Source organism: Pan paniscus, chromosome 17 (assembly GCF_029289425.2).
Source record: "Pan paniscus chromosome 17, NHGRI_mPanPan1-v2.0_pri, whole genome shotgun sequence".
Taxonomy (NCBI): Eukaryota; Metazoa; Chordata; class Mammalia; order Primates; family Hominidae; genus Pan; species Pan paniscus.
The window spans coordinates 29,539,000-29,809,844 of record NC_073266.2 but is presented as its reverse complement, the minus strand read 5'-3'; the positions used below and the strand labels follow the sequence as shown (position 1 = coordinate 29,809,844).

The 270,845-nt window shown below is 44.1% G+C and overlaps 1 protein-coding gene and 2 long non-coding RNA genes across 13 annotated transcripts; 2 read left to right on the top strand and 1 right to left on the bottom strand.

Annotated features, from left to right (window-relative positions):
* Positions 1–53,290: 53,290 nt before the first annotated feature.
* LOC130540993 (uncharacterized) lies at positions 53,291–69,154 on the bottom strand. Its single transcript, XR_008955029.2, has 2 exons — positions 64,404–69,154; positions 53,291–53,556 (listed from the first exon to the last, which is right to left on the bottom strand). It is a non-coding gene; the product is annotated as an uncharacterized LOC130540993 (long non-coding RNA).
* MTCL1 (microtubule crosslinking factor 1) lies at positions 62,667–188,554 on the top strand. 11 transcript variants are annotated; one of them, XM_063597200.1, is made up of 17 exons: positions 62,667–64,047; positions 74,355–74,579; positions 76,268–76,426; positions 133,648–133,707; positions 134,848–134,925; positions 139,333–140,646; positions 141,742–141,897; positions 148,800–148,922; positions 152,034–152,264; positions 153,899–154,093; positions 162,671–162,838; positions 168,772–169,026; positions 174,761–175,057; positions 177,264–177,295; positions 180,480–182,013; positions 184,688–184,744; positions 187,386–187,477. In XM_063597200.1, the coding sequence occupies exons 1-16, from the start codon at positions 62,995–62,997 to the stop codon at positions 184,724–184,726; spliced, it is 5,919 nt and encodes a 1,972-aa protein (XP_063453270.1). In that variant the 5' UTR covers positions 62,667–62,994; the 3' UTR covers positions 184,727–184,744; positions 187,386–187,477. The 11 variants fall into 11 exon arrangements, with proteins under 11 accessions (XP_063453270.1, XP_024782084.2, XP_024782085.2 ...); XM_024926316.4 differs by lacking the exon at positions 134,848–134,925; XM_063597198.1 differs by lacking the exon at positions 184,688–184,744 and having other exon boundaries at positions 62,668–64,047; positions 174,845–175,057; positions 187,386–188,554.
* A 75,751-nt stretch (positions 188,555–264,305) lies between these two features.
* Positions 264,306–266,356, top strand: LOC134729243 (uncharacterized). Its single transcript, XR_010110136.1, has 2 exons — positions 264,306–264,479; positions 265,141–266,356. It is a non-coding gene; the product is annotated as an uncharacterized LOC134729243 (long non-coding RNA).
* Positions 266,357–270,845: the final 4,489 nt, after the last annotated feature.

Here is a 270,845-nt window from a genome sequence, read left to right as displayed (position 1 = left end):
GATTTCTTGTAAAGCAGTGGGGAAACAACAGGTTCATTCTCTGTACACTCATCTCCAGCTGGTTCTCTTTCTATCTCCTGGGGCTTCAAAATGGAGTCACTAGTGGGCAGCTGGCTTAATTTAACTAATTGCTTAAAGTCTTTAAAATGAAATGTGAGGGGTGAATATTAGTTGATGACAACAGAACAGGAGATTTGCCTCGCATGTCTCCAGCTCTCAAACAAGCTTCCTCAAATTAGGTCTTTTTCCATGAGTGACTTACATTACCAGGGAGAGGGAAAGTCCTTGTGTATAGATTACGCGTTGCCTAGAATTTGTAACTTGGCTTACAAGCTGCATAAGAGTGATGAGTGGGTCAGGACGTGATAGAAGGAACCCATTATTTCTGTTGTGACACTGTAGTAACAGTTGAAATTTGCTGTGTGGTTGCTTTGTGCAAGGCCTAGATCAATACAACGACCCTCGAGTTTCAGGTGCAAGGGATGGCGGATCCATAACTAGAACACGCAGCAGAGCAGCCTCTGTGAATCCACGGAAGACGCACCAAGTCCTGGGGAAGCTCAGAGTAGAGAGAGGTCAGGGCCCAACTGTCAGTGTACAGTGGCCCAGCCTCTACCTGTACACCGATGACTTCCAAGACTAGTGAAGACTACTCCTGAACTCCAAATACACCCATCAAACTACCTACTGGCATCTCCACCTTGGTTTTATGGACACCTCTAAATCAACTGACATTAAAACTGATATTACCTTCTATTTATAAACCAGCCCCCTCCAACTTGTCCTCTTATATTTCATACCTCAGTGAAAGTAACCACTATTTACCTAGCTTCCCAAATCTGAAACTTGGGAGTGGTCCTTGACTTCTTTTCTATTCCCTACATCCGATTGGTCTTCAAGCCCCATTGAATTAAATCCTCTTCTCCAACCTTCTGCATTAGTTGAAGTCCCTAGTTTCTCATTTGCATCCTTGCAGCAGTCACTGGTCTATACATATATTCTAATTATTCTCCCTGTACACAAAAATACTCGCAAGCTTACTGTGACAAGTCATCAAACAGATTCAGAAATTCCATTTGTCATCCAGATTCAGAAATTCCATTTTCTCTGGACTTTCCCCAAATGAAGAGATTTTTTTTCCTCAACTGTACCCAAGATTTAGAGATAGTTCCTCTAATTGCTTGTAGACGGTATTGTTTTGTCTATTTAACTGAGTCTCAGGAAGATTAGGCAACTTGCCCAGATCTCCATAGCTAGCAAGGGGTAGAGCTGGGTCAGAGCCCCAGGTCTTTAGACTCTTTGCTGTCTTCTCACAGTCTGAACAGATTTACTAACGTTTTGGCTTAAGTATATAGTAGCATGTTCCTTATTTATTTGTAATAACCATCCAAGCAGGATTTTGACTTCCCACCAACTAGAAGATGGCCCAAATGGCTTATGTTCTTAGTGTCATTTAAATTTGCTAGCAATCACTATATGCACAAATCATTATAAGATGAGCACTGACTTTAAATGTCTATAGAAAACAACTAGCAAGATGCTGGGTTTTTTTTTCCTTTTTTAAGACAGGGTCTCGCTCTGTTGCTGAGGCTGGAGTGCAGTGGCATGATCACAGCTCACTGCAACCTTGACCTCCCTGGTCTCTGGTGATTCTCCCACCTCAGCCTCTCGAGTAGCTAGTACTACAAGCATGTGCCACCATGCCCAGCTTTTTTTTTTTTTTTTTTTTTTCCTGTAGAAATGGGGTTTCACCATGTTGCCTAGGCTGGTCTTGAACTGGGCTCAAGTGATCTGCCCACCTCAGCCTCCCAAGTGCTGGGATTATAGGCGTGAGCTGCCACACCCGGCCAAGATGGTGAATTTAATCCAACTATATTAGCAATTACATGAACTATAAACCGTTTAAACTTACAAATTGAAAGAAGAAATTTGTCATACTGTTTTGTTGGTTTTGTTTTGTTTTGTTTTTTTTTGAGACAGAGTCTTGCTCTGTCACCCAGGCTGGAGTGCAGTGGCATGATCTCAGCTCACTGCAACCTCCGCCTCCTGGGTTCAAGCCATTCTGCTGGCTCAGCTGCCCCAGTAGCTGGGATTACAGGCACACACCACCATGCCCAGCTAATTTTTGTACTTTTAGTAGAGACGGGGTTTACCATATTGGCCAGGCTGGTCTCGAACTCCTGACCTCGTGATCCACCCACCTCAGCCTCCCAAAGTGCTGGGATTACAGATGTGAGCCACTGCACCTGGCTGTATTTTTTTTTTTTAAAGACCTAATTATTTGCTGTCTACAATAAACCCACTTTAAGGATGAGTTAAAAGGATGAAAAAAGAGGTATCATGAAAACACGAATCAAAAGAAAGCTGAAGTGGTTCTATTGCTATCAGACAAAGCAGACTTTAGAACAAGAAATATTTCCAGGAAAAAGTGGAGCATTATATAATAATAAAGGAGTCAATTCACTGACATGACAGTAATCTTAAATGTGTATGCACCTAACAACAGAGCTTCGAAAGACATGAAACAAAAATTGATAAAACTACAAGTAATTGACAGATTCAGAATTACAGTTGGAGATTTCAATGCTCCTTTCTCAGTCAACAGAACAAGTCAATAGAAAATCAGTGAGGCTACAGAAGACCTATTTGACTTATGTGGCCTAATTAAACTCAACCTAATTGAACACTATCAAAAGAAAAATTTGTATTTTCAAATATACATGAAACATTCACCAAGACAGATTACATTCTGTGCCATAAATTTTTAAAAAAATAATATAAAGTATGTATTATGCCACAGCTGAATTAAACTGGAATAATAATAGAAAATATTTGGAAAATCTCCAAATATGTGGAAGATAAACAATACACTTTCAAATAATCCATATGTAAAAAAGAAGTCAAAAGGGAAATTTTAAAGTACTTCTAATGGAACAAAAACCCAAATTCAATATATCAAAATTTGTATGATGACCAGCCTGGCCAACAAGGTGAAACCTAGTCTCTACTAAAAATACAAAAATTAGCTGGGCATGGTGGCAGGCACCTGTAATTCCAGCTACTCGGGAGGCTAAGGCAAGAGAATCGCTTGAACCCAGGAGGCAGAAGTTTCAGTGAGCCGAGACTGTGCTACTGCACTCCAGCTGGGTGACATGAGTGAAACTCTGTCTCAAAAAAAAAAAAAAAAAAATTTGTATGATGTAGCTGAAGTGCACAGAGGAAATTTATAACATTAAGTGCTTATATTAGAAAAGAAAAAGTCTTGGATAACTTATCTAAATTTTCACTTTAAGAAACTAGGAAAAGAAGTGGTAATTAAACCCAATGCAAGCAGAAGAAAAGAAATAATAAAGATGAAGCATAACTCAATGAAATTAAGAACATAATAATAGAGAAAAACCAAAACTATCCAAAGAACTCAGCAGCAACAAAAACCCCAATTAACAAATGTGCAAGGACTTGATAGACATTTCTCCGAAGAAAATATGCAAATAGCCAACAGCACATGGAAAGATGCTCAATGTCACTCATCATTAGGAAAATGCAGATTGAAACCACAAGATTCCACTTCACACCCATTAGGATGGCAATTATATGTGAAAAAATAACAAGTGTTGGTGAAGATGTAGAGAATTTGGAACTCTTATGTATTGCTAAGTGGGATATAAAATAGTGTAGCCACTGTGGAAATTGTATGGTGATTCCTCAAAAAATCAGGTATAGAATTACCATATGACCCAGCAATGTCACTTCTGGGTATATACCCAAAAGAACCGAAAACAGGTACTCAAACAGATATTTATACATTCATGTTCATAGCAGCATTGTTCAAAATAGCCAAAAGGTGGAAACAAAGAAAGTGTCGATTGGTGGATGAATGGGTAAACAAAATCTGGCATGTACATACATGTACGATAATTAATGGAATATTAATTATTCAGCCTTAAAAAGAAGCAACTTTTCTTTCTTTTTTTTTTTTAAATTTTATTTATTGGGTGGCTCACGAGATGGCTGAATAGAAACAGCTCCAGTCTGCAGCTATGAACGAGATCAATGCAGGAGGCAGGTGATATCTGCATTTCCATCTGAGGAACCCAGCTCATCTCACTGGGACTGGTTAGATAGTGGGTGCAGCCCCTGGAGGGCAAGCAGAAGCAGGGTGGGGTGTCACCTCACTCGGGAAGCACAAGGGGTCAGGGAACTCCCTCCCCTAGCCAAGGGAAGCCATGAGGGACTCTGCCATGAGGGACTCTGCCATGAGGGACTCTGCCGTGAGGAACAGTGCATTCCGGCCCAGATACTATGCTTTTCCCATGGTCTTTGCAACCTGCAGACCAGGAGATTCCCTTGGGTGCCTACACCACCAGGGCCCTGGGTTTCAAGCACAAAATTGAGTGGCTGTTTGGGCAGACACCGAGCTAGCTGCAGCTTTTTTCATACTCCAGTGGAGCCTGGAATGCCGGTGAGACACAACCATTCACTCCTGTGGAAAGGGGGCTGAAGCCAGGGAGCCAAGTGGTCTAGCTCAGCAGATCCCACCCCCACGGAGCCCAGCAAGCTAAGATCCACTGGCTTGAAATTCTTGCTGCCAGCACAGCAGTCTGAAGTCGACCTGGGGCATTAGAGCTTGGTGGGGGGAGGGGTGTTCACCATTACTGAGGCTTGAGTAGGCAGTATTCCCTTCACAGTGTAAACAAAGCCGCTGAGAAGTTTGGACTGGGCGGAGCCCACCGCAGCACCGCAAAGCCACTGTAGCCAGACTGCCTTTCTAGATTCCTCCTCAATGGGCAGGGCATCTCTGAAAGAAAGGCAGCAGCCCCAGTCAGGGGCTTATAGATAAAACTCTCATCTCCCTGGGACAGAGCACCTGGGGGAAGGGGCGGCTGTGGGCGCAGCTTCAGCAGACTTAAACGTTCCTGCCTGCTGGCTCTGAAGAGAGCAGCAGATCTCCCAGCACAGTGCTCAAGATTTGCTAAGGGACAGACTACCTCCTCAAGTGAGTCCCTGACCCCCATGACTCCTGACTGGGAGACACCTCCCAGCAGGAGTCGACAGACACCTTATACAAGAGAGCTCCAGCTAGCATCTGGCAGGTGCCCCTCTGGGAGGAAGCTTCCAGAAGAAGGAACGTGCAGCAATCTTTGCTGTTCTGCGGCCTCTGCTGGTGATACTCAGGCAAACAGGGTCTGGAGTTGACCTCTAGCAAACTCCAGCAGACCTGTAGCAGAGGGGCCTGACTGTTAGAAGGAAAACCAACAAACAGAAAGGAATAGATAGCATCAACAGCAACAAAAAGGACATCCACAAAAAAAAACCCATCCAAAGGTCACCAGCATCAAAGACCAAAGGTAGATAAATCCACGAAGATGAGGAAAAACCAGTGCAAAAAGGCCGAAAACTCCAAACACAAGAACACCTCTTCTCCTCCAAAGGATCACAACTCCTCACCAGCAAGGGAACAAAACTGGATGGAGAATGAGTTTGATGAATTGACAGAAGTAGACTTCAGAAGGTGGGTAATAACAAAATCCTCTGAGCTAAAGGAGCATGTTCTAACCCAATGCAAGGAAGTTAAGAACCTTGAAAAAAGGTTAGAAGAATTGCTAACTACAATAACCAATTTAGAGAAGAACGTAAATGACCTGATGGAGCTGAAAAACACAGCACGAGAACTTTGTGAAGCATACATAAGTATCAATAGCCGAATCAATCAAGCAGAAGAAAGGATATCAGAGATTGAAGATCAACTTAATGATATTAAGCATGAAGACAAGATTAGAGAAAAGAGAATGAAAAGGAACAAAGCCTCCAAGAAATATGGGACTATGTGAAAAGACCAAACCTGCATTTGATTGGTGTAGCTGAAAGTGACAGGGAGAATGGAACCAAGTTACAAAACACTCTTCAGGATATCTAGGAGAACTTCCGCAACCTAGCAAGAGAGGCCAACATTCAAATTCAGGAAATACAGAGAACGCCACAAAGATACTCCTCAAGAAGAGCAACCCCAAGGCACATAATCATCAGATTCAGCAAGGTTGAAATGAAGGAAAAAATGTTAGGGGCAGCCAGAGAGAAAGGTTGGGTTACCCACAAAGGGAAGCCCATCAGACTAACAGCAGATCTCTCTGCAGAAACCATACAAGCCAGAAGAAAGTGGGGCCCAATATTCAACATTCTTAAAGAATTTTCAACCCAGAATTTCATATCCAGCCAAACTAAGCTTCATAAGCGAAGGAGAAATAAAATCCTTTACAGACAAGGAAATGCTAAGAGATTTTGTCACCACCAGGCCTGCCTTACAAGAGTTCCTGAAGGAAGCACTAAAGATGGAAAGGAAAAACCAGTACCAGCCACTGCAGAAACATTCCAAATTGTAAAGACCATCAACACTATGAAGAAACTGCATCAATTAATAGGCTAAATAACCAGCTAGCATCATAATGATAGGATCAAATTCACACATAACAATATTAACATAAATGTAAATGGGCTAAATACCCCAATTAAAAGACACAGAGTGGGCCAGGCACAGTGGCTCATGCCTGTAATTCCAGCACTTTGGGAGGCTGAGGTGGGTGAATCACCTGAGGTCAGGAGTTCGAGACCACCCTGGGCAATATGGCAAAACCCTGTCTCTACTAAAAATACAAAAAATTAGCTGGACATGGTGGCATGCACCTGTAATCCCAGCTACTCAGGAGGCTGAAGCAGGAGAATCACTTGAACTGGGGAGGCAGAGGTTGCAGTGAGCCAAGATCACACCACTGTACTCCAGCCTGGTGACGGAGCAAGACTCCATCTCAAAAAGAAAAAAAAGCAAACAAGCAAGCAAGCAGTGGGAAAGCGAGGAAGCAGTGGTCTCTGCCCATAGGCAGAGACCGCAACAATAGGTGAGAGGAAGTGAGGGCTATGGGCTGGGAGACAAGAGTGAAACTCCGTCTCAAAAAAAAAAGACACACACTGGCAAATTGGATAAAGAGTCAAGACCCATCAGTGTGCTGTATTCAGGAGACCCATCTCATGTGCAAAGACACACATAGGCTCAAAATAAAGGGATGGAGGAATATTTACTAAGCAAATGGAAAGCAAAAAAAAAGCAGGGGTTGCAATCCTACTCTGATAAAACAGACTTTAAACCAACAAAGATCAAAAAGATAAAGAAGGACATTACATAATGGTAAAGGGATCAATGCAGCAAGAAAAGCTACCTATCCTAAATATATATGCACCCAATACAGGATTACCTAGATTCATAAAGCAAGTTCTCAGAGACCTACAAAGAGACTTAGACTCCCACACAATAAAATGGGAGACTTTAACACCCCACTGTCAATATTAGACAGATCAACAAGGCAGAAAATTAACAAGAACCAATGACAAAAACCACACGATTATCTCAATAGATGCAGAAAAGGCCTTTGATAAAATTCAACACCACTTCATGCTAAAAACTCTCAATAAACTAGGTATTGATGGAACATATCTCAAAATAATAAGAGCTATTTATGACACACCCACAGCCAATATCATACTGAATGGGCAAAAGCTGGAAGCATTCCCTTTGAAAACCGGCACAAGACAAGGATGCCCTCTCTCACCACTCCTATTCAACATAGCATTGGAAGTTCTGGCCAGGGCAATCAGGCAAGATAAATAAATAAAGGGTATTCAATTAAGAAAAGAGGAAGTCAAATGGTCTCTGTTGTATATTTAGAAAACCCCATCACCTCAGCCCAAAATCTCCTTAAGCTGATAAGCAACTTCAGCAAAGTCTCAGGAAACAAAATCAATGTGCAAAAACCACAAGCATTCCTATATACCAATAATAGACAAACAGAGCCAAATCGTGAGTGAACTCCCATTCACAATTGCTACAAAGAGAATAAAATACCTAGGAATCCAACTTACAATGGATGTGAAGGACCTCTTCAAGGAGAACTACAAACCACTGCTCAAGGAAATAAAAGAGGACACAAACAAATGGAAAAACATTCCATGCTCATGGATTGGAAGAATCAATATCATGAAAATGACCATACTGCCCAAAGTAATTTATAGATTCAATGCTATCCCCATCAAGCTACCATTGACTTTCTTCACAGAATTAGAAAAAACTACTTTAAATTTCATATGAACCAAAAAAGAGCCCGTATGGGCAAGACAATCCTAAGCAAAAAGAACAAATCTGGAGGCATCACATTACCTGAATTCAAACTATACTACAAGGCTACAGTAACCAAAACAGCATGGTACTGGTACCAAAACAGATATATAGATTGATGGAACAGAACAGAGGTCTCAGAAATAACACCACACATCTACAACCATCTGATCTTTGACAAACTTGATGAAAACAAGCAATGGGGAAAGGATTCCCTATTTAATAAATGGTGTTGGGAAAACTGGCTAGCCAAATGCAGAAAACTGAAACTGGACCCCTTCCTTGCACCTTATACAAAAATTGGATGGATTAAAGACTTAAACATAAGACCTAAAGCCATAAAAACCCTAGAAGAAAACCTAGGCAATACCATTCAGGACATAGGCATGGGCAAAGGCTTCATGACTAAACCACCAAAATTGATGTGGTGGTTTAGCAATGTCAACAAGAACCAAAATTGACAAATGAGATCTAATTAAATTAAAGAGCTTCTGCACAGCAAAAGAAACTATCATCAGAGTGAACAGGCAACCTACAGGATGGAATAAAATTTTTGCAATCTACCCATCTGACAACGGGCTATTATCCAGAATCTATAAGGAACTTAAACAAATTTACAAGAAAAAAACAACCCCATCAAAAAGTAGGTGAAGGATATGAACAGACACTTCTCAAAAGAAGACAATTTATGTGGTCAACAAACACATGAAAAAAAAGCTCATCATCACTGGTCATTAGAGAAATGCAAATCAAAACCACAGTGAAATATCATCTCATGCCAGTTAGAATGGTGATCGTTAAAAAGTCAGGAAACAACAGATGCTGGAGAGGATGTGAAGGAATAGAAATGCTTTTACACTGTTTGTAGGAGTGTAAATTAGTTCAACCATTGTGGAAGACAGTGTGGTGATTCCTCAAGGATCTAAAACAAGAAATACCGTTTTACCCAGCAATCCCATTATTGGGTATATACCCAAAGGATAATAAATCATTCTACTATAAAGACACATGCACATATATGTTTATTGCAGCACTATTCACAATAGCAAAGACTTGGAACCCACCCAAATGCCTATCCATGATGGACTGGCTAAAGAAAATGTGGCACATATACACCATGGAATACTATGCAGCCATAAAGAAGGATGAGTTCATGTCCTTTGCAGGGACATGGATGAAGCTGGAAACCATTATTCTCAGCAAACTAACACAGGAACAGAAAACCAAACACCACATGTTCTCACTCATAAGTGGGAGTTGAACAATGAGAACACATAAACACAGGGGTGGGAACATCAAACACCAGGGCCTGCCACAGGGTGGTGAGCTAGGGGAGGGGTAGCATTAGGAGACATACCTAATGTAGATGAGGGGTTGATGGGTGCAGCAAACCGCCATGGCATGTGTATACCTGTGTAACAAATCTGCACGTTCTACACATGTACCCCAGAACTTAAAGTATAATAAAAAAATTTTAAATTAATTAAAATTGAATAATGTATTTTAATTTATTAAATAAAACTTGAACTTCAAAAAAAATTATTTTTATTTATTTATTTATTTATTGAGAAGGAGTCTCAGTGAGTTGCCCAGGCTGGTCTTGAACTCCTGGCCTCAAGTGATCCTCCCACCTCGGCCTCCCAAAATGCTTGTTACAGGTGTGAACCATCATGCCCAACGAAATTAACACAACCGATAAGCCTCTAGCCACACTCACCAAGAAATACAGAGAGAGGACGATTATCCATAACTGAAATGGAAGAGGAGAAATCATTACAGGCACTGAAGAATAATAAGGAGGCCAGTTGCAGTGGCTCATGCCTGTAATCCCAGCACTTTGGGAGGCTGAGGCAGGCAGATCACGAGGTCAGGAGATCCAGACCATCCTGACCAACATGGTGAAACCCCATCTCTCAAAAATTAGCTGGGCGTGGTGCCACATGCCTGTAATCCCAGCTACTCGGGAGGCTGAGACAGGAGAATAGCTTGAACCAGGGAGTCAGAGGTTGCAGTGAGCTGAGATTGCACCACTGCACCCCAGCCTGGCAACAGAGTAAGACTCTGTCTCAAAAAATAATAATAATAAATAATAATAAGGAAACAGCACAAACTATCCTAAGCCTATAAATTTAACAACTTAGATTAAATGGACAAATTTCCTAAAGAACACAAACTGCCAAAGCTATTTAAAAAGAAAAAACATAGGGAACTTTCTCAACCTGGTAAATATTACCTACAAAACAACAGCTAGCCTCATCCTTGATGGTGGAAGACTTGTCTTAACTCTAAGAATAGGAACAATACAAGGATTTTTTTAAAAAGTTAAACATCATACTAAAGTTTATAGCCTGCAATAAGGCAAGAAGAAGAAATTAATGGAAACAAATAAATAAAACAAATAAAACTATTCGCATGATTGTCTGCATAGAAATTCACAAAGAATTTACAGCAAAGCTGTTAGAACTAATAAGTGCGTTTAGCTAGGTCACAGGATACAAGGTCAATATACAAAAATTAATTGTATTTTTATTTACGATCAATAAACACTTGAAGGTTGGATTTTTTCAAAGTACTATTTAAACAGCACGCACACGCCTACACACACAACAAATTATATATGTAAGATCTACACGCTGAAGACTACAAAATTCTGATTAAAAAAATCAAAGACCTAAACAAGTGGAGAAAGATACACCAATCCAATCAAAATCCCTACAGGATTTTTTGTAGAAATCAACAAGCTAATTCTAAACTTTATATATAAAAACAAATAAACTAGAAAGGCTAAAGCAATTCTGAAGAGCAACAAAGTTGGAAGATCCACACTATCTAATTTCAAGACTTAACTATAAATCGACAGTAATCAAGGCATAAGGGATAAGCCAGGGATGGTGGTGCGTGCATGTAGTCCCAGCTACTCAGGAGGTTGAGGCAGAAGGATGGCCTGGAGTTCAAGACCAGTCTGAGCAACACAGTGAGACCCTGTCTCAAAAAAAAAAAAAGAAAGAAAAGAAAGAAAGAAAGAAAGAAAGAAAGAAAAGAAAAAAAGAAAAAAAGTAGTGGAGAAGAAAGGATAGACATACAGATGACTGGAACAGAATAGAGTCATACATATATGGTGAATTGACTTTCAACAAGTTTGGAAAGAGGCAATTCAATGGAGAAAGGATAGATTTTTCAGTGAATAGTGCTGGAACAATTAGCTATTCATATGTAAAAAAAATGTACCTCAATCTACGCCTTGCACTCTCTACAAAAAAGATCATAGACCTAAGCATGACACCTAAAGCTAAAAATCCTCTAGAAGAAAACAGGGAGAAATCTTTCTTTCAGCAAAGTCCTAACCCCACTTGGCTTTGTGAGGTAGGTTGATAGAATCGTTGTGACAATAAGTGAGATAGCAAAATGAAGGTTACTAACATAGTCCCTGCTCTTTTAAATATCTGTTGCTTTGTCAGTTTCCTTCTCTTTCCCCCCATGACTGATCCCGAAATAACTTACCACAGCCTATTTGACAAAAGCCAATGGAAGTATCAAGTGATTGTGAATAAATTGAATACTAAGACCCGGCTGGTCATCTCGTGAATCTAGCATTTTCATTAGGTTCTTAATTTTCCACCAGAAATGACAGCAGTCCTACCATCTGTTTGGTGCTTTTAAAACATACGGATTGCTCTTAATCAGCTACACAAATTGCCCACACTCCAAGCTGTTGAAATTGAATACCAGCTTCAAATACCTGTTGCTCAACGTTATCGAAAATCCCGTGGAGCATAGTTTGAAAGTCATACTCTCTGTTCTTTTCTTTAGCATTATTTCCCAGGTCAAGACAGCTCAGACACAGCTGCATGAGGAAACCCATGGTCTTGACTCCAGGAATTGTCTTCTGACTTGGTGTCATGCCTTCATCTAAAATGAAACAACTTTAGGAAACCTCTCATGGAATCCATTATTACCTTTAGTGAATACACTGTAAACCTGCATTTCAACTTATTTAGTTTACTTTTTTATAGTGTGTATGTTCATTAAGCCACCTCAAATCTCTTGGGAAACTATATGGACTCTAAATAATCCTGGTGTTATAATAATCGCTGAGGAGTTGGTGCAATTATACAAAATTTCCACTAGGAGGAGGCAGAGCACGAATGATAAAAATTCAGGTTAGACTATCATTTATATGTTGTACAATTATTTCTAAATTAGAATCTTTATTATTTTAAAAAACATACATAATTAAAATAGATCATTTGAATATGTGGATGTGGTATAATTTAGAAGAGGAATGTAAATTTTAAAAATTATGCCCTACATTTTAGCTGCAATTTGAACAGACATAATGAATTCAATTGGAACTCAGGGGAATTTCCCTAATTAGAAGGCTGAAAAATTTTAAGCACAAAGAAATGTTAAATGTAGACAGTGTACAATAATTTTTAAAGGTAACTCTTTTGATAACATTTATTGTTTGCTTTTTTTTTCTAGGTGCCATTTAAGGAAGACAAAACTGTATTTTATTCACTAAATCTACTTGGCATTTGCTTTTTAAACTTTAGTCATGGACTACACTCAAAGATTGTGACTCATGACCTTGGCATATATCACAGGACCTGCTGAGGACAGGAGTGGGGGGGTCTGTCAGTGACACAGCAGGGAGGGTCGTAAATAAGGAATCCACAAAAGACAGGGGTAGCCAAGGGCCACTTTCCACAAAGTGGCACTGTCCTCACAACATTGGGAAAGTGTTTAAAGAAGACTCAGCCAGGCATGGTGGCTCATGCCTGTAATCCCAGCTCTTTGGGAAGCCAAGGAGAGCGGATCACCTGAGGTCAGGGGTTCGAGACCAGCTTGGCCAACACAGTGAAACCGTGTCTCTACAAAAAATACAAAAATTAGCTGGTGGGGTGGCGGCCACCTGTAGTCCCAGCTACTTGGGAGGCTGAGGCAGGAGAATCACTTGAACCCGCGGAGGTGGAGTTGCAGTGAGCCAAGATCGCACCACTGCACTCCAACCTGGGCAACAGAGCGAGACTCCGTCTCAAAAAAAAAAAAAAAAAAAAAAAAGAAGAAGAAGAAGAAGAAGATTCAGCACTCTCAAGTGCAGTGTCAGCAGCAAAGAAGCAGGGAGTATCAAAAAGTCTCTGCAAAGGAAAAAGAGGGAGAATCGAGTAGATGCTCTAATGAATTCTGTACGTAGGTAGCCTGGGCAAGGACACCATAGAGTTGGGATCTAACTAACACCAGCTAGAAGAGAGCATGATTTCTCTTGCTATCTGATGATAGGCAAGTAATGATTAGGTTTAGGGAGTCAGGAAAGGATACTAACTTTGCTCCAGTTCTCTCCTGGGCAATGGAGATTAGGCAGAGGGTATGCTTGGAGAGGCCTTTGTGGGGTGAGCAGGGGCAGGTGGTAAGAAATAAGAGTTGAGAAAAAGACAGTTCTCTCCTGGCCTCTTAGTGGGGGAACAATCAGGGAAGCCAGCTGTGGCTCCCAGGGACCCAGGGTCCTCTGGGCTGGGGGAACCAGGGCTTCTCAAGGGCGAGTTCCTTTGGGGGGTTTTGGTTTGGTTCTGTTTTGTATTGGTAAGCTGTCGTTGCAGTATAACATACATAAAGAAAAGAACACAAATCATGAGTTGTTCAACTGATAAATTTTCCTCACCATGACTGTATTCACGCCCGGGACAAGAAAAGGATCAGAACCTCAAGAGTGCCCTTGCACGCCCTTCTAATCCCCTGGATTAGGTTGCTGGGTTGTGAACTTGACAGAAATGAACCATACATGGGGCGCTCTTTCAGGCCGGCTTCTTTTGCTCAGCACGATGTTTGTGGGAGTCACCCGTGTTGTTGCAGGAAGCTGTAGTATGCTCAGCCTCCTTCCTTGGCAGCTGGGCTTCCCTAGACAGTCATTGGAAGAGAGTAGCAGATGCCAACACCATTGCTAGGAGGCATTCCAAGAATCAAAGGCTCAAGTTAAACTCAATCCAATGAATACGTGACTTTGTGTTTTACCGGACAACTGTTTGCAGCATCTTCCAATACAGTGTTCCTTCAGATTGTGGTCTAAATGATTGATTGGCATAATAAGAATGATTCCTTTGGGAGGCCAATGTGGGCAGATCACTTGGATCAGAAACTAGCTTGGCCAACATGGTGAAACCCCGTCTTTACTAAAAATACAAAAAAATTAACTAGACATGGTGTCATGTGCCTGTAATCCCAGCTACTCTGGAGGCTGAGGCAGAAGGATCACTTGGACCCGGGTGGCAGAGGTTGCAGTGAGCTGAGATCGTGCCACTGCACTCCAGCCTGGGTGACAGAGAGTCTCTCTCAAAAGAAAAAAAAAAAAAAAGAACGATTCATATATAGCTAATGATTTGATACCAAATGAGCCCAGACAGGCACTACACAGAACCTCGGCCTTGTTTTCACTGTTTTGGAAATAATAACATTGGTTCTGCTCACTTTCTGCTCGGATGAATTCACAGAGAAAGTTAACACTGGCCGTGGTCACTCAGAAGTTAGGGCTTTTCAGTTAGCCCCTGTGAGATCGTCAGGAAGGCTAGAGACTGTCTTGGTCGTGGCCCCTCTGACTCAAGTTATAATGTGTGTTCACACTCCTGGCAGGCTGTCCACACATCCTCCTAATCACTTCACAGTGAGGGCCCAGGGCAAGGTGATGACTCACCCCCACTGGCCCTCTGAAGGTCTCATCTCTGACGAGGTGGGCTACAGCAGGCACTTAGGAGCAGATTTCCTGAGAGCCAGGAGCACCTGCCGACTGGCCTAATCTACCAGTAAACTCTGCCTGCTCAGAACCGGCCTGACGCTTTTTTGCATTTTGTGCCTGGCATCACTTGTGACTACTACTTGAAACTGACACTTAAATCCATTTTCCCATTACAGGAAAGGTCTGATTTCATAGGAAGAAACGCTTTAAATTCAAGGCAGAGCAAAATCTCTAGCCACCATCAGCACTGAATATAAAACTGTTGGTGTGCTCCTGGCTGCGGAGGGCAGCTGCTGCTATTCCATTTCTGACACAAGTCTGGTTTTGTCATCGCCAAGGTCACTCCCTGGCCCTCCCTGGTCACGCACTGCCCCAGGCCGCAGGCACAGGGGGCCTTTGTAGATGCTTTCATTTCTTTTCTCTCTCGGCTCCAAAGATCAGGTTGCTGCTTGCTTTCTTCCTTTACCTTTCCTCCTTGGCAAGATTTTAAATTCCACCAAGATATTGTTTTCTCACTGTCCCTTGCCTTCATCTGGTTGTTTTCTAGCATTTATGGTGACCTTTTCCTTTCTCCATTGTCATACAACTCTTCATCATCACCATTTATGGTTTTTTCCTTCACTAGAAAAAAAAATGCTGTAAGGTCCTACATACACTTGAAGCTCCTTCCGGAACCCCCGAGCCCACCACACCCCCATGCAATAGCTTAGCTGCCTGCCAGGCCTTCCTGCTTTCTGGCCCAATCCTGCCCATCTCTGGAGATTGCTGTGTTGCCATGGCAACTAGCAACCTGCCAAGTCAGCAAGCTCAGGGTGTGCTTGTCTGGCCTTGGGCATTGGTCCAGCAGCCGACCTCCCTTAGCACTGTATGAAACGACCCCCTTCAGTAGCGCCTTCATCGTCCTAGAAGGATCCTGCCAGCTCTCAGTTCTCACCCATCCTGACTCAGTTACACGTGGGGGTGAAGATCACCCCAGGTGAAGAGCAGCAGAAAGTTTTCTGTATTTTCTCTGCAGAGAAATCTGTCATCACTCTGTCCTCAGAGTAGGTTTATTGGAATGTCAAGAATGAGATTGGGTGTGGTGGCTTATGCCTATAATCCCAGTAATTTGAGAGGCTGAGGTGGGAGGATCACTTGAGCCCAGGAATCTGAAACCAGCCTGGGCAACATAGTGAGACCCCGTCTCTACAAAAAAAAAATGTTTTAATTAGCCAGGCATGGAGATGCACGCCTGTCATCCCAGCTGCTTGGGAGGCTAAGGCAGGAGGATCACTTGAGCCCAAAAGGTTGAGGCTACAGTGAGCCATGATTGTGCCATTGCTCTCTGGCCTGGGTGACAGAAGTGAGACCCTGTCTTTAAAAAAAAAAAAAAAAAGAATGAATGTCTTTTGAGCTGAAATGATGGTCTTCGCGTCTTCATGAGGAATCTAGTTGGGGACAGGGACGAGAAAAGCTCTAAGAAATTTGGGGCAGGGAGGACCCACACAGATTTTATGACATTTGCAAGGGTAGTTTTTATTATGTTTTCAATATCTTGCCGTTCTTAAACTATAGGAGCAGCTGGTTGTCCTAGGGAAGGGTTTCTATGGCGCCACTGTGGAATTTCTCTCTCGAAAGCTTCTCCGTAAAGTAGCTTGAACACATCATGCACAGGCTCAATCATGTATAAACCACTTTGTAACAAAGGGTCTCGGGCAGAGTGGCCAGGAGAGAAGCACCACAGAGAGGGGGCAGAGGGAGCGGTAGGAAGAGAAGTGCCGTCACAGCAGCACGTGGGTCCTGGATGACTCAGCCAGGGGTGGCCACCAGCCTGACCTCCCCAGAAAACCCCCCCACCCGATGAGACAGTCGTCTGGGGACCTGCAGATGATGAAGTTAAAAGGACTTATTCTTTGCCTCACGTATCTTCACGACTCGTGGTGCTGATATCAATAACCACGCTCAGATGGAAACTCGGCTTCCTCCCAGGCCATCCACGACAGAAGTGGCAGCTGAAGACGGGCTGGCCTGAGAGGCAGCGCCCCGCGCAGAACGCCCGTGCCTGGGAAGAGGCCTGCACTCCAGCAGACTTCCATGTTCGTTGGAAGCCTCCCTTCCTGACTGTGAATTGGGACAATGCGCTGGATTTTCTGAAACCTCAGTTCCTCCGTCTGTAAGATGAGATTGTGGGGAGGAGGGCGGACCTGTAAGTGCCCAGCCACGAGGGCTGAGAGATTCTAACTCCTTTGCTGCCGCGAAGAAGGGCCTGTTGCCCGGAGGCCAGGTGGGCTCCAGGCCAAGCTCGCAGAGGGGCCAGGTGTGCTCTGGCTGTGAGAGGGCCGCACGTCCTCCCCCTGCACAGACCCCGCCCATTTCAGCACCCTCTCCACCCTCCTCAGATGACCAGAGAAATCCAAGCAGGCCCTTGGCTTTCAAGATTTAGCTTTAGCCATGCCTAAGTCCTTCACTGAAGTGTCAGAGGAAGGACAAGCGGCTTTGTTGGATTGGGGCTGGAGCCCCGTGCCCGGCTGTGGGTGCTCCTGGGAGAGCCTCGCCCGGCCCTGCGCTTCCCGAGAGTTCGCCGGGAGCACAAGCACTGGAGAGCCCATGGGTAGAGCTCACCAGCCCCACCTCACAGAGAGGGAAACTCCGAAGTGGCCGTGGATTTGCCCAGGGTCACCCAGTGACAAGACAGCTCAGACTCCTTTCCCAGCTCCAGCCACCGAAGCTTGCAGGCGCTTCCGTTCCAGCTCAGATAAGCACCTCCGCCACGCTTTCCTCACGCCTTCATCCGATCTGGTGTTTCCCAGCCTGAGGTTTGGTTTTAGCACGCAGCAAGCACTTCTGTTGAAGCGTTAATCGTGTTTTATTTTGACTAGCTCTTCCCTCTCTTCCAAAGATACCTCCTGATTTCTACCACCACACGCCAGTTTTGCAGTTGTTGAATATTATACAGGTGGACTCACAAGGTATCCCATTGCTGGGCTTTTACAAAACACTCACTGGCTATGTTCCTATCGGCTCTGGTATCGGTGGCCTGTGAGCTACTCACTCACAGAGCTTAACCTTCCTGCAGGTACCAGTCAGGACTAACTTCTGGAAAGAGAAGCCTTAATTTAAAAACATAAAAAATAAATTTGAAAAAAAGCTTTCCTACCAAATTCCTGATTGGTAACTGTAGTAGCAAATTCAGGTCAGCTTCCCTGACCTTGGCTTCTGACAGTCTGGGATTCGTCACAGCTTCCTGGATGAGTCTCTAGAATGTTTTAAAATATTTTTAATTTTCATGGGTACATAGAGTCTCTAGAATATTATGAGACGTGTATACAAAAATTCCAAGTCTGAGCAAAATAGTGAGACCCTGTCTCTACAAAAAATAAAACAATTTAGTCAGGCTTGGTGACACAGGCCTATAGTCCCCGCTACTCAGGAGGCTGAGGCAGGAGGATCGCTTGAGCCCAGGAGTTCAAGGCTACAGTGAGCTGTGATCACACTATTGCACTCAGTCTGGGTTGACACAGTAAGACCCTGTCTCTAACAAAAAGAAAACGAAAAATCCATATGTGATAATCCATGCCAAATAAAGTTAATCATGATCATTACAAAATGAAAGTAATTTCTGTGCTTTACAAAATGATTCACTATTAAGTTACTTTAAATAGTAAGCTCTCTTCCTGTGTTTTAAAACAGATGATCTAAATGAATTGAACCAATTTTCAGGAATATATTCATACCTATATCAAGGCATACCTGATTGGATCCTATATAATTTTTGTTCATTTCTTTATTTGTCCCTCGATTTGTCCAGCCTGCCTTATTGATCAGCCGCCCCGGAGGGGAGGGGACTTGGGAGTGAGGTCCTGTGGAGGAGGAGGGGGTGAGAATGGAAACTGTGGGTTGTCTATGTTAATGTGATTTTCCTGACTCAGTGGGCTGGCGAAGACTGCTTGGCATTTGAGACATAGCTACTTCTTGGTCTGTCTCCCAACTAGATTGTGAAGTGCTTGAGGACAGGGGACATTTCAGTCTGAATGTGTCTGCCAAGAAAAAGAGCAGGAGAGAGGAAGGAAGGAAGAGAAAAAGGGAGGGAGGGAGGGAAGAAGGAAGGGAAGGAAGGAAGAAAATTGTATATAATAGCCGTAATGTCTGTGTAGGTACATAAATGGATACATAGATACATTTAAACCACAACCTTACAGTTATTCAAGTATTGCTACTTCTTTATAATCTGAGACAGAGAAAGAGCAGTCATTACTCTCTCATACAAGCTTCTTTTTCATATTGTAACCTGAGAATTTAGCATTAATTGCTACATAGGAAGCAAATAAAACTCACTTGTGAAAACACAAATTGCCCTGCTGCCTTTTGCTTTTTTTGCCTGTTGATATAAATTGAAAAATACACCAGGAACAATCAAACTTGCAGTCGATGGCATTGACTGGAAGAAGGATTAGGAAGTGAGAGAACAGGTTAAAATGTGGTCCACAATTCTCAGCGATGGCTGGAGATCAGGCTTCACCAGGGAGGAGGGTTAGCTCAAGGCTCAGGCTCGTTTAAATATTTTCCCCTTCCTCTCCTTCCTGTGAATTTAACCAGGAAAACAGCACAGTCTGTCACCTAGGTAACTGGCTCTCCTGCTGACTGGTGGAGATTGGAAACCGCACCCTTTCTCACTGCAAATTTGCATTCGCAGCTGGGCTTCGGGTGACCTCGCAAGAGGACAGAAAGCTAATCCAATCCTGCTGCTGAATGAGGGTGCCCGGTCCTACTCGGTCCACCTGACAGGCATCTGCCTCTGTAAGGAGCCTGTTTAAGGGTCCCGCGTGCCCATTGCTTTCCTTCGGAAGGAGGCTGGAAAATGCTTTTGATTTGAAAATGATGAAAATGAAAATGGTCCTTGGATTGTCACTTTGTGCAAAACCCTGTATTTCTAACTGGGAGAACATCGCTTCTCACAACCATGTTCCTGAAGAGCCTGCAGGTTAGGCTGGCTGAGATGAGGACAAAGACCTTGGGTGCCCAGTTTAGTCATGTTAATTAAAATAAAAAATTGAAGTGGGGAGGCGTGAGGAGAATGTGCCTGGACAATAGGAACCCCAGGCCGTGGTCTCCAGCTCAGTCTTTGTTCACAGCCGCTCCTTTCTTTGCCCCATTGTGCTGTCAGCTCGGTGACTTCTGAGAGGGGCTGGGCGCCAGCTGTATGCAAAGTGCAGAGGCCCTGGGGCGGGTGCCTGGGGAGAGGGGCTGCCTGCATCACTTCTGTATTACTCGTTTTCTCTTCTCTTCATGGAATAACAGCTAATTCACACCTTTATGTAATATCGGCGAACTCACACCTTCATGTGATAACGGCTAACTCACACCTTCATGTGATAATAACAGCTAACTCACGCCTTTAGTTGTAGGTGTTATTCTCAGGACTTCCGTGTCTAAAATGACTTCACCCTGACCATAATAACCTAGGAGATGGGCACTGTTCATGCTGATTTGAGATATGGGCAATCCCAGATGCAGGCAGCGGAAGTGATTTGTGCAGGCCTCATGGCCAGTAACTGACTCCTGACACCTTTGGCACCGGCCGCCCCTCAACTCGCCCCTACATGCAGGTGGGTTCAGCTCAGCGGGAGAGGGCACTCAACGCCCTTGAGAGCAGGTGCGGGACCCAGGCTGCAACTGGCCGTGCTAACTTGTCCCTGGCGTCCTCACTCGCTGTCTGGCCTGGCAAGCCCGCGGTGAGCTCCCATCTGTCCCCTGTCATCTGCGGGCTGCGCTATGGAACTGATCTGAAGGGCCATCCGCCTCCCCCTCCACCCATGCTCCCCGACCTTGACTGCTCCCTTAGTGATCCCTGTAGGACAGGCGGAAGCCAAAGAAAAGGAAAAGAGAGGCTGCATGGGTACCTAGGAAAATGCCTAGTTAATGATTGTTAAGAGGCATTATCTGAGCTCCTTCCGAGTGCCAGTCCCAGCTTGGAATGGGGAGATGCACTGCCAGTGAGGTAGGCAGGGTCCCGGTCCTCCAGGCTGACCTGCTGACCCGCAGGGGACACAGACAGGAGGTGCAAGGGAGCAGCAGGGCCTGAGGGGATGCACATGTTGCTACAGGATCGAGAGTGAAGAAGCTGAGGTGAGGGCTGTGACTTCCCTAGGTGCTCAGAGGACGCTCCCGAGGCTGAGGCCTGCCCACCAAGACATTAGGGGAAGGACAGCCTCAAGGAGACCTGGGGACAGGCCCCCAGCAGGGCTCAGGAGCAGAAACTGGCCAGATGCACCCAGCAAGCAGAGGATAGCGGCCAAGGGAGGTGAGTGGCTCACATGACTCGCAGGCCTTGGAGAGGGATCTGCACTTCATTCTAACTGCAAATTTCACCCAAGAGAAAGGAAGGTAGCCTCGGGTTGGGAGGGATCCATTGTGCAGTTTGTTGTAAGGTCAATACACACCTGAGGTGGGCAAAGACCCACTGTGAGTGATCGGAAGAGGGATCATATCCTTCCAATATCTGTGATTGATCCCATCCAACCCTCCCTTTTATGGGGCCTGACGTGGATGCTGCTTCCTCAGATCTACATGTTCAGTACACAGCAGAGCCTAAACCAGAGGTCAGTCTGGTGGGGGCTCTGGTTTGCCCCAAAGAGATGTGGGGTGAATGAGAGAGTGATGGCATCAGGCTCATTTGCTGACCAGAACCCTGGGCTGACCTAGAGAACGGTAACGAAAGCACAGGATAGACGAAGAAGTGGGAGAAATGGGGCCGTGTGTGTGTGTGTGTGTGTATGTGTGTGTGTGTATGTGTGTGTGTGTTCTAATATAGGAATGTGCTTGCAATATTACAATATAATGACAAGTGAAAAAGAAAGGAGACTAAAGAAAAGATAAGGATTTGGAAAGTTCAGTATTTTGACAAAGAGAGAGAACTAAAGACAGAAAAGAAGAAACTGTTCAACAAATAAAGAGATCAGGGTTTTATTTGTTTTTACTGTGAAAAGGAATCATTTGCTACCTGCCTCAAAGATAATGAGCCCAAGTCCCTGCTCTGAAATTCAAGCACAGTTGTCAAAAATCTAAAACAATATTCATTCAGTAATAGACACTCAAGTCTTTGGTAAAGATAGGATGTATGGAATAAAGTCAGTTCCCCAACCTCACATAATACACATAAATTAGGTCAAAATAGGTCCAAATCAAACTCTTAGAATAAAACTCAGGAATAAATCTTCATGACTTTGGGTAATGTCTTCTTAAATATGGCACCAATTGCACAAAACAACAAAAGGAAAAAACAGATATAGTAGACTTCATCAAAATGATAAACTTTCGTCAGGAGTTCGAAACCAGCCTGGGCAACATAGCAAGACACTGTCTCTATAAAAAATTAAAAATTAAAAACTTTTGTGCTACAAACTATCATCAAGAAAGTGGAAAAACAATGCACAAAAAATGTTGTCTATATCAAAATCTTTGTAAATCATGTCTCTGACAAAGGACTTATATCCAGAATATGTAAAGAATTCTTACAATTCAATAATGAAAACACAACCTAATTTTTAAAATGGGCAAATAATTTGAATAGACATTTATCCAAAACAGGTATACCAATGGCCAAAGCACATGGAAAGATGCTCAACATCACTAGTCATTAGGGAAATGCAAACCAGAACCAGAATGAAAGCCTTCTTAATACCCACAAGGATGGCTATTATCAGAAACATACACACTACCAAGTGTTGGTGAGGGTGTGGTGAAATTGGAACTCTCTTACATTGATGGTGGGAATATTGAAGGGTGCAGCCACTTTGGGAAAAAAATTGGTAGTTCTTCTGTTACTGGTGGAGGGTCTTGAATGCAAGTTGTCCAGTTTCTAGGCATTTTGAACACAGAATTGGACAAAATGCACAGCAAAGCAAGGAAAGAATGAAGCAACGAAAGCAGAGATTTATTGAAAATGAAAGTATACTCCATAGTGTGGGAGCGGCCCAAGCAGCAGCTCAAGGGCCCTGGATACAGAATCTTCTTGGGTCCAAATGCCCTCTAGAGGTTTCCCATTGGCCACTTGGTGTTCACCCCATGTAAATGAAGTGGTGGCCCGCAATCAGTCTGAGTAGTTGCGGAAAGCAACCAATCGGAAGCTAAAGTGAAGTTACAAAGATGCACTCCTATGCAAATGAAGACTTGGCCCACAATCAGAGGCTGAAGTTACAAAGTTACCTTCCTATGCAAATGTCTGGTTGCAGAAAGCAACCAATTAGAGGTACTTTCAATTTTCCATCTGCCTTGCAGAAAAGGTGGGGGTTTGCAAAAGGAGTAGCCTCTGGTCCTTTTGGTACTTAGGTGTGGAAAGTTGGGATTTTTCTTCTGATTTAGTTCTAGGAAGTCAGGGTGAATCAGCCTTAGGTTTCCTGCCTCCAGATCCTATTCTCCCTCACTTCAAAAAGTTAAACATATTACCATAAGACCCAGCATATGACTCACCACATGACTCAGCCACTTCTACTCTCTTGGACATATATTCGATAGAAACAAAGACATATATCACATACACACTTGTACTTGGATGTTCACAGCAGTATTATTCATAAAAGCCAAAACCCAGAAACAATGCAAATGTCCATCAACAGATAAACGGAGAAGCAAAATGTGGTCTATACATACAATGAAATATTACTTGACTGGGTGCCATGGCTCACGCCTGTAATCCCAGCACTTTGGGAGGCTGAGGCAAGTGGATCACCTGAGGTCAGAAGTTTGAGACCAGCCTGGCCAACATGGTGAAACCCCGTCTCTACTAAAAATACAAAAATCAGCTGGGCATGGTGGTGCACGCCTGTAATCCCAGCTACTCGGGAGGCTGAGGCAGAAGAATCACTTGAACTTGGGAGGCGGAGTTTGCAGTGAGCCGAGATCGCACCACTGCACTCCAGCCTGGGTGACAGAGTGAGACTCTGTCTCAAAAAAAAAAAAGAAAAAAAAAGCAATATTACTTTACACAGCTATAACACTACATCATGGATGAACCTTGAAGTGGTTCCAGTGGTTTCACTTATGCCAAGTGAAAGAAGCCATTGAAAAAATACCATACACTGTGAGATTCCATTTATGTGGCGGGTCAGAAACTCCCCCATCTCTGCAAGTCCCCCGACCATCTCTGAAAGTGTGTTCATCTCAAACTTCATGCCCTGCACTCTAGGCTCTGGTCACACTGGGGTCCTCACTACTCCTCAAATATGTTACCATCCCATCTCCTATGTCCACACCTTTATTTCCCATGTTCCCTTGAGTGGCAGATTCCCACACATCCTTCAAAGGTCCTGGTCAGCCAGGAAGTCTACTGGTCTCACTCTATTCCCTGAGCACTTCTGCTTCTAAAATAACACACAAGCAGATGGAGAGAACGATCTACGTCACATTCAAGCAAAAGTCATCAGAAGAGTGTTTAGTCCTTTGCAGACATGCGTGCACACCGTGGGCAAAAAGGAGGGTCTCACAGGTGTGAGTGGACTTCACAGAGGTGGGGATGAAAGAGGTGGATGAGCAGATGGGGAATAGTAATGCTAGCTGATACTGTTTGCACACTCACTCTGCCTTACGCACTGTGTGTAAACTGTATTCGTTTAGTCTTGTCAACCTAAATAACAGACAGGGAGATGCTCTAAAAGAAAATGATGAATTGGGAATAGGCACTGTAATGGTAGTATGTGTGTCATAGTAAACTATGTGTGTATTCAGGGAGGTAAAGGAAGACTAAGATTTTTAAAGGGAAAATTAGGAGGATCATATCATTGTTGAGTCAGATAATTATCTGACTTATAAGGATCAATTAACAAGGGTGGTGCTAATCCAAGGTTGAACAGGCAGTGGCTGGGCAGATGTCTTTGAAGAGATAGTTTTTGTTTTTTGGGTGCAATAGTTTTGGGGTAAGACGTCGGGTGTTGTAGAACCTCTTGTGATAGTTCCTGTTATCAGACATTTATGCCTGAGAACCTTCCTTTCATGGCCTTCCCCAGATCTGTTTGTCAAGGTTTCCAACACAAGCGACTCCTCTTTGAGTCTGACAACTTTCACACTTTCCCCTGTTGATCAAAATCTTTCTCCAAAAGCACTGCTGATCAATCCTCATGTAGTTAGGTTGTTGTTTGGAGATGAGGGTCTCGCTATGTTACTAAGGATGGCCTTAAACTCCTGGGCTCAAGTGATTCTCCTGTCTCAGCCTCCTGAGGAGCTGAGACTACAGGCACATGCCACTGTGTCTGGATTGTGGTTAGATTTCGATTGTCCTTTGGTGCTGGGACAGACCTGTCCCAGTTCGGTCTGGTCTGGTCCCCGCTGGAAGGAAGTGTTTAGTAACCAGGAGTCAGCATCAAAACCCTTCTAGCCACATTTGAGCAACAAAAGAGGTTGGAGGGAGTGGATCTTATGCTAGGCCCACAGTGGACCCGGAGTCCACTGTGAAGCTCAATTTTGTCTGTTCTGTAGGTGTTAGCTTCATCTCAAAGTGTTGGGCCAGCATTACTCTGTTGTACTTATGCAGGAATTTAACAAGTAACAAGTACAAAGCTTAAAAAAGAAAATATGAAGTAAAATGATAATCTCAATTTGTATAATAGTTTTGAGCCATAAACCTAGGCTTAAAGACAACCAAATTGAATAAGTCAAATGACCACAGGAAATTAAGTGAGCTTTGTAGTAAACACGTAGTGCATTTTCTTATTTTGTGTATGTGGGTCTCAACTTTCCCAGAGGAATTTATCCTGGTACAGCATGTAGCATTAGCAATAGTGCAGGCATTTCCTTACTTAACCAACACATACTGTAGAGCAATTTTATTTATTTAATTAATTAATTTATTTTTTAGACAGTTTCGCTCTTGGTGCCCAGGTCAGAGTGCAGTGGTGTGATATTGGCTCACTGCAACCTCAGCCTCCCGGGTTCAAGTGATTCTCCTGCCTCAGCCTCCCGAGTAGCTGGGATTACAGGCACGTACCCCCACGCCTGACTAATTTTTGTATTTTCAGTAAAGACAGGGTTTCACCATGTTGGCTAGGTTGGTCTCAAACTCCTGACCTCAGGTGATCCTCCCCGCTTGGCCTCCCAAAGTTCTGGGATTACAGGTATGAGCCACCGCACCTGGCCTATAGAGTAATTTTAGCATCTAGTATCCTATGGCTGGATTGAATTAAAGCAGAGTAAGCCAGTTGTATTAGGAATGTTGCCAAGTCACCCACTAGGCTGACTAAAGGATCTCTTAGGCCAGGTTCTGTCAAGTTACCAGCAGAAGATACCATTACCCTGCCAAGTGAGCAAGGTAGGCATTAAGAGTGGTAACAGTCTCATTATAATATGGAGTCATTAAGTTCAGGCATCCTGAGAAAAGCTGTTTACAGTGTGAAGCTATCAACTTCTTGCCCTGGCTTGCAGTTTGAATATTTCTGGTTATGGCATCAGGCAGTTTGGTGAACTTTCTGTGTGATCCATACATCAGGCCCTAGACTTATTCATTAAAATTCATCTAATTTCAGTTTATAATGCTCCAGGAACAGAACAGTTCCTGTTTTTAGTAATTCCATGGGAAAAAGTTGGATTGGAGGACTCTAGAAGAATTCAGGATTTAGTTTAGTCTATAGGTAAATAATGAGAACTCAGAAACAGTGTTCAGGGCTACAATCTAATTACAGGTGTACCATAGCTTTTATTTAGAAACATAATTTTTTCTTTCTACGTTGAACACAAAAGAATCTCAGACTTCAAATTCTAAAGGCTCTTGAGGCTAGAAAGCCGAACCAAGGTAGATTTCAGATTTTACATAGTCTTAAGATTCCTGGGCCTGCAAGGAAGTGACAATTTTTACTCACTTGCTGCAATGCTGGGAACCCTTGAAGCCAGGTATGTATGCTACATACATTCTTGAATATAACATTCCAGTCAAAGCCTTGGTACTACAACCAATATTTCCAACTGTATCCTATTATAAAAAGAGAGCAAATTCTTACTGAATGTATGCAAATAACCATATTGCCATAAGAATACTCATAAATAGTTTCCAAATTCTGGTGAGATCAAGTAGGAAAAAAAAGTAAATGCTTCTGTCTGTGTTCACAAAAGTATATTTTACCAGTTACTATAAATTATGGATAGCTTAAGAGAAAAAAATTATTAAATCTGGAAAACAAAACATTTAAGTAACAAGCCAACGTGTTAAACAGAGTCATAAAAACATTTTCTTCATCAGTTGTTTAATCTTATGTAATTATTTCAGTTCTGCTTGATTTCCTGAATGATCAAAAAATTTGATACAGGCCACACAGGAAATCATCTTAATAAGTCAGAAAATATTTTTTTCTTCGGAAATTTACCAAGTAGGTAAAGAAAAACCTCCTGCAGTGTGATTGCTTCTTCTTATGGGGCACCTGTTTGGATAACCTAGAAGTCAAACCTGATTACAAAGATATGTGAATTTAGTCAGACACAGGAAGAATATATGTCCACAGGTTATGAGTGTATGCCACATTATAGACAAATGTAAACAAGAAAGCTAGCAGCTTGAGCAGGGGAATACAGGGCTCTTAATAAAAGCATGGGAAATTTTCTGGTTATATGGAACAATTCTGACACATCAAGAAAAGCCAAGAGTAAGACTCAGCCGGGCATTGTGGCTCATGCCTGTAACTTTGGGAGGATGAGGTGGGTGGATGATTTGAGGTCAGGAGTTCGAGACCAGCTTGGCCAACATGGTGAAACTCGTCTCTACTGAAAACACAAAAATTAGCCGGGCGTGGTGGCGGGTGCCTGTAGTCTCAGCTACTCAGGAGGCTGAGGCAGGAGAATTGCTTGAACCCAGGAGGTGGAGGTTGCAGTGAGCCAAGATCATGCCACTGCACTCCAGCATGAGCGACAGAGCGAGACTCTGTCTCAAGAAAAAAAAAAAAAAAAAAAGCCTAGAGAAAGACAGTGCTCCAAACTGTAAAGCTACAGTTTGGAAGGTGGTTGAAAATTTATTTTAAAAAACAGATTTCAGAATTAAATCAAAATCTTTTGCAAATTTTACTAAGAGCATCTCAATAGTTCAAGAAAGCCTTATTGTTCTAGTATATGGAACCAAATTTTTATGTTTGTGTTAGCGTATTCTTAATATCAAAGCCAATATTTAGAAAGGCTTATAAATGGCCAAGCACGGTGGCTCATGCCTGTTATCCTAGAACTTTGGGAGGCCGAGGCAGGCAGATCACTTGAGGTCACGAGTTCAAGACCAGCCTGGCCAACATGGCTAAGCCCCTTCTCTACTAAAAATACAACAATTAGCTAGTCATGGTGGCACATGCCTGTAGTCCCAGCTATTCGGGAGGCTGAAGTGGGAGAATCACTTGAGCCCGGGAGGTGGGGGTTGCAGTGAGCTGAGATTGTGCCACTATACTCCAGCCTAGGTGACAGAGTGAGAGCCTGTCTCAAAAAAAAAAAAAAAAAAAAAAAGAAAAGAAAAAAGAAAGGCTTATAAGCAATTTCCTTCTAACTGTAGCCAACTTGATCACATGCAAAAATTTCTCTCATAAATTCATCCTACACAGACCTTTTATAAACAGGTCTTCTTCTTTTATTTAACAGAACTTCCACAACATGCTTAGAATTTTAGTTTTGTCCTATCCTTCCTCCTTCTTAAATAACTAACCATTTTACTTCAGGACAAAAATTTACCATATAATATTCTTTATCATACACAGTTATTCTCTGTCTAATATTCTTTACCAATAATATATCTTTATACCTATAACTTTCTTCACATCCCTCTCCTACTTTCTATCTTGTTTCTATTGTATTTTCTTCCTAAGTGCATATTTTGAAACAACCTTTAATAACTTCTTAATTTAGACAAAATTATTCCTTTTTCTCAATAAAGAACATATATTATGCTTTCCTTATCATTTTTATCATCAAAAACATTTTCGTACACTTTGTATACAGAATCATGTATATTAATTAGAATTTTTAACTGGTAGTAACACTAATTTCCAGTGAAAACCAAGGAAGCAAGAAATGTTAGACTGTCACGTATTTTATAGATATGAACCATTTTGTAATTTTAGAAACATGTTTCCCCAAAATATAGTTGTTATGTATATTAATAGAACGAAATATATTTAGTCTTTTTTATGAAATTCTAAAAGTCAAGAAGAAACATTTATGGGCAGCAACTTATGCTTCTGTGTTTTATCTTGTTTGGAAATGACTCAGATATCTAATGAGTATCATTTAATTTAATATAACATAAGTTTTAAGGTTTTAAGTGACATGAAAAGTCCATTTATAAATGTTTATCCCATTTACATTTACCTAAGTTATTTGTTTTTAACAATTCTACCTAGATTACTTATGAAAACGGAGATATTAGACAAAGCTAATCATCATTTCGAGCTATTTCTCTGTTAACCATCTTTATAGCCTGTGAATACCAGGTGTTCACCTAAGAAAAAACTGGAAGTGAAATATATGGATATTTTTTCAAAAACTCAGGAGATACAGCTGTTTTTATGAAATGAGTAATATTTAATTGGTCTTATTTATCAAAGAATTACACAAAAATCGTCCTGTTTTTAGGCTGGGTTTATAGTTTTGTGACCTTTAAACATGTAGCAGAGACAAATATAGTCCTGCCTGACCAGTAAAATCAGGCAAAAACGTATGCTGACAATTCTGAAAACATTCTATTTTCGTCTTATCAACAAATTTATAACTAGCTCAAAGATTTGCCTAAGTCAAGTGAACTAAAAGTCATTTCGGTTAATTACTATATATTGTATATGAGTGTTCATTTAAGCTAATCAGAGTAGAATTCCTTAAGGGATTTCTGGCTGACTATGCCAGATTTTGCCAAGTAAACACATGTGTAAACACACTCACACACACACATAAGTAAAGATCTTTTAGCTTTAATTTTAGAATTTTTGTCATGAGACAGTAAAACTTAATCATACAAATACATCAGTTTATAAAAGACAGATCTAAATAATATTTCTGACAAAGTGGGACCGTCCACATGGCTAAATTTTATTTTTCCTGATAAGTAGTCTAACAAAGGCTGTGGACCAAAATTTTGGATTTTTTATTAAAAAATACCTCTTTTATCCTTTTTTTCCAGTTCCAAGTGAGTTTAGGGTTAAATATTTAAATGTTTATATTTCAGCTACGACTAGCTGAATTATATACAAAAAACAAAATCTCCAACTGGCCTTGAATTAAGCTGTCTTTTGTTTCTAGTCTGGTTTGCTTAACTAGTCAATGTAGGTGGAGAAACAGTCACCATGTAGTCCCTATATGGCAGACAAAGCAATTTGTATGCCGGACAAAGATAGCTTATGTGATTGCTCTGAACTCAAGATTTTGACCCATTTGATCTAAGACAGCCCAACTTTTATAAACATGTATCTAGTTATTTTATTTTAGAGTATCAATCCTTCAATTAACTATTCACTCTAAGCAATTGTGAGTCAGGCAAACCTAAATTAACATTTCCAAAAGGTGTCTAGTTTGTTGGTTACCATACAGCTGTTGTAACTTGTAAAGCCGTTAATTTGAAAGCCCTTTAAGACACTAAAAAATAATTTTGGCTGGAATGCCATAAGCAGTGAAATTATCTCAACACCAGCAAAAAAGTCAGCAGATTCAAAGTAGGCAGAAAAAAATAAAGAGAGATAGAGAACTTAGAAGCTCTACATGTTGACTCTATAGTTGGTTGTAGTTTTAAAATTCAGTTCTAAGGGAAAAACAAGCTTGGGGAACTTGAATGAGCCCCACGATGGCCACTGACTTAAAAACATGCACAAGGGAAGCCTTGTAGCCAGCTGGAGTCCTAGAAAGTTGGCATTCCTTAATGTTCGAGGAACCCATTTCATTTATTATTAATCTCCTGAGAGAAAAGAAAATCCTATCAAGGAGTTTGAATCAGTATCTTAGATGGCAGCAACCACCCTAGTGGCTTTTAATTAACCATCTCATGCCCACCATTTAAAATGTTTATTTTTGAGCCAAGCATGGTAGGCCACAACTATAGCCCCAGCAACTGGAAAGGCTGAGGCAGGAAGATCACTTGAGCCCAGGAGTTCAAGTCCAGCCCGGGTGACATAGCAAGACCATGTCTCAAAAATAAATAAATAAATACATAAGAAAGAATGTTTATTTTTGTTCTCAGAAGATGTTCAGAAACAAGCAAGGGAAAAAAAGAGTCAATTCGTTTCTGGGCATGTGTAACCCAAACCAACAAAACCAAAATGAAACCAAAATCAGAGTGCTCACACAAATTTTAGCCCAGCTGTGCAGATGAAACCAAGTATTAAACTAGGTACACAGAACCAGAAGTGAAGTCACCCCGAAAGACACGCCTCACAGACAGAATGTAAATTCTGTAGAAAGCAGAGTACTTAAACCAGACAGACGTTGCCCTTATACCAGAAAGGACTCGCCAACGAACAAACAAAAACAAAAACAACCTTTTATAGTCCCAAGACGGACCCAAGGTTCTTTATGAAAGGAGGCCTTATAATAAAATCGGATCCTGAATGAGGTCAAAAGGAACCCATCAAACAGAAGTAGTCCAAGAATCCAAGAGGAGATTCACCAGGACAGAAAGAGCAACTCACGAAAGTGGAGAGCACAAAGGGCTCAGCTGGTACCACATTCAATTCCAGGGCTGCTGACTCACCCCAGGTGAGCTCACTTCTGTCCTACTTCTGACACCATTATGTCAACATAAATAACAAACAGAGAGAGAAGCTGTCTAAAAGAAAATGGTGTTTATTTGGGAATAGGCATTGTGATGAGAATATGCATGTCTTGGGTAAACTATGTGTGGATTCAGGGAGGTGAAGAAAGACAAATGTTTTTAAAGGGAAAATGAGGATTACATAATTGTTTTGAGATGATTTTCCTTGGCTATAAGGACCAATAACCAGGGTAGTGCCAGTCCAAGTTTGAACAGGCAGTTCCTGGGCAGATGTCCTCACAGAATAATTTTTTTGGGGTAAGATTGCGATGACCTTTGTGCAAGGTTGTGGGTTTTGCAGAGTCTTTTGTGATAGTTTTTGTTATCAGGACTTTAGGCATGAAAATCCTTCCTCCGTGGCCTTCCCTGACTCTATTTGCCAGGATTTTTAATACAAGTGACTCCATATTGATTCTGACAATTTTCACAGTTTTCACAGCCCTTTTGGGATTAAATGCACTGATATTCATTGTGTCTACCTCTTGTCCTGATCCTGAATGCTATATAATTGTTTGTCAAATCACATACACACATAAAATGGAAACAGATAGATACCATTATTATCCTCATTTTACAATGGAAGAACTCAGGCACTGAGGCACAGAGAGGGTTAATAAGTTGCCCAAAAGTTCACACTAGTAAGAGACAGAAGCAAGTAGCGTAGTGCAATCTTATGCTAAGAAAATGGAAGAAAAGAAAGAAAATAAGAAAGAACCTAGTTATTATAGTTACCAATATGGTGTTGTGCACTCAAAAACTTCTTGAGAGAGGTAGATCTCATGCTAAGTATTCTCACCAAAAGAAATAGGAAGGAAGAAAGAAGAAAAGAATAAAGGAGAATAGAAAGAAAAGCAAGAAGACACAAGAAATTTTGGAGGGGATGGATATATCTATTACCTTATTTGTGGTGATGGTATCATGGGCATATGTATTTAAAATTTAAGCACAATTTAAAACAATATTTTCAAGCTATATAGTAGCCAGTCAAATCACTTATGTTAGAATTTAAGGGGAAAAGCAGAAAGCTTAATTAACATAATGTGATAATTACAAATTTGGGGAAAAAGCGAGTCAAATGAATAGAGAAATATTGAAGGTGACTGTGGTTAACAATCATGTTTCTTTTGGCAAATTTTTAGTTTCTTTAGTTATTTAAAATTATATGGAGTAATGTATATTCTAAAAGTTGCTTTTTGTTGAGTATGCATTATTTTAATGACAAAGAAAACAAACACTAAGGTTTTTTTGTTTTTGTTTTGTTTTGTTTTGTTTTGAGAAGAAGTCTTGCTCTGTTACCCAGGCTGGAGTGCAGCAGCATAATTTCGGCTCACTGCAACCTCTGCCTCCAGGTTCAAGTGATTCTCCTGATTCAGCCTCCGAGTAGCTGGGATTACAGACACCTGCCACCATGCCTGGCTAATTTTTGTATTTTTAGTAGAGACAGGGTTTTGCGATATTGGCCAGGCTGGTCTTGAACTCCTGACCTCAAGTGATCCACCACCTCAGGCTCCCAAAGTGCTGGGATTACAGGCATGAGCCACCGCGCCTGGGGCAACACTAAGGATTTAATGTTTTAAAGGGAATAAATTAAATCAGCCAGTGCGAGAGTGAGGACCTCATTTTTGTCTCTCGCTGCTGGCTAGCGGGGAGTATAGATGGAATGTGGAGAGGGCCTACTTGATCCAAGTACTCTGAACTTAACAGGGCACTGCAGAGCAATCTTTTCTAAGTTTTGCAGAAATGTCTTCCATCTCCTTATACTTTTTCACATAAAGATGGCACTCCTATACATTTGGAGAAAACATTTTTTACATTGTTTGCCTGTCTGTAGCTCTTGGCCTATACAACATTCCCTGAGCATCAGAAGAGTTACCAGAGAAAACTTAAAATACGCCAACATTTGGCCCCTGTCCCAAGACACTGATTTAATCTGATGGAGTGGGGGCCAGGCATCTGTATTCTGGGTGATTCTAACGGGCAGCCAGGGCGCGGGACCCATGGGACTCTGCACCACCTGACCTTCCCGCTGGCTCAGGAGTTCCAGCCAATTCTATTTTTCCCCTGGAAATGTGGAAATTGGGGGATGATAGTTCCTTCTTGGAAACGTGGAGATGGGAGAGACTGAGCCAGTGGCTGGAGGGTGGGTAGCCACGACTGATTTGTATGAGTTGGCATCATAGGCAATAGCAGCTATGCGAGCAGAGCAGAGGCTCCTGGGCAAAGGCGGAGGGGCAGTGAGATGCTGCCAGGGAGTGAGCTCAGCACAGACACCCTCCAACCCCTTGGAACAACAGCATGCAGGAGCTGACCCTCCGCTCCTTGAAATGAGGCTAACTCTTTCAAATTCAGAAGTTGGGGCTTTCCTCCATTGAAAATAAGGGGGAGATTAAAAAGCAGGAAACAGCCCTGGAAGACCCCTCGAGAGGAATCTGCTCAGGTCTGTGCCTCATGACAGAGTCCTTAATCTGGGGTCTGAGCTTCTGAGTCTCTATGGTTGCTCGGGTAGAGTTCTATGGGCATTTGTGCATACGTGCATTTTATAGAGGAGAAAGTCTATATGTTTTATTCTGAAAAGGGCCCATGAACCTTATAATTAAAAACAACTGCTCTATGAGAACAGAAAATTTTAAGAACATCTCTCCTTCTAAACCTATGTAGGAATTTAAATGTTTTAGAAAACAAATACTGCGTTAATATTACAGAGAAAGGCAGAGAGAGAGATCATCAGTATGTTCAGTGCAAATTCTAAACGTATGTATATTTTGTGGGTATGTGTGTATTTATTGGAACTGAGGCTGGTTGTACAATATATCTAGGAGAATAATTCCATATGTTGGAGGATAGTAACTCTCATATAATTTGATGGGAGTAGATTGTGGTACAGCCATCATTTTGGGAAACTTCTTTTGTATTATCTACTAAAATTATAGCCAATAGAACTGCATGCACACATGAATCAGCATTTTTTTTTTTTTTTTTTTGAGATGGAGTCTCATTCTGTCACCCAGGCTAGAGTACAATGGCGTGATCTTGGCTCACTGCAAACTCTGCCTCCTGGATTCAAGTGATTCTCCTGTCTCAGCCTCCTAAGTTGCTGGGACTACAGGCGTGCACCACAGTGCCCAGCTAATTTTTGTATTTTTAGTAGAGACAGGGTTTCGCCATGTTGGTCAGTCTGGTCTCGAACTCCGGACTTCAGGTGATCCAACCGCCTTGGCATCCCAAAGTGCTGGGATTAGAGGCGTGAGCCACCATGCCCAGCCCCACAGTAGCATTTTTAAATTGACAAGTAATAGTTGTCTATATTTATTGGGGCAGCATTATTAATAGCCCCCAAATGCAAGCAATTGAACAGTGGAATGGATAAATTGTGGCAGTTGCAATGGAACTCTATACAGCAATGAAAAAGAATGAAACAGAGCTATATAAAACTATGTGTGTATGAAACTCGTAATACTGAGCAAAAGAAACAAGACACAAAAGAAAAAAACTCTAAACTATTTTATTTCTGTAACACTCAAGACAGGCAAACCTAACCTATAGCGCTGGAGGTCAGGAGAGTGGCCACTCTAGTAGAGGCACAAGGAGGCTTCTGGGGTGCTAGTGATGTTCTATTGCTTGGTGATACTTGGGTGTGTGCCCTTTGTGGTAATTCATCAAGTTGTACACTTACAGCTTATATACTTTTAGTTCTCAATATTATGCACTTTAAAAATGTTATGCTTATTATCTGCAAACACATGCATACTGCATTACATTTAAATAATGAAGGACTTATATGCACAATATATAAGGAATTGCCACAGATATAAAATGTAGAAAACTGGTAAAATAAGCGAAAAGGGGTTTCACAAAAGAGTGATGAGCAGTCAAGCGGGTCCCAAACCGCAGCAGTGGGAGCTGCCAGGCTGACTTGCTACCTTTCCATAGATTTGGCCTGTAAGACAACCATGATCTGTATGGATGCAGACAACTTATTTCAAATTAGTTCCTTTTGCTCCCAATCCCACGGGGGCTCTGTGGAGGCAGGCGTCGGGGAGGCTGCACAGACAGGGGATCAGTGCACAGCTGAGGACCCCTGAGCCTAGGAGACCACCAGTCTCAGAAGGGGCTGCTGGCGGCCTAGTGACTCTCCTCTCCAGAGACATTGTCATTGTCACCCTGGAGTGCAAGCAAGTCTCTAGGGATAATTTTTGCTGTCTCTTTTTAATTTAAAAATAAATTATGAGCTGGGTATGGTGGCTCACGCCTGTAATCCCAGGACTTTGAGAGGCCGAGGCTGGCGGATCACTTGAGGTCAGGAGTTTGAGACCAGCCTGGCCAACATGGCGAAACCCCGTCTCTACTAAAAATACAAAAAATTAGCTGGGCGTGGAGGTGGGCACCTGCAGTCCCAGCTAGGCAGAAGACTGAGGCAGGAGAATCGCTTGAACCTGGGAGGCAGAAGTTGCAGTGAGCTGAGATTGCACTACTGTACTCTAGCCTGGGCAACAGAGCAAGACTCCGTCTCTAAATAAATATAAAATAAAATAAATTATGAATTTTTGTCTTTTTTTCATATACTCAGACTAAATAAAGGCATTTTTACTGGTGCATTCCTCAACTGACTTTTCTTCTATGTGTTTGTAATCTGTAGTAGAAAAGATAACCCTGCTCACACTGTTCTTTCATTTCTGAGCTAAGGAAATTTGTAATGCTGCACATTTTCACTTTTTAATTAACTGTCTCATCTTTGGGTAGTTACATTTTCATCCAGGTGTTAGTGATAAAGTTCTCAACTTTAATAAGGTTGAGAGTACACTTTCCCCCTTATAAATGATAAATGTCTTACCAGGTCCTCCAGCTAATATAAGAGTGTGAAATGTTTCCTTAAATTGATGGTTGACCAAACTTCATTTAGTTAGGAAAAGAATTGGCTTATGAAATTTTTTAGTCCTTCATTTGCACAACTGCCATTTTCTTTTTATAAAATTTAAGCAGAAATTTACAAAAAGTATCTCAATTCTGGAGGCCACACCTCTAGTTTTCATCCCTCCTTGAAATTTTCACCTGGAGTTACATGCCCTTAAGTGGCACAGTCCGTGGGGCTTGACAGTGAATGCTTTACTTCTTCTTTAGGAATTTCCCAATGCTTAGAAGAGAGAACTCCTTAAAGTAAGACTTAACTTGTTTTTGTAAATAAATGAGAGATAGCAAGGTGCAGTGACAAGAAAATTGCACAGAGGCCAGGCAACTTGCAGTGAGGATTTTGAAATATTAAACCTATCGAAGGGGCACTTAATGATGAACAAAATCTTTTTATATTTTTTTCTATAATTGAATGAGAGTGTTTGTAAATCATTGAAAGGTGAGTTTACCTATGAGATTTGTTTCTCTCTCTCTCTCTTTTTTCCCTAGAGACAGGGTCTCACTCTATTACCCAGGCTGGAGTGCAGTGGCACAATTAGGGCTCACTGCAGCTTCCAACCCCTGGTCTCAAGCAATCCTCCTGCCTCAGCCTCCTGAGTAGCTGGGACCATATGCATGCCACCATGCCTGGCTAATTTTTTTATTTTTTGTAATGATGAGGTCTTGCTATGTCTTTGCCCAGGCTGGTCTTGAACTCCTGAGCTCACGTGATCCTCCCACCCTGACTTCCCAAAGCGCTGTGATTACAGGTGAGAACCGTCACATCCCGCCATGTTCTGTATTAAGATATCTGACTTGAGACTTCTGCTCACCCTCTCCAGAGACTCACAGAGCCAAATCTTAGAAGGGTGTAAGGGACTCAGGAAGGGGGCAGGGAGTGAAGTAGGAGCTGGGGAGCGAAGGCCAATTTAGCTGCTACCTTCTCTCTATCTAAACCAGTGGTTCTCAAGGACAGTTCCTGGACCAGCATCTGAGATCTTGTTAGAAATGCGAGTTCTTCCTGGACCTGCTAAAGCAGAAACTCCGGCAATGGCCTCCTGCAATCTGGGTTTAGACAAACCCTCGGGGTGATTCTGATGCATATGAAAGTCTGAGAACCATTGCCCCATATTTCCAACATCAAAATTATTTTTAAGTTCAGAAGACTCTATGAATAGCTTCAGATGACAATTCAGAGCAGAAAGACAAAATATAATAGAGAATAATGCTGGATAAAGTATTTTCTTCCCAAAATACAAGAGAATTGATAAATAAGGAGAGGAGGTTACAGGAAGTGCACACATGTTTAACTCTAACTAGTGGTAAAATATTCTTTTCCATAATATGGTCAAACAATTTGAAAAACTATAGTTAATCTGAAAGAGAAAGCACAACTTTTTAGTTAGAACTTTTCTCTTTGAAGTTTCCTTGTCTAAATTCTTTTGGGAATCACTGGTGAAAATGTAGGAAACTACCAAAGAAGTATAAACACAGTGAAATTTATCTTCAGGATTTTCTTTCTTCCTGACATGAACATGATTAAAAACAGTAGTCAGAATTCCCAAAGGAGATGTTTCAATATGTTCCTTCTTACAGCACCTAATTAATCAATGGCTGACCTGATATATAGCAAATAATAGTAGTGTACTCATAGCTAAAAAAAACTGAGGAAGGGCTGGGGCAGTAGCTCACACCTGTAATCCCAGCACTTTGGGAGGCTGAGGCAGGTGGATCACCTGAGGTCGGGAGATAGAGACCAGCCTGGCCAACATGGTGAAACCTTGTTTCTACAAAAAATACAAAAATTAGCTGGGTGTGGTGGTGGGTGCCTTTAATCCCAGCTACTTGGGAGGCAGAGGCAGGCGAATCGTTTCAGCTTGGGAGGCGGAGGTAGCTGTGAGCCGAGATCACGCCACTGCACTCCCGCCTGGGCAACAGAGCAAGACTCCAACTCAACAAAAACCCCAAAAAACGAAAAAACAAAAAACTGAGGAAGAAGCTTTTTGTTTGTTTGTTTGTTTGTTTGTTTGTTTGCTTTTGAGATGGGGTCTCACTCTGTTACCCAGACTAGAGTGCAGTGGCATGATCATAGCTCACTGCAGGCTCAACCTCCAGGGCTCAAGTGATCTTCCCACCTCAGTCCCCCACATAGCTGAGACTACAAGCATGTGCTTCCACACTCAGCTAATTTTTAATTTTTTTGTAAAGACAGGGATCTCTCTATGATACCCAGGCTGGTCTCCAACTCCTGGGTTCAAACAATCCTCCTGCCTCAGCCTCCCAAAGTGCTGGGATTAGAGATGTGAACCACTGTGCCTGTATTTTCTTTTGTTAACTTTGGGAAATAACAAATGCTAAACCAATGTATGGCTTAGTGTACTCTAGGTAGAAATGTAAGTACTTTGAAATGAAAGTAAAACCGGTAGTTTCTCCCCATAGAGACTGGCCCCTGCCACAGTGAAGTCAAGGGTGTTCGTGAACTTTGCAGGTGCTCTGAAACCCTGGTTGACACTGTCTTATTGCAGACTCAAAGTGAGGGGCCACAAGTCCATGCAGAAGGTGACCTTTGATTGTGGCACCCAGTTCCTATCTTGTCTTTCAGCATAACTTTGTGTTGAGTCAAAAATGCAGCCAACAAAAATGCAAATTCTATTGACAGAAAGTCCTAGAAATGTTGATAAAATTAAAATTTAAAAACAAATAGGCCAGGCACAGTGGCCTGTAAACCCAGCACTTTGGGAGGCCGAAGTGGGAGGATTGCTTAAGGCCAGGAGTTTGAGACCAGCCTAGGCCACATAGAAAGATTGCATCTCTACAAAAAATATAAAATTTAGCTGGGTGTGGTGGTGTGCGCCTGTAGTCCCAGCTACTAAGGCGACTGAGGCAAGAGGATTGCCTGAATTCAGGAGTCTGAAGTTACAGGGAGCTGTGATCTGCACTCCAGCCTGGACTACAGAGTAAGCCCCAGTCTCTTAAAAAAAAAAAAAAAAATCGGGGCGCAGTGGCTCATGCCTGTAATCCCAGCATTTTGGGAGGCTGAGGCGGGGTGGATCACCTAAGGTTAGGAGTTCGAGACAAGCCTGATCAACATGGGGAAACCCTCTCTACTAAAAATACAAAAATTAGTTGGGCGTGGTGGCGGGGGCCTGTAATCCTAGCTATTCAAGAGGCTGAGGCAGGAGAATCGCTTGAACCCGGGAGGCAGAGGTTACAGTGAGCCAAGATTGTGCCTCTGCACTCCAGCCTGGGCAACAAGAGTGAAACTCCGTCTCAAAAAAAAAAAGCGTGGGGGGCAGCGCAGTGGCCCACTTATGTAATCCCAGCACTTTGGGAGGCCAAGGCAGGCAGATCACTTGAGGTCAGGAGTTCGAGACAGCCTGGCCAACAATGGCGAAACCCCATCTGTACTAAAAATACAAAAACTCGCTGGGCATGGTGGGGGGCACCTGTAATTCTAGGGAGGCTGAGGCATGATAATCACTTGAACTTGGGAGGCGGAGGTTGCAGTGAGCCGAGATTGTGCCACTGCACTCCCGTCTGGGTGATAAAGTGAGGCTGTGTCTCAACAAAACAAAACAAAACCAGAAGTAAAGAGGGGAAGAAAGTAGAGGGGACAGGAGGAAAGGAAAGAAATCTCCCTAAAGTGAATAAATCCACATATTCAAGCATTTGGATTACAGTTAATGGGGTGGTTTAGACCCTTGAGATCAAGGTGCAATTTTACGCATCTGTAATTTTTCTGCCACTTTTTCTGTAAGAAAGAAAATCTTTGACCAAATGGTTACACTTCTGAGGAGTGTGAAGAAGGAGAAGTGTGTCACTACTCCCTGGTGTCCTGGGCTCGCAGCCCTGAAGTCCCACCTGCTCTGTGGGGCAGAGACTGTGCTGGCTGTGCAGCCTCTCCGTTCAGAAGAGCATCCTTGGCAGACTGTGCTATCCCACTAGACACGGTGGACCAGAACCCGCGACTTGATTTCCTAAACTCCTGATGGGAGAAGAAAGAGGTGAAGAAGAAACTAATTTTTTTTTTTTTTTTTGAGACAGAGTCTCGCTCTGTCGCCCACGTTGGAGTGCAGTGGTGTGATCTCGGCTCACTGCAACCTCCGCCTGGTGTCCACTGTCTGTCTTACAATGTGTCTGGTGTCTTACACATGGTCCTACATAAGACAGTAAGACAAAGGCCGACGGGCACACAGCTGTCATTGCTTCCCATCCACTCCCACCCTCTCCTCCACCAGTTGGGCTGGGGGCAGACACCTGGCCCAGGCTGGGTCAGTTGGATTTTCTCTCTCAGGAGCTTTGGAACACAGGCCCTGAGAAAAGGAGCTGATGTGCTACAGGCAACAGAGCTGCAGTGTCATATGTGGTCATAGCTTGAGCTATTATTGCAGTAGACCAAAGCCATGTGCAGAGAAATTACAGAAGGCGAGACAAGCCACAAGTGGGCCAGGCTACATCGCTTGGGGAGACAAGCAGACACAAGGAACTCCACAGTGCAGAGAAGACAGAGGTCTCTGATTTTCCAGCATGATGTGGCTGCACGCTGTTTCATTTCTCAGAGGCCTGAGGGAGTAACTGTTATATCCTTAGTAAAACCATCTTTTACTTAATGTTGACTCAAGTGGGCTTGTGTTCTAGGTGTAAAAAAGTGAAAAGTGTATGTCCCAAATCTAATCTAGGGACAGAACCTAATTTTATGTGATGTAATCCCCAAACTTCTGGGAAGAAACTGACTTTTTTTTATTTAAATTTTTTTTTTCATTTTTCTTTTACCATGTAAGACTTCATCACAAGAAATCAACATTTTTGATTTTGAAAAATTAAGGCAATTTAATATTAAACTTTAATGGGGTTAAGACTTGTTCTGGGAAACCTGTTTCTCACTCACCCAGTCAAGCAAGACAAAGGTGACCTTTAATCAAACATCCTTTTCAGGTTGTATCTGGCCCCTTGATGACCATCTGATAACCACCTTTTTTTTTCCCTGTAAAATGTACCTGCCAAGAGGAAACTGTATTATTCTTTTTTTTTTTTCTTTTTCTTTGAGATGGAGTCTTGCTCTGTCACCCAGGCTGGAGTGCAATGTCGTGATCTCGCCTCACTGCAACCTCTGCCTCCCAGGTTCAAGTGATTCTCCTGCCTCAGCCTCCCAAGTAGCTGGGATTACAGGTACCCACCACCACTCCCGGCTAATTTTTGTATTTTCAGTAGAGATGGGGTTTCACCATGTTGCCCAGGCTGGTCTTGAACTCCTGACCTCAGGTGATCCACCTGTCTCAGCCTCCCAAAGTGCCGAGATTACAGGCATGAGCCACCACGCCCAGCCACAAATTTTATTATTCTAACAGGGGCCTTTTCCTTTGAATATAAGATTGTACTAATCTCATACACAAATTGTCTGAAAGTTTGCTCAGGCAAGGACAATGAGGCAAGCTCTGAGGCAGCAGATGTCTCAATGTTCTCCTCAGCAGTGGTCTTACCTGGGAACTTGCTAGAAACGCAAATTCTCTGGTCACGATCGAACTACTGAATAGGAAACTCTGTAGGTGGGACCCCACAGTGTGAGATTCAGGTGATGCTGACATGCATGACATTTAAGAACCTCTGTACTCGGGACACTGAAGCTCATATAGTGCTTGTTGGATTCCTCTAAAGACTGAGCTTGGGTTGGGTGGTACAGGAGTGAAGGGTGGAACCAGAACAGGCTCCTTGCGCGATGCACACGCACGTCAATCCGCTAAGACCACCAGGTTGCAGCAGAGAAAGAGGTTGAATCATAGGGTCACTGAACAAGGAGATGGGAGGGAACCTCAAATCCACCTCCCCAGGGAGTTTGGGGCCAGGGTTTTTAAGGGTTTGGAGTGGGCCAAGACATGGAGCTCGTTGGTGGGATAGTGCAGGGTGAAGTCGTCGGACAGGGAGAGGAAGAAGCTGTGTTTTCAGGCTGATCCCTTCCTCTGTGGGGTCTTCAAACTGGGTGCTGGAATTCAGGGTCTGAAAAACATCTTAAGTGATCGTTAAACAAAGTCCTCATGCTTCTAATGTCAGCGATCATGTCTATAAGAACAATGGGGAGGCAAATTAATTCTCACACAGTCTTCTGACCCTATGTCAGAAATCTCAGAAACAACAGGGAGACCTATTGTCAGGGTCTCGGGCTTCATGACTTTCAGCAATAAGGCAGTGGGCCAGAGTGCAGCCTGCCTGATGCTGATTATAAGTATATTTCTGTCCAGAACCCAGCACGCAATTTTTGTTAATCCTGTGGGGACATATCCACATGCCAGTTTTCCATATTCTTCTTGGCTCAGAGTGGCCTCTCTTCAATAAATAAATGATCCCCTTGAGAGGGGCTTAGACAGTGACCCGGTGAAAAGCCTCCCACTGTTTCCACTGTGGACTGTGGAGCTTTGTTCAGACAATAGGCCCAACTGTGGCTCCACTGGCCCTGTGAAAACCCTACACTGTTGGCTGGCCTGGTTCCCCGTCCAGAAGGAGTTTAATGAGGAGGTGAACATGAGCACTCCTCACAGGGAACGTGCCCGAGCAAGTCAGCAGGACTCAGATTTGCTTGCAGTTGTTAGCCAAGCTGATCTCCTGCTGACACGTTTAGCTCGGGGACAATGTCCTGTCCCCAGACAGGAGGCCTGAAAACTTGACAGATGGCAAGAGCTAGCATCTTTCTTTAGGATGAGAAGCAGGGAAGAAGCCCTCATAATTGGAGGAACACACATTTTGAGAAGGAAAAAAATGGCCACTCCTTACTAGATCATTCCTCACCAGCCCCTCCCGTCTTCCTCAGGGGAAAACTGCTTTCTCTTTCCTCTGTGCCCCAGGGCAGCTCCAACTCCCCCGAGGCAGCACGATACTGTTATCCTTGCTTCTAGACTGGCTCCTTAATGAGACTCTTTGAGGGCCAAAGCAATGATTAGTCATCTTTGTGTTCTCTGTGTTTGGCAAAATGTATTTGCTGGATGAATGAGCTTTAACTAGGGCTGGTGCAGATGTTAGGGTGGCAAGGGGAGTTGGCTAGCAGATCCTAAAACCCAGGCAATCAGCCCTTCCTGACTGTAGATTCCCGTTGGCCTCGCACGCACACACACATACACACATCTTAATGGTGATTTCAGGACACTTAAAATTCCCTTTCAGTTTAAAAAACCTTTAAATGGGCCGGGCGTGGTGGCTCACTCCTATAATCCCAGCACTTTGAGAGGCCAAGGTGGGTGGCTCACCTGGGGTCAGGAGTTCGAGACCAGCCTGACCAACATGATGAAACCCTGTCTCTACTAAAAATTCAAAATTAGCTGGGTGTGGTGGCACTTGCCTGTAATCCCAGCTACTCGGGAGGCTGAGGCAGGAGAATCACTTGAACCTGGGAGGTGGAGGTTGGAGGCTGCAGTGAGCTGAGATCACGCCATTGCACTCCAGCCTGGGTAAAAGAGCAAAATTCCATCTCAAAAAAAAAGCTTTAAATGTCTATGGTGGCTAGTTACAATGGTCCATTCAAATAGAAGAATTAGTTTCCACTGCCTTACTCCCAAAGAACACACACATCTTACAGAAAGGTGAGATACTACTCATGTGTAGGGTCATTTTGGTTCCCATCACAGAATGCAAAGAAAAGCACTGGAAATTCAAACTGCATTGTGTCAACCTTATTGGTTCCTTCGCGGCTGCTGAGAAGTGTACTTTTGTGTTCTCAGTGCACAGGGGTTTGCTAAGGAAATGTAGAGTGTCAACAAGACCAGAGACACTGTTTTCTTAGTTGAGCGAGGTGGCTTCATTCAGGGACTTGGACATTTGCATATCAACCTCATGATTGCAGGGACAGCAGGAGCTGGCATGAATTAGGCTGGTACTTGACATGCTAATTACAATTCTCTATAATCTTTGAAGGCTGTTTGGAAAGAGAATTTAGAATTGGAGAGAATGGAAACGCAGTTAGGTTAAATGACATGCCCAAAGGTCTCAGAGCTAATCAATGGGAAATTTGCTATGTGTTTCCAATGTGCAAAGAATACTACATGCAATACCTCCTTTAATCCTCTCAGCAATTCTCTGGTGAGTATTTTATTACTATTATTGCCATGCTGTAAGGGAAGCCACACAGAGCTGCCACTTGCCCAGACTTACTCTGCTAATGAGTGGAGGAGTCAAATGAAGTTTGTTGAGATTTCGGCTGAGGTCAATCTGGTCCCAGAAAAGAACATTCGAAGGTCATTCTTGGCTTACCGGGAACAGAACTAAGATTGTCTCAATTTTTTTTTATCACTCAAAGATTTTAATGCTCAGTTTTTACAAACACATTCAAGTTTCCATCCAATTTTCTGATTCATAGCAAAATGTACTAGCTTTAAAAATGTGCATTCTTCAGCTTTCTCCTACACTTTTTTGCCTATTTTTCAAAACTGAGCACTGGGTATTTTTAACATAAGTGATATTATGTTATATGTGCATTTTAATTGCATGTTTTTCGGAAGAAATGAAATCCATGATATTTTGGGTAACTCATAGTGTACTTATAAAATGAAAAGCTTGCTATCAAAATATACTTTTCACTGGGAAAAAGAAATAAAACAAACAAATGGATCTACATGAATTAAACATTGCCTTTGATAGATTTCAGTGCAGGACAGTCCAGAACAAACATATTTGCTCTTATTTCCCCAGAGCTGCTCAACTTCTTAGCTGAGTATTTCAATAATTTTTTTTTTTTTTTTTTGAGACAGTCTTGCTCTGTCGCCCAGGCTAAAGTGCAGTGACGTTATTTCGGCTCACTGCAATCTCCACCTCCCGGATTCAAGTGATTCTCCTGCCTCAGCCTCCCGAGTAGCTGGGATTACAGGCATTGGTCACCACACCCGGCTAATTTTTGTATTTTTAGTAGAGACAGGGTTTCACCATGTTGGCCAGGCTGGTCTCAAACTCCTGACCTCAGGTGATCCGCCCACCTTGGCCTCCCAAAATGCTGGGATTACAGGTGTGAGCCACCGTGCCTGGCCTATTTCACTAATATTTTTAACTTTTTAACTGAGATTTTATTGTGTTGTCATTTGTTTATCATTCCACATCTTTAGCCAAGCTCTGAGTGCTTACAATTTTCTGATAATTGTTGGGAGTTTACTCAGGAGCATTGGACCACTGGACACTTGCAGTAACTGTCCACACCCAGCACTCCCTGTCATCAGATGCTGCATGTCCTTCTCACACTCACCTTGAGCTAGTAACTCTTCTCTGAGCTGTATTTCTTCAAAGAAGATTTCTGAACAGCTTCAGCAACTTTAAGGTCAGGTCACTTGCAAAGCTCAGCTCTCTCCTTGGCAAGCTTCTGTTTCTTTCTTTGTTCTCACAGCCTGTTCTTGAAGTTTGGGTCACTCCGTCTCCTGTGGCCTAAGTAAATGCAGTACCCAATGAAAAGGGCCCTGCGTACCCTGGCTATGACGGCACTGTTCTGGCCCAGCGTCTTTTGTAGACTGTGGCGTCAGGGTCTCAATTTCTAAATCGGCAATGAACATCTGCTGCTTAGTTCCTATTATTACTGTACATAAAAGGCTGCATTTCTTAAATTGGAAAAAAAAAATGGGCATTTTGTACATTCAAGTTAGCCTTCTAGTTAGTTCCCGACCAAATTAACTATTATCAAGATGTTTATATTTCACTGAATTCACGAGCTGTCTGACAGCAACAAAGGTCATATGAACATTGTGAAATCAGGAGCGAAAACATGCATGTGTCTTTTTTCTATTTCCCCCCTCATTTGAGATTTGCAGCGTACCTAACAGCAACTGATGCGGTATATTCTGTCCTTAAATTTAAAAATTAAAAAAGTAAACACTCAGGTTGAATATTTGGAGGGAAACATTGATACTTTTGCACAGCAAAAATAAATACATATATTTCTCCTTTATTCAAGAAATTTCTCAGCAACTGGAAGTGCTGCTGTGAGACTTATCCTGAAATCTGCACACGCTGTGGTGGTTCGTGCAGGATAAACATGGGAATGTGCTGGTTCCTACGGCAAAGGCCCCGGTTGGGGCTTCTCCCTCCCAAGCTGTGCGGTGACGCCAGCCACACATGCAAAGACAGCAAATTGGAAGTTGGTCATCACTGAGGACTTAGGAGAGCTTGGGTGGGTGTGCGGGGTAGATCTGAGGGGCTAAGGAAGGGGCACAATGACAGGGATGGGTGCTGGCTGTACCCAGCATGCAGTAGATGCTTAACAAATGTGGAGTCTCTAGACAGATGGCTCAGAAGTCTTTGGGGAAGGGGAAGGAGAGGGAGTTCAAAGATGAACCTTTGGAGCCCAATATCAATTTAAAGGAGCAGAAAAGCAGTGCAGACAAGGAGGCTTCTCATCTCTAAGCATCTGCCTGTTCCTCTGCCTTCTAGAAGACACTTCCTGTTAGAATTTCAGGCTCATGCTCCTGGCCTTCCCTCTTCTCCCTGCTTGGATCAGAGTCTCGATCAGAACATCGCTCCTGGGAGACCCCACTGGCCTTCAAGACAGACAAACAGGAATAGGGGGATTGTGGCAAGTCTTTCCCCACTCAGTAATGTGGAGAAACTGCCACGGGAGATAAGCAGCTGAAAATGTTTCCATCTATGACCTAATAAGCCAAGTCAATTTCACACACACACACACACACACACACACACACACACTTACCCCATCAAAAACATCATGAATCCCGATGACATCACTTTTGCATCTGCAATGCTATTACTATTGTTAAGGGCCTTCTAAAGCACCTTGTTAAATCAGCATTTGATCCGATCACACTGCCTGCACTCAAATCAGCATCTGAGACAGCCACAGGCCGTGCTGCTTCTTCACCGCACCGCACATAAGCACAACCCAAGCACGTACTTGGGCTGCTGACGCTTGGCCACTGCGTGTTTCCTCACGTAGCACAAAGGGACGCTGGGCCACGCACGGTCGTGTTGTTGAATGGCAGCTGAAATGTCACAAGCAGATTTCCTTGAGCCTTAATGGGTTTTGTTTTCCCAAAGTCTCAAAGAATCGAACCGCTTGCCCCTTTTCCTCAGTCTTCTCAGAACACTCCCCCAGGACCGAATTTAAACTTCTGGAGGGATCAAAAATCAACTAGTTAATCAGGAGCTCAAAGCCAGCCTCTTCCTGGATCAGCGTATGGGGGTTGTGCTCCTCCACACTCACGGCCCTATTTAATGTTTTAATTAAAAAATTTCTTCCTCATCTTTTCCATTTTTAACTTGTATAGAACTCGTTTGAGTGGAACTCATTCTTCCTATGGGCTCCATGCACTCCCAAAGGCCTCCGATTCCTAATGAGCATAAAACCTTCTTTCCACCATCATCTCATTTGCAAATGGAAATTCCAGAGCTGCTCCTGGCTCTGAGAACCCCAGGGCAGACATCTAGTGGGAACTTTCCATGAGGAAGCAAGACATCTCGGCATGTCTGACTGTTGTCTGAGGACCTTTAGCTCTTTCCTTCCAGCCACTTCTCTGGCATCTCTTTCCTCTGTGCATCCTGCAAAGTCGGCCCGTCTCACTCTTGGGAAAGACCCCAGCTCTGATGGTGGCCTGGTCCCCGCAGGGAGTAGAGAATGTATGAGAGGAGGCAGCACCCAATGGGGCAGGAGTGTGTGCACCGCCAGGCACTTCGGAGTTCAAAGCCCGGCCCTGCCACTTAACAGTGTTATGGTGTGGGGTGGGTGGCTTATTTGCCTTGTGTCTTGGTTTCTTCATCTGCAGCACTGAGAGAAAAATAATATCTGCCTTCCCCACCTTAGGACCCATTACCGCATTGACAAGGCTCATTTGCTACCTTCACCATAAAGCCTTGCCAAACCTAATTACTTCCCTTGTAGGTTTTTGTTCTTGTCTTTGAAATTTGCAAAACAGAAAACCTATTTATTTTCCGATGAGAAATGGAACTATCAAGCACATTGTTTGCCTGTAAGCAGATTTATACAGGAAGCTAAATTATTGTCAGGATGTTGGCTGCGCACGGCTCAGAGGCGCTGGTGTTGTGAAGCAATGATGGCCTCACACATTCATCTCCACTAATAATAGCTCATCCTTATTCAGGTGGTGCTAGATGCCAGGTGACGGGACTCTAAATGTTTATTTATTAAATTTTAATCCTCACTGTAACGTATGAGTTAAGAACTGTTATAAGCTCCCTTTCACAAACAAGAAAACTGAGGCACGGAGAGAGTAAGTCACTTATCCAAGGACACACAGCCGGCGATGCTGGGGTCTGCCCCAGAGCCCAAGCTCTTGGCACTGTGCTGTCTCTCCAGGGAGAAGACTGCAGCGCAGACTCCACACTGCTTTCCTCTGCGCCTCTTACCACGCACATCTGTACTGCTGGGCTAACTTCCCGGGGAATATGACCTGCATGATCTCACGGGATCTGTGCTTAGAAGAGTTTCATCCTGGGGCAGGTGCCGTGGCTCATGCCTGTAATCCCAGCACTTTGGGAGGCTGAGGCAGGAGAATCCACTTGAAACTGGAAGGCGGAGATTGCAGTGAGCCAAGATCGTGCCACTGCACTCCAGCCTGGGTGAAAGAGCAAAACTCTGTCTTGAAGAAAAAAAAAAGGAAGAGTTTCATCCTTAGTTTAATACTCTGCTGTTGCACTAAACTTGAAATTCTTAGCCCATTGTTCTCTGAACCTGTGTTTCTTAAAAGAAATCCAGTGGGACAATGAAGTGTATGGATGAACAGAGCAGACACATGCAAGATACATGTCTGCTGTTCCTTGCCATCTGATTTGCACACTGCATTCATGTGGCCCCTGAGCACAGCGTTCCAGTGGGCCACGACATACAGAATTCGGCAAGGCTCAATGCAAATACAAGGTAAGGTAAGGGTGTGGTGTCCATGACCAAGTAGGCAGAGGCACTGGAGCTCTGAGAGGCTATGCTTTCCTTTGGACCAGGAACTGACCAGAACAGGCTTTTGAATGCAGAAAGGAGACAGACAGTAGTGTTCAAAGATGCATAGATGGCCAAGAAACCCTATCACATCCTTTCCTACTCATGCAATTTCCCTCTACTAGCCAACCCACCGTTCCTTTTTCTTCTAATTCTTCCTTACTCTTTAGTAAGCTGAAGGAAGAGTGTTTGTAAAATACATGAATATCAAGAAGCAAAACAAAAATAGTTGAGTTAGTTTGGGACAGTGTTTCTACTGTTCTAGTAAGAATAAAACATATAAGTATATGAGATTCAAAATATAATTTGTATAATATCTGTGATCCAACGTGAGCTAAAAGCTCATGTTTTTTGCATTTAAAAGTGGCTTTGCACAACAGAAAGATTTATGGTCTTGTTTTTGTCTTGATCCATCACGATCTTGGAGTGCCCTTGTGCGATGCTAAGGTTCTGTGAAATGGTTTATACTGAGCAGGAGAACACAGGGCCTCGCTCAGAGGGCCAGGTGAGTTCCTAGGAACACAAACGCCTGGGTGACCATGGGGGCCAGCTCCAGATGTCAGCCACAGCTTTTCTCTTTCTTGTGACATTTCCTGTATGAGATTATGTGCCCCATCAAGGCAGGTACCATTTTTTTTTTCATCCCTGCTGTTCCCAATATCTATACGTGGCCTAGCATTTTTGAAGGTGTTCAATAAAGAATCTTCAAATGAATGAGTGTATACACGAGTGAGCAGATGAACAGGATTCTTCATTTTCTATCCCAGTTGGATTCAATTTGGAGATGTTCTTACCTGTGGGAATGTGCGTTAGTCATGGCTGACCATGCAGGCTGAGCTGCCCGGCCTGGGCCAGTTCACACCTGTTGTCCCCTGTAATTACTGACTATCTCCTTTCACTCTCAAATGTTCTGTGATCTCTATGATAAACTATATGACCACCCTAATTACAGAAGGTAGGAAGCCTTCAGAACAAGAATAATAAGAAGAAGATACCAGTCAGGGGACTTCCTAAAGATAGGTGTTGATGAAGGAGGGGACAGCAAATGCTTTCTAAGCCCTCTTTCTTTTTCTTTAGATGGGATCTTGCTCTATTATCCAGGCTGGAATGCAGTGGTGCAATCATGGCTCACTGCAGACTCAAACTCCCAGGCTCAAGCAATCCTCCCACCTCAGCCTCCTTAGTAGCTGGAACTACTGGCACATGCCACCATGACCTGCTAATTTTTTTTTTTTTTGGTTGGTGGGGGAAAGACGGGGTCTTGCCATGTTGCCCAGGGTGGTCTTGAACTCCTGGGCTCAAGCAATTCTCCTGCCTCAGCCTCCCAAAGCGCTGGGATTACAGGCATGGGCCACCACACCCAGGATCTAAGGGCTCTTTCTGCTCTCAGATTCTTAGATCCTGTGAGATATATTATATATACACATATGTATTATATCATATATATTATATTTTATATGTTATTATATATAATTTTTTCTTTATTTACAGGCATACCTCATTTTATTGTGCTTTGTTTTATCGCACTTTGTAGATATTGTGTTTTTTACAAATTGAGGCTTTGTGGCAACCCAGCATCGAGTGTGTCTACTGGCACTACTTTTCCAACAGCATGTGTCACTGTGTCCCACTGTGGTCATTCTCACAATACTTCACAATTTATCCTGACTATTATGACCATTATCTGTCCTGGTGATCTTTGATCAGTGATCTTTGATATTACTATTGTCATTGTTTTGGGGTGCACTCATATGAGATGACAGACTTAATTGATCAATGTTGTGTGTGTTCTGACTGCTCTGTGGGCAATATTTAAAGGAGGAAATACAAAATTTACTTATTCCAAATCCACAGTATTGAAAAACACAAAACCATGGCTAACACTCAACATTCTACCCCAATAAGGTCATCAGGAATATGTAGAACTAACTGGGATATTGTGAAACATGTATTTGGTTTTCCTCCCCCTCTCCTGGTATATAGCTCCTAAAATCCTTGGACTCTTCAAAGTGATAAATGCCTTTCTGTAGCTTCAGGATGGGGGCTGTCACTGGAAAAACCAAGACAGGGTTATAGAGTTGGGACTTTCAACCCCACCTCCCAATCTCCGGGGAGCGGGGAAGGGCTGAAGGTTAAGTTGATCAGCAATGGCCAATGGTTTAATCACTCATGCCTACTTAATGAAGCCTCCATAAAAACCCAAAAGGACTGGGTTCAGGGAGCTTCTGGATCACTGAACTCGTGGAGGTTCCTGGAGGCTGGTATGCCCATGGAAGCTCCATGTCGCTTTCCCCATACTTCACCCTATGCATCTTTTCTTCTGTGTCCTTTATAATATCCTTTATAACAGTAAACATGTTTCCCTGGGTTCTGTGAGCTGCTCCAGCAAATCAATCAAAGCCAAGAACAGGGTCATGGGAATTCTGATTTATAGCCAGATTGGAAGCACAGGTCACAGCCTGGGGCTTTTGATGAGCATCAGAAGTATGGTGGGTGGCCTTATGGGGCTGGGGCCTCAACCTGTGTAATCTGAGGCCATCTCTAGGTAGACAGTGTCATAATTGAATTGAACTAGAGGACACCCAGCTGATGTCCACTGCAGAATTAATTGCTTGTTTGCTGGGGAAAAATCCCTGCACATTTGGCATCAGAATTGTGTTGTGAGGGTAGAGTGGGAGGCAACTGAGTTTGCTTTTTTGACTCACCAACATTTGTTATATTAATTCCATCATATTAACCTTCCTAATTATGCTATTCTATTAAAATTAGTTAACATCCTTTGAGTATATTTTGTCTGAGAATGAACAGAGGTGATGATACGGTTTAGATGTTTCATCCCCTCCGAATGTCACATTAAATGGTGACCTCCAGTGTTGGAAGTGGGCCTGGGGGGAGGTGTTTGGATCATGGGGGTGGATTCTTCGTGAGTGGCTTAGCACCATCCCCTTGGTGATGAGTGAGTTCTCGCTCGGAGTTCACACGAGATCTGGTTATTTAGAAGTGTGTGGCACCTCCCCCAACTCTTGTTCCCACGCTCACCACGTGGCGCCTGCTCCCTGTCACCTTAAAGCATTATTGGAAGCTCCCTGAGGCCCTCACCAGAAGCAGATGCTGGAGCCAGGCTGGCGTAGCCTGCAGAACCATAAGCCAATTAAACCTCTTATCTTTATAAATTACCCAGCCTCAGGTTATTTCTTTATGGTGACACAAAAATGGCTGAACACAGGCGACCTAAAGTTTATTGTGAATAATCCCATACTGATAATTATTAGGTTGGTGCAAAAGCAATTGTGGTTTTTGCCATTAAAAGTAATGTAAAAAGGGTGGGGCACGGTGGCTCACGCCTGTAATCCCAGCACTTTGGGAGGCTGAGGGGGGTGGATCACCTGAGGTCAGGAGTTTGAGACCAGCCTGGCCAACATGGAGAAACCCTGTCTCTACTAAAAACACAAAAAATTAGCCAGGCATGGTGGCGCGCGCCTGTAATCCCAGCTACTCAGGAGGCTGAGGCAGGAGAATCACTTGAACCTAGGGGGCGGAGGATGCAGTGAGCCAATATCATGACACTGCACTCCAGCCTGGGTGACAAGAGCGAAACTCCATTTCAAAAAAAAAGTAATGTAAAAAGTAATAAAAATAACACTTTTAAGTCAACCTTAACTCTCAGATTCATAAAGCTGGGAATAATATTAAAGCTTATTTAAATTCAACTCCTTAATTTTATAGACAAGGCCTCTAAGGCCCAGGAAGACTGAGCCTATTTTGTGCAAGGTCACTAAACAAATCGTTGTGTCCAGGCATAGAACCCACATTGTTCTATCTCTTCATTGGTAAAGTATGCCTGACAATAATTTTACACAGGAATAATATTTAAAATGTTTATTTCATAAGCACTGTTATTTGCTGCTATGGAACCTTCTGTAAATCCATGGTTCTATTTTTGCTTTCCATGTAAACATACCCTTATTTTGTATGTAAAGATGAGCTTAGAGTTGGGCTGGAGAGCCAGACTTCCTTCCAGACAGCAGGAGGAAATGGGAACTGGCATCCTCTATTTCAAATCTCTACTTCTGTTTCGACAGGTAATAATGTTGCCAGATGCCAGGGGTTCGGGCCAGGTCCAGTTGTCACTGTAGAGAAAGCCAATCACTGAGATGATGAGTATTGCTGGGGAAGAAAGGCTTTAATGCAGGTGACGTCAGCTGGGACATGGGAGACCAGTCTCAAATCTATCTCCCTAACTAACTAAAGTTAGGGGTTTATATAGCAGGGGGTTAGGGAGAGGTAAAGAAGAGGAATTGGTCAACAGGCAGCAGGTGCATCTCATGACTGGATGCCATCATCTGAAAAGTTTCAGTTCCCTGATACTATCTGGGAGCCCTGATGGTTGGTTTCCCGAGAAAGAAACTCAGACAAAACAAATATAAGTTCCTCAGGCTTCAGTTCTATGGGAAAATCAAGCCAGGTTCAGCAACTCTGTAGGTAGAGAAATCAGCAATGGTGAATTATGATAAGAGCAAACATGGTGAGATGTAGAATGTTCTCAATTAACCCATTAATTTCTCTTAAATTTTTTGGAAACACATGCTGCTGACCAGGAAAGGTAGAGAACTTTGATTAGTTTTCCTTACATAACAACGTATTTTCCCTGTGCAACAAGCTTAGAATCCCAGGATAATTTTTGAAAGTTTAGCAGTTACGTTTTAAGAGAAAAAGAGTTCAAATGTTCAATTTCAAGGCAATATGCCAAAAGGTTGCAAACACGTAGCAAACATGCCAAAAGGTTGTATAAGGGAATTCTGCCTCCTCTGATGAAAGAAGATTCTTAGAACCACCTGGAGGCTGTTTTAAATTATACACACACCCATCACCGTGGGGCTGACCATTCCATAATAGATTCTATTTTATCCCAGTGGGGAAGGGTGCCATCCCAAAAGCCACCACAAGGGGGCACCCTCCAGGACATCGCGGCTCTCTCTGGGCAGGAGCTCTCTTTCTCAACCCTGCCAGCCCCAGAGCCCCACCTGCTTTTTTTTTTTTTTTTTACAAATGCCATTTAATTTCTTTTTTTTTTTTTTTTTGCTAGAACAGTTTTGCTTTTATTAAACTATTTAATAAGACATATTTTAAAAGTAAATCAAATTTGGCTATAAATACTTCATATTTAAAAATTAAAATTCTTGAATTATACCCTGTATTTTGCCTTTTTTTCTCATGTAACTATTTTAATGAGGTATCACTCACGTACCATAAAATTTAACTTTTTAAAAGATACAATTCAGTGTGTCTTAGTATATTCACAAAGTTATACAACTATCATCATTATGTAATTCCAGAACACTTTTCTCACCCTGTACCCATTAGCAGTCACTCCCATTCCTCCTTCCCTCAGCCCTTGGCAACTACTAATCTACTTTCTGTCTTTATGGAATTGCTAATTCTGGACATTTTATACAAATGTGATCATGTACTATGTGGCCTTTTGTGGCTGGTTTCTTTCATTTAGTATAGTTTTCAAGGTCCATTCATATTGGATCATGTATCAGTACTTCATTGCTTTTTGTGGCTGGATAATATTTCATTTATTAATATACCACGTTTTGCTTATCCATTCATCTACTGATGGACATGTGTATTGGAATACTACTATGAACATCTATGTACAAGTTTTTCTGTGTATATATCTTTTTTTTTTTTTAAGACGGAGTCTCGCTCCGTCGCCCAGGCTGGAGTGCAGTGGCGCAATCCCGGCTCACTGCAAGCTCCGCCCGTCAGGTTCACGCCATTCTCCTGCCTCAGCCACCCAAGTAGCTGGGACCACAGGCGCCCCCCACCACGCCCGGCTAATTTTTCGTACTCTTAGTAGAGACGGGGTTCCACCGTATCAGCCAGGACGGCCTCGATCTCCTGACCCCGCGATCCACCCGCCTCGGCCTCCCAAAGTGCTGGGACCACAGGCCTGAGCCACCGCGCCCGGCCTGTATATATCTTTTTAATTGTCGTGGGTATACACCTAAGAGTAGAATTGCTGTGTCATATGGTAAATCTCTGAGGAATAGCCAACTTTCCAAAGTGTCTGCACCATTTTACATTCCCATCCACAGTGTATGAGGGTTCTAATTTTTCCACATACTTGCCAACATTTGTTATTGTTCATCTTTTTTTATTTTAGCCATCCTAATGGGTGTGACTTCTCTTTGCATTTCTCTAATGACCAATGAAGTTGAGTACATTTTCATATGCTCATTGGTGATTTATATATCTTCTTTGAAGAAATGTCTATTCAAATCCTTTGAACATTTTAAAATTGTGTTACTTGTCTTTTTATTGCTGAGTTGCAAGGGTTCTTTATATATTCTGGACACCAGTTTTGTAGCCATTTAATTTCTTGAAATGAGAATCACTACTTGTGGTTGTCACTCCCCTAACCATATATTTTTAAAAACTGATATACTTCTCTAATGGTAATACAAAAAAGAAATAATAAGAAACCAACTTATAACAAAATAATATCTATTTCAATATATAAAGCTTAGGTACATATATACTACAAAATATATAATAAAGTAGTCAGATGCTCTACATAGAAGCAACTGCTAAAACACGGACAAATACAGGTGGGTTCTATTCATGACTCCAATCCCTTGAGTGGCACTCCCTCAATGCAATGATCAAAGATAAAAAATGCATTGAAAATCTCCAAATAAAATGCAGTCTTTATTTTATTTTTATTTTCTTTGTTTTGTTTTGAGACAGACTCTCCCTTTCTCACCCAGTGCAGTGGTGCGATCTCGGCTCACTGCAACCTCCACCTCCTGGGTTCAAGTGATTCTCCTGCCTCACCCTCCCGAGTAGCTGGAATTACAGGCATGTGCCACCACATCCGGCTAATTTGTTGTATTTTCAGTAGAGATGGGGTTTCGCTATGTTAGGCAGGCTGGTCTCAAACTCCTGACCTCAAATGATCCACTGCCCTCGGCCTCCCAAAGTGCTGGGATTATAGGCGTGAGCCACTGTGCCCAGCCCAGTCTTGATTTCTATTGTGGTTTCATTCCTAAAAAAAAATTCAGTTGATAGTAAAACAACCCTAAAAACATACTGCTTTAGTATACATATATCAAAACAACACGGTGTACTCTGTCAATGTAATTATGATAATTATGATTTGTCAATTAATAGTTATATTAACTTTTAAAAAATATTTTAAAAACTTAAAAAATACTGCTTTATATGTAAAAGTATTGTGTTTATGTGTAAAACATGTACTTCTAGCCTTAGATAATGATAAACAGATTTTTTTACCCACGTGAATGTTTCAGAGGACACTTACTTGGAAGTCCTGTAGCAGGAGAGATGACTCTTTTTTTTTTTCTTTTTCTGAGATGGAGTCTCACTCCATCACCCAGGCTGGAGTACAGTGGCGAGATCTCAGCTCACTGCAACCTCTGCCTCCTCGGTTCAAGCGATTCTCCCACCTCAGCCTCCCGAGTAGCTGGAATTACGGGCACATGCCACCATGACAGGCTAATTTTTGTATTTTTAGTAGAGACAGGGTTTCATCATGTTGGCCAGGCTGGTCTCAAACTCCTGGACTCAAGTGATCCACCACCTCAGCCACGCAAAGTGCTAGGATTACAAGTGTGAGTCACCTCATCCCGCCTAGGACGACCCTTCTCTGGGCACACTGCAAGATATCTAGCCCCCCTGACTATTCCCCTTCCCTCACTTAAATGCCAGTAGTGCCCTCCAATCCAGTTGTTGTGACAACAGAAAACACCCCAATATACGTCTAGAATGCTCCCTGTGGGTGCTTCCACCCCCACGAAGAACCACTGGTCAGGAGGGAAAGGGCCTCCTTACACCTTCACCTCTCTACTTCCTCTGGTTCTCATGTCACAGGGAGACTCCCCTGTTCTCCCAGCAGACTCTAGAGCACGCCTTAGGTTGGGACTCTCTAGTTCAGGTTTAAGTGAGCAAATATCCATCACCCAGCATCTCACATGCATAGAGGTGGGTCATCCCGCACAGTATTGGAAGGAGTTTTGAACACAAATAGGAAGAACGCACATGACAAGCCATGTGACACTTGGACCTGTGTAGAAACACTAACACATGTGTCTGTAGTCTCAGCTACTTGGCAAGCTGAGGTGGGAGGATCACTGGAGCCCAGGATTTGGAGTCTGCAGTGAGCTATGATTGCACACTCTGCTCCAGCCTGGGTGACCAAGCAAAACCTTGTCTTTTTTAAAAAAAAAAAAAAAAAAAAAAAAAAGAAGGAAGAGAGAAAAAAGAAACACTAACACAGTGTTTTTCAATGGGAAGTAAGATAATTACTTGCATCAAAAGTATTTGTTAAAAATACAGCCTTCCAGCCGGGCGTAGTGGCTCACACCTGTAATCCCAGCACTTTGGGACTCTGAGGCGTGCGGATCATTTGAGGTCAGGAGTTTGAGACCAGCCTGGCCAACATCGCGAAACCCTGTCTCTACTGAAAATACAAAAAATTAGCTGGGCGTGGTGGCGGATACCTGTAATCTCAGCTACTCAGGAGGCTGAGGCAGAAGAGTCGCTTGAGTCTAGGAGGCGGAGGTTGCAGTGAGCCAAGATCATTCCACTGCACTTTAGCCTGGGCAACAGAACAAGATTCCACCTCAAAATAATAATAATAATAATAATAATAATACAGCTTTCTGGGCTCATATCTCTTAAATCAGATCCCTGGGGATGTGGCCAGATAATTTGCATTTTTAACAGTCTCACCAGGAGATTTTAATGTCCTCAAGGTTTAAGAGCCTCTTAAGTTATTGTCATTGTCACCACCAATGCCATGCACAGCTGCCAATCTGGACATGAAGGCTTTTTCAGGTCCCATGTGGCATTTTGGCAATCACCCTTGCAAAGAGAGCTGGAAGGTCCCCACAGACCCCAGTGTTGGATGCAGACTCCAGCTTCAACCTTGGCGGGTGGTGGGGAGGCGGGGGGATCAGGCATTATTAGGTTGTCTCTTTTTAAGGTTAACTTTCTTGCAGTGCCCAAAAAGCCACTCACTCTGAAAAATTCCTCTTCTTTCCATTCTTTTCAAAGAGGATGATTTCATGATTTCTCATGACTTCAACCAGGAATGCCTTCATATTTTAAATGTGCCTTTCTGTTAAAATAAGGGGAAAAACTGGAAGATACACATATGCCTGGGTTTGGACAATGTATTAAAGGTATAGAAATTCTGCATATAATTCTGCCTGGGAGTATAGAGTGAAGTATAGTCCTGAGTAAGTCACATTTTTTTTTTGTCTATGAGTCAAACCAAGTAAAAAAAGAATTCATTTCTCTTTATATAACTGTATAGACACAGAATAGATTTCTAACTCTCTGAGTGAGAGTTTGGAATCTGAGTGAAAAATCTGGTTTGCTCATATTTTAAGAGTTTTGAAGATTATTTCACTGGTGTTAAATAATGATGATGATTCTGAAGATTATTTCACTGGTGTTAAATGATGATGATGACATTGATAATAATACCTTACCCAAGGCCACACAGACAGCAAATGACTTGGGCAGGATTTGAACCCAGATTTACCTGGTGTCAAAGCCTCAGGTCTTGTCACCATACCACACCGTTCTTGGACAAAGAGGTTGTGAACACAGCCACACAAACAGTACTCATCACACCACTGCTGCACGCAGCTCCCTAGGACGGTACTTGGGCCTCTGCAGAGGAATGAGACGATGGGGCCCTGGGCCTTGTGCCAGCATTTACAATCCAGGGTTGCAATGCAGGGAATCAGCCACAGTGAAGCAACCCGGAGATCTGCAAGCACAGGAAGGCACCACCACCCTTGATATGAGGCAGTGGAGGACGAAAAGCTACCAGGAGGAGTAGTCCATCCAGTGATGGCTGGAACCTCAGAAATCCACTCCTCACAGAGACCCAGCCACTGCCAGAGAAGCCGCCTGCAGCAGAGAGAGTAAGAAATAACCTGGTTTCTTCCTTCTGGGTCCACTCCCATCTCCTGACGGCACCTCCACTGGCCAAACCCAATCAGCAAACCCAGCGGCCTGGAAACCCACACTTCCACTCACATCAGAGTAGCAGAAGGGCAAGACTGGATCTGAGGGCACACAGATGAAAACAGGCACGCCCATGCTGGGTTTTGTTATTTCACAGAATAAGCACTCTATGGTTCCCTTAAATAGTAAATCCTCTATTACCTTTAGATTAATTTGATTTAACAGAAAAAGAATTTAAAATCAAGTATTTCCTTTCTTTGCTCCCTCCTTCCCTTCCTTCCTTCCCTTCCCTTCTTTCCCTCCCTCCCTCCCTCCCTCCCTCCTTCCCTCCCTTCCTTCCTTCCCATTTTTTTGAGACAGGGTTTCACTCCCATCACCCAGGCTGGAGTGCAGTGGCATGATCATGGCTCACTGCAACCTCCCCTCCTGGGCTTGAGGGAGCCTCCTGCCTCAGCCTCTCAAGTAGCTGGAACTACAGGTGTATGCCACCATGCCCAGCTTATTTTTGTATTTTTGTGTTTTTTTGGTAGAGACAGGATTTTGCCATGTTGCCCAGGCTGATCTCCAACTCCTGAGCTCAAGCTATCTGCCCACCTTGGCCTCCCAAAATGCTGGGATTACAGGTGTAAGCCACCACGCCTGGGCCACTTTTTCTTTTTCTTTTCTTTTCTTTTTTTTTTTTTTGAGTGACTTTAAAAAACATCTATTATGCAATCAGATATCTCTTTATACCTGTAACTCACTGAATACTGGAAAACAAAGAATGCATTATTGGCTGGGCTGGGTGGTGCATGCCTGTAGTCCCAGCTACTTGGGAGGCTGAGGTGGGAAGATGGCTTAAGCCCAGGAAGTTTGACTTCAGTCTGGGCAACATAGCAAGACCCCATCTCTTAAAAAAAAAAAAAGGAAGAAAAAAGAAAAAAAAAGAGAAAGCATTGATTGAATACTTCCTTACAAAGGGCTAGTAGTCCCATTTGCCAGGCTAATAATAAGTAATAAGGAGGATGAATTTTATCTGACTTATTACCTGAAAGAAAGAGAAGCTGGCTGCAAATCCTATAGTCATCAAGCTACTGTCTTTAGAAGACTAGCGTATTGAAACTTTTTTGGGGGGCCCTTTCTTTGAGTGTATATGGTATGAGAAGCTGGCAAGCTTGTGCTGAGAGTCCTGGCCATAATTCTTCGGAAATGTGAGGGTGTGGGAGGCTTCAGAGCCTCTGGAGGAAGTTCTAGGCAGAGGTCAGTTGTGCTCTGGCCCGACCGCGGGCCCCCTCCCACAGAAGGGGAGAGCTAGAGCGCCCTCTGGGGACAGCAGGCCCGGCGCGCGCGGTGGCCAACACCTCTCAAGCCTTTCGAGGTGTGCCGTCATCCACGCCCACCGTGGAGCCAACAGTGTCCTTCTCCCAACGCTGGAGAAACGGCTAGGGCATTAGCCTCAAAGGAGAGTAAGGAATTGGATTTCGTAGAGATTGGATTTCGTGCGTGCTGTCTCCCATTCAGAGGCATTCCCAGAAAAACGACTCACAAAGACCACAACAGCAGCAGAGCAGGCGAGGTCTCAGTGCCCCCAGAGCTCAGCCAGGGCGAGGCAGGACGACTTCGGGGCAGGGCTCTCCTGACTTAGGGATTACAACAAAAGGGTTCATCCTGCATTTTTTGAAGGAGATGGCTAAGTAGGGTAAATCTGTGGTTAAGATCACAGACTTTGGAGTCGATTTTTTCCTCCTATTTTTGCGAGTCGGCCCCCTCTTCTCTGTCCCTGCTCCCAAGGCCCCCTCACCGCGCATACTGCCACCTCACCGCGCATACTGCCACAGCCGCTCGCAGCTCCCGTGGCCCACCTCCCTCTCCTCCAGGTTGCTGCCCCCGGGGTCTTTTTGAGCACATCAGATCATCTTGCTCAGAATACCCCGTGGCTACCGCCTCTAGGATAATGCCCAACGGCCTTGGTAGGATATTTGGTGCCACACACCCTCCAGTCTCCCCTCTAATCCCTAACCTACCTGCCTCCCCGCCTAGGGGCCCTGCTCTCTGCAGGCTCTACTGTGTCCTGGGCCCTCAGCTGAGAGACCAACCCGTCCTTCCAGGAAAATGCGAGCCTCACCAGGCGGGGTTATGCTCCCGCCCTCCTCCTTGTATTTATTACCTGACCCTCTGCCTCCTGCAACGCCAGGGCTGGAGGACAGGCTGGCCCTTATTCCTATGGGCACTGGCCAACATCCAACGCCTGGGACATAAACTGCACCCAATGGTATGTGAACTGTACTTTACAGTTTGCACGGTGTGTTCTGGTATTTGCTAAATCTTCACACATGCTTAGGTGGCAGTACGTTTTAATGATACAGGCGAGGGAACTGGGGCTCAGAAAGGTCTAGTGCCTTGCGCATGGGAGACTCAAGTGGTAGAACCGGTGGCCGGGCTCCGGGCTCTGAGCGGAAAGCCTGCAGGACTCGGAATCCTGAGGACCTGGGTTTAAACCCGCTCAGCTAGGGACTGGGTGAGGCATCGCAGGCAAGTGACTTCACCTCCCAGCGCCGGTGCCCTAGTCTTCACCGAAGACAGCAATTCCAATCTGGGACTGTGGTGAGGCTTAAATAAAACACTGCTCAGTAAGTGGCCAGCAGGCCTGGCTTGCAGCCGGAACTATAAATGTGAGTTCCCTTTCTGACCCCCCAGCTTTGGCGAGCGCTCCTCCTGTTTGGGCAGCAGCTCCTCCTGAGCTCCCGAGGCCACGGGGGTGCCAACTGTGGAGCGCCCGCCGTGTCGTTTTGACGCGAGAGCTGCGTCGGGTACCAGCGATCCTTAAAGGAGCTCGGGGACCAGGGGCACAGCTTGGAGAGGACAACGAGGGAGGTGACTGGCCTCGGGGAGGCGGGCGGCGGATGGAGAGGCATGAGGGGGGTGTTGTCAGCCGCGGCACACGCCTTCCCCAAGTGGCAGCCAGGCCCCATGGATCCAGCCTGCGCCTGCTCCCAAGGGTGCGCAGGCCCCGCCCCTCCCCGCCCCGCCCCTGCCGGGCGCCCGCCCCCCGGGGAGCGCAAGCCCCCGCCCCTTCCCTCGCCCCTCTCCTGCACGGCGCCGGCTGGCTGGAGGCGGGGCATGCGCACGGGCCTGGGCGAGGGCGCTGGGCGGCGGGGAGGTGGGGCGCGCGCGTGCGGCTTCTCTCAGCCAGGAGCGGCGGGGGCGGGCACGGGCAGCAGCGGGCCGGCGGTGGGCGGGGAGCGGGACGCGGGAGCCGGGCGCGCGCCGCCAGCGCCGCCGCGGCACCGGTGACCGCGAGCCCGGAGCGCGAGGTCCGGGGATGCGAGCGGCCGGGAGCTGCCGCGCTGCTGAGCCGGGAGAACTCGATCCGCGGTGACCTCAGCGAGGGGCGAGCGCGGCGGCGGCGAGCCCCGCGGGAATCCTCGGGGCCGGGGTGCGGGGGGCGGGGACGGCGGGAGCGCGGGGCGCAGCCCGGGCGGGGCTGGGACAGTGATGAGAGAGCGCGCGGGGAGGCTGCACGCCGCCGCCGTCGTCGTCCGGAGCATCTGCTGCCTGAGCTGCTGCCCGCGGACCCGGCCATGGAGACACTGAACGGCCCCGCGGGCGGAGGTGCCCCGGACGCGAAGCTGCAGCCGCCTGGCCAGCACCACCGCCACCACCACCTCCACCCGGTGGCCGAAAGGCGGCGGCTGCACCGTGCGCCCTCGCCCGCCAGACCGTTCCTCAAGGACCTGCACGCCCGGCCCGCCGCGCCCGGCCCGGCCGTCCCCTCCTCGGGCCGAGCCCCGGCGCCCGCCGCCCCGCGCTCGCCCAACCTCGCGGGCAAAGCGCCGCCCTCGCCGGGGTCCCTGGCCGCGCCCGGCCGCCTCTCTCGGCGCAGTGGCGGCGTCCCGGGCGCGAAGGACAAGCCCCCGCCGGGCGCCGGGGCCAGAGCGGCGGGCGGTGCCAAGGCTGCCCTGGGAAGCAGGAGGGCGGCGCGCGTGGCGCCCGCGGAGCCGCTGTCCCGGGCTGGGAAGCCTCCCGGAGCCGAGCCGCCGTCTGCCGCTGCCAAGGGCCGCAAAGCCAAGCGCGGCTCCCGGGCGCCACCCGCCCGCACCATCGGCCCCCCGACCCCGGCCGCCCGGATCCCTGCCGTGACCCTCGCGGTGACCTCGGTGGCCGGGTCCCCGGCCCGCTGCTCGCGCATCAGCCACACGGACAGCAGCTCCGACCTCTCTGACTGCCCCTCCGAACCCCTGTCCGACGAGCAGCGCCTGCTCCCTGCCGCCAGCAGCGACGCCGAATCCGGCACGGGCTCCAGCGACCGTGAACCACCACGAGGAGCGCCGACGCCGAGCCCCGCAGCCCGAGGAGCGCCGCCGGGCAGCCCCGAGCCCCCAGCGCTCCTCGCCGCGCCCCTCGCCGCGGGCGCCTGTCCCGGGGGCCGGAGCATCCCGGGCGGGGTTTCGGGGGGTTTCGCGGGGCCCGGCGTGGCGGAGGATGTCCGGGGGCGCTCGCCACCGGAGCGACCAGTCCCCGGGACCCCCAAGGAGCCCAGCCTGGGCGAGCAGTCTCGGCTCGTGCCAGCGGCGGAGGAAGAAGAGCTGCTGCGGGAGATGGAGGAGCTGCGCTCAGAGAACGACTATCTCAAGGTGAGCCGCGCCTCGGCCGCAGGTGTCCCGGGGCGCCCCCGGAGGGCCTGGCTGCGGCGGGGACCCGCCAACCCCTCCTTCCCGGGCCTGTCCAGCGCCTTCTCCCTCCTGCTCTCCACGGTCCTACCCCCGCATTGTCAGGCATTGGGAACTTAAGCCCAAACTTCTGGAAGGAGAAGCAAGACCTGTGGGTCCCCGCCAGTTCGCAACCCACTTCTCTTTTCTCGCGTCTAGAACTCTTGCGTCTCTTCGCTGATACTTTTACTTTTGTTGACCTGTTGGGGCAGAGGAGGCTGTAATCGTTTTGGGGACATCAGCGGACGCCGCCATCCCCGCTCAGAACGTGCCAGCCTCACCTGTAGGAACAGGTGATCCTTCGCCAGGGAGCTCTAGCCGGGCCACGTGCGGGCGTGGCGGTTCAGGATAATGCCACTGGAGGGCCCCCGGCTACGGACCCGCTTGCCCCTTCTGCAATTACGGAAAGAGCTGGGGGCTCTCAGGGTCTCCTGGGCTCCGACATCCCGGGTAGAGGGGGCCGCGCCGTTTTCGGTGAGCAAGCTGAAGCTCAGTAGAGGTCCTTGGAGTGTGGCCCGGGTTGAGGAGCAACGGTGTTGCGCGGGCCAGTCCTTTGTAAGCATCCAGGAGCCGGCTTTCTGTGTCAGGAGAGGCCACGCCAGCACTTTCTAAGGAATCGCGGCGCCTGCTGCACTCTCTGAGTATTTTCCGGCAGGGCCTGCGGGCAGTGGCGTCTTAGTCGCCTTAGCACTGGGTGCTTAATCCGGCTCCATCTTTTCTCCACGGAGGGGGCCTGGCGCTGCAGACAGGGTTCCCGGGGTCAGGACGATCCAGGTGACTTGAGAGAAAATAAGGGGAGTTGTATTGATAGCAACTGTTTTATTTATTGTAATCTTCAGGTTAGTAAACAACTCCAGTGGCATAAATCTGTGTATCTGTTAAGTCTTAATGAGCAGCCAACCAAACCCAGGGGTGTGGCCCTGCTTCTTCAGTGGGTTATGTGATTTGAGCTATTTTCTCAGCAAATGATGAGCTAACCAATACAGGCCCAGTTTTTGGCTAGTGAGATTGAGGATTGGGCTTTAAGGTGCATGGTGGTGAAGTCTGCAGTTCACACGGAAATCAGAGCACATTAACTGCTGGGTGATCTCAAGCCTAAATTTCTTATGGAGCTGCTCCAACCAACTGAGCCTTGTGGTTATTTTACTTTGTGCAAGAAGTAACAGTGAGGCAGAGAAAGAGAGGTGATAAAAGAAAGATTGGGACTTAAAGCAAGATATTTCAGATAGTATGTTTGTTTTTGTCACTTACTCTTAGGTAATAGACAACGGAGTGAAGTTCAAAGGCAACTATGTTGCGGGTGACTCCATCATGAAAGCAGCTCTTTTGTAAATCTTCAACAAATGTAAGCTCCCTGAGGGTGACCAAGATAATCTTGTTGTTTTTGTATCCCTGGCTCTTAGCATAACCCCTGACTTACTTTCTGATTGAATGGTGTTTATCCAAATGACTGCTATGCAAGGGAAAATTGTATTTCTTTAAAGAAGTTTCTCATTACATCTTTGATCTTAAGGTAGGCTATCCATCATTTTGGAGTTCATTCTTGGTGCAACTGGTTATTTGCTTTATTTTTTCCTAATGAATGAAATGTGTCTGAGCCTGGAGTCTGATATAGTGTATTTGATATTTCACTGGATCTTCCCAACAACATAGGGTGGTGGTGGTGGTATCATGATCATAACTAGTATTTCACAGACGGAGATGCTGAGAACCTAAAACAGAGATGACTTGGCCAAGGTCATAGAGTGAGTAAGTGGTGGCACCTGCGTTTCCCCAGAGCCTCTGCCCATTTTACTGCACCGGGATGCAGCCCTATTTCCAGCGAGGCTGCTTTCCTCCGAGCACACTGCTTCTGAGTTGTTTTCGTAGCTCAAAATGTTCCTTGTGGTGAGCTTTTCTAGGGGCCCTCTGTTTTCTTTTCAGGTGAGAGGGCCGTCATGCCCGTCTCTCCACTAGCCTGTGTACGAATGGTCACATAAATCCCACTGCCAGTGTTTCAGTTGTGGGGACTGTTCAGTTGCCATTTACTGTGGAGAAGGTGTCACTTGCATCCGTTTACTCTGCCTGAGGCCACCTCCCCACTGTTCCTCCGACAGCAGGGGAAAGAAGAGGGTTCTGAAGGAGGCTAGCAAACCAGATGATTGCGTGTATGCATGTGAGGTACTCATTTGGCCACTCAGAAGCTTAAATGACAATAGTTCAATTCGGGAAAGAAACGCAGGGATCCTAATGGACTTTTCTACAGGTCGTGGAGCCTGCCCACATGTGCAAAATTGGGCCCAGAGCTTCAGGGACCCCCTGTGGCAGAGGCAGTAGTCATGCCTTTGCAGTGGTGGTTAGCGTGTGCCCTTTATAAATCAAAACTTCTCTTTTTGTTATTTTCAGGGGTATTTTTTCCGTTTTTTGTGTGTTTTTTTTTTGAAGGGATGGTCTTGCTCCGTGGCCCAGGCTGGAGTGCAGTGGCATGATCATAGCTCACTACAACCTTGAACCTGTGGGCTCAAGTGATCTTCCTGCCTCATCCTGATAAGTAGCTGGGACCACAGGAACACACCACCAAGCTGGGCTAATTTTTAAATTTTTTTATAGAGATAGGGTCTGGCTATGTTGTCTAGGCTTGTCTTGAACTCCTGGCTTCAAGTGATCCTCCCTCCTTGCCCTCCTAAAGTGCTAGGATTAGAAGTTTGAGCCTCTGTGCCTCGTAGGGGTACTTTTTAAAGAGGGTAGATAAAAGTACGTCCTTGACCTGCTGCTTTGTTAGGGAGCACTGCACAGAACTAACTCCCAGGATTAGGTATAGCATTCATCTATTCCAATGTATCTGATAAGAGGCTCGGCCCACAAATTTTACGTTGCTATATTCTGGAGGATTCCAAGTAAGTGCTATCATCATTGTTGTACAAGACTGTGACAGTTTCTGAACTAGAATGACCAAAGCCCAATTCAATAGAAAAATAAGTCCAGCAAAACCTTAGGAGGATATTCTTTGGATCAGGACATTTAAGTGGAATTATCTTGGCTTTTAGCCAGGCTGCTGTATTTTTTATTTTATTTTATTTTTATTTATTTTTTTTGAGACGGAGTCTTGCTTTGTCGTGCAGGCTGGAGTGCAGTGGCGTGATCTCGGCTCACTGCACCCTCCGCCTCCCAGGTTCAAGCAGTTCTCCTGCCTCAGCCTCCGGAGTAGCTGGGATTACAAGTGCCTGCCACCATGCCCAGCTAGTTTTTGAATTTTTAGTAGAGACAGGGTTTCACTATGTTGGCCAGGCTGGTCTTGAACTCCTGACTTCAGGTGATCTGCCCGCCTCGGCTTCCCAAAGTGCTGGGATTACAGGCATGAGCCACCGCGCCCGGCCTGGCCTGTATTTTTTTAAATAGTCAGTGTCAACAGAGAAGCGGACACCTTGTGTTGTGCTGTAACAGAGCAAATTTGGTCGTCCCTGACTCTGCTTTCTGTTCCTTCTCCACCTTCATCAAATGGTGCCTGGGTGACTAGGTGAAAAATGCAAAATCAATCCAGGTAGCTGGCTTTTGTGTGAAAACACAGACAGAAAAGCACTCTTGTTGTCCTTTGACCTCTGATAAACTCAAATACATTTGGAAGTATTCAGAAGTTCAGGTGAGCACTTCAGTTATCCAAAGGCCTGGGCTTCTCATAAAACCCAGGCACTTTCTTAATGCTGAGGACTTTGGTAAAGCGCTGGTGTGTTCCTTCCCTGCCAGGCTGCCAGGACTGTGTTTTGCTCGAGTGCTCGGAGACAATCAGACAAGCCGGAGTGCTCGTTGTCAACATATTAATTATGTTCTCTGTTTCCACAGGCTTTTCAGGAGGATTTAATCAGTTGGCATTTATGAGCCTATTTTGAAAATGCTTTTAGCAGCCATAACCCCACACCTCCCCCACCCCCAAATAGTGTCCTCTTGCCATGCTGACCTCCTGCAGGGTGGGTGAGGATTGGGGTGGTAAGAGCTGTTTCTTTTTGCTTTGCTTTCTCAGTTATTTCATAGGAAATATTTTTCTGTTAAAAGAAAACAAGTTGGTGCTAGATACAAGGGCAGAGAAAATTGGCTTCTTGGAGAGGAATGATTTCCTAAGGGAGAGGTTGAGCTTTGGTTTTATAGGTTGCAGTGTCTCACTGCTGATCCAAGCTTACCATCCTGCTTCTCATTGGAGTTAGCCTTTTGAGTTTCAGGCCCTGACCTGGTTTGTGACATTTGGCAGCCGGGCTGCCCAGATGCCGGGTGCTCAGTGTGGCCTGGGGGTGGAGGGGCACTTGGAGAGGAGCGCAAGCAGTGCTCTGCAGCTGAGGTGTCTCAGCACCTCCTTGCTCCCCGCCTCCTCCTCCTTTCTCTTTCAGAAGGGTTAACATGGACAGTATTCCCCGTTCTTTCCTGACATTCGCTGTCCATACCCACTCTGTATTCAGCCACTGAAAGAGTGGCTATGATCATTTTCAGTGGCAGCTAATGTAGACAAGGGCTGCGGCCACCAGCTGCTGGCTGGACCATCACCTGGTAGACAGTGGGAGTCACCCTGCACCTCCTTAGTTACAGCTGGGACTCTTGGAGAACATTTCCCTTGTCTGGAGGGAAATGAGGTGGATTATTCGTATGTTACAAAAGACAGTAGTTTCTGTCTGCCCAGAAGATAGAATTATTGCAGCAGTAGCCAGAGGACTGCTTCTACCATCCAAACTGGGTCTATTTAAAGAGGAGGTGCTAAAATAGAGATAGTTACTGATTTGGGGTATTTAAAAGAGATTAAGATTTTCATATAGTTATTAACATGATTAAGAGTTTTCATCACTTATACTAAGAAGCCATGGATTTGGCTTTTATTATATATTCATGGATAAAACTGTCCTTTTAGAGGTTTTCATTAAAACATATAATTTTAATCTTGGTTTACTCTAGTGCACACCTGGTACCTCATTATTCCTCTAATTTGAGATACATGATAAGGCTTGATTTGTCAGCCACAGGCAAAGGGGAATAGTCGACTGGACTTCACAGTCCTTCAAGATTTCGTTTTATATACAAAACTTAAAAAAGATATTTAATTAAAACTAGCTTTTCAATGAGATAATGATTTAATACTTAAGTATCCTCCAGACTTGATGTTAATTCAGTAAAAAACTATTAAGGACAGCTTTTTCTTATTTCCGTGTATAAAAAGACAACAGCGATTTTCCAATTTTATGTACTGTCTCTAAATTACACCTGTCAGAAACATCATATGCTCTGCTCGATTTGGTTTACTTAAATTTTTAGTTGGCAGATGTCGTTAAGGTTCTGCAATACAGTTTTCTAAATTGGAGCATGCCCTCAGAAAATTAATGTAATGTTAGTTTGAAAATCACTATCCATCATGACCCTAATTCCAATAATCATAGTTTTTGCTTTTCAGATGGCTGCTGCCAGCTTACATGGTTTATAATTTGCTTGTCTTTAACTTCTTTTCACTGAACCTGAAAATTACTTTTTTCTAGGCTCTCTGGGAAGAGTTGAAACACTGGCCCTGGTCCTATTGCTGCAGCAGACCAATAATGGTGGAAAGCCATTTATACTTTTAGAATCTCAGTTTTCTCGTTTTAAAGATGGGAGTATTAGCCAGGCATGGTGGCATGTGCTTGTAATCCCAGCTACTCAGGAGGCTGAGGCAGGAAGATCACTTGAGCCCAGGAGCTCAAGGTGGCAGTGAGCCATGGCTGTACCGCTGCACTCCAGGTTGGGTCACAGAGTGAGACTCTGTCTCTTTTAAAAAAGCGGGGAAGGGGCAGGAATATCTTTGCTGCACGTTGCAGTGTCTTCCTAAGAACCAGTTGCCCTAATGGATATGCTTTGTGTTGTCACTTGTCGAGCTGTAAATGTTAGGCTGCTTTTTTTGTTTTACACTGATGGTGGACTTTTAAAAGTACAATTGAAGGTCTATTATTGTTTCATTTGTCCAGGTTGAAGCAAATAATTTATGGTATTTACTCGAAAGAGTGTGTGATTGAAAGCAGACAGGCCTGGGTTTGCAGTGTGGCTTCAATTTACTAGATGTGAAGCTTTGGACACAGGTAACTAGCCTCAGTTTTGTTTTTTTGTCTATCAACTGCATAATGTGTTCCTGACAGGGTTATTGTAGGGTTAGTAATGAGGGTGAGGTGCTTAATAAATGACGCCTGTTCTGTAAATTTAGGTAAAATATGAATTATAAGAGCAGTGATTTAAATACATGCAGTTATGGTGCATTGGTCCATTTTTCTACTTCTGTGAAACACTAGACTGGGTAATTTATAAAGAAAAAGGGGTTTCATGGACTCACAGTTCCACATGGCTGGGGAGGCCTCACAATCATGGTGGAAGACAAAGGAGGAGCAAAGACACATATTACACGGAGGCATGTAAGAACGTGTGCAGGGAAACTGCCGTTTATAAAACCATTAGATCTCTCTTGAGACTTATTCACTGTCACAAGAGCAGCAGAGGAGAAACCCGCCCCCGTGATTCAGTTACCTCCCACTGGGTCCCTCCCGTGACACGTGAGGATTATGGGAGCTACAGTTCAAGATGAGATTTGAGTGGGGACACAGCCAAACCATATCATATGGTCTCTCCCTAATTTTCTTTTCTCTTTTTTTTTTGAGATGGAGTCTCACTCTGTCGCCCAGGCTGGAGTGCAGTGGCGCGATTTCCGCTCACTGCAAGCTCCACCTCCCGGGTACACGCCATTCTTCTGCCTCAGCCTCCCGAGTAGCTGGGACTACAGGTGCCTGCCACCACGCCTGGCTAATTTTTTTTATTTTTAGTAGAGACAGGGTTTCACCATGTTAGCCAGGATGGTCTTGATCTCCTGACCTTGTGATCCGCCCGCCTCGGCCTCCCAAAGTGCTGGGATTACAGGCGTGAGCCACCGCACCCGGCCCCTAATTTTATTTTCAGTACAACTAATGTTGGTGATTATTTGTGCCAAAAAATATTGCTATTTACATCTGGTCTGCTCAGTGATGTGGAGGTGTGGGTGCATCTAGCCCTTGAACAGTTTTCATAGCCTGTAACATCTGTATGAAAATGCAGCATTTAACATTAGGGTGGATGTGGGCTCTCCTGTTGCAAAGTCTGAAAGCTAGAGACATTTTATATCTGGAAGCTGTATCTTGCATCTTAGGGCTATATTGCATTTTAAAAACTTTTGTCTTAGTTGCCGATAATCCCAGGCATTAATGACTTTGGCAGGCTTTCTGGAAAGAAAAGCAATCACAAACCATTCTTTCCATGAACAGAATGGCCAGAGTCACTGTATATTTGTATGTGTGGATATACATGTACATATACATATACATATATTGACCTAGTGTTGAACATTTAGTGATTATTGCTTGTATTGAACTGATTTGTATTAATGACTCAGTGAAACAATTACCTCTTTACTCAGAAACAAGCATTGCGGTTAGGTTCTTTCTCAAAGTCTGATCCATTAGTTTCATGGATGGGGTGTGAATCAAACTTGACGTTGATTTTTGAAGATTCAGAACTAACTTCCCACTCTGTCGAAAGAGTGACAACCACAAGGCTCATTTTAAAGCTTTCAGTCTGCAGTTGACCTCCTCTAGGAGTGGGTAGTGCAGGGGCACAGCTCCCATAGGGCGTCTTCAAAGCCTCAGTGATCAGGCATCAGTAACAACCTCCTGTTTGTGGAAGGTTTGCAGAAGGTTGTCAAGCACTGTCCTGAAAGAGCTGTGTTCTCTGGTCCCCTGAAGAGCCCAAACCACCCATTCTGTTTATGTGTGTTCAGCTGATCAGCTCCTATGCTCAGTCCAATAACTTCCAGTTTCAGCAGATCTTCCCACAAGGACCAGGATTTACCAGGAGAGATTTCCATGGAGGAAAAAAGAAATGAAACTTGGTTAGAGTTCACAACATTTTCAGTGTTAAGATTGATCTTTCTTAAGACACATTAGGACATCTTATACTTTTAATATTTTCATCATTGGTATAGAAATTCTGTAGGAGCACTTAGGAGCCAAGAAGAAGAACATTTTATGCATTTGACTACTGGGAAGTTGGTGAAGGTTTCTTCTTTAACATCTGTTCTCCTTGGTAGCCTATTGAAACAGGCTCCAGATGAGTCCTGGTCAAGTGAGTAGCTCATTCTCTTGATGGGATAGTGTAGGCAGAGTGGAGAGAACCTACATGCTGGATTGGGGGATGAGTTGCCATATCTGTGCCCTTTCCAGTAGACCATTGTGTGCAGGTAAGGTTGACTGAAGCATCATCATCACCCCATTTTGTGCCAACCCTTATTTTTCCATAAGGATTCACATTTTTATTTGTTGTGTTTCTTGTACTTAATCTTACCTAGGATAAACACATCTTCAGGAGATTTCTTTTTGTTCATTTTTTTTTTTTTTTTTGTCTGAGGCTCGGATGTTGGGCACCTTGTTCTTTATTGTTAGTCAATCCCTGTTTTTAAGAATAAATACAGGATTAGCATGAGTGGTAAAAATCCAGGAACAAAGGGAATAGCAGGACGAGAATGGACAATTAGGGTGTCTGAGTATAGGAGAGATTTTTTTTTTCTTGAACCTTAATATTAATTGAATAAAGTAAATGGGAATAACTGAGTGCATGCTATTCTGGAGGCATCTGAAACTATCAATTATGAAACTAGTCAAGAAAATCCCTAGAATGTTTCCTTAATCTTCCTCCTTCCAAATTGTTCCTCCTTTAAATCTTGTGTAACACTTCAGTAGAGTGAATATCTCATACCTGCAGCTACATCTGTGGGTTTGGGAAGAAGCTTTCATCACTGGGCTGCAAGACTGGAACAAAGCGAGCGTGCAGTTGTGTCTGATGTTAGTCGCCTTTCTGACTTGGTGTTTGTAAGTGTTCACTGGCGCACCTGTGTATTCATTCAGCAATATTTATTGAGGACCTACCGTGTGCTCCATGCTGCTCGGGATGCAGAGAGGAGAAAGACAGACAAGCTTGCTCCCCTCTGAAGCTTACCTTGTTAGTGTAGGTGACAGACAGTAAGTAGGAAAAAATACCAATACTATTAGATGGCACTCAGAGGTGGGAAGAAAATAGAGCCAGCAAGAGACTAGAGACTCGGGCTGATGAGGGTGGCCAGGGGAGGCTTTGCATGACCTCAGATTATATGATGGAGTGAGCTCTGCAGAGATCTGGAGCGGGGCGTGTTTTCAGAAGTGGGAATAGCAGGTGAGGTCTTGAGGCCTGAAGAAGCAAAGGTGCGAGCAGTCTCAGAGCCTGCGCTAGTCGTGGGTAGGGAGGGTGTGTGGCCAGGAGGCCTGGAAAGAAGGAAGCCCCTGGAGGGTTTCAGTAGGGAGTGAGGTGGTCTGATTTGCACATTAAAAGGATTACTCTGCTGGGTGGGGGACAGACTGTAGGAGGATTAGAGGGCCAGCTGAGCAGTGGGCACCTGTGTGTCTCCACTTACATCTGTGTGTGGCTCCCCTCCCCCAGGGATGGAGGCCTGGACCAGGGTGATCCATCCGGAAGGGGCGCAGCTCTGGCTGAGGGCTTGGCTGTAGAATGGGAGGGGAGGGGGAGCCAGGAATGAAATGACTCCTTGGGTTCCCCTGTATTCAGGGTGCATTCCTGTGGACAGCAAAGAGTGGAGGTGTGGGAAAGTCAGAATAGGTAAATGGGAAAAAACAGACCCAATGTGTATTTAAAATAATGGAAAATGTCTCATTTGTGGATAGCTTCGCTTAGTCAATGCTGAGATGCGTCTTGTGGAACAGAATTTTTGGGACATTTGCAGGTATGTTTTAGTTCCAGGGCAATTAGCACTTGTTGTCCTACTGAAGTTTATGTTCTTTGAAGGCAGGGTCCGTATGATTCATCTTAGTACCTAGATTATGCCTTAGAGATAAAGGCTTAGGTCAATGTTTGGTTTGAATTGAAAGGTTCAATTATCTCAGAGTTGATTTTATTTGATCATGTAGGGAGATGTTGGGAGTGGGATAAGTTCTGAGAGGCCACAATGAATAATCCAGTTTTTTAGCTTCTGGTTACATAAGATTTGAACAGATACTCAATTATATTATCTCATATGCAAATTTCCAGAGGTTCTGGTGCCTGTCACCCAGGCGTGGCCATGAGGTGATGGGTAAGCGTGTAGGTATTCAATATTTAGTATTGAGGAGCGGGTATGAAGGAAAGACATGCCATCCTTTTTTGATGTACTTGGCTCATAAATCTTCTCTGTCTGCTTTGCATAGGATGAGTTAGATGAACTCCGTGCTGAGATGGAAGAGATGAGAGACAGTTATTTAGAGGAAGATGTTTACCAGCTGCAGGAGCTTCGGCGAGAACTGGACCGCGCTAATAAAAACTGCCGAATCCTGCAGTACCGTCTTCGGAAAGCCGAGCAGAAAAGCCTGAAAGTGGCTGAGACGGGTCAGGTGGATGGCGAGCTTATTCGAAGCCTGGAGCAGGACTTGAAGGTGAGTGAGGGGGTGGTGCGTGCACCCCGCAAGGCTGCTGTGGACCGGCTGGCCACATGCACGTTGCCCTGGTGTTTTTTCCCTGCTTGTGTCTGTCTCTACAGATTGCAGCATAAACAGTCTTGGTTTGCTTTATGGCTGATAGAGTGTGTGTAGTTGTATGACTTTGACAGCCCAAGGTTTACATTTGTCATAATATGAACTTTAAAAAAATGATGATAATCTGTGATAACGAAGAATTAATACCTGCCAATGGGTCTGACAGTTGGATAGAAATTCTGCAGAAACTCTGAAAGATCTGAAATATTTTTTTAAAAAATCTATTGATTATCAGTGTAGTCAAAGGCCACTCTTAAAAGTTGATCATATCACTTAACATTTTTTTATTGTTATTTAGGTTTCTAGGATGTAGAAATCCTGACATTCCCATTACCCAAGCGAGACTTGTGTAGTGAGGATCTAATGCCAGGAGAAGTCATCACAAATTGTCTGAGGTGTCTTTGAGAACCACTGGGAGAAGTGGGAATAATGGGAAGAAATCCCAGACTTTAAGCCATTTTCTCTCCGTGGGCAGCGAGGCCCTCATGACCTGATTATCAAATCATTTATCTGGAGATGAATTATGCATACTGTTCTCTTTATTGCCGGAGTACTTGTGAAATCTCATCTAGCCTTTCAGTGTGATAACAGGAAAAGAACCTTTGTAATTCTACCAAAGTTATAAACCACTGACAAAATGTCATTCAGTGTGATAAAGGGTGATTTATATTTCTCTTACAAGGCCTCTTGCCTCATTTGCTTTTAGAAAGTAAACGTGTTTAACTGCTTTGCTCATTCAAATGGTTTACCACACCAGAGCCACGGTACAATATTTAAAACTTGACTACATTGAACATCTTAGGCATAGAGAATTTTTTTTTATTATTATTTTAGAGATAGAATCTTGCTCTGTCACCCAGGCTGGAGTGCAGAGGCACCATCATAGCTCACTGTTACCTCGAACTCCTGGGCTCAAGCAACCCTCCCATCTTCACCTCTCAAGTAGCTGGGACTATAGGCATGCACCACCATGCCTGGATTATTTTTTATTTTTATAATTTTTTGAGAGACAGGGTCTCACTGTGTTTCCCAGGCTGGTCTCAAACTCCTGACCTCAAGTGATTCTCCTTTCTTTGCCTCCCAAAGTGCTGGGATTACAGGCAACTTACTTGTTTTGTTAGCAGATGGGTTCAGTATTACTTTAGTGAATAGAAATGTTTATTTGTTTATTATTATTTGAATTTCTCGCTTAAAGCACGTGAGCTTGGGCAGAATTGGCATGGTTGGTGATCATCTTTGAGGGAGGAGGGTTATCCAAAGTGGGCTTTAAAAACAATTTATTTATTTTAAAGCCATTTAAATTTAGCAGTTTGGGGGGTTGTATACCAACTTTAGTGACACTAAGGTTAGCACGTTCTGATAATGCACCACCATCAGACCAGCCAGAGTGGCCTTTTAGCCCAGATGTTGATTTCATTTTTAAATGAATCTCCTGCTCCTTTTAACAATAAGTCAGTTGTGTATTGCCAGGGTCTTTGCTATGTGGTGTAATATATTACTTAATGATTTTGCCTCTGATGTTGTCTGATAGTACCCTTAGCACACAAAAAGCCTCATATCCTGATAATGATCTCTGTGGGTCGATGCAGGTAGCCAAAGATGTATCTGTCAGATTGCACCATGAACTTAAGACGGTGGAGGAAAAGCGCGCTAAAGCTGAGGATGAAAACGAAACTCTCCGACAACAGATGATTGAAGTGGAAATATCCAAACAGGCCCTCCAGAATGAGCTGGAGAGACTGAAAGAGGTAATCCAAAACTGTGGGGGTCCTGCCCCCTTGCATTTAATAAGGAGGAGCTTGGAACTCCAAGTGCCCCCTTCTCATTGTGGTGGAAAGCTGGGGTTGGCAAACCGTGGCCTGTTTGTTTGGCTCATAAGTTAGATTGTTTTTACATTTTTTTCCTAGTGTGGTAAACAAACAAGCAAACAAGCAAAACTCACAGGAAAGAAAGCCCCCAAAAGCAAAGAAGACTATGGATTCAATACTGTGTGATGCTTGCAAAGCCTAAAATATTTTCTATCTGGCCCTTTACAGAAAATGCTTATTGGGCCCTGGTCTAAAGCTAGTTTTTGTAATTACCACTCAGATGAGCTGACCATTAATTCCTTTGATGTGTCCAAGTGGAGCCTATTATTGCTAGAATACAGAATTAAGAAGTAGCTTTTTTCTCCAGAGTCTTCTCCAGTGAGCCGGAAAGTATGTTATAGTTGTTTGTTAAAGCTGTGTAAACAGGCAATGTATGTAACACCACCTGTGTAGCTAAAATGAGTTAAATATAGACATTTTTAAATTTTAGGGAGTGATTTTTCTAGCAAAGTAGTCTGGAAAATGAATATATATTTTTTTCATTTGCATACAGCAATGCAAATCCTGTTTTGTTATTGACTTCCATTATAAGATTAAAGCTGAGTGTTTTCTTGGAAAACGTCCTGCATGTGTTGAAATTAAAAGCCTTTGGCGAAGGCTTTAAGCTCACAGTGAATTCTGGTGTATTACCTGCACCTGCCAGCAGCCTTGCTTAGCGGCTCATTTTTCCTTTGGAACAGTTTCCTGATTCACACAGTTCTTCCCTATCCATGCCCCTCCCATCTGCTGCACCTGGTTCCGGCCCGCGTGGGCTCCGGGTAGAGTTGTGCATGTGCGGTGCAGGCCCTGCTCTCAAGGCGCCTCCAGTTCAGTCAGGCCCACAGATAACAAAACAAACAAATCACAGCAAAGTAGCAGGCGTGCCCCTCTCTGCTTCTGCCCCCACCCCTCTGCTCACAGCTGCCTCGGCCTCCCTGCTCTTCCCATGCATGCCCTCGCTGGAATGTTCTTTCTCCAGGCACTCACCTGTGGCTCATTCCCTTATCTCTTTCGGGTCCTTGCTGAGATTCACTCAGCCCCTCCCCTCAACACTCGTGAAAGTTGTCCCCATCTCCACCCTGGCCAGCCCTGTTCACCTTCCCATCTGACATATGTGTTCTGGGACATTATTTGTCTATTGTCACCGCTCATCTGACAATGCTGTGTGTTTTATTTCTCTTTTATCCCTCCCCTCCTTTACCGGTGCCCCTTCACATCACAAGCTCTGTGGGGCAGGGACAGGGGCTTTGTCTGGCTCACTGTGGGGCCCTCATGCCTGGAACAGTGCCTGGCACATGCTGGGTGGAGGAGTGAACGAAGGGGGCGGACCATAGAGCTGTGTGATCAGAGCATGCCTGGGAGATGAGGTGGCCTCCCAGAGGAAGAGGTTAGCTTCTGGGAGCTTGCTTTCATCACAGGTAACCCTCACCCCTTAACTTAGACTTGTGTCTGCTCCCAGGACTCGAGGAATTTGTCCTCTAATTAAGGATCTCTGCCTCAATTAAAGTACCAGTTGCTGGTACTTTACTTCCCTCCTGTTCCTTTGTTCTAAGTTTGCTGGAATAATTTCCTTTCTCAGTTTGAGCCTGACCTCAACAGTTAGAGGGTATAGAAAATAGTTTACAGTTGACTCTGGAACAACGTGGGGATTGGGGGTGCGGGGGATCACCTCCTGTGCAGTTGAAAATCTGTGCATGTCTTGTAGTCCTAGATACTAGGGAGGCTGAGGCGGGAGGATTGCTTGTGCCCAGGACTTTGAGGCCAGCTTGGGCAACACAGCAAGACCCTGTTTCTTAAAGAAAAAAAAGAGAAAATAACGTATATAGCTTTTGACTCCCCCAAAACTTAACTAATAATAACCTACTGTAGACTGGAAGCCTTACTGATAACATAAAACAGCCAATCAACACATATTTTGCATGTTGTATGTATTATGTACTGTTTTCTTATAATAAAGCTAGAGAAAATAAAATGTTGTTAAAATCATAAGGAAGAGAAAATATACTTACTATTCATTAAGTGGAAGTGGATCACCGTGAAGGTCTTCATGCTCATAGTCTTCACGTTGAGTAGATGGAGGAGGAAGAGGAGGGTTTGGTCTTGCTGTCTCAGGGGTGGCATAGGTGGAAGAAGATTTGAGTATAAGTGGACTTTCACAGTTCAAAAGTATGTTGTTCAAGAGTCAACTGTAGAAGTATATTTTATAAAATTTTATATGTGTATACATTTGTGTATAACTAAACATAAATATATATTTTAAGTAGGTGAAGATTCTGTTGCATACATTTAAATGGATTTGTGTAGGATTTGGCATCTCTTTGGAGGAAGAAATGATTATTGTTACTCTTGACATTCAAAAGCAAGGCCAGAGTGAGACAAGTATCTTCAGAGAACCTGATGCTGGCTCAGGCTGGATGTGAGGAGAGAACGGAGAGGGATCAGCCCTCCCTTTGTGGGTTAGAATTACTGAGAGGAATTGTTCCATTGGAATGAAATAAGTATTTTACTTCCAGAGTTGCAGTCAGGGTGGTGGGACCGCATATTTACACCAAACTTCTAAATGAATCATAGAACTGACAGGAGTCCCAGGAGGGTTAGATGCTGGTAGATTAAACTGGAAGCAGAGAACGATAGTATCTCATGATACAAGGTTCAAAGGTGGTGGAGGAAATATTTATTGGAAAATGCCAGCTGCTATCTTTGTGAATGGGTTCTTTTTGCAAAAGCCAGTACAAACAGGCTGAGCTTTGCTCTGGGGTGAGGATAATATTTTTTCTATCCTGAGCCTCACTTTTTGTTGTTCACCTCTGGAGTTTTGTAAATGGATGTGTGACCTCCTGAAAAAGGCAAGGACAGTTCATGTGTTGTGTGTGTCTGAGCAGCAGCAGTTGTCGCAGGTGTGTGTGTGTCCGCTCGGCCTCAGGGGTCCGTGAGACAGCATCTCCATGCCTTCTCTCTGGAGCCACCACTCCCTTCTCTCTGAAGCCCTAGACTGTTTTCAGCTGCCTGGTGGACATCTCCAGTATGAGTTTTTCCTAGCACTTTAGACTCTGTTCAGAACAAACTCATCGCCCCTTGCCCCAACCTGCACCTTCTCTGTCTCCTATTTGTGAAACGGTCTCTGAGTCCTTTCAGTCCCCAAGGCCGATGATGGTGTTACCCTTAACCCTCTTCTCCCTTCTTCAGCCGCTTGCTCAGTGCTGTAGGTTTGGCTTTTGCAGGCTTTAGACATTTCTTTCTCACTGATACCTGATAGGACATGGATGAACCTTGAAAATCTGCTAAGTAACAGAAGCCAGACATACTGTTCGATTCCATTGATAAGAAATATCCAGAGTAGATAAATTCATATAGACGGAAAACAGATTCATGGTTTCCTGGGGCTGGGGAGAGGGGAGAAGTGGGACCAACTGCTTAATGGGTAGGCGGTTTCCTTTTGGGGTGATGAAGATGTTTTAGAACGAGATAGAGGTGGTGGCTGCACAACACGAGAATGTACTCAATGCCACTGAGCTGTGCACTTGAAAATGGTTTGTTTTCTGTTACGTGAATTTTAACCTCAGCACTTTGGGAGGCCGAGGTGGGTGGATCACCTGAGGTTAGGAGTTCGAGACCAGCCTGGCTAACATGATGAAATCCTGTTTCTACTAAAAATACAAAAAATTAGCCAGGTGTGGTGGCACGCACCTGTAATCCCAGCTACTCGGGAGGCTGAGGCAGGAGAATTGCTTGAACCCAGGAGGCAGAGGTTGCAGTGAGCCGAGATCGCGCCATTGCACTCCAACTTGGGCAACAAGAGCAAAACTCCATCTTAAAAAAACAAAACAAAACAAAAACATTTTTCTTTCTCCACTCTATCCATACTTTTACCAGTCCCCCACCTCAGACGAGTATTTGAGAGCTGAAAGTGTGGGCTGACCATGCATGTTGAATGTGTACACGATTTCTAGTCCTTGCCTTTTGTTTTCTCTACATGCCAAAATTCTGAACATGTCACTCTGCTTAAACAGACAGACTTGCCTTGGCTTGTCTTAACTCTTTTGCATGACACAGCTGCCTATTACCCCCTGACCCATCCCTGGCTCCCTGTTGGGTTTCCCACTCCAGGGCTGTAAACATTGGCCTGAAATGGGAGAGCAGTTTAGAATGATGACTAGGACTCTGTGCTCTGATTCTTTTTGAACTACTAGAGGTGTATCTTTTAAAAGTTACTTTCTCTATTGATAAAAAAGGGCTGATCTGGCTAGAATTATCCCTTCCCACTAGCCAGCTTGCTTGCTGGCATCCTGTGCCTATTCACTCTTGGAGTCTGTGACCCTAGGCACCCACACGCCCTCTGCTTTAACAAAACTCAGACAATTTTCATCTTTTTTTTTTCTGATATATTTCTTCTAGTATTCAACTCTACCTATAGTGGAATCTCTCAAAAAGTAGAAAATGGTTAACCTTAGCTTAGTTTCCACTTCTTAAAGATTGCCCTAATTCTTTCACTGAACAGTATTTCATTCTACCCCCAATTTTTAGAGTTCTATTACATGCTAGACACAAATAACAACTAGCCAGGTTAGCCAGCACTTATACGGGACCATATACATGTTCTAGATCATTCCAGTGAGCTCAGGTTATTGAAAAGAGTCTGAGAGAACCAACTAAGAGACAACTTCTTGCGGCTGCCTTTCCTCAAGCTCAGAAAATGACATAGATTCCCTGGGTTTGGTTGAGACTTCTTTTGTGCATAGTAAATCATCAGATTTTGTAATGATTCCTGTGTGCTTGAGACGAATGTGTTTTGGGGTGCAGACTTTGATTTAAATCTGTTAGATTGAAGACTTCAATTGTAACCCACAGCAAAAAGGGCATCATCACTCGATACACAACTATACAAAGGTTTTACAAATACACAAAGGTTTAACAAAGTAATGCTTAACTTTGTCATTTGGGGTACACTCTGTTATTTTCCATTCAGCTAAAAAAAATTTTTAATGGTGGTTATAAGATTGATTTATAGTTCATTAGTGTGTTGTTGCAATTTGGAAAAATGTATTGACTCATTTGTTCGCTGTATTCAAATTTTCTATATCCTTTATAGCTTTTTGTCCCATTATAATTGCACATTTTAATTTTATTCTTGTAATTTGTCAAACTTTGCGTTATGTATTTTGGTGCCATTTTCTTTTTTCTTTTTTTTTCTTTTTTTTTTTTTTGAGATGGAGTCTCTCTCTGTCGCCCAGGCTGGAGTGCAGTGGCGTGATCTCGGCTCACTGCAAGCTCCGCCTCCCGGGTTCACGCCATTCTCCTGCCTCAGGCTCCGGAGCAGCTGGGACTACAGGCACCCGCCACCACGCCCGGCTAATTTTTTTTGCATATTTAGTAGAGACAGGGTTTCACCATGTTAGCCAGGATGGTCTCAATCTCCAGACCTCGTGATCTGCCCGCCTCGGCCTCCCAAAGTGCTGGGATTACAGGCGTGAGCCACCGCGCCTGGTCTTGATGCCGTATTCTTAAGTGAAAACAGATTTAGGACTCTTCCTTGTGATGAGTTATTCCCTTTATCAGTTGGTAATGACCTCTTTATAATGTATTGCTTTTTGCTGTAAAGTCTTTTTTATCTGCTTTCATCATCTATACCAAATTTCTTTTGGGTAGTATTGGCTTGGGATAGCTTTTTTTTCTTTTTTCTTTTTTTTTTTTTTTTTTTGTCTTAAACAACAGACATTTATTTCTGACAGTTCTGGAGGCTGGGAAGTCGAAAATCAAAATGCTAGTCAATTTGGTTCCTGGTGAGAGCCCTCTTCCCTGCTTACAGATAGCTGCCTTCTTGCTGTGTTTTCACATGGCAGAGAGCATGAGGGTGAGAATAAGAGGAGAGAGAGAGAGAGAGAGAGAGAGAGAGAGAGAGAGAGCGCGCGCACGCGCGAGAGCGAGCGAGAAAGAGCGAGTGCGCATGTGCGCGCGCAGCAAGCACATGTTCTGGTGTTTCTTCCTCTTTTCATAAAGATATTAACCCCATCATGGGGCCAAGGCCCCACCTCCATAGAACATCACGCTGAGGGTCAGGGCTTCCACATATGAATTTGGGGGAGGGCATAAACGTTCAGTCCATAATAAGGGGGAGAGTGGAGGAGGCAAGTTAGGAGGCTTCTCCAGTAAATCCTTGAGAGAGATGGTGGTGGTTTGAACCCCAGGGTTTTGGTAATTCTTTTAAAAATTTCTTTAAATTTTAGATTCGGAGGCATGTGTGCAGGTTTGCTGCATGAGTATCTTGCATAATAGTGAGGTTTGGGCTTCTAGTGCACCCACCACCCGAACGGTGACTGTACTCAGTAGATAATTTGTTTAAACCCTCACCACCATCCCGCCCATTCTCCCCGCTTAAGGACTCCCCAGTGTCTATTATTTACATCTTTGTGTCTATGTTTACCCATTGTTTAGCTCTCACTTGTAAGTGAGAACATGCAGTATTGGATTTTCTGTGTCTGAGTTATTTGACTTAGGATAATGGCCTCCAGCTCCATCCATGTTGCTGCAAAAGACAGGGTTTCATTCTTTTTTGTTGCTGCGTAGTATTCCATGGTGTATATATACCACACTTTCTTTATCTAATCGTCTATTGATGGATACTTAGGTTGATTCCATGATTTTGCTATTGTGCATATTGCTTCAATAAACACATGAGTGTAGGTATTTTTTTAATATAATTTCTTTTGGGTAGATGCACATTAATGAGATTGCTGGGTTGAATGGTAGTTCTATTTTTACTACTTTGAGAATTCCCTATACTGTTTTCCATAGAGTTGTACTAATTTACATTCCCACTAACAGTGTATAAGAGTTCCTTTTTCTCCATATCCATGCCAACATCTGCTGTTTTTTGATGTTTTAATAACAGACATTCTGACTGGTGTTTGATGATATCTCATTGTGGTTTTAATTTGCATTTCTCTGATGATTAGTGATGTGGAGCATTTCTTCATGTTTCTTGACCACTTACATGTCTTCAATTGAGAAATGTCTGTTCATGTCCTTTGCATGGCCTGGGATAGCTTTTTGATGGTTTCTTTAGTTTCATTTTTCTATGTCATTATGTTTTCAGTGTATTTCTTCTGAACAGAATGTAGCTACATTTTTTAAAAATGGGATCTGAGACTCTCTCTTTTTTAAACTGATAAATTTAATCCATGTATAAGCATTGTGGCTACTGATGGTTTGAGTTTATTTCTGTCATTGCATTTTATGTTCTTTATTTTCCCTGCTTGCTCCTTCTTTCTCTCTCTCTCTCCCCCCGCTTCCCTCCCTCCCTCTATCCCTCCCTCCCTCCCTCTCTCTCTCTCTCTCTTTCTTTAACTTCTCTTTGAGTTTTTAATTCTGTGTCTTATTTGGGAAGTTATACATTCTATTTCTGTTATTTTAATGATCACTCACATGTTTAACATGCATGTTTGAATTGAAGTTTAAAACTAATCATTAGCTGTATTCTCCTCCTGAAGAATACAGCCATCTTAGAAAGCTTCAACTTTAATCAAATCTTGTCTTTCATATGTTTTAGTATCATTTTAGTTTCATCTTTTTAAAATGACCTTTTAAAAACTTATTTAATAGCTAATGCTTGTTTTGATTAATTTACAGTTAACTTAATTGCCTATTTGTTTACTTATCATTGCTTCTTGAGTGTTACTTCTCTGAGTTCAGTTTCCTTCTTGCTGATCTTTTAATACATCCTTCAGCAGTTTTTTTCAGTTAGCAGTATTGCCTGAAATGCTTTCATTTCATATTGTCTTGAAATCTATTTAGTTGGGTGTGGAATTCCAACACTTTGAAGATAATATTTTATTATCTTTTGGCTCATTTTGCTGTAGAGAGGTCTGCTGTCAGCATAATTTTTATTTTTGAAGCTAATCTGTCTTCCTGATGACTCTTATACTTTTCTTTTTGTGTTTGGTATTCTATAGTTTCAGTCCACTTTATCTAGATTTATTCTTATTTTGCTCAACATTCACCGTCAGTCTGATTAAGTCTGTCATGAAATCTGGAGAATTCTCACTCCAAATAGTGTTCGATAGTGAAATTTTCTCTGAATTGTATTTCCTTTCATCACCTGTATTCTTTCTAAAACTTCTGCTAGTCCCATATGGGGCCTTCTTATGTTGTCCATTCTTTTTTTTTTTTTTTTTCTGAGACGGAGTCTCGCTCTGTCGCCCAGGCTGGAGTGCAGTGGCGTGATCTCGGCTCGCTGCAACCTCCGCCTCCCGAGTTCAAGCGATTCTCCTGCCTCAGCCTCCCGAGTAGCTGGGATTACAGGTGCACGCCACCATGCCCAGCTTTTTCTTTTTGTTTTAGCAGAAACAAGGGTTTCACCATGTTGGCCAGGCTGGTCTCAAACTCCTGACCTCAGGTGATCCACCCACCTCAGCCTCCCAAAGTGCTGGGATTATAGATGTGAGCCACCACGCCCAGCTGGATTGCTTGCTTATTGTACTGTTTTTTGAGACAAAGTCTTGCTGTCGCCCAGGCTGGAGTCCAGTGGTGTGATCACAGCTCAAGGCAGCCTGGACCTCCTTAGGCTCAAGCAGTCCTCTCGCCTAAGCACCTTCCACCCCCACCCCCGGCCCTGAGTAGCTAGGCTAGTGCCACCATGCCCAGCTAATTTCCATATTTTTTGGAGAGACAGGGTTTTGCCATTTTGCTCAGTCTGGTCTCAAACTCCTGGCCTCAAGGGATCCTCCTGCCTTAGCCTCCCAAAGTGCTGGGATTACAGGCTTAAGGCCTGCCTGTTATATATATTTTTTCATTGTTGAGTTTTGAGAGTTCTTTGTACATTAAGTTAATTAATTAAAATTTTTTTAGAGACAGGGTCTCCCTCTGTCACCCAGATTGGAGTACAGTGGTATAGTCGTGATGTACTGCCACCTTGAACTCCGGGGCTCAAGGGATCCTCTGCCTCAGCCTTCTGAGTAACTAGGACTAGAGTTATACGCCACCGCACCCAGCTGACTGTAGAAAATCTTTTGTAGAGATGGGGTCTCTCAGTGTTGCTCAGGCTGTCTCAAACTCCTGGACTCAAGTGATCCTCTCACTTTGGCTTCCCAAGAAGACAAATATATATATATATATGGTTTGCAAATATTTTCTCTTACTCCGTAGCTTGTCTTCTCATCCTCTTACAAGGTTTTCTCAGGGCAAAAGTTTTTAGTTTATGAAGCCCAATTTAAGAATGATTCCTTTTGTGGTATCAATTTTAGAAGCTCTGTGCCTAACCCTACATCCTGAATATTTTCTCCTATGTATTTTTTGGAAAGTTTTATTGTTTTACATTGCACATGTATGTCTGTGATCCATTTTGAATTAATTTTTCTATATGGTATGAAACTTAGGTCAAGCTTCATTTTTTTGGCCTGTGAACACCCAGTTACTCTGGCACCGTCTGTTGAAAAGACCACCTTTCCGCCATTGAATTACTTTTGCATTGTTGTCAAAAATCAGTTGGGCACATGTGTTTGGGTCTATTTCTGGGTTGTCTGCTCTGTTCCATTGATCTCTGCCAGAGCCACCCAGCCTTGATCACTTAGCTATATATGTCCTGAAAGTGCTTTCTTGGTGCGGAGTCCGTGCCAGCCAGCAGTTCCGAATCCTATTTGAACCCTCAGTGGCATTTTGGCCCACTCACCTCTTTGCCTTTTGGTATGTCTGTGTCTCTCTACACAGCCCCGTCCTTATGAAACGCTGGATAAATATTTGTTCCATGGGTGAAGGTTTTATCATCTTTATTTTCCCTTGAGAAAGAGCCAAAACATTATTTAAAAATCTCTTGCTGAGGAATTTCTGATTCTTTATATCATTACCTCAGGATAGTTAATAAAAGCCAGTAATTCCACTGTAGGTCAAGTTTTTTGACAATGACTGTGAGTCATGAAATTGGCCTGTTTGGTTAGTGATAAGCGAAGCCGCTTCTGTTCATCAACTTCCTGAACGTCAGCCAGGCTCCTCGCTGGGCTTGGACAACGCCGGCTTGTCCCCTGTGCGCTGTACAGCTGCCTTATTTTTATTTCCTGTGCAGTCTCACCCACAGCACTGCAGGCTCCGGGGGACCTTTTAGGGCAGATTATGGCACTCTTGGGATGGCTACCTTGGACGCAGCGATGCTGTGTGAACATTACTTTGCAGACTTCCTGAGAGATTGAAGATCCATCTATTTCTCTCCTTCTCTAAGACAGCCTTTCTTGGAAGATGGGAATCTCTGATAATGTGCAGGGCGTTTCAGCATTTTACCTACACGTTAGAATGGAACCTCTGACTTGTAGTGAAACGGACACTGTGCTTGCTGCTTTTCTTAAAAATAATTGGCTGGGTGCAGTGGCTCGCGTCTGTTTTCCCAGCACTTTGGGGAGGCCAAGGTGGGCAGATCACGAGGTCAGGAGATCAAGACCATACTGGCTAACACGGTGAAATCCCATCTCTACGAAAAATACAAAAAATTAGCCGGCCGTGGTGGCGGGCGCCTGTAGTCATAGCTACTCGGGAGGCTGAGGCAGGAGAATGGCATGAACCCGGGAGGCAGAGCTTGCAGTGAGCCAAGATTGTGCCACTGCACTCCAGCCTGGGCGACAGAGCAAGACTCCATCTCAAAAAAAATTAAAAAAATAAAAAATAATAATAATGATAATTAAAATAGGCTGGGCACGATGGTTCACGCCTCTAATCCTAATACTTTAGGAGGCCGAGGCGGGCAGATCACCTGAGGTCAGGAGTTCAAGACCAGCCTAGCCAACATGGTGAAACCCCGTCTCTACTAAAAATACAAAAATTAGCCAGGCATGGTGGCAGGCGTCTGTAATCCCAGCTACTCAGGAGGCCGAGGCAAGAGAATCGCTTGAACCTGGGAGGCAGAGGTTGCAGTGAGCCGAGATCGCGTCATCGCACTCCAGCCTGGGGGGCAAGAGCGAGACTTCGTCTCAAGAAAAAAAATAATAATTAAAATATAGACAGCACATATTTCTGAATAATTTAGACTTTCACTAGGCAGTAAACTGCATCAAATTTGTAGCATTGTCTGTGCTATGGGAAAAATAGAAACTACTGCTCTCCTCAAAAAAAAATTTTTTTTTGGAGACAGAGTCCCACCCTGTCACCCAGGCTGGAGTGCAGTGGTGTGATCTCAGCTCACTGCAACCTCTGCCTTCCAGGTTCAAGCGATTCTCCTGCCTCAGTCTCCTGAGTAGCTGGGATTACAGGTGCGCACCACCACACCTGGCTAATTTTTGTATTTTCAGTAGAGACAGGGTTTCATTATGTTGCCCAGGCTGGTCTTGAACTCCTAACCTCAAGTGATCCACCTGTCTCAGCCTCCCAAAGTACTGGGATTACAGGCGTGAGCCACTGTATCCTGCCTCAAAATTTATATTTGATTCTCTTGGGGTCTGTTGAATTTATATGCTACAAGTCATGTTATTGATGTAATATAATTTAGGTAACTTAATTTTTTTAATCTTCATTTTTTTTGAGACAGGGTCTCGCTCTGTTGCCCAGGGATCATGGCTCACTGCAGCCTTGACCTCTTGGGCTCAAGGGATCTTCCTGCCTCACCCTCCCAAGTAGCTGAGACTACAGGCGTGTGCCACCACACCCGGCTAATTTTTTTGATTTTTAAAATTTATTTATTTATTTATTTTTTAGTAGAGACTGGGTCTCATCATGTTGCCCAGGCTAGTCTCAAACTCCTGAGCTCAAACGATCCTCCCACCTCAGCTTCCCAAAGTTTTGGGATTACAGGGGTGAGCTGCCGTGTTTGGCTAATTTAGGTAACTTTTATCTTCAAGTGCAGAATCAAGAGTCAGAGAAATAGAAATGCTTAGATAAATACTCCATAGGATTCTCTACGGCCTGAGTGCTCTTTCTTGGTGTTGCTCAGACTCAAGTGAGCCATCGTACGTTGAAATGGTATCATTATGAGCCAAATAAGCAAGTTCTGTTGGTTTTTTCTCCCTAGTAATAAAAAATCATTCGCATTGAAAAGACGCCGAGTTACCCATACATAGTTACACAGCCCAACCGAATGTCTCCCTGTTGGGCAGGTAATCAGGCAGCACTTGAATTCTGACCTGAGAATAAGCCCCAGAGAGAGGATGGACCCCAGGTGCTGGCAGGGCGCCGCTCCCCATGGCTATTTGTACAGGGTGGTTATTCTCCCCTGAAAGAATGTTGGGGGTGGGGGTAGTTAGGTGTGTGTTTGTTCCTTGCATCGTAGATATGCTTTCGTGTGACCTTCAGCAGTGTTCCTGGGACAAGGGGAGCAGGAAATGGGGAGGGCATTCATCAGGCAGTTGGCATTTGAACGTAGACACTGTTCATCTTTGGGTGCGGATGTGCTCTGGTTGCCCAGGCAAAGCCGTGTTCATTTATCAGACATCTATCTGTGTACTGTTTAGTGCTCAACAGTTGCGGGTAGACCTTTGCCAGTTGTTTTCCCATCACACGTGGCTCGTCTCTCCTGGCAGGGGGGAGGAAGGTGAGAGCTGAGGACGCAGTGCCTGGGAGCCAGGGCGCAGGGCAGCCCTCGGGACTGTCAGACCACCTGGGGGGCTGAGGTGAGACAAGGCCGGGGAGTGTTTGATCCTCTGTGTTTATTCACGGGCATTAGTAAAGCTTTTTTTCATAAATGAGAGAAACAAAATCACTGCTGAAAAATCCTCCATGTATTGTTTCTGTAAACTATAGGAAACATTAAAATTTGAAGATGATATGGTTTTTCACAAGTGCCTATCTGTATCTGTGTCGGCCTCATTTTTTGTTTGTTTGTTTGTTTGTTTTTGAGAGGAAGTCTGTGTCACTCAGGCTGGAGTGAAGTGGCGTGATCTTGCCTCACTGCAACCTTTGCCTCCTGGGTTCAAGCGATTCTCCTGCCTTGGCCTTCCCGGTAGCTGAGATTACAGATGCCTGCCACCACACCTGGCTAATTTTTGTATTTTTAGTAGAGATGGGGTTTCACCATGTTGGCCAGGCTGGTCTTGAACTCCTGACTTCAAGTGATCCACCCACCTCGGCCTCTCAAAGTGCTGGGATTACAGGCGTGAGCCACCGTGCTTGGCCATTAGTATCCTGTTAATGATTGAGAACCTCAAGCATTGGCACCAAGGAGGCTACAGGAGCGTCCTCGCAGGTGGGAGTGGGCCGGCCAGCTGGCTGGGTCAGTGGTGGGGCTTGGCCAGGCCATTTTTACTTTTCAATCTTGAAGTAACACAGAGTTTCTTGTTTGTTTCCAAGGGTTCTCATGTGTAGGAATCTTGGTTTGGGTTTGGATGTGTTGTTTTTATCTTCCCTTGAGAAAGAGCCATAAACATTATTTTGAACTTATTTGTAAACGAGGTTACTCACAGGGTCACCTAAGTAATAAGGCCCAGTTGTCATCTAACCCTCGTGGAAACATCACAGGTGAGGGTTGCTAGAGGAATCACTTGAGTAATCTGCTTGGAGCAGGGTTTCTCTGCTGTCGTTTTAGACTGGGTCCTGCTTCGTTGTGGGGACTATCCTGTGGACTGCAGGATGCTTAACGGTGTTCCTAGCCTCTGCCCACTAGATGCTGGTAGCACCCCCCCTCCCCAATTTGTGGCAATCAAGAACTCTTTTCCTCCTCCAACTCCATTGAAGCTTTGGAGGGAAGAGTCATCGCTTGACCCTGAGTACTTTGTGTTGAAGGATTTCAACTGTCTTGAAGGATTTGTTTGACAAGATTGTGGGTTGGCTGCACAAGGTTTGTTCTAGCACCTTAGGAAAACTCTCTTGTCTCCCTTCTTACTGTCTCGGGTCACACCCTGCTCCGGAGCCATCCCCGTGAAGTCTCCAGCTTGGCTCATTATGTATTTTCTGAAGGGTACCCTGCATTTTCTAGCTGATTGATGAGATGGGTAGAAGGTGATACCCATGTTCACCTTTGCTCTCAACCTTTTGCAAAACACCCTTTTAAGTGACTCTATAGATGTTCCCTTCTCTGTGGGAAGATTAGAGGGCGGCAGTGCCAGGAGCAGGTTTTGACAAGTGGTTTCTTGTGCCATCACTTTTACTGAGGTGGTGAAAGATTGTACAGTGCATGCCTGGGATCAAGCCCTTTAGCTGGTGATGCCAGGCCCTGGCTGCACGGTAGCATCCCTGCGGAGCTTTTAAGAATCCTGCTGCCCAAGCTACACCCTGGCCCTTACATCAGACCCTGGGGGTGGTGACCCAGGCATCTGTGGTTTTTAGAACTTCCCTGGTGGTTTCAGGTCAGCAGCAGTGTGCCTACAGCATCTCCTTTACAGAAACTAACAATTTTCCACCAGGAGAGGGGCTGGGAGTTGGTCAGATTAATGAAGGGTAAATGTAGGAGTTTCCCAAACTGGCATTTTGTGAACATGAGGCTTTGGAGTCACTTGTTTGGACAAATGACCTCTTTCCATCAAAGCCAAGGCCCCAATTTAGCTAGGATATATAATTACTCTAATAAGTTAATAAGTTCACAGTCATGAGTTTTATATTTCCAGGACTACAGAAGTTGTAAAGGACAATAACTGTATGGTTTCCTGTTACAGTTTTCCTAAAGCAAATCCGAGGTCAGATTCTAGCATATGCATGAAGGTGGCCTTTGTCTATGGTGGATTTGAACCTGCCACTCATCAGTTCTACTCCACTCCTCTGCCACCTTCAGTTTCTTTTCTCCTCTGTCCTCTTCCCCTTTAGCTCAGCTAAAGAGCACACTGTTCTGGCTGTTGTGAAAGATGGCACTGAATCTGTGTGGCTCTGTCCTCTGGGTCACTGGCAGATGGAATCTAACAGGACAGGAATCCTTGCTGGAATGTGGGTGGTCTCTGACCTGTCCTTCCTGGCTGCCTTTTTCAAGCCATCCCCTTCAAAGGCCGGGTTTCATTTGATCCTTGCTGCTCTAGGGGTGGTAGAACACATTTTCTGTAAAGGAGGAGGTTCAGGGGAGTTTGCCAGCCTGGGCAGGCTTACTCTGTGCATTACTTCTGGAAATTCCTCTAGTTGGGGGGTGGGCATGGAGGTAGGGGTGGGAGTTGAATGAAAGCAGGAGATAGAGCGTGTGAGCTGAATGAGTGAAGGCCTGCTGAGAGCCACGGGCTGAGTGTTTCCCGATGCTCAAAGCAACTCAGTGTCAGGGCACACCTCCCCTTGAGAAACTCAGAGCTCAGGGAGAGTAAGTGGCGTGCCCCAGGTCATACAACTTGTGAATGGCAGACAGGACCTTGTGCCAGTAGGAGCCATTGACTGTAGGGGACAGAACAAATACTTTATATATATTTTTTTAACCAAAATATCTTTTCCTTTTCTGAAAAGAAATGGGGAAATTCAGCAGTATTTGTGTGAAATGTATAAATTTGCCTACTATCATATATTAAGGCTGTGTGTGTAGGAAATAAAGAAGACAAATAATTAAGTCCTTCTCCTCACTTTTTAATCCTGTGTCACATAAGCAGTCGGGGTATAGCTGCTTCCATGGACAAATCGTATTTCACCTGCTCTGCCATTGATTGAAAGGTACACCATTAGGAGAAAGTAAAACATGCTGCCAATTACATGATGACATGCCATAGATCATAACGTGCAGCCTGATTTCAGAGATGTTAAAATGTGACATCATGCATCTTAAAATCAGTGAAATACAGTATGTGTAGATGCTCCTTGACTTATCATGAGGTTACATCTGATAAGCCCATTGTAAGTTGAAACTATAGTAAGTCAAAAATGCATTTAATACACTTAGCCTACTGAATGTCATAGCTCAGCCTCGCCTGCCTTAAACATACTCAGAATACTTACATTAGCCTACAGTTGGGCAAAATCTTCTAACACAAAGCCTGTTTTATAATAAAGTGTTGAGTGTCTCATGTATTTATTGCAATACTGTGCTGAAAGTGAAAAACGGAATGATTGTACAGGTATTTGAAGTTGGGTTTCTACCAGTAATGTTGAAAAGTTATACCTGGAACCATCATACATTGGGGGCCTTCTATATCCATGTATTTTTTTTTTTTTTTTTTTTTTTTTTGAGATGGAGTCTCGCTCTGTTGCTCAGGCTGGAGTGCAGTGGCTGGATCTTGGCTCACTGCAAGCTCTGCCTCCCGGGTTCACGCCATTCTCCTGCCTCAGCCTCCCGAGTAGCTGGGACTACAGGTGCCCACCACCATGCCCGGCTAATTTTTTTGTAGTTTTTTAGTAGAGATGGGGTTTCACCGTGTTAGCCAGGATGGTCTCGATCTCCTGACCTCGTGATCTGCCCGCCACGGCCTCCGAAAGTGCTAGGATTACAGGCGCGAGCCACTGCACCCGGCCTATCCATGTATTTTTAAAGTTCCCTTGGATAAGCCCTATTATGCAAATATTCCTACCTGAGTAGAAACCTCAGGAGGCATGAGGGGATTTAAAGAGCTATTTGCTGCTATGTCTGACTCCAGAAGACACCTTTTTGTAGTATTCCTATGAGCTGCACTGGATATTGCCTGTAACTCTGCATGTTCCCTTCTACTGTGCAGTAAAGTTCTGGACGGGACATTCACACACAGGACGCTGGCATCACTCTTCACTTTCATCTTCAAAGCAACAAACCAAACTAAGAGAGTAGCTGATGTTCATGATAAAGTTTTCTTGAGCTCTTGCACTAGGCTCTGTTTTGACATTTAGTAAATAGCTTAAACAGAGACAGGGAAGTTTAAAGAGTTTTAAGGATGGGTTTAGAGAAAGCGTTAAGAAGCTACCTGTGGTAATCTCACTTCGTACCTGTATTTAAAATTCACAGCTGGTTCCAACAGCTTCTTATATCTTTAACAAACCCTGGGCCGAGCAGTGAGGGGCATGTCATGGCCATGGGGTCTGGGCTGGCCATCAGGGTGCATGTTTTTGAAACTCTTCTCAGAACCTGATTGATAGCAAGTGAAATGAGCAGAAACCATGGAAGATGCCAAGCAGGTGACCAATGCGAGGGCAGCCAGGCATCTGGGATCTCCCTCAGTTTCCTCAGGACTGAGACGATGACTGAGGGAATGCTTTATAAATGATGCAGGCTAAGGATAGAGCACTGGGTTCGAGTCCCATGACATACCCATGGGGGGAAAGTAGCCCTTGACTACTTTCAGAACTGTTCAAGAACTGGGGTCGTGCAGGGCTCCATAACCAACTGCAGGACAGAATCTGCTACTAAACCAAGGTCATGGCCCATCTGACCCATGACTCCAGTTGGCCGGTGGGCTGGCTTTCCTGTCTGTTGCTTTATGGGGCCATGTCAGCATGATGAGAAAAAGTGAGTTTGGTTTAGGCAGCCATCATGTCAGTCTCGCCGGAGTGTGTTGGTCTCAAAGAATCAACATATGTTTTCATTTTTCTGATTTCTCCTTCAATAGTATTTAAGAAGCAACAGTTTAGTCAATAATTTCATAGCTAATATCATTTCCTTCCAAAAGAGTTTTGCCCGGTCTCATGTTTCCAAACCAGGAGGCCTCTCCTTTCTGTTGGGTAGCTACGCAGTGGGGTGGGCCTCCTCTCACCGCAAAGCTTAGGGGCCCATTCCCACCTGGGATTTGAGGTTATTGGTGCAGTTTTTAAAAATAATTGTATGCATTAATCATCTGCTAGAAGGCAGTATTTGTTATTCTTGTTAAGTTACTCTATATACTAATATTCTTTGGATTTATGGGTATTACACATGTGTTTACATGTAGTAATTCCCAGTTTACGTGTGGTGGGAAACTCATGAGTAAGGAGGTGATTTCTGTATTCTTTTGTAAAATCATTTTTGTAGGTACTTTTAATGTGAAGCCTTGTGGGTTTATAGCATGATTTTGAGGTGGTGCTCTTTCATATTTTGAGACAGAGATGTTGGCCAATGGACACCAATAATTTAAAAATGACCTTGGGAGAGATTTGGAGGTCCAGTTGACCTCATATGATTAGCAGAGAACAAAGGTGTGGCATTTCTTTTGCTTTCAGAATAGAAAATAGAGACACTTCTTTTGAGTTTCTCTTCCTTTTCCTCCCCACAACACAGTTTTGCCCAATAACTGCCTTTTAAGGTCAGGTTAGACCTACCTGGTGCATTGATAAGGACGCACTGCTTTGAGAGTGGATAGGGAGGCTCACAGAGTCCTTCTTGGCTAACTTCCACTCTGCAGCATCTATGACATCTGAAAACTAGGCTCAACAGAGTAAGAAACCACAAATTAAAACCTTGGGCAGCCAGTACTATGTTGAAGCGAGAGTCCACTTAACTCATAGATGACATTCCTGAAGTCTGGACTTAGTATATTTTGGTGCATGTCACTTGTTCATCTAAAAAAAATCATCCTGGCCAGGCATGGTGGAGCACGCCTGTAATCCCAGGCAATTGGGGAGGCCAAAGTGGGAGGGTTGCTTGAGGCCAGAAGTTCGAGACAAGCTTGGGCAACATAGCAAGACCTTGCCTCTACAAAAATTAAAATTAAAAAAATTAGCCAGGTGTGGTGACATGTACCTATAGTCTCAGCTACTTGGGAGCCTGAGGCGGAAGGATCTCTTGAGCCCAGGAGTTCCAGGCTGTGGTGAGCTTTGATGATACCACTGTACTCCAGCCTGGGCAACAGAGTGAGACCCTGTCTCTAAAAAAATTAAAAATTAAAAAACACCCTGAAATATGGGATGCTCAGGGGTGAGGATACTAGTCAGGAGCAGGCAGGGGGCTATTTCACCAGAAAGCACACCCTCCAAGCACGTTTGGGGTGGGCGTGCATGCGCAGTGGAAGAGAAGCAATACAGAAAGGTTTTCTGCTAGAGTATGAATGCGCTTCCCCCTAAGAGTTCCTGTGCATATCTGCAGTGTTTATGAGACACCCTACACTGCCTAGGATTCTTCTTTTCATGTTAATAATAAGACTGCATCTTTCAGAGATCAACAACAACATCTTTCATATTCAGAGAGGTCAGAGTAATTGAGAAACTGGCAAGTTCAGGGAGAACACTGTGAAACAGCACTGTGTGATCATACAGCCTTCTGCTCAAAGGGGAGGTCTGTGTGTGGGTTTTAGTGCTGATACCAAGAGGGCTGCCACAAATATCTGCATTAAGGAGATTGTTTTGTTTGTTTGTTTGTTCGTTTGTTTTTTTTGAGATGGAGTCTTGCTCTGTCACCAGGCTGGAGTGCAGTGGCCTACTCTCGGCTCACTGCAACCTCTGCCTCCCAGGTTCAAGCAATCCTCCTGCCTCAGCCTCCTGAGTAGCTGGGACTAAAGGCGCACGCCACCACGCCCAGCTAATTTTTTGTATTTTTAGTAGAGGTGGGGTTTCACCATGTTGGCCAGGATGTTCTCAATCTCTTGACCTCGTGATCTGCCCGCCTGGGCCTCCCAAAATGCTGGGATTACGGGCGTGAGCCACCGCGCCCAGCCAAGGAGATTGTAAAGAGGAAATGAGAGTAACATTTCTTTTCTGGCTGTAATTGAAATAATTGCTTTGTCCTTGTAAAAGATGTTAATGTCTCCTGCAGCCCATCCTGCTGAGTGAATTTGGAGGCAGGCATCATAGTAATTGGTTAGTCAAGAAATAGTCATATATTGCTCTTTTTACTCACTTATCTGTAAGTTGTTTTTAAAGCAGGTTGTTTTCCCTTTAATCAAAATCCAGTCTTTAGAGCTCTCTTATTCCTATGTGTTTAGAGAAGCAGGAACCCTCTGAAGCATCCGGAAATCCTTGAGAAACAAGACAATGGCCAAACATCAGTTTTATTTGTATGTTACAGCCCTGTGAGGCAGGTGGATTATTTTATCACCCTCATGGGACAGATACCATGCGACCCAAGGAAATGAAATAACTCAATTTTTTATTTTAGCTAATTAATTAACTAATTTTTTGAGGCAGAGTCTTGCTCTGTCACCCAGGCTGGAGTGTAATGGCACAATCCCAGCTCATTGCAACCTCCACCTCCTGGGTTCAAGCGATTTTCCTGCCTCAGCCTCCCAAGTAGCTGGAATTACAGGTGCCCGCCATCACACCTGGCTAATTTTTATATTTTTAGTAGAGACAGGATTTCACCATGTGGGCCAGACTGGTCTCTAACTCCTGACTTAAGGTGATCTGCCTGCCTCGGCTTCTCAAAGTGCTGGGATTATAGGGGTGAGCCACCGCACCCGGCTGAAAGAACTCAATTTTAGATTACTCCTTTTATGAAGCTGTGGGACTCTAGGCTTCCTGAGGGCAGGGGCTGTGTGGTATTCCTTGTGGAATCCACAGCCATAGCCCAAGGCAGCACCTGGGATGTCCTAGTTGCCCTTACATTTGTTGAGTTGAGTTGAAAAGTGAACACCAGATCAGATCTTTTGCCTCTTAGGTCTTCTCACCACAGACTCTGTGTTCTTTCCACAAAGCAACCCTAAATTGTCCCCGTTTACATAGGACAGTACCAGAGCCCAGAATGGTGAAGGGACATGGCCAGGATTTTCTTGAGTCCCCATCAAATGTTCTTACTGTACTACAGCTTCATGCATGCAGGTACTTGGGGATGGGGAACACTTTGAAGTGGGATGGGTGGAAGGAGTTTGAAGATTGTCTGCATGAAGTTAGATGTCTGGACTGCAGGACCCTGGTTCATTACAGTGTGTTAATTACTCAGGAATAATTATGTCTGGCTGCCTGGCTGTCCTTTTCCCTGCCGTCCATGTGGAATTAATGAGAACACTTTGGTTTCAGTCATTCATCAATGTTCTTTGTTCAGCTTCTGCTTTCCTAACTGCAAATAAATTGCTTATAATAGCAAGTACCTTTTATTCTATTGTTAACACTTGAGAATGTTTAAAGGATGGGTTTCAATTGGATTCCTTAATAGAAGGAACTGGCTGCTTTTCCAGGGCAAAAATTACCTGAATGGCAATAGCAAACTGTGCAACTAAGTAAAAGATTATGGGATGGGAAACATAAAAAGGATATAACAGCTAAATGGAAAACTGTGACTGAGCACCAACTCATGCACACCCAAACCGGGAAGGACAGGAAGGAAATAAGAAAACAAAAGTGATTTACTTTTGTGCCAAGCAGCACAGACTCGCAAATCAGTTAATGGGTACGGTAAATGATGATGTGCTTGCTGTTCGGGAGTTTATTTCTCAGTGGACTTGGTGGCCATCCAGGAACTCATCAAATCAACTTAATGGAGAGTTAAATGGCTCTTGAAACAAGCTGGCTTGAAGCAGCTGGGAGCCAGGGCCTGTGTTCGCTTGGCTTAGTGTGGCTCCGCCGCAGGGTGGGCATCCTCTGGCAGAAGAGCTTGTTTTTCTCAAGGAAGAGTGGGTCTGAGGGGAAGCTGCTGGAAAACAGTTGCCTGTGTCTCCAAGAAAACGCCTGCTTCCTTGATCCTATTCAGACCTGCCCTGGTGTCCTCAGGAGCTCTAATGCAGGGCAAAAAAAAAGCACTGTGCTATGGAGCCAAGCCTAATGATCTTCAGACAGGCAGAAGCCAGTTCTAGATAGGACAAAAAAAATCCCAGTTTGGTGGGAGTATGTAGGCAGGTGGGACACATACCTGGTTAAGAATTTTTGTTTATTATGGAGAGTTTCAAACATATACAGAGAATAATGTAAGGATGCGTGAGATACCTGGCTCCAACCTTTCCACAGACTGCTTTTATCTGTTCCCTCTCCTGCTCTCCCTCTCTCCCTCTGTATTAGTGCATTCTCATGCTGCTAATAAAGACGCACCTGAGACTGGGTAATTTATAAAGGAGAGAGGTTTAATTGACTCACAGTTCCACATGGCTGGGGAGGCCTTAGGAAACTTACAATCATGGCAGAAGGGGAGGCAAGTCCTTCTTCACATGGTGGCAGGAAGGAGAAGTGAGAGCCGAGCAAAGGGGGAAGCCCCTTATAAAACCGTCAGATCTCCTGAGAACTCACTCACTATCACAAGAATAGTATGGAGGAAACAACCCTCATGATTCTGTTACCTCCATCTGGTCCCACCCTTGACACGTGGGGATCATTACAATTCAAGGTGAGGTTTGGGTGGGGACACAGCCAAACCACATCACCGTCGTTTCCTTTATGCTGACTATTTCAAAGCAAGTCTCAGATACCTACACACATGTTATTTAGTACTTCTGAATTTCTTATTTTTGTATGGAAAATGTAAAGCATATAACAAATGGAAGGAGTCCATGGTTTATACAGTTTTCCCTTAACAAAGCTCACCTTTAGGGAGGAAGTGTGACACCAATAATATGACTACAATAATACTGTGGACTTTGAAAACACATGCACTACTCATGGACCTGTATGCCTTTGACTTTCACTTTGAGGTTGGCAATAGAAGTTATTACTGTTACTTTTCTACTTATCACAATTAAAACTGTATCACCTTATTAAAACTATTTAGAAAATTTGAATGAGTTACTTTAACTACTTGGGGAAATTGAGTAATTTACTTTAAACTGCTTTTGGTGGAGCTACAGATGGAGAAGTCCCGTGTGGAGGAGCTAGAGAAGATAGTCTAATTGTGATTCATTGATAGTTTCCTGTTCCTTAGTACAGGACATTGTTCTAGCAGGCTAGTAAGGCTGAACAATTTTTAAATGACATATCCACATGCAAATATATAACATACGTAAATGAATTGATAAATGTAATCACATGTTACATATTGGCATTTTATGTTTTCCTTTTCTTTACTTTTCCTTTTACTTGCATGATTCTGTCTTTCCCAGCACAGTATAGGTCCAGTCCTAAGCACAGAAGGTCTTAGTACTACAGATAAATATATTAGTTTACTATTGATGCTGTAACAAATTACCACAAATGTAGTGGCTTAAAACGACACAAATTTATTGTCTCATAGTACTGTCGTTCAGATGTCGGAAGTGGGCCTGCACTAAAATGAAGTTTTCTGCAAGACTGTGTTCCTTCTGGAGGCTCTAGGGAAGAATCCATTTTCTTGCTCATTCCAGCTTCCAGAGGCCATCTACATTTCTTGGCTCATGCCCTCTTTCTTCATCTTCAAAGCCAGCAATGGCGGGCTGAGAGCTTTCCCTGCCATTTGTCTGGTGCTCTCTCCTGACTCCCTCTTTCATTTTTAAACACCCTATGATGGCATTGGGTCCACCTACATAATCCAGGATAATCTCCCTATTTCAAGGTCAGCTGATTAGCAACCTCTACTCCCTTTGCCGTGTAGCATGATACAGTCACATATTCTGTGGATCAAGGACGTGGATATTTGAGGGGCATTATTCTGGCTACTATAGGAGGAAAGCAAAACTTCAGAGCTGGTGAGGTTGGAGTTCATTTATTCTGTCTTACATTTGCATAGTTGAGAAACTGAGGCCCAGGGCATACCATTTATTGTGCATGACTGGATACTTCCAAATCTTCATCTAATCTTAGGACGGCCCTTTGAAGTGGGCATTTTTATATTTCATTTTTATATGTCTTTAAGATAAGAAAACTGAGGCTTGGAGTAGCTAGCAAACCTGCCCTAGGTCCCATAGCTAGCAAATGACAGAGAGCTGAGTCTCACAGCTGTGACTGGCAGCTGCCCGGGCCCACTGGCACCCTTTCTGCCGCTAGCTAGGTGCATGCGGTTAGCTGCCAGGTCTCCGGTTTCCCGGCTGGCATTCTTCTCCTGTTCTCCCATTCTGCTCACTCACATTTGCCTCCAGTGACATGAGTAATAATACATTTTCCAGAACTTCCTCTTTGAAAGATGGAAGTATCATCGGTGTTATCAAACCTTTTCAATTTTTGTAGCTTCTGACTTCCTTCTTTAATGGACACTGTATTTTCTTCATCCCCTTGGAACATTAATTTTATTGTAAGTTACTCAGTTCAAACACATCAGATTTTTGTGGAAATTCTGAGATAAAAACTTCTCCTGGTTTTCATTTCTCACCCTGCTTCCTGCTGCTTCTTGTGACTATGTCCCATATTTTTTTATATTTTTATCTTCTTTCTGTTTTTAATTCTTTTCTTTTCACAGGTTTGGATACTTTTTTTAGAGTGTATGAACCTGATTTGTAACTGTCCCATTTAAAGCATGGTATGGTTTTTTTTGAGTAGCATCTGTTAGGTTTTTCAAGTAGCATCTGTTAGGTTTTTTGAGTAACCACCACAGCCCCCTTTATTCAAGACGGGGGCACTCACCTGGTGGTTTTCTTCTGTCCCTTCTACTTGTTGCAAGGATGTGGGTTACACCAAACTTCTCTACAAGAGTCCTCCATCCCGCCCCCCACCCCCCGGAAGTTCCCTGGCTCTGACGACTAGAGGCTTATGCAGGGAGTGTTTGGGAGGGGGTGGCCCTGAGCAGGGCAGCCAGCCCCCCTGAGCTGTCCGGCTGTGGCCTTCTGTGGTCTCCACAAATCCCATGATCTGCAAAGACATTACAGCTGCCAATGGAGGATCAGAGCAGTGAGTTCACCTCCCACCTCCTGATTTTGAGAGGCTTTGGGAATTGGAGATTTTCAATTATAAGTAAAGTTCATGACCTCATTTTTATGATTAAAAATCAATCATTATATATAAAAAGAATGTATATTTTATGTAAACTAAATAATTTAAAGAATAGTAAAAAGAATACCCATCTTAGGAAATAGAGCATTATCAATTGGTTGCCAGATCCAAGTATGTCTGTCCCCCATTAATGGTGTTAATTTTTTTCTTGCTCTCCTTTACAGTTTGCCAACAATGTGTGTATCCCTCGGATGTACATTGTTTAGTTTTCCTTATTTTTGAATAAGCCAAGAGACGGAGTCGCACTGTAGCCATCCGTCTGCGGCATACTTCTGTCACTTGGCGGTATGCTTGTGACATTCTTACATGCTGATGCCGGCAGCTGGAGTTCATTCATTTTTACTGCTCTTTATCATTCCGTTGTCTGGATATACCACACATTATTAGTCTCTTCTCTTGTGTTTTGGGTTGTTCGGGAGCTTCCAGGTTTTTGTTATTACAAAACATGTGTCTGTGAACATGCGTCACTGTTCGTTTCCCGGTGCCCACGTGCAGCAAGTTCTGTAAAGTGTGTTCCCAGGAGTAGATGTGCAGGGCCATAGGGTGTGCATATGTTCAACTTTTATCTTTTTATTTTTAATTGTGGTAAAACATATATGACATAAAATTTATCACTTTAACCATCTTTAAGTTGCAGTGCAGTGGCATTAAGTACATTCACATTGTTGAGCAACCGCCATCTATCTCCAGAACTTCTTTCATCTTGCAGAAGTGAAACTCTGTACCCATTAAACAACAAGTCTCCATTCTTCCCTCCTCCCAGCCCCTGGCAACCACCATTCTATTTTCTACCTCTATGAAACTGCTATTCTGTGTACCTCATATAATTGGAATCATACAGTATTTGTCTTTTTGTGTGTTTGGCTTATTTCGCTTAGCATAATGTCCTGAATCCATGCTTGGTCCACGTTGCAGCATGTGTCAGAATTTCCATCTCTTTTAAGGCTAAATAATATTCCATGGTACTCCACATTGAGTTGATCTGTTTATCCATCAATAAACACTTAGGTTGCCCTCACCTATGTCTGTTGTGAATGAGATGCTATGAACGAGCATACAAATGTCTGTTCAAGTCTCACCCTCAGTTCTTTTGGGTGTGTACTTGGAAGTGGGATTGCTGGATCAGATGATACCTCTACTTTGAATTTTTTAAGGAACCGCCCCACTGTTTTCCACGTGGCAGCACCGTTTTACACTGCCATCAGCGATGCACAAGGCTTCCAATTTCTCCACATCCTTGCCAACTCTGGTTATTTTTTGTTTGGTTGTGAGGACTTGAGGTGAAATATCTGAAGTGCTGAGGCTACTTAAACAGGGGCTGTCACTCTTATCAGCATTGTCATTCTTTGAAGTGTGGAGAGGGGGAATCCCATGGATTTGAATCTAGAAACCCTGGATATGTTAAAGTGGGCATTTTCATGTCCTATGTGGAGTAAAAATAAGATTGAGGATACCTTGGTTTTCCTTCTTGCACGGAAGCCTTCTCTCGAGCTGTACTGTGGTGTTTGCAAACCCTGCTGACAGGGGCCCCTGCACTGCTCCCCATCTCCTTGCCCATGTTGGTGCAGGAGAGAGGGGGTCTCCACAATGTGCCAGAGCTGGGCCTGGGCAGTGATGGATGTGGGTTATGGATGTGGGATTATTAAACAGATAATTATCTCATTATATCAAACAACAGTCATGAATATATACCCGAGGACCGCGTGTACCTACAATAAATGCAAAAAGGGTGGTGGGAGTGGGGGCAGTTCTATTCTCAGAGAAAGGAGACAAAAGTGGAATGGGACAGGGAAGCCCATTTAAGATTTAGCTGGAGAACCTGGACTGCCAGTTCCGTCTCTCCACCCACACTGAGCATCGTCACCTGGGGCCTGGGTATCGCGACGATGCTCACCCTTCCGGTGTCCTGTGTTGGCCCGGCTCTTCCAGGTGGAAATCAGAGATGGTGAGCTTTTTGGAGAGACAGGTCCAGAGCCCACACCATGCCTCTTGTGGTCTGGACACCACTGGTCCACACAGGTACTGACTCTGTCTTTTCTAGTACGGCTGCAACCAAGGGGCCACCCACTGAACGGCTTCAGAACCTGAAGCTTATTCTTTCACAGCAGTGGGGACTGCAGTCCAAGATCAGGGTGCCTGCAGGGCACGCTATCTGGAAAGGCCCTAGGAGAGAGTCTGTTCCATGCCTGGTGCTTTGCTCCCTGGCCTGTGGTGGGGGCTGCAGTCCAAGATCAAGGTGCCTGCAGGGCACGCTGTCTGGAAAGGCCCTAGGGGAGAGTCTGTTCCATGACTGGTGCTTTGCTCCCTGGCCTGTGGTGGGGGCTGCAGTCCAATATCAAGGTGCCTGCAGGGCACGCTGTCTGGAAAGGCCCTAGGGGAGAGTCTGTTCCATGCCTTATGCTTTGCTCCCTGGCTTGTGGCTGAGCCACCCAAATCTCTGCCTCTGCCTTTGTCATCACACAGCCTCTTCCCTGTGTGTCTGAGTCTCAGCTGCCTTCTATGTGTGTGTGTCTCCTCCTCAGCTTATAAGGACACCAGTCATCTTGGATCCGGCCCATGCAGTCTAGTAGGTCCTCCTCTTAACGTGCAAAGACTCTGTTTCCAAATAAGGCCATATTCCCCAGCACTGGGGGTAGCACTTGAACATATCTTCTTGGGGAAATAGTTCAGCCCACAACATACAGGAAAGCAGAGAAGCTGAGTAAGCCCTAAGGAAGTCTCGCTGGAATCTGACACTGCTCTGCCCTGCGAGGACAGGATCAGTGGGCTTGCATTTTCTGTTTTTTGTTAATAATTATCTGCATTGTGTTTTTCCTGAGTGGCTCCAGATGGATAGCCTCAGCAGCCCTGCACAGGTTCCTGTCCTCATTGTGTCCTCCTTGTGTGCCCCATGCTGGAGTCCCACTGGCAGGTTGTGAGGAGAGCTGCCTGGTTGTCACCCACACACCTAAGCTGTGTCCTACCTCCAGGTCATGTTGGTGCCCCTGGTCTTCCGTCCCCAGACCATACCCCTCAGAACTGCTTGTGGCTGCCTCACTTGGGGCCCTGCACCCCTGTCAGCTCTCTCCCTCACACAGTTTCCTGGTTCTGCCCTGTTGCTTTCTAGTCTCTCTGCCTGCACTGAACCGAGGTGCCCAGACCTCACACCAAGCCGGACCCCTGCCCCCATCCCTCCCCTGCAGTCAGTTTTGCACAAAGCTGCCAGGTAGGTCTTCTTGAAGAGGCCTCACAACACTAAATGTATTCATGTATTAGTAGGTGCCAAGGCAGGAGGATCGCTTGAGCCCCCAGGAATTGGAGACCAGCCTGGACAACATAGTGAGACACCATCTCTACCAAAATTTTAAAATTAGCCAGGCATGGTGGCATGCACCTGTGGTCCCAGCTACTTGGGAGGCTGAGATGGGAGGATCGTTTGAGCGCAGGAGATCAAGGCTACAGTAAATGATAATTGTGCCACTGCATTCTCACCTGGGTGGGTGACAAAGCAAGACCCTGTCTCCAAATATATATGTGTGTATATATATATATATATATATATATATACACATGCACACACACACACATATACACACATATATATATTCTGAATATATATATTCGTGACTCCCCGAAATAAATTCAGTTTATATATATGTAAATAAATTCTGAAGACTCTACATGTGTGTGTATATATACACATATATTTTTGTATTAACGTTAATAGTAATATTAACATGAGTTCAGGGTATTAGCCAGTTCTGTCTTTCGGGATGAAGTCCCTGGATTGAGGCAAGACTTCAGTGAAGGAAGCCACGTGGTTTGTAAAATGAAACTGACAGGGGACCTTTGTATCTTATGTTCAGGTGATCACAGCTCCTTCTTGGGGGTCATCACAGTCACCTAAGAGATTGAGTTCCTTCAAAGCAGTTTCTTGTGCACAAGGACAGATGGGGTGTCCTCTGTTCACTCTGCTAGCACATGATGCTGCCGTCAAAATGGCACACATCATCTCTACTTTTAGTTCTGTTATAAATGGAGACCCTGGACTTGCCTCAGATGACCTTGTGAGATATTTTATTTGTTTGGCAGCATTAAAAGGTGGAGCCTTCGATCAGCCAGCAGCATTTTCCATTCCTGGGACATCCCTTCTTATGCAGCATCTGCAAGCTCATTTCATAAAGGCATGGGAGAGCAATTGGAGAATGACAGGTGTGCTGTGGCACCCCCAAATGCAGTTGCCGCTGCCTCAGGCCTTACCAGTAATGACACTATATCAGGGTGGGGAGGACAGTAGGGACAGGTTAAGAGTTGGCCAGCCTGGGGCTGCAAGCCATGCTGTCACCATAGCAGGAGGCAAGGTGTATGGAGAGGCCAGGCTGGCTGCGGACGGACCACATGGATCTAGGGTCCTGGCTCAGGGTGTTCGATGCACTCTGAAGGCAGAGGGTGCTGTGGTTGAAAAACCACAGGAGGTTTTTCAAGGGAGAATGATATGGGCAGTTGTATCTTTGGAAGGTAAGTGGAGGAAGAGTGAAGTGAGAAGACAGAGCCAGTGGAGAGGCTGTGGCCGTGGCCTAAGTGAGAAGAAAGCAGAGCCTGAGCTTGGGCAGATCCAATGGTGGGCCCGAGAGAGTGACAAGAGCACAGGGATGGGGTTTGGCCACCTGTAAATACCTGTAAGCACAGTGCCTCCCACTGGCCCTGGCCCTGGACCCCAGCGAACAGGGCTTAGGGCATGATCCTGGATCGTACAGACATGGGGGCCTATTCTTTCCTTGGCAACTACGGGACTTCGGGCAGGTTGCTTAATGGCTTGAACTTCAGTGTCTGCAACTGTAAAACTGAGTTGTTGGGACCCAGCTATAAACTTGTTTCGATGTTTCAGTAAAATAAAGCTTTGCTCTAAGAGTAACTTTACTACTAAGACTAACATAAAACTGTATTTTCAGTTTGTTTCTGTTAACCCATAGGGAATATTAAAGTTGCTGTTAGCTGGATGGTAATGTCATTTTATTTTTTATATTTGTTTTTATTTTTATTTATATTATTTTGAGACAGAGTCTCATTCCATCACCCAGGCTGGAGTGCAGTGGTGTGATCTCGGCTCACTGCAACCTTTGCCTCCTGGGTTCAAGTGATCCTCCCACCTCAGCCTCCCACTGAGAAGCTGGGATTACAGGCTCATGCCACCACACTGGCTAATTTTTGTATTTTTAGTAGAGACAGGGTTTCACCATGTTGGCCAGGCTGGTCTCGAACTCCTGACCTCAAGTGATCTGCCCGCCTCAGCCTCCCAGAATGCTGGGATTACAGACGTGAGTCTCTGTGCCTAGCCAGTAATGTCATTTTATGTCTTTCCCTGGTGTGACTGCCTAAGCGAAATATGCCTGGAGAGAGCCCAGTCCTGGAGGGTGCCCCTCCTCCAGGGTGGGGCCCCACCTGCTGCTCTCTGTGCCCTGGGCACCATGCAGAAAAGGCTGGGCAGCTCGGGCCAGTGCATTCTGCGCTTGTCTCCTGGCTGGCTGGAGGTGCAGAGGAAGGAAGTAAGTTTCTATCTTCTAATCAGATGGAGAGCAGGGAGGAGGTGTTGAATGCTACCAGTTCTTCCTTGGGGTTACAAACCTGGACCCCAAATGCCTATATCCAGAGGACACTGCCCTGCAACGGTCTTGAGAACATTTTTCTAGGCATGGGAAAAGTTGTAACAAGATTATGAACATGCTTTTTGAATGCATTGCAGTTATAATCAGATTATGTGTCTGATTTAAGGGAGTCTTGGCTTATAAGAGTGCTTTATTTTCATTACAGGGAAATGACTTGCTGGTAAAACTGAATTTATTTCCGGGAGTCCCAAGCTGGTCCCCCTTTGGCATGGCTGGGAGTGAGGCCCGCAGTTGCCTTCTCTGGATGCGTTGATAAAGTTACTGGCAAGCCGGCCTGAGTGCTGGGTAGGGTGGACAGATGCAGTGTGCACCGTGGCCAGGCCCTCTCGTGCTCCAAGGAGGAGGAGGATGGGGTGGACAGTGCCCTGGGCAGCGGGCCCCCAGAAGGACCAGTGGGTGTGGGCATCTGACTGCATGTGTGCATGACTCACGCACACATCTTTTCCGCACATGGACTGTGTCTGGATTCTGTTGAGAACAAAATATTTATGCAAAAAAGGTCTGTAAGGCTCAGGCTGCTGATGACTTTGCACTTTCACTTGGATGTTTATGTAGAATTTTCGACATGTTTGGACATAGCTTGTGTGTGTTCTGTCAAAAGAAGGCTCCAGAAGGATATTTCACCAGGTCCTCAGTTGTCTGTTTTAAGTTTTGCATGCATAGACATTAAACATGCCTCTTTTGGTGACCACCCAGGAGTGAAACGTGATGCTTGATCTGTGCTTCTGAGGATGTAAGTGATGTTGCCGCTACTATTACTGCTCAAAAGTGGGCCACCTAAATCCTTCCAGAATAGAATGGTATTGTTTTGGGACAAGATAACTGACATTTTGTGCTATAGTTTCTCCCTGGGCTGCAATTTTTGACACTCATGTCATCAACACTCTAAAAACAAACGCTTTTTGTTTTTGAGGGTTTTAGCTCCATTCCCTTCAATAGTCAAGGAAATCCGAGGTGAATTTTCTCATTGGTCTGAGTCACCTGGTCCAGTGCAGGACGGGGTAGGTGTGAGGCAGATGTGGGGGGTACAGTTGAAGTGAGGTTGGCTGCTGTTGCAGAAGAGGGGGACATCACAATACAAAAACAATCTTTTTTTGCTGTTATGAAGACTAGACGAGGTTAGAAATGCTCTGAGTTGGGGCAGATGAAGCCGTGGGATTCGCTTGTGAAAGTTGTTTCATTGACCTGCACACGAGGTGTTGAAGACTTAGCTCAGGGCAGCGGTGACGCGGAAAAGAGACGTTTAAGGCCAAGCTGCTGCAGACTGCACTTTCACTTGAATGTTTGTTCAGAATTTTAGCATGTTTGGACATAGCTGGTGTGTGTTCTGTCAAAAGAAGGCCCCAGAGGGATATTTGAAAGGAGGTTGTTGATAAATCTATAAGGCTGAAAGGTAAAGAAGGAGCGGGATGGAAAGGACCCAGAGCTTTGACTCTAGGACATCCCGATGACAGAGATAGAGATGGCTGATTTGGGGAGAAGAGGGCCAGGTCAGCATTGACTTGCTGAGTATGAGATAAAACTAAATATAATCCAGGGTTTTAAGTTAGAACATTAAAAAGTTTTATTTTGAGTAAGATGTGTAAATATTGTGACTTTATAAAAAGTCATCTGCCTATCCAAAGTACTGAGCAGTGGTTTTGAAAAATTTGTTAAAGTTTTCTCTTTTACTATTTAAACTTCCATGTACTAGTTGAATAGGAACTGATAGTTGTTAACATAACTTTTAAATCGAATTTTTTTTGTGTTATTGCTTTCTTTAGCAACTGTGCCTCTCTTTTTTATGTTTGATTTGAAGGAAAGTTTTAAGAAGGCCTGGCCTGGCACTTGTCCCAGAGGAATGCATGTGGCATAGCAAGTTAAAGAGTGCAAATGTCTGCTGTCTTAGAGGGCTGAGTTTGTATGCTACAGACCCACAGAGTATTTCCAAGGTTCTTGGGGGGTAACTATTTAAAAATCTTTCTTGTTACCATCCCAATTGTTAAACACAATAGAATGATATTGAAAAATATTGTCATAAAGACAGTCTAGAAATGATGAAGAATCAATTCAGCCACTTATCAGATGTTACCAGTTGCTCCTGGGGTTCAGGCACCCTATTGCTGGGTGCGTAGGCTATTTCTACAAACAACATATCCCCTGCCTCCAAGAGGAGTGACACAAGGTGGCTCTGGGCTTTGGACAGTGCACAGTGAGCCATAATGAGGCCTGAGTACAGTGCCACAAAGAGCTGGACATGAGCAACCTCAGAAAATACAGTGGGCAAACAGGCAAATGCGTGGAGACGTCGCCGTATCGAACATGGCCATCCTGACCTGCTCCTGTATAAAGAGGATGGTTTTTACTATAGACCCTAGGCTATAAGACCAGGTGGCCTCAAGCAGAGCCACAGCAGCCCACAGAAAGAGATGAGAGTAGAACAAATAATCCCGAACTTCTGGCGCAGACAGAAGTCTTCATGCACATTCATACCTGGACCCAGGGAAGCCCAACATGGGTGAGAACGTTTTCATAAAATGCTAAAATCATTGTTTAAAATAGCCAGTGCTACATTCCACTGTTAGAGGCATGGCCTTCTAATCTAGTTGTTTACCTATGAATCAACTATGATGTCAATTTTTTTAAAAATGGGAGACACATTGTTTGAAATAAAGGTATTGACAGATCTGGGATTTGATTTTACTGTACTCACAAGCTAACAAGCTAGCCTCCTACCATTCCGTGGATGCTGGCAGAAGACATGAGACTCCTGGATCAGAGACAAAGGACTTCATTACTCAGGGCACAGCAGGCAGCATCAGCACAGTCAGTTTTCCTTGTCCCCACATCCAGTAAGCATGACCCAATGGGCCCAGATGGATGCCTTTAAAAGACAGTCCAGCTCTGCCCTGACTCCCTGGTCCTTTTTACCTGGTGACATCAGAGAGCCCCTGATGTGAGCTGTGGTGTCACAGCTGGGGAACACTGAGCCTGGAGAACCCACCATGTTATAGCCATTTTATAGTAAGCAAGCCTGCTCTTTGTTGCAGAGGGAGACATCACCTCAGCCATCAAGGTTTCTCACTGCAAACACGGTCCTGAGAAATAGTCCAGGGTAGTGTATGGTTCCAGCCTTGCATTCACAACACACCCAGCAAGCTGTGTAGGAGTGTAAGAGGCCCATGAAAACTGTCTCCTAGTGACATAAATATATAAAAATAATGATACTGTAGGTAAAAATCTGAGAGGACTGTTACAATTTGTGACTGTTAATATGGGACCATTTCATACCATTTGGTGATATACTTCAAATTTAAAATATGTATTAATTCTTATTTCAAACTGAAAATTTTATTGCTTTTCATACAGACTTACGTGACAAGCAACTGGTTGAAATTTTCCCCCTACTTCCTATTTATTTATTTATTTATTTATTTTGAGACACGGTCTTGCTCTTTCGCCCAGGCTGGAGTGCAGTGGCACTGTCTTGCCTCACTGCAACCTTTACCTCCTGAGTTCAAGCAATTCTGGTGTCTCAGCCTCCTGCATAGCTGGGATCACAGGTGTGCACCACCACGCCTGGCTAATTTTTGTAATTTTAATAGAGACGGGGTTTCACCATGTTTCCCAGGCTGGTCTCGAACTCCTGGCCTCAAGCGATCTGCCCACCTTGGCTTCCCAAAGTGCTGGGATTATAGGCGTGAGCCACCGCGCCTGGCCTCTCCTTTATTTTTAAGCAAGCATCTATAAAATAACCCCATGTGTATAAGTGTATAATACTCTACCAGGAGCTTTTGGGAATATGGAAGAAGTAAAGGGTTCAGTTCTTGCCCTTGGCTTTATAACATGTTAGAATGATGAGACAGTATTACAGGAAACAAGCAAAGTAAATCCATCAAGTGCCTGGTAATGAGATACCAGTAATGTCAGAGAGAAAAGGGAACCAAGTCGTTTTGTAAGATTTTGATAGAATCTTATGATAGATACAGAGTTTTAAATTTGTATTTTTGCAGCCATAGCCACCCAGGTTCCTAGTAGCTTTAGTATAGATGCGTGCAGTTCTGCAAAATGCCTGCTATCTAATGTTGCCTTTTTCTTCCCAATTCTGTTTTATATTCTCTCTTGTTCTCCATTTCTTGGTCCCTGTCTCTCTGATGTATGAAGTAAGTATTAGTGGAAAGAGGGCTTAGCTCTTCAAGCTTTTTGATGGGAAGAACATAGCTTGCAGGTGGAGTACACCTGAGAGTCTCCAGCTCTGCCCTGACTCCCTGGTCCTTTTTACCTGGTGGCATCAGAGAGCCCCTGATGTGAGCAGCCTGGTGCGTTTGGTCCTGCAGGGGTTATCTTGAATCACTGATAATATCTGGGAGTGCTTCGGTCACTTTTTTGTGAAAGTGGCTACATTAGTGACACAGCACATTTGAGTAACACCGCCTGTTGCACCAAATGCCCCCGTGCCACGGCTGCTCTTGCTGCCACTCTGAGTTAAATGGTAACTTCTTAATGCATAGGATGACTGTGGCTCAGGGCCACCAAAGGACTTGCCCAAGGTCACACGCGTGACAGGACGAGGGGCAGGACCTAGGCCTTCTCCTGCCAAGGTCGCAGGTGCTATTTGGGGTGTCGTTTGTTGCTTTTGTTGTTTTAACTGGGATTGGTTTGAAATGAAAATGACCACATCAGCACAAAGCACCGTGTTTAGTCCTTGATTTTCTCCTCAACAGGTTGGAGTTTAACAAGGGATTGGGTGGTGGCGAGGTCGTTCTTTGGCCCCAGTCTTGCAGCGTGTGTGAGTGTTACTCTTTATGAAATGCTGATGAACCAAGCCAGCTGTCATTTCTCCCAGGAGCACTTCAAGGACATCTCACATGCTTCTCCTCACTCTCCCTGGGACCAGGTCTGTCCCAGAAAACCTTCCTGAGGCCATGCAGCTTCTGAGTTCCAGGACATCTCTCGGGGGGCCCCAGGAGAACCTGACCTATTTTGTGGCAGATCATGACTATTTTTAGAGTCTAAACCACCTTTAAAAGACAGACCATCATCCTCTTTCAGAGAATATAGTCCAATCAAGTCAACAGAATGTCTGTTCACAGGGAGTGGGGCACAGAGGAGGATGTGGTTTTGGAGGTTATACAGTAAGTTATGAAGCGTGACACAGATGTGATTCTTTTCATCTATTTTGTTAGGTCTGTATTCCGAGTAAGAATTATTAGCCAGGCATGGTGGCTCATGCCTGTAATCCCTGCACTTTGGGAGGCCAAGGCAGGACTATCACTTGAGCCCAGGAGTTCAAAACCAGCCTGGTCACCATAGCAAAACCTTGTCTCTATAAACAAAAACATTAGTTAGGTGTGGTGGTGCACACCTGTAATCCCAGCTACTCAGGAGGCTGAGGTGGGAGGATTTCTTGAGTGCAGGAGTTTGAGGCTACAGTGAGCCAAGATCGCACCACTGCACTCCAGCCTGGGAGACAGAGCAAGACCCTCTCTAAAAAAATAAAGAATAACCATGCACAAGATTTAACACGTTCATACTGGGGTCTCTCTTGTAGGGTCAGAGCCTTTCTGGAGGTCGTCAGACCATGCGGTGACTTCTAACCCATGTCACATTTCCACTACAGAACAGTGTGAGATTTCAGCCTTAGCTAGCCATGAAAAAGAAGTGTGTGTGTGTATGTATGTGTGTGTGTATATATATATATATATGTATATATATGTGTATATATATGTGTATATATATGTGTGTATATATGTGTGTGTATATATGTTTATATATATATATATATGTATATATATCTCAAAGGCAAGAGATCCAAATTCTCACTTAGATGGAGTTTCAGGAATGTTGAAGGAGAGAGGCAAACTTGTTGGAGAAAAGAAAAATTTAGAGCCGTTAAAGGTGAGGAAGAAAGGAAAAATAGGAGTGTTTTTATCTCTTTATGCAGTGAGGTCCAGAATCCAGGCATTGTCAGTTCTGAGCATCTGGGATGTGGCCAAACCACAGGGTGCTTCAAAAAGCCTCTGAATTCCCAAAGAAGTTGCAGTGAATCCCAAGGAATATATTTAGTGGGCAAGGTCTCCTCTTGGAGCCCTTCCCTGTGAAGTTAGCTGGATTTCTATCTCCTAGTGGCTGTCGTTGTCTAAGGCCCCAGTCCCTGGTGGATTTGACACTTGCAAAGCAAAGAGCACTGCAGACACCCTAGTAATGAGTGAGGGGAGCAGCATTAGCACCGTGGAACTGTCAGCAAGAGAGCTACAAGGTAGGGTCCCCAAAGACTGGTAAGAGGACCCCAGACACAAGCAAGATGTTGACCTGCATTCTATCATTTTCATATAAGAAGGCAGGAGACAGCCTGTGCCTCTTTGGAAAGAGTACCTGAGAATGAGAAATTCTGGCTCTCCCACTGCTGAATGCCATGGGCAGCTGTGGTGTTTTCATCCCAGGTTCAGAATTTCCAGGAGTCTAGAACTTCACAGCCATCTATAATGCTTGACTCTGTGTATTTAATTCTTGCTTTAAGTTTTAGCTTCTACAGGAGAAAGCTTCAGTTCCCTGGAAACATAGGAAACCTCTTTTCCTGAGGTTGCCAGATCAGGAGTAGCCACTGTAGGATAAAAGATGTGTGTCCCGGCAACCAAGGAGACCCCCCAGACTTTGTAACAGGTGATTCACCTCCAAAAAGGTTCTTCCTTTAAGAAAGTTTCCATAAAGTTTTTATAGAAAATACAGGTTAAAAACAAAAATAGAAGAGGCTGGGGAGCCGGGAGACCTGTCATCGTGTGAGCATCTGCTGTCACTGACAATCAGTCAGCAGTGAGGAGACCCCGGCAGGGATCTAGAACAGGAAGGGGCGTGTGTGCAAGGGCCGTGTCCCCTTGCAGAAGCATGTCTATGGCAAATGCCAGGGCATGTTTGGAGACACATTTGCATTTTTGAGATTTTTTTTTTCAGGAGTATTGTCATCTAATAAAGGTGATCTGATAAAAGTTTCAAAGTTTTTGAAAGCAATAGGTTTTTACTATGAGTGTTAAATGCTATCATTGTCTTTTATTGTTATTGCTGTCAATAAAATGTATGGTTCTTTTGACATGATTTTTCTTCCTTTGGTTTTAGAACCTTGGATTTGGCTGGAAAAGGTTTTAAAGACTGACTTGTCAGCTTTTTTATCCAAGAAAGATGAAAGGAAATAGCACAAGCTGCTCCTTTGTGAAGTGTTTTCAATAATGACTCAAAGTTGATGAGTAGCACCCACTCTTTTTTTTTTTTTGAGACAGAGTTTCACTCTTGTTGCCCGGGCTGGAGAGTGCAATGGCGCGATCTCGGCTCACAGCAACCTCCACCTCTCGGGTTCAAGCGATTCTCCTGTCTCAGCCTCCGAGTAGCTGGGATTACAGGCATGCACCACCATGCCTGGCTAATTTTGTATTTTTAGTAGAGACGGGGTTTCTCCATGTTGGTCAGGCTGGTCTCAAACTCCTGACCTTAGGTGATCCGCCTGCCTCAGCCTCCCAAAATACTGGGATTACAGGCGTGAGCCACCATGCCTGGCCACACCCACTCTTCTAATCCCTCAGGAGTTATGCCAGACCTACCACCAGGAGATCTTTCCACTCATGTAGTCATGGCTCACTCCTTGTTTCCTAGGTGGAAATAATTTCACACATTTTCTTCTTCTATGGATTTCAACAGTGTCCTTCACCTGGGGTTTCCTTCATCCATAGGATTTGGGGTAATTAAAGTCAAAGGATACAGTCTTTCAGGTTGATTAATCTCACCTGTGATAAGCATAGTGCTTCTGCTTTAGGATTCTAGGTAGGCTCCAGAACTTGATAAATCTAACATAGCCTGGTCTTGCATAAGTTGTGTGACTGCGTTCCTTTGTGCTGAAGTTTTCCTGAGAAAGGTTTGTGCTTATCCCATATTTGGGTGCTTTCTCATCTCCCAAGGGCCCCGGGGACTTCAGTAATTGTAAATTCTTGGTTATCAGGAGTTTGCGATCAGACAATAATGGGTGGCACAAGGAAACAAAACTATTGTTGCAAATTCTGCTGATACCCAGGGAAACCAGATGACAAGATTCAAAATAGAGATGAGAGGACCAAATATACCTATCTTGCAGATTTCTCTAAAAAACTCCTCCCTTTCCCCCTCCACTTACTGGAGTTAGTGAAATCCAGTTGAAACACCTCCTCCGAAGTTTCAGTCCAAGATAGTGACAGTAGAGGGGCAGAAGGACAAGAGGACAGCAGGGGGTGTGGAGAGCATCCTGGAGGAAAACGGGGATGTTGTTACTGTTTGTAATTCTGCATTTGCGATCACACTTTGAAGAAAATTGCCTGTGAGCAAAGTCTTCGTGTGGAAAGACTTAAGTAGCAGATCACATGCACGATGACGCTGAATGCTTTTAAACTTATTGATGCTTAACAGGCCACCAAGCATGCCCTCTGCAGAGATCATCGTATGACTTAGGTCTGAAAGTAAATGCTTGTTCTTCTCAAAGCAGAAAAACATTGTGAAGTATTTTCAGCATCTTTGCTGGGGCTCAATACTTTATTCATTCTTGGTCACTAGCTGGTATCTGAGCTGAGTTCAGGAGGAATTTGGAAAGAATCCTGTTGATTTCAAAGACTGCTGGAACATTGACTCTTTGAGGGTGAAGAGTTGACTATGATTTCTTCTGTACAGCTAGGAATATACAACCTTAATCCTTTCCCTCTGTGCTTAGATCATTTTGAGACTGCTTTTTCCCAAGGGCACTCTGAGACCCTTCTAGCAGGAGAGTTGGAGAGGTTCTCATTTGTCACAACCCAAAAACAATCTTATGGGAAGAAAACTTTTCAAAGAGCCAAAGGCCATAATGAGGCTATTACAAGGGAGTTGCCCTTCCAAGCCCAGGATTTTTAAAGAAGCATGTAATTGGCATAAATTTCCAGAAAAAAGTGTGATGGCCACAAATGTCAACGTGTTATTATAATAGATTTCCTGTTTCTACCAGTAATCTAGAAAATGCCAGATCTGGGTCTGCGGGGGGTCCCAGAGCTTGAAGCGGGATAGAGGTGGCACCCATCAGTGAGAGGTGCACGTCCTGGCAGAGGGAGCGTGGCGTGGTTTGCGATTCCCGGTTTCTCCAGGGGGCCCCAGGGGCTCATGCTTATGGGGCCTCGGCGTCCTGAGGGTGGGTCTGCTCCACCACAGCACATCGGGGCTATGCTGTAAAGTAGGTCAGAAGCAACTCCAGCTGTATGAGAAGCACTTAGACCCCTATTTGCCCCCTTTGGGAGTCACCAAAATCCCAAAGCCACAGCACATTCCTTGTCGTACCTTCTTCTGGAACATGGGCTCACCTCATGTCCATCTGGAACGCGAGAGCGGTCAGCAGGAGGTGGACAGTCCCTCAGTGAGTCCAACCTGCCTCCTTGTAAGTCCCTTCTCCGAGACGCAGTGCCGGGCTATGGAGGGTCTCAGGCTGTGAGGAAGGAGAATGGGTTCAAATCCTGGCCGTGTGGTGGGCAAGTTACTTCTTCTGAGCCTGTTCTCTCACACAGGAAATGAGAACAAGAGTCCCCACCTCATATTGGTGGTATTAGGATTCGGGATCTCGAATATAAAGTGTTGGCTGTCTAAACTTGTTAGACACAGATGCAAGCGCCATGTTTGCTAACGCCCCTGACGTTCTCTAGGACAGTGCCTTGGGGGGTGTGTTGTCATCTCAGCGGGGTGGCCCCACTCACCTGCTAGGAAGCAAATGTTAGGATTTTGACTTCTCAGTCAATACAGAGGGTCAGCTAGAGCTATATCAGGAATAGAAAGTAATGCTTGCAGTGTTATCCTTTTCTTCATTCCTTTTTTCTTTACCTCCATTATTTCCAACTTTCTTTACTCCTTTCTTTCTTTTTTCTTCTCATATTTCCGTAAGAAATCGTGTGTGTGTGTGTCTGCATGTGTGTATGTGTGCATTTACATAAAGCAAAGATAAGCTGTTGTAGAAGGCACTCCTCCATTATTTCCAACAAATTTTAAGATTTTACAACTCCGTTAGAAAATCAAAATTTCTCCCTCTAGTATTTTCTGGTACATTTTAGAAATATTTTTCCACAAATAAATTAAGGATTGAGAAATGATGACTTCTTATGAAGAAACCATGCATGTTGATTAAAATATGCTGCTTTGAAATGTCCAGAGAGCAGAAACTGCCTTTAGAGATGTAATAATATAAAAATTTTAAATGTGTGTCACCATTTTTTTAAAAAGTAAGGTCTTTGGAGAAAAAACTTGCTAAAGCTTTGGTCACTGTTTAAAGGCTGCCCTCACAAAATTTATAAACAGTCTGGGTCCATCTGGATGTGTATTTTACAGATTAAAGGCAGTACTCGCCTGTCTTTGCTTCTTGGCCATAAAAGGAGAGGAAAGAGAATATATAGGGCTGTTCACATGGAAGGTGCAATAAATCATAGATTGCACAGTGATGCCCAAAATGTAAGCCAGGTTGAGTCACATGTAGATCTTTGTTTGGGGTGCTTATGACTGAAAATTTTTGATGTAAATTAATATTTTTATTGTGATAAATACACATAACGTAAAAGTTACCATTTTAACCTTTTTAAAGCACCAATTTGGTGGCATTAAGTACATCACAGTGTTGGGCAACCATCACCGTTATCTATTTCAAGAACTTCATCATCATCTCAGACAGAAGCTCGTACCTATTAAGCAATAATCCCTCACTCCCCTCCTGCCCTTCACCCTGGTGACCTCTGTTCTTTCTATCTCTATGAATTTGTCTATTCTGGGTATCTCATATGTATTAGTCCATTTTTGTGCTGCTGATAAAGACATACACAAGACTGGACAATTTACAAAAGAAACAGCTTTAATGGACCTACAGTTCCACATGGCTGGGGAGACCTTACAATCATGGTGGAAGGTGAAAGGCACATCTTACATGGCGGCAGACAAGAGAAGAGAGCTTGTGCAGGGAAACTCCCCTTTATAAAACCATCACATCTCGTGAGACTTATTCATTATCACGAGAACAGCACAGGAAAGACCTGCCCCCATGATTCAATTACCTCCCTCTGGGTCCCTCCCACAACATGTGGGAATTTAAGATGAGATTTGGGTGGGGACACAGCCAAACCATATCTTCATATAAGGGGAGCCATACAGTGTTTGTTCATATTTTGTCTGGTTTATTTCACTTAGCATAATGTTTTCAAGGTTTATTCTTGTATCAGAATTTCATTCCTTTCTATGTCTGAATAGAATTCCATGGTACATACTGATCATGTTTTGTTTATCCATCCAAGTGTTGATGAACACATGGGTTATTTCCACCTTCTGGTGATTGTGAATTGTGCTCCTGTGAGTATTGGTGTTCAGGTATAGGTTTGAGTCCCTGATAATTAGTGTCTTAAAAGGTGTCTTTTTGTAAGCTGAGATTTTCCAAGAGAAGTTTCAAGGACACCTCGCCGAATGGCATCCTCTTGCTGTCATGAGGGCAGGCACCAGGCGTGTTGCTGTGCTGTCTCCACGGTAAAGCTGCACCCCTGCCTGTGAATGTGCACAATACAGAATCCAGCATCAGCTGAGAAGCAGCCACGCAGTGTGCGCTGGGACATTTAAACTAGGGTAGCTGCCGCGACTGCTCTCAGCCCAAACATTATTCAATGTTCAGGATTGATTAAGGAGAGCAACCCTTGGGGGACACCCCCACTAAGGAGGCTCTCAAATGAACAGTCGGGGTGATGGAGTCTTCCTTGGCCATGGAGAAGAATGGATAGAAAAGATGCTGTCCCACAGAAGGCAGTTTCCTATGTGGAGTGAGGAAGGACGGAAATCGATGATGACTTCGTGGCTTCCACCCTTGAGGACAGAGCCGCTGCCAGAACCCCCACAGGGGTGGCAACAGGAGTGATCACACTGATAGCTGAAAGGGAGGTACAAGAAGACATCGGCACGCACAGCACGGGATGTGCAGGAAGGAAGCAATTGGGGAGCCCCTCTCGGTGAGGGGCAGGAAAAGCAGGAGGTCTGAGGCTCTGCAGGATAGGGTGGGAAGGAGGAGATGAGCGTGAGAGCACGGGGAAAGGGGCGATTGTGGTGCCCGGCTCAGGCTTGGGAAGCAGCGTCTGCACCCATCTGTTGTTACAGTGGCTGTTTCTGGGCTGAGTTATGTTTCCGTTTCTGTGTATTCTTTCTCCTCTTTGTTAATTTCATTCTTAATTATTGTTTGGTAGCTTCTATAAAGTCTTCTATATAGTCTACAGGCTGAAATGACCTGCCAGCTGCACAAAGAAATTCTTCGCCCCCTAGAATGGTAGTTCACAACCAAGCCCGCTCAATACATCCTCATTGATAACATGTCCCATGTCTGTCTGGAGGAAGCAGGCCTGTGACAAGATGTGCCGAGTTGTTCTGTCTGGCTTCAGTTATGTGCAAGAAAACAGAACTGAAACCAGGAGTTACCAGGGGGTTAGAAATCAAGGAAGAGGAAAACGATGTCCAAGAAAGGGACAGCCGTGGAAGTGGCCATCCTGGGGCAGGAATGAGGCCTGCTGGCTGGGGCTTCCCTGATGGGCCCGCCCAGACCCCAGGGTCCAACCTGCTGTAGAACCACCACAGAACAGAATCTAAGTCTCTCCTCATTTTTTCCAATTGGATGCCAGTTCACTTCCAAAGAGATGTCATGTGCCTGCGAATCTGGCTCAGGCCACCACCAAGGCAGAGAGTCTCCAGCCCAGCTTGTGTCATACTCTTATCAGCATCTCAATTTCCATCTAAACCCAAAGCTCTTGTATGGAAGAGGTTTCCTAACTTCTTTTCCTTTTATTTCCCTTTCCTTTGCTTCACGCTTCTACGTATCCTTTGGTTCAGCGGTCTCTCTCAGCCTTATTGCTCATTTGATTTTAATATGTTGACAAAAAGTCTTGTCAGTTCCAAAGAGGAGTGTCTGTCCTTTGCTAATTAGGTCCTAATAGCAGGGGAGAGAACACACATCATCGGTTTTCTCCTGGTGGTTTGACTCATCCTATAAATTGTGTGTGAAATCACTTTTGCCATTGGCTCTTGGCATACTTAATTGCATTGTGGAAAATCTGACCCACTTACCTCCCTGAAATGATAGAAATAATGCTCTCTTACTGTGGGAGCGAATTTTGTTGTTAAAATTTTTCCTATGAATTAACAGATTGGGATTTTTATTTCAGACTTTATATACTTGTGAAGTTAGGGTTCTAAATTCTGTTCTATATATAGAATATATAGAAATCACACAGTTGAAAAAGTTCATACTTCAAACACACATTTTCCATGCAGAGTGAAAAAGCCTGTTTTCTAAACATTGGTTTTTCTCCTAGAGAGAGAAGAAAGCCAAAATGATTAATAGTGGGTCTTTTTTTCTACTTTGAAAAAAAGGAGGGGGTGATTAGGACTTGAAAATATTAAACAAGAAGAGAATCATAATTGGCAGGGTAATATTGCTTTTTATGGTTATCACTTGTTAAGCAAATTACTTCATTTGATCTTTAAAAGAATGCTTTATATAAGGAAGGTACTATTCTCACTTTTTTTTTTTTTTTGAGACAGAGTTTTGTTCTTGTTGCCCAGGCTGAAGTGCGGTGGTGCAATCTCGGCTCACTGCAACCTCTGCCTCCCAGGTTCAAGTGATTCTCCTGCCTCAGCCTCCCAAGTAGCTGGGATTACAGGTGTGCACCACACACCCGGATAATTTTTTGTATTTTTAGTAGAGACAGGGTTTCACCATGTTGGCCAGGCTGGTCTCGAACTCTTGACCTCAGGTGACCCACCTGCCTCGGCCTCTCAAAGTGCTGGGATTACAGACATGAGCCACTGGGCCTGGCCCCTGCCCCCGCCCCCCACTTTTAAATAAGGAAATTGAGACCACAGGCTGGCTCGATATGCCTGGATTTGGATGTGAGCATCCATGTCCTTAATTCACCTTTCCCTTTTACCCACGTAGCCTGGGCACTTTCACATGGTTGCTGGACAACTGAGACTTTGTAAGGATGTTGGGTCAACTTTGGAGTAAAGTGCATTATCCAATGCAAAACAAACTATACTTTGAATTTTCAAAGTTTTTCTAAAGGCATTGTCATGGAGGCTTTTAAAAACCCGTTAAAATTACACAGTTAACTCTGAGAGGCACTGACAGGTGCAATTACTCCCAATGATAAAAAGAGAAGAAATAAAATGCCCGGAAGAGTTAAAACAAAATAGTGGCCTATGTAGGTATGTGACTAGGGCACCATGGGGCTGCCTCAAAGCTTGAACTTGTGGCAAGAAGAACAAGTGAGTTGATACCCGGTGGGATGAAGGAAGGTTCTTCCCCTGGCCTTCGCCTACCTGCAGGCCATTTGCTGCTTGATCTCCAAGTGGCTCCTTCTCTGAACACCAGTTAGTTTTTTGAAGCACATTTGCACCTCAGGATAGATGTCGTGGCGGCAGGCCTGTGTGCCCTAGGAAGGTTGATGCAGCCTGTGAGCGGGGTGGAGGTAGAAGGAAGATGGAAAGCTGGGGCAACTATGCCAGAGACACACTCACGCTCTGCCCCAGTGAACCCAAGGGGCAAGAAATGACTGGCTGAACAGACGACTGATTGAAAGAGCAAAAGTACCTCCATGCCAAGTCCCTGCACTGTTGGTGGCCTGGTTGTGTGTGCGCCAGAGGCAGCTGTGATATGGGCAAGCAGAGCACCCTAGAGCGAGAGCCTCCTCCCCCACAAGTCCTTGGGCAAGTCACTTAACCTTCGCACACCTCCATTTTCTCCTGGGTTAGTGACTCACACTGCCCGTCCTCGGGAAGAAGTGGACCCAACCACACAAGGGATGGAAGTGCCAACAGGAGGGTGCTGCAGCTACTCGGGCAAGCCACTCCTCCCGTGCTTCCTCCAAGGAAGCTTCTCTCTTCTCTTTTGGGTGGGAGTGATTCTGTTGAATAATAAAATCAGAGAACCTAAGCATTAGAAGGACCCAGGACATGTACTTTCATCCTTGGAACAGTGATAGAACAGAAGTAGTCATGCTGGCTCCTGGGAGATGTGAGGTCTGTCCCAGCAGGGAGCAGCCACATCAAAGAAGGAAGCAGGCAGAGCTTCCAGCAAACAGAGCTCCCTGACTGGGCCTCTTTCCTTCTGTCCACTCAGAAACCATTAGAGTCCAGCCTGATTGCACAAATGGATCTAGACAGCCCCAGGAGGAGCCATCCCGACACAATGCTGCCACAAGTCTGAATAATGCACACATTCACCCTTATGTACCCACAGGAGGTCTTCTGGATTTTTATAGCTTGCAGATAAAGATCCAACAACATCTGGATTTTCTCAGATGTGAGAAGCTGGTCATAGATTGGTGTCATTTAGAAGACAAAACATGAGATTGATGTGTTTTAGAAGCATGCAGCGGATGCTGCACACAAGAAAGGCGTGGTTAATGAGCACTCCAGGCCTGCGTTTCAGCAGGGGTGTGCCAAAGAATGATGCCTCATGAGGCCTCCTCCATCATCCTCCATGTAGCGCCTGTTGTGTGAGCTGATCCACCAAGCTCCCCCCTAGGTGAAGCATGAGTTGTCGGAGGTCTGGGAGAAAGGAGCAGCTGTCTCTGCAGTGGCTGCTGCAGGGACACTGTGTAGGCTCTGTGCCCTGGTCTGCATCAGAGGCTGGGGCCTGGGACGCCCCAGTGGGGACTTGCAGACGATGGCTTTAGCTGTTGAAAGGCTGCAGTGAAAACACCAACTCTGGCAACTGATCCTGCTTTTCAACACTGTCTGCAATGTTGTGTCTCATAAATATAATATACTAGCAGAGATATTGACAGTTGGGGGTGTTAACCTTCTTAGCCTGTGTGTTCATTCCAGACAGCACCAGAGATAATCAAACTGACTTCTTTGGTTTTCATCACATGAAACCATGGCTGTTTTATTTTTCTGCCGAATGCCTGCTCCCAGCTGTAGCCCTGGCCCAGCCACCTTCCTGGGAGAGGGTGGGGCAGGACAGAGCTGAGGGTGGGCAGGTGCAGCTGGGACATCCCTCCCTCTCTTCTGCTCTATGCCCATCCTTAGTCCAAGGGCTGGGTATTGTTCTTTGATGATTTTCTTCTGTTTCCAGGTTGCCTTTTAGGGGAAGCTTGTTCATTCCCAGCCCTCACTGGCTGACCCACCTCAAAGACCAGGGCTGGCCAGCCCCTTCCGCAGCCTCAGAGCAGCTCTCTAGCCTCCAGGGGTTTGTCCTGTTGTGGGAGCAGGTTGCATCCTGTGCCTCTCCCTGCAGCTTTCACTGCTCTTGCCTAATTAAATAATCTGTAGTTTCCAGGACAGTGGTAGAGGCTGATGGAGGAGGGAGGGTTTTTGCTCCTTAAGAATCATGAGATCATGGAGCAGAAAGTTACCCCCTCCTCTTGAATCACTTAAAGTATTGTGCCCTGGGGCTTAGAGCTAGGGATCCTAGCTGCCGGTGCTTGGAGATGAGCATTGCTGAAGATTTGCCCAAGGGGCATCAATAGCTTTTGTGCAGTAATGCTAGCCAGTGATGCTTTTGATATTTCAGCACAGTTTAGTAGATGATTTATGGAACCAAGCAGTGGCTCCAGATAACAAGGATCCTAGGCAGATATGGGTCAGTAAGTCGGACAGGGTGTTATTAGGCCTCCCTAGTGGGAGAGTCTCTTGGATAGGAAGCCTTCAGCCTGGGAAGGCAATTAGGGTTTCAGAGTTTCATTTACTGTCCTCAAATATACATTAAGCCCTACTTTGTCCTCTGCACAAAGATGTATTTGATGATCCCCAGTGGCACAGAGCTAATCCTGCCTGGGAGTTAATCCTGCAGTTTAATCTCCTGTTCATTTCTGTCTGGCTTGAGTACCCGGGGTCCATCAGTCTTGTCCATCATTTCCAGGTGAGGCAGAGCAGAGGTTTAATGGAGGTGTGGGATGTTTGCATTACGCTAGGTCAATTCCATTGTCCTTAAAAAATGAGAACCTTTCTGATTTGAAAAAAAATAATATTAATCTTGACTATTTGGGGGAATGGAAAAAAATCTATAAACAAAAACATAAAGTCATCCATAATTCTATTCCCCATTGATAAGGCCTGTTAGCATTTTAGTGTATTTGCTTCCAAACATTTCCAAGACAAAAATATTTAATCTTGTTGAGATTATATTAAGTATATATTTTTAATCCTACATTTAAAAGGTGAATGTTTTATGAAAAAATTTGTCATTAAAATTTTTTAGTAATCACGATTTTTAATGGCTACACAATATTATATTAACTTTTAGTGCAAATGAAAATTTATGTGCCTGATTTCTTTCTTCCCAACATTTTATTTTGAAAATTTTCAAACAGATAGCAAAAAGAGTTCTGTAGTGAAAACAGTTATCCCCACCATTCACACTGTATGTTAACATTGTACTATACTTGGTTTATCACATGTCTGTCTACCCATCTTTTTATTCATTTACCCATCTTATTTTTTGGTGCATTTGAAAATAAACGGTAGATGCCTATTCACTTTCTCCAAAATATATGTTGTTAACTAGAGCTAAATTTTTGTTTATATCTTTTTTGAGTAAACTCATGTGGACAGAAATGCACAGATCTTAGTTCACATTCACTGAGTTTTGACAACTGTATATAACAAAGTTTTACTACTGTAATGGTGTACTCTATAATTAGAATCATACTTAAAGTCAAATCAGAGGTTCTGTAGGGTATGTTGGCAGATTAATATAAAATAGTATCAGGAGTAACTCAGAACTTTCCTATGTGCTCTTTGACAGTTAAATATTTTTTCACGTTACATGCGTCTGAAAAACCGATGATGGGTTTTCTCTGAAAAGAGGGCAACATTTTAATATATCATTTATTCGTATGATTTTTCAGCTTTGTTTTGTTTTCAAGGTAGTTCTAACTCTCTTGCTTTATTTCATGAAACTAGGAAATAATTTGCCTCTCTTGATGGACTGGTAGATTTCCTTCCATTAGACCAATGGCAGAGGTGGGAACAGATTCTTTTCTTTTCTTTTTTTTTTGAGATGGAGTCTCGCTCTGTCACCCAGGCTGGAGTGCAGTGGCGCGATCTTGGCTCACTGCAACCTCCACCTCCCAGGTTCAAGCAGTTCTCTTGCCTCACCCTCCCGAGTAGCTGGGATTACAGGTGTGCATCAGCACGTGGGCCCAGCTAATTTTTGTATTTTAGTAGAGATGGGGTTTCACCATGTTGGCCTGGCTGGTCTCGAGCTCCTGACCTCAGGTGATCCACCCGCCTTGGCCTCCCAAAGTGCGGGGAATACAGGCATGAGCCAGCGCGCCTGGCCAGGAACAGATTATTTTCTAAAAGACACAGCCTTATATTCAGTCTGACAGGCAAATGTCATGTTTCTACAGACTTTCAACTTTTATAAATGCCCAAGGGCCCATCTGTAGGGGTTTCTCAAATGTAGGATTCTGATTCCATATTTCCTACTATGCTCCGTGGTATTGCTAAGTGCCAGCGTGGATGTGCACAGAGTTGGGATTCTTGCAGTTTGGGGGAAGGATACTTTGTTTTTGGTGCAGTCATCATTATGGTTTTGTCATGGTCATCAGTTACAATTTTTCTTTGCACTGTAGTTATAATTTACAGTTTTACTTTATTACCTTTGATTTAGTTTATTTTGCAATGTTTGGTTCAGAGTACTATGTGATAGTATGTTTTAGCCAAAACATACCTAGTTTTTTCCAAAAACTAGGCTTCGAGGTACATATCACAAAGGTTAAAATAAGCCAACCAGCTCATATTGCAAAGCAAATGTATGTCATGTTCCCGAGTTTGCATGTGCAGGAGAAAGTGGCATTTGCTAGGGGGTGTGCCGGGCATCTGTGTCCATCCCAGGTGGCCTGGTGACCCTGACCTTCCACTTGCTGGCCAGGCTGTTGCCTCTGGGGCCTTCCCAGACTCATTGACTTGGATGCTGGGAATCCTGAACCATGCTCTGGCTCATGGCCCCACTCTTCTTTAGCCAAAGTGTCTCAATGTAATTTTCCTCTTCTTTCCCTCATTTACTTATAACATTTGTCCTCTAATAATAGTTTTCTGTCTTACTTTTCCAAATAAGGAATTCTGCTGTCTGCAGCCTCAGATCCTTTGAGAAATCATCAGTGCCAACAAATATTATTTCATAGCCATGCAGCACCTGCAAATGTAGCAACTTGTAACCATTCCTATAATAGTCCTTTGTGCTCTTTTGCTAAAGAAAGGCAAAGATTTTTTGGATGAGACAAATTGGCAATTTGGGGCTAAGAAACCAGAAAACAGCCCAAATATGGGTGATTGGGCTATGAGAGTCCTGGAAGGTAGCTCTGAGGGTCTGAGGGCTGTGACCTTGAATGTAGACTTAGGGTTGGGCCCAGGTTGGTGGCCCATCTCCAAGTTTAGGGGATCTTGAAACATTACCCAACTTTTGACTGTGTTTTAGTTTTCTTGTCTGTTACTCAGTGGTAATAACATATGCCTCCCCAAACTCTTGTCAGGATTGAATTAGATTAGATATTGTCTTAGTCAGCTTGAGCTGCTGTAACAAAATATCACAGGCTGGGGGCTTAAAGAATTATTTCTCACAGTTCTGGAAGCCGCAGAGTCCAAGGCTGAATTGGGTTCTGGTGAGGACCTTCTTTCTGTCTTGCAGAAAGCTGCCTTCTCGATGAATCCTCCCGTGGCAGAGAGAGGAAGCTCTGGTGCCTCTTCCTCGTCTTATAAGGACGCTAATCCCATTGTGGGGGTTCCACCTTCATGACCTCATTGGAACCTAGTTACGTCCCAAAGGCCTCACTTCCTAATGCCAGCACGTTGAGAATTAGGGCTTCCACATAGGAATTTGGGGAGACACAAACATTTAGTCCATAACAGATGTGTAAAGAGAGTTTAGCATTGTGCCTGGCATGAGTGGGTGCCCAACACATATGGTAGTTGTTAATATCATTATCATCACTGTGCTCTTAACAAGGCCAAGGAGAAAGGGTTTCCTTTGCATTATTGCTAAGGAGGGTTTTCCACTGGATCTGAGAAGGGGATTTGTTTTTTTGGGTCCTGTTGTGTAATTCCAGTGCAAGGTGAAGCAAGCAGCTCCATGGTGTGAAAGGAAGCAGGCTCCCCGGAACTATTAAAGGGATAGGTGAAAACATAAATAAATAAATAATACCTCTTATGGCATAATATTTAGAATAAAAACAAATAAAATAAAGGGACGAGTGAAGAGGAGGAAGGGGGAGGAGGCATCTTCCAGCCAGGACATAGTGCCTGTGGCTGAACGAGAGGCTAATTAACTCGCATCCTTCACATCTTCTGGCACTTAAATGACAACTTTAATATGGGTAAAATAATCTTTTTTAAAAAATTATTTTATATGATAGAGATGGGGTCTCGCAATGTTGCTCAGGCTACTCTTGAACTCCTGGCCTCAAATGATCCCCCTACTTCAGCCTCCCAAAGTGCTGGGATTACAGGCGTGAGCTCCCATGACCGATTTAATATGAGTAAAGGAATCTTAATAACTTCCTTCTAAAAGGGAGAAGACCTCTGCACCTTCGTTTCCTTAATCTGGTTTTATACCTGTGTGTCTTATAAACTACCCCCCAAAAACCTACAAACTTTCTAAATAATAAGAATCTGTAAGAATTCTGAAAATTATCAGTCTGCATCTACATCCTTGTTCCCATACTGACTTATAATTTACAGCATCCTAATTTTTATTTGTCTCCTTTTATTACCAATCTAAATTTTTTAAAAATTTAGACTTTCAAAGTCTGTCTCTGACACACTTAAGCAATTGAGAGCTTATTAATTTTTCTGAAATTGTGTGGAAGAAATTGGCCAACTTAAAATAGGAAGCATTAAGAATTGACATGAAAGTCCAAATAATTGCCTAACTTCATATTTTATTTAATCATTTTCAGTACTCAGCAAGGCATCAGCCTTAGATGGATTCAATTTGGATTCACAAACTTAATTTTTTTTTCTTTTCAGTAGGAATATGCAATTGATTTGCTGGCAATTGATCAGGCTAAAAGGAGGGAGTAGAATTAGTCACCAGGCAAAGCCCCCACTGGGGGGCTTCCTGTTATTTAATAGTCTGCATTTACCTGTTCCCTTCATTGTTCCTTGGAAGAGACTCTCCACTGGATCTCTGAGGCATCCAGAGGAATAAACTGGGCATGACTAATGTGCACGCAAATTGTCCTGCACCCGTGGACACTTCACCCAGAGTCCGGTGGCATCTAGCACGCTACAGTGGACGAGACCCTGGCAGGTGGCCATTGAGGAGCCTGCGTGGCTCTGTGCTTGGAGGCACAGTGATTGTTCCTCATGACTGCTTGGCACTTGGCCAGGGGACCATATGCCTGGAGATGTGTAATGCAGTGGGATACCTGGCCAGTTTCCCCAACCCTCAGGGGGCTTCCTGGTCTTTTTAACCAGCCACATATGCATAGGCTATATTCGAAGGACCAAGCTGATGAAAACAGTATCAGCTTATGGGAAGAGACCCAAGAAATTGGTGAATAACTTCCATTGAATTGTCATTGCAATCCCACATAGGAGATCTGTGATAGTCTCTTTTCTCTGACGTCTTCAAAATACAAGTTTTATTTTCCTGACCTTTTTTTTTCCATTTTAAAGGAAATAGTACTTACTGTAGATCATTTATGAAAAGCCACAAAGAAAGAAAATGAAAATCACTAATAATTCTGTCACCTGAACAGGATGACCATTAACATTTGGGGGTATACTGCTCCAGGCCACTTTCCTTATATGTATATATGTTATATATTATTATGTTATATATATATATGTGTTATATATTAGTATTTAATGTATGTTATATATTAAATATAAATATATTTTAAGCATTTTGAGATCACTAAATATATGCTGTCTGTAACCTGTATTTTCTTTATAGTGTATTATGAGCATTTCCTATATCCTTAAATAGTCTTCAAAAGCATGACTGTATCTAGAAATCTAGTATACAACATGAGGACTATAATGAGTCCTATTGTATTGTGTACTAGTGATTTGTCAAGAGCATAGCTTTTAGGGATGCTAACCCTAAATAAAATAATAAAAATAATAAGAAAGAAAGATAACTGTATGAGATGATGGTTATGTTGATTTGCCTAACTGTAGCAATCATTTCACTATGTGTATTCTGAGATGAGCATATCAAAACATCATGTGTATCTTAAATATATACAATAAAATAAAAGGAAAAAATTGTAATACCTCCATAGTACTCACTCACGATGATAGAAGGTGCTGTGAAGAGTATTCTCATTTATAAATCTTGGTGCATGTCTCTTGTCCTTAGGGTATGTTCTCAGAGGTGGAATTACACCTCTCAACCTATGCCTTTGTAAGGCCAAGTTGCACCACCATCCCCCCGCACCCCCTGCCATGCTGCGGGTTTCTCATGCCCCTTCATGTGCACAGAAGTGCCCGTCTCCCTGGGTTCATGCTAACACTGAGTGCCCTACTTTTTTGAGTCTATAAATGTCTAAGTGAAAAAAAATCTTGTTTTAATTGTCAGTAATTGTGTTTATTGGCCGTTTGTTTATTTTATTAAGATGTGTTTTCTGTTGCTTGCAAGATACTACTCTTTTGTCTGTCACGTGTTAGAAAAATCTTTTTTCCAGTTTGTCATTTGCCTTTTAATACTATAAGTGGTTTCTTTTGATATATTCTTTTTAAAAGTTAAAAATCTTACCAGTCTATCAATCTTTTCTCTGGATGTTTCTGCTTTTGTTTCTGTGTTTATAAAGAACACACATCAATTCATCTTTTTTTCTCGTTCCTTGTATTTTTTTTGCATCTAAAATTTTAATTCATCTAAGATTTATCTCTATATAGTGTGTGTCTCACCTTTTTTGATCTCACAATATGTTTAGTTGTTTCACCAACACATACCAAATAGTTCATCCTTTCCTCACTAGTTCAAAATATGACCTGTATTGATTACTAAGATCTCATATATTCTTTATTTCTGAGCCTTCTATTTAGTTTCATTTAATCTGTCTATCTTATACCAGCACCGAACCGTTGTATTGAATTTTTATATCTAATAGCACAAATACTGTCATTATTTTTCCTTTTCAAAGTGTTCTTGGCAATTTTCACCAATTTATTTTTCTAAATTGAGGTCAGCAAAGTAGTTTGAGGCTTTGCAGGCCCTAACAGTTTGTCACTAGTGCTCTACTCTGCCCTTGCAGTGCAGAGCAGCCATAGACAGTGATAAATGAGGCTGTATTCTAATTAAAGTTTGTTTACAAAACAGGCTGTGGGTTGATTTGTCCTGAGGGCCATGGTTCGCCAACTTCTGTTCTTGATGAGTTTTTGAATTACTTTGTCCATTCTTACCACACTCACAAACACATACACACACTCTTTTCGAATATGTGTGTGTGTGTGTGTGTGTATTTTTTTTTTTTTTAAGAAATTTGGTTAAAATGACATCATGCTTACAAAATGGTTTGGAAGAAACATGGCGTCTTTATTACAAGGTCTTCCCATTAGGCAGCATTAAGCATTATTTTATGCTGATCTTCAATGTTCTATGGTTTCTTTTATACAGGTTCTGCAAATTTCTGGTCTTTCTTTCTTTTCTTTTTCTTTCTTTTCTTCTGTTTTCTTTCTTTCCTTCTCCTTACTCTGTTGCCCAGGCTGGAGTGCAACGGCGCCATCCCAGCTCACTGCAACCTCCACCTCCCGGGTTCAAGCAATTCTCCTGCCTTTGTCTCCCGAGTAGCTGGGATTACAGGCGTAAGCCACGACGCCCAGCTAACTTTTGTATTTTTAGTAGAGACAGAGTTTCACCGTGTTGGCCAGGCCAATGTCAAACTCCTGACCTCAAGTAATCTGCCCACTTCCGCCTCCCAAAGTGCTGGGATTGCAGGCATGAGCCACCGCCCCTGGCCTCTGGTTAACTTTAAAACTTTAACCCTTGCAGTGTTTTTCATTCTAGTTGCCACTGTGAATGGAGTCTGTGAATGGAGGAGGAGTGTCCCATGACTCCCTGCCTGTTCTGTGATTTGCTAGGAGGATGGCAGGACTCAGGGCTACAGTTGACAGCCCATAAGCAAGGGGAAGGGACACATGGGGTAGGGGTGGCTAGAAGAGTCCATCCAAGGGCTCCCACCCAGAATGTGCTCCAGCCACCAGCCTCATATGCAGCAGCCCATGATTCTGCGTAGATTTTGTCTCCAGTTCTAGCTTTCATTTTACTTCATTTAGTTTTCTTTCAGTGCGTACATTGGGAGAATGTGATGAAAGCCAGGGACAGCAGGCTCTGCCCTCACTGCGGGCCCTGATCGCTATTACAGCCCTGGAATTAAGTCCCTTAGGTTAAAGCTTGGGAGAGAGCCTGCTGATTCATCAGGATTTATGTCACTCAGCTCATTCAAATAAAAGAAACTTCTGGCCGGGCACGGTGGCTCATGCCTGTAATCCCAGCACTTTAGGAGGCTGAGGCAGGTGGATCACCTGAGGTCAGGAGTTCGAGACCAGCCTGGCCAACATGGTGAAACCTCGTCTCTACTAAAAAAAAAAAAAAAAAAAAAAAAAAAAAAATTAGCTGCGCATGGTGGTGCACACCTGTAATCCCAGCTACTGGGGAGGCTGAGGCAGGAGAATCGCTTGAACTGGGGAGGTAGAGGTTGCAGTGAGCCGAGATTGCACCACTGCACTCCAGCCTGGGCGACAGAGTAAGATTCTGTCTCAAAACAAAACAAACAAAAGAAACTTCTTAACTGAAGCATGAAGGTAGAAATCTTGGGGAACTTCCTTATTAAGGGTGGAGAAACTCAAGCTGTCTTTAAGACAGGCTTACCTTTACCTGTTGGAAGATACTGGTTCTCTTTGTAGTGTGACCCACTTTACCAAAAAGACTAAAGGAAATAAAGCCTTCTGCAGCTGGGGTTCCTTCCACCTTTGTTAGTCAGGGAGCCTGCTGCCCCTGCTCCATGATGATTCTGTGACCCTCTTCAGCCCTCTGCTCGGAGGGCCTTCTCTCAATTATCTATTTTATATTTTCTGGGTCTCCAGCCTCCTAGAGGCTCAGGGGCAGCTAGAATTTTAACTGTTTCTTAACCTAGGATTCTTCCCATAAATGGCAAGGGCTGGCATTCTGAGAGTGAGGCACTTAAAATGTGAACAGTGCTGAGTTAATGAACTTAAGTTCTAACTGCGATGTAAGGGACTTGCATAGAGCCTCCTTTGCAAACTCTTCTGATACAGGGTGGGCACCCAGGAATAAAGCTGAGAGAGTCAGGGCTCTGAGCAGACCTCAGATGAGGACCCGGACCCCGAGGTGGAACTGCAGAGGGGAGGGAGGTTGGCGTTGGGGACAGTCTCTTTCCTTTCGCAGGCTTGCCTTGACAGGTCTGGGGCCGGCAGAGCTCTGCTTCCCCACCTGCTTCCTTCTAGCTTTCCTCAGGATTAACTTAATCTTTGCAGATTAAGAGGCTACAAATCCCTTCATATTCCTCTAGGATGCTTCTCACTCCTCATTTCTTTCTGCCTTCACACTTTCCCTTTGCAGGAGCTGGCATATCTCCCAGTTGGTCTGTTGCAGACACCTCTAGGCCCCTTCACTCATACTCCTGTTTGTGTTTTCAGATGTATTTGCAATTTCTTGCCTGGAGTCCATAATGTAAAACTAGGCAGGGCTCCCAGGCACTGAAGGACACAGCCAAGGCCTTCATTTCACATGGGAATAAGTTATGAGCTTTGTAAGATCTTTAAGATAGAGGTTTAGCCATGAATTGGAGTGGGTTTCCTGAGAATTTCAAAACCTAGTTAGGTTTTCTCTGTAAACAAGGGCCGCCCTTCTCTTCCTTCACACCACTTTTTATCTGGCCACTCAGGAAACACTAGTTATTTATTTATTTATTTATTTATTTAGAGACAAGGTCTTGCTCTGTTGCCCAGGCTAAAGTACATGGCTATAGGCCTGATCATAGCTCATTGCAGCCTCGAACTCCTGGACTCAAACAATCTTCCCGCCTCAGTCGCCCTAGTAGCTGAGACTACAGGCACATGACTCCACACCCAGCTAAGTTTTTAAAAATTATTTTTTGTGTGGCTGGGCGCGGTGACTCACGCCTGCAATCCCAGCACTTTGGGAGGCTGAGGCAGGTGGATCACGACGTCAGGAGATTGAGACCATCCTGGCTAACACGGTGAAACCCCGTCTCTACTAAAAATACAAAAAAAATTAGCCGGGCGTGGTGGCAGGTGCCTATAGTCCCAGTTACTTGGGAGGCTGAGGCAAGAGAATGGCATGAACCCGGGAGGTGAAACTTGCAGTGAGCCGAGGTCACGCCACTGCACTCTAGCCTGGGTGACAAAGTAGTGAGACTCCATCTCAAATAAAAAACAACAACAACAAAATTCTTTTTTGTGGAGACAAGGTCTTATTACTCTGTTGTTCAGGCTGGTCTCAAACTCCTGGCCCCAAGTGATCCTCCTGCCTTGGTATCCCAAAGCATTGGGATTATAGGCATGAGCCACTGCACCTGGCCAGGAAACACCAATTAATTCTCACATTAGCCCAAACAAAACATGATTTGGAAAGTGAACCAGCTCCAGAAATATGAATTATCTGTTTCCCAAACTTCCTGCCTTTCTCCTCTTCTTCTTGCCTTCTCTGCACTGTTAAAGTTATCCCAGCCACTCTCCTTTTTCATTAAACTGAACACTTAAGGAATACCCCAAATACAATAATTAGGATTTTAAGAATCTTAAGATTCAGAGACCTCATCTAACTTCTCCAACTGCATTTACACATTGATGCTTCTTGATTCTAAAGCAAGAAACAAATTTACACAAGTTGTTTCTTGATTCTGGTGGGAAACAGCCTCCGTTCAGTGTGTGTGTCCCCACCCGTGGGGATGATGTTTGCTAATGCTGGCTATCACGTGTGAGCCCTTGGTCACAGAATGTCACTTGGATCTATTTCAGAGTTCCCTAAAAAGAAGAAGCACTCGGGAAATGTACAAGGAGAAGAAAACCTTTAATCAGGTAAGCAGAAGTTTTCATTCTAATGTTACATCTCCTATAAGTGAAGTCAACTCATTTTGAATTTTTTTCAGTAAGTGTTAGCTTTGCCTTTAAAACATCCAAAGAAACATTACCTGCCCAAACACGTGGACTCATTCCTGACCTCCACAGTGTGAACATTTCCTTTGCAAACCCACAGCTCCTCCCTCTTGTTTCTCCCTCACGCTGACAAGCTGGTGATTTCTTCAGGAAAAAGAACTGGCTTTGTGTGAAACAGAATTAAGTGTAGTTTGGGGGCCTGACAGTACTTATAAATGGTAAAAAGTGTTTTGACCTTCAAAGTCATCCACACAGTGAAATGAAACAGCCACTGTGGTGTCGAGTCATTCATAAGACATTGTTTTCAATGTTGTTGTTTTTTAAATGTGCAAGCTGAACGATATCTTGAATGGTCCTAATTGAAGGTAAAATATTCTCAGCCTTTTCTAGATGCACAGTATGTATTCTTCAAAACTTTCTTAGCTTTTCTGTAAAGCTGTTTTACTGGATTCTGTTTTTAAATTGCTGCTAGCATTAGGTGGTGGAGAGAACAAAGGTGTTATTGGGATATCAGCTCACTGCACTCTGAGAGCAAGTAGTAATTAGAGAGACACAATGAGTCGGGGTAACTAAGAGCTCAGCAACCTCCACCGACCTCCTGCAGCCCTGTCCCTGTGAATTCCCCTCTGAAGGATCCCCTGGGTTTCTCCATTCTCCAAACTCACTGATCCCCAGGGCATCATTCAAGGGGGGGCAGGCCCCTGCAGCAGCAGAAAGCTGAACTGTTCCCTTCCACCCTCCGCAACCTCCCAGTCTCATTTTGGAATCCATTAATAACAGGGAAATTAAAGTCTGCCATCCCGTTGCTGGGTGCTTATACTCTTCTGGGCTGAGAGTGTTTTCAGTTGACTGGCTCTTGCCCAGGGAAGATCTTTTCCTTAAAAGGGGAAATTCTGCCCCATTGTGAAATGAACAGCATGGAGTTGCATTCGCCCTGAGGGTAAAACGGGCCAAGAACAGGAGCTGCTGCTCCTTGGGCGCGTGTCAGAAACCCTGGTACCTGGGATGCGTTGAGCCGCCCACCCAGCCGGTGGGATTATTGAGGAAGGAGTTTCTGTTCAGCAGAATGGTGGAATGGAGCGCCCTGGGAACTGCAGGCCCGCAACCAAAACCCAAAGGAAGCTGGCGCCCCGGCGCAAGGTAGGCACGTGGGCAGTCACCCGCTCAGGGTGCTGGCTGGACGGCTGACTTGCAAGCCAAAGAATATATACAGAGAGCGATATATTTCTGTTGCTTGACAAGGCCTTTCCCGCTGGTGGTGATAGTGGTGGGCCCCTGGGTGTCTCCCCTCCTGGCCATGCCTGCCCTCTGCCTGCAACAGGAATCGTGTGTCATATGGAAAGTTGGACTTGACCTACTTTCATACCACATTCCTGGGGCTATCCAATGATCTCTTGAAACCAGAAATGATATCCTTCAGTTTAGACTCGGCCTTGACCCCCCGCCTCCGCTAGACTCTTGGCAGAGTTTTAAGAAGTCTACGGTTACAAGATAAGATGGGCATCCAGCCTCCCGCTGCCTGAGCTGAAGCTGTGATTCCACATCTTATGAGAAGGAGTGGCTTCCCCTACTCAGAACAGGCTGAGCTCAGCTTCCCTCAGGCTGCCCCTCTCCTGCACACAACACCCGGCAGGTGCAGCGGGCCCTGCTCCAGCTGCCTCGACCTCACGGAAGACGTCTGACTCCTTCATTTAATACACACTCTCCCATGGCTTCCAGGACAGTCTTTCTTTCAAACCCTGCTTTAGTCTTGGTGGCAGGCCTCATAGTGCATGTATGGTTGTTAAGTAGAAATGACAGCATGCTGTCATGCTGACAGCTTTTTTCTTTAAGGAACGAGAAGACGTTTTGGACATTTTATCAATCCTCAGGTAATCTACAAATTGACACTTGTTAGAGTATGTCATAGGATCTTGCTGCTTTAACTGACCTGGGTTTAGGTTCATGGAGACGGAGGAGAATTGTTCTATGATAGATTTGTAGTGGATGGTGGACAGAGGGTGATGGTGTGAGGTTGAAGGTTTCCAGAAATCAAGGTGATTTGAGGGCTCTATGGGGACCTTCTGCCTGCATGAGGGGGTGCAGATAAGCGTGTTTCAGGACCCTTCAGAGATCTTACCTCTTTCCCCAATTTTTCAGTTCAACTTGTTGGGGAAGACCCCCAGGAGTTGGTCGTAGGTATTTCCCTGAGCCTTCCTTGTCATATCATTTTTCCCCTTCCGTGGGGTTTGTGGTGAGCAAGGAGGGACCAGGCAGAGTGGGATTGCCTGAGTCCCTGGTCCACACGCCTGTTTGAGCCAAAAGCTTCCCGCACCATGCAGGCAACTCTGCCCCTCGCCTGCACCTCCTGGACTGGCTCCACCACATCAAGGCCTCACCAGCTGCAAGTTTCCACGGACGCTGATCACAGCAGGCGGCCCTGCCCCCACCTTGTCCAGCCCAGTCTCGAGTCCCAGGCTCAAGAAGGGTGGAGAGTGGGGCTGAGTTTCCTTGCAGCTGGACAATGCTGCCCTCTGTGATCTCTGCTGCTGTGGATTTCTCTGCTTTAGAGGTGGAGATGGGATCATTTAGATGATTTTTGACAATGGACAGACACTGGCTCTCAAGTTAACAATGGGGCTGAGGGCACTCCCCTGTTTTCTGGTCCCAAGCTTTTAAGTGTTTACAATCCATTTCCATTGATAGATATTTTAGCTTAAACTCCATTCCTTCATGGGAACAACAAAGACCTGTCTATGTATTTGGATTTCTTACAAATCTGTGTTTAACAAAAATTGAAAAGGTGCTTGTGTTTGCTCTACTTTTGAAAGTTCTAAGAAGCTGGGGTTGTTTAAAAAGTAACATGCCAACTTCTGGTACATACTAGGTACTTAATAAATATTTCCTGAAAGAATGAATGAACAAGGCCAGGTGTGGTGGCTCATACCTGTAATCCCAGCACTTTGGGAGGCTGAGGTGGTGGATCATCTGAGGTCAGGAGTTTGAGACCAGCCTGGCCAACATAGCGAAACCTCATCTCTACCAAAAATACAAAAATTAGCTGGGCATGGTGGCACACTCCTGTAGTCCCAGCTACTCGGGAGGCAGAGGCAGGGGGCAGGAGAATTGCTTGAACCTAGGAGGCAGCGGTTACAGTGAGCCAAGATTGCGCCATTGCACTCCAGCCAGAGTGCAGACTCCAGAGCAAGACTCCATCTCAAAAAAAAAAAAAAAAAAAAAAAAAGAATGAATGAACAGATAAACGAGCATGCTTTTCCTCTAGTATTAGTATTAAACACAACGTATGCCTTTTACAGCCCATGTATTCTGTGTAGGTTCTTTCAAAAAATACGTCATTACCCCAGCAGCGATGATAGCATAGCCCATTTGCCTCAGTAGTTGTGAGTAGGGCAGACAGCCTTACTTCAAGTTAGTCACAGGATTGCTTTTTATGTCTACCTAACCCAAACCCAACCAAATCCTTCATGTGATAAGTTCTCAGAACTCAAAGACGATGTGACATTTATATGTTATTCTCCTAACGTGCAAAGAAGGAAAAAGACTCTTTACCGGCTCCTTCACCCAATACTAATTGTGTTTCAGACAAATAAGAAAATTAATTTCAGGGAGCTAGAGCATGGTGATTTATCATATACAAACCAGTTTATATATAATAAATACACTTTTTAGGTTTATGATTTATCATATACAGACCATTATTTCATTTGACCCTCACAACGACGTTGTGGTTAAGTGAGCATTCCTGCTTTAGATACAAAGAGACAGGTTCACTGGGGCTCTGTGATGAGCCCAGGTCCCTTAGACAGTAGGAGGGGCAAAGCTAGGACTCCGGGCAGCATGTTTGACCCCAAGTCCAGCAGGCCTGGTTTTGTCCTCAGCTAAGAGATGACAGTGGGCGTGTCATCCTCCCTAGGATGCACAGATAGCGCCAGGGCAAGCTTACCCTGTGGCAGTGGCTGCACACTTGGTCGTAGGTGTTGGGCTGAGCCTTCCTGGTCATATCGTTTTCCCCCTTTCCATGGGGTTTGTGGTGAGCAAGGAGGGACCAGGTAGAGTGGAAGGAGGAAAGTTGGGAGGCGCCGAGGGAGGCATTTCTCTTTCTGCCAAATGATGAGTGTGCGACCAGACTGCGGCAGAGAACGAGCCATGCTCTCTGAGTGTAAAAGCTGCATTGTGAGCACATGTGACGATCCGAAGGAGTTAATTCTCCCCCGGGGGCTGACTTGTTCCACAGAAGGGGCGACAGGCCTGGAGAGCAGTTTGAAGCCTTTTCCTCCACGAGGGCTGTGGGATTTGACTCCCGCAGTGCTGTTGTTGACAGTTTCTCTGTGTGATGGGGGAAACCTTTGCTGAAGCCTTTTGAAACTTTTGATGGCCGATCAAAGAGGAGTGATTCGTGAAATCGGTTATTTTTCCCATCTGCTGAATGTGAACAGTAAAACGTTTTTGCAAAACCAAAACGGGGAGTTCATCTGGCTTCAAAACAAGGAGACCAGCCCTGCAAAGCAGAGTTGACTTTCCACTGGATCCAAAAAGTGCCGTTTTGACCTCAGCCAAGCATTGCAGGCTGTGAACAGCAGAGTCAGCTTTTGAGGATCCTCCAGAACCCTCTGGAAGCCCTATGAGGACACTTCTTAGGTTTTGATACACTTGACTCTATCCAACACTTACCTCCTTGCCTTGAGTCTCTGAGTTTAATTTCCTGCTGTGTTATAGCAACTAAAGGGAAAGGAACGTAAGTAAACGCTCTGAAGTTGCACTTGCATGGCAAGAGGCTGCAAGGAGCTCAGGTGTCTGGGTCTGCAGTACCCAGTGTGTACCCAGAGCTCGGTACTGACTCAGCACGTGCCTGGACTTCCAAACACCTTCATGCTCATACCTCATGTTTTTGTCATGTCATTCTTGTGGGACATTAGGGCTGGGGAGACCGGGATGGGGAGAAGCGAATTGCCCTGTCTCAGGTACCTTAGGAAACCAGGGGAAAGCTGAGCTCTTATTTGGGGTGGCCTGACTTCCCCATCCTGGTCAGACCTCGTGGATTGTGGGCCACTTTGAAAGAGGGAGGTCTGCACATTGGAGGTGGTGAGTGCAGCAGGGTGGAACCCTGTCTGCCTGCGCCAGGCCTTGGTGAGGGGTCCTGCTGTCTCTCACTGGTGCTGGTGAGTAACCAGGTGGGATCCAGAGAGCAAGGAGGGGTTGCGCATTCCCGCTGGGTTTTGGGCCGCATTTCGTTTTCCCTTCTTTGCCCATAACTTGTATGATGGTTTCCACGTGCACTTTTTTTTTTCCAAACTAATTTTTTTTTGTTTCTTTTGCTTCTGTGGCAAAGCAACAAACTGTAGGGCTTTCACAGGCCCCCTCCACAAAGCCCCTGGGCCCACCTCTGCTTTGTCTTGGCTGTTTCTCTATGTAACTCAGCGGCACCGATGGGAAGATCGGTGTTTGATGTTTGTGTGCATTGGGGGCGAGGTGTGAGGGGAATCATGAAAAACACGAACATTTGGTATTTTCAAATAACCCTTCTCCCGGGCTGTTCTCTCCTGGCAGGATGACAGTGCCGATTTGAGGTGCCAGCTCCAGTTTGCCAAAGAGGAAGCCTTCCTGATGCGCAAAAAGATGGCCAAGCTAGGAAGGGAGAAGGACGAGCTGGAGCAGGAGCTCCAGAAGTACAAGTCCCTCTATGGGGATGTGGACAGTCCCCTGCCCACGGGGGAAGCAGGCGGGCCCCCCAGCACCCGGGAGGCCGAGCTGAAGCTGCGGCTAAAGCTGGTGGAGGAGGAAGCCAACATCTTGGGCCGGAAGATCGTGGAGCTGGAGGTGGAGAACCGTGGCCTCAAGGCAGAGATGGAGGACATGCGGGGCCAGCAGGAGCGGGAGGGCCCGGGTCGGGACCACGCACCCAGCATTCCTACCTCACCCTTCGGTGACTCCCTGGAGTCCTCCACTGAGCTCCGCCGCCACCTGCAGTTTGTAGAAGAGGAAGCGGAGTTGCTCCGGAGGTCCATCTCCGAGATCGAAGACCACAACCGGCAACTGACCCACGAGCTCAGCAAGTTTAAGTTTGAGCCTCCCCGGGAGCCGGGCTGGCTAGGGGAGGGTGCAAGTCCTGGTGCCGGGGGTGGGGCCCCCCTGCAGGAGGAGCTGAAGTCAGCCAGGCTGCAGATCAGCGAGCTTAGCGGCAAGGTGCTCAAACTGCAGCACGAGAACCACGCGCTGCTGTCCAACATCCAGCGCTGCGACCTGGCAGCCCACCTGGGGCTGCGTGCCCCCAGTCCCCGGGACAGCGATGCCGAGAGTGATGCGGGCAAGAAGGAGAGTGATGGGGAGGAGAGCCGCCTGCCCCAGCCCAAGCGGGAAGGGCCTGTTGGCGGGGAGAGTGACTCGGAGGAGATGTTTGAGAAGACGTCGGGCTTCGGGAGCGGGAAGCCATCGGAGGCCAGCGAGCCATGCCCCACGGAGCTCCTGAAGGCCCGGGAGGACTCTGAGTACCTAGTGACCCTAAAACACGAGGCCCAGCGGCTAGAGCGGACGGTGGAGCGCCTCATCACGGACACCGACAGCTTCCTCCATGATGCGGGGCTGCGGGGTGGTGCGCCCTTACCGGGGCCTGGCCTCCAGGGCGAAGAGGAGCAGGGTGAGGGGGACCAGCAGGAGCCCCACCTGCTGGGGACCATCAACGCCAAGATGAAGGCTTTCAAGAAAGAGCTGCAGGCCTTCCTGGAGCAGGTGAACCGCATTGGGGATGGCCTATCCCCCTTGCCCCACCTCACAGAGTCCTCTAGCTTCCTCTCCACTGTGACTTCCGTGTCCCGGGACTCCCCCATCGGGAACCTGGGGAAGGAGCTGGGCCCAGACTTGCAGGTAAGGGGGCTCGTGGCTTCGCCTCCCTGCTCCGCCTTGCTCTTCCTCCTTCTCGCTGGCATTGCTGCACTCGGGCTCACGCTGCTCACGGCTGCTTGGTTATGATTTCAAACCTGCATTGTACTAAAGCCTCCGGGGCAACCGGATCCTCTCTCTTGGTTGGGCTCTGTTTTTTTTTTTTTTGTTTTTTTTTTTAAGTTCTCTTGTATTGCCTTGTTTCTTTTTCCTTTTTCCTGTCTTATTTTTAACTGCGCCGCGGCTCATGGTTTAGAGGCCCTCCCAGACACGAGGCTAAGCCCAGTGGAAGCGATAGGGCTCGACGCATGCCGGCCTTGCTCCTCTCTTGGTATGTCAACCAACCAGCCACCCGCTGAAGAAGCCGTGAGGAGGCTAAGACAAACGCATGTCACAGTCAGGATAATTAGCAGACTCGCTAACGAGCACGTCCCTTCCTGGGTGTGTTTCAAGGGACACAGTGCAGTCCAAGGCCCTAGGCAGCCCAGGCCCCCACTCCCACTGGAGGATCAGCCAAAGCGGGCGAGGAGCACGGTGCTGAGAAGGATGGTTTTGGTGGAAAAGCTCTGCTGGCTCCTGCCGCCCTGCCGCCGCTGGGGAGGGCGCGGAGGGCCTCCGAGGACTGCTGTCCTAGCCTCGCCTGGGTGCATGGCCCAGCTGCCGCCCTGGACTGTGGCTTTGGCTGCTCAACCCACAAGTAAGGAAGGAAGAGCCTTGTTTTCCGTTTCCTTCATGGGTAGCGTGCTTGCAGTTGAGTTCTGGATTCACGCATCGCCATCGCATGTGCCCCGTAACCAGTGTTTTGCACCCCCACTTTCTCTTTTTGCTTTTCAGATGTGTCCACCCGCCCCTTTGCTCATTCTCATCTTGGGTCTGTTTTCTTCACTTTCTTACACCACTGTCTTTAAGCCTGTGTTTCTGTTCGTGCTGTTCTTTGTCTGGTCGTTTTCTCAGTCGTCTCCCTTGTCCATTTTTGTTTTCTTTATCCCCCCTCCCTGCCTCCACCCTTGTCCTTTGTTTGTTTTTTTGTTTAAAATTTTAAAAACCAACAACAACAAATTCCTCCCGTGCACCTAACAGTCCAGACTGAAAGAGCAGCTGGAGTGGCAGCTCGGGCCGGCCCGAGGGGACGAGCGGGAGAGCCTGCGCCTCCGAGCCGCGCGGGAGCTGCACCGCCGCGCAGACGGGGACGCTGGGAGCCACGGGCTGGGAGGCCAGACCTGCTTCAGCCTGGAGGTCAGCGTGGGCAAGCAATCCCCCCCCCTGTCCTCCCCCTCCTTTTTCTGTGTGGCTGGCTGTGTGACGTTTTCTGTCCCGGACGAGGCCCTGAGGGAACGTGGCAGGAGGAGGTGGAACTAGGTGGAACTCACTTGGCAGCAAACCCATTTTGTGGCACTGGGACAGGCAGGTGTGCGCAGGTGCCTGCGGTGAACTGCTGTGCTTGTCAGACAGAGGGACAGCTCACTGTAGGCACTGTCCACCTCCTGTTTCCGCAGACCGGGAGCACCTGGAAGTAGGCTGATTGGTGAGTGCGCAGTGGCTTCTTGTCCAGTCGCAGAGAAAGAAGGGATGAAAACCCAGCACGGGCTTCCCTGCTCTGGAGGAAACTCTCCTTAGAGTTCCCCTTTTCAGCTCTTTGTTGCCTGTGTCTCGTGTGACCATCCCACGGTCTCGAGTGACACTGCTGGCAGGTTGGTAGAATCAGGGAGGCTCGCTCCTGACCTGTGGGCACCCCTAGCAGTGTCTGTCACCACAGTAACCCGGTATACACAAGGCTTCAGCCACCACAGAGACCACGGTTGGAAGTGTTGTCAGCAGCCTGGAAGAGTGAAAGCTCTTAGATGCGGGCCACCCCACCTGGGACAGAAAGGGGATCCCCGAGGAGCTGTTGAATGAGGAAGCACCTTTAAAAGTCCAAATGCTGTGTCAGTGTAAAGTATGAATAATAGAGAATGCAGTGTCCTGCCACTGGGGACTGTCAAGGGGGAAAGCGTGTCGCAGCTCCCCTAGTCAGGGGCCCAGTTTTCCCTTCCCACTGTAGCTCTTTCTTCTTTGCCATGGGCTGTTTCTGGAACCACAGCTCCGGCTACACAGGGCGGCCCCCTTCCCTTTGATGGCTGGTTTTACAGGAACTGGGTCTCCCTTCCCGAGTGTTCCGTCCTTCAAGGTGTGTCACACATAGCTGTGTGCAGTTAGAGCCTGTGTCAGAGAGCTCTCCTCCTGGATTCTTCCTAGGTCCTTATTGTGTAACCTGGAGCAGTGATAAGTTGTCACCATCATGAATGCATCGCATAGCTTCAGAAACTGGGAGTGATTTGGGAGAGAGAAGCATACTTAGTTGAAGCAAACCAAATACTGAGGAGCAATAAAGCTTCACAAGAAGTAGATTAGCAGAGTGAGCTGGTGCCATGTGACAGCACAGTATCTCCAAACAATGCAGCTCAGAAGGGAACAGCAGGTCTTCAGATGAAGTCTCTCATTCTGCGGATGAGAAAAATGAGGCCCGAGAAGTGAAGCGGCTTGCCAGTAAACCCTCCTCCTGGTTGGTGGCAGAACTGGGTCTAGAACAGCCTCCAGCCAGCTGCAGCCCCCGCTCCCCAGCACATCCCCGGAGGGGCCTGATCTGTAGTAGTGGGAGGACTCTGCACTGACCCCTGGGTGCGTTTCTAAAGAGTCACTCTAACAACTAACTGTACAGCCGCTGTCTTGCCATGGAATGGCACCTTTTTAAAACATCCATCTAGTTTCTTTTAATTTTCTATATTTTAACAAGAGAGCTAAAAATCTCCATAGTGAAAGGCCAGGTCTAGGGAGCGTCATTTCCTAGAAGGGAAAGCAGTATGAATCAGGAGTTTTAAACAAACATCCCTCATTCTGATGTTTTTTATTCACAAAGACATTTCACACAGAAAAGAAAACTCAATTATGCTACAAACACATCCTATTTTATTTTATTTTTTAATAAGGCATGTTCTGGAGCCACTTTGAATCTCCACAGTGTTTCCTTTTATTAGAGAAGCTGGATGTGGATCTGTCGCAGAGCCTGGGTCGGGAGAGGCCGCCCTGTCCCTGGTGTGAATGTCACTCTGACAGCCTTGTTAGTTTGGTCTTTGAATATGACATTGTGTTAAAGAATTGTACAATGGATAATTCTGGGGAGCAGAACTCTTAAAAGCCTTTTAATGAGAATATCCCTGAATTTGCTGCCAACAATTGCTTTCCCATGAGGCTCTAATGGAAACAGTACACAAAGCTCCCATAAGTCAGCCCAGCAGCCCGGCCAGAGACTCACACAGACCCCGCCGGACTAACTGGGGGAAAGACAACATGGACACCTTCATGCAGACTGAGGCAGGGCTGGAGCTGGAGGTCCTGCCGGCGGCTTTCTTTGCTCCCTTCTACATTTCCCTTGAAATAACCACAGATTTTGCCCTCAGGCCAACCACGACTCTACCTGTGTGGATCCCCTTTAGCTCTCTGCCCGTAGCTCCTCAGGGGTGTGGGAGGGGGCCCAATAGCACACCTAGTATCAGCGACATCAAAGAAGAAACTTTTCCAAATTTAAGCAGAAAAAGGATTTGTTCCTCAAGCTGCACTTACAAAATGCCTCTGTGTCTTCTGCCTTATGGATTTTTATATTTGGGGAAAGAGGAAAGAAGATAAGTGATTATTTTGAAAGATTGAGGCATTTTGGCCCGACCAAAACTGTGACTACTACTCATAGTTGTACCAGCAGCAGCAGTTGTAACAATAAAGAGGAGAAAAAGAAGTGCATTCTTACACGACACATGTTAGCAGATTGCAAATCTGGGCAGTGGAGGAGCCCTGCTGCTCAGACGCCACCATTCACTAAACCTGGGAAAGGGGCGGCCTCTCCAAGGCCAGCATTCTTATAAACAGCCACAGCCAGAGCAAACTGAAGTCAGAACCCACGGACACCCACTGACACATCAATGCAACCATGCAAAAATGAACTGCTAAAAAAAAACACGCTTCAGGACAAGTGTTTCTGCTGCCTGCTCTTCTCAGGAGATATTAGCGAGATGCTCACACTGTGCACTGGACTCTTCCCTGACTTCACTCCCTGGGGTTCCCATCAAATGTGAGACATTCGCATTTGTTAAGAGAGAGTGGTGTGTAGAATGGTTTGGAATGTGCGAGGCACCTTAAAAATAGTCCTGAATGAGAAGTAGCCATGCACGGACGCTGGTCAGATTTCAGGTATAAAGGAGACCAGGCCTGTGCCCAGAGGATTGAGTTTCTGGGTCAGAAATCTCAAAGAGCTCTTCTCCTCAGTGCCTGCTTTTATCCTTCAATCAAGGAAGCACACAAAGCACTCACAATCCCACGTGCCTCAGCTGTGAAATGCCAGGCACAAGGAAGTTACGTGGGGTTTTATGCCAAGTATTTGCACTCATGTGTTGGCCTCATGTACTGCTTTTGAAATAAGTGGTTGCAAAACTGGCCAGGACAAAATGGAACCCTCCAGAAAATGAAGCCATGGTCATGGTGATGGAATTGTCCTAATAGAGGAGTAGCATTGCTAGGCACTCTAGTGATGGCCATGAAAAGCCTTCTTTTTCTGTTTGTGTTTGAGATTGTGAAGTTAGCTTCTTAAGTGTGGGAAGTAATTTGTAAGCCACTTTCTCTGGAGGTAGGGAAGTTAGCCTTTGTCAATCAGTGTGGGATACAGCTCTATTGGGGAAGACATGGACGGGAGTTCCAGAACACTGACATGGGGAGAATGGTTACAATTGTCAAGACTAGTGTCTCAGCAGCCTCGGAAACAAGTGAGGGTGGTGTTGGTTTAGATAAGCTGCTTTAATAGGGAGATCAAGATGAATTTGATGTATAATCAGAATCCTAGGTAAGTGAACAAAAAAAGCGTTTTTTTTAGAATCAAACCTTTGGGGATTGGGTGGTAAAGGGAAATATTTATTTTTTTAGAAGACATTTATGTGTCATGTGAAACTTTTCTCCAAATGTATGTGGTTGTATGCAGTTGTGTGGCAGTAGAGTAATTCTAGGCTGAACCTTTTGCCATAGCACGTTTTGTATGTTGTTTTTTGTAACATTGGAGTGACGTTGGCATCCCAGCTAGGGGCAGTTGTCCGTGGGAGTTTTAATATTGCATTAGCAAAAATGGACAATAAAGGAAAATGAAACTTCTAATAATCAGGAGGATCTAAACCTGTCTGCTGTTGAGCAGGCAGCAGTCTCCAGAGACAACACTGGAGCCATCGTAGGTGAGTCCGACTTCCCCAGTGAACAGACTCAAGGACCTCCCTTTCTGTGACTCTTCAAAGGTGTGGTTCAAACAGAAGAGCACGTTTTAAATCCAATGACACTGAAGTATGAGCTTCATATATTGTTTCAGATAAAAATGGCTTCTTAACATATATATTATTTATTAAAATTAAAACCAAACTAAATAGTTCATGCAATGTATAGAAACTAAACTAATAGATCTTTGCTTTTCTTAAACAATAAGCTTGATTAGGATGTCTGTTTTTACACCTAATAAAGCTTTTGGCTAGCACCTAATGCATTAAATAAGAAGGATTTTTACATTTTGAGTTTATAGAGTAATGTGTAGCTGGAAAGTAAAGCTGGCAGGAGAGCAGCCTAGGTGACCTGGAAACAGTCCTGCACGGAACACCTGAGAGAGGAGGGAAGCCCCAAGGGCAGGTGTGGCCGCTGTGTTTACTGCTGTATCCCCCACGCTTTAGATGGTGCCTAGCACTGGAGGTGCTCAATAAATATTGAATAAAACACTGCATAAAATACAAAGTATCCTCTTAAATACATCGCTGAATTCCCAGGAAATTTAGGGGAATCTTCAAGAGTTGGAATTGATTTTAGATTTGAGACCCAGAAGGCCAGGCACGGTGGCTCACGCCTGTAATCTCAGCACTTTGGGAGGCTGAGGCAGTCGGATCACTTGAGGTCAGGAGTTCGAGACCAGCCTGACCAACATGGTGAAACCCTATCTCTACTAAAAATACAAAAATTAGCTGGGTGTCAAGGTGGGTACCTATAATCCCAGCTGCTCGGGAGGCTGAGGCAGGAGAATCGCTTGAACCTGGGAGGTGGAGGTTGCAGTGAGCCGACATCACGCCACTGCACTCCAGCCTGGGCGACAGAGCGAGACCCTGTCTCAAAAAACAAACAAGCAAACAAAGAATTGAGAACCAGAGTGGTCTCTGTGGCCCTTGGGTGGGTGGATTAGGGAGATTGTTGCCAGAACTGGTAACTGGGAGCCTTGGGTTTCAGCAGCTCCAAGGAAACAGGAGATGGGGCCTGGGCCCAACATTGCAGGGAAAGAAAGGAAATGAATGAACAAGAGAAGCATCTGCCTGTTGGCCCCAGGGCAGGGAGCAGGGAGGCAGCACTGATACTTGTTTCCCCAGCATGAGCCTCTGGATCAGGAGTGGGAGGACTGAAGCTGGCCTCACCCGAGGTCAGGCTTTGAATTGATGTTACCAGTTTGGTCCGGGAATCCCCAAAGAAAGGGATTTATGTTATGTTGCTAGCTCCACCAAACAGGAAACCAATCTGGAGGCACATCCTCCACCCAGATCCATACTAGATCCATAGATAAGTGCCCCTGGGAGATGAAGTCACACAAGCCAATAACGTCCAACAGGGACACAAGTTGGCAGACACGGCAAATAGCAGGATTCAACCCTAAGACTGCAGATAATAGAATTATCAGATGGACGCTATCAGATAAGTGCCTACACAGCTATTAAAGGCAAGCAAACAGGAGAAGAGTATGTCACCATCATAAAAGACCACACATTTTCTAAATAATAGACCTTTTGGAAATGCAAAATTAGTCATTGAGGTCAATTCAACATGTAGGGAAATGCATCTTTTCAGAGAACCCCAAACAATGCTTAATATGTATAAGAGACTATAGTCTCAAAAAACTAGCAAATCGAAGAAGCATTTAATGCTGTCAGAAATTACTGAGTTTTTTGAAAATAAGATGGTTAAATCTCTAGCTTTCAAAATTTTATGCCGAACTTGGTGAATCCCTAGTGTCTGATTTTCTGTCTCCGTTCTTCTTTCCTTAATACCCCTTTCTCATATCCCCAGTGCTAAGGGAAGTGCTCTGCTCTTTTATTTTTTGCATTTTCTGTTCTGGGGTATGATCTTCACTCTTCACTACCCAGGTACCGATTAGGAGGAGCAAACAGTATCCTCACGGGGAAGTAGTAGATAAGTTAAAGGGACTCAGAATGAACCAGTGAAACCGCACGTATTTTATTGCAACAATCTACTCTAATTCCCAGTTGTATAAATCACCTGTCTTCAAGTAGCATAATCCAGTGGGTAAAATGTCATGCTTACATTTCGATGATGCCTGAGATTTTTAGCATAACAGTGTTTCCATCTCTAAAAAGCACATTTCATGTGCCTGACTCCTCTATCATGGCATTAGAACATAAAAGGTAGACTTTACCAATAAAAATCATGATACAGATTCCACCACCTGTCTTTAAACGTAGTAAGTACATCTTTGTGCGATTCCCCTTAGACAACATGTGCCATTCGGAGGCCTGAAGCCGTGCATCTCTGCTCATTGATGAACCCCCACCGTATTGCCCTGAGCATCGGGGTCAGACCACCTTGATAAAGACACCCTCGGTTGAGAAGGAAAAACTCTTAATAAGAAAGCATATGAAAAAATTAATTATGCAACGCAGAAAGACCCCATGACTTAGAGAAGGAATCCAAGAGGCTGACGTGTAATAGGTGGTCATGCTTGCCTCGGTCATAGTCGGCTCTGACCATCCCGGTGTCCAGAAGCCACTGTGGGAGCAAGGACACCTCTGGTGTACTTCCTTCTCTCAGTCTGGTTTGTGGTTATGGTGGTGGGTGAAGCTGCCCACACCTCCCCTGGGTAAGAGATGCAGGGCAGGTGGACCTGTCCCTCCCCAGGTAACGCAGGGAGCTGTGGAGTCTAGAGGGAGGCCCCAGCGGAGCTGCCACAGTCACTCCACTGCTGCAGTGCCCACACGTGCTGTGTCGCTCCGTGTGCGTCCCCAGCTTGTGCAGATGTCTGTCCTGCGTCGTCACCTCAGGCAGAGTTCTCATTTCCACTAAACCCCTTCCTTTATCCCACCAATCAGCTCAGGGGCCCCCCCGTTTTACCTGAGCAGAGTGTATCCATAGAGGAGCTACAGGGTCAGCTCGTGCAGGCGGCCAGACTGCATCAAGAGGAGACAGAGACATTTACAAACAAGATCCATAAGGTAAATATTTAACACGGATTCAGCACAACCGCTTTGTGAACTGCACAGCCCCAAAGGAGCAATGCCACGATGCATTTTCAAAGAAGGCTGTCTGTTGCGTACAGGCTGCTAGACTCCCGGGCACCTATGGAAAGGTCACCCAGTCAAGCTGTCCCCTCTCAGACACCCCTAAAGATAACTCTGCTTTTCTACTCTGGCACATGCTTTTCAGCATCTACACTGTGGTCTCAGCAAGGTCTTCCTCATACCTAATCTAAACTTTCCTGCAGCAATACCAGCCTAACATCAAGTAAGGGCCTAAATGCAACTGGACAGAAAAGTGTGTCTGTCACCTCTGCTGATGTTGGGTGAATTTTCTGATAGAAAAATCAGCAACCTCACCCTAAACTATTGCCTTCAGAAAACTGCCACAACTTGAGCTGTGGCCTCATTAACCTCTGTTACTCTCGAATAACCTGGTACTGGCTAATTATCTTTTATCTGCAAATCCTTCCCCAGAGTTCCGAGTAGAAGGGATTTGCAGATGTGGGCACTCATCGCCCTGGACATCCATGAGAACGGCCCAATCCCGGCCACCCCAAATCTAATTAAGTTGTGAACAGATATCTAGGTTCAGAATTGCTGCAGCTGCTCTTCCCCCGTGTATTTGTTCTTGAAAGATAGCTGTGTCTTTAAAACGAAACAAAGCAAAGCAGTTGATCTTGAATAGAGCACGTTGGTGTTTTAAAATGCATGTCCTATCCAAATAAGGTCCCGGTATATCTAAGAACTTATTTTGGCAAGGAATGTGTGCTACACATAAGCCCCCATGTTGACTGAGGCCATGTGATTTAAATGGGTCACAAACTGATTAAGGGAGTGAGCTCCTTCTCTGCACCTTGCAGCTTAGGGAAGGCAGGGCCGAATGCCAAGATCTAAATACTTTTTGCCAACTTCTACCACTACATGTATGTCTCTTTTTAAGTGTTTCATTTAGGGGACAAGTTGCACATCTTATTATCAGAGGAAAATAATTCCATATTACTTGAAAGATAGATTCCTAAGTAATTAAAAAAATGTTTGCATGGCACCAAAAATTGTTTGAAAAGTGAGTTTATCACTGAAGATGCTGCTAGCACAGTGTCCATGGCCCACGTGTTTCTAGTATGTGGGTTAATGATGAAGGAGTATTGCCGAAGAGGCTTCGGGTGGTAGGAGATGTCCTCCAGGCTTGTTCAGAAGGGAAGGGAAAGTGTCCCCCAAGGTACCCAGGGGGCAGAAGACTGAGCTCTGAGAATTAGGAAGTTCATGGAGCCATGGAACAGAAGGAACTGGAAAGGGCAGTGGAGATGTGAGGGAGAGAAAAGAAGGCTCTCCAGGAGGGCCTAGGCGCGGTGCTGCTGATGCTGCCTCCCGTGGTGCGGGTCCAGGTGTCTCCGCGCCTCTCCACAGCCAGGCGGGGAAGGGTCTCACGTTATCTTCACATTGCCCCTGAGGCCAGTGAAGCTTGCCCAGCATGAGTCAGTTGGCTAAGACATGTAAAAGCAAATAAAACTACAGGACTCTCTAAATTGATTATGTCAAGGGCAAAGTTAAGTCCTGGAGACTGAGTCATGAACATGTTTGCAGTTTTGTTTCTTAGATTATAGATGAACTCTGTTCCTCATTGTTCTTGTTCTGTAAATGACTAAGAGACCAGAGACCAGACCTCCCTTCTTTTTAATTACTGATCTTTGTTATAGATTAACTGCCTCTTTTATTGTCATGTACCTAACTCAAACCAGATGGTGCAAAAGATCCCATGACCGTTACATCTTCAGTGTGAAATGTTAAATACACTTCCCCCACCCAAAAAAAGACCACATTGCTTTATCAATAGGAAATTGCAGATGCTGGGTGTCTGGTACGCTAGGCTGCCCTTGTGTCCACAGGGGAGAATAGGTGGAATGCTGAGGGCTGCTGAGATGATGAATAAAATCACCTGTTTTCTGTTATTTCAGCCAAAACTACAGTAAAGGTCAGGTATTAGGTGAGCGGCCACGCAAGTCGTTGTCTAGACCTATGGACCTTTCCAGAGCTGCCTCTGACTCTTCACTGGCCTTTAGCACATTGGCCTCGGGCAGCTGTGGTTCTATTCCCATGGCCTCTGAGAATTAATCTAGTACTTTAAGGAGAAAAACAAATCCCTTACTTGGTTTTTGGCATAAGAGAGAGTGTTAAGAGAGGACAGCTGATAACCTTAAGGCTGGCATTCGAACCTTTTATTGGCCTATGGAACACAAAGCTTTGATCCCATAGTATCACTTTAGCTACTATAAATTTTTATAGATGTTATTCTTGTGCCTTATGTGCAAAGTGATATTTTATTCACTCTTACTTTTTAGTATTGATACACAATAATTGTTGCTTGAAAAAGTGTCTATACCGGGGGTGTTTAAAAAACAGGAATTTAATGTGGAGATGCCAGATATTTCTTTTTCAGTGACACTTTTCTTTTCCTAAGAGATACGCACATCTAATAGGAATGTCAAGTCTTTCAGCATGGAAATAGGCTATCAGACTCACTTTTCTGTTTCCTGGCTGTTGTATGCAGTTGAGGCCTGCATATTCGGAAGAATTCCTTCCACCCAGCCTGCTGTGCTCTCCACCAGCCGCGGTTCTCTTCTGTCGGGGCTGTGGGGAGTCAGGGGGCTCAGGAAGTAGAGGGGAAGGATTTCCACTTGTTTTCTCCTTTACAACTGTAATGTGCGTTTGAGTGCCCAGCTCATGTACAGAGGGGAAGTGGAATCTGCTTACACCGGATTCGAGTCAGTGGTAAGCCACACTTCCAAGACACGGTTTTCCTGAAGGAGTTTAGAGACATCTAAAAACACCATGAGAGACTTGGCAATGAAAAATGATCATAATACCTTATTTTGAAATAGCACTTGATTCTGAATCGCAATACTCATGGGGTTTTGTAAACAGGAAACTGAAGCCCTTTATCAAACTAAACTTCTGGGGGCTCCTGTGTTTCACGTCTCATATGCAGCATGACAGAGACTGAGTGGCAGTTTGCAGGGACTCTTGGTTTGGTTTGGGTGGCGGATTGGATTAGCTGCTTGTCACACTGTCTCTCTTATTCCATTCAAGATGGAGGAGGAGCACCTCTATGCCTTGAGGTGGAAAGAACTGGAAATGCACAGCCTGGCTTTGCAAAACACCCTCCATGAGCGAACCTGGAGTGATGAGAAGAATCTGATGCAGCAGGAGCTCCGGTCCTTGAAGCAGAACATTTTCCTCTTCTACGTCAAACTCAGGTGGCTGCTGAAACACTGGCGGCAAGGGAAGCAGATGGAGGAGGAAGGAGAGGAGTTCACTGAGGTAACTCCACTGTCGAATTCCTTTTATTTGCATCTGTTTTGTTCTTGACCCCAGACACTGCTTTCTCCTCACCCACCCTACACACAGTCATGTTCTATTATTTTATTTCTCAATATTTGGTTAACATCTAATATTGCAAAAAAGATGTAGAGCAATTCATACAGACACTTAGATAAGAGAAAATTGAACACAGGTGACTGAAACATCAATCATTTTCCTATACACAAGCAAATATAACAGAAGTAACGTTACAGTAGCAAGAGCAGGTATGCAGTGCTAGGCATAAACTTACTGAGAATAGTGCAGGAATGACATGAAGAAAACTACAGACTTCCCTGTGAAACCTGCATGATGTTCATGAGTGAGGGACTGGCAGAGGCAGGTGCTGTTGGTTGCCTACTCAATGTCTACTCTTTCTTTTTTTATTTGTACATATTCATGGGATACAATTGCAGTTTTCCACATGGATATTTTGCATTGTGGTGAAGTCATTATTATTTTAAATTATTTCATCAATTTTGGTCCAAGAAATGGAAATGCAGCAGCTTGTCCAGTTATATATGAAACCAAGAATTCTGTGCTATGCTCTGACCTAGTGTTAAGAGTGCCCTGGTCCATAACTCCATGCTGTAGCAAAGTTCCGCTCCCATCTCCTTTGCTGCTCATTTATAAAATTCATTGACGTTGTCACCCTGAGGTCCTGCACCATCTCATTCAACCTTGCTGGTTTGTAAAAGCTGGTTTCTAAAACTTTTGCTCTTCTTTCTATTTGAGCTTTGTTCCTAGATGTGGAAGCCTGTCCTGCCCACACAGTTTTAAAAGGATCTTTTCTAAGCTTCAGATGAGTCACTTTGCCACCTCTGGAATTTGTATATGTTCTTCCTGTTATGCCTCAATTCCCAGGTTTATAATAGAAACAGAAGAGAGATCTTTGCCTTCTGTTTGCTTTTGTATTGATTAAGTCAGAGTGACCGTTTGCACTGCAGGCTCCTTCCTGGCCTTGCTTCCTGGCACACCCGGGGCTGGAGCCACTGGTGTTCTGTGTATTCTGTACATCCCCGACCCTGGCTTCTTGGCCAGCTGCTTCGAGGCATTGTGAATAGTTGGTTTCTTTTTAGCTCCCAAAGACCTTTTGTCTGGTTTTCACTCTAGGGAACAGTGTATGTAATTTTAAGTTCTCATCCTAGGAATGGGAAAATACAGTGATTCTCTTTCCTCAGAGTGAAGAAAGTCTTGAAAAACTAATTCCGCCAGCTTCCAACTACCCATGACATAGATAACCATTATTAAGCAAAGCCTAGAAATTGTTTTAAAGTTTCTTGTTGATCAGTACTCTGGAGTTCCCCCTCCTTTAACTTATAAAACCATAGCTATTAGCAATACTAATTTAAAAGCAGTCGAATTAAAATTTCTCGCTAATGTCTTCTAATAAGCTGAGCATCCACCCTGTGCTCTTTAAATGCAGCAAGTGCCAATGAGTGAAATGGCCAAAATGAGCATTTTAGGGGTAAGGACTGAGAAGTATAGGCGTTGATAATCCATAAAGTAGATGGTTATCCTCAAACAGTGAAAATCAGGCTGTACAGCAAAAGAATTTGGCTGAAGCTGTGATTGTCACCTCCTGCCTGTTTCAGGGTGAACATCCAGAGACCCTGTCCAGGCTCGGGGAGCTTGGAGTCCAGGGGGGTCACCAGGCGGATGGCCCAGACCACGACAGTGACCGAGGCTGTGGCTTTCCAGTGGGGGAGCACTCCCCACACTCCCGGGTGCAGATTGGAGATCACAGCTTGCGGCTGCAGACCGCGGACAGGGGACAGCCCCACAAACAGGTGGGTACCTCGATCCGAGCCTGTCGCCCTGCCCACACCAGGGAGAGGAGGCTCCTAAGCTGCATTTGGGTCGTTTTGTTTCCAATGTTGGCATTCAGGTAGCAGAAAATTCCACCGCCTGACTGCGGTCACCTGTTGTCATTTGTGATGCTGGGTTTTTCCTAGAAATCACCTCATCAAACCTTTTCCATCTTAATGTCAGCCCACTCTTTCATTTGAGTTGCCATATAAATAAGGACTGTAGTAAGGGCAGATCAATGCTGCGTGTCCCTGCTGGGGCCAGTGAATTGACCTCAGAAGGTCTGCCATTGGCAACATCATTCGTTTGGCAGCATAACGTACAAGGAGCAAAGGACAAGTTTTTTAAAAAAAATCCCCCAACATGGACAAAATATTTCAAGTTCTCTTTGGCCCACTTGAAACATAATGCTCCCAAATAAAAGTATTTGATGACACTTTGAAAAAGATTAATGTATAAAGAGAGGTGAGACTTCAGTGTTATTAAGTAGCTGTTATTGTTGCCAGAGACCACAGAAATAGACTCTACTTAATAAAGCAAAAGATACTACTGATAACATCCAAACTGCTTGCATTTTTATACCAAAATGGCAGTGACGGAGGATTTGGAGTAAGGAGCTCCAGAGCAGGACCCTGTGTTAACGCTGTCTCGCTCTCAGGCTTCTGAGTCCCCTCTAACCCAACTTTATTATGTATTAATAATAATAAAGCTGCTCAGGAGGCTCCTGGAGTGCAGCTGGATGCCCCTGCCCTAGGAGGCCTGCGTTCTGGGCTGAGGGCGCAGGGCCAGGTGGCCACGGGGTGCGGCAGTCATATGGGCGCGGCTCTAGCCTCTCAGCCATAGACACTCTGGGGCACTCCCTCTGCACTGGCCGCCACAACTGCTGCTCCTCCCTGGCCCAGGCTCCCGAAGCCCAGAGCCTCTGGGAGCTCTAATGGGAGCACGCTGTCGCCAGAGCCCTGGCTCAGATCCAGATGAGGACAGGCGGCAACCTTCTGAGTGCAGGCTGAGGGGAATTTGGGTTCCCCCTGCTCCCTCTCTGTACAATCAGATTTTCACACCTAAACAGCTGTTTCCTATGTACACCTGTCCCCACTTCATTCTCCCTGAATAACATGACTCAAGGAGGAGATGATACTTTCAAAGGAACTTCTATTCACAGCCATCAGAAAGTATGCCATTATGCCAGTGTCCGTGGGGAGAATTTAGGTCATGGAATGAGTTTTCCAGCAATAATCTAGTTAGAAATGAAAATGCTACTTTGCAAATAATGCTTTACAATCTACTAATTTTACTTTTTGAAAAGAAATGTTGTCATTCAATCCCATAAAGCGTCTGTGCTTACCTCCCATAATATTGCCACTGATGGCCACTGTTCCCACCTCGCCACAAACCTGCTGCGTCTAAGAAAACGTGTTTCCCACGCATTCACGCAGATGCTCTGGACAAGGAGAAAACCTCGCACATCTGGTTTTCTGAAAAACAGTCATGGAAAATGTTACTGTCAGGGTGGAAAATAATGTGAAGTCACTCAGCTGGAACCTTACATTCAGCATATTTTATTGTCATTTCCCTTTGCCTCCTGCTTCTTCCAACACTAGTTTTTAGCGATTACCCACGAAAGTGGAGATGGACCCGTGAGCTTCCACTGCGGGCCGTGTGTGATAGAAGCACGTGGCGGGGTGGGGTCCACACACTTAGACCCAGGTCTGCCAAGTGGGCCAGTGTTCACAGTAGTGAGTAAGGAGCTCACTAACGCAGGCACAACCCTCTGTCTGTCCAAGGACGGAAGATGGACGAGCTCTACTGTAACGACAGCTGGTTCTCTGGGAGGGAACATTCCCGGTTAGAGGATTTGCCTCTCTGTGACTGGCATGAGTATTAGCCAGGCAGCTGGGATGCAAGAGCCAGGGTACGTGTCTCACAGAGCTGCACAGAGCCGGGCCGTTCCAGAAACGCCGAGCATCTCGCAAGTCGATTAGTAGCATGGGAAACCTAGCCAAGCCGTTTTCCCAAGGACAAGTTCTCAGTCACAGTATTCCTCAGGCCTTGGTCTTTGCTTTGTGACATATGGAACGTTCTCACAACTGAACTCAAGTAGATGGCAACATTTATCATGTCCACAGAGGTTTAAAAAAAACTGCATATACTGATCAACCTTGGGATGGCTCATAACAAATCATCAGGTTGGCAAACATTTGGCTCCGCAGACATTCCCTGTTTCCCTGTCTTCAGCCACATGAGCTCGCGGTCATGACCTGGGTGCTCTAGAGCCACAGTGAATGCTTTCAGTTTCCCCAGCCATCCTGAAGAGCAGAGGCTGCGCACACGCAAGAGGGAATCTTATAGTTTTCCTTGAGCTCCAAGACTCACGCCACTGTGTTAAGCATTTGAGGCCAGCATTCCTAAGGCTATTTATGCATTTCATGCTGATTAGTAATTCCTGGAATCCAGCTACTTCACACAAGGTGATTAATGGTGTGGGAATGATGGCCCTGGGGTGCCAACAGCTTGTTTTCCCTGCTTGGATTAACTGATTTGAAAAGAAGTTACTTTTTCATTCAGGGATGTGACCTAATTATCATTTAGTAAAACAACTAAGTAAAAAAAAAAAAAAAAGTGTGAAGAACTTAATATAAAATTCATAGCAAGAGCTGAAGGAATTGTGTTTCATATTTAAGTCTTCACCTGCTACAGGCCACTGAAGAGCCTCATCCAGTCCAGCCTCAGGACTGAGTAGACTCCACTTCCCTGGACCTCTGCTCCTTGTCGGGGCTTCTGTGCTGCGTTAGGGCCTTCAGGGGCTGCCTGAAAAGTCAGCCTTTCTCCTGCAGACAGAGAGCCCTTGGCTCCCTGGGCTTCCGGGGCTGTGGCTCTCCCAGGCCCCAGCAGTCTTCCTTTCTGGCCATGCAGGCTGCCCACCTTTGCTTGCCCAAGATGAAAAACTTCCAGAAAGAGCACCCTTGCCAGAGGAGGCCTCACATCAGAACTGTGATCTGCCTGACTTTTTTTTTTTTTTTAATTAGAAAGTTATCTTGAGCCTAGATGGTATTTACATTTCAATTTTGTACGTCATACCGTGATTCATTCTTCAGTTTATCCTGCAACTGGGAGGCCTCCCCTATAAGGCGTGCTACTCTTTCTGTAAGAGGAACCAGACCAGAGCTTAGGATCAGAAGCGTTTTATCTTTGCCGTGTACTTGTGGTGGCAGTTGTTCTGTCACTCTTTAAGTAGCCCCTGCGTGAGGTAAAAATTCACATGTGCAGATGGGTGCTTGATGAAAGGACTCTCCTTGCCCCATCCTACCTCCCAGAGTTAACCATGGCCGGCAGTTTGCCACAGGCCTTCCAAAGTAAGTAACTAAGCCTGGGACCTCACAAATAAGTTTCTTCCCTAATGGCCACCTGATTTTCATCAGACCTGCCCTGGTTTCCTAAGCCTTTGGGCTGATAACTGTGTTTACAGATTATTAAATATGTGCCTCATTTATTCTTTCCCGGATCCACATTCATTCTTGGGAAGCTCTCAGTGGCATTTGTGGAGACCACAGCCCAGAGACCTCCTGGACAGGATCACCGGGCAGACTCTTGGCCAGAGGGCAGAGGACTTCTGTGTGTAAATGACTCTAATTCCCATGATATTAATAGATTATATTTTCAGGGTCTGTCTTCAGTGGTCCATTCTCTGTAGGGGATAATGGTTTTTAGAAAAGAACTTTTCTGGATGTAACAATGAAGGTTACATTGAGGAGAACGACAAATGGCTCATTTATAGAAATGCTGCTGGCTGTGTGAATGTATCAATTCTAGCTAATCTCACAGTAAAGAATTTGTCCAGGGACTCCTGCTGGTGGAGGAGTTGCCTGTGTTGAATGCTAAGTGAGGTCTCAAAAAGGAGCTGTGCGTGCCTTGTGGGGGTCTGGGCAGCTACCGCATCATTCTGGAATTCTCCTGCCTCTGTGAAGGAGCCTGAATAAACGTGGATGCTATCACTTCTATTTTGTGACTGGCGTTTTGTGGGTTAACCCATAGCAGCAGGTCAATATGTCTGTTCCAGCTTTAGATTAATCCTATCTCCAAAGTTAGTGGCTGTGATGCAAGCAAAGTAGTCGGTGGTGGTTTAGCTCTTTTGTGGAGCTGTGATTTCACCTGCTGAAATCTTAGAAATCTTAGGCAAGAACAATTTTGAAAATTAGCCAGCATTGCATGACAGATACCTTGATACGTTACCTTATCTACAAACTTCCATTTCACTTTCTATTAGTAATACTTATAAATAGACTTGGATATTAGACTTGGATAGCAGTCTGATGGACCAAAGACCAATTCTGAACCTGTTAAAAAGTTTGACATATTATAGCACATTGTAAGTCTCACTCAAGAGAGCTGAGCTAGGTGAGGCTGTAATGCCCTTAGGCGGAGGAGAGGGAAATAAGTGGAAGCTTTTCATCCTGCTGCTTTGCTAGAAAACCAGCCAGCTGATCTCTGAATGAAAAGCCAGGTTTTTGAGTTGAAACTGACCTACACTCACCAGATGTACAAGCTAAAAGGTTGCATGGCTAGACCCCGCCACAAGAGGTTCAGAAAGCCTGTTGTCCAAGAAGACTTGCATCATAAAGACATCTCAATGGACCCGAGTCTTAATTTGATTCTTGACTTGATTTGGGTCATCTTTTTACCCAAAAGGTAACCCAGCAAGGGGTACCACCAGGGGAAAAAAATAAGAGCAGTTAACTTTTAGGTATTCTCTCAGGATGACTCACTATCATTAATTTCCCTTGATAGGGGAAATTGAATTAGCTTCATGGGGATTAGATGGCTTCTGCAAGGTAAAGTTTAAAAAAAAAAAAAAGAAGAAGAAAAAGAAAAAGGCTTGGCAGGGTATAATGTCAGAATTCGAATATTCCTGGCTCGGTTTGTTGGCTTTGGAACACAACAACCTGGACCGCAGTCCAGGATCTCACTTCCTTGACAGTGGGACCTTGGCCCTCAGCCACTCCAAGCCATAGTTCCTCCTCTGTAAAATGGGGAACATAGTATATGCACTCAAAATTGATGTGACATATAAATAAGGTCATGTTGGCAAATAATTTAGTACATCCCCTGGCCATAGGAAGCACCTATAATATTAGTAGTTATCATTACTATTTTTTTGCCTGTGTGCGAAAGTCATTAGGAAAATCATGCCTATCTACGGCCCATTCTGGGTCTTCAGAAATGTTGACACGGACATCCACTTTTGCCGTTGTGTGCTAATGGCAGGAGCTTGCCTGGCTTCCTGCTGTGCCACATGCTGCTCTTGAGGAATGATGATAACAGGTACCAATAGCATTGAGCTGGGATCTCTTGCTCCCTTTGGCCACCTTCACCCCAAAGCAATTCTGGAGCTCATTCCGCAATGATTAATATTATCCTGGTTGAATAGAGCACTGTTTTGATTACTCTGATGCAAATATGCATAAATCTTTAAGGCTTAAATTTTATTGAATTCAGTATCTGTTAAAGCCAAAAAGTACTTGCTTCCAGAGAAACCAAGTTTCCAATCTGCAGGAGGACTGTACAGTTCTGATTCTAATGTCATGTGGTGTATGGGCCAAGAACAGCATAGGCTGATACCATATGTAACTTGGCATTCATGGAAAACCATCGATTACATATAAGAATGTATTATATGGTTTTCTGCTTTCTCTTCAGTGAAAATTAAATGACTACTCCAAAATCTGGATCAAAATTATTACAATTATTTTCTGCTTGAAATACTCTTGACTCAAAAAGCAGTGATTTTTAATTTAAAATCTAAAGATGAAACTCCCAAACAAATCTACCACAAAATGTATGTGATTATTCAGCAAATTCTATATGAAGATGTATATTTCTGAAAAGATTGTTGTGACACCTCTTGTCACTCAACTGTACTTATATAATTTTTAGATTTTTTTTTTTTTTTGGAAACAAGGTCTTGCTCTGTCACCTAGACTGGAGGGCAGTGGTGTGATCTTAGCTCACTGTAACCTTGAACTCCTGGGTTCAAGCGATCCTCCCATCTCAGCCTCCTGAGTAGTTGGGACTACAGGCAAGAGCCACAACGCTAATTTTTAGGTACTTTTTGACATGGAATTTTAAAAACTGTTCTGTGTTTGTTACAGCTTCACATATTTGGTGAGCATGTCTTTGAGTATAGTGGTAATTTATTTCTATTCAGATGGTTGGTAAGAATGTATAAGACTCCTAGATGGTTCCCTCTCTGCCGAGTTCTTCAAATGTTAACTGACTTGTACTCTTAATGCCTTTTGTCCCAGAGTTATTAAAGTAAAAATTGTTCCCTGTGAGAAAAAGAGCAATAAATATGAACAAACTGGCCTTTCTACTCCATCAAAAGTCCATTGTAGCTGGGCACGGTGGCTCATGCCTACAATCCCATTTTCTGAGGCTGAGGCAGGTGGATCAGTTGAGGCCAGAGTTTGAGACCAGCCTGAGCAACATGATGAAACCTTGTTTCTACAAAAAATACAAAAATTAGCTGGGCATGGCGGCACACGCCTATAGTCCCAGCTACTTGGGAGTGTGAGGTAGGAGGACTGCTTGAGCCCAGGAGGTTGAGGCTGCAGTGAGCCGTGATCCACTGCATTCTAGCCTGGGTGACAGAGCAAGACCTTGTCTCAAAAAAAAAAAAAAAAGTCCACTTAATTAAATGCTGGGGACAACTATGGAGATCTCTATAATAAATCTGCTCATATTAAAGAATTTCTCTTTTTAATACAACTTTATTTTTGGATATATATATATAATTTTAGGTTCAGGGGGTACATGTGCAGGTTTATTATATGGTATATTGCATGTTGCTGAGATGTGGGCTTCTAATGACCCCATCACCTAAGTAGTGAACATAGTACCCAATAGGTAATTTTTCAACCCTTGCCCCTCTCCTCGCAACCCCTTTTGGAATCCCCAGTGTCTGTTGTTCCCATCTCTGTCCGAGTATACCCAATGTTTGGCTCCCACATATAAGTGAGAACATGCGGTATTTGGTTTTCTGTTCCTGCATTAACTTGCTTAGGATAATGGCCTCCAGCTGCAACCATGTTGCTGCAAAAGCCATGATTTCATTCTTTTTTGTGGCTGCACAATTTTAGGTAAATACAAATATCCATCCAAAGTATCTTAAATTCCTCCCATATATATTTAACCATTTTTGTGTATGTTTAGTGGATCAACTAGATGGATTTAGAAGCATGACTGTGGAGTGAAGGCCAGTGTGTGTGTAGAACCTGAAGGAGGGGTCCCAGTGTACTTGCTGAACCAGGGAGGAAAGGTTTATCAAGTTTGGGGGATGAGGAATTCTGAGAGGGTGGGGCTCTGTTTTTCCATAGTAGAGCTTATCTATGTCCAGTGGGACTTAGAGAGCTTTTATAACTCTTGCTTCATAAATGCACCAAAAAAGAATGCCCTGAGACCGCCCTGAGAGCTTGTGATGTGCTTTCCGTGCTGGTTGGAAGAGATGGGCTCACGAGGCTTTTATTATCAAGGTACCATAATTGATTCAGCGTGTTTCATTCATTTGGCCAAACCCTTCTGATATAATGCCCTTGCTGAAATGTACTAAGACAGAAATCATGGCTTTGAAATTTGACTTCAAAGGGCTGGGCAGGTTTCAGAACATATAAACCATTTTAAGTTAGATATAAGCAGATTAGTAATAAAAATCCACTCTTCATTTACCAGACACATTTGCATGCTTAACATGAGCCAAGGATTGTGCCAAATACTGGAAATGTGAGGGTGGGTCTGGCTTGTCCTTTCCGAGAGGCAGAAAAGTGGGGGCTGATAGTTCCATCTCAAGGGACCACAATAAAGCCTTCATGAACAGGTTATGCATTTCACCTTTGGCTTTAATTATTAAACATCAAAATGTTTAATAATTAAACCCACCCACACACAGTGGCCATGTGTGTCATATCTGTGACCTTTTAGTAACCACCAATCAGAGTCTGATTACCCTATGTGCATAGGAGTCCTCGGTCTTTATTAATTCTCCTCTAGTACAACATCTGGCACTAGAATGGCAGCATATATGTAGGTGAGTGTGTAGGTCTTGTCATATCTGCACCCTCATGACAGTCTTGTCAGCCCAACTCAGTGTTCTGGACATCTGAAATCACACAGTGACTGGCAGCCCTGGCTTTGGGGTTCCCTGTGGCCTCCTGCAGTTTCCTTGCTCCTGCTCCTCAGGGCCCACAGCACCTCTGTGGCAGGTTCCCACAGTGCCAGCCCAGGTTCCGGCGTCTGAACACAGCTGCCAGGTCACCAGGGCAGCCTTCCTTCTACCCTCCTCCTGATCAAACAGGCCCTCAGTCTCAGGCACAGGAGACCGATGGCCAGCAACAGGGACCCTTTCTTTGCTCCCCGGCTAACTGCAGACTCCCCACCCACCCTGCACCCACTGCCAACAGCACCTGGGAAACAGCCCCCACACTACCTTGATGGCCAGATCCTCTCCTCTTCTGACCTAAAAAATACGCTTAAAGGAGGTGGTGGAGCCTGACTCAGTGTTCCCGCAGGTGGTGGAAAACCAGCAGCTGTTCAGCGCCTTCAAGGCCTTGCTGGAGGACTTCCGTGCAGAGCTGCGGGAGGACGAGCGTGCCCGACTACGGCTGCAGCAGCAATATGCCAGCGACAAGGCGGCCTGGGACGTGGAGTGGGCCGTGCTCAAGTGCCGTCTGGAACAGGTACCACCCTCCCAGGTCTCCCTCGATCCTGACTGTGTGTCTCTGCTGTCCAGGATATGTGGCGGGGGAGTGGGCACAGAGAGATTCAGAACCATGGGCTTCTTGTCCAGGAAAAAAAGAGAGGAGTGGCTGCTTGTGTCTCTTCTTAAAGTGCAGAGTCCCCATTTTCCCTGATGTCCCCGCTCCCAAGTATGCAGTACGGCCTCCACCAAGCAGCATTTTCAGAGCAGCATGTATTCTCCCATTCTGCATTAAACAAGCTTGTATTTCGCTGCATCAGAGGACGGCCAAGCTGAAGCTGTCATCACACTGAGCTGACATAACTCTAGACAGGAGCAAAGCAAAAGCAGACTGTGGTTTAGTTGTCTTTGAAAAAGGTAAATGCATGCTTTCATTGAGATTTTTCAAAATATCAAAAGAACTTGGAGACCTCCCACTGCATGCCCAAGAATTCTAATACATTTCAGTCTCCTTATTTATATCAAAGGAAACTGAGGCCCAGAAGAAACAGCTCAGCTCAGATCACAGAGCCATGTAGTGCTAGGGCAGGAAGAGAGCCCGGGTTTCCTGCCTCCACCTCACACCACAGAGGGAAGCCCCCTCTGAAGTCTTACACCACAGCCATAGGAGTTAAGATCAGACATAACAAGAAACATCCTTTCCTAAGTGTTTCTTCCTTGGAAACCATTGAATGTCATGTGACTTCCTACATGGTATCTGCTGCTGAGAGCGTCTCTCGAGGTTTCTTCCAGCCCCTTGATCATGAGGAGGGAGGGAAGGTCTGTGTATCCTTGGTAATCTATTTCCTAGACTCTATTTTGAGGCAAACCATAAAGTAAGTAAAATTTTATAGGGATTGGCCTGGTCATGAAAGGAAAAGAATTGCCTGGAAAGGAGACCCCTGTCACATGGTCTTGATAAAAGATGAAAAAGGCTTGATGTGTCAAAAAAAAAAAAAAAAAAAACCCAAAAAAACTCCAGCTCTCCTGGTACCCACAAGTTCCCCTGCATTTCCACCTGGCCACAGCAAGCAGTGATGCTGAGCTGATAGCCCTGGGTGGGGCAGGGACACAGCCTTGCAGGCCTGGGCATCAAGTGAGAGAGCAGCTGGCCTGATTGTGGCTCCTGCCTGCTGCCCGCGGGGGATTTGACCTAGATGCTCTGTTTATCTTAGTCCCCGGCCTGCAGCATCAGCAGCGGAGGAGAAATGACTAAGGACAGTCTCTGATGAGCTGTCTTTAACCCTATTAAAAAAAAATATGTTTATGGGGGAGTTAAGTGTTTCCAAAGCCCGAACTATAGCTAAGGAAGGGAGGTGTAATCTTCGATGCAAGCCAGTTTCAAAACATTTCATCTTTGTTTTATAGGAACGTAGTATCCACCCACAGGTTTGCTACAAATAAACCCTCAGGGAGAGTGTCCCTAAATACCAAAAAATAAAGCTAGAACTTCAAATTCAGAAGCCAGGTGGTAATAGGTAGAGAGTTTATCTTCTGCCCAAATCATTTAGGAAGTTTCTTAAACATTTGCAACCCAGGAAGCAATGAATATGGGATGATGCTAAGCTCATTTGTAATAATCCCATATTTACCCTCTTCTGCTTAAATGCAAAACAGTTTAATTCTGCTACAAGTTACCTTCTTTCAGTGGAGCCCACGTTGATGACACTTCCCAAGTCCACGATTCCTTCAGCAGACTCCTAAGTCAGACCTTGCTCTAAATGTTGAACATCCAGCAACAAATCAGATGTTCCTTGAAGGGGTTCTCAGTGCAGTGGGGGACCTAGACAAGTGCTGTCCTTTATAACAGCGTGGAAAGTGCCCACCAGGCTTTTGCACGTAGGCTGTCAGGGAACAGGAACGTGCAAGGCACATGCCTTGGCTTGAGAATTCAGGGAAGGCTGTGAAAGTGAAAGTCCTGCTGAGAAAAATCTCAAAGGATGGACAAGAACTGGAATGTGGAAAAGGAGAGAAAGGAAGTTTCAGGCAAAAAAAAAAAAAAGTATCGTGAAGAAAGGAGCATGGCTCATTTGAGAAGCTTAGGTATGAGGGGAAAGAATAATTTTAAGGAATTGATACTTTAATCCTGATTTTATCATGAAAGTTTAGATTCCCTTTTTCAAAAGATTATTCTGGCTTCAAGATAGAGAATGGATTAGGAGCCATTAGAATCGAATGGATTAACCTGGGGTTAATGGTCTGTAGACTGAAATCAGGGAATTGCCAAACTAGAATAGGAAAGAGATGCATCTTTATGGTCACTAACTTTCCACTAAAATTTAGCGTGTCCTCCGGTTATAAACATAGGCAACAAGCCCAACAGAAATCACGGATCTTTTTGAAAGGAAGTATGGAATGAAAGAATAAAAAGTAATCACACATCTCTCCATTTCCCATTACAATTGTTGTGGATATCCCAGAATTAACATTGAGGAGGAGACTTGGCTTCACCAGGCTGCCAGCTGGGTCCACGGTAAAAACGTTGAAGAGCCTTGGGTTGCAGAGATTGGAGGTGAGAGGGGTGACTCTGAAGTAAAGCAGCAGCAGTGGAGAAGGAGTGGAGGGCACACACCTGAAAAAAACGGAGCAAGGAGACAGTGGCCGGGCCTGGTGGCCGGTTCATGAGACGCCGTGGAGCAACAGGCACCTCACACGGCTGTCAGGTTTCTAGTACGGGTGCCTGGGCGATGGGCCCTCACTGAGACAGGAACACAGAGAGACAACCAGTTGGGATGGGAAGGGGACAGGTTGGATTTGAGGTGTGTGTCATCACAGGCACTGGGACTTGAAAAGGGCTGGGCTGAAGATGTATATACCTGGGTGTGAATGAGGAGGTGGGAGGCAGGGCCATGGAGGACGCTGCAGGACTGTGTACAGAATGAAATGAACTCATAGAAGGAACCAAAATATTCATTTTCCAGAAATTAGTGGAGGGAGAAGAGATTGGAAAGGAGCAGCCAGAGAAATTTATGAAAATCCAAAGCAAGTGCTGTCCCAGAAGCCAAAGGGAGAGACGCTGTGGCGTTCCAGGTGGAGTTCAGCGATATCGGATGCTTTGAAGAGGACAGGACAGATGAAGGATAAAAAGTTCTGTTGAACTTGGCAGTGAGGAGGGCACTGGAAAACTTGACAAGAACAGTTGCCGTCAGGTGTGCGGGGCTGAAGGACTGTGCGCTGTGCCGAGGGACAGAGGTTGAGTTTGGCGGTGAAGGGGAAAGAAGGAGCACAGACAGTGCAGTAACAGGAGCCGCGGGGTCATGGGGACGCCTGTCCGGTGAGACCTGACAGTGTTGGTCACTGATGACACGAGGTTCCTCAGTAGGCAGGGGGATTGGGCTCTAAGCGTTGAGGGGAGGGGTGACCCTGACCATGAGAGACCTGAGAGGTGTGGACACAGAGGAGCTTGTGGGCAGAAGGAATGTCCCTTCACTATCTTCACAAAGCAGGTGAGCAGAAGTGATGTGGGGCCCAGGAAGGGGTACGCTGCATGAGGAGATTCTAAAGGGAGGACCTTTTGGTGGCTGGAAGCATCTACAGGTGAACAGACGTACGTGCGAGGGGCTCAGCAGCCTGTCTTTCGTTCTGGGTTACGTGGACTTCCAGCAGCTCTTTTAAACTGGGATTTTGTGGTGCTTGGTGCTTTTCTGGTAGTCTTCTGGTTAACTAACACTGGAGGTTTCTCCCCTCTTTTGTTTCTGCATTCTTTCTACTTAGAAAAAGTTTTTTTTTCCCCAGATTTACATTTTATAAATAATTGATCAAGAAGCGTCACCACTGACCTGTGCCCGTGGCTGTCATCTGCTTCCTCAAGCCTTTCCCTGCTTTCTCTCCAAGAAGGCCTGAGTTCCACTAAGATTCAGGGACAAAACAGTGTGCCCTCCCCGCTTAATGAAGCATTTGCCTTTATTACAGAGGCGAGATTCGATGTTAGCTCTCTCCCAGTGAGTCCCTTGTGGGCAAAAACTTCCAGTTTAACTGAGCACACCACTCAGCAGCCTGTCTTAGTCCGTTTACTGTTGCTATAAAGGAATATCTGAGGCTGGGTGATTTATTTAACAACAGGGTTTATTTAGCTTACAGTTCTGCAAGCTGCACAAGAAGCATGGTGCCAGCATCTGCTGCTGGAGAGGGCCAGGCTGCTTCCACTCAGCAAAAGGCAAAGGGGAGCCGATGTGTGCAGATCACATGGCAAGAAAGGAAGTACAGGTGGGCGGAGGTGCCAGGCTCTTTTAAACAACCAGCTCTTAAAGAAATAATAAAGGGAGAAGTTACTCACTCCCCGCCGCAGGGCATGAATCTGTTCATGAACAGTCCACCCCCATGACCCAGTCACCTCCCACTAGGCCCCATCTCCGACACTGGGGATCAGATTTCAACGTGAAGTTTGGGGGACAAACATCCAAACTATAGCACTGATACAGACATCTTTCTAAATATAATAATACTGGGTGGTTTAAGTCATTAATCTTTATATATATATATACATATATATATATATGGTCTCAAAAAAGTTAAAAGAATCTGTTCAGACATGGATAATCAGCTATGAATTAATTTAGTGGGTCTTGAAGTAACTCATTTTAAGAAAGTTAATTGAACTCTACATATGAATAATGGTTACTGACTTACCATGTCCCTTAGGCAAGTCCCTAAAGCACTGAGCTGCCATTTCTTCACAAATAAACTGGGAATAAGGATACCTATACGTATTTACAGGATTGCAGTAGACACCAAATGAGGCAATCTATGTGAAAGGCCTTCCTTTGAAAAGTATACAATTTGTTAAAATTGTGCACTTAATGAAATATAAGAGATTGCTTATGAGGATAAAAACAAGACACTGAACAGCAAGCTGTTGTGCAGTTTTAGTGTTTGCCCTAGGGTTTATAATATACGTATTTAATTAATCAGAGTCTACCTTGAAATCCTATTAGGATACTTTTCATGCTGCCTGAGGAAATTGCAACAGTGTATTCCCAGTTCCTTCCCATCCTCTGTGCTATTGCTGTCATAGTTTACCTCTACATATTCTGTAAACACACAACACATTGTAACAATTTTTGCTTTAGATAATCAAATATTAAAAACAAAACAGAAATAATGAGTTTTATATTTACATAGATGTCATTTCCAGTGTTTATTTTCTGTATAGATCAAAGTGCCTGTTGGTATATTCCTTCTGCCTAAAGAACTTCCTTTTTCATTTCCTGAAGTACAGGTCTGTTGGCAATGGTTTTTTTTGTTTTTTTGTTTTTTTCAGTTTTCATTTGTTGAAAAGTGTTTTCCTTCTTTTTTGAAAGATACTTTTTCTGCGTACAGAATTGTGTCTAGGTTGAGATCTTTTTTCTTGAACACTTTAGATGCCACTCCATCATCTTCTGACTTGCAGAGTTGCTGATGAGAAGTCTCCTGGAATTCTCGTCTTTGTGCCTCTATGACATGGGTCATTTTTCCCTGTCTTTAAGGTCTTCTCTTTGGTTTTCACAGGTTTGAGTACATAAGATGTAGAATCTTGTTTGGTTTTGATATTTAACCTCCTGGGTATTTGACAAATATTTATTGAAAACTATTAGGTTCTGTCACTGTCCCATCCCTAGGTTCCATATAGGAGCTAAGGATATAGGGACAGACATGGTACCTGCCCACAAGCAGTTACACAGAAGTACAGGCAAGAGATAGTGGTGACTTAGACTAGGAAAGTGGAGCAGGGAAGCTGGCCATGGGAAGCTCAGTTTACTCACCGCTTAACATTCTTTGTGACTGTGTCAAATGCTCTTAATTAGGACTTTAAAAATAAAATTTGTTTATACTGTGGGATTGGTCAAATCTTGGTTTAAACATGTTTCCGGGGATCACATGTAAATGTGCTGAGACTTCATCCTTGAATGCAAGATTTGTCAGAGAGGGAATTCCTAAGTCTCTTCTCCTTGACAGCTGGAAGAGAAGACTGAGAACAAGTTGGGAGAACTAGGCTCCTCCGCTGAGAGCAAGGGGGCCTTGAAGAAGGAGAGAGAGGTGCACCAGAAGCTCCTGGCCGACAGTCACAGCCTGGTCATGGACCTGCGCTGGCAGATCCATCACAGCGAGAAGAACTGGAACCGGGAGAAGGTGGAACTTCTCGACCGCCTGGACAGAGATCGGCAGGAGTGGGAGCGGCAGAAGAAGGAACTCTTGTGGAGGATAGAGCAGGTAAGGAGGCACCCCGGGGCCCTGGAGCATAGGCACAGAGTGTAGACTACTCAGTGGACCCAGAAAGCAAAAGCACTAGGCTGCTTCATGGTCCTTGCAGCATCAGGATGCATGGGCTTCCAAAGGAAGAGAGAGAAATTCTAGAATTGCTTGTGTTGGAGACCTAGGCTCATGCCTCTCCATGACACAGATCTTTTCATTGCAAAGTTCATAGGTAACTCTCCTATGTGTACATGTGGTAGTGGCAGAGCAGGGTGGGTGGGGGTTGTGGGAGTGGGGGGATAACTTTTTAAAGGAATTTAAAGACTAAACTGGAAAGAGGAGGTTATTTCAGGTCTTATTCAATTGAAAACAAACTATAACTTTTAAGTTTGCCACTAAAGATGTGGTCACAGTGACTGCTCCAACTTGAATGGAATTGTTGTCATTAGAAAAGAAATTGCTGAATTCAGTTGAAAGTCAGGCTGTTTGCTGGGGAGTGTTCCTGCTGTGGATATTGCTGAGCTGTGATTAGATGGACCATAGTCAAGAGAGGTAGCTGGTAGCTCAGCATCTTCAGCTAAACAAACAATTCAGAAACTCAGATGAATTTGGGGAGGAGGGGGGTAGTCATTTTTCTGCCAATATAACCATTCTCTGCATTGCATCAGACTTAGAACAGTTTGCATAGTTGCAGTAGTTCCTGAGGGATACACAAATTAAATTGATGAAGATTTGGAATTCTTCCCTGGCTGGATTTTTACATAGGATACATTTTGTTATTTCAGCCAGTCACACACTTATAAATTTATGAGGTCTCAAGGAAATGTATTAATCAGTAAGAAATTGAGCTCAGGAAAAATAACCTCATTACTCTATTTTAAATACCCATAGAGCCTTTTGACAAATGTGCTCTATTATCCATAGACGTGGTGCCTGTGTTACGCAGGTACAATGACAAAGGTGAGTGTATGCATATGTTGGATAGGGCGGGAGGCAGAATGAACTAAATGGTAAAAAAGACCAAGAGCCTTTGGCTTGGAAACCACTAAGAAGAATAAAATACACCGCAGGTGAGCTATGATCCCCACTGCATTCCAGCCTGGGCGACAGACCGAGACCCCGTCTCCAAAAAACAAAAGAAGGAAAGTACACTGCAGATAGAAAGCTGAAACTCTTCGTAGGTTTGACCACTTACACAAATGAGTCACCTTACTAATCTTTGATATTCCCCAAATCCTATCAAGAGGAATGCTGGCCATTTCCTTTCTGGCTTGGACATGCAGCACTTGTGAAGAGTCTCCTGTATTAAATCTCCTGTATGTCTGTGCTCTATGGTTAAGTGGAAATTTTAGGGATAGAAGTGGCATATATTCTTTGAAAATGGCCACTAATTTATTATATCCAACTTAGTTGACCGGTGTCACAGTAACTCCAGGCAACTTGTCACCAGGGAGCTTCATTCTTGGCCCGTGCTCTAGGGCCACTCACTTTTTACGTCCCTCCTGTACCCCAGTGAGGCCATCATGATCCCTGCCATAACCCCTTTAGGGTGCCCTTCGCCTGTTAGCCATGGTGGCTTGTTGGACTTGTCACAGGCTTCATTTCTTTGGAAAGTCACACCTTGGATATAAATGAAGCAAGTCTTTTAGGTTTTTATTTTTACTTTTTGGAATGAAGAATTTTCTAGTAAAGGAAAAATTAGATACATGTGGTGATACTCAACTTTCGAAAAGTCAGTGACTTACAGGAAACAACAGGTGCTGGAGAGGATGTGGAGAAATAGGAACACTTTTACACTGTTGGTGGGACTGTAAACTAGTTCAACCATTGTGGAAGTCAGTGTGGCGATTCCTCAGGGATCTAGAACTAGAAATACCATTTGACCCAGCCATCCCATTACTGGGTATATACCCAAAGGACTATAAATCATGCTGCTATAAAGACACATGCACACGTATGTTTATTGCGGCACTATTCACAATAGCAGAGACTTGGAACCAACCCGAATGTCCAACAATTATAGACTGGATTAAGAAAATGTGGCACATATACACCATGGAATACTATGCAGCCATAAAAAAGGATGAGTTCATGTCCTTTGTAGGGACATGGATGAAATTGGAAATCATCATTCTCAGTAAACAATCGCAAGGACAAAAAACCAAACACTGCATGTTCTCACTCATAGGTGGGAATTGAACAATGAGAACACATGGACACAGGAAGGGGAACATCACACTCTGGGGACTGTTGTGGGGTCAGGGGAGAGGGGGGATAGCATTAGGAGTTATACCTAATGCTAAATGACGAGTTCATGGGTGCAGCACACCAGCATGGCACATGTATACATATGCAACTAACCTGCACATTGTGCACATGTACCCTAAAACTTAAAGTATAATAATAATTTTTAAAAAAACATTAACATTAAAAAAAAAAAAAGAAAAGTCAGTGACTTAAAGATGAACCACAGCCTCATTTTGAGACTATATTTTGGAAAGGTAGTAGTGGTCAGGAGCTGACCTCCAATTCCAGGTTATCAGTATGGAAACAGTTCGGCCAAACTGACAGCCTCAGAACCCAGTCCTCAAGGTGGACATCTTTGAGCATCATAGATCTGAAACACGTGAGTTTCGGGCATGCATCTGTTCCTGAAATCTGTGTGATGGATCCCACAGTCTTTGTACAATGATGTCATTGCTGTTTTTAGAAGAGGATTGGTTACAAGTGAACTGATGCTTCAGACATGCAGTGGTGGCTTTCAGAAATAAATCTGGCCTTTTCCCCAAAATATTAAACATTTTTAAAGAAGACTTCTTAAATCTCAGTGCCCCATCCTGAAATGAGGTAAAGCAATTATAGGCATTCACCAGACTTCCTGAAAAGAGGATGTTGGTTCAAGTGTGTATGAGTGTATATAGATTTTGTTCATTTTTCAGTTATTGGGTTGCTTGTTCATTTAACTTTTAGCTACATACTCCGTAGATAAATGAGAGATGTAACTGAACATTCTTCACAATGTATACTCTCAACATTTGACTACTTGGTAAGCCATATAATATAACCTTGACTGTGATAACCTAATACAGATGGTGAAAGCAGTAACACTAAATCCATTTTCCACTTTCAGAACACATGCTTCATACTTGTCCGGTGTCATTAAATTCCTACATAATTTCTGCACCACATGAGGCATGTTATGTGATGTATGACTGTGGGAATGTGGCTAAGGTCATATAACACATTTTATCTCTCTTATCAGTGTCTCTTGTCTCAATCCAAGTTTGATTGCGGGGTGGGGGTAGGAGACTTTTATGGAGTCACACTACATTTCTCCTTAGAATTGTTGAGTTCCCAGTTAACATGCAGATGATGTAAAACTTGCTATTATATTTGCTGTACTTGTCAAGCAAAAAGGGTCATCCATTCATTCTCCTTCCAGTAACTTTCTTAAATCAGCTGCCATTCTTTTAAAAACTCCATTCTTTTAAAACCTGTTTACAAAGTGGCCTTTTTTCTTTCTACCTGTCTGGGGAAGGTGACACTCTCGAGGGTTTATTGTTTCCTGTATTAAAATACAAATCTTTAAAATGTTCGACTTGCATTAGAAGTTGTTTTACTGCAAGATTGCAAGTAGGTGCTGATGCTGGCTGAAATGACTCCTATAGGAAACCCTCCCTCTCTGAGGACTCGTTCTATTACAACACCCCAGAGGCATCTTAGCAGCAGATATCTCCACCACAACCACTCCAGTTCATTTTTAGGAAACCTAACACTTAGCAGCTTGAGTACAAGTTGCTCCTGGCTGCCTGGGTTTATTTTTGAAATCCTACTTTACTGAGTTAGAAGGTGCTTGTTCATAGCTCTCCTCTTTAGTCATTCTTTTCCCCCTTCACTCACACCCTCAGTGCACATTTGCAGCTTCAGATGGGATTCTTGCATTTTAATTTCTTGCCCAAAATAGCTTAGAGATGATCATGTGTTGAAACTAAATTGTGCCGACATGCATTAAATGAACATATAAAAAGCCTTCCCTTTTTTTTTTTTTTTTTTTTTTTTTTTTAAAGAAAGCAGTTAGCATCTTTAAGACAACTGCAAAGAACTGTGTCATCATCAGGGAGGAGGAGGAGGAGAGAGCAGAGGGGCAAAGCTAAAACGTAGAGTTTTTAGGTTTTGCTGGGTCCCTAATTTGACTGTGAACTGCCTCAGATGCTAACGTGTCAGCTTTGGCTGAATCAGACTCCATCTTTCTCAAAGGTAAAGATAAATCTCTGTTCTGCCACCTTAGAAATCACTAACAATGAGCAAACGTCCTTTTGTCTTTACTGTCTCATATGGCTTTCTTCCTGACTATACAGAAACCATATTTACGTCCAACTTGTGGATGAATGCTCCAATTAGGACACAGAGATGCAGTTTGTAGTGATGCTTAAAAAAAATGAATTGATCTGCATTCAAGGAGGTTTTAGAATTTCCTGGAAGGGTCTCAGCGCTTGAGGACTTCAAATCATTATTTGGCCACTCCTTCAGGTCAAATCCAAATGTCACTTTCATCGTTCAGATACTTTACTTATTCAAAAGAGCAGTCAATCCAGTAGTGTGAGCTTGTCATCCAATAAAGGCACCATTAAAGATTCATAGGCGGAAATAGCTTCAGGTCTCAGTTGTGCTTTCTGTGGCTGTTTTAGAAAGGGAAGCAATGAGGAGGGATCAGAAGAATGGAGTGGAAGCTGGTGAGGGCTCCTCTGGGGAGGGAGGCCGTGCGCCCTGCAAGCCATTTGCCTGCCTGCCTCAGCAGTTCCTTATGATTTCATATGGGCTCCCTTCCTGAGCCACCTCCACGAAATCTCCATCTAGTGCCATAAAACAGCCCAGAAAGGCATAATGCCCTTATGTGGGCTGGGCTCCCACTAGACGGCATGACTCCGGTGAGCCCACGTGCACAACCCATCTTACAGATAAGGAAACTGAGCTCAGGAGAGTCGGGAACTTGCACCTGCCTGCGAACCAGCAAGCCACACGTTAAGGGTTCCAACTCAGGTGGCTTCTAACTCCAGGTGGCCCTGTGCTTGCCCACTACCGCTTCTTGAGTTCAACCAAGTCAGGGAAAAAAGTATGACTCTAACGTAATGTGGCTTTTTTTTTTTCTTCACTCAGTCATACCAGATCTTTACTTGCCTTATAGCTAAGTTTTTATCCTCTCAAATAAAGTGTAAGTTATGTTTAACACCAAATGGTTACAAACTCAAGTTTGCTCACTTGAATTACTGATAGGACCTGTTCCACATGCCCTGGGGCTAGTTAGGAAAATCAGATTCACACTCAGAAGTTTGCTATCACTGATAGTATTCCACTGAGTATGTCTTCACTTCTGAAGGAAGTTCCAAAGAGAGTTTTAAACATGTTCTTTAACAGTATTAGATTAAAAATAGTAATAAATGTAAAATTTCCCATAAGCACAACACTCAGAGTTATGTACAATAACACATATATTGGTATCAGAAACAGTTCACCATACTCGTGTGTGGTTAATGCAGATTTTCTGGGCCAGATAAAATTGTGGGTTTTGTAAAGCATCTGTAATGTTGTGTTACATTTTGAAATTAAGATCAGAACTTTAAGAACATTTGCTTCTCACAATATTTTTCAAACTGACCTATGTGTAATTGCAAATTGTGGAGAAACGATGTTCTTAGGGAGACCATCAGACAGAAAAGTGAGGCTAATTATTTTCATTTTTAAAATTCTCAAGTTGCAGAAAGAGAACAGTCCCCGGAGAGGTGGCAGTTTCCTCTGTGATCAAAAAGACGGCAACGTTCGCCCCTTTCCCCACCAGGGAAGCCTCCGCATGCCCCGTCCTGTGGCCATGTGGCCTTGTGCAGATGCTGACTCCATCCCGTTTGAAGACCGGCCGCTGTCCAAGCTGAAGGAGTCGGACAGGTGCTCGGCCAGTGAGAATCTCTACCTGGATGCCTTGTCCCTGGATGACGAGCCAGAAGAGCCACCAGCCCACAGGCCCGAGAGGGAGTTCAGGAACCGCCTCCCTGAGGTCAGCCAGGTTTTGTCCATCCTAGTTAACCACTGTGGAATGAGGGAGCCGTCATGAAACCTAAGAGGCATCTGCCAGATTCCTCTCCTGGCAGGCTCTAGCACTTTTGCATACAGCAACCTCCGAATTGAGTAAAAATGAAATCTTCACAACACCAAGGGTTTTGCTTCACCCTAAATTAGCATGCTCTGCTGTCAGTTTAACTTTGCCCCCTTGTTTCAGGTTTAGAAATACTGGACTAGAGTCCTATACAAAAGGAAGGTCTCACAAATAAGTGTGTCCCATAAAACACACAAGAGGAAGTAAATAATTCTGGGAAGTGTATATGCTCAACTTTTTCTTTTTTCTTTTGATTTTTTTGGAGATGGAGGTCTCACTCTCTTGCCCAGGGTGGAGTGTAGTGTCTGATAACGGCTCACCACAGCCGTGACCTCCTAGGCTCAATTGATCCTTCCCCCTCAGCCTCCTGAGTAGCTGGGACCACAGGCACATGCTACCATGCCTGGCTAATTTATTTTATTTTATTTTTTAAGTAGAGACAGGGTCTCCCTATGTTGCCCAAGCTGGTCTCGAACTCCTGGGCTCAAGTGATCTGTCTGCCTTGGCTTCCCAAAGTGCCGGGATTACAGGTATGAGCTACCACACCCAGCCTCAACTTTTCTTGAAATAATAGTACAGTCTTCTGAGTCTAGAAAACTAATAACCAAAAATATTCTGGGCAAAGGGGAAAAAATCCAACACTTAGAAACCTTACATAAATTAGACCACCAAATGGGTGAGCTAAGCTGTAGACATTTCCATGGCACAGCGTTAGTTATGTTTTTCTGGTTTTAATATTTTTAAAACCTTGTTTTAAAAGTTGTTCTAGGGCCGGATGTGGTGGCTCATGCCTGTAATCCCAGCACTTTGGGAGGCCGAGGTGGGCGGATCACGAGGTCAGGAGATCGAGACCATCCTGGCTAACACGGTGAAACCCTGTCTCTACTAAAAATACAAAAAAATTAGCCAGGCGTGGTGGCGGGTGCCTGTAGTCCCAGCTACTTGGGAGACTGAGGCAGGAGAATGGCGTGAACCCAGGAGGCAGAGCTTGTAGTGAGCCAAGATCGCGCCACTGCACTCCAGCCTGGGCAACAGAGCAAGACTCCATCCAAAAAAAAAAGTTGATTCTAGGACTCATTACCTGTGAAGCAGTTCAACCGTTGCTGCACCTATCATTTGGTCTCCTAAACACTTAAGACTTAGAAGAGTTCATATCAAATAGTGTTATTGAAATATGCAGAAATTATATTTCACTCACATCAGTAAGGTCAAATGCCTTATCCTCAGCAATGTGTATCAGGTTGATAGGACATTGCCACAGTCCCACCCTGTCTGATCTATTGGCAATCTTATACAGTCCAATTACATAGTAGAGGTAACGTGGGGTGGGGTCAGGAGCCTGTGCGTGGGTTCCAGCCCACTGGACCCTGCATGGCAGAGACAAGGGGCATGCTCATTAAGGGGAAGGGTACCCCTTGCTATTTACTGTCTTGAAAAATATGCTTCCATTACTGTTAGTCAGAGGCTTACTGCTTCAAAACCACATCAGCACAAGAGTGTTTTCTCAGTAGACAACCTTGTGTTTATGCTGTTCTCTACAAACACAGCTATCATTCTTCTTAAAGGGAAAGGCACTGTACTTTGCCTCTGATTCTAAATGGGAATGTTTAAAACCAACCAAGTGCCCGAGTCTAAGGATGTCATGCCAACTTCTACAGCAAGATTGGGACCACTAACGTTACTCTATCACCTTCCATCTTTCTCTCTAACATAACACATGCACACTCTCTCTCTCTCTCTCAGTCTCACTCTCACACTTAGGTTGTTACAAATCCCGCTTTGAAATTCATGTAGTCGGTGAGGTCCTTTGAGGAAGCACAGAAGAGCCACCTCCTCCATGACAAAGTTTATAGCCAGTTGTTCTCACTCATGTGGGCTTCTCCCTGGACTACAGAAGCTCCAGCCCCTCATCATGCTGTGGACTCGCTTTGATGATTGTACTTCAAAGGCCTCAGGGCAGTAGCACTCCTAACCAGAGCTTGGCCTCAGTGCACATTTTAAATGGTGTTTTCCTGGGGGTGCAGAGCAAACAAATCACTTAAGTACATTCAGGGCTTCTAGACAACCAAAATTAACCGATTCAGATGAAGTTATTTCTTCTTTATAGGAAGAAGAAAATCACAAAGGAAATCTTCAAAGGTAAGTAAGATTGATGAAAATAATAGATTACTAGAATAAAAAGGTCTTAAAATTTTGTTTTGTCAGTGCAGTCTATTTTACCACTCTCTTCAAAATGACTTAAAATTATGCCAGTGGCTGCTTTATTATTCATTTCATAAACATGGTATTTTTTATTATTAACAAAGAAGTTAGACATGCTGTGTCACATGTGTATGAGTTTTATGGTAAGGACTTTCCAGTTGTTGTTGTGTTATGTATACAAAGGAATGCTTGTGTTGAGTGGTTTTTGAAAGGTCCATGGAAACCTCTCTTTTCTCATTTAAAGTCTGGGGAAACTCTCTTTTGTATGCTGTGAGATGCTTTATACACTGTATTTAAAAGCTCCACTAAGAGAATTTATTAAAGTATTTTCTGGCAGTAGTCCTTGAAGAAGATATATAGTGGTTGATGTGGTTGTTAGTTACACACCAGTTTTTTCCTCCCCAGTTTAATTTCCTCCAGTTTTACTTTTTCATCATTCTCCAAATGAATACATACCGTTTCTACTACATGAAATTTCTTCCCAGGCAATTCAGCATTTCCAGATCGCCTCATCCTTGATTTTCCTCTGAACTTCGAGTCTGTGCATGACTGTCCTCTTCCCATTTGCTCTCTGCCAGATCTCTGCAGCACCTAGCCATGCCTGTGGCACACTTCTGTCCTTCACGCTGTCTTCTCTGGTCTTTCTTGGGTGGTACAGGACAGTACTTGAGAGCTCAGGCTCTAGAGCCAAACTGCCTGGGTTGGTTGGTTGGTTGGTTGGTTGATTTTTGAAATGGAGTCTCGCTCTGTCTCCCAGGCTGGAGTACAGTGGCACAATCTTGGCTCACTGCAACCTCTGCCCCCTGGGTTCAAGCAATTCTGCATCAGCCTCCCAAGTAGCTGGGATTACAGGCAAACCCCACCATACCCGGCTAATTTTTGTCTTTTAATAGAAACAGAGTTTCGCCATGTTGGCCAGGCTGGTCTCGAATTCCTGACCTCAGGTGATCCACCCGCCTCAGCCTCCCGAAGTGCTGGGATTACAGGCGTGAGCCACTGTGCCCAGCCCAAACTGCCTGGGTTTAAATCGCTTCTGCCTCCCTGGGTAGGTTACTCAACTGCTTTCTGCCTCAGTTTCCTCATCTGTATACAGGACGTATTTTGATTATCTTTTTTTTTTGCAGCTTATGTATGTTAATACACATAATGAAAGCAGCACATGGCACAAAACAAACAGAATACAGAGTTTAGTCATTACACCCTCCCACCTTCCCCATTCACAGCAGCAGCCACATCAGTGTTTCCGGTTAGGCTTTGGAGCAACTGTACTTCACCACTCAAGCCATCAACCTTTATGCTTTCAGAAGTAACACATGCTTGTTATAAAATGTAAATACTGGCTGAGGCAAGAAGATTGCCTGAACCCGGGAGGCGGAGGTTGCAGTGAACTGAGATTGCGCCACTGCACTACATCCTGGGTGACAGAGTGAGACTCCGTCTCAAAAAAAAAAAAAGATAGATAGATAGATAGATAGATAGATAGTCTCAAAATATCCAAAGTGGAAACTGGATGCGCCCTCCCCACCATCCCCATGTCCTCTGATTCCGACTGCCCAGTATGTTTCCACCATACTCTCTTCGATCCACCTGCAAGCGCCTACACATGCTCCAGATGTATCCCGGGTTTTCTCATCATGGTTTTGTTTGCTTTGACCACTGCTGAGGTTAATGCCTCTGCTTTCTCTGTCTTTATCATCTCTGTTCCACCATATCCATCCATGCCCCAGAGGCACTGAGTTCCCACCCAGGTAGGTGCCACTGACTGAACTCTGAGACAGTTCCTCTGTGGGCAAAAGTGGGAGTTAGATGAGCTATGTCCACAGAAATGTGGGAAGGACCAGGGTGTTGGCATGTGTTCGGCACTTACAGTCCCCCGCGAACAGTGTTCTGAAACTCATCATTAATTCAGCAACTCCTTGAATTGAGAAGAAGGAAATTCATACTTGCTGGAAAGCTCATGACCTTGGGACAAATCAACCCATCCCTACCATTGCCCTTCCTTTCCGGCACTGGATATAGCCAGCTTGTAGTTATTCAAAGCACCACTGGACAGTTTGTAGATTATTTCTAACAACAAAAAGATAACAAGATGGAATGCCTAACGATGTCACTTTTAGCCTGCTGTTTTACCCCGTGGTGCTGACCACATGGACGGGTGCCTTGCCCCCAAGGTGAAGCCAGCTGTCAGCAAAGCTGCCCAGAGCTTTGCTGGTTCTGTGTACCAGTGCACACGGTACAGGGACTTGCTCAGAGCAGACCCCAATTCTGGCCTCATCATCAATAGGTCCTGTGGAGGAGTGGTCCATACACTCAATCTGGGACCCCTTCCACAGGGCCTGCACTAGTCTAGATCCCTAGGTTTAAGCCTGTGCTTTGTGGGGTGAAAGGAATATCAGTATGTCCTATAAGAATCTGGACAGTGAGTCTACAGACACCTCATCTCCCCATCCCACCCCAGCTGGAGGGATTCCAGGCCAAAGAGGTTCTGTTGGCTGAGCCAGCAGGCACAGCCAGCCCCAGCCCCGTTCCTGACCACCACTTCTTTGCCCTGGTGGTAGTCGTGCCCGAGCACTCCGGCCACTTTCTGTCTTAGCCTGGAAGCATTGCTGGCACCCCTGCAGCACCTGCCAGGCTTGTGAGAGGCATTCAGCGAACTCATGGCAAATTGAAAGTGCTAACACATGGAAGAATCCACACCAAATCTGCGTCCATCAGGTGGCAGCTTGCCAAAACCTGGCCATCGCCGTGGCTCACCGTCTTCACCCTTCAGTTGTGGTCCGAGTGAGTCTCCTGAGAATTCTCACTGAGGCACTGAGGCCTCAAGTGATTCTCCTGTCTTGGCCTCCCAAAGTGTTGGGATTACGGGTGTGAGCCAGAGTTGGTTGTATTAAATTCTGACCAATGCAAGGCTTCAGGAACAATTCCAGAGCCACACAGAGTCCAATAAATGCCCGCAGGGTAAGTCTGTGAGTGCAGCACATGAGCAGCTGACAGTGTTCTCCTGGTGTGGGTGGAAGCGAGTGCCTTCACTGACACTTCTCATGCAGGGCAGGACATGGGTGTTGTGGTGTGTCAGAGGCTCCCTGGCAGGTACTGACACCCTCTTTTCTGCTTTTCCCAGGGCGGTGTCTGTGTCCTCCATGTCTGAGTTCCAGCGTCTAATGGACATCTCCCCCTTCCTGCCTGAGAAGGGCCTGCCGTCCACCAGCAGCAAGGAGGATGTCACCCCACCCCTGTCTCCAGACGACCTCAAGTACATTGAGGAGTTCAACAAGAGCTGGGACTACATACCCAACAGGGGCCACAATGGTGGGGGGCCGGACCTTTGGGCCGACAGGACCGAGGTGGGGCGGGCAGGGCACGAGGACAGCACAGAGCCTTTCCCCGACTCCTCCTGGTACCTAACCACAAGTGTCACCATGACCACGGACACCATGACCAGCCCAGAGCACTGCCAGAAGCAGCCGCTGCGGAGCCACGTCCTTACCGAGCAGTCGGGGTTGCGCGTGTTACACAGCCCGCCTGCCGTGCGCAGGGTCGACAGCATCACGGCAGCGGGTGGTGAGGGTCCCTTTCCCACAAGCAGAGCCAGAGGGAGCCTGGGAGACACCAAGGGGGGCCCTCCAGAACCCATGCTTAGCAGGTGGCCTTGCACCTCCCCCAGGCACTCCCGGGACTATGTGGAGGGGGCACGGCGCCCCCTTGATAGTCCCCTCTGTACCTCCCTGGGGTTTGCCTCCCCACTGCACAGCCTGGAGATGTCCAAGAACTTGAGTGATGACATGAAGGAGGTGGCCTTCTCTGTCAGGAATGCCATCTGCTCTGGCCCTGGCGAGCTGCAAGTCAAGGACATGGCCTGCCAGACCAATGGGTCCCGGACGATGGGGACCCAGACTGTTCAGACCATCAGTGTGGGCTTGCAGACTGAAGCCCTGCGTGGCAGCGGTGTCACCAGCAGCCCCCACAAGTGTCTCACTCCAAAGGCTGGGGGCGGTGCTACACCCGTGTCGTCTCCTTCCCGGAGCCTTAGGAGCAGACAGGTGGCCCCTGCCATCGAGAAGGTGCAGGCCAAGTTTGAACGCACATGCTGCTCCCCCAAGTATGGTTCTCCCAAGCTGCAGAGGAAGCCCCTCCCCAAAGCCGACCAGCCAAATAACAGGACGTCACCAGGGACGGCCCAGAAAGGGTACAGTGAGTCAGCCTGGGCCCGCTCCACCACCACAAGGGAGAGCCCCGTGCACACCACCATTAATGATGGCCTCTCCAGCCTCTTCAACATCATTGACCACAGCCCCGTGGTGCAGGACCCCTTCCAGAAGGGGCTGCGGGCCGGCAGTCGGTCTCGCTCAGCAGAGCCCCGACCAGAGCTGGGCCCAGGCCAGGAAACAGGCACCAATTCCCGAGGAAGGTCGCCTAGCCCCACTGGGGTGGGGTCAGAGATGTGCAGGGAGGAAGGGGGAGAGGGCACGCCAGTGAAGCAGGACTTATCTGCTCCCCCTGGCTACACCCTCACTGAGAACGTGGCACGGATCCTCAACAAGAAGCTGCTGGAACATGCCTTAAAGGAGGAGAGGAGGCAGGCTGCCCACGGGCCCCCGGGTCTCCACAGTGACAGCCACTCGCTGGGGGACACAGCCGAGCCAGGGCCCATGGAGGTAATGAATGCTGAGTGCCCCACACCCTTCCCTACCAGCTCTTCCCTTTAGCTGTGGGGCAGGTTGGGACTTGGGATTGTGCTCTGTCATTTGATCTCAGGAATCGTCCATGATTGGTTGTTGGGAGCTGGGGAGGTGTTAGGTTTATGGGAGAATAGAATAGGCAGAAAAAACCCTGAGCAACTTTTTTGAAGAAAATGTTATTTTATTGTCCTTGGGAAATCATAGAGTACATGGTTTGATTTGGGTTCTGTCACCAGTCTAAGTGATTGATCCTTATTTATCAGGGCATTTTATTTGGGGTCAGTTTGCCTTCTTTCTGTGTGAATTCGTGCACATGTACAAACTATGGGATAGTTGTGTCAGGCTTGCTGCATACTGCAGACCTTCATATGTGACAGCATGAGGTGAGCTGGAGAGGGTCTGGACCACATGAGCACGAGCACTTCTCATCAGGAGCCACAAGATCTCGATTCCTGGGCTGGCTTCCTTACAAAACAGCCATCTGGCAGCTCACAAATCACTTACCCTCTTTGTGGCCATGAGCCCCCCTAGCAGTAAAACCAAGTGAAACATATAGACAAAATCAAAATCCTACCCTAATACAATATGATTATCATTATTGCCCTTGATATTACTCACAAATCAATCCACTGTGAATTGGGTTCTGATGCACATCCACATGTGGTGTTTTTGTACACCACTTTACAAAACGCTTCCCATTTCCACTTCAACAATGAGCAAAATGAAAGCCTGATGTTGATGCTGGTGGTGATGGTTATGGTGATGCCACTTTGTGGTTCGTGCAGCATAGAGAGGACGTGTCTGTCCAGCGAGTGATTCCAACTTGCCAGGAGTCCGGATGAACAGGCTTCACACTGGGAACACCTGGCCCCATGAGCACTCTCCGAGCCAGGCTGCTCCCGCAGATGGCAGGGGTCAGAGGAGGAGGAGGACGGCAGCTTGCTCCTGGTCTGCCCGCTGCTTCCTCGCCAGGACCCGAGCAGCCCTGGCTTCATGGGCAGGGAGAGGAGGAAGGTGTATTTCCTGTTTCACCTGGCCCACGTTTCCCACAAGAGGGTAAATGATGGCTGTCTTCCCAGCCTGGCCCACCAATGAATGTTTAACTCAGAATGCAGGCTTGAAATCTGAATAGGTCAGACTTGTGGAACTGCCAATGGCTTACAGAAGTGGCAATTCCATATGGTTCACACCTAATACAAATATTGATACTACATGGCCTACATGTTCCAAGATCTGAGTCTTTGTGATAAAGTTGTTTGCATGCTCTGAGGACAAACTGCTGGTTGAATGTTCTCAGGTGACAAATGGTGTCTTCTTTGGGCTACTGTTACCCCATCCTTCTGGGGTCCTCAGGTAAGTCCTCCTGCCGTGGAACGGTCTGTTTATATGTGAGTGCCCTGCCTTCTTAGGGCTCTGAATCTCAGTTGAAATTGGGGCTATGTCACAAAGCATTAACCGGCTGTGTCTGTATTGTCTATTTATATTACACACCAAATAGAAATTATTCTTTAAGAACCAAAAAAATGCTTTGAATTACGAATAGTGAATCCTGCAAGCAAAAATAGGTTCTTGATGGAATCCCAGCATTATGGCATGAAAACGGTTTTATCAGTACAAAGTGGCGCCCAACCCCTTTTGTCCTCCGTAAAGTATTCATTTAGATTTTCTCTTCACTTGGTGTGTTTGCCACCAAAAGAGATGATGTGAAGGGAGCACAGTTGCAGGGCCTCAGAGCGGGCATGGAGCACTCATCGGCAGCATCTAAATGCCACGGGCTCTTTTTTCCATTTCTGTTGGAATTTTCCTCGTTCTAGATTCCAGTGGGATTGTTCTGAATTGATGTAATATATTCAGGCCATTGCAACCCCTTCCCATTGCTCCATGAATTATGCAGTAGTTCTCGGTATGCATTCCCAAATCCCCAGGACTACTTCTGATTCCAAGCCCACCCAGTGCACTGTTGCGGAATCTTTCCCCGAATGTTCACTCAGGCATCCACACCCAGGAGTGATGCAGGTGACAAGAAATCTCCCTTTCTCACTGCACTGTCATCCCATAAGCCACTCGGGCCTCTTTTTCTCTTGACACCATGGCACTAGTTCAGCAGTGCAGAGAGAAGCCGTGAGGAGTTCCGATGTGAAGAGAAAGAATCTGAAAATGGAATGCTATTCCTCCCTCCCCTAAGTGGAAAATGTGAGGGGAACTTTTTAGAGTAAGTGGCAGTAGCTTGGCTGTTGTGACCGAAACAAACGCAGCCGTATAATAGTCTCTGTTTTAGATACCAGTCATGCAATTTCCATATCTCTGTTTGCCAAAATGCTGTTTGAAATGTTAAATGCTAAAGGGTGACTCGGAAGCATAGAAACTAGAGGGAGGTCTGTGGCTCCTCCATGGAGTTTCCTTCTTCTCTCCGGGCAGATGGCAGAGGGCAGGCCTGTGTGTCTAGTGCCTGGCCACTTTCCCACACCTGCCTTGGAGTGAATGTGCTAGATCTGAGAGCCCGCAAGTCTCTCCTGGTGGCTATCCCTGAGTGAGAGGGATGGTCCTCTACCTCCGGGCTTGCTGACTTTAAACCTTTATTGTTCTCCTGTTTAAAAAACACTTTCCAACCTTCTTGCTTTTCTTTTCTTTCTCTGTCTGTTCTGTCCAGAACCAAACTGTCTTACTAACTGCCCCCTGGGGACTCTAGCCCTGCCTGCCTCACGCTGTAAGTGCTTTCTTCCTTGTTTCCCAACTGTCTGGAGAGGTCGTGTTGTGTAACTCGCAGTTGGCACCTGACACTCATCACCTGAGAGAGTTCTGCCCGGTGGCGGTACCCTCGCTCACCCCAAGTTCCAGGAGGTTCGCCTAAACCCAGGAACAGATTGATAAGGCCAGAGACTCATCTGCTCTGCTAGAGGGTTGACCACTCAATGCAAAGAAGGGTTTTTAGGTTATAGAGATTCTGCTGAGATTTCTCCGCTTTTGTACATTTGCAGCCAATATGCTTTCAGAGAATTGAGTAGATACTGGCCAGGAGGGGACATCCTAGGCACAGGGGTCTTGCCTGAGGGGGTCTTTGGGCCCAGCCGCCCAGGACTGGTCAACATTTTGGTTATACGTGCACTGGCATGTGCTGAAATGAGGTGTGACCCTAATGTGATAAGGCTTTTGTTTTTCATTTTTCAACAACCATACCACAAGGAATGAACCCAAATATATCTCGTCCTTCCAAGTGAGCACCGTGGGTGACAGAGTAAATGCTCAATAAATATTTGTTGAATGAATAAACAACAAAATCATCCCCACTCCAAATATCTTGAGAACTTCTCTTAGAATTGCTTTCAGAGTCTGAGTCAAAGCACATGAAAAAAGATATACTTTTTGATCAAGGATATAGTCATCCACCCACCTCATCCACTGGCCTTAACTCGAAGCCGGTAGTATCTGTTGTCAAATACAACGGATGTATCCCCATGAAAAGATGACAGGGAACACAGGGAGGGTCAATTCCCAGAAACGTGCTACAGGGGCAGCATCCCAGGACACCATGCCATGCAGCGACCACAGTGGCTTCTCGGGAAAGTGCAGCATCATTTGCTTGTACATGCTGGTGTGTTACTAAGGAAAAGGTTCATTCCCTTGAATGCAGACTCACAGTGATTCTTCCTTCACAAGCAGAGGCTGGCAAAGAGGGGGTACTGAATGGTCTCATAAAAAGCCTGCTCTTCAGCACCAGCCAGGCGGAACGGGATACGGTGGTGTCAGATAAACCTATGACAGCAGCTTCACCAACACACAACACACACAGAACAGATACCCAATACACAACACACACACTACTTTTATAACAAGGGGAGCACAGACACAAAACACACAGATTTCCCAAACCGTGTGTCCCAGTCAAGCACTGTGGGCTGCAGTGAGATGAGGACACAGGAGCACCTTGGGTTAGTCTGCATCTTGGTGGCTGGTGGCGCTGGTGGAGTTTTAACTGGAGAGGTATTTCTGGTTGTCACGGTACTGTTAGCATAATGCTTTGGGAACAGAAGCTTCTCCCTGTGGCCGTATGAAGTTCCAGCCACAAAAGCAGCAGGGAGCATGAAGCATAGTCTCCAGGGCCACTGTTCCTTTTCTGCTGACCCCAGAGGGAGGCAGGGAAACCGCTCGCCCCATTGCTCTTCTGGAAGCCTGTGGCTCCCACGCTGTCCTCGGGCCATGCTGTCTCTGCCGTGTTCCATCTTCTCCCGAGTGACACTGCCCATTCCGTGCAGCCGTCTGTCCTTCCCCCGCTGCTGCTCCCCTGCACCACTGGCTGGGCTGTCCTCATCCTGGTCTTTTCAGTTGCTTGTCACATCTTTTTAAATCCTCCAACTCACTTCCTTTCTTTGAGGGTCCTTGTTCTCTGTCATCCTTCCTGTGCCTTCCATTCAGTTCACCTCGGCTTCCAGTGTCTGAGTGTCATTCCAGCCAGCGGGCTCCATGCTGGGCAACTCAGTTTTCTCATGCCACAGCTTTTTACATTTCTGTGCATCAGCAAATTCCAAATTTGGGTGTCCTGGTTTGGTAACATGTAAGGACAAGGAGCTCAACATTCTTTAAAAACAAGGTAGCTTGAGAATAAGGATTCTAGGTGATTTGCACATGGTTGAGAGTGTCTTGCATCACCTGTTCTCAGAACATTAGGATGCCTGAAACACAAAACCACCAGTACATTCTGATTCTACCTTTTTAAAATGCTGCTGCAATTGAACAGTCATTAAAGAAAACCAGACCCAAATTAAAATTTCTGCCTGCAGCATTTTTGCCATGTTGTGGGAGTTTGTTTAATCTACTCCCAGTCAATTTCAAATAAACAGTAGCAGAGTTCGTTTAAGATGACTGCCATTGCTAACACAGCTGAATGAAATCAGAGGTCTCTTTGTAGGCTCCCAGTAGATCCAGGCCCTGTAGGACCAGTTCACTTGTCCACTGTAGCTAAATAGATCATACAAAAGGGCCAAATGAACAGATCTACCAGATAGGAATATGATGAAGTGGCCTGTGGAGACCGCTGCCACAGTCACTCTGTCATGCCTTCTGTATACCCCAGCCCAATTCTAAAGGAGCTTTGCAAGCTGACTCATCTCACAGTATTGCTGTGTTTAATCATAATTGGTCTCTTCCCATTCATGTCACTGATCATTTGTGTTGAATTCTTTATTATTTTAAGTTATTCTGCATGAGCATAGAAAGTAGTTAATATTCACGAGTTGCCTGTGGTGTATACTTCATCTCACTTGAGTCTGTTGAGAAGTGTGTTTGGGGGAATCATCCACTGGTGACACTGCCGGTCTGAGTAACCCTGTCTCCCTTTCTCGGCTCTGAAGGAACTACCTTGTTCTGCACTAGCTCCATCCCTAGAGCCCTGCTTCTCCAGGCCCGAGAGACCAGCAAACCGTCGCCCTCCGTCCCGTTGGGCCCCACATTCCCCCACTGCCTCACAGCCTCAGTCACCCGGAGACCCGACGTCCTTGGAGGAGCATGGTGGCGAGGAGCCGCCCGAGGAGCAGCCACACCGAGATGCAAGCTTGCATGGATTATCACAGTATAATTCACTGTAATTTGCATAACCACACCATCACCATGAACAAAACTCTGCCCAAAAGGAGAGATCTAGTTTTCTCAAGGTCAAAGAATGTTTTTTAAAAACACACAGCTGCTGAATGTTCAACCTGTGAAACTGAGATGTTTCTAGAATGAAACAGTAAATGTGCCTGTAATAATTTTTTTCATAGCTCAGAAAACTATTTTTGTCTCCATCTTTTTTACACACAGTATATTAAACGAAAAGGTAAATAAGGTATAAATAGATTTAAAAAATAAAAGTTTTAAAAGGTGTACATTTTAAGAGATTCTGAACACCCTCGTTGTCAATACCTGACTGCCTCTCTGTTAAATTTGCACTGTTACATTTTGATTCAGTTTATTTCCATGTTGAATTAGAGTGGATTAAGTTAATTTTATTTTGTCAGTGTTACTGTTTTTTACGAATTTTTTAATGCTTCAGACTGTCTGATTCAGTGAACTTTTTGTAGTGAAAAAGCCATGAAGCCAGTAGACAAGACAGATATTCTCTATGCTGGAGGGGATACAGGATGATTTTGAAAAGGTACAAAGTCCTCAGTGGGCTTAGAAAATTCACTGTATGATCCTTATATTATCCTACTTGGCTTGCACGTCTTCGGGTGCATGTATATACCGCTACTGTGTCCTCGCCATCACCTAAATGTGACTCAGTCTGTTCCACTGTAATATGTTGTGAATTTCCTTGTACTGTACTTTTATTGTTGGTCTTCTTGCATCGATGATCCAACAGCAACAACATTTTTAAATTATTGTGAAAAGATTAACTGGCAATGTACAGAGTTTACTCAAAGTTTTCTTAAGGGAAAACACTACAAAAAGTCACGAGGATACCAAATGGAAACACGTGATGGTGCCTCTGAGTCTGTATGAGACCGTGATGAAGTAGAAATAAAGCCCTTCTGAGATGGCAGCATGTCTCGGTCTCTCATTTCACACACCCTCCATCTTTTCCTAAGGACTCAGATGGAAAGTTTTCCATAGCTAGGGGAATGAGGGAGAGAGGAGATCATGTAAAGAGGCAACAGCTGCTAATATATCTTGCTGGGAATGCACTCTTTGGGTACGTGATCATGTTGCAGTTTTACTGTTCCCCATAAGGGAGTCCTAGGATAGAGAGACAGCTTTACTGTTGAAAAGCCAAAACTGTGGTGTGGGCAGGGATGTGAGAAAACTGGTTACCTACAAGTCAGAGTGTGCCCGGCCTCTCTGCCCGCTCTGCTCATCAGGAGAGAGGGAGTGGCCAATAACTCTAGAAGAGGCCTTTCCATCTCTGATCCTGAGATGAGCCCGCCTCTCAGTGTTTGGTGGAGTAGAAAGAAGTGATGCTACTGAAGAGCCCAAAAAGAATGATTTCAGGCTGAAGCTTCTGGCTTTAATATTTCATTTAATGCTTCATTAACCCCACAATTTTCTTCTTATATAGATGAGCTGCTAATGTAATAGGCTATCCTAGCATTACCACAGCTTCATCCTTAAACTGAAATATTTTCAAAAAATAAAAACCAACAAGTGTTGGCAAGGATGTGGAGAAATTGGAACCCTTGAGCACTGTTGGTGGGAAAGTAAAATGGCCCAGCTGCTGTGGAAGACAGTATGGCTTCCTCAAAAAGTTAAACATAAAATTACCATAGGATCCAGGGATTCCACTTCTGGGTATACACCCAAAAGGACCTAAAGTAGGGACTCAAACAGGTGTTTGCACACCCATGTTCATAGCAGCAGCATTCATAATAGCCAAAAGGTGGAAACACTTCAGTTGTCCATTGACAGATGAATGGATCAACAAAATGTGGTATATACATATAAAGGGATACTATTCAGCCCTAAAAAAGGTAAATTCTGACGTACTACAACATGGATGAACCTTGAGGACATTATTCTAAGTGAAATAAGCCAATCACAAAATGGCAATTATTGTTTGGTTCCATGTATCTCGTTTATATATCAAGAGTAGTCAGAGTCAAAGAGAGAAAGGAAAACAGTGGTTATCAAGGGTTGAGGAGGGAATGGGGAATTGGTGTGTAATGGGTACACAGTGTCAGTTCAGGATGATGAAAAAGTCCTGGAAATGGGCAGTGGTGATGGTGCACAGTGAATATACTTGATGCCACTGAGTTGTACACTTAAAAATGGTTAAAATGATAAATGGCCTATAGATTTTACCACAATAAAAACTTTTTTTTTTTTTTGAGGTGGAGTCTCACTCTGTTGCACAGGCTGGAGTGCAGTGGCACCATCTCGGCTCACTGCAAGCTCCGCCTCCCGGGTTCACACCATTCTCCTGCCTCGCCTCCCGAGTAGCTGGGACTACAGGCGCCAGCCACCACGCCCAGCTAATTTTTTGTATTTTTTTTTTTTTTTTTTAGTAGAGACGGGGTTTCGCCCTGTTAGCCAGGATAGTCTTGATCTCCTGACCTCGTGATCCACCCGCCTCCGCCTCCCAAAGTGCTGGGATTACAGGCGTGAGCCACCGCGCCCAGCCTAAAAACTTTTTTTTGAGATGGAGTTTCGTTCTTGTTGCCCCAACTGGAGTGCAATGGCGTGATCTCAGTTCACCACAACCTCCGCCTTCTGGGTTCAAGAGATTCTCCTGCCTCAGCCTCCCAAGTAGCTGGGATTACAGGCATGTGCCACCACACCCAGCTAATTTTGTATTTTTAGTAGAGATGGGGTTTCTCCATGTTGGTCAGGCTGGTCTCAAACTCCCGACCTCAGAGGATCTGTCCGCCTCGGCCTCCCAAAGTGCGGGGATTACAGGCATAAGCCACCGTGCCTGGCCAATAAAAACTTCCAATAAATGCAAAATATAAATATTTCACTTTACCACTCTAGATATACCTGCAAACAAACAATCAGCAGGTCAGTAAATATTCTTTGCCTATTCTATGCAGATTGCAAATGCTGAGAGGTACATTGGTATTCCTTCAATTGGAAGCAACCAGCCACCAACAAGAAGGGAAGTTGTGGCTCTCATGACTGAGAGCCTCAAACCATGCCATCAGGACTTTGCTCAGTCTCCTAACTCTGTCTACTCTGTATGGCTTTATTCTCAGACAAGCATCACAAAAATTGGCAACGATGGTCCCTAGCTGCTCCTATTAGTTTAGCAACTCCTAGAGAAAGGGGATCTCCTACCAGGAGCTCCAGTGAAAGCCCAGGACCGATGATTCTCATTTGGTAGGGATTAAGTCTCATGTCTGGCTCTGAGCCAATCGTGGTGACAGGAAGACCCAGCAAAGGAAAATCAGGGTGCAATTAGAATAGAGGGTGTCAGAAAGGCAGTAAAGGCGTATACCACTGTGGGACACCCCAAAATTGCAAGGAAAAAGCTCTGATCACCACAGAACTTGCCAACTGGTTGGAAGAGATAAAATTCCCAGGCACGAAAACAATAAAATGAAAAATGGTGTGGTAGAAATTCTAAGTACAGTAGGGCTTGAGTTGGGCTTGGCAGTACGGGAAGCATTTCAATGTGCAGGAGGAGAAGCAAGTGGGAGATGGGAGGAGCAGAGGTGTGAGGGGCAGTAATAGACACAGGTCGCATTGGGCAGTGATGCAGAAACCAGGCTGGGAGCAGAACTTTCATCAAAAAAGCCACATCTGGCAGCACCAGTGCCTTGAAAAGCCGTCTGGGAACTTCTCCTCACATCTTATTTTCTAAAAGTTGGACATGTGTATTCTTAAGTCTAGGGTGGAAGCACTCCAACTGTTAAAGGCCAGGCAAGACAGTAGGATGAAATCATTTTCCACACCACTGTCCAGATGAATGCCAAGGCTGCTATGTGGGTCACACATGGCTGTGAAAGGGGAGCAGCTGCCTGAAGGGAATGGCTCCATGAGCTGCCATGAATGTGCCAGTTGCTTTTATGCCCTAAAGAAAGCAGCAGAAGATTCCTCAAACATAGCCACAGACCACACGTCAGGCGTGCCCTGCCCCCTGGGTAACAGCCAGCACCACCAGCCCAGAGACATTTCTTGTCCAACTGCAGCCAAATTGGGCAATAGTGGTCACATTTCACCCTCTCGTCTTATCAGGAGGTAACATGTTAGCGTTTTCAGTATTATGCATCTATTTTTTATATCTGTGTACATCATAATTCTATTTCTTAAACACGTTTGCTTCAACCTTTTTTCCTGTAGAATGGCCTGTAATTCTTATGTAATACATTTGTTTCACCCTTTTTGTTCCTATACAATGAATGTAACATTTACAAACTCCTTATTTTTTAAATTTAATTTGCTTTTAATTGTATATATTTAAGGTGTACATGATGTTTTGATATGCATATACAAAGTAAAATGACTACTATAGTCAAGGTAATTAACATATTAACATCTCACATAGCTATGGCAAGAGCACCTAAAATTTACTCTTTTAGCAAAAATCCCAAATACAATATTATTAGCTATAGTCCTTATGTTGTACATTAGATCTCTGCACTTTATTAAGCATGATAGAGTTATGCTTATTTATTTTGTTTAAAAAGCAACTAAGAAGTACAACTACCATTTTCTATTTTCCAGTTCACTGTTTTAAACTGTGGTAAAATACCCATAACATTTATCATTCTTGCCATTTCAAAGTGTAAAATTCAGTGGCATTTAGTATATTCACAATGTTGTGCAGTCACTACCACTGTCTACTTACAGAATATTGTCATCACCTGAAAGGAAACCCCATATGCATTAAGCAGTCACTGCACCCAGCCCCTGGCACCCACTCATCTAATTCTGCCTCCATGGATTTGCCTATTCAGGATAGTTCATGTAAATGGAATCGTGTATCATGTGGCCTTTTGGGTCTGGCTTCTTTCAATTAGCATAAAGTTTTGTTTTTTGATTTTTGTTTTTGAGTTGGAGTCTCACTATGTTGCCCAGGCTGGAGTGCAGTGGTGCGATCTTGGCTCACTGCAACCTCTTGCCCTCTGAGTTCAAGCGGTTCTCCTGCCTCAGCCTCCTGAGTAGCTGGGATTACAGGTGCCTGCCACCACGCCCAGCTAATTTTTTGTATTTTTAGTAGAGACGGGGTTTCACCATCTTGGCCAGGCTGGTCTTGAACTCCTGACCTCGTGATCCACCCGCCTTGGCCTCCGAAAGTGCTGGGATTACAGGCGTGAGCCACTGTGCCCAGCCTCAGTTAGCATAAAGTTATCAAGGTTCATCTGACACAGGATTTTTCTCAGCCACTTTGCCAACCAGGGACCTCCATGGCCAGAGATGCCCCCCTGCTGCCCGGGTCTCATTCAACCCCGGGCCTGCCACTGGAGGTACCCCACCCACTAAGCCCACCTGAGTTATAGCTTATACCCATGTTTGGCAGTTCCTGAACTCTTGTCCCACATCCAAGAAGAATAAAGATACACTGACAATTTGAAGGGTAAGGAGGGCAGAGAATAATTTTATTGAGTGATGGAACAGCTCTCAGCAGAGAGGGGACATGGGGGTGGTCCTCCACCTCCATGGTTAGGTGGTTCCTCTCTCAGTGTGGCTGGGTCTGGGACTTTTATGGGCTCAGAATAGGGAGTGTGTGCTGACTGGTTTGTGAGTATGCAAAAAATATCAAAATGAAGACACTGCTCAAAGGTGGGCATGACAGTGTAGAAAACCAATTAGGAAAGGGTAGGTATATGTAAAATAGGTGAAAGGTGGGGATCAATCAAAGGAAAGCACACCAAATGGGAAGACAGGTTCTCAATCCGGTTCATGGATTTGACTTTTAGCTTGACTTTCAGGCTTTAACTGTCTTTGGCTTGGAGGTGGGATTTCACCAGGGACCTGCCCCATCTGCCTAGGCATTTGCCTGCCTCCTGCCATTATCACATCCATGTTGTAACATGTATCATTCATTCCATAAGGCTGCATAATATTCCACTGTGTAGATATATCACATTTTATTTATCCATTCATTGGTAATGGTATGTGTCTATTTGTAAAACAAAACCTTTGATTACCTTATTTTATTTATTTTTAGAGACAGTCTCACCCTGTCACACAGGCTGGAGTCCAGTGGCACCATCACAGCTCTCAGGCTCAAGCAACACACCGCCACAACAAACTAACTTTAAAGAAAAATGTATTGTGTGGGCAGGGGTGGTAGAGGAGGAAGGTTGTTTCAGCGGCAGGAGGGTGTCTCACTATGTTGCCCAGGCTCCTCTCCTACCTTGGCCTCCCAAAGCATTGGGATTACAGGTGTGACCCATTGCACCTGGCTGGTTACCTTAAACATCTTTAAGCATTCCCCCCAAAGGAGGTAATTCACAGTGAATCATTAGAACACTCAACAATCAGTTTACATGATTTAGGCACTTTGATGTCTTTAATCTTAAATCTTTCATCTTAGTTGTTTCAAGAGACCACCAATAGATATTTTATACTTGTCATGCTCTTCTTTGATTGCATTTAATCCTTTCAGCATCATTCTTTGAATGCAGTGTGTATCAGAATCCAGTATAGCAGGAAATTAGGCTCTGAATCATACACAAACTGGTCACTTGAGTGAATTTGATGACCATGGGTCTTTAGTGCACTCTGGTTCACTAAAATCAAGTGGCACTGAGAGTGACAAATCTGGATTTGAATCCTGGTTCACACACTTAAAGTAATGAAACCTCAGGCCATCTCTTTAATACTTATTTGTTTTTGTTCTGTTTTGTTTTGTTTGAGATGGAGTTTTGCTCTTGTTGCCTTGGCTGGAGTGCAATGGCGCAATCTCGGTTCACTGCAACCTCCACCTCTGGGTTTAAGCAATGATTCTCCTGCCTCAGCCTCCCGAGTAGCTGGGATCATAGGCATGCACCATTACGCCCAGCTAATTTTTGTGTTTTTAGTAGAGACAGGGTTTCACCATGTTGGCCAGGCTGGTCTTGAACTCCCGACCTCAGGTGATCCACCGCCTCGGCCTCCCAAAGTGCTGGGATTACAGGCATGAGCCACCACGCCCAGCCAAGACTTATTTGAAAAACAGCAACAATAATACTTCCCAGGGCTATTGTAAGGATTAAGGTTTGTTGTTTACCTATTGTGTGCAAGATACCATTCTAAGAATTGCAAACACCAGAGATAAACAGAAAAGACAAGCTCCCTGCCTTGTGGAGCTTAGTTATGAGAAACACATAGCAAACAGGGCTAAGTGGGATAGAGAACTAAGAGGCTTCCCTGGGTAGGTGCCGTTTGATCTGAGGCCTATGAACAAAAATCTGTCTACCAGGTAGAGGGAAGAGCTGGTGCAAAGTTGAGATGGGTTGGGGGGCATGAACTTGGTGTGTTCCAGGAAGTGGACGAAGGCCACTGTGGTCACAGCAAGGTGGGCAAGGGCACCAGAGAGGGGCAGGAGGAGGGGTCAGGGAGCTTAAAAGAGGCCTAGTGGTCCACAGTGAAGGGTTTAGATTTTGTTCTAGGTCAGGGGGAAAAAAAAGCCATTGGAAGATAAAAAGCAAGGAGTTACAAAATGTGATTTGCATTTTTAGATTACTGTGTTAAGGATGAGAAGTGGATGAGATTGGAAGGCTTCCAGATGCAAGGCTGTGGTGTTGACCCAGGGAAGCACCAACGATGGCTTGAACAGGTTTTCTGCTGCTGTTATCAGCCTCACCACCAGCAGGCCAGCCGCATGCTGCTTGGCAGGAACCACGCTCTAGCAGGCCCTGCTGCCAAACTCCAGAATCTACCCCAGCTGTTCAGCTAGAAACTGAAGGAAACCCTTGGTTATTCTGCTGCCTCTCAGTCCAGGCCAGTCTTCCTGCAAATGGCCTTGGGCCAAGAAGAACCTTCCAAACCCCATTCTCTTCAGGGCACAGGATTACACAGCAAGGTTCACAGGCCTTTCTGCCTTATTTCTTTAAGGTGCAAACGCCTTCTCCAACTTTTAGGTTGGGGCTTCCAAACTATTATCAGTCATTTATAATTTGGTAAAAATGAGTTCCTTCTCTTTAAATTTTTTTTCATCAGGGGACAACTGAGGTCTCTGAGTGTGGGGCTGGGTAGGCACAGCTCTCGGTGCTACTGCACAGTTTAATCTGAGAGAATAGAAAAGGAACACAAAGAAAGCTGACTGCTTCTTTTTCCTAGGCCCAGTTCTGTCTATTAGATTGAAAGGCCCCAGTTCTGTCTATTGGATTGAAAAAACCCACCCCGCTTCAAAGACAGAGGCTTCTATAACTTCCCAGCGAGCTAATGAACTTCAACAGGGGTCCAGGAATCCAAATAAAAGTTCATAATTCTCATGGTAATCCCAGAATGAATTCATCAATCATCAGTGGCCCCAGATCTACAGGCCAATCCCAGCCCATGTGGTCCCCTATAAATATCATTTTAAATTGGTTAAAATAAAAACAAAGCACTGAGGAAGCGATGATAAAATCAGTGCACCTAAAAGTAGCCGTTGGAATGATAAATGCCAAATTTCGGGAGAGTGATGTAAGCAATTATCTATAAAACTGCTTGTATTTCTTGAGTCATTTCATTTAAGGGAATTTACCCCAAATAACCCCAATGAAATCAAACTAATTTACAGAATATATTTGTAGCAGTACAATACCGTAAAATTTGGAAACAGGCTAATCAAGTTATGGTCCATCAACAGGTTTCACTACTGTGCTTGTTCACCTAATAAACACTCCTAATGGCCAAGTACTGGGCTAGCCTGGTGAGGAAACAAAGCTAACCATGACCTACCTGCTCCCCAGGGGCTCCTGACCTAGTTGAGGGAGTTCAATTACCTGGGCTCCAATCCTGCTCCAGTGCTTTCTCACTGAATGGCCTGTGGAAAGTACCTACTCCTGAGCCTGAGTTGTCTCATATGCGAAATGGAAGTAATAACAGTAATCACTGTTAGGCAGGTTATGAGGACTAAACAAGATAATACTGGTTAAGCACTTAGAATAGTACCTGGTACTAAATTTTGTTAAAAGAAGTAATTGTATAAATGGCAAATTATAACACAATATGAAAAGTGCTATAATAGTATATGTAAGTATACAGTGAGGACATAAAGGGCTTCATTCTGTCTGGGAGGATGGTCTAGGAAGACCTCACACTGACCTGTTTGGTAAGAGTCCTTTGTAGAATGCATAAGATTTCTGCAGGTAGAAATGGTGAGGGAACAGAAAGAGTGAGAGAGAAAATTTCAAAATGTACTACATAGGTTATGCATGTAATACTCCTTTCAGATTTTGCAAGATAAATATAAAACCCAAGTGGGGAAAAGGAGCTCAGCCCTCCTGATACCCAGGACCCTGCCATCCATCCTAACATAGTAATCCCTTAGTAACAGCTAACAGCATGCAGTGCATGCCCTAGCAGAACACCAGTTTACTCCTTTCCAGGCATACCATCTTCTATGGCATTTTGTAGGAAGAGTCACCTTTCATCCTATTCCCGTGAAAAACTCTCCCTCCTTACACCCCATCAGTTCATGTCAACTTCCTCCAGTGTGTCCTACTGACATGGGCAGCAACATCCATACTGTCTTGTGGGTTTGTGGCTGTTTACTTGTGAGATACACTCTAGACAGGTGCCAAAGTTCTCAAGGTAGTGCTAACAAAAAGGAGATATATATAAATTTTGTTGTGTTCGTCATTAGAGCTGTTCAAAATATTCTATTTGCTCCCTCTGAAGACATAATAAAATCACACTTTTCCACTGCCCTTTGAAGTGAGGTACAGTTCTTTGGCCAATAAAATGTGAACAGTAGCCACATGTGTCACTTCCTGCAGGAAGTTTTTAGAGCCAATGCCCACTTACCATGTTCCTTTTTCTGCTTCAACAATTGTAGAAGCATCACATGAGGGGATCCTTCAGTGACCAGGATGCATGGACCCACTTTATGAAGCATGAGTGAAAAATGAGCTCTTATTACGTTACACCACTGAGATTTGGGGAATTGTTCATTAATGCAGCATAACCTGGCCAACACTGACTGAATAACTGTCTAAAAAAACGGAAATACATATATAAGTAACATCAGGGAAAGAAATCAAAACAGAAGATAGAATTTCCACAGCATATAAAAATGCCACTTCACATTAACAGAGGTAAAAGAATTTCAAGCTCTCCAAAGATTTTTTCTCCCTTATTCAACTCTCTGACTTCATAATAAAATAAACTTTCAGTTCCTTTGGCTAAGAGGGTAGATGAAAGTAGAATTGAGCTTACTAGTGAACTAACTATGCATATGAGGCACAAGAGACTGGGCTAAATATTCCCAGGATGCTGCTCCTACACTTACTCCTTTTTCCTCCAAACACTTGTTGAAGAAGTACAGGCTGCATTCCTCCCTTGAGCCAGCACACTGAGACAAAGGTGAATAGTAATTTTCCTAGGGAATTACAAATGCAAGTGGGAAGGGACCTTAAGAACATCCTAACCAAACCTTCATTTTATACATACTTTCAATAACCGCCCACATTCTCTAGCTGCTTACTAGTGCCGGGTGCTTTCCCTATAACGTGGCACAGCAGTCTCTACCTGGCTGCATCTTAGAATCATCCAGAGTGACTTAAGGCTCCACCCCAGACCAAGCAAATCAGAATCTCTTGGATGTGGCTTCTGGTAATATTTTAAATGTTTCCCCTGGTGACTCTAATGAGCAGCTAGGATCAACAGCCAACAGTAGAGGAGAATTTCTTAAGCTAGTGGTTCCTAAACTATAATGCACACTGGATCACCAGGGCCAGGCACAGTGGCTCATGCCTGTAATCCTAGTACTTCGGGAGGATCCCCTGAGGCCAGGAGTTTGAGACCAGCCTGGTCAATATAGTGAGACTCCATTTCTACAAAAAATAAAACAATTAGCCAGGTGTGGTGATGCATAGCTGTAGTTCCAGCTACTCTAGAGGCGGAGGCGGGAGGATCACTCGAGCCCAGGAGTTTGAGGCTGCAGTGAGCAATGACCACATTATCACACTACCAGCCTAGGTGACAGACCAAGACCTTGTCTAAAAAAAAAAAAAAAAAAAAAAAAAAATCAATGCCTGGCCCCACCCGAGACCTCCTGATGTAACTGGTCTGGGGTGAGATCTGGGCATCAGAAATTTTTAAAGCTGCCTAGGTAATTCCACTTTGCAGCAACATTTGGGAGCCATGGCGGCAAGCAGATTTAAGAGTCTGAGGTCTGGTCAGACAGACATGGGTGCAAATTCTCCCTACCATACTGTGTGATCTTGGGCATGTTCCTTGCCCTCTCTGGAGTTGAGTTTTCTCATGTTGTCAAGTGGGAGAATGACAGCATCTTTCCAAGGTGGCTCTGAGGGACTAATGAGGCTGTGAGTGAGTGCAGGACCTGTCACATGAGAACTGCTCAACAAGTGCAAGTTGCTGTTGTCTCATTGAATTCTCCCAGTCAACCTGCCAATCAAGGTGACTGCCCTACTTTTATAGCTACAGGAACTGAGGATCAGAAAGGTATTGGCTGTCTCAACATTACACAGTAATAACCAGCAAAGCAGGCTTTCACACCAATGCTATACTGACCAGGTACTTGCAAGCTGACCCCAAACCCACTGCAATAACCACCCCTCTGGGAAAGCAAATGGAGCCAGGCTGCACGTTGTTGAACTGGCCTCACTAAAGGACACAATGTAGGCTGTCATGGTGGACCTGGGCCCATCTCAGCTCACCAGCTTCTGCCCTGGAGCTTAATAGACTAAATTACGTCTTGAATTTCACTGACTTCATTTCATCTCTTTTCAAGGTTGCAAAATAGCCTCAAATGACCTATTTGACCAGAATCCTTTCCTCAGTGTATTCTAGAAAAGCAATAGCTACTGATGACTGTTTCTTTTATTAATGTGGTACCATTTCTAAAGGGATCATGGCCTGTTAAATCCTCACATAACTCATGACAGAAGGATGAACTCAGACACTACTGACACATTATTATATTTGCCAACTGGCTTATGGAGAAGATAGGGAATTTGCCTAAAGCACTTCTACACCCTGAAGTATATATAATACTTTGACCCAATGTGTGAAAAAAGTATACAACCACAGTACTAGATGGGGTACCCAGAACCCTTAGGACCACAGGTTTACTTTGTTTACTGAAAACGTGTGTTCATCACTAAGAAGATGCCATCAGTGCACCGCCCCAGGTACCCCCACCAAGGCCCCGCCCTGTGTGAGGGCTGAAATCTTGGGGAAAGGAAGACAAGTGTTCAGCTCATCTTCTCTCATCTCCATCATCCTCTTACTCCTATATCTGGACATACACAATTGACTTTTCCCTGCTATGTAAAGTGACACAACCATTTCCAGAAATTCCCTCATCCCCATTCAATTAGAATGAAAACCCTACGCTGCCCCTGCGTAGGAACTCCGGAACAGCCACAACCGTGCTAAGGCAAAATTTCCCCTGCAAAGACGAGGAGCTACAGGGTTGCAGGACTAACTGCCTGTGCTGGTAATTTTGACGCCCCCAAGAATGCAGAAGGGATTTCTGCATGTGAAAAGCCACCATCCTCTTGGCCATAGAAAGGACCTACCAGTCACTTCTTGCCTTGTTGGCTCCACCATGAACGTGAACAAGGTCACTCCTAGACCATACTGGCTGCAAACACTCCAAATAACAAAGCAAAAGCATCATCCCCCTGAGAACACTGTGTCCCTAACAGTCAAATCTAAATTGAACTGAATTATCAGAGCCATGACAGATCTTGTCTAATTTTACCCTGTCCCACTTAGGGGAGGAGCCAGAACCAAGCTGATGTTTTAAAAATGAAATTTGGGACACTGTACTCAAGGCACAAATGCCCCATAAAGCAGCCTCAAAACCGATAGTTTCAAGATTCAATCCAATGATTAACTTGCTGTCTGTGAGATCAGACAGGCAGCAAAGTGCATCCACGGCAGTCAAGGCAAGGGCTGCAGTTAACACCTAAGCACGACATTGGCGCCCGGGGGGCTGCAGGCGGGGCAGTGACACGAGTGGCCCAGTGAGGTACAGGAGCCCGCCTTGTTGCCTAGCAATGCCGTGCAGACGTCACTCATTGGAGCATCAGTAGCCACAACCGGTTAACACGTAACTCTGGCATTTCAACAAAGCATAAAATGAGCTTTCAATCACTGCTCCAGGTGGCAGATAAAATGCAGCGGATGGGGCATGTGCGTCAGAGGCAAGAACCCCTACCTCTGCCTCTGCATTTAAGATGACAAGATATTCTTCCCCAGGGCGGAAGCGCACCTTGTGTGTGTCCGGCCAGGTGGTGCAGCCCAGCAGGCTGCTGTGCACTTGCCAGGGAAGGCTGGTTTCTGCTTCCAGCTTCCGCAGGCTAATGCCTCTCTGCCACGCGCAGTGAGAGGAAAGCTAAGGCAACTTACCGTCCTTGCTGAAACCACGAATTAACAAATTATGGCTTAATGGGCACACTGGCTTGTAGGCCCCACGGAAACAGGAGAGGTCTCTTCCTTGTGACCTCACAGTGTTCTGCATAAGTTTAGGAGACCTTCAATAAATGCTTGTTGGATCCAATACTCTCATTTATGATTCTGGGGGGAGTAGGTGCATTAAAATTTAAGGAATATGTAAAAAAGGACACCCTGTCATTTGAGACATGGATGAACCCGGTGCATTATTTTAAGCGAAATAAGCCAAGCCCAGAAAGACAAATACTACATGATCTCACTTATATGTGGAATCTAAAAAAATTGAACTCATAGAAACAGAGAATAGAGGTTACCAGGGCTGCAGGGGTGGGGGTGGGTTGAGGAGATGTTGATCAAAGTATAACATCAGGAGGAATTAGGAGGAATATGTTCAGGACATCTGCTATACAACATGGTGACTGTGGTTAAGAACAATGTACGGTATAATTGAAAACTGCTGGGAGAATTGATTTTAAATGTTCTCATCACACCAAAAAAGATAAGTACGTGAGGTAAATGATATGTTAATTAGTTTGATTTAGTCATTCCACAATACATACATATATCAAAATATCACGGCCGGACGCAGTGGCTCATGCCTGTAATCCTAGCACTTTGGGAGGCTGACACAGGCAGATCACTTGAGCTCAGGAGTTCAAAACCAACCTGGGCAACATGGTGAAACCCCATCTCTACAAAAAAAAAAAATATACAGAAAATTAGCCAGGCATGGTGTTGTATACCTGTAGTCTCAGCTACTTGGGAGGCTGAGGTGGGAGGATCACTTGAGCCTGGGAGGCAGGGGTTGTAGTGAACTGAGATGGCACCACTGCACTCCAGCCTGGGTGGCAGAGCCAGACCCTGTTAAAAAAAAAAAAAAAAAAAACCATCATGCTGTACAACATAAATATGTGTAATTTTTACTTGTCAATTTAAAAATAAAAAATATAGGTTGGGCATAGTGGCTCATGCTTACAATCCCAGCACTTCAAGAGGCTGAGGTGGGAGAATTGCTTGAGCTCCAGTTGAAGACCGGCCTGGGCAACATAGCAAGAACCCATTTCTACAAAAAACATTTTAAAAATTAGCCAGGTGTGGTGTCATGTGCCTGTAGTCCCAGCTACTCAGGAGGCCGAGGCAGGAGGATTGCTTGAGCCAAGGATTTTGAGGCTGCGGTGAGCTATGATCATGCCACTGCACTCCAGCCTGGGTGACAGAGAGACCCTGTCTCTAAAAAATAATTAAAGAAAGAAAGAAAAAGTAAAACATAAAAATAAAAAATTATAAAATGTAAAGAACATAGCCTAAGCCATATAACCTGAAAGACTCATTGCGTAGCATAAACACACGTGATAATAAGCACATTGTAATGCTAATAACTACAGTGCATATGCTAATTGATGGTTTCACAAAGTGCTGTTATACACATCATTCCCTGACTGTTCAGGACTTGGGGACCTGAATGAAGCACGTTTTCACACTCAGTCACAAAGGGAGAGTCTACAACTCTCCCTTGCTTAGGTCTTCTCCTTGTCACTAAGGTGCTCGTGAAGCTACTAACTGCTCTCCCTGGGAGGTTCTCAGAGGGCCCTGCTCCCCTCAGATTCCCCTTGAGGGGCTTCCAGAAGACATCAAAACAGGTCCTGAGCTATTCCAGACTCAAAGGAAAGGGGAGACAGGAAAAGGAGGTGTCAGAAACGTCACCTCTCTCCTCTACCTCCAGTAAACCGCCTCCACTTAGTCCCCAGAATTATTGGCTGGGCCAAATATGTCTAAGTCTTTTAATCAATAATAAACATGATAACAATTACTTATTAAGCACTTGACCATGTGCCACGTATTATCTCATATAATACAACAATCCTAAGCATCTTTTTTTTCCCCCTAAGCGTCTTGTAGATGAGGAAATGGAGACTCAGAGAGGTGAGGTCACTTATAGGGAGTAAGAGTGGAACCAGCAATTCAGATCCTGGACCATCAGACCCAAAACCCATGCTTGTAGCCAAGCCAGCTCATGCTCCTTCTGTGTGACTCAGCCTCTCTGCCCTGATTCCATACAGAAATCTCCCAGCAGCACTTCTGAATATCTCCAGAAATGCATCATTACTACTATTGTTCCCTACCCATGCCCCACTTGGGGACCATCAGGGAAAGGTAGCAGAGAGGTTTCACATCCGTGTATTCATTCACTCAGCAAACATTTCAGGAGTACCCACCCTTACTGGCCACTCTTCTACACTCTGGGCACAAAGTCAAAGAAAACCTAGTTCCTGCACTCAAGAGAAGGAGACACATATCCAAGCAAATACATTCAGAAGAGCATGTTAGACAAGGCAGGGAGAGGCCCGAGAGGCTTGGGGAAAGGCATAGCCACTCTACTGGTAGCTCAGCAATGACATCACAGAGTAGATGAGACATTCAAATCCTGTCATCATCTTCAAGTAAGACTGATTAAGCCCCATGGGTGGTATGTCAAGGGTTCATACCCAGAGACCTTACAAACAGACAACTCCCTTAGTCCTGGAGAGACAAATCCTATCCCAGCCCCTGCACAGTGGCCCCTTGTCTGCAATCATTTGGCAAATATTTCAGCTCTACCTTGTGCTTGGTGCTCTGCAAGGGGCTGGACATACTGCAGGAACCAGAGGAGACCAGGTTCCTAGCTTCACGGAGCTAACGGCTTTGTCACCAGAACTGTCACACACCAAAAAACTGCCCAGGCATTTGTTAAAGCATTGACTCTTAACAGGAATTTTTTGTGGTGCAATTTGAAAAGCTGGCACATGCACGGTTGCAAACAAACTAGTTTAAGTCAGAGCTCTTGCACCAGATGCTGTGGGTGATGTGAGGACAGAGGCATGGCCAGTATCTGCAGCGGCCCAGGGCCAAGAGCCTTGACATGTTGATGTTTGCCAAGCAGTGTGCTTCTGTAAGGTGACATTTTGTTAAAAATAGGTGATCTGTGTGAATGAGCCCATTTCTCAAAGTCTTCCAGGAAATACGATATGTACATATTTCATTCCCATCCTCATCACTACCCTCCAATATCCATTCTTCTATTAATTGTGCAGGTAAAGCTATCATGAAGAGTTTACAATGAGTGGATAATAAATGAGCAGGGCTTGGAGTAGGATGTGCATAAAATCCCAACTGTATTTGAAACTACTGTTGGACTCTGATAACTCTAGCGCCTATCCTGCCAGCCAAGCAAGATGATAAACAGATGTTCAATGTCTCTGCCTCAATTCTCAGTTTCACTCTTATTATTACTATTTCTTCCAGTTTGTTCAGTCATCTTTCTGTCCAGCCCCAACCTCACATCCATCCATCCATCCATCCATCCATCCATCCATCCTCCATTCACATCATTCTCTCGTTCATTCCAGGGCACTGGTTATTAAGAGATCCCCAGTGCATCCTCCTGGCTCAGAATAAGAGATGATTCTGCAGAGAAAGAAAGAAGGCTATAGTGAGGAAGCTTGTATGAGTAATAAAATAATAGCAGCAAGGCTTGTGAGAAGATATTTTCTGGAAAGCTCTGTCTGATAATAGACTCATGGCTCCCACAGGGAAGAGCTGCTTGGCAAGCCTCCAGCTGGGTGTTACAGTTATACCCACATAAGATGCCCCCCAGGAATCCTGCCACCCCTAAAGCCACACTTCCTTCCCAAGCAGACCAGCCCCAACTCTGAGGGAGTCACAGCTCTGGGCCAGGTGGCTACCCTCCACGAAGCAGGTAGGGGAAATCTTTCTCCTCCTCCTTCTAAGGCAGCTCCTGTTCATGGACTGTACACCAAGATCTCCTAGGGCAAGGAGTGATGCTATTTCATACCACTTGCTATTTCTTACCCGAATGAAGTGTAAGAGAGTGAGTTAAGAGTACAGCTCATGCAGGCCTTTTGTGCCAACCTATCAGTCATGATATGATTCTACATAGAACCCAAATCCAACAACAATACTACCTTCCTTCCAACTTCTGATCATACACTGCTGCTAAATTACCCCCAGGAAGCTTGCATCGCACCGTGCATCCACCTTGTGAGTGTGCAGTCTCCCAGTGTACTCTATTATTATGTGACTATATGTCCAGTTTAAAATCTGATTACAGATCCATACTGTAGTCAGGATTCTTTCACTCAGTTAATCAACAAAGATTAACTCTCCACCACATCTCTATCTTGGAGCCAGAGATACAGAAATGAGCATGTAGAGAAGTGGTTCAAGGGACTCCTCAGAGTCCAGTGGAGGAGAAAGGCGTAAATCCACTTTACTATAGCACAAGGTACTATGGTGATGGACAGGGTAGACCTAATTCTACCTTGGGGGTAGCAAACACAAACAAAAGGGAACTCCATGAATGTCACTTTCTGGAGATAACTATTTTCACCTACTTAAGGATGAGACTCTTGACTTAGATAGGGCTCACCTTTCTCATTCATGTTTCCTATATGAAAAATATCTAGCTAGGCTCTTTAATTCAGAACTTTATGGGTGTGACAAATGATTGAAGAAGTATTACAATGTAGCATCCACATTAGAGTCAATGAGTGAATCATGAACTCTGATTGTGGCTTGCAGCTTTCTTCTCATTAAGGAGGCAGTGATGCCTGCTAACTAGTGTGGCCAGGGGAAGTATGGTATGTAGGCTTATCTCATGCTCTGCAGTGCCTTCCTGCCTGGGCTGCCAGGTCTGATTCATCCAAGGCTTCTGCTGACACAACCGCTAAGAGAACCATCTTCATGCACTGGCCTCTCTGAATGGGCATGCGTCCCTCCAGTGAGCTCTACGAGGTGCTGTCTCCAAAGCTGCAGCCTCATCTCTCAAACCTGAGTGCTCTGCTTGGTGTCACTGCTCCATCTGCAGAGTCAGAGGTCTTGGTAAAATTGTTGTCCTCCTGGGCTACAGCTGCTGTGATGAGAGAAACTGGGCTTCCCTTTGAAATATGATCTGCAAAAATATGATTACATAGACACAAAGACACAAACAATTTCTGTGTAGCCCATGGAATGACAGGTCACCATGTAACTCTGAATCACTTCATGATGTATATTGCATAGGCTATGGAGGGTGGAAAGAAGTATGGATAAAGAAGGAAATTATACCAAGATAGAATTTGGAAGAAGCAGGACTGAAGTCTCAAGGAGGTTGAAATACAAACAAAATGGAGAAAAGACAGTTTAACAGGAGATTGTGGCTGTAGACGTTAGGACTGAAAATGGCTAACAGGACAGAAAACTCAAAAGAAGAGTGCCTTAAACAAGATTGAGGCTTATTTCTTTCTCATAGAAACGTAGGCAACACAGGGCTGTTACAGAGTGCTATGATCATAAGGGAACCCAGGCTCCTTCTACATTGTATCTCCATCACCCTGAATGTCATAGCTTCCAACTCATGGTCCAAAATGGCTGCTCAAGACCCAGTCATCACATCCTTATTCCACCTCGCAAGAAGAAAGAAGAAGTAAAGAATAGATTGCCCCTTTTCTATGGAGACAGTTCTCAGAAGTTGCATACACCACTTCTGCCCGCATCCCATTGAGCTAGAATTTAGTCAGATCACCACACCCACCTAGTAAGGAGGCTGGAAAATATAGGCTTTATTCTGAACAACTTTGTGCCCTTCAATGGCAAATGAAGGCTTTATAGCAGTCTCTGCAAAAGTCCTGTGTAAACACTCAAGTTTAAGATCTCAGAGATGGAGCACTTCCAGGTAAAGACACAATGAAGAATATGACCCCAGGAATAGGTGGTTGAAAGGCAGTCAAATTGAAGGTCATTGACATATTAAAGTCAAGGGACAGTGAGGTTTATTTATGGGATGGATCATTAACAACACAGAAGACGAAGCCACATAGGTTAACTGAAGAGTTAGGGTGAAGAGGAAGATTCGGAGGCCACTGATGATATTGTAGCTATATGGTAGACCTTGAAGCCACATGAACCACTGACTTAAGTTTATTCTATAATTATTTCAACTTAAAGAATCAGGAATATTCTCTGCTATTTCACTTTTGATTTCCCATAGTACCGGAGACATTGAACACACTTAATACAAGTTGCGCAAAAGAGTCACAAACCCTCACTAGACCCCAGAAAGATAACCAAATATGTTCTATCCCCCAAAAGCTCTTGCTGACTCAGGCATTAGGAAAATGACAAATATTCTTTCTGTTGTATTGCAGCATTTTGGTAAACTGTCCAGTTTAACAAGCAGCATATTTGAAATATACTACCTGTTCTTTGAAGATTGAAAATAGTCTAGGGAAAAAAATACATAAAACAAGAAAAAATAAGGAAGTTATATGTGTGCTGTGTTACTATAGGAGACTGAGAATAGACTTAAGATTGAGTGCAGCATCTGTTTCCAAAACAGCCAGACAGAAGGGAATTCTCTTCCTATTCTCATTACTAAATACTCAAAAGAATCACTGATTTGGGGAGTAAGGGACAGAGCAACTTCTTTCTCCTTCCAGTGAAGATGAAAAGCCAGCCTGTTGGCTTCCATATGAACTATGCACTTAAAAGGCAACCATCTAAGCAGCTTGGAAGGACTGAGAGTCCTGTGTCTGACTGCTGCCCTCACCGGCAGCAGGGATGCTGAGCCACAGGCCATGTCTTGGCTAGTGCACAAGGGAGGGGCTCATTCTGTCTGCCTTCTCTCTTTCTCCTTCCAAAAGCTGGCTCCAAGGAACTTTTATCTACTCAGTGTTACAAAGAGGAAGACAAATGGGTGAAGTTCCGCCAGCTGAGACGGGTCAGAATCCTGAAAGGACTTCATGCCAATCTAAACACAGATTCTAAAGCAAGTGAGATCCAAGTCTAATGAGACTACGCAGAGATTGCAAAGAACCTTTCAATGTTCATGCACTACAGAAGATAACCACCTTGGCAATTTTCTTTCTTGAAACCCTTGATTAGAAATCCACTGCCCCCTCCTTTTTATTTATTTTATTTTTTTGTTGAGAACTGTGAGTGTACATATCTAGCTAATATCCATAGCAAGACAGAAAAAATGTATAAGTTATCCTAAGCTTACATTCCAAAGCAAATTTTCTTTTCAAAAACAAAATATAGATAACGGAGTAATTAACAATACCTACGTATCCACCATCAGAATGAATAGTTAAAATCTGTTAGCATTTATATATTATATAAATTACAATTGACCCGCATTACATGTGGTATTTATGTTCTATAGAGTTACCACGAACACTGAATTCTCAATTACCAAACCATTGCTCCTAGAGGAAATACAAGATTAGCTTCCTGTGAGCCTCTGGCGTATGTATCCATGAACAGAATGTGGTATGGTCATGTAGGGTTTATAAAATGTTTTACACAAACAGTATCATACCATTTCAACGTTCTGCAACTTACTTCCTCCACTTAACTGTATGTCTCCAAAGTCTATTTATATTGAAACATATAGATTTAATTAATTGATTGAAACTTCAGTACAGTAATTCCAAGACTCAGCAATTAGATGATATCAATCACCAAGCATTTCAAGCACTTTCAGTGAAAATGTATTCTTCATCCTATACCTAAAAAGTTGTCTTAAACAAATGTGGTCACAATATTCTTTTGTTAAATCAAATATGATGTAGAATATAATCAGAACCCCTCAGTACATCAATGTCATCTTCAATCAGGACCACTTCTCTGATGTCATGTCCCATCACTCAACCCCATGCAATTCATGCTGTGGTATACATGCTTTTCATGTCTTTGGCCCTTTCAAATACTATTAGCTCTGACAGGTAGATTATTCCTTTCCTCCTGTGTCTGGCAAACTCCTAGACAACCTTCCAAACTCAATGCAAATGCCATCTCCAGAGGCAGATTTACTTCAAAGCCAGTGAAATTTAAGCTTCAGGCCTCTCAATTCCACAGGTCTCTACAAAGACCATGGGAGAGATGTAGCAAGGTATCCATGTGCACATTTGCATTTTTGTAAAATCATAGGATTAAGGTTTTTTTTTTGTTAATGGGCCATCCAAATTATATAATCTTAAGCTAAATAACAAACAGAGATGGAGACTCTCTAAAGAAAATGATATTTATCTGGGAATAGTATTGTAATAAGAATGTGAATGTCATAATAAACTATGTGCATATTCCAGGAGAGTGGAGCAAGGGGAAGTTTTTATTATTTATTTATTTATTTATTTATTTTGAGATGGAATCTCACTCTGTTGCCCAGGCTGGAGTGCAGTGGTGCAATCTTGGCTCACTGCAACCTCCACCTCCCAGGTTCAAGCGATTCTCGTGCCTCAGTCTCCCGAGTAGCTGAGATTACAGGTGCATGCCACCACACCCGGCTAATTTTTGTATTTTTAGCAGAGGCGGGGTTTCACCATGTTGGCCAGGCTGGTCTCAAACTCCTGACCTCAAGTGATCCACCCGCCTCAGCCTCCCAAAGTGCTGGGATTACAGGCGTGAGCCACCGCGCCGGGCCAAAGGGAAAGGTTTTAAAGGCAAAATGAGAAGAAATACATCAAGCATTTTGAATCAAGTATCCTTGCCTACAAGGTTCAACAACAAGGGTGGCATCAGTCCAAGGTTAGACAGGCAGTTGCTGGATAGACGTCCTTGCAGAAGTATTTTCTATGTAAGGTTACTGTGGCTTTTGTGCAAGGCTGTAGTTTTTGCCATCTTTTGTGACTGTTCTTGTTATGAGGCACACATGCATGAGGACCCTCCCTTCACAGCCTTCTCTGCCCCCATTTGTTAGGATTTTAATTCAAGTGACTCCATTTTGATTCTGACAACCTTCAAAAGCTTCAGAACCCTCTAAACCTCGATCTGCCCTGATCATCACTTTTGTGAAGCTTTCCATGACCTCCTGAAAGGGAAGTCCTCCGAGGTTCCACAGCACTTTATGTCTAATACTTAATATGTTTTAGTATAACTTATCAGCCCAAATAACTGCACAAGATATTAGATAATTTTTGTTCATATGTCTGTCTCAATAGTAGGAATTCAACAAAAACTTGCTAAATGTGTATTATTGATGAAAATGTAAACAGAGATTTGTGCATTTATTTGCTGTCTGTTCCATTTTCAGACCCTGCCACCATCCATCTTCAGAAGGAGCCTTCCAACTGCATGCTCACTGCACACCAGCAGACAGGGAGGGGCCAGAGGGAGCCAGATGGCAGCAAGAGGGGAAAGAAGTTTTCAGGAAGGTTATGAGAAAGAATGTGAAGTCAAATCACAAAAGGAATGGGAGTCAAACAGAAATGAGGCTGAGAGTTCAAACAGGGAAGGAGACAATAACACGGACCCATCATCTGGGACGAGTTCATGTTTGAGGTGGTGGGGTAGTTTCATTTAAAAACAAAGGGAAAAGTTCAAAGTACATAAAAAGGAGATATGAAGAAAATAGGTATTTAGTTACAATTGGGTAGATTAAATTTAAGAAACTAGCTAATCCTGCGTCGTAGCACTTGCTGTTTCTTCTGCTGGACAGCACTCCCCTGTCAGCTCTCACGCATCCTTCAAGAACCAGCTTCACTGTGACTTATCTGAAGCCATTCCTGGGCTTTCCTGCCCGAATGCTCCAGATTTCATTTCTCCCTCCGCTCTGCAACCAAAACTATAAACATAACTACAAGTGTGTTTTTTACTTATTTTAAACATCTGAGTGAGTACTAAACTATGTGTAAATAAACTACTCTTTATATTTTCATCTGATAATTTTAACTTTCCCACAATTAACTACTAAATAGAAAATTTTAGTGTTTTTTATTTCAAGTCATCCTTTTATCCCATGTACCCAAGATAGAGTTATGTTCTAGTAAAATATGACATTGTTCTCCTGGTGAGAGACAAGAAGGCAGGCAAAAGCAAAAGGCAGAACCAAAACACATTTGAAAGCACTTCCCATGGAAAAGAATGTCACATTTGAAAACAGATTCCTCCGTTGTTTCCTTGGTTTAAGCGGAAGTTACTTGCTTTGTAAAATTACAGTTGAAACCATTGTTGCAGAGCAAGAGATTGTCTGTTCTCCTGTGGCAGTTATTACTGTGTCCGAGGCAGGCTCAAATAGAATCTGAGATCATTCAAAATTTAAACAGTGAATGCAGCAATCAAAATGTCAGTGGGGTAGGGGAATGAATGAATAATTCAGCTAACTAAAAGTTAACATTTAGAAAAGACCAGACTTGCAAATTCCAGGAGGTAATGAGAGCCTGGAGTAAGATGGTCCCTACCCCTCCGCCACCTGCTGCAATTAAAAACAAACAAGGCTGGGCGCGGTGGCTCACGCCTGTAATCCCAGCACTTTGAGAGGCCGAGGCAGGCGGATCACGAGGTCAGATCGAGACCATCCTGGCTAACATGGTGAAACCCTGTCTTTACTAAAAATACAAAAAAATTAGCCAGGTGTGGTGGCGGGCACCTGTAGTCCCAGCTACTCGGGAGGCTGAAGCAGGAGAATGGCGTGAACCCGGGAGGCAAAGCTTGCAGTGAGCCGAGATCGTGCCACTGCACTCCAGCCTGGGTGACAGAGTGAGACTCCGTCTCAAAAAAAAAAAAAAGACCATGAAATCTGTATGTTGACCTCCTAGACACCCCGCTTTTTGGGGGTGCATTCAGATCTGAGGAGCAGCAGCCAGAGAGTGATCCAAACACCCTGATGGGGCATTCAGGAACATTATTTGATTTCAGTTCATCCAACACTTCCTGAGCTTCTAGCAAGCCAGACACTGGGCTGGGTGCAGGGAATGCACAGATGTGTAAAACCATCACCGCCTTTGAGGAGCTCGTGGTCTGGGAGGGTGGATGACAAAGACTCGGGGATCCTGCATCATGGGAGGGCATAATAAAGCTATGACAAGAACAACAGGATCCCTGAAAGGCCCACCTGCATAGGCTTGTGTTTGTGGTGGGGAGTTGTCTGGTATAAAATCTAGATGGCTGGTGACTGTCAGGGAGCTCCAGCAGCAAACTTGGGGTTCAGGGCCAGGCCCTCATGAGGACAGCTTTGCTCTTTCATCCCACTGTGACTGTAGGTGTGGTATTCTCTCTGCCTAGGATGTCCTCACCTCCTTTGCCCACCTGAAAACCTCTATTCCTCTGCAAGACATCCACATGAGCTTTACTTTCCAGATGAAAGCTCTCTTGGCTGTCCCAGACAGCCTCGGGTGCCCAATTGTCATAAACAAAGACAATGACCACATCCTGCAGTGACAGCTCCTCGTCTGATTCAGTAGATGCTCTGCGAGCAGACAGCGAAGGCCATGTTTCATCTTGTCTGCATGTGCAGAGCCTGACAAGCAAGGCATTCAGCAAATGTTTGTTAAAATGAATGAGGCCGAGTTCTGCTTCGCTTAGGAGGATGTGGATTTCATTCTAATAACGAGAAACAGCCTGACATTCTAAAACATCGTAAGTTTTCTTGAGCCCATCTGAGGAGGTGAGGCCAGGACACAATGAAGTGAGCATAATTCCAAAGAGTGACAAGCGCCTGCGACCAAAGTGGGGGACACACGGTTGTTAGGCCTTTGTCAGAAATGGAGGAGGACATGGCTGCCAGAAAAAGCAGGTTGGAAGGAAACAGCTAAAATGGTAATAAATTCTTAAGTGTGGCCTAAGCACAACAATGTTAGCCCCAGACACAAGGAGCGGGCATCCGTACTCACACGCGAGCTCTTTTCCAAGGCCTCCGCGGGGGGCTCCTGAGAAGACTGGGAGGCAGGACGGAAACGCAGAGAAGCCCCGTCCCCCACCACAAGCCTAACACAGAGTAGCAACAAGCGCGGATGCAGAGTCAGCCCATGAAGGCCAAGGTGGGGAAGGGACACTGAGAAAGCCCAGGACAGTGTGGGCCGCACACGAAGCACACGGAACCGGCCCAGAAGGACTCTGCCCCACCCCCGCGGCTGTGAGCGCCCACTTCCGGGTCACTTCCGGGTCCTGGGCGGCTCTCTCGTCTTCGTCCGGCAGGCAGTGGCCTCCGGGGCCTCCATGCGGACTCCTCAGCAGTGACACAACCAGGCTCTGCACGGGTCCCTCCTCCCAGCGCTGCAGCTCAGATACTCTCCAGACAATCAGCTGGGGCCGTCGCGGGCCGCCTCACTTGCCTCCCCTGTCAGGGGGATGACTTTCTCACGCTGCCTGTTGCCCAGTGTGGAAGACACTGGTTCATAGATTTTCCTTAAGGTTTTTAGTATTTTAAGTCTCAGCGGTCAGTCTGGTACTTGTTACATCATCTTGGTCAGAAGCAAATGTTCATTTGATTTTCCACAATGGTGCTAAAGCAATACAATAAAGAAAATAATGCCTTTTCAATAAATGATATAGAAACAACTAGATTCTCACATGCTAAAAAATAAACCTCAGCACCTACCTCCCATCAAACAGAAAATGTTACATGATGTGTGCGTAAACCTGAACATAGCAGTTAACATAAACATAATAAAGCTTTTAAGGGAAAGCATGTCTCTAAAACTTAAGAGCAGGAAAACATTTCTTAGATAGGAAACAGCAAATAACAATAATAAAAGAAAAAAATGATAGATTTTATCAAAATTGAAAATTTTTGCTCAGCAAATGACAGTTAAGAAAAACAGGCAAGCTGCTGACTTGGATAAAACATTCACACAACTAGAAACTATTATCTAGGATGATAAAGAACTACTATAATTCAATAATAAAAAGACAACTATAAAGTAGTCAATTAATATGATCAGATACTTTACAAGGAAGGTATACATATGGCCAATAAGGACGTAAAAAGTTGTTCAATGCCATTAGTCATCAGGGAGCGGCAAATAATTAAAACCAAAAGACATACCATTACATAGCCACGAGAATGTCTAAAATTAAAAACACTGACAACAACAAATGTTGGTGAGGAAGTGGAGTGACTGGAACTCATATATTGTTGGTGGAGGTATAGTGGTATCTGGCAGTTTCTTGTAAGACTAAGCATACACCTACCCTACGGCCCAGAAGTTCTATGCTAGGCATTTATCCAAGTGAAATGAAATATATATTTATTAAAAGAGCTCAGATTTATAATATCCAAAACTAAGAAACTCCCAGGTATCTATCAATAGGAAAACAGATATACAAACTGCAGTATATTCATATAATGTGATGCTGCTCAGTAATAACAAGGAACAAATTACTAATACACAAAACAACATCAATGAATCTCAAAACCATGCTAAGTGAAAGAAACCAGACAAAAAGAGTATGTACTACTGTATATACATTATAATTACATTTATTTGAAATCTAGAATAAGCAAAATGAATGTACAAAAAAAAAAGAGAGCTATCCATCAAAAAAACGGTGATAGAAAATAAATCAGATTGATGGTGCCTCTGGGGAGGAAGGAATGGTGGGAATTAGCTGGCATAAGGGACTTTCTGGGATTACAGTACCATTCTATGCCTTGATAGGGGGTTGTGTTATACAGATTTAGGCAATTATCAAAACTCAACAAATCATAACATTAAATATTTGAGCATTGCTTTGATTGTAAAATTTACCTCAAAAGAAAAAAGTTAAATGGATTGATGGATGAATAGAGAGATGGAAAAATAGATACATATGTGATAAAACAAAGACAGTAAAAAATAGTAAAGTCTAGGTGGTTGGTATACGGATGTTCACTTTAAAATTCCTTCAACTTTTCTTTGTGCCTGAAAATTTCATAATATAAAGTGATGAGAAAAATGTTGTTAAATGAGTAGGGCAAGATGCTAGTCTCAGGCCAAAGTACTAGGACAGGGACTCAAGTACAAGATTATAGGACAAGACCAGTTAAACAAACACAAGGGAATAATAGTAATAATGGCCATCATTTATTTATTGGATACTCACTGTACTGGGCTCTGAACAGGGCACTTCTCAAAACTCAGCTTGCTTAAGCCTTCCAACATACCTATTTTACAGATAAGACACTAAAGCTTAGAGAACTTATGCAATTCATCCTAAGCCCCACCCCACAGCCAGAAAGTGGGTGAGCCAAGTTGGAACCCTGGTCTATCAGATCCCAGGCATCATGCTGTTCCTGCTTTGCTATACTTCAGAGGGAAGGCTGGAGCTACTTGAACCAACAGCATTTAAGATTAGAGCAGGGCTGATTTGATGAGTCACTGGGATATTAGAGTCCAATCGTGTGTTGCTTAACATTGGGGATACATTCCAAGAACTGCATCCTTAGGCAGTTTCATCATCGTGTGAACTCATGGAGTTCATTTACACAAACCTAGATGGTGTAGCCTACTACACACTTAGATCATATGCTATAGTCTACTGCTCCTAGGACACAAACCTGTACAGCAAGTTACTGTACTGATTATTGTAGACAATTGAAACACAATGGTAAATATTTTACGTATCTAAACATTTCTAAATATAGAAAAGATACAGTAAGATTTGATATAAAGGTTAAAAAAAAAAGATACTCTTGTATAAAGCACTTGCCATGAATGAAGTTTGCAGGACTGGAGGTTGCTCTGGGTGAGTGAGTGGTGAGTGAATGTGAAGGCCTAGGACATTACTGTGTACTACTGTAGACTTTACAAACTCTGTACACTTCGGCTATGCTAAATTTATTTTTAAAATACAGTAAGTGTGATATGACTTTACAACAGCTACAATGTCACTAGGCTATAGAAATTTTTCAGCTCCATTATAATCTTATGGGACTGTATTTTAAATTCCTTCTGACTGGGCAAAGAATGAACTCCAGAGTTTAGGAGAGGGCTGTCAGAACTGAGGTTCTGCAGTATGCACTCTATGGGGCAGGGACCATATCCCTCTTGTGTTCCTGCTATAACCCCACAGTCACAGTACCTGGCAAATATAGGCATTTCCACAAATGTTTACCAGTGAATGAATAAATACATACAGAACTAGGAAACCAGACAGATCATTATAAATTCTCAAGCAGGAATGTGACTTCGTGAGTGGGAAAATCATCTTTCTAGATCAATCTTATTTCTCTCAAACTGTACTTCTGAGATTCTCCAAAAGAATGCAACTTCTTTTGAATGGCTTATTCCTGGAGAGGTTTTTTGTTGTTCTTTTTGTTTGGGTTTTTTGTTTGTTTGTTTGTTGCTGACACTGAAGGTGTTCTTTGCACATTTTAATGTATGCCAAGAAGTCTGTAAGAGTTCTGAACAGTCTCAGAATCTTGACTTTCAGAAGATCTTTAGAGGTTGTTCAGGCTAGCAACAAATATAGGATAGTAAAAGAGTCTTGTAATCACTTTTCTCCCTCTTTGCTGGAGAAAGAGCAAAGATTCTAACCTGACAGCAATAGCACAAATAAGAACCACAAAAGCCTCTTCTTGAAAGATTCCTAATCTGTGGGAGAGAGTTGCTTTATGAGAGGCCAGGGGCCAGAGCAGGCATGTTCCAGGTTCTGAGTTTTCCAGAGAAGACAGGTCTGCCTGTGCCATCTCTAGATTTGGTTTTCTTAAGTGCTCTGAAGACAGTTCTATATGGTAGGCTGGATAATGGAAAAGAATGCCTCCCCTAAAGATGCACTCAAAATAATTTTCTATTCTGGTTTCTTTAAAAAAGATGCTCCCAAACTACTCTTTCAACGAGATTAAAGCCTATTTGCTTCTTTGTACAAGAGGAATGGGATTCCTTATAGTAGGGCCTTTTGGGCTACTTAGATTCTTTTACAGAACTGGAATTCATCAGCAGGTTCTGGTGTTAATGTGGCTGAACTGCTTCAGAACACTCAGAGGTTCTCACAAAATCCTGATGATGCAGTGTTTTTGTTCACATTGTGCAAATGAGGAACTAAGACTCAAATAGATCAAATAACTCACGAAGTCATTCCGCTGGTATGAAGAAGAACAAGAGAAGGCAGAACTGATCTTCATGCCCAGGTGAGGTCTCTTGACTGTCAGCTTGGTCTTTTCACAACAGAACTTGAATGCCTGTTTTTCCCAGGTGCTAGCAATTAAAGCACTCCTGCTAATACTCGTCAGAAGAATAGACTGGGAGTCTGAACTCAGCATTTTCGGTTGTTGCTATTTAGATTCATGACTTCTTTTGAAGCTGTCAGGCATTCCCTGAGACCTGATGCCAGATTTGTAGTTAAAGGAGAACCATGACCTATCTCCAGAACATTCCCTGTGAGTCTGAATAGAAGTTATAGATCCCTATGTCTTCACTAAGTTCTTAGTATATTCGGAATGGCCCATGCTTACATCCTTTCTGCCAGTCCTCCGTCACTCTCTGGAAGGTGATGTAAGATCATCAATGAAGCAGAAACACTGGGAAGCAGCTTGAAGGGAGTCAGCCTTTGAGTGGGATGGGCCCATGATTTCCTTGCCTCTTGCTTCTTCATCATTGACAAGTCAAGGTGCTGGCTAAGTGGAGACTCAAAATAGGAGAATTCACAGACGGTTCAGACAAAAGTAGCTTGTTGTCTGACCAAGTCTGGCAAAGCATATGGAGACCTAATTAAAAATGGCAGCCAAGAAAGGATCAGCAGGGTCTATAACCTTTAAAAGAACTCAATAGTACCTGGCCACATCTTCAATATTTAATGCTGGGGGATGATAAATTATTCAGATGAAATAATCTTGGCTTCCACTCACCATAGCCCAAGAGCATTGATCCACATCATCACTAATGATGATGAGCATCACTAATCCACAGAGGCCTTCATGATGAGATGCCAACATGAAATGGAAGAGTGACAGCATTTCTGCTTTAGATTGTTTACCCCTTCCTCACCCGGAGATTTCACATGCTCTTCAGTGGGCCTCCAGGATTGAACTGTCCTTCCTGTTACGTCAAACAGCAACAGGAGGATCAATTATCTACCTATATTCCCTGTTGGGCTCAGGATTTGGGGTAGTGAAGGATTGATTCAGATCCCTCTGCTGGTACAGAAGACGATCCATTATCTCACTTCCAGACCAGTGCTTTTAACATCTAGATCAGTGCTTTTAAAACTTAGATTTGCCTAAGAATTATCCATGTATCTTGTTAAAATGCAGATGCTGGTGCACTAGGTCTTATTGGTTAGATACTCTGCCTTTCTAGCAAGCTCCCAGGTGATGCCAATGCTTCTGGTCTATGGATCAGTCTTTGGAAGGCAAGGCACTATATGGCTGTGAAAAGTAGGCCCACCCTCCATACTCTCTCCACCCAGGTCCAACCTGTACATTACAGCAATATCACACCTCTGCTCAAATCCACTCTCTTTTTTTTTTTTTTTTCAGATGGGGTCTCACCCTGTTGCCCAGTCTGGAGTGCAGTGGCATGATCTGGGCTCACTGCAGCCTCTGCCTCCCAGGTTCAAGCGATTCTCGTGCGTCAGCCTCTGGAGTAGCTGGGATTACAGGTGTGTGCCACCACACCCGGCTAATTTTTGTATATTTTAGTAAAGACAGAGTTTCGCCATGTTGGCCAGGCTAAATCCACTCTTTTGCCTGACATTCAAGGTCCTGTACAAACTGATCCTACTTGCTTTGTAACCTTTTTTGTCATTGCTCTCTTCTCATGATCTGCATCTCAAGCAGATGAACTATTGCTGCTTCCCAGCCATACTGCCACGCTGCCTTTATTTTGCTCTTTCTTCTACCTGGAATGTTCTTGTCCACCTCTTTCAAGGCCCAGCTCAAGTGCTGCCTCCTCCATGAAGCCTAATGAGTCCCTTCAGCCAGAGGTCGTCTTCCTTCCTCTGACTACTGATGTCACTTTATACCTATTTCTCTTGGGGACGCTATCACTATCTATCTTGAACTCTGACTTGGGGACCATGTCTTTTATCTTGTTTCTACTATAATTCTTTGTAAACTTTCTTAGGGCAGGTTCTATTTTGGTTTGCTTGTAACTTATAGACACTTATCACAATGCATTATACATAGCAGGTGCTTGGAAGTAAGTGCGTGCGTGTGTGTGTGTGTATCAGTTAATTTTATTGGAGTACAATTTAAATCAATAAAATGCATAGATTTCAACTGTACTGTTCATTGAGTTTTGTACCCAAGTAACCACCACCCAATCAAGATAGAAAACTTTTCCATCACCCCAGAACACTCTCTATTTCCCGTTCCAGCCAATCCCCTCCCGTTCTAGCCAATCCCTAGCTAGAAAATAACTGTTCAGATTTCTACCAGCTTAAACTGGTTTTGTCTCTTCTTGAATTTTACATAAGTGGAATTATAGAAAACCTACTCCTTTATCTGACTTCTTTCACTCAACATAATGTCCACGCTGCCACACGTTGGAAATAGCTTCTTAAATAATTCACTGATGGGGGCAATAGAAGCCTTGGTTTAGTGCAATCTGACTGGCCTGGGGACTTTCCTGAATTCAAGGACATTTTGGACTTTCTGTGCTTGCTTCCTGCCTGATGTCCAATTGCTCACTAAATTACCGAAGCTCCTTGAAGCCCTGTCGCTCTTTCTCTGCCAGCACTTCTGCCTCCTCCACAGTGCCCATGTGTCTTCCCACTACTGCCAGCAAAGGGCTCTCTCCCAGCTGCCTTCCCTACCAGCTCCCTAAGACTCTGTTGCTGAGCTTCAAGGTTCTAAGATCCCTCGGATTGGCTCTGTCTTTTGGAAAAGATGTGCTCTCCACTGTTGGTTTTTTGTTTGTTTTTTGTTTGTTTGCTTTTGTTTTTGTTTTTGCCAATCAGCTTTTCTTCTTTGAGGATGAGGGTGGGTCACCATTTGAGGCTCAGCCAAAGTCACCCATCCAGTGTCCTCCACGCCCATAACCTGCTACGGCTCATATCAATTCTTTGCCAAGAGGCAAGTGCAACTGGAGCCCCCAGTGACGGCACGGCTGCTGGCCCTGGAGTTTCCTGCATGCTGCGACATGGGAATTCTCACCAGACTTCACCTGAAGTCAGCTTGCTCCCACCTGCCAGGCCACATGACCCAGCAATGGTGACAATGACAGTAGGCCATTCCTGGCTAACAGACTCATGCTTGGTCTGGTTCTTAGTGCATGTTGGGCTGAAAAGAGCAAGCATTGCTTCCTCCCCATCACAGTAGCCACAAAGGGCTTATTCTCATCCCTTTTATTAACTTTGCTGTTGTCTAGGTCAGAGTTGCCTCTACGGGCCTATGTGTGATTGATAGGGTGAGAATGAGGCCCAGACAGGACAAGTCCTAAATTGCAGCTCCAGAAAAGGAGAGCCAGGCCTGCATCTCCTGACACTGGGACATATGGCTGAGATGTGAGCAAGAAGCCAGGTGCCACCCACAGTGAATTATCTTAATCTGGGAAGAATAAGGAAAGACAGCCATAAGATCACTCTGCCATTTTGCACTTTTTTTTTTTTTTTTTTTTTTTTTTTTTTGAGACAAGGTCTCTGTTGCCCAGGCTGGAGTGCTGTGACACAATCATGGCCCACTGCAACCTTAAACTCCTGGGCTCAAGAGAGCCTCTCACCTCAGCCTCCCAAGTTGCTAAGATTACATGTATACACCATCATGCCTGGCTAATTTTTAATTTTTTTCTGTAAAGACAGGGTCTTACTGTGTTGCTGGGGCTAGTTTTGAACTCCTGGCCTCAAGTGATCCTCCTGCCTGGACTTCCCAAAGTGCTGGGACTACAGGTGCGAGCCACCACACCCAGCCCATTTTGCACTTTATGGGATGTCATTTCATGATTGCTCCTGAAGGACATGTGTTCCTAATAATATGGAACACCCACTTAATCCTTGCAGTCCTGTGAGGTAGGCCTTGTTATTCCTGTCTCAGGAAACCACAGCCCAGAGAGGGTGCTGACCTGCCCATGGTTGCGTAGCACAAATGGCAGATCTTGGATTTACATATGCTTGGCTCCAAGCTGTTCCTACCACTCCATCACCCTGCCTTTCTGTCTGGCTCCTGGAAGGTAATTACAATGTCTCTGATCTCATGTATCCCATCAAAGTGCTTAGATGTGCTGACCACAAAGCTCTTCTTAGCTCCTTACAGCACTTACTGACAGGAAGCCAGGAAGGAGCTGATGCCTTTCCCCTCCCTGCCAAGGGGACACTGGAGCTTGCGATTCCCGCCCATATGCATTGGCCTCTGTTGCATGACTTGAGATTTGCAGTATATTGACAAGGCCTACTGTATTAGTTTGCTAGGGTTGTTGTAACAAAGAACTGCAGACTCGACTTAAACAACAGAAACATATTTTCACAGTCCTGGAAGCTGGGAAGTCCAAGATCAAGGTGTCAGCAGGGTTGGTTTCTTCTGACGCCTCTCTAAGCTTGGAGATGGCCATTTTTGGAGTTGGCTTGGCGATGGCCATTTTTTCCCCTATGTCTTCATATCATCTTCCTTCTGTGCCAGTTGTGCCCTAATATTCTCTTATAGGACACCAGTCATATTGGATTAGTGCTCTAATTGTTTTAACTTAATTACCTCTTTAAATACAAATATAGCCACATTTTGAGGTACTGGGAATTAGGACCTCAACATACACATTTTGGGGGAACACGGTTCAGGCCACAACACCTACCCAAAAATATTTGCCATTCCAGGGTTACCACACATTTCAAATTCCTATCATTGGTCCTCTGAGCTAGAGTTTCATTAAAGTGAAATATTTTAACAGAATGAAAGAGTATGGAATCACGGACTCCTACTAACATTGCAGTCATTTTGCCCTATAAATTACCCAGGCCAGTGCCAAGCCTGCTGAGATGGCCTCAGGGCAAATTATTTGAGAATGAGTGGGGAAATTAAGGAATAAACTATAGTTTAGGGTTCTGCCCAAGAGCCCGGGACAACCTCTGGTACCGTATTGAACTGTGGTTTCATGGATGGAGTGTAGAGGGATGAAAGATGCTGAAAGAAACTAAGATAAGATTTACCCACTTTTAGGATTTTGCTGGGCACTCTGTGGTGGAGTGTTAAGGTATGAATTTTGGAATCAGGCAGAACAGGATTTGCTGATCACCAGCTGTGAGCCCCTGGGCAAGTTGCTTGAGCTATCTGTATCTGTTTCCACTGACCACAGTGGGGAGATGTTAACGCCACCCTCCTGGGGTTGTGATGATAAGCCGTCCTCCACTGGGCAGGGAAAGCATGGAGCATAACAACGGCACACAGAGATGTTCAGGAAATGAACCTCATGTGCTGCTCCAACACTCCATCAGAGTACACATAACAACCTAGATCCCAGAAGATGTTTCAGAAGTGATATGGAAAACTTCCTTCCTTGCTCAGGCAGAACCAGGATATCCCAGAGAAAGAGCAACCCATTTGCAGACCTGAAATTCGAAGCAATAACCAGGACCAAACTAGTAAGCAGATTCCAGAAGAACGAGAGCTTTCCAGTGTGTGACCTGGCCCTCCAATGGAGAGGGCCCCTGCTAAGAGGTGGCCTGGAACACTCTGAGGTAGGGACAAGGCACTTCATTTTGAACTTGAACCCCAAAGTCCAACAGTCCAAGCTGAAAAGTTAACCCCAAAGCAAACCACACCACAAAAGACCACAATGTAAGGGCTAAAGAGATCCAACAATCCAGAAGCCAAATCACTGGGAGCTGTTAATCCAGGAGTGGAGCCAACACCAAAAGCCACATTGAGGTCAGAAAGTAAAGGTGCTCCCAGCCAATGGGGCCAAAGAGGAGCAAGGCAGAGGTAGACCAAGAAAGACCCTGGAACTAGCAGGAAAACCAGCTGCCACCAGCTGCCTGTGGCTGAGAGTGGAGCCACATTATATGCCCTTTAAGAGGGAATATGCAAATTAAACCCATTTTGACCTGCAGAGAGTGAGAAAAGACCACGTCACAGCACCTGCCACCTACCTCTTGCACCCAGTGGGCCTGTGCCTTGGCACAAGCAGGGAGTGGAGCTAGGGCTCTGCTGTCCTCAAGGACAGTCTCAGCATCTAGGGCAGCCCACCTGGTGAGCATCTTGCCATCCTGAAGGGGATTTTGTTGATACAGGTTCAAATTTTTCATATAAAATGGCCTCTAAACACAAGTCAACCACTGCATCCGATGCTCAACTCGAGGGGGAAAAACAGCAGTTGCCAGGCAGGTGGGGAAACGTGGTGATTGACTTACTGAGCGGCGTCACTCAGTGTAATTTTGGGGTGATTTAAGGGTTCTGAGGGTAATATTGACAGTGAGCAATTTTTACCACATGTACTGGCCAGACAACCTAAATCCTGTGAAAGTCTACTCTGTATTTGGTCCATATGAATGCAGGCTGGGGGCAGATCCCAAACTGTGAAAAATAAATATATGTTGTTTAAGCTACCTAATCTATAGTAGTTTTGTTATATAGCAGCCTGAACTGACTCAGACATATGAGTAGCTAATTCCTAGAGACAGAAAGTAGATTGGTGGTTACCAGGGGCTAGAGGGAGGAACGGGGAGTTGGTGTTTAATGGATACAGTTTTGCTTTGGGAAGATGAAAAAGTTCTGGAGATGAATAGTGGTGATGTTTGCACAAGAATGTGAATGTATTTATTGTCACCAAACTGTACATTTAAAATGGCTAAATAGTAAATTTTATATCATATAAAATAACATATATGTTACCACAACTTTTTTTTTAAAGAATTGGTACTGTGTAACTAATAGACATTCCCCTCACCAGGAAATCTCTGATCAAACAGCTCAATTAGGTTGAGAACTATGTGCTCAGTAAGTGTATCTACTGGTGTGTTTTGTTGCCATTTTGGCTTCGCCTCCACTCTCATTGGAATTGAACATGCCCAGCCTGTCAGCTGAGCTGCGGGTGGGATGGTTTGTCCCCACTTTGCAAGGTTAGCCAGAGAGGACTTCGTGTATCTGAGGCTTCTCCCCTTTACCAATAGTGGATGTCAGGGGAGATGCCTCTTTGCTCCTGGTATTTTCTTCCGTGCAGAAACAATCTTAACAAACAGGCCATTGTGACCTCTGGTCTTCCTCACTTCTGCTCAGCAAAAGTGGAGTGGCCTCCGCCATGAGGGAGAGCCTCGTGTACCCAGCCCCTTGCTGTCTCCATCTGCTTGGGAGTAGCCCCGCTGCAGGAAGCCCACCTTCTGCTCCACATTCCCCGTGCCTGCTGCCTGGGCCGGGGCCTGCCTCGTGCTGGGCTGTTGTGATCGGATGCCCCCATGCCTATAGATCTAACCCTCTTCCTCACATACCATCCTCATCAGTAGGAAAGGTGCTAGGTTGGTCTCTGTCTGCCAACTCCTTTGTCTTTTCTCAATCCGTTTAGAACTCGTGTGGCAAGAGCAATACCAGCAGGAGGCTTGGAGATCTAAGCATGATCTACTATTGTGTTCCTGAAACCACTAGGGGATGAGTTGCTACATTCCTCTGAGGACATTGTCATGCTCTGGGTCTCATCTCAGCCCAAACAGAGGGGAAGGCAGCCTGGGAAGCAGGGTCCTCCGTCTGAAGCGGAGCTCACCCACTGAGGCACGCAAATCCCACCAGCCAGACTCCAGAGCAGCTGTTGGAAGGACATTCTGCCCTGGGAGGATAGAACATGACACTGGGGGGACCAGGTCACATACAAACAAGACAGCCTGGCCAGAGGAGGCAGCAGAAAGCTCGAATATGGTGGCTCTTTTTCTATTGCTGGATAACAAATTATCAGATATTTACCAGCTTACAACAACCTGTGTTTATTATGTCACAGTGTCCATGGGTTGGGAGTCTATGGAAGGTGGGGCTTGCCTGTCACCTTCAGATCCAGCCTGGCAGAGTTCCCACATCAGTCCTTGCTGAGCAGACAGCATTTCAGCAACAATCTCAGCCTCTGACTTGGGGGATTTAGAATTAAGTCAGTGATCTGGGATATAGAGGCCTGGTCACAGCAGACTGGGTCCTCAGCTCAGGATCTTGCAGGCTGCAATCCAGCTGCCAGCCAGGCAGAGGGGTAACAGTCAGCACATACCTCTTACCACCACAGGGCCCCCCAGGGATCTATGAATGCCTGGAGATGGGAGGCTGATAGGAGGCAGCAGGTTACAAGCCCCCATAGGGTAGGATTCAGAAGCCTTGGGTAGCATAATCAGACAGAAGATTAGACGGAAGGCACAAAGTCACATACAAGGCCAATCTGGCAGCACAGAGCATACCTATTTTGGGGCTCGGGCCAGCAGAGCAGGACCCAGGACTACAGCAAAGGAGAATCATACCTGAGAGAGAAGAGGGAGTCTGCCCACTGTGACCAGGCCTCTATATCCCAGAACACTGACTTAATTCTAAATCCCCTGGGTCAGAGGCTGAGCTTACTGCTAAAATGCTGTCTTCTCAGTGAGGACTGATGCAGGAATTCTTCAGAGCTGGATCTGAAAATGACAGGCAAGTCCCCATCTGCAAGGAGTGGGAAGGCAGAGGCCACCAGATGCCTTTAAGCTTTTACTCTTGACCCTGACTTCTCCAGATAAACTGCTCACCTAAACATTTGCTCTTCTGATGGTCCTCATTCTACCAGCTTTGTCCTCCTAAACCTCCAGGCTGCTTTTTCTACCTATGCTGCTTCAGACTACCAACTGATGACAAATTGTCGGCCTCGACTTCTCTGCTTTTTTCTTCTTCTTCACTTCTGAGGTCTCCGCTCCTGATGGAAGGCTGGTGTTGAAAGGATTCCAGCCACAGCCTGGACCACACCCCAGGAGCCAGTCTGTTGATGCTCTTGTCTCAGTACCTTTCTCATAAATCAGCCAGGGAGGGGTTCAGTCTGCATCCTGGCCAGAGATCGATGGTGCTAATGGTGTCTGGTCCATTAGAGGTGGAAGAGTTCCAGCCTGTGCAAGTCTGCAGCGAACTGCACCATCAGCTCTGCCAGGTACAGACTCTGGGAATATTCCTTGGTAGTTCTCTGGTCACTCAGAACAGGGCACAGTAAAAGGAAAAACCTTGTCACAGGGCCATCTGACAGACCGTTCTGTCCTATGCCAGATTCCTCATCCTTCCTAATCCTAGGGACACAACCCCTTGCCAGTCATCCCATAAAGTAGTTTTCTTGGTTATTCCTGTAACAGAACTGTCTGTAGACAGTCATCCTTCTCCCAAAGACTGCAGCCACTCTGCGAATTATCTTCACAGAGCACTTTAAGCTGGACCACTCCAAGGATGAGGACCTGGAGGAAGCATTTGGATAGATACAGCCTGTGCCGTGCTGCACTGGGAGGGGGTCATCCCAGTGTGGTTCCAGGACCACGGCTCTTGGAAATCCCAGTAAGGATGTCTTATTCTAGAAAATAAGCTTTACGGTTAGCAAAGGTGCCTATGTTCTCCTTATTAATGGGTACCATTGGAAGACAACGCATCCCTGGACCTACTCACTAGGTCACTTCCATGGTGAGGCTCCAGTCCCTCCACACAGGTTCACTCAGGAAAATCTCTTATTATCCAGGCAACAAGATCCTATTTGCCATGTTGTATTCACTTAGACCCATCTTTTAGCAGCTGTGACTTATGCACATCTTCATCTCTAGGGTATCAAAATCCAAGATCTCTAAACCAAATGTGGGCGATGGCTGGAATTTCCCCATCCTGTGGGCAGCAACTTTTGGGAACACTAACAGAATAGAATAAAAAAAGAGGCTGGATTCTATTTGCAGCTTAACACCAACCGCTGAATGAAGCCCTGACTCCCCGTTTTGATGTGCTACCAAGTTTGAATCATGCTGACACATACCCATCTGTCAGGTGGAATAATGGGGTTTTGAGTGGCTTAATTGTAGCCCAAGTATTAAAGCCCTGCTGAGTTACTTGGTGTTGAGTTAAGGCCTGTCCACAGTAAAGAGAATGCTCTTCTCTGCCTGAACCAAAGCAAAGACAGAGCTCTTTCCACTAATGGTGACTCCTAGCCACAGTTCTGTTGCTAAAAGGAAAACAAGCCCATCTCCTGTTTGTTCTTTAATAGCCTCATCTCTGATGTAAGCAGCCTTCCCACCTCCAGAAACTCAGCATTAAAGTGACATCATTGAAATTTGCCATAAATACTGCAAGCACTTTTTTCAAAATGATCTGGTTTATGAGCAGGGTAGCATAGCCATAACAAGCACCCCTTTCAATACCAACTAATTCTATTTGAAATAGCCTGTCCATTTTTCCATCCCAGGGTCTCTCACCCCTCCTACTTAAAATGCAAAGCAGAATTAAGATTTTGAACTCTAAAGTCAGACATAACTAGATTCAATCCCAGCTCTGAAAATCACCATGGGGTGTGAAAGTTATAAAACATGTTATCAAAATTTTAACACTCCTTCCATCAAGAGCTGGGGTCCATTGCCCTTGAATCTGGGCTCTGTGACTGCTTTACCCAATAAAGTACAACAGAAGTTATGGTACCAGCTTCTGGATGCAGACCTTAAGAAACCAGCAGCTTCTACTTGCTGTCTCCTGGGGTGCTCCTCCTTCTCAGAGACCAGTCATCCTGCTGGGAGGAAGCTCAACAGCTCATGGAGAGGTCCACGGAGAGGAGACCCAGGTCCTCAGGCCCATAGCCCCAGCTGGGCTCCCAGCCAACAGCCAGCACCAATGTGCCAGTCCTGCAAGTGAGCCATCTTGTAAGTAGTCATCTAGCCCCAAGGCTATGAATAATGCTACTGTGAACATTCATCTACAAGTTTTTATGTAGACATATGTCTTCATTTCTCTTGGGTATTTTCCTAGGAGTAGAATAGCTAGACCATATGGTAATTCTATATTTGACAATTTGAGGAGCTGCCAATCTGTTTTCCACAGTGGCTGCACCATTTTACATTCCCACTAATGATATATGAAGACTCCAGTTCTCTTTATCCTAGCCAACGCATTTTATTATATGTCTTTGTGCTTATAGCTATCCTAGTGTGTGAAGTTTTATCTCATTGTGCTTTTGATTGCATTTCTCTGATGGCTAATGATATTGAGCATATTTTTATGTGTTTATTGTTCATTTGCATATTTTCTTTGGAGTATGTCTATTCAGATCCATTGCCCATTTTTTAATTGGGTTGTATGTCGTATTATAATTATTTTTATATTCTAGATATTTAACAGTTATTTGTATATTCTAGATATCAATTTGCAAATATTTTCTCCCATTCTATGGGTTGCCCTTTTTTTTTTTTTTGAGACAGGGCCTTGCTCTGTTGCCCAGGCTGGAGTGCAGCGGCACAACTGTAGCTCACTGCAGCCTCAAACTCCTGGACTCAAGTGATCCTCCTGCCTCAGCCTCCTGAGTAGTGGGGACCCAGGCATGAACCACTGTGCCCAGCCCTTTTTTGACTTTCTTGATGGTCTCCTTTGAACCACAAAAGTTTTTGATTTTTATGAAGTCCAATTTGTCTGTATTTTCTTTGGCTACTTGTGCTTTAGGTGCCATATCTAAGAAACTATTGCCTAATCCAAGGTCATGAAGATTTACATCTATTTTTTTAACAAGTGTTATAGTTTTAGCTTTTACAATTAGGCTTTGATCCATTTTGAGTTAATTTTTTTATATGGTGTGAGGTAGGGCATCCATTTAATTCTTTTACATGTGGATATCCAGCTGTCCCAGAACCATTTATTGAAAAGACTATTCTTTTCCCCATTGAGTTATCTAGGCACCCTTGTTGAAATTCAATTGACTGAAAATTTGAAGGTTTATTTCTGGACTCTTAATTGTATTCCATTGGTCTATATATCACTCCTTATGCTACTAACACAGTATCTTGATTACTATAGCTTTATGGTAAGTTTTGATACCAGGAAATTGAGTCTTCCAACTTTGTTCTTCTCTTCCAAGATAATTTTGGCTATTCTGAGTCTCTTGCATTTCCATATGAATTTTAGGATGATTTTATCAATGTCTGCAAAGAACCCAGCTGGAATTTTGATGGAGATTGCACTAAATGACTCTATAGATCTTTTTGGGGAGTGTTGCCATCTTAGCAATATTAGGTATTCTGATTCTTGAACATGAGGTGTCTTTCTATTTATTTAGGTCTTCTTTAACTTCTTTTAATAATGTTTTGTAGTCTTCAGAGCATTTAAGTTTTGTACTTCTTTTGTTAAATATATACCCAAATATTCCATTCTTTTTGATGCTATCGTAAGGGACAGTTCTTGCTCTTTTTTCATTACAAAGAAGGTCTTCCTTGCTAATGGCTCTATCTTACACAGATATTTCAGTTATGTAGGAGTTTTAGGCTTCTGGTTAAGCCTTAGCTATTTTACAATTAATCAACTGGAAATAAACTACATAATAAAGATTTTCCTTTGCCCTGATCCAATAGGGTCTAACAAATTAAATTTATATTTTCAAGGAGCTTACTTTTCATTTTATTTACTTTTCTTTCTCAGTTCAAATGCAATTAGCAGGAAAACAAAATGTGGCCCACTATGCTTTCATCAGACCTACGTTAAATAACCTTATTTTAAAGAAACATAAAGCAGAAGTCCTTTCCCAGCTACTTTCCTTGAAAAGAATTCTACTCTTTGGGCTATTTCTGTATGCCCTTTCGGCAATGCAATCTTTAGTCTCAACATATGTGGATTTCAATTTTCTTCTTTCTTGAGAATAATTAGAAAAAGCATAAAATGGAGTTTAGAAATAGAAAAGAGATGATATAAAAGAAGAGCAGTGGGAATTTTGCAAAGAAACCTTGACAGAAATGAAGGTCGCTGAGGGCAGGGCCTTTTGTGCCTTGAATAGCTCCTGCTTGGTGAGGAGGGGCCTGCCAAGGGACTCTAGTGCCCAGCCGGGCATGGCCTGGCTGTGGCTTCAGAAATCAAAATCAGAAAGCAACCAAAATGGGCTTCTTTTTTTGTTAGCGAAAAGTTTCAAATATACCAAATTTTTAAAATACATATTTGTCATAATGAACAAATATAATGTACCTCCAGGAACCCACCAACCCAGACTCAACAATCATCAACTTGTGGTCATTTCATCTATAAACCCACCAATCCCCCACCTCCACCTCTGATTATTTGGAAGCAAATCACAGACATTACATTATTTCACCTACAAGCCTTTCATTGTATATGTATATATCCATATCTGTGTGTGTGTCAGTGTGTGTGTGTGTATAATTCCTTAACATTATAAAATATTCAACCAGGTTCAAATTTGTCCATTACCTCATAATTTGTTTTCCTGACAGTTTTTTTGGATCAGGATCCAAAAACTTATATAAAGTTTCATGTGTTATAATTGGTAGATGTTTCCCTTCGAGTCTTTTAATCCATGTTCCAATGAAGATCCAGGCACAAGGGAAAATCCACATAAATCGTCCGCAACAAAGCAAAATAAATGTGTGTTGTCCCATGGAAATTGTAGGGCAAGGACATTCTTAACCACTTTAAGCAACCAATAACAGTGAGTATAAATTTCACAAGTCATAGATTCAAAAGCACAAAAATGTAACTTCATTTTACCAATTTTTAACTTGAGCCCCCCATTCTGTCTTTAGTTTGAAAACTCAACCCAGCCTCAGATAAATTTAATCAAATGCAGTGAGTTTTCCATTTTAATCACATTCAGAACACACCTTCCTGGATTTCTACCTGGAGCTGATGCTATCCACTTAAATGCAGCTTGTGGTGGTGGGGAGGAGCTTATCTGAGCTCCTCCTGTTTCTTTTTCCCCCTCCAAATTAATTTTTGATTGCTGTGTAACAAACTACCACAAACTTAGCAGCCTAAAACAACACTCATTTGTTAGCACAGAGTTCTGTAGGTCGGAAGTTCTGCACAGCATGGCTGGCTTCGCTGCTCGGGGGGCAAAGTCCTCTGGAGACTTTGGGGGAAAATCCACTTCCAAGCTCATTCTTGTTGGCAGAATTCAATTCTTTTTGGTTGTGAGACTGCAGTCCTGGTTTCCTTGCTGGCCGTTAGCTGGGAGATCACCCACGTCCTTGCACATGAACCCCTCCATCTTCAAGCCAGCAAGGCTGCATCAAATCCATCGTGGGCTTCAAACTTGACTTCCTTATCTGTAGCCAGAGGGAGAAAACTGCTTTTAAAGGGGTCACGTGACTAGGTTGGTTCCCCTCACCACAGATCATCTCCCTATCTTCACACCAACTTATGTGGTAACTTAATGACACCTGCAAAATGCCATCACAGCAGCTTCTAGGTGCATATACACCAGGGACTTGGAACCAGGGCAGGGCGATGGGGGTCTCAGAAGTCTGCCTACAATGGTCTCCATGAGACACAGCTGCATCCTCAACTGTCCACGCCATACCTTCTGATGGTGGGTCTCCTCATCCAGTCTCGAGTCCTGCTTGCTCTCTCTCTCTCTCTCTCTCTCTCTCTCTCTCTCTCCCAATTAACCTCCAGAAGTGAGAAAGGCAGGACTGGGGGCTGAAAGAGAAGTTTCCCCCCAGTGTGTTGTAAACTGCAGCTCCAGCCTTTCCTAAGGGGAGCTGGATAGCCCTTCAGAGTTGGCCCAAACTGAGACAAGGAGGCTGGGCTTTTATATCCCCATATTGCCCAGTCACTTGGCACAAGCACAGAGACTGGATGAGGAGACCCACCACTTCTTGGAGGAAGGGGGTGATGCCTTATCTTGTGGAAGGGGGTGATGCCTAATCAGTTCCCTGTGGCTGAGGGCAGTTTCTGATGAGGGACCCAGCTGAGAGACACCTGCTGTTCTCAGTTGCTGTGAGATGGCTGCCTCTTCCCAGAAGAGGGGACACCAGTGAGCGCTACAGCAATATCCACTCCACTCATCATCTGTTCTCCTTTCCACTTGTTTCTACATCATAACTGGGCCTTTCCTTTTGAATATATAAACCAAGAATGTTGGATTTTCAATACATGAGCTAGCAAAAAAGACTTCATATTTTACAAACCATCCTGCCACAGGAAAGTGGGTATTCAAACGCATAGTATCCATTATTATTAATTTAATGTATAATAGCACTTCGTTGATATTTTGTATGCATATACTACTTTACTGGGTGTTTTTATGTCAATAAAAAATTTAAGCCCCCGCAAATCCTTTCTGGAACACATTGAGAAATAAAAACATCAAATATTCATGGATTCTCATGGATTCTTTTACACCTGGAGTCCTATCATTAGATATGAGTTCTACATTTCTTTTCAAAGAATCAGTATGTCAGTATGTTTAATTCTTTGCCTTCTACTTTTAAACTTAACTTCCTCGTAAAGCAACCTTTTTCCATTACCTGCTCCACCCTGACTCATTCCGATTACCTGCTCTGTCATAACCATTTTTCCCACCAAAGCACTCACCCCATCACTGTCTTTAAATTAGCCACTTGGAATTAGTTTAGCCTGTGCAGTCTAACCCTAGCCAATAGGGGAATGACACAGCAGCAGGGGCCATGTACATCAGGGATAAGAACCCCTTTCCCTCCTTTGTCCAAGTGTGCACTCACCATTGCTCCATCTGTAAGCGTGCACCCATCTACAGAAGTAACTTGCCTTGCTGAGAATTAAAAAGAAGATGTTATCTTCGAGTGCAATTTCTTTTGTGGCACCGAAATTTTATTTCTAACACTACCAACTCAGTTCTTCCCATAAAATACAATAGGGGTTGTTTTCTAAATACTTAGTCCCCATTAATTTACCCAAATTGATCCAAGCTTTGGGAAGCCTGAAGTCCCATCTGTCTTACTACCTCTCTGTCTCCAACACATGCTGCCTGACTTATAGTAGGTGTTTGGCAGTGAATGAATGTCTGCTAAAAATAAATATATGCATACATAAATAAGACTAACATTATATATAAAGTTTCAGTGCCACAAAAAGAGATAGCACTCAAATATAAAATTTTCTTTTAGTTCTCAGCAAGGCAAGTTACTTCTGTGGAAGGGTGCACCCTTACAGATGGAGCAATGGTGAGTGCACACTTGGACTAGGGAGGGGAAGGGGTTCTCATCCTTGACGCACGTGGCCCCTGCTGCTGTATTGTTCCACTATTGACTAGGGATAGACCGCACAGGCTAACTAGTTCTGATTGGCTAATTTAAAGAAAGTGATGGTGACTGCTTTGGCGGGGAAAAAATGGTTATGCAGGGTGAAGAATGAGTCAGAGCGGAGCAGGTAGCAGGTAATCAGAATGAGTCAGGGTGGAGTAGGTAATCAAAAAAGGTTGCTTTATGAGGAAGTTAAGTTTAAAAGTAGAAGGCAAATAATTGAACATACTGACATATTGATTCTTTGAAGAGAAATTTAGAACTTATATCTAACAATCCTTCCTCTTGCATTTCCTTACAGATTTTTGTCATCAGACTTTTTTTAACATGTCTTGGCTTATTTGTTCTGCTTGATTTTCCAAAAGAAGAAGCTTCTTTGGATAAGGTGAAGGATAGTTAAGGGAGGTTTTAGTAAGTGCCGTTTCTATGAGCCTCTGTGCCAACTTACGGATGCATAGCATGACACAGCACCCGACAAGAATAAGTATACCTATTACAGCCGCGAGAGAAATAAGAATTGAGGCTATTATTCCTTTCCATTTACCGAACTACTTTTCTAGCCATCCTGTAAAGGGGTCATTTACCCCTGAGTCGCTGGCTAACTCATTGAATAGAGCAGTCAGACCTTGCGATGCTTTTGTTATACTTCCATTAGGGGTGGTGTTGTTTGGGATGAAGGTGCAACATTGAGTTTTAACCATGATGCAAACTCCTCCTCTTTCTGCTAATATCATGTCTAAGGCTATCCTATTTTCGCACGCCCTCTGGCTAGTAGCACCTAATTTTACAGCTATTTCTTTAACAGCATCTCTAGTGTAGTTAATAAATTGCTGTTGGTTGTAGTAGATTTGGTTTATTCAATCTACATTTTTATTAATTGTCACCCACCGAAATATTGACTCAAATCCTGCAGCTATTTGATTTTGGGCTTTAAATTGATCTGGTATTCCCCATGGGACTCTAATTGTGTCTAAATAGACCTGAGAGTGGAAAGACCCATAAGGGGCTTCTCTAGCTTTACGATGCTTCATTTTTCCTTCCTCTGGTTGATGAAATGCCAGGGTGAAAGGGATAGCCAATTGGACTAAAGCACAAGTGCCACTCCAGTTATTTGGCAGAGTGTCCACTAAAGGTTCACCACAATACCACCACGCATCCGCTCGGGGATGAACAAGGGCTGACTGATTGATAAGTTCTTGAAAATCCTTACGCTCACTGCATCCCTTCAGGTCTCCAAGGAACGCTTAGTTTTCCCCCTGTCGTGAGAGACACAAAGTGAACTTAGTGTTGGGAGATGGAAGCTGGATGGCTCTCAGGGGCTGACCCGCAGGGTGCCGGACTCCAGGATATAGCAGAGAGAGAGCTTGGCATGACTTATTACTCCAGGTTGTAGAATCCTGGAAAAGAGCTACCATGCAGCCCATGCCTGGTCGACTGAAGGACCACCTTAGAGGAAAGGGGACAGTCTGGTCCTCTGGCCTGCCGTGTGCACAAGCATAATAACAATTGCTTTTGTTTAATGTGTGGATGGAATATTTAATCCATTCCAACCAGGCATTTGCATCTTGGTATCTGCCTTAATTGCCAAAGTTTGTTTTAAGTCTTTAACTTCTATGATCTTCTAGTAAAATGAATGTATGGTTTTAGGAAATTACAAAAACCAGTTGGGGCAGTCCATCCTTGCTCTTTAGTGGTCCACAGAATGTTGGACCAACTACGGCATAAAAGCTCTACATCAGGGGGCAAGACTCCTGGTTGACACTGGGGTCTTTATCGAAATCTCTCCAGATTAAATGGTCCTAATTTATTAATGCCCAGTCTGAGGAGAGTCAGGAGGGACAGAGGTACTTTTCTGAAGGAGAGAGCTGTCTTTGACTTGACAAGTCCCCACAGGGTATAACAAGGCAAGTATTAAATGCAATAGTTTGAGGCAAAATTGACTTGGTTATGTTAATAACTAGGTGGTCAACAATAGAGTGAGGAAAGAAGAAAGAGTAACAGAATAAATGAAAGAGAGTTAAATTGTTCTTAGCTTTAATTTGGTAGGGTTTTCCCCTGGGGCTATCGCCCACGACTCTGGAGGCGGTGGCGCTTTCTTGACTCAGGTGTGATGAGTCCATCCCTTTTTTGCTGTATGAACAGCAGTGTCAGTGGTTAGCAGCACAAGGTAGGGCCCTTCTCAGGCTGGCTCGAGTTTTTCTTCTTTCCACTCTTTGATGAAAACATGTTCTTCAGGCTGGTGCTGGTTTACCGGAAATTCTAGGGGTGGTACCTGTGCTAAAAGACTTTTAGTTTTGAAGGAAAGGAAAGTGGAAGATACACTAAGTATATAATTTCTAAGAAGTTGACCTTTTGTTTTAATTGTAGGGACATCAGCAGTGGACTTTATAGTCCTTGGTGCCTTCTTACTGAGAAATTTCTGTTAGCACCTCTTTTTATTGGTTTTTAGACCAAAGAAAGCCAAACACCATTTTATATTTGACAATGCTTCCTGTATGGTTTTCATGCCAGAAAAGCTAAATTTCACCTTTATATTAGTGTGTTATTAATGTTAAACTTAGTTTTAATAAAACTTTGTAGACATATTTATCCACTTATTAATGTCTGACCATAAGGTAAGATTTTTATAGACTCTTTAACCTTTTATAATTTCTGTTAAAGAGCAGGTTAGTGCTTTAAGAAAAACCTGTTGAGCTTTTATTTTAATGTCCAGTTCACAGAAAAACTGGATGATACCGCTTTAACTTTAGCCAATATGTTTACACACAGAATTTCCTTTACAATTAATGTTTCAAAACTTGCTAAAACCTTTAAAACAAAATATTTTTTTAAAGTTTTTAATGTAGGTAAAAATCCACATTCTTATGCCTCCTTATAATCCTTTTACCAAAGGTATATTTTACTTACCTTATTCACCTTGCACATAAACTACTTCTTCAATATTTTTACATTGAGGAGGCCTAATTACTTTTAAATTCTACAACATTTCTTGCATAAATTCCCTTTATAACTTTTTTTTTCATGATTTTCACAGACAATTCTTTGACATGCCTCAACTTTCTGACTTGTTGCAAACATCCTTTTCTTTAAACAACCAGTTAATTTATTTTAGGATAAGAATTTACCATATAACATTATTTTTACATAAATTCTCCCCCCCACCCTGCACCCCGACTTTTTTCCCCCTAAAGATGATAACCATTCTTTTCCAAAGCGAACTTACTTCCTGTCTGTGGACTAGACTGCCTAAGGCCATAAGATTTGAAGTTAGGATAATACATGTTACACTGTTAACTTTTAGCAAACTTTACTTTTGTTGAAAACCTTGTAAGTTTTGGATTTCAATTATCCTTTGCTGTTAATAAGACTTTGTTTAGTCCAAATTTAGAATTGGTATAGATGGTTCCTTCCTGGTTCTGTAAGTACTTTAAGGCTTGGCTGAGTGGAAACAGCTCAAACGTTGGAGTAGACCAATTATCAGGCAATTTTCCTAACTCTGCTTTTACAAGAGTTTCCCTATCAATTACTGAATACCTATTGTGTCTTTTTCCCTCAGTCACCCACCCGGGAGGAACCATCTGTCCTTCCGGGAACTGTCCTAAAGGGAGTTCCTCCTAGGTCTGGTCAGACCTTTGTATGGTAATTAATTAAGATTTAGATCCCCTGTTAGGAAACCTGCTGGGTTAAGGGAATTATCAGTGGCTAATGTTAAATCATCTTTTTCTAACAGAATAGTCCCATACTCAAAGATTTTTGAGTTAGTAAGCTACATTTTTGCTTTTTTTTTTTTTTGACTTAGGATGGTTCTGAACTGGGGAGTTGTGCTCACAATGAGGTTTCCTCTAAAAGCTATTTTTCTACTTTCTTCTGCTAGCAAAGCAGTTGCAGCTACAGATTAAATGCATTTGTGCCATCCACCAGTTACTGGGTTAATGATTTTTGATAGGAAGGCCTCAGTGCTTTCCGGCTATGCCCTGTTTATACTGACAACAAGGTATTATTGGAGTGTTATAGGCTCATGGAGAAGACCTTCAATTATCAATTATAGGTTTTAAATTTACCCTGGCTTTTAAAGGAATAGGTTACACTGTTTTCTCTTTACTACTTCTCTCTTTCTCTCTTTGACTTTCTCTTTCTCTTTCTTTGACCCCCCTCTTTGTCTCTCTGTCTCTTCCTCTCTCTGCCTCTCTCTCTCTTTGACTCCCTCTTTGTCTTTCTGTCTCTTCCTCTCTCTCCACCTCTCTTTCTGTCTCTCTCTTTCTTTCTGCTCTCTCTTTCTCTTTCCCCTCTCTTTCTCTCTTTCCTCTCTGCTGTTCTTTCCCTGCCTCTGCCAGCTGCTTATGCTGCTGTTCTCCCCTCTCCTTCCCTTTCCCCTAGGGGAAGGACCAGCAGTAGTGGAGCTACTCTTTCTTCCCCTAAAAAGAGGACGCCCAAGATGGACATTAACTCAACCCAAGTTTACAACTGGGGTCCTAAGAATTGGTCAATTTGGTCTGCCACACCGTAAGGGTCACCTAGTAGCAGTTTAAGCTCCTTTTTTAAAAAAATTCTGGACTTCTGAGCTGGTTAGGGGAGTATTTACAAAGCCAATGGCCACCCCCTCTTTGTGGTACCTCTTTCAAAGCGAAGAGCACTGGGGCTGACCTCTTAGGTACCAAGGGAAATGTGAAATCCTGAATATCTTTTTTACATTGTTCTACCGCATGATGGAGTCCTTTTAGAGAGGGGTATTTAGGTTGAGAGAGAACAGGCTGATGGGTTGGTAATTCCCAAGAGTCAGGGTTATAAGGAGGAGGGATAATGTGAGTAGAGGAGGAATTTGGAATGGGATCTGAGGCAGCAGTGGCTGTCTGAGGGGAAAAATTGGGGACACTGAATGGGGGAAGATAGTCTAGGGGATCCCATGTGCTGGAATTTTCAGGCATGAGAGCTGGCTCCTCTGACTTTTCATTTTCAGGTGCCAGATTGGGTTCTTCTCTATTTGTTTTTAAGGGAAAAAGGAGGGCAGGTCCTTGCCTCCATAGCCTAGTTCTTCTTGAGACACTGGACTTCTATCATTAACATATCAGATTAGAAGCTGACACATTGCATCCTCATTCGACCTAAACTTCGGCCAGAAGATTGAGGGTTTGAGGATGGGTCCCTGAGTCCAAAGAAAACAGCAATATTTTATCATTTGTTGCTTTTTCCTGTGTTTAGTTCTTTCATTAGCCTTCCAGTGTTTTAGCATGAGACCTAGGGGGCTATCCAGAGTGATATCTTTGTTACCATCTTTATCCTCCTTGATCCCTGTCTTGCTTGGTGTATTTCCCATCTTGATGGTTTTGGGGTAAGGTTCAAGGTTCAATTTCCCTTACTGGAAATTTCTCACCTTTTGGGGTGAGGCTCAATTTCCCCACTGGAAATTTCTTGTGTTTTGGGGTGAGGCTCAATTTCCCCACTGGAAATTTCTTGCGTTTTGGGGTGAGGCTCAATTTCCCCACTGGAAATTTCTTGCCTTTTGGGATAAGGCTCAATTTCCCCACTGGAAAATTCTTGCCTTTATTTTTTTTTTTTCCATGTTGCTGAGAGCTCAGGTTATTCCCATACTGAGGAATCATTTCTCACCCCTGAGGCTGCCACAAGGGGCGGGGCGCGCCTCCTCACAAGACAGAACCAGAGACCATCCCAAGAGGGGAATGCAATCATGGGTGAGCCCCCAAATTGTTATATATAAAGTTTCAATGCCACAAAAGAAATAGCACTCAAATATAAAATTTTAATTCTCAGCGAGGCAAGTTACTTCTATAGAAGGGTGCACCCTTACAGATGGAGCAATGGTGAGCACACACTTGGACAAGGGAGGGGAAGAGGTTCTTATCCCTGACGCACGTGGCCCCTGCTGCTGTGTCATTCCCCTATTGGGTAGGGTTAGACTGCACAGGCTAAACTAATTCCGATTGTCTAATTTAAAGAGAGTGACGGGGTGGGTGTTTTGGCGGGAAAAAATGGTTAAGCAGGGTGAAGAACAAGTCAGGGCAGAGCAGGTAGCAGGTAATCTGAATAAGTTAGAGTGGAGCAGGTGATCGGAATGAGTCAGAATGGAGCAGATAATCAGAATGAGTCAGGGTGGAGTAAGTAATGGAAAAAAGTTGCTTTACGAGGAAGTTAAGTTTAAAAGTAGAAGGCAAAGAATTAAACATACTGACATACTGATTCTTTGAAGAGAAATTTAGAACTTATATCTAACACTAACATAGTTTTCTGTTGAAGAACAACTTTCATGGCCTTTAAATCTTAATGTATATAAAATTTTTTATTTATTTTTATTTTTTTAGAGACAAAGGCTTGCTCTGTCATCCAGGCTGGAGTTCAGTTGCTTGATCATAGCTTACCACAGCCTTGAACTCCTGGGCTCAAGTGATCCTTGTGCTTCAGCCTCTTGAGTAGCTGGGACTACAGGCTACACACTCGGCTAATTTTCTTTTTTTTTTTTTTGTAGAGACAGGGTCTTACTATTTCACCCAGGCTGGTCTCAAACTCCTGGCCTCAAGTGATTCTTTCACCTTGACTTCCCAAAGGAGGTATAAAAATTAAATAAGATGGGCTGGGCACAGTGGCTCACACCTGTAATCCCAGCACCTTGGGAGGCCAAGGCAGGCAGATCACTTGAGGTCAGGAGTTTGAGACCAGCCTGACCAACATGGCAAAACCCCATCTCTACTAAAAACACAAAATTAGCCGGGCATGGTGGTGCATGCCTGTAATCCCAGCTACTCAGGAGGCTGAGGCAGGGAATTGCTTGAACCCGGAAGGCAGAGGTTGCAGTGAGCCGAGATCGTGCCTTTGCACTCCAGCCTGGGCGATAAGAGTGAAACTTCATCTCAAAAAAATAAATAAATAAGATGGAAAGATAGGATAAGGCAGGCATTTTGACACATGAAGCCTGATGCATATCTTCTTTATTATTATTATTATCATCATCATTATACTTTAAGTTCTAGGGCATGTGTGCACAACGTGCAGGTTTGTTACATATGTATACATGTGCCATGTTGGTGTGTTTTACCTGTTAACTCGTCATTTACATTAGGTATATCTCTTAATGCTATCCCTCCCCCCTCCCCCCACCCCACAACAGGCCCTGGTGTATGACGTTCCCCACCCTGCGTCCAAGTGTTCTCATTGTTCAAATCCCACCTATGAGTGAGAACATGCGGTGTTTGGTTTTCTGTCCTTGCGATAGTTTGCTCAGAATGATGGTTTCCAGCTTCATCCATGTCCCTACAAAGGACATGAACTCATCCTTTTTATGGCTGCATAGTATTCCATGGTGTATATGTGCCACATTTTCTTAATCTAGTCTATCATTGTTGGACACTTGGGTTGGTTCAAGTCTTTGCTACTGTGAATAGTGCCGCAATAAACATACATGTGCATGTGTCTTTATAGCAGCATGATTTATAATCCTTTGGGTATATATCCAGTAATGGGATGGCTGGGTCAAATGGTATTTCTAGTTCTAGATCCTTGAGGAATTGCCACACTGTCTTCCACAATGGTTGAACTAGTTTACAGTCCCACCAACAGTGTAAAAGTGTTCCTATTTCTCCACATCCTCTCCAGCACCTGTTGTTTCCAGACTTTTTAATGATCACCAATTGAACTGGTATGTGATGGTATCTCACGGTGGCTTTGATTTGCATTTCTCTGATGGCCAGTGATGAGGAGCATTTTTTCATGTGTCTCTTGGCTGCATAAATGTCCTCTTTTGAGAAGTGTCTGTTCATATCCTTCACCCACTTGTTGATGGGGTTGTTTGTTCTTTTCTTGTAAATTTGTTTAAGTTCTTTGTAGATTCTGGATATTCGCCCTTTGTCAGATGGGTAGATTGTAAAAATTCTCTCCCATTCTGTAGGTTGCCTGTTCTCTCTGATGGTAGTTTCTTTTGCTGTGCAGAAGCTCTTTAGTTTAATTAGATCACATTTGTCAATTTTGGCTTTTGTTGCGATTGCTTTTGGTGTTTTAGTCATGAAGTCCTTACCCATGCCTATGTCCTGAATGGTATTGCCTAGGTTTTCTTCGGGTTTTTATGGTTTTAGGTCTAACATTTAAGTCTTTAATCCATCTTGAATTAATTTTTGTATAAGGTGTAAGGAAGGGATCCAGTTTCAGCTTTCTACATAGGGCTAGCCAGTTTCCCCAGCACCATTTATTAAATAGGGAATCCTTTCCCCATTTCTTGTTTTTGTCACGTATGTCAAAGTCCAGATGGTTGTAGATGTGTGGTATTATTTTCAAGGGCTCTATTCTGTTCCATTGGTCTATATCTCTATTTTGGTACCAGTACCATGCTGTTTTGGTACCAGTACCATGCTGTTTTGGTTACTGTAGCCTTGTAGTATAGTTTGAAATCAGGTAGCATGATGCCTCCAGCTTTGTTCTTTTGGCTTAGGATTGTTTTGGCAATGTGGGCTTTTTTTGGTTCCATATGAACTTTAAAGTAGTTTTTTCCAATTCTTTGAAGAAAGTCATTGGTAGCTTGATGGGGATGTCACTGAATCTATAAATCACCTTGGGCAGTATGGCCATTTTCACAATATTGATTCTTCCTATCTGTGAGCATGGAATGTTCTTCCATTTGTTTGCACCCTCTTTTATTTTTTGAGCAGTAGTTTGTTGTTCTCCTTGAAGAGGTCCTTCACATCCCTTGTAAGTTGGATTCCTAGGTATTTTATTCTCTTTGAAGCAATTGTGAATGGGAGTTCACTCATGATTTGACTCTCTGTCTGTTATTGGTGTACTGGAATGCTTGTGATTTTTGCACATTGATTTTGTATCCTGAGACTTTGCTGAAGTTGCTTATCAGCTTCAGGAGATCTTGGACTGAGATGATGGGGTTTTCTAAATATACAATCATGTCACCTGCAAACAGGGACAATTTGACTTTCTCTTTTCCTAATTGAATACCCTTTATTTCTTTCTCTTGCCTGATTGCCCTGGCCAGAACTTCCAACACTATGTTGAATAGGAGTGGTGAGAGAGGGCATCCCTGTCTTGTGCCAGTTTTCAAAGGGAGCGCTTCCAGTTTTTGCCCATTCAGTATGATATTGGCTGTGGGTTTGTCATAAATAGCTCTTATTATTTTGAGATAAGTCCCATGAATACCTAGTTTATTGAGAGTTTTTAGCCTGAAGGGCTGTTGAATTTTGTCAAAAGCCTTTTCTGCATCTATTGAGATAATCATGTGGTTTTTGTCTTGGGTTCTGTTTATATGATGGATTACGTTTATTGATTTGTGTATGTTGAACCAGCCTTGCATCCCAGGGATGAAGCCAACTTGATCGTGGTGGATAAGCTTTATGATGTGCTGCTGGATTCAGTTTGCCAGTATTTTATTGAGGATTTTTGTATCGATGTTTGTCAGGGATATTGGTCTAAAATTCTCTTTTTTTGTTGTGTCTCTGCCAGGCTTTGGTATCAGGATGACATTGACCTCATAAAAAGAATTAGGGAGGATTCCCTCTTTTCCTTTTGATTGAAATAGTTTCAGAAGGAATGGTACCAGCTCCTCCTTGTACCTCTGGTAGAATTCAGCTGTGAATCCGCCTGGTCTTGGACTTTTTTTGGTTGATAGGCTATTAATTATTGCCTCAATTTTAGAACCCTTTATTGGTCTATTCAGGGATTCAACTTCTTCCTGGTTTAGTCTTGGGAGGGTGAATGTGTCAAGGAATTTATCCATTTCTTCTAGATTTTCTAGTTTATTTGCGTATAGGTGTTTATAGCATTCTCTGATGGTAGTTAGTATTTCTGTGAGATTGGTGGTGATATCCCCTTTATCATTTTTTATTGCATCTATTTGATTCTTCTCTCTTTTCTTCTTTATTAGGCCATTAGCAAGCTAGTGGCCTATCAATTTTGTTGATCTTTTCAAAAAACCAGCTCCTGGATTTATTGATTTTTTGAAGGGTTTTTTGTGTCTCTACCTCCTTCAGTTCTGCTCTGATCTTAGTTATTTCTTGCCTTCTGCTAGCTTTTGAATGTGTTTGCTCTTGCTTCTCTAGTTCTTTTAATTATGATGTTAGGGTGTCAATTTTAGATCTTTCATACTTTCTCTTGTGGGCATTCAGTACTATAAATTTCCATCTACACACTGCTTTAAATGTGCCCCAGAGATTCTGGTATGTTGTGTCTTTGTTCTCATTGGTTTCAAAGAACATCTTTTTTCCTGCCTTCATTTCGTTATGTACCCAGTAGTCATTCAGGAGCAGGTTGTTCAGTTTCCATGTAGTTGAGTGGTTTTGATTGAGTTTCTTAATCCTGAGTTCTAGTTTGATTGCACTGCGGTCTGAGAGGCAGTTTGTTATAACTTCCATTCTTTTACATTTGCTGAGGAGTGCTTTACTTCCAACTATGTGGTCAATTTTGGAATAAGTGTGATGTGGTGTTGAGAAGAATGTATATTCTGTTGATTTGGGGTGGAGAGTTCTGTAGATGTCTATTAGGTCCACTTGGTGCAGAGCTGATTTCAATTCCTGGATATCCTTGTTAACTTTCTGTCTCATTGATCTGTGTAATGTTGATAGTGGGGTGTTAAAGTCTCCCATTATTATTGTGTGGGAGTCTAAGTCACTTTGTCAGTCTCTAAGGACTTGCTTTATGAATCTGGGTGCTCCTGTATTGGGTGCAAATATATTTAGGATAGTTAGCTCTTCTTGTTGAATTGATCCCTTTACCATTATGTAATGGCCTTCTTTGTCTCTTTTGATTTTTGTTGGTTTAAAGTCTGTTTTATCAGAGACTAGAATTGCAACCCCTGCCTTTGTTTTCCATTTGGTTGGTAGATCTTCCTCCATCCCTTTATTTTGAGCCTATACGTGTCTCTGCATGTGAGATGGGTCTCCTGAATACAGCACACTGATGGGTCTTGACTCATTATCCAATTTGCCAGTCTGTGTCTTTTAATTGGAGAATTTAGCCCATTTACATTTAAGGTTAATACTGTTATGTGTGAATTTGATCCTGTCATTATGATGTTAGCTGGTTATTTTGCTTGTTAGTTGGTGCAGTTTCTTCCTAGCCTTGATGGTCTTTACAATTTGGCATGTTTTTGCAGTGGCTGGTACCAGTTGTTCCTTTCTATGTTTAGTGATTCCTTCAGGAGCTCTTGTAAGGCAGGCCTAGTGGTGACAAAATCTCTCAGCATTTGTTTGTCTATAAAGCATTTTATTTCTCCTTCACTTATGAAGCTTAGTTTGGCTGGATATGAAATTCTGGGTTGAAAATTATTTTCTTTAAGAATGTTGAATATTGGCCCCCACTCTTTTCTGACTCATAGAGTTTCTGCTGAGAGATCCCCTGTTAGTCTGATGGGCTTCCCTTTGTGGGTAACCCGACCTTTCTCTCTGGCTGCCCTTAACATTTTTTCCTTCATTTCAACTTTGGTGAATCTGACAATTATGTGTCTTGGAGTTGCTCTTCTCGAGGAGTATCTTTGTGGCGTTCTCTGTATTTCCTAAATTTGAATGTTGGCCTGCCTTGCTAGGTTGGGGAAGTTCTCCTGGATAATATCCTGAAGAGTGTTTTCCAACTTAGTTCCATTCTCCCTGTCACTTTCAAGTACACCAATCAGACGTAGATTTGGTCTTTTCACATAGTCCCATAATTCTTGGAGACTTTGTTCATTTCTTTTTACTCTTTTTTCTCTAAACGTCTCTTCTTGCTTCATTTCATTCATTTGATCTTCAATCACTGATACCCTTTCTTCCACTTGATCAAACCGGCTACTGAAGCTTTTGCATGTGTCACATAGTTCTTGTGCCATGGTTTTCAGCTCCATCAGGTCATTTAAGGACTTCTCTGCGTTAGTTATTCTAGTTAGCCATTCATCTAATCTTTTTTCAATGTTTTTAGCTTCTTTGCAATGGGTTTGAACATCCTCTTTTAGCTTGGAGAAGTTTATTATTACCAATCGTCTAAAGCCTTCTTCTCTCAACCTGTCAAAGTCTTCCTCCATCCAGCTTTGTTCCGTTGCTGGGGAGGAGCTGCGTTCCTTTGGAGGAGAAGAGGCGCTCTGATTTTTAGAATTTTCAGCTTTTCTGCTCTGGTTTCTACCCATCTTTGTGATTTTATCTACCGTTGGTCTTTGATGGTGGTGACGTACAGATGGGATTTTGGTGTGGATGTCCTTTCTGTTTGTTAGTTTTCCTTCTAACAGTCAGGACCCTCAGCTGCAGGTCTGTTGGAGTTTACTGGAGGTCCACTCCAGACCCTGTTTGCCTGGGTATCACCAGCGGAGGCAGCAGAACAGTAAATTTTGCAGAACAGTAAATTTTGCCTGATCATTCCTCTGGAAGCTTCGTCTCAGAGGTGCACCCAGCTGTATGAGGTGTCAGTCAGCCCCTGCTGGGAGGTGTCTCCCAGTTAGGCTACTCAGCGGTCAGGGACCCACTTGAGGAGGCAGTCTGTCCGTTCTCAGATCTCAAACTCCAAGCAGGGAGAACCACTACTCTCTTCAAAGCTGTCAGATCAGGACATTTTTTTGCTGATGTGTAACTTCTAAAACTCCCCAAGTTAGGCAGTGCAGCTGAGCCAGGATCTGACATTCATGCTCTGTTCTCAGGCAAGCTTACAAAGCTACATTTTTACCAGTGAGAGCCACAAATATGTGGTCTATTCCACAAATGTTCTTTGCCCAGTCTGAAGGAAAAGACTAGTATGAAGATGATAATTCCTCCCAGGGTTGATGATCAAAGAACCGGATTCTGTCTACACTGGATCTGGTTGCACTGGCTGACTTGAACTCATCTTGTTCAAGAACAGAGTGAGGCCCAGTTAATGCTGCTGGGAGAAAGTGAGTAGTTTGTCTCCAGGTCAAGATGTACAGGAGGTGGTCATTGAGGAAAACAAGTGCCCAACTCATCCAACAGCTGACCATTGAGAAGCCCAAACACCTAAACTGCTTCTGTGGAATTTGAGGATTTGGCCAGGCTATTTCCAATGTGGTGAAAATTTTCCATTTGATTCTGAATAACTGCTTGTAAAACACAAATAAATGCAGCACAGTTTTATAAGTTTTCTTCAATTCTGGCAATAAAGTAAGTGAATTCATTGGAACAATCCCTATGCTAACCTGCTAACCAGCTGACAAACCAGATCAATAGGATGCTGTCTACTCCTCTGATAGCTACATTTGTGTCTTACCACCTCTAATTGGTATTTGATTTTAAATCTATTTCCAAAAAAATGTTTTTTAGAAGTTTAAGAAATTTACTGTTAATATTAATTTGAAATAATAAATTATAAAATTATAATAATGTGGTATAAACATTTAAAAATGCAATTGAACACATTATAAAGTTGAGAAATAGATCCATACACATACGGAAATTTAGTATAGGATAAGGTTAGCATTTCAATCAGTAGAAGAAAAATAGTTTATTCAACAAATGGTTAGGGGACAATTATCAAGAAAACAATTTGCAGCCTGGGCAACATAGGGAGACCCCATCTCTACAAAAAAAATTTTTTTAATTAGCCAAGCATGGTGGCACATGCCTATAGTTCCAGCTACTCAGGAGGCAGAGATGGGAGGATTGCTCGAGCCCAGGAGCTCGATGCTACAGTCAACTATGATAACACCACTGTATTCCAGCCTGTGCAACACAGCAAGACCCTGTCTCAAAAAAAAAAAAAAAAGAAAGAATGAAAGAAAGAAAAAAGAAAACTATTTGAATCTATAATCACACTTTTATGTTGGAAAAAAATTGAATCATTCAGGTACTAGAGGAAATCATGGGGTAATTTGTTTTTGTAATAATCTTAGAAAAGGAAGTGCTTTCTATGTATGAAACAAAATCCAGAATCTGTATCCTGAGTAATAAAGAATTTATTGGGCTTTGTCCCTGGTTCCTGGTTCCTGTGAGTTAATCTCTAACTTCTTGGAATTTCCTGGGTGATAGGAATGTCTTTGTTATTCATGGTATGCCCTGATAGTTTATTCTAATAAGGTGACTCATAGGAGGCTCTTCGACAGTTTCTAAGAGACGACTGGAGACAGAGGCTGGCCACTGACAGAGAGACCAATAATGTGATTAGAGGGTTGGAATTTGAGCCAAGTGATATCAGCCTGATCTCCAGGGAGGGGAGAGGGGCGACTGGAGACTGAGTTCAGAGGGTGACTAGTGTTTCAATCAATCATGCACACATAATGAAACCAAAAAAAAACTCTGAACTTGAAGCTCAAGTGTGTATCCTAGTTGAGAGTACTCTGCATATTGTACACACCGATGTGCTCGGAGGAAGATGCATCCCAACTCTGCAGGGAGAGGACACCAGAAGCTTCCCATCTAGGACCCTCCCAGACCTCTCCCTATCTGTCTCTTCTTTTGATTGGTTCTTATTCGTAATCTTTTTGTGATAATAAAACTGTAATTTTTAAAATCATATAGCTCTTCCCTGAATTCTGTTAGTCATTCTAGTGAATTATCAAACTTGAGGGGATTGTGGGAACCCCAAACTTGTAACCAGTTGGTCAGGAGTGAAGGTGGCCTGGGGACCCCTGAACTTGCAGCTGATGTCTGAAGTGAGCCTCATTTCAGACACCAGCTGCAAGCAAGTTCAGGGGTCCCGAGGTCCCCAGGAAGTTAATCCTCACTCTGGGTGCTTATTGTCAGAGGCCATTGCACTGTTTTAAAAAGGACTGATAAAGTTGATAATATTAAACTCAAAATTTTCTACACAGCCTCCTCAGAAGTAATGTAAAAAGGCCAGTACAAACTGGGGGAAATGTTTGCAACTCATATCACTGAAAATGACTAATTTTTCTAACAAATAAAGAACATCAGTACTTTGGGAGGCCAAGGCAGGAGGATCACTTGAGCCGAGGAGTTCAAAACTAATGTGGACAACATTGTGAGACCTCATCCCTACAAAGAATTGTTTTAAAATTGGCCAGGCATAATGATGTGCACCTGTAGTTCCAGCTACTCAGGAGGCTGAGATGGGAGGATTTCTTGAGCCAGGGAGGTCAAGGCTGCACTGAGCTATGATCACCTCACTGCACTCCAGCCTGGGTGACAGAGCAAGACCCTGTTTCAAAATAAAAATAAAAGAAAAAGAAAAAAAAAAGAACATCTACAATACAAAAAAGATGAAAAGCCCAGTGGAAAAAGAAGCTTAATCAAAAAATGAGATATAAATGTCTTTTAAACTTACGAAAAGATGTTCAACATCATCACAATGAGAAAATTGCAAAATGATACTTCCTGACCTGCAAAATTTTTACCAGATTAGTAAAAATCAAAAAGTTCAATAACAAACTGTGTGTGGAAGATGTAGGAAGTAGGCACTCTCATTCTTTCTGGTGTAAGTATAAGTCTGTATGTCCTCCAGGAAGGGCAATTTGGCAATAACTATCAAAATATTACTGCAAGCCAGATGCAGTGGTTCATGCCTGCAATCCCAGCACTTTGGGAGGTGGAGGTGGGCGGATCACCAGAGTCAGGAGTTCGAGACCAACCTGTCTAACATAATGAAACCTCGTCTCTACTGAAAATACAAAAAAAAAATATATATATATATATATATATGACCAAGCGTGGTTGCGGGCACCTGTAATCCCAGCTGCTTGGGAGGCTGAGGCAGGAGAATCACTTGAACCTGGTAGGCAGAGGTTGTGGTGAGCTGAGATTGCACCACTGCACTCCAGCCTGGGCAACAGAATGAGATTCTGTCTCAAAAAATAAAAAATTTAAAAAAATTTTTTTAAACCCAAAATATTACTGCAGATGTCCTTATACGCAGTGGTGTTAGTTTTAGAAACTGATTCTATGGATATGCTTGCTCGTGTGTAAAATTATTCATATACAAATTATTTATGACAGTATTGTTTCTAGTAGTAAAATATTGGAAATATTCTAAATGTTCATCAGTAGGAGAATGGTCAAATAGTTATGCTACAACCATATAATAAAAATAATTCATATATCCATAACAATAAATGAAGAGGGAAGCTTTTATGTACTTCGTGAAAAATATAGTAAGTGAAAAAGAGGGGTCCAGCAAAGTGGGCATTGTATGCTACTAGTTTGTAAAAAATTAAAAAATAAAAAAAATAGCAGAGGCATATTAGTCTGCTAGGGCTGCCATAACAAATATTACAGACTGGGTGGCTTAAACAACAGAAATTTTCTCTCAACTCTGAAAGCTAGAAATCCAAGATCAAGGTGTCAGCAAGTTTGGTTTTTCCTGGAGCCTCTTGTCTTGGCTTGCAGATGGCCATCTTCTCTTTGTATCTTCATGTGGTTTTCCCTCTGCATGTGTTTGTCTTCATCTCCTCCTCTTATAAGGACACCATATTGGGCTAGGGCCCACCCAAATGACTTCACTTTACCTTAATTATTTCTTTAAAGGCCCTATCTCCAAATGCAGAACATACTGGGGATTACGGCTTCAGGATAAGAATTTGGGGAATACAAATTCAGTCCATAACAGGGGGCAATAAGGAAGATAGATATACAGATCTATGTCTATATATGCACAAAATATCTCAGATATACACAAGAAACCATTAACATCATTTGCCTTCAAGGTGGGGCCCTGTGTGGCTGGAGGAGAGGAGGGAAGGGGGACTTTTCATTATATGCCTTTTTGAAGTGTCTGAATTTTGGATCATTGTTTATATTTTAAAATATACAAATTTAAAAGTGTTTAAATGAAGAGGTTGGATTGGAGTCCAGGACTTCAGACCATATATGGCATCTAGTAGGAAGACTGTTTATGTGCTGATGAAATAACAAGTCCTCACACTCTTCCAGGATAATAATTGCCTGCCTGGCACTTATGTAATGGAGATAGAGCTACTAGAAGCCAATACTATCACAAGATGAATGCTTCCTATTTTAAAAATAAGCACCTGAGCATTTATCTATTTTCACAATCCAATTTTCTGTGACAGCAGCATTTTTCCATCATTAACTTCAATGTGTAGGATAATGCATTTGTAGCTGACAACTATTTTACAAAGAGTAAAGAATGTAGCATAATAATGAATGTTCACTCGGGCTAAGACATGAGTAACTGAACATTTTTATAAGTTAGCTATAGCTGAAATAATATGTCCTTTATTGCCACAACAAGGGGGAATAATAGCTGTGCTTTAATAATCTCAGTGTTAAGAATAAATTTCCCAACACCTCTTAGAAAGGTGAAAGAAGTATAGACAACAGGACTAGAAATACTACATATTTTGAGGAATAGTAATAATAGCTAGTGGTGCAGTTGTTTTGTGCTATATATTTTCAAAGTGCTTTTCACTTGCTCATTTATTCCAACTATTATTTTAAGATAAATTTTAACTCATATTTTATAGATGAAAAAAATGTGGGGCAGTATAGTAGAAAAATGGCCAGCATCGATTCTGTGTTCATGGAATTCAAAGACTGTGTGGTATGTGTTATATCTAGAGATATTGCCAATTGAGAGAAATTGGATCATTCTTAAATCGGCTGATGGGTCCTCCTAAGTAGCAAGAAAATGTGATTCAGGGATCAAACCTGAGGTTAAAAAACATGCAAGAGAGGACAAGAACTCCTACACAGTACATATTTATTTATTTTTTGAGTAATAATTGCAGTATACTGAGAGTTTTTATCTCATTTTATCTTTACCATGGGAAATACACAGCAAAATTCTCATTTTTACAAATTCTCAAAGAAGCATGATATTAATAATATAATGTATTTAATAATATGAAGACTGTGTTATTTTCTGCCTATGCTATTGAATACTTCAATACATATCTGCAGATGACCCTAAAAACCCACAAAGCCCAAAACTGAAGTATGTGATAGAATTCCAATGACAGATAGTAACTGAACACGAAAGCGTTCTTCTTTCCACTCCAAAATTAGCAATTCAGCCATCAGCTTGTAGAGCTGAATGGGACAGCCACTCTCCAAGGTTCTGAGGACCTGACAGGGTCCCGGTCTACCCTCCTCATCACAGCATAACGAATGCATTTGCAGACTGAGAATATTCACTCCCTGATATGGTTTGGATTTGTCTCCCCACCCAAATCTCATGTTGAAATGTAATCCCCAGTGTTGGAGGAGGGGCCTGGTGGGAGGTGATTGGATCATGGAGGTACATTTCCCCCTTGCTGGTCTTGTAATAGCAAGTAAGTTCTCAGAAGATCTGGTTGTTTAAAATCGTATAGAACCTCCCCGCTTTTCTCTCTTCCTCCTCCAGCCATGTAAGATGCGCCTACTTTGCCTTTGCCTTCCACCATGATTGTAAGTTTCCTGAGGCCTCTCCAGCCATGCTTCCTATGCAGCCTGCAGAACCATGAGCCAATTAAACCTTTCTTTATAAATTACCCAGTTTCAGGTATTTATTTATAGCAGTGCAAGGACAGACTAATACACTCCCTCACTTTGGTTCCAAGTTAAAGATCTGTTTGCGATTATACCATCAGGAATTCACTTAAGTTGCCCATGGACTAGACAGAGATGAGGAGACTGTTCAGGGAATACTTAAACTAATCAAAGCAACTTTACTAACAGGCTTAGCTGAGACACAAGCTCTGAAATATTTGATGATGGATTCAAAGAATGAGGAGGCCAGGTGCAGTGGCTCACTCCTGTAATCCCAGCAGTTTGGGAGGCCAAGGCAGGCAGATCATGAGGTCAAGAGATCAACATCATCCTGGCCAACATGGTGAAACCCCGTCTGTACTAAGAACACAAAAATTAGCTGGGCATGGTGGTACACGCCTGTAGTCCCAGCTACTCGGAAGGCTGAGGCAGGAAAATCGCTTGAACCCTGGAGGCAGAGGTTGCAGTGAACTGAGATTGCACCACTGCACTCCAGCCTGGTGACACATCAAGACTCAGTCTCAAAAAAAAAAAAAAAAAAAAAGAATGAAGAATACTATTTTCAAGTTTAGTTACATATAGCTACCCTACAAAGATGACCTCCAGGGAACCACAGTTTCTGATATTCATGTCTTGGAGAGTCCTCTCCCACACTGAATCTCAGCTGGCCTGTGACTCACATCAACCAAGAGAATGTGGTAGAAATCTTACCATGCCAATTCCAGGCCCAGCCTTAAGAGGCTTGGCAGCATCTGCTTCTCATTTCTTGGATCACATGCCTTTAGGAGCTTTTAACTACCATGTGAAAAGTCATATGGAGAAGTCCCAAGACTGGAGGGAGAGAGAGTGGGAGAGAAAGAGAGACAGGGAGGGAGAAGAGACCCGGTGGAGCTCCAGCTGTTCCCTCCAAGGCTGCATGTGGATTAATCATCTTGGACCTCTTCAGCCCAAGCAAGCCCCTGGCCTCACATGAAACAGAAGAACCACACAGCTGAGCTCAGTCAGAATCATGAGAGATAATAAGACATTGTTTGCTTTAGACCACTGAGTTGTGAGGTGGTTTGTTACCCAGAAATAGACAACTGAGACACAGATCCAGACCAATTTCATCAGAAATGTACTAGGCATGTCTGTCTTGTTGCCCACTAGCATCACAAATTCCGCTTGCCCACAATGGAACTAATCATTTCCCCCATGCCCTCTCCACTCCCGTGGTCCTCATAACAATGACTGTACCACCATCCACAGAGTTGCCCAGTGGCCCCCTGGAGGAAAAGGGAGAAACTCATTAAGTTTAAAGCTGAGATGACTGGGATAATCCATCCCCAGGCCTAGCAGTGATGGCTTTCTGGAAAAAAAACTTGTTAAATAAATGAATGAACAGATGCCATTCCACAAATTGTCCTGTACTCTCATATTTCTATTTCTCATGCTGCCTCTTTTACTCCCAACACTTTCCCACTCATAATTAATTAGCTTAACTCCTTACCTATAAGACCAAGCTAGGGCTGGGTGTGGTGGCTCAAACCTGTAATCCCAGCACTTTGGGAGGCTGAAGTGGAAAGATTGCTTCAGGCCAGGAGTTTAAGATCAGTCCAGGCAGCACAGTGAGACCCCCATCTCTACACACACACACACACACAAATCTTTTTTTTTAATTAGCTGGGCACGGTGGCATACACCTTTCCCAGCTACTGGAGAGGCTGAGGTGGGATTATCGCTGTGCCAGGAGTTTGAGGTTACAGTGAGTTATGATGGCAACGCTGCACTGCAGCCTGGGTGACAGAGCGAGAGCCTGTCTCAAGAAAAGAAAAAGTCAGAGTTAGAAGTTCCCTTTTCCTGGTGTCTCCCTGCTTGCCACCCCACGTCTCCTCTGTGTTCCCAGAACAGCCATTCATACCGAGAGGGCTATGGCATGGTGAACAGCACATACACACAAACGGCACAGCAGTTTCTGCTGCATGCCATGGGATAGCCATGTCTTAGATGTGTCTCCTGATGTTTCTATCCCTTATCACTCACCACTTTGCTTTACACCACTGAAGAAGCTCAGCCTTGAGGGATTTCACTCAAGTAAAAAGAATGAGCAGGTACTGCCTAGAACAGTCCTTGATCTGTTTTGAACCAGAAAGTCAAGGCTGACTTTCTGGAGCCTGTCATGAGACAGCAATCAAGCAATTCAGACTTTTGGAGATAAAAAGGGTTTTTTAAACTACTCTTACAGGCTGACTTGAACTAGACAGTTTGGGGTCCAGATAGTCCTACTGACTTTTGGCGGAGCCTCACAGAGAGCTGGGGAGCCTGCAATGGGGCTCATGCATAAGGGTGAGCTGACTAGGAGCAAGGCAGTCCCCACCACTAGGGTCAGATGGAGGTCAGGGTTGAGGCTGGGAAGACCTGCAGCTCCCCAAGAGCTGAGGTGGGGTAGAGTCAGACAGGTGAGTTATAAAAGCCCCAGACTCTGTGCTGAGAAACCAGATCCCAAATTATTATAGATCAGCTTCAGATATATCAGTGCCCAGGGCCTGCACAGCTACCAAAAGAATCACGTGGGGGCCAGGTGCAATGACTCACACCTGTAATCCCAGCACTTTGGTAAGCCAAGGCAGGAAGATTGCTTGAGTCCAGGAGTTCAAGAACAGCCTGAGCAGCATATCAAGACCTTGTCTCTACAAAAAATACTAAGAAATTAGCCAGATGTGGTGGTGTGCACCTATAGTCCCAGCTACTTAGGAGGCTGAGGCAAGGGAATTGCCTGAGTCCTGAAATTCAAGGCTGCAGTCAGCAATGATTGCACCACTGCATACCAACCTGGATGACAGAGCAGGCCCTGTCTCAAAACAACAACAAAAACAACAATAACAACACACACAAAAAATCAGGTGAGGCCACCCTTATAAGAGCAGAGACCACAGACCATCACTTCAGTACCAGGGTCAGTTGGAGCCAAAATAGACAAACACGTCAGGAGGAAGTGTAAGTTCTTCCTTAAACTCAGATGCATCTTTGGAAGGAGGAGAAAGATGGAGGAAAGAGGCTAGGTAGGGAGTTGCATTTCAAATTGACTGTTTTAAACTGCAAACAGCTGGAAGAAGTAGAGATACATTTAAAGGACACATTTAAGTTTGTCCCATCAGCAAGAATCTCACCCAGAACCAGATGAGCTCTGACAGAAATAATAGAGGTGTGTTGGTGTTGCACATCTAAGTGTGCTGCAAAAATTTCAACTCCCACTACAATCGTTCAGGCTGGGTGACCTTGATCAGGCCATTAATCCCCCCAGGTTGAAGCTTCCCCATCCATAAAGTGAGGATATTAGTACCTACATCAGAGCCACGTGGTGAGGACTCAATGACATAAGATCTCCCAAGAACAGTGCTGGAAGTAGAGTCAGCCCTAAATGTGGCAGGAGTGCCCATTCCGTCTATGATAATTCCACGCAATTTGTATCACTGACTGTCTTCGCTATCTTGTGGTCTAGGCATCGCGTTCACTAGATTGTGAGCAACTCAAAGAAAGACTATTGTTTTGGTTTTGTGTCTTTGGCGCTGAGCATAGGGTTGGGCGTGTGGTAGGTGCTCATATATGTTTGTTGAATCAATTTCTCTTGACAGGTAAAGATGAGACAGGCTCAAGGCTGGGAGGCCTCCAGAAGGAAGGCTGGCAGCATAGAGAACAAGACTCTCAGAAACTTGACTTGGCCCTGCCACCGGGAGCCCTCTCCCTCCCCAGCAGGACCCATCCATCATGCAGGAGTTGACATGGAGCCCTGGGTTTGATGCTTTGGGCCTTACTGGTCAAGGCAGGCCTTGGCCACTGCTGTTCACAAAGGCTGTCAGATGCTAATGACTTGAAGACGCTGGCCATCTGCCACCGGAACCTGAACAGCTGCTTGGCAGGGAGAGGCATGCCATTTCTCCACCAAGAGTCTGAAGGGGAAGCCTCAGGTCTAAGAAGTCATGAGCAAAAGCCAGGCAGGAAGGAGTGATGAGGAATTTGCTTGATTGATGGGAATAACTAATCTACTGCATATTTACTCCATGCCAAGCAGTGTGCCCAGACTTTCTGTGTCACCTCATCAAATTTCCAAAACTACTCTCCAGAGAAGATTCAGGATTATGAATCCCAATTTACAAGTGAGAAAATGTCAAGTAATTTTCCCAGGGACACAGAGCTAGCAAGAGATGCAATGGAGACTTGGACCTAGGCAGTCTGACCCCACACTGGGGCAGACCAGAACATGCCGCCCCAAAGTATGAAGGATTGCTGAGCTGAAGGCAGTTAGAAAGAAGCAGTTACAGGAAAGCTTCCTGCTCTCCCTCTATTTGCCTAAAATCAAAACATAGATTTACAAAGACAAAAGGTGTACTGGCCACCAACCACTTCTACTGCAGAGAACAAAATTTAACCACTGAAGACAATTTTGGACTCTTATTGGCCTGGAGATGATATATGAAGAATGCTTCACTAACCAACCTTTGGCTGCCATTTATTTGTCTTCTTCCAAGCTCCTACCCCTAGAAAATCAAAGTCTTTTTCCTTGCCTGTAACTTCTCTAAAAGTTTACTGTTCTTATGTTGGTTAAAGTTAAATGGGTATTACTTAGTTTTTACATAAATTGAACATTGAAATAAAAGCACAACAGAGTTATCATAAAACACTAATCTGCTCTTTCACAGAAAATTGTAAAGGGTTATAAAAGGTTTGTGAGAATCTTGCCTTATGGTCAAACTGATTAAAATTAGACAGATTTGTGGAACAGACAAAACAGCATGTGGAGACTCACATTGTGGACTTTTGCTGCAAGAATCACTGCAGGAACATACTAGGAAAACTGAAAGAATTCACAGATCCTTTGAAATAAATAGCTCACTGCTGCAAATTCTGAAAGACACGTAAAAAACTGTGAGTCCTCAAAGCATGAGAGAGGAAAACCTGCCTCTGAACACACATCCCCACTGGGGAATCCGAAAATCCAGATTACAGGAGAAAGATTTAACCTTACCTAGAGCTGAAACAGATTTAGTGTGAAACATAAATGTAGAAGCAGTCGCAGGAGGAGCCTTCTAGGCACTCCCATTCTTCAGCTCTAGCCCAGGGAAGCCATCCCTGACTCTATGTCACAGGGGCCCTTGGGGAAGGCAGCCAGCAGAATTTGGGAGGGGTCACAGGATGAAAAAAGCTCCCAACTGAACTTTGTAATAATTTTGACCGGGGCAAACTTGCTTGAGCACAATCCGGGGGGTGAATGGGAACCACTACAGAAAGGAGCGCAGGAACCACAGCTGACAGTACGGGTAAACAGGGAGGAAAGAACCCTGAAAGCAATGCTTGCTTTCTCAGCAGGGAAGCTTATAGCCAGGAGCAAGGTCTGAATCCTGCAAGCAGGCTGCCTGGAGATAAACTTGGTGCTGTTAGTGGGGCATAGAAGGAGCAAGACTGACCTTGCCAGCTGTGTAGGAGCTGGGTGAAGCCTATTGCTACCAGCTTTCCCCCATTCCCTGGAGAGGGAGGCAGCCATAATCCCCCTTGGGAACATAACTCCATTGGCTCAAGAACCACCCCCCATCCACCACAGTGGCCATGGCAAGCCCTGCCCAAGGAGAGTCTGAGCTCAGAACCCCCAACCCTGCCCCATCTGATGGTATTTCTCTAACTGCCCCTATAGCCCAATCATAAAAAAATAAACTCTTAGGAGATTTATGGCCCCACCCATCACCTGGGAAACCAGAGCACTTCCTGTGGTCAATTCAGGGCAAGCTTATATCCTCTACTATTACTGCAGCTGGTGCTCTCTTAAAAGCGCCACCTCCTGACTGGAGGCGAACCAACTCAGGCCATTACAGCAACTCATGACAGAATAACGCTGCTCCAAGGAAGGAGAAAACAACAGCTAATACTACTGCCTGCAACATCTTGGCTAACCAGGGGTCCTGAGTCTGTCCACATGACAACTTCACTGCTAGCCTACATTCAAGAAAGCCAGCACACTAAGCATATCTACAACCAAGGACTTTCGCAGAGTCTACTTCACTCCCCTGCCACCTCCATCAGAGCAGATGCTGGTATCCATGACAGGAAGACCTAAAGAAGGATCACATCACAGGACTCTTTGCAGCACCCCAGCACCAGCCCAGAGCCTGGAGCCCCACTGGGTGGCTAGATACTGAAGAGCAATAACAATCATTGCAGTCTGGCTCTCAGGAAGCCCCATCCCTAGGGGAAGGTGGTGTGGAATACCCTGTGGACAAACGAATCTGAACAGCAGTCCTTGGGTTCCAGATTTTTCCACTGAAATAGTCTACACAAATGAGAAGAAATCAGAAAATTCATTCTGGTAATGTGACAAAACAAGGTTCTACAACATCCCCTAAAGACCACACTGGCTCCCCAGCAAGGGATCCAAACCAAGAAGTCTCTGAATTGCCAGATAAATAATTCAGAAGGTTGATCATTAAGCTACTGAAGGAGAGGCCAGAGAAAGGTGAAAACCAACTTAAGGAAATTTAAAAACATACAGTATAATGGATTAAAAATTCTCCAGAGAAACAGATATCATAAAGAAAAAACAATTACAACTTCTGGAAATGAAAGACACACTTAGAGAAATACAAAATGCACTGGAAAGTGTCAATAATAGCCTGGAACAAGTAAAAGAAAGAGCTTCAGAATTTGAAGACAAGACTTTTGAATTAACCCAATTAGACGAAGACAAAGAAAAAAATTTTTTTAATAAACAAAGCCTCCAAGAAATTTGGGATTATTTTAAGTGGCCAAACCTAAGAATAATTGGTAATCCTGAGGAAGAAAAGGAATCTAAAAGTTTGGAAAATTTATTTGAGGAAATAATCGAGAAAAACTTCCCTGGTCTCACTAGAGATCTAGACATCCAAATACAAGAAGCTCAAAGAACAACTGGGAAATTCATCACAAAAAGATCATCACCTAGGCACATAGTCATTAGGTTATTTAAAGTCAAGACAAAGAAAACAATCTTAAGAGCTGTGAGACAAAAGCATCAGGTAAACTATAAAGGAAAACTTATCAGATGAACAGCAGATTTCTCAGCAGAAATCCTACAAGCCAGAAGGGATGGGGTCCTATCTTTAGCCTCCTCAAACAAAACAATTGCCAGCCAGAATTTTGTATCCAGCAAAACTAAATTCATAATGGAAGGAGAGATAAAGTCTTTTTCAGACAAACAAATGCTAAGAGAATTTGCCACTACCAAGCCAGCACTACAAGAAATGCTAAAGGGGTTCTAAATCTTGAAACGAAACCTCAAAATAGAAACTCCTTAAAGCATAAATCTCACAGGGCCTGTAAAACAATAACACAATGGAAATAAAGCAGGTATTCAGGCAACAACTAGCATGATGAATAAAACAGTACCTCATATCTCAATACTAACATTGAATGTAAATGACCTAAATTCTCCACTTAAAAGATACAGAATGGCAGAATGGATAGAAATCCACCAACCAAGTATCTACTGTCTTCAAGAGACTCACCTAATGCATAAGGAGACACATATACTTAAGGTAAAGGGGTGGGAAAAGATATTCCATGCAAATGGAAGCCAAAAGCGAGCAGTAGTTGCTATTCTTGTATCAGACAAAACAGACTTTAAAGCAACAATAGTTAAAAAGACAAAGAGGGACATTATGTAATGATAAAAGGATCAGACCAACAGGAAAATATCACAATCCTAAAACATATGCAGCTAACTCTGAAGCTCCCAAATTTATAAAACAATTATTACTAGACCTAAGAAATAAGATAGATGACAACACAATAATAGTGGGGGACTTCAATACTCCACTGAGAGCACTAGACAGGTTGTCAAGACATAAAATCAACAGAGAGCAAATGGACTTAAGCTATACCCTAGAACAAATGGGCTTAACAGATATTTACAGAACATTCTACCCAACAACTACAGAATATACATTCCTTTCATCAGCACATGGGACATTCTCCAAGATAGACCATATGATAAGCCACAAAACAAGTCTCAATAAATTTAAGAAAACTGAAATTATATCAAGTACTCTCTCAGACCCCAGTGGAACAAAACTTGAAATTAATTGCAAAGGAACCCTCAAAACTATACTAATACATGGAAATTAAATAATCTGCTTCTGAATAATCTTTGGGTCAACAATAAAATCAAGATGGGAATTTTAAAATTCTTTGAAGTGAACAATAATAGTGACACAACTTATCAAAACCTCTGGGATACAGAAAAAGTGGTGCTAAGAGGAAAGTTCTCAGCATTAAATGCCTACATCAAAAAGTCTGAAAGTGCACAAATAGATAACCTAATGTCACACCTCAAGGAACTAGAGAAACAAGAACAAACCAAACCCAAACCCAACAAAAGGAAAGAAACAGCAAAGATCAGAGCAGAACTAAATAAAGCTGAAACAAAAATAATACAAAAGATAAATGAAACAAAAGCAGGTTATTTGAAAAGATAAACAAAATTGATAGACCATTAGTGAGATTAACCAAGAAAAGAAAAGAGAAGATCCAAATAAACTCAATTAGAAACAAAATGGGAGATATTACAACCGATACCACAGAAATACAAAAGATCATTCAAAGCTATGAACAGCTTTATACACACAAACTAGAAAATCTAGAGGAGATGGATAAATTCTTGGAAATATACAACCCTCCTAGATTAAATCAGGAAGAAATAGAAACTCTGAACAGACCAATAACAAGTAACAAGATTGAAACAGTAATTTAAAAATTGCCAACAAAAAAAAGTCCAGGGCACAGATGAATTCACAGCTGAACTCTGTCAGGCATTCAAAGAAGAATTCATACTAATCTTACTGAAACTATTCCAAAAGATACAGAAAGAAGGAATCCTCCCTAAATCATTCTGTGAAGCCAGTATCACCCTAATACCAAAACTGGGAAAGGACATAACAAAAAAAGAAAACTACAGATCAATACTCTTGGTGAACATAGATGCTAAAATCCTCAACAAAATGCTAGCTAACCAAATGCAATGGAATCTCAAAAAGATAATATATCATGATCAACTGGGTTTCACACCAGACATGCAGGGATGGTTTAACATATGCAAGTCAATAAATGAGACACATCACATAAACAGAATTAAAAACAAAAATCATATGAACGTCTCAATAAATGCAGAAAAAGCATTTGACAAAATTCTAGTATCCCTTTATGATTAAAACCTTCAGCAAAATCAGCATAGAGGGACATACCTCAAGGTAATTAAAGCCATCTATGACAAACCCACAACCAATATGATACTGAACAGGGAAAAGTTGAAAGCATTTCCCATGAGAACTGGAACAAGACAAAGATGCCCACTTTCACCCCTGCTATTCAACATTGTACTGAAAGTCCTAGCCAGAGAAATCCAACAAGAGAAAAAAATAAAGGGCATCCAAATCAGTAAAGAGGAAGTCAAACTGTCACTCTTTGCTGATGATATGATTGTATACCTAGAAAACCCTAAAGACTCATACAAACTGATAAATGAAGTCAGCAAAGTCTCATGATACAAAATCAATGTACACAAATCAGTGACACCATTATACACTAACAATGACCAAGCTGAGAATCAAATCCAGAACTCAACCCCTTTTACAGGTGCAAAAAAAAAAAAAAAATACTTAAGAATATACATAATCAAGGAGGTGAAAGATCTTTACAAGGAAAACTAGAAAACACTGCTGGAAGAGGTCATAGATGACACAAACAAATGGAAACACATCCCATGCTCATGGGATGGGTAGAATCAATATTATGAAAATGACCATACTGACACAAGTAATCTGCAAATTCAATGCAATTCCCATCAAAATACCATAATCAGAACTAGAAAAAACAATCCTAAAATTCACAGGGAACCAAAAAAGAGCCCACATAGCCAAAGCAAGACTAAGCAAAAAGAACAAATCGAGGCAACACATTACCTGACCTCAAACAATACTAAAAGGTTATAGTAACTAAAACAGCATGGTACTGGTATAAAAATAGAGACATCGACCTATGGAAGAGAATAGAGAACCCAGAAATAAAGCCAAATATTTACAGCCAACTAATCTTCAACAAAGCAAACAAAAACCTGAAGTAGGGAAAGGAGCCCTATTCATCAAATGGTGCTGAGTAATTGGCAAACCACATGTAGAAGAATGAAGCTGGATTCTCATCTCTCACCTTACACAAAAATCAATGCAACATGGATCAAAGACTAAAATCTAAGACCTGAAACCTTAAAAATTCTAGATGATAACACTGGAGAAACTCTTCTAGATATTGGCTTAGGCAAAGAGCTCATGATCAAGAACTCAAAAACAAATGCAACAAAAACAAAGATAAATAGTTCAGACCTAATTAAACTGAAAAGCTTCTTTACAGCAAAATAAATAATCAGTGAACAGATAACCCACAGAGTGGGAGAAAATATTCACAAACTATGCATCTAACAAAGGACTAATATTCAGAATCTACAGGGAACTCAAACAAATCCAAAAGAAAAAGCAAATAATCCATCAAAATGAGCAAGAGACATGAATAGACAATTCTCAAAAGAAGATACACAAACGGCAAACAAACATATGAAAAAATGCGAGTCTGGGTGCGGTGACTCATGCCTGTAATCCCAGCACTTTGAGAGGCTGAGGTGGGAGGATCACCTGAGGACAGGAGTTTGAGACCAGCCTGATCAATATGGTGAAACCCCATCTCTACTAATAATACAAAAATTAGCCAGGCATGGTGGTATGCACCCGTAATCCCAGCTACTCAGGAGGCTGAGGCAGGAGAATTGCTTGAACCCAGGAGGAAGCAGAGGTTGCAGTGAGTGGAGGTTGCACCACTGCACTCCAGCCTGGGAGAAAGAATGAGACTCTGTCTAAAAAAAAAAGAAAAAGAAAAAATGCTCAATATCACTAATTATCAGGAAAATGTAAATCAAAACAACAGTGAGATACCACCTTACCCTGGCAAGAATGGCCATAATTTAAAAATAAAAAAAAAACAGATGTTAGCATGGATGTGGTGAAAAGGGAACACTTTTACACTGCTGGTGGGAGTGTAATCTAGTACAACCACTATGGAAAACAGTATGGAAATTCCTTAAAGAACTAAAAGTAGAACTACCATTTGACCCAGCAACCCCACAACTGGGTATCTACTGAGAGTAAAAGCAGTCATTATATGAAAAAGACACTTGTACATGCATGTTTATAGCAGCACAATTCACAATTGCAAAAGTATGGAACCAGCCTAAATGTCCATCAACCAACAAGAGGATAAAGAAACGAGTGGTATATATGTGAATACTAATCAGCCATATACCACATTATATATATATGGTGTGTGTATATATATATACACACATACACCATTATACATATAATGGTATATATATTATTTTATATATATGGTGTATCTATATATTCCATACATATGGTGTGTATATATATATATATGTATATTCCATATATATAATATATATGGAATGGAATACTACTCAGCCATAAAAAGAAGTGAAATAATGCTATTTTCAGTAACCTGGATGGAGTTGGAGATGATTATTCTAAGTGAACTCAGGAATAGAAAACCAAACATCATATGTTCTTACTTATAAGTGAGAGCTAAGCTATGAGGACACAAAGGCATAAGAATGATATAATGGACTTTGGGGACTCAAGGGTAAGGGTGGGAGTGGGGGAGGGATAAAAGGCTACACACTTTGGGTACAGTGTACACTTCTCAGGTGACAAGTGCACCAGAATCTCAGAAATCACCACTAAAAAAATTTTCCATGCAACCAAACACCACCAGTTCCCAAAAACTTTTGAAATAAATTTTTAAAGTAATTTAAAAAAATTAGATAGATTTTTCTATAAGATTTTATTAAGAACTAGGTTTGACATCAATAGTACACTAATGCAAAGGTGAATTTTGGCTTTATCTGTTGAATAAGATTCTTTGTAATATGAGGAAAATAATGAAAGATTTTTGTTTCCTCTTTGAATAAACTACAGGAAAAAGAGTGGAAAGCAAAGAGACAGATTGTTTGGAAAGCTCAGTCTTCCTTCTATCAATGAGTAAATGTTTTTGCCTTTTAAAAATCTTTAAATTATCATTTTAGCAAAATAAATGACTTACAGTGACCTGGGATTCTATTTTATAATATCAAGCGTTTTGAACCTTTGATATTTGACAAACTTCCCAAAATCAAATTATAAATTATGTCTTTTTCTGATCTAATTGATCTTTTAGATATTGGGTTGCCTAAAGTCTAAAGATGACGTATTTGACTTATTTGGTATATTAAAATCATACAGAAAGCATTGTTGGGTATGAAATGGTGTTTGGCTTTCTTTGGGCTGTATTTGTATAGATGTGTTATTGGTATGTATTCCAAAATTATGACAAGCTCCTATAATTCTGATATGACTTAGTGTATATTGTCAGGAATAATTATGATTGTTTTGTTGATTATTGTGTGCCACAGAGTTAACCAAATTTCCTTGTCAATTGTGTCTTTGAGTATGGCTGTCCTAAGTCTTTTTGTCATCCACAGACAATTTTTGTCTTGTTTTGATCCTCTTTAGAAGGAGGTGTAGGCCGGGCATGGTGGCTCACACCTATAATCCCAGCACTATGGAAGGCTGAGGCGGGCTGATCACAAGGTCAGGAGATTGAGACCATCCTGGCTAACATGGTGAAAACCCCTCTCTACTAAAAATACAAAAAAATTAGCTGGGCATGGTGGCGGGTGCCTGTAGTCCAGCTACTTGGGAGGCTGAGGCAGGAGCATGGCATGGACTCGGGAGGTGGAGCTTGCAGTGAGCCAAGATCATGCCACTGCACTCCAGCCTGGGTGAGAGAGCAAGACTCTGTCTCAAAATAAATAAATAAATAAATAAAGGTGGTGTATAATCAGTTATAGGACTCTGACAAGTGCCTTTGAATGTAGATCTCTGATGACTTTGGAAAGTGTGCCATTAAAATAGAGAAGAAATAACTTCCAAGACTCTCTTGGAAAACTACTGTGTTCATGAATGTCAAGCAGAAGAGGAATTAATTGCATAGACTGAACTAGTAAAAGATTGAAATAGTCTTTTCATGACTTCCTGCTTGAAATATTGTTGATCCTTTCTGTTTTGTTTTTCAGAGTCAAGAAAACTTTTTGGGGGTTGCTATTTACAGCTTTTGGCAATTGAGTGGAGTATACACCTATGAGCAAAATTTGGAGCATATCTCCTTCTACCTGATTTCTCCAGAATTTGAAAACTATTCGTGAGTATTCTTAACTTATGGCAATATAGTTACTTACATAAGTGCAATAATAATCTGTTTTCTTTGTAACAGGACACAATTGGAGAAACTGGTTATTTTACCAGGGCCTTGGCTGGAATGGTATTCTTTTAAATATAAACAGACTGCTTTAAGGAATCAAAGTTGACTTATAGAGCCAATGAAAGCCCCTAGGGAAAGCTAGCCTCATTCCTTGTCTACACAGTCTCTGTCCAAGGTTCCTGACCTGTGGTAGGTGAAGAATAAAGAATGTCACTTTCTGACAGGCCCAGGAGCTGCAAGTTATCTTGGGACCTCAAGAGGTGAGGAATTTACCCCTCAGGCAGTTATTTGCAAGTACAAACCCATGGCTGAGCTCAAGGCTTTGAGAGGTCTAATCTGAGATTCCTTGTAGAACAAAGTTCCATCAAAGCCAATTTTAAAAAGGCCTGTATGGTGAATAATTATTCTTGATGCACTTTATACAAATAATCAGGCCAAATGTAGTCAGGTTAAAACTTATCTTGCAAACAAATCAGTCTACCATGATTTGTTTTTAATAAAAATGGGGGTTGGAGAGAGAAAATTTGTTTAAAAAGACTATGGTACACCTGTTGTTAGATTCTGCTCTTGTCTATTGTTTTTTTTTTTTCCTGCAATTTAGGCTGACCCACTTTGTTTCTGTGAACCAACCAGTGATCTCCAGCTTTTGCTGAAAAGAAATAAGGGAGATGTGTAACACAAAAATCTGGATCAGTATTCTAATTCTGGTCGTGTATTGGAATCAGCTAGCAACCTCATATCAGCTTGGTTCCAACAACTACCCAGTAAATGGAAAGCCTTCTTATTTAGTTCACTTGGGATCATCTTACTTATTTTGCTTACTGTTGTGGACTATATTGCTGTTGTACTCTTTGTTTAGAAATGCAAGATAAGCTTACTCAATGTTTTCTTAAATTGAACACATTGATCTTCCAGATATCACCTTTTGTCAGAACTCAGAGTTATGAATGGCCCTCAGCATACCAACACTTTCTGACTGAGCTCCTCTCTACCCTGGATATAAGAGACCCCAATAGTTAGGCAGGAATATCATTGCCCCATTCAGCCTGAAGAAGTTACAGAAGACGGATCTTCATCCCTCTGCAACCCTTAGGATTGAGAGTCCCCTTTTAAAAGGGAGGGGGGAAATATGTTAGAGGTGTTCAAACCAGAGGAACTCCATCTTGAGTAGAAGCTGGTTAAAATAAAGCTAAGATTCATTGCACCATCTTCACAGGAGGTTAAGCATTCTTAGTCACAGGATGAGATAGGAGGTTGGCAGGACTGGTATCACAAGATACAGGTCATACAGATTCTGCTGACAAAACAGAATGCAGAAAAGAAGCAGGCCAAATTGTACCAAAATGAAGAGGGTGACAAAAGTGACCTCTGGTCATCCTCACTGCTCATTATACACTACCTATAACACATTAGCATGCTAAAAGCACCATGATAGTTTACAGATGCCATGGCAATGTTCAGAAGTTGCCCTATATAGTCTAAAAGGGGGAAGAACCCTCAGCTCTGGGAACTCCCTACTCCTTTCCTGGAAAACCCATGAATCGCCCACCCCTTATTTAGCATATAATAAAAACAAAAACCATAAGTATATTCAGTCAGGCAGTTCATACTGCTGTTCTATTGAGGAGGTATTCTTCTGTTTCTTTACTTCTCTAACAAATTGCTTTCACTTTTAAATGAATTTAGTGTTCTTTGTTGAGGATGCTATACAAGCTGAAATCAAAGCCACTTCTTTGAGAACTACTCAATTTCTGAGTGACTCCACGTGTATCTGAAACAAACATGTGAATAAACTTTTGGGTTTTTTTTCTTGTTAATCTGTCTTTTGTAATTGAAGTCTGTTCCAACTAAGAACCTATGGCTGTTACTATTTTTCTTCAGCACGATACAGGGGACCCACCAAGGAGAGGGCCACATGACACCACATGTGCTTCTCATCAGCCTTAGAATACTCTCCAGCTGGGACATATTCCTGTGTCTCATCTTTCCTACTAGACCAGAATTTGCCACATCTATTTTCTTTTTAGTTCACCCAACACACCTACCCTCCACCCCACCACACATACACTATACATGTGCAAACATCTCTAATTAAATTAGACTATAGAGGGCTTTGGGATGGAGGGAGGTGCTAGGACCCCAAGCCCTGTTCTGCCTGTAAGCAGCAGTTCACTGACCCATTTGCTTTTCTGACAAATGTGACTTGATAACCCCTGAGAGCATCCAGCTCTAACAGTCTATGATCCAGTAAATTGCTACCCAAAATGATTCTGTTTCACAGGACTGTATCCAGCCTATGTGCAGATCATCAACCCCCAGGTAGGCTCTGGGAAAGAAAAAATGACAGCCATCTACTTTGCAAACCCTGAGGCTGTGGTTTATATAAATAGGGACTGGTGTGACTTGAAAGCCTATATTCCTGAGGCCAGGCACAATGGCTCATGCTTGTAATCCCAGCAGTTTTGGAGGCCAAGGTGGGAGGATTGTTTGAGGCCAGGAGTTTGAGACCAGCCTGGGCAACATAGCCAGACCCCAGCTTTACAAAAATTAATTAAAATAAAGCATTAGCCAGGTGTACTGGTGTACACCTGTAATCCCAGCTACTTAGGAGGCGGAGGTAGGAGGATCACTTAGGCCCTTCAGTTTGAGGCTGCAGTAGGCTGTGATTGTATGACTGCACTCCAGGCTAGGTGACAGGATGAGACCTTGTCTCTAGAAAAAAAAAAGAAAGAAAATGTGTGTTTCCTATCAGCAGCCTTTACCCAGAAATGTCATGAGATCGCCTCACTGGGCAGCAGACAAATTATATCAACTCTATCCATTACACAAATACTCCAGACCACAGGGTAGCAAAATATGAGAAAGATTTATTAAGGGAATAAAATATCCAACAACTTAGACTTATGCCATGGGAAATCAAACCCTTTTCCTAAGTGCAGCTCACATTTTTTCCAAAGCACTTTTTTGTGCCACCTCCATACTTCCTGGTGCCTTGATGGAGAAGCTACATCCTAAACAGTTTCCTCAATTTGCAGTCCCTGGGGACTCCAGAGAGACGGCATTGACAACAGCATGTAATACTGATGCTCAAATCAATGTTTTAAACATTGAGCTCCAAAATGAATAAGACTAAGGAAAATAAGCAGCCTAATTTCTATTTCTTCAATCTTTGAGCAGGAGCAAACCAGACTTTTTGGCCAAATTCTTAGATTTTTAGCAGAGCAACAAGAATGTTGACACCTAACAACTTCTGAAGGACCTACGGAAATTGCTCAACAAGAGGGGGCAAATGTGTGGGCTGTTCAGGTAACTTGAAGCCCTAGGGAGCACTTCCTCCTGCCACACCGGCAGGTTAAGAGCCTGTTTGTCACAGGCCAGGCCTCACTCATCATTACCCGGGTGCCGTCTCCTGACATCAGTGAGTTTTCGGCCCCTTGACAGCACCTGTCTGGCAGCCTGGGCTATCAGCTGCTCTCCTGTCACTCTGGCTGAGCACAGGGGACAGCCTTGGCCCAGCCCTGTGGAATCTTCCAGTCCACGCCCTCCTCCTCCTGGCAGCCCAGCACACACACACAACCCCAAGGGGACAAATGAGCAGTCAGTTTAGTTTCTCTGCATTCAATGGGAGGGCACCAGATGGAAGGCCACAGGATGCACCAAGCCAGGGCCTTTGCGGGGAGGTGGGCTGTTGGGGGGCTGTCACCATAACAACAGGAAAAGCACTGTGAAGTTTCTATTTTGGTGCTGCCACTAATTACTATGAATATTTCATTCGGCCCTGTGATCAGCCATCCCCAGAGCCGCCTGTTACCGGCAGATGGCTTGTTTTCTTCTCTCTAGAAAGTTAGCCAAAGACCACAGTTGTGTTTGGTTGTTTCAGTCTTTTTTAAAACACTGAGTGGCTTAAGAATGCTTTGTTTTTGCATTTTATTGTAAAAGTCAGATGCCTCTAGATTTTCTCCAAACAAACAATATTCTGGGAAATAAAAGGCAGGCCTAATAGCATTGACTAATTTAGTGTTTAAATATATGTATGAGTGAGAAAAAGGATAGTTACGCCCTTATGAGTAGAAATACTTAGCAGATCTGACAAGTATATCCATATGGGGTTATTTTTAGAAGTTCAACTTTCCCGATTTATTTTTTTTATTTTTTAAGAGTTAAGGTCTCGTTCTGTTTCCCAGACTAGAGTGCAGTGCCACAATCATGGCTCATTGCAGCCTTGAACTCCTGGGCTCAAGCGATCTTCCTTCCTTAGCCTCCCTAGTAGCGGGACTACAGGTGTGAGCCACTACATCCAGCTAAATTTTTTTATTGAGATGAGTTCCAGCTATTTTGCCTAGGGTAGTCTCGAACTCCTGGTTTCAAGAGATCCTCCAGCCTTGGTCTCCCCAAATACTAGGATTACAGGCATGAGCCACCACACTCAGCCTTCCTATTTATACACTAAAAGTTTTAAGTGAAACCCCATCTCTACTAGAAATGCAAAAATTAGCTGGGCATGGTGGTGCATGCTTGTAATCCCAGCTACTCAGAATAAGGGAGGAGACCACCCCTCATATTGTCTTATCCCCAATTTCTGCCTCCAAAGAAAGAAGAAGTAAAGACTAAAAGACAGAAATGAAATCCACAAGCAGACAGCCGGGTGCCACACCATGGGCCTGGTAGTTAAAGGTGGACCCCTGACCTAATCGGTTATGTTATCTATAGATTACAGACATTGTATAGAAAAGCACTGTGAAAATCCCTGTCCTGTTCTGTTCCGTTCTAATTACCGGTGCGTGCAGCCCCCAGTCACGTACCCCCTGCTTGCTCAATCGATCATGACCCTCCCACACGGACCCCCTTAGAGTTGTGAGCCCTTAAAAGGGACAGGAATTTCTCACTCAGGGAGTTTGGTTGTTGGAGACGTGAGTCTTGCCGAAGCTCCCAGCTGAATAAAGTCCTTTCTTCTTTAACTCGGTGTCTGAGGGATTTTGTCTGCGGCTTCTCCTGTTACATTTCTTGGTTCCCTGACCAGGAAGCGAGGTGATTAACAGATGGTCAAGGCAGCCCCTTAGGTGGCTTAGGCTTGCCCTGTGGAGCATCCCTGAGGGGGACTCTGGCCAGCTTGAGCAACGTGGATCCTGAGAGCACTCCTTGGTAGGCAATTGCCCCGGTGGAACACCTTGCCAGAGGAGTATGTGGCAGGCCCCCATGGAGGATCAATGCAGTGGCTGAACACCAGGAAGGAACTGGCACTTGGAGTCCAGACATCTAAAACTTGGCAAGACTAGTCTTTGGAACTTGCCCACTCCATTTGAGTGGAAAGGTGACCTGATCACCTACAGCGTGCCTGTACCAGCACTTTGGTTTTTGTTTTTGACTTGACTTGGATTACTTGATACTTTGGTTTTGGTTTTGACCTGGCTTGGATTTCTTGATACTCTGATTTTGGTTTTGATTCTGGTTTGGTGTAAACTGTAAAAGTGTGTGTGTGTCCTTTTCACCCGTTCTTTGTTTTGTGGTGTGTGTGTGGTGTAAGTGTGTTGTTTTGTCTCAAAGAAGCATGGGTCAGACACAAAGTCAGCCGATCCCACTATGAACTATGTTGAAAAATTTCAAGAAAGGATTTAAGGGAGACTATGGAGTACTATGACACCAGGAAAACTTAAAACTTTGTGTAAGATAGACTGGCATGTGCATTAGAGGTGGGTTGGCCATCAGAAGGAAGCCTGGACAGGTCCCTTGTTTCAAGGGTGTGGCACAAGGTAACCTGTAAGCCAGGGCACCCAGACCAGTTCCTATACATAGACACTTGGTTACAGCTGGCTTTAGCCCCCCCACCAAAGTGGTTGAGAGAACAGCAGCATAAGCAGCTGGCAGAGGCAAGGAAAGACCAGCAGAGAGGGAAAGAGGAAGAGACAGAGAGACAGAGAGAGAGTCAAGGAAAGAGAGAGAGAAAGAGAGAGGCAGAGAGAGAGAAAAGGACAGAGGCAAAAGGAAAGTAAAAGAGAGAAAGAGACAGAAAATCAAAGAGAGAAAGAAAGAGAGAGATATACAAGTATTTAAGAAAAAAAAACAGTGTACCCTATTCCTTTAAAAGCCAAGGTAAATTTAAAACTTATAATTGATAGCGGAAGGTATTCTCCATAACCCTATAACACCCCAATACCACTTTGTTGTCAGTGTAAACAAGGGCATATCCTGAAAGCACTGAGGCCTTCCTATCAAAAATCCTTAACCCAGGAACCCGCGGATGGCCCAAATGCATTCAATCTGTAGCGGCAACTGCTTTGCTAACAGAAAAAAGTAAAAAAATAACTT

Bases quoted from the DNA above. Each gene is read 5' to 3' on its own strand.
- MTCL1 (XM_063597197.1), top strand. From the start codon at position 62,995: ATGGAGACACTGAACGGCCCCGCGGGCGGAGGTGCCCCGGACGCGAAG. The intron at 140,647-141,741 runs GTAAGGGGGCTC...TGCACCTAACAG, and splicing joins AGCTGGGCCCAGACTTGCAG to TCCAGACTGAAAGAGCAGCT. The intron at 169,027-174,760 runs GTAAGGAGGCAC...AAAATTCTCAAG, and splicing joins TCTTGTGGAGGATAGAGCAG to TTGCAGAAAGAGAACAGTCC.